This window comes from Zalophus californianus, chromosome 2 (assembly GCF_009762305.2).
Source record: "Zalophus californianus isolate mZalCal1 chromosome 2, mZalCal1.pri.v2, whole genome shotgun sequence".
NCBI lineage: Eukaryota > Metazoa > Chordata > Mammalia > Carnivora > Otariidae > Zalophus > Zalophus californianus.
The window spans coordinates 194612151-194900508 of NC_045596.1; the positions used below are offsets into that span (position 1 = coordinate 194612151).

General features: G+C 37.5%; 1 protein-coding gene across 2 annotated transcripts; it reads left to right on the top strand.

Moving 5' to 3' along the window:
- Positions 1 to 126509: 126509 nt before the first annotated feature.
- VEGFC (vascular endothelial growth factor C) lies at positions 126510 to 228627 on the top strand. Of its 2 annotated transcripts, none has more exons than XM_027597345.2 (7): positions 126510 to 127069; positions 192785 to 192998; positions 194477 to 194667; positions 208466 to 208617; positions 224407 to 224513; positions 224821 to 225154; positions 228123 to 228627. In XM_027597345.2, exons 1-7 carry the CDS (start codon positions 126923 to 126925, stop codon positions 228235 to 228237), a joined length of 1260 nt encoding a protein of 419 aa, XP_027453146.1. In that variant the 5' UTR covers positions 126510 to 126922; the 3' UTR covers positions 228238 to 228627. The 2 variants fall into 2 exon arrangements, with proteins under 2 accessions (XP_027453146.1, XP_027453147.1); XM_027597346.2 differs by lacking the exon at positions 126510 to 127069 and adding an exon at positions 191096 to 191116 and having other exon boundaries at positions 228123 to 228616.
- Positions 228628 to 288358: the final 59731 nt, after the last annotated feature.

Genomic DNA, 288358 nt, shown 5'->3' on the forward strand with positions numbered 1-288358 from the left:
TTATTTTTGGAACAGTTTGTGAATAGGTATTAACTCTTCTTTTAATGTCTGGTAGAGTTCCCTTGGGAAACCATCTGACTCAAGACTTCTGTTTGTTGGGAGATTTTTGATTACTGATTCAATTTCTTTGCTAGTTATGGGTCTGTTCAAATTTTCTATTTCTTCCTGTTTCAGTTTTGGTAGTGTGTAAGTTTCTGGGAAGTTGTCCATTTCTTCCAGGTTGCCCAGTTGGTTGGCATATAATTTTTCATACTATTCTCTTATAATTGTATTTCTGTGGTGTTAGTTTTGCTCTCTCCTCCTTCATTCATAATTTTATCTATTTGGGTCCCTTTTTCTTTTTGATAAGTCTGGTTAGTGGTTTATCGATTTTATTAATTCTTTTAAAGAACCCGCTCTTAGTTTCATTAATCCATTCTACTGTTTTGTTTTTGTTTTTGTTTTTTTGGTTTCTAGATCATTTATTTCTACTTTAATCTTTATTATTTTCCATCTTCTACTGACTTTAGGTTTCATTTGCTGTTCCTTTTCTAGGTTCTTTAGGTGTAAGGTTAGGTTGTGTATTTGAGACTTCTCTTGCTTCTTGGGTAGGCCTGTATTGCAATATACTTCCTTTACAGGACCACCTTTGCTGCATCCCAAAGGTTTTGGGCTGTCGTGCTTTCATTTTCATTTGCTCCCATGTACTTTTTTTTGAAATTCTTCTTTAATTTCCTGGTTAACCCATTCATTCCTTAGAATGATGTTCTTAACCTCCATGTATTTGACATCTTTCTGAATTTTTTCTTGTGGCTGACTTCCAGTTTCATAGCATTGTGATGTGAAAATATGCACGGTATGATCTCAATCTTTTCGTACTTGTTGAGGGCTGATCTGTGACCCAATATGTGATCTATTCTGGAGAATGTTCCATGTGCACTCAAGAAGAATGTGTATTCTGCTGCTTTAGGATGAAATGTTCTATATATATATGTTAAGTCCATCTGGTTCAGTGTGTCATTCAAAGCCATTGTTTCCTTGTTGTTTTTCTGCTTAGGTGGTCTGTCCATTGCTGTAAGTGGGGTGTTAAAGTCCCCTGCTATTATTGTATCCTTATTGAGTTTCTTTATGTTTATTATTAATTGATTTATATATTTGGGTGCTCCCAAGCTGGGGGCATAAATATTTATAATTATTAGATCTTCTTGATGGATAGATCCCTTAATTATGATATAATTAATCTCTTCTCTTCCTCATCTCTTATTACAGTCTTTGTTTTAAAATCTAGTTTGTCTGATAAAAGTATGGCTACTCCATCTTTCTTTTGATGTCCATTAGCATGATGGATAGTTCTCCATCCCATCACTTTCAATCTACAGGTGTCTTTAGGTCTAAAAGGAGTCTCTTGGAGGCAGCACATAGATGGATCTTGTTTTTGCTTTAATCTATTCTGATACCCTATATATTTTGGTGCACTAAGTCCATTTACATTCAGAGTGATTATCAAAAGATAAGAATTTAGTGCCATTGTGTTACCTATAGGGGTGGTATTCCTGGTGACATTCCCTGGTCCTTTCCAGTCTTTGTTGCTTTTTGTCTTTTTTTCTCCATTCAGAGAGTCCCCCTTAAAATTTCTTGCAGGACTGGTTTAGTTATTACAGACTCCTATAGTTTTTGCTTGTCCGGGAAACTATCTTTTATTCTATTCTGAATGACATCCTTGATGGATAAAGAATTCTTGGGTGCATATTTTTCTCATTCAGCAAGTTGAATATTTCCTTCCACTCCTTTCTGGCCTGCCAAGTCTCTGTGGACAGATCCGCTGCAAACCTTATCTGTCTGAGCTTCTAGGTTAAGAACTTTTTTTCCTTTGCTGCTTTCAGGATTCTTTCCTTGTCTGTGTATTTTGTGAATCTGACTATGATATGCCTTGGTGATGGCTGGCTTTTGTTGAATTTAATGGGAGTTCTCTGTGCTTCTTGGATTTTGATGTCTGCGTCCTTCCCCAGATTAGGGAAGTTTTTAGCTATAATTTGTTCAAATAAACCTTCTGCCCCTTTATCTCTCTCTTCATCTTCTGGGACTCCTATAATATGAATGTTATTACGTTTTAATAAATTGCTGAGTTCCCTAAGTCTATCATCGTGACTAATAGTTTTCTTTCCCTCTTCTTTTCATCTTCATCATTTTCCATAATTTTATGTTCTATATCACTGACTCGCTCATCTGCTTTGTCCACCCTTGTTTTTATGGCCTCCATTTGTGCTTGCATCTTGGTTACAGCATTTTTAATTTCAGCCTGAATAGACTTTAGTTTTTTTTATCTTTGTACTAAGGGATTCTCTTTTGTCTTCTTAGGCTTTTTCAGGTCCAACTAGTAGCCTTATAATTATCGTTTTAAATTCTAGTTCAGACATCTTACTTATATCTGTATTGATTAAATCCTTGGCCATGAGTTCTGCCTTGTGTTCTTTCTTCTAGGGTGAATTCCTCTGTCTCATCATTTTCTCCAGAAAAGAAAAGAAAAAAGAACAACAAAAGCAAAACAAGACAAAAAATAAAAACAAAAAGAAAAAACCCCAAAAACAGGAAAAACAAAAACACAAAACAGAAAAAACCCAAAAGATCCTGGGTGTGTTTGGGTCTACTTGCTAAAAGAATCTAGATCCCAAAATGAAAAAGTAAAATAAATTGAGAGTAGACAAATATATATATGTATATATATATAAATTTTAAAAATAAGAAATAAAAAAGTAATTGGAAAATAAATCAAAAATAATAAAAATAAAAGAAATAAAGAATAAAAGTAAAAAGGAAGCTCGATCCTACTTCCCCTAGAGCTAAAGTTTTGCAGCACTCTATGATTAATAAACTTGGTGGGACCTAGTTGTCTGTGCCATCTTCTGGGGGAGGGGCCTCCTGAGCTGATTCTCAGGCTGACGTGTTTCAGTGGAAATGCCTCTCCAAGATGCAGGGTGGGCAGGGCTAGATGTATGAGTTTCCGGTCTCCACTATGGGGTGCTGTTTTGCTCCCTGAAAACTTTCAGCATTGAAGAGCAGGATGAAAATGGTTGTGCCTTGCTCTCTAGTTTGGAGCAGAAACTTTGCCCACCCCCCCTCCCCAGGCTTTGGCAAGCCCTCACAGAATAGCAATCAATCATCCTACTTTTGATCCCGTTTCTGTCTGAACCCTGCGTTCACCCTGCCCATGTCTGAGCCTTTTTATCTCAGGTGCCGGACCAAGTTTTAAAACTCCAAATTTCAGACACTCCTGTACCCAGACCTGCGCTATTCCTAGGCGGGGAGTGTCTCACCACTCTTGCTGATTGTCCCAGGGAAGTGATGGCACAACCACACGGTGGTTCAGTTTATAGCAGAAAGCCTGTACCAAGACCCCCTCCTCTCGACTGGCTTCCCAGCTCCTATGCCGGGGAAGAGTGCAGCACCTTGGTACCACCCCTTCTTCCAGCGACCCAGGGGATTCTCAGACCACCCTGTCACTCCTGGGATTCCACTCCTCTTCACCTGAGCACCTTTAAGCCAGACACATCCCCCACGGTAGCGAACCTAAAAGTTCAGATTTTGAACTTTGCTGCTTCTAATACTTTGCAGTAGCCTCCACAATCAGGCTCCCTCCCTGCCGCTGTATCCACAGCTCTCTCTCCCCCAAGCAAACTTCTGCACCTCCTACCTTCCAAAAGGTGGTCCCTTTTCTACTTGAAGACTTGCAGTTTTTGTTCTATCAGGCCTATGACTGGTTTCTTGGATGTTTAGATTAGTTTGAGAACTATCTAGCTGTGTTCCAGGGAGGAGACAAGCTCGGGGTCCTCCTTCCCTAGGTTTCCTAGTTTTAGAAAGTTATTAATAAATCATCTTGATCTTTTGATACAATTCAAAAATTGTCTTACCTAGAACCAGCATTCAGCATAAAATGGATCTATTGTAATTCTAGTCTGTCCTCATGACTTGACTTATTGATAAACAATCAGAAAAAGTCTCCTCAGAAGAAAAAAATCATCAATGTATTTTGACTAGAAATTCAATTATCCCTTAAGATCTTATAGGACTATATTTTGAGGGATCTAACTTCTAAATTGGTATCCTACAGACATAGCCTTAGTATGGATCCATTCTCTCTGAGGCTTCTATTAAAAAAAAAATGTTGCACACTCTTACTTTTTCTTTTAATTGTATATTATGTTAGAAGCAAATCAATTAATGAGAGAAATTTAAGGAAGAAATTTCAGGATATCTCAGGATATTCTTAAGATGTGTCAAAGTGTTCTTTAATAGATTGCAGAGCTGTTTTTGTATTTTAAGCAAAACTGATTAATGCTCAGGTTGACTAGTGTTGCAAGCTTATGGGGACAGATGTTAAATGAATGGCTCTCTAATACATAATGTTTAATTATGAGCTTGAGCCGAAAAGAAATATCAAAACTAATGGTTCAAAAGCTAAAACTCAATAAGCCTTACATACATATGTATATGGATGAAGCACTGGAATAAAAGGTATATTAAAATAGAACATAATTCTACCCATATTTTTGGTCAAGTAGCACTAAAGCAAAAAGGAAAAAACAGGTTAACAAAGAGCAAATTGAAAAAAAAAAGAGGAAAATTTAGTAATGTATATCAAAACCTTAATAATGTTAATGTATAATAAAAACCTTAATAATGTTAATGTATTCTAAAATCCTTAATAATCAATGATATCTTTAACTTTTGTGACTATTATGGTTCTAAGAACAAACAGAGCAGTATATTCAAGGATTCTCAATCACCTTAAATTCTTCATGTAAGACAAAGAATCACCAAATACAATGTTTGAATCATGTAAAATTATAAATATATATGTGTATATATGTGTATATATATGTGTATATATATTGCATATATATAATTTTTTAAAAGATTTTATTTTTAGAGAGAGAGAGAGAGAACACAAGCAAGGAAAAGGGTCAGAGGGAGAGGGAGAAGCAGACTCCCACTGAGCAGGGATCCCAATGTGGGGCTCGATCCCAGGACCCCAGGATCATGACCTGAGCTGAAGGCAGATGGTTAACCGACAGCCACCACAGGTACCCCTCTATATATGTAAATTTTTAAGAACTGTTTAAAAAAGATTAGGAAAATAATAGTCATTCAGGAAGTTCCCAATAAACTCAACACTTCTGTTTGACTACTTAGGCAGTGCCCCTTATAACTAATACAAGCAGAGTTTATTACAATTTAGTTTTGGGATGTTATGACAAGTTATTAATGGATGAACCAGAGCAGTTATCTCTTAAAATTTCCTTACCTCCTAACCTGTCTCTGTCCTTTCAAGAAAGAGTTTGTAATGTGGATAAGGAGAAACTTTGTATAAGGACACATATCTGAACAGACTTTGTTGGAGTAAAAATCTACCCCTACAGCAAGTGCAGGAGTGGTCCCAAATAAAGTTCTGTGTGTCCAGTAAGTTTAACATATAAAGCTCCCCAGATGCTTGCTTTTTGAGAAAAAAGGAGCACATAGAGAACACACGGGGTCCTGCCATATATTTTAGCCATAACTAACAGTGCGTATAATCAAATGATTGCAGCCACTTACTGTTTTTCATGCCGCCTGTTACTTTGCCACATATTTAACGTAATTAGTGTTTTAAATGAAACAATTCGAAAGCCCTTCTCTAATTTGCAAAGTGAAAGATCAAATAATTGTAAGTTAGAGAGTTAGCATCAAATCAGGGTAGTTAGGTATTACCTAGTAATTGAGTGCCGTCATGGTGCACAGAAATTATCTATAGCACATTATCTTTGAAACATACAGTATATATGAGACTACAAAATCAATGTTATAAATCTACTGAACTGTAATCTTTCCCTTTCTCTGCCATGTAGTTGCTTCAAGAAAATTAAGTCTACAATTTTCTCTTTGATTTTCTTTTTAGACCTTGAGTAAATGTGACAAATGTTTCATTCATTCCATGATGTGATCTTCAGAACCACAGACCTACTCAAGGGGAAAATGAATTTATACCACTAATTCTGGCTGTTTTCATAGATGTAAATCCTGGAAGGAGGGGCTGCTGATGGACAAGTCACTGCCTGGAATTAACCCACAGGCATGCTTTGCTTTAACCATCACAATATTTTAGAAATTGGGAAATTTTTGGAACATTCCCATTTCTTGACTTCTCTTGAAAATCAAACAAATCTTTCAATATGGATCTTCATTCCCATATAGTAACAAGCAGCTGGATGCAATTCCTATCTGCCACATCTCCACCATTTCTGTTACCTTATGTCCAGTGCCCCTCACTGATTCAAAATACCTATAGGCATTTGAATCTCAGTCTCTTGCAGTCGGTTATCTACATTTTCTGGCGTGTCTGCTTTTATCCATGACTTGGCCCCTGGCACAATTAGAACATAGCAATTACTTATTCCCCGCCATATGCAATTGGTATTTCTTATCTGCTTCCCTATCAATTTTATATTGACTAACTAGATTCATGCAGCAGGTGATATTGAAGAGTACATAATGATAAGGTAGGAGACTGAAGTCTCCTTTTATTGATGGTCAAAACAGAAACACAGCCACAGTTTGAATAAGAAGATGCATTCTGGCCATTTGTCCCTGGAGCCTGAAACCTTAACACCAACATTGTCTATGCCTCTTATTTGGTCCACAGAATAACCTGACCTATGTAGGCAACCCCTCGGACAAAACTGTGACCAGGCTTTTTTTGGAATCTTAAATTATAAGTACTGAATCCTTCTGAACCTCTTTGATACCAGAGTTTAAATTGAAATATTATCATAATAATTTAAAATAATCAATTAAAATCCCATAGTAATCCCCTTTAAGGACACATTTTTAGTTTTAAAAAAAGTGTTATCGTGCTAAAACTGGCATTCATCTGAAGATAGTAAGCTTTCTTATAATAAACATAAGTAATATGTAAAAATAATATGTGCCTGATTTCTTACCTCTATAAACTCTAATCTACCCCTCTTCATCTTCCATTATTTCCTACAGTGTTTGAGATGGTAAACAGGAGCAGCACTGAGAGATAATTGTTTAAATGTGACCAAACCAAAGAAGAGCAATGAGCTTGATTCTACTCTCCTCAGCATACAATTTCTTTATTATATGGCATGATAATTAAATGCATTAAAACTCTGATCTTTGATCTACATTTTTTCATTTACCGCTACAGTTTTCTTAGTTATGCAAAAATGAGTTTTATTTCATTTTTAAATGTGTCAAGCATGCTGCTGCCAGATGGAAATCATTTCAATAACATGAAGGTGAAAATCATAAAGAAAAATTCAAATTCCTGAAAGAATTATCAGGGAATGTAAATTTATCATAAAAATCTAAACCATGCTCCATTATGTATGTTTCCTCAAAAACAAATACAGACGTAAACACACACACTCATATGCAAGTTCCATTTCTCAAAAATAATTACTGTTAATAATTTGTGTATTTTTTATATGCTCACTCCGGATATTCAAGCTTGTTTCTTTCACTCAATGATATGTCTTAGCCATCTCTCCATGTTAAAATATGTAGATCTACTATATGCTTAATGACTACATAGCATTTGATTGCATGATAAACCTACATTTGTGAAACGGACTCTGGTAGAATGTGGGTTATTTGTTTTTCTTTTCTGTTTTTGGCTATTACCAATTTTAAGTGAATATATTTGTATATATGTCTTTTCACACTTGTAAGAGGTAAAATGGGGATGAATTTTTTGAAGTAGAATGGCTGGGTCAGACTTTTGGCAAATAAATATAACAGTTTAACAATGGCCTCTGAAAATATTTATTACTTTCACTCTGACCATCTCTGCATCAATAATAGAGGATGTTTTTCTCTCCATAATTTTGTGGACACTGAGTGTTGTCAGTTACATAAGACTTTTAGCCTTTATTTAATCAGTTTGTGCCACTTGTATTTTTTATTGGAGATAAAGATTTTAGTACAGTTTTCTCTTTCACAGTAAGGCATATTAAAACACCTAAAAGTGAGCATTATTTTAAATACTACATCTTAAAAAGTGATAAACACCAATCAAGAAAGAAACCTACCAGTGTCTAACCATTGTAATTTGACCAAACCAATGAATATTTTAAGTCATTTCATAACTCACTCCCCACCATTTTAGACTTGATGGTTTGTGTCCTTTGAAACACATGCCATTTCCTTTAATATATGCAACACCAGTTTGAATGTACATAAAGCCTTAACTGATGTCAAAGACCTGAAGAGCTTCTTTGTCTCCTCTGACTTGACCGAGTTAAATGCTTAATTTTCCCACTTTTTAGTTACTATCTCTCAATCTACCACAGAAATTGTAGTCATTTATGTGTGTGGTTCCTGCCAAAAAGGTGGAATTTACTTTTTTAAATAGATAATTACCTCCTTTTTTTTTTAAAGGAAAGATTGCGTCTACCACATATTTTTTCCATTACACTAAATTTCAATGCATTAGAATTATATAGTGAATAGTAGTCTGTAGATATTTTTAAGGACCTCACAGTATAATTCTTCCTTACATATGGAATCTTAGTAAGTGAATTCTCTAGAACTATGGTAGAAGGTTTTTCATATAAAAAAATTGCAAGATATTAAGATTTTTGAATACATAAAAAAATAAACAATACGACAACAAAACAAAACCAAAAGCTGCAAAAATGGCTTTTAACCTTGGGATCAAGATTTGTTAAATGACTTCAGGCATTGAGGAAAAATTGTTTAAAGCACAAAGTTCTATTTCTAAAGAGCAATTGCTGGACATGGAAATAGTTTGATGATATCAGAGTCCCAATAAGAATCAAATAAAAAAATAGAATAGTGCTTTAGTAGTATCAGGAAATTGGTATAGGACTTCTGTGATATTTCTATATTCATTTTCCTGAATATACCTTAATGTGTTTTAAAGCCGTGTTCATTCTTTAACACACAATTCCAAATGTTTTTCATCATATTAGCATAGATGCTCCTTCCTCCTGTTTAAATTAGCCTTTGCTCCTAAATATAGAGCATTTTTAAAAATTTCTAAGTCATCATTTAGTAAAAAATTTTCATTGTAAGTACAATTACTTAAGCTTTTCTTGTTTTTTCCCTAAACTGGTTATTTTTTCAAATCTATGCTATTTAATGGGAAAATGAGATATTTCTTTTGAATAATGAATGGCCAAATTTTAATAAATGAGCAGTTGCTTTCATAGATTATTGTATGACTCACTGAAGCCACACTAAGAATGCTAAGAAGCTGAAAACAAACAAGCAAAATTATTGTAGAAGGAGTCTAAGAATGGCATTTATTGTCACTATATAAGGAGTTCAATGGTATAGAATAGTTTACTCACTATGGTGCATACATAACTGTGCTTTATTAAGCAAAATAATTTCATAAAAACCTCTAGCTTCACCTCATTCTTGAACTAAGACATTTACTTTTTTCTGAACAAAAGTAATTGAATAAAAAATAAGGATTCAACATATTCAACCATGGATCGACTTAAATCTTTATTTCTAAATGAATTTTATGTTACTCTCCCCTGACAAAATTCTTGGGGAATCATACACAAAAAGAGATTCAATGGATTAAGGACCTAAATGTGAGACCTGAAACCATAAAACTCCTAGAAAAAAACACAGGCAGCAATTATTTTTTTTCATCAATCGTAGCAACATTTTCTAGATATGTCTCTTAAGGCAAGGCAAACAAAAGCAAAAATAAACTATATCAAAATAAAAACCTTTTTTACAGCAACAGAAATTCATCAACAAAACTCAAAGACATCCTAATGAATGGGAGAAGATACTTGCAAATGATACCTATGATTAGGCGTTAGTATCCAAAATATATGAAGAACTTGTACAACTCAACACCAAAAAACCCCAAATAATCCAATTAAAAAATGGGCAGAAGAAGAAGACATACAGATGGCCAACAGATATATGAAAAGTTGTTCCACATCACTCATCATCAGCAAAATGTAAATCAAAACCTCAAAGAGTTATCTCTTATACCTACCAGAATGGCTAGAATCAAAATGACAAGATACAAGAAGTGGAGCCAAGGATGTGGAGGAAAATGTACCCTCATACACTGTTGGTAGAAATGTTAACTGGTACAGTCACTATAGAAAACAGTATGGCGGTCTCTCAAAAAATTAAAAACACCCTATAATTCAGTAATTCTAGTGTTTACCCAAAGAAAAAAAACATTACTTTGAAAAGATATATGTACTCCTATGTTTATCACAGCATTATTTACAATAACCAAGATATAGAAACGACCCTAGTATCCACTGATAGATGAATGGATAAAGAAGAGTGGTGTGTACACATACACACACACATGAATATTACACAGCCATGAACAAGGAAACAAGGATAAGATCTTGTCATTTGCAAAAATATGGGTGGATGTAGAGCATATTATGCTAAGTGAAATAAGTCAGACAGACAAATACCATATGATTTCACTTATACGTGGAATCTAAAAACAAAACAAATGAATAAACAAAAAGCAGATTAAGACCTATAAATACAGAGAAAAAAACTGATGGTTGCCAGAGGGGAAAGGGTTAGTGTGGTGGGCAAAGTGGACAAAGGGGACTGAGTGATACAGGCTTCCAGTTATGGGATGAGTAGGTCATGGGAACAGAAGGTAGAGCACAGGGACGATGGTCAACGGTACTGTATGGAGCATGTGGTGACCGATGGTGACGGTACTGTATGGAGTGCGTGGAGTGCGCGGTGACCGACGGTGACGGTACCATAGTGGAGTGCGTGGAGTGCGCAGTGACCGACGGTGACGGTACTGTATGGAGTGCGTGGAGTGCGCGGTGACCGACGGTGACGGTACTGTATGGAGTGCGTGGAGTGCGCGGTGACCGATGGTGACGGTACCATAGTGGAGGGCGTGGAGTGCGCGGTGACCGACGGTGACGGTACTGTATGGAGTGTGTGGAGTGCGTGGTGACCGACGGTGACGGTACCATAGTGGAGTGTGTGGAGTGCACGGTGACCGACGGTGACGGTACCATAGTGGAGTGTGTGGAGTGCGCGGTGACCGACAGTGACGGTACTGTATGGAGTGTGTGGAGTGCGCGGTGACCGACGGTGACGGTACTGTATGGAGTGTGTGGAGTGCGCGGTGACCGACGGTGACGGTACCATAGTGGAGTGTGTGGAGTGCGCGGTGACCGACGGTGACGGTACCATAGTGGAGTGGGTGGAGTGCGCGGTGACCGACAGTGACGGTACTGTATGGAGTGTGTGGAGTGCGCGGTGACCGACGGTGCCGGTACTGTATGGAGTGCGTGGAGTGCGCGGTGACCGACGGTGACGGTACTGTATGGAGTGTGTGGAGTGCGTGGTGACCGACGGCGACGGTACCGTAGTGGAGTGCGTGGAGTGCGCGGTGACCGACGGCGACGGTACCGTAGTGGAGTGCGTGGAGTGCGCGGTGACCGACGGCGACGGTACCGTAGTGGAGTGCGTGGAGTGCGCGGTGACCGACGGCGACGGTACCGTAGTGGAGTGCGTGGAGTGCGCGGTGACCGATGGTGACGGTACTGTATGGAGTGTGTGGAGTGCGCGGTGACTGACGGTGACGGTACCATAGTGGAGTGCATGGAGTGCGCGGTGACCGACGGCGACGGTACCATAGTGGAGTGCGTGGAGTGCGCGGTGACCGACGGCGACGGTACCATAGTGGAGTGCGTGGAGTGCACGGTGACCGACGGTGACGGTACTGTATGGAGTGTGTGGAGTGCGCGGTGACCGACGGTGACGGTACCGTATGGAGTGCGTGGAGTGCGCGGTGACCGACGGTGACGGTACCATAGTGGAGTGCGTGGAGTGCGCGGTGACCGACGGTGACGGTACTGTATGGAGTGCGTGGAGTGCGCGGTGACCGACGGTGACGGTACTGTATGGAGTGCGTGGAGTGCGCGGTGACCGACGGTGACGGTACTGTATGGAGTGCGTGGAGTGCGCGGTGACCGATGGTGACGGTACCATAGTGGAGTGCATGGAGTGCGCGGTGACCGACGGTGACGGTACTGTATGGAGTGTGTGGAGTGCGTGGTGACCGACGGTGACGGTACCATAGTGGAGTGTGTGGAGTGCACGGTGACCGACGGTGACGGTACCATAGTGGAGTGTGTGGAGTGCGCGGTGACCGACAGTGACGGTACTGTATGGAGTGTGTGGAGTGCGCGGTGACCGACGGTGACGGTACTGTATGGAGTGTGTGGAGTGCGCGGTGACCGACGGTGACGGTACCATAGTGGAGTGCGTGGAGTGCGCGGTGACCGTTGGTGACGGTACTGTATGGAGTGTGTGGAGTGCGCGGTGACTGACGGTGACGGTACCATAGTGGAGTGCATGGAGTGCTACAATTGTGGTGAGCACAGCACAAAGTACAGACTTGTCAAATCACTCTGTGCACACCTGATAATGTAACATGTGTGTCAAGTATACTCAAATTTAAAAAATTTACTGAAAAATTATTTTAACGTAAGTTATGTCTGATATTAAACAAACAGACACCTCTTGGGAAACTCCCATCTAATCTTGAGGATAGTCCAAACTGAACTTCTATGTAAATGCCAGTCAGGGGCGCCTGGGTGGCTCATTCGTAATGCATCTGCCTTCCGCTCTGGTCATGATCCCAGGATTCTGGGATCGAGCCCCGCATCAGGCTCCCTGCTCAGCGGGGAGCCTGCTTCTCCCTCTCCCTCTGCAGCTCCCCCTGCTTGTGCTCTCTCGTTGGGGTTAATGTAGAGCATGAAATCATCCATAATATCTGGATTGCTAAAATGTAACACAGAGGCCCCTGGGGGCGATGGAAGGTTTCAGAGAAGGATGTAGGCCTTTGGAAATGCCAAGGCCTGGAGGCCTGCGTGACCACTCTGACCTCAGAATGCCGAGGGGAGTTGCCTTCCTGGAAGCTTTAGCCCAAACAGGCGCCCTGTGATCTAAGAGATGTATGCGTTGTCTCCTAGGCTATGTTTAGTAGAACTCGTAGAATATGCAGATTAGGTTAGCATATCATATCTTTCCCATACACAGATACTCCTAGTTCCAGTAAGACCCCTGGTCACACATCACGTGCTTCAGAAATGGTGATAAGGACTTGTGATTATCCTAAAGGACCAATAATAGCGGGAGCAAAGAAGGGCAAAGGGTCTTCGTCTCTGAGAGTGGACCCCCTTCCCTTCTCCTCTCTTTCACGGCAAAGTTTGGAGTAATCTTTTATCTGTCAGTATAGGGATGGCTGGCCATTCCCAGCACTCTCTAGCTCTCTCCCTCTGTCAAATAAATAAATAAAACCTTTAAAAATTGCCAGGACAAGTGCTTCTACATCAAACTTCCAGTCATCAAATATATTAAATTATGGGCACTCAGGTGCTTTTAAGTTATCCAAAGAGGTACCAATGCCTTCTTGGGACAATACTTTACATGAAGTCATTTCCTCCCAATGCTTGACTTTGGCTTTCTTCCATGTGTTGTCTTGAGACTGGTGTTTATATTTTGTTTCTGCATTTGTTTCTTGGAAAACACTCAGGATCTTAGCTTGGGCTTATTTTCAGTGATATGATCATGGAAAATTTAGCAGGGTGGTTAAAAGCCCAGGCTTAATTCAAATAGTTCTAAATTTACATTCTAGGCATGCGATTTACTAATACAATCTTTGGCAATACACATAGCTGGTCTGAGTAAAGCTTCTTCATCTATAATATGTTACATTACAGTATGGTTTTAAACATTAAATGAGAAACACATGTGAATGATTGGTACAGTTCTGGGAATGCAGTATGTGCTCAATAAATGTTAGCTATTAGTATTTTTTGCTGTTTTTATACACTATCTTGGGTAGAATGCAACACCTTAATGGTGACCCCATTGGACCCATATCTCAGGATCAGCCCCCTTGCTTGAATAGGATAGTTTTTTCCTCTCCCCACTCCTTGAATGAGAGAATGGGGACAGAGAAGAGATGAAGTCTTACAAAACTTGTGTGCTCCCCAAAGGCCCAACACAATTTTGCCCACATAATAGGCTCACATCTCATACGTATAAGAGGACCATAATTTTCCCACATTAATTGGCTCTAAATGTGTTGTCAGAAGGAATAATTAGATAAAAACAAAGGATGATTGCTTTGACACTATTTGGTGCCTTCAAAATGCATACCAATGTATCAAATGTATACAGAATGGTTATGTATTACACAAAGAAATGGCATGCGTTCATGTAGGAGGTGGAATTTTCCTTTAAGTATGTCTGTGGTTGGCAGTCAATTATAGTAGAATATAGTATAAATGCTAACTCCTGGCTATAAGGACAAAAGAAAATCAACAAAGTTACATAATGCTGCTGGTTAATCCTTTTTTTTTTTTAATTAGTTTCAGAGGCAGAATTTAGTGATTCATCAGTTGTATATAACACACAATGCTCATTACATCAAGTGCCTCCCTTAATGCCCATCATCCAATTATCCCTTCCCCCCACCCACCTCCCCTCCAGCAAACCTCAATTTGTTTCCTAGAGTTCAGTGTCTCTTATGGTTTGCCTTCCTCTCAATTTTCATCTTATTTTATTTTTCCTTCCCTTCCCCACGTTCATTTGTTTTGTTTCTTAAATTACACATATGCATGAGATCATATGGTATTTTTCTTTCTCTGACTTATTTAGTTTAGCATAACACCCTCTAGTTCCATACACGTCGTTGCAAATGGCAAGATTTCATTCTTTTTGATGGCTGAGTAATATTCCATTACACACACACACACACACACACACACACACATATACACACCACATCTTCTTTATCCATTCATCTGTTGATTGACATCTGGGCTCTTTCCATAGTTTGGCTATTGTGGACATTGCTGCTATAAACATTGGGGTGCATGTGCCCCTTCAAATCACTATGTTTGTATCCACTAGATAAATAGCTAGTAGTGCAATTGCTGGGTCATAGGGTAGCTCTATTTTTAGCTTTTTCAGGAACCTCTATACTGTTTTCCAGGCTAGCTGTACCAGCTTGCATTCCCGCCAACAGTGTAGGAGGGTTCCCCTTTTTCTGCATCCTCACCAACATCCGTCATTTCCTGAGTTGTTATTTTTAGCCATTCCGACCAGTGTGATGTGGTCTCTTATTGTGGTTTTGATTTGCATTTCCCTGATGCTGAGTGATGTGGAACATTTTTTCTATTTGTAGGTCTTCTTTGGAGAAATATCTGTTCGTGACTTCTGCCCATTTCTTGACTGGGTTTTTTGTTTTTGGAGTATTGAGTTTGATAAGTTCTTTATAGATTTTGGATTCTAGCCCTTTATCTAATAAGACATTTGCAAATATCTTCTCCCATTCCACAGGTTGCCTTTTAGTTTTATTGACTGTTTCCTTTGCTGTGCAAAAATTTTTTATTTTGATGCGGCCCCAATAGTTCACTTTTGCTTTTGTTGCTCTTGCCTGAGAGATGTGTCTAGCAAGAAGTTGCTGTGGCCTAAGTCAAAGAGGTTTCTGTGTTCTCCTCTAGGATTTTGATAGATTCCTGTCTCATATTTAGGTCTTTCATCCATTTTGAGTTTATTTTTGTGTATGGTGTAACATACTGGTCCAGTTTCATTCTTCTGCATGTGGCTGTCCAATTTTCCCAACACCATTTGGCATCACAATTCCAGACTTCAAGCTGTATTACAAAGCTGTAATCATCAAGATAGTATGGTACTGGCATAAAAATAGACACATAGATCAATGGGACAGAAGAGAGAATCTCAACTCTATGGTCAACGATTCTTCAACAAAGCAGGAAAGAATATCCAATGGAAAAAAGACAGTCTCTTCAACAAATGGTGCTGCTAGCTCTTCTTAAAAGTCATTAGCTGATCCACATAGCAGATTACATAGGTTATTCTGTGAATGGTCAGTTAATTTAGTGTAAAAGCTAAGGCAATCTAACACATTGATGACACTAGATAATTCATCTTCTGAAGTATTTGAAAACAACTTTAGCCTCTGACCTAGAATGGTAAATGACTAATAGTCTTTAAATCAGAGAATCAAAGAGTGACTTTTATATTTGGAGAGAACTGCAGATTGTTTTTGACTGATTTTTAAAAATAAATCTTGAGCCTTATGGAAAAAGTTGGATCAATTTCACACGTTATGCTTCAAAGTAAATTCCAAGTGGATACAATAATTAAATGTAAAAAAAATACAATTTAAAATATACCAGAAGTAACAACTTGTGTAAAATTCTGTCTACTTGTGAATAGCTTATGTCTCAAAATCAATAAACAATAAAGATATATAATTTGACTTTATCAAAATGATGGTATTTAAAAATCTTAGCATGGCAAATGCAACCATACATAAAATAAAAAGACAATATAAAACTGAGAAAAAATATTTGCAATTTATATCACATACACAATGTTAATATGTCTAATATATGAATATGCTCTGATAGGAGAAGATAAAGAACAACATTTTAGAATAATGGACCAAAATAATGATTAGTTAGTTCACAGTAAAAATGCAAATGGCTCTAAGACATGAAAAAGTGATATATGCATGAATTTTTTGACTAAACAATTCCATTTGTGGAAACCTACTGCAATTATATCCTGCCAAATATGAAAAGATTTATATCCATGGCTAGTCACTAAATAACTATTTTTTTATGATTTTTTTTCTTTTTTGGCCTTTTAATATGGTGAATGACACTGATTAACTTTTGAATGTTAAACCAACCTTGCATTGCTGGTATAAACCCTGCTTGGTCATAACGAATTACTTATTTATTATTGGATTCAATTTGCTAATATTTAATTAAGGATTTTTGCATTCATATTAATGAGGGATATTGGACTGTAGTTTCTTATAATGCCTTTGTTTGGTTTTAGTATCAGGGTAATTGCTGGCCTCACAAATTAGGTTGGGAGAGTATTCTCTTTTTCATTTTCTGGAAGAATGTGTAGAATTGGTATGATTTCTTCCTTATGTGTTTCATAGAATTTACCAGTGAAGCCATCTACTAAATGACTAATTTTAATAGTAAAAGGCAATGATCCAACTGTTCATCAGCAGAAGACTGAATAAACTATCATATTATATAGTCCCATAAGGAATACAAAAAAGTTGTAAAAAGTAAATAATAGAGAAATGGAAAGATAATAATATGCTACCATTTATATAAGGGGAAAATATGATTATTATGTATGCCTGAATTTTTTGTTTTTACTTTTTCCTTTAAATTTTATTTTTTTATTTTTGTTTTTATTATTTTTTAAATTCTATTTTATTATGTTAGTCAACATACAATACATCATAAGTTTTTGATGTAATGATTAAATTAACATATAATATATTATTTGTTTCAGGGGTACAGGTCTGTGATTTATCAGTCTTATACAATTCACAGCACTCACCATAGCACATACCCTCCCCAATGTCCATCACCCAGCCACCCCATCCCTTCCACCCCACTCCACTCCAGCAACCTTCAGTTTGTTTCCTGAGATTAAGAGTCTCTTATGGTTTGTCTCCCTCTCTGGTTTCGTCTTATTTCATTTTTCCCTCCCTTCCCCTACGATCCTCTGTCTTGTTTCTCAAATTCCTCATATCAGTGAGCTCATATGATACTTGCCTTTCTCAGATTGGCTTATTTCACTTAGCATAATACCCTCTAGTTCCATCCATGTCGTTGCAAATGGCAAGATTTCTTTTTTTGATGGCTACATAATATTCCATTGTATATATTTATACACCACATCTTTATCCATTCATCTGTTGATGGACATCTAGGTTCTTTCCATAGTTTAGCTATTGTGGACATTGCTGCTACAAACATTGTGGTGCAAGGTGCCCCTTTGGATCACTACATTTGTATCTTTGGGGTAAATACCCAGTAGTTGTATGCCTGAATTTTTAATTAAATAATGAAAAGACAAATAACAATTTTTTAAATGTTTAGCAAGAGGCAGGAAATAGGGGAGATATGACAGGGTGAGAAGCTAGATTCTTTTGACCAATCTGGTTTTGTAGATTTGAATTTGGAATCACATAAATATATTTACATAATTATAAAATATTTTTTAAAAAGCAATCTTTAAAAAATTTGAAATAACATGAAACGAAACTAAATATGTATTCAGTTGGTAGCAAATTGATTATGATGTTAATTTGATTAGAGATTGCCAAAGGGATAAAAGAACGAAAACAAACAAAATCACCTTAAACTACTTTTGTAATCAATTGTTGCAAGTAGTGTCAGTATAGATATGAGATTTTATATGTGTATTACAGAATAAAATACATGAGTAATTATGTGGCATTCTAAGGCTATCATTTCAGGTATTAAGAATTAGAATTCTCTGTTTGGGAGAAAAAAAGAAATGCAAAATAGAAGGGGTTAAACAAAAATGTCCACGGTCTTGGTTTTGGATTGCAAGTATCAATATAAACTACTGATGTATTTTATCTTAAAATTCTATTTTCTAGCTCCCATCCCTGAAACAATGACCAATCCAAAAACAAGGAACCCTGATATCACACAGATTATACATCAGGTTTTTTGTTTGTGTGTTTGGCTTGTTTTTGTTTTGTTTTGGCTCAAAATAACACCACTTTATTAGCTCACAACTGTGAAGGTAAGAAATCCAGGCAGGCTCAACTGGGTTCTCTACTTAGGCTCTCACCAGACTGAATTCAAAGTATTCACATAGGCCTGGTTCATTTTTTTTTTTTTTTTTACTATTTGCCGAGCGTTTCTTTCTTTCTTTTTTATTATTATTATGTTCAAACATTCCATGTTTTAAGATCTGTTTTTACTAAAAGCGACTGAGATCATTGAAAAATATGGCTGATTTTGGGTCTTAGTCAAGAAATGGTCAAGGAAATCCTAGAAAAACTTCAGGCTTTTTATCAAGAAAATTATAAAAGATTATAAAAGGCTTATGCTGAAAGGCTCATCAACCATCTTGAACAGATTGCCCTGGCCCATTATGGAAAATCTGAGTATACACAGATCGATAAATTAAATGCATATATTCAAATGTCTATAGTGATACTAAAGCAACATAAAACAAAATTAAACCGAATTGGTCACCTCCAAATGACAGAGAACTGAGTCATTTTCTTTAATAGCTGGTACATAACGGGAAATAAACATCTATTCAGCCTTTCCTATACATACTGTGTGCCACTGGATAACCAAATAGTAGATAAGGTAAAGTTTCTTTGTTAGAAGTATCCTAATTAATAAAGAAGAAATAATAGAATGAAAATAGCCTCATTATACAACATTAATATATCCTGAAAGATCTTGGCATTGAGCATAAATGCTGCTAAAAATCACAGAATAGGAAACATCCAGACACCATGGGCCTCTTGATGAAAATCACATTACCATTTATGAACATAGTATTACCAAAGGGCGGAAAAACCAAATCTGTGATCAAATCCCCAGATCAGCAGACAGGGAGACATGTTAAACTACACCCCAGGGATATAATCAGCAATGTTCAGACTGTGGGAAGCTTTGCAGGATAACCTCTTTCCTGGCTCTTCAACAATAAATTGCATGTGAAAAAGAAAAAAAAAAAAAGGAGAGCAAGAGAGATGAAGGAGACATCAGAGATTAAAAGAGACTTAAGAGACACTGAACCATCACAAAATGTTGATAGTATTTGAATCATCCTTCAAACATATGTGGGGAAAAAAACAATATTCAAGAGATTACTGGAAATGTGAATACTGAATTGACTTTGTATTTAATAGCAAGTAATTATTATACATTTTATGTGTATTAATTGCACTGTGATTGCATAAGAAAAGAATTCTTATCTCTTAGGGTTGCATATGGAAGTGATTATGGATGGGATGGATATAATTTAGGACTTGCCTCAAAATAATTCAGATATGGGGAAGTTGGTGGGATAGATAAAACAAAATTGATCATGAATTAATGCTCGATGAAAAGTACATGTGTCTTCATTACTCCATTCTATTTTTGTGTTATGTTTGGTATTTTCCATAATGAAAGTTGAAAATCAAGAGCATAATAATTTATTTCAGGCCTTTACTTCACAGTTAGCATTGATAAAATAAACCAGTTCAATCTTGCAAAATAAGAAAAAGCAAATTATATATTATTTTCTGCATAAGAAAATTTAGATTTTTTAGGGGCACCTGGGTGGCTCAGTTGGTTAAGCGTCTGCCTTCCAGGGATCCAGCCCCTCCTCAGCTCCCTGCTCAGCATGGAGTCTGTTTCTCCCTCTCCTCCCTGCTGGTGCTCTCTTTCGCTATCTTTGTCACTCTGGCGCTCTCCCTCAAATAAATAAATAAAATCTTAAAAAAAAGAAAATTTAGATTCTAAAGGTTTGTAACATGTATTAAAACGAATAGGAGTATTAAACATTTAATTACATCATTGCTTTTCTTTTGAATTAGTGATTCTTGCTATCATTCTTAGTATCTCTCTTATTCACATGAAATAACCACAATGCTTTAATACATTCTAATTTTTATAATACGTTTTCAAAATTCCCCATGTCCTTTTGGACTTATTCCAGGATGATGGTTATAAATCACTCAAGCAGTCCCTGATAACAATCTGTAGCCCTCAACTATTATTAGGGCACCTTAGCATGCATAGAGATTTTGTGGTAACTCTGTAGACCCTTTGATATTATTCCTGTTTTCTTCATGTCTTCATGTCCCCTCCTTTATCAACATTTTATCCATAACCATTTCCTAAATGCAGAATAAACTATAAACTGATATTTTCAAAGTCCTCTAATAGCTAACAATTTCATCAACCATTAATGGCACACTGTGATGTTACTCACTCTAGCCTCCATTGTAGATCAGATGGTCTCAGTGCAATGCACAATTCCCAGCACACTTATGCTAACTATACCCTTGTCTCCCTCATTGCACACACACTGTGGAATGCATTTGAGAAATGTGTCATCATTATGGTAAAGACCTGAAACCAATTTAAAAAATACTATATATTGTTATTAGCAAGAAATTATTTGCATAGCCTCTCACAACTGATAGCAATGCATTACTGTGTCATTAATAAGATTGAAACTCTGCCCCAAAAGATAATTTGGCTAACAGGCTTCCTTAAGTAAAATTTTAAAATTGTAAGCTCAGTTTGCCCCTTCAAGGTTACATTTCCAAAGGAAAAAATAATATTTTGTACTTATTTATTTGCAGAAAAAAGGAGTCATTAGCAGTTGAGAGTGGTGCTGCACCAAGGGATAAGAAACAGGAATGAAATACATTGTATTCATTCAAAGAGAAAAATAAAAGGAAACTTACACACACACACACACACACACACACCCAGGGTGATGAAATTAGGCTGCTGATTCAAAGAAGTTCAAAACGTGCTTAACTTTATTCAGCAGAATAAGAAAATGTCTTACTATATTAAAAAAAAATTAGAGGGTCTTCAATAGAATTCACTGCTAAAAATAATTATAGATTGTTTTAGTCACACTGCATTGTTTCCTATATTAAACCTAAACACCACAGAACTTTTCAAATCAGTCTGCCTTTAAGATTTTTCCACCAACACTGACTTTCATGGATTTGAGTAAATAATAAGGCCCAGTAAAGCAGGGCTTTGTCATAGTAAACTGTTGACCTATCTGAGAAAAAGAGTTTGATTTTACTAACGCTTCATTAATAATACAGGTCAGTAGAGAAAGAGCATGAAGGAGGCAGGTTCATCTGGCAGCAGTTTCTGGGAAAATGCCAGATGGGTTCTGCCTCTTGGTGTCTAATTTTTCTTATAGAATTCTGTATAGCAAAGCTGCTTTAAGAGGTAAAAATATACAATGTAGTTTATAAAATATATACACATTATGCCATCACATCTTGGGCTTGCCATACAATAGCATGCTAAGCTGAACATGTCAATCACACAACCCAACTTTTCTTTGGTAGGACACAAAATCATGATGAGGGACAATGATCAGACTTTATCGTATTCCAAATAACAATATAACTTGACAGATTAATTGAAAACTGTCTAAATGCAACATACAGTTGATAAATTGAAACCACATTGTACAAAAGAGAAAACAATTTCATAGGATATGTATTAAAATAATGCACCAACAATATTTTTGATAAGGTATCCTAAACCTTTTGATATGAATAAAACCATAATTTTCCAGCTTAAAATTAATTTGGAATGTGACTTTTTTGACCACTCTGTGTGAAAGGAGTCTGTAAGCTTGAAATTTGTTCCTTGACTGTAGGAAGCTGTCAATCTAATTTAAACTGACAGATGTGCTTGTACAGATGGTGCCACATTGAGATCTTCATGTTTGGGCCTTTAGGAGGGAAATGATACAAAAACCAGCAAGCACCTTTGTGAAGTTACTTTGTAGCGGACACAGAAGTTAAAATGTTGTTTTCTTAACACATCTCTAGAGCTCACTGAAGCTTTTCCCTCAAAACCAATAAACCATGTTGATTTTATGAGTGATGATGTCACTAAACTTCTCAAGTAAGGAAATAAAACCTTGAATTCACTTCTAAAATTCATTGTTATAAAAATGTTCAATGACCCTGAAATTATTCTGCAATTTTAAGAGAACCTAACACATCTTCTTAACTCGAAATGCTGAAAAATTTTTCTGCAACTTTTGTCTTTTCAGAATAGCTACCTGGAGAACGTAGTAATCATCAAATTGGGAGTAAAGCGAATGTATGAATGTCATTAGAATATTAAAGTTAAGATCTTGAGTTTGTTATTTCACTCTTAGGTTTTCTTACAGATTTCTATTGATAACTGGGGATTTGAAAAAAATTCTTCAATAATCTGAGTCATTTCCCCATGATGCATATATTCTCTTCCCTATGAATGGCATTCACAGAAGGTAAGGTGTAGCAAATCACGCTACTGTTGATCTCTACGGATTAGCAGCATAGTCTCCTGAGACAACACACAGATAACATCCAAACGTTTGTTTGGAGAAACACTGAACTGAGGTCACTTTCCAAAACAACAAACTGCTGCTCTCTGTGACCCTGAAAGGTTAGAGTTTAGGAATTTCCTGGAGAGACTGTGTTTTGTCTAGCATTTCTTTTAAAAGTACCGAGGGACTCAACTAGCAATAGTAGGATTATCTCAATCAAATGTGAAAAGGGTGTGAGTTTCACAAACCACACGGAGAATTAAAGGTGAAGGAAAGAGAAGACAGCAAGGAAGAATCATAAACAAAAGAAAAATGCTCCGTTTTACATTAAACAAAAGTCAAGTAAGTTGTATGTTCCTCTTTGCTGTGTTGGGGCTTATTCATTTGCAACAAATTATTCTTGTAATACTGTAATAGAAGGGCTTTGGGTAAACTATTAATAAGGATAAATGATACTCCTGCTAGCAGCTAACATTTCCTCCTGCACTTATTGTAACTCAATTGATAATATTTGTGCTTGGTAATATTTGTGTACATTCAAGTGACCTATCAGTAGAACAAAGCTCAAGTTCCAGAAATCTATTATAATGCCATAGCAATACCATAGCAAAGCAAAACTTCCACCGCAGTTTTTTTTTTTTTTTTTTCCTGGAGTAGTTTTTTCTGTGTTTGAACAGATCTGCCTGGAGATCATGGTCTGAACCAACCTCTTCCACTCCCTCCTAATCTTATGCTTAGGTCAATAACTAAACTCCAGACATGTGGTGTATTAAAAATAAATACTTTTTCTTAGTTATCTCTACCTCAAATATAAATACCTTGAAGAAAACATGAATTCAAAATATATGTTTAAATTAAGTCTATTTTTTTTTGTACTTGTACACTAGCAAATGTCCTGAATTATTCTATCGTCTGTTTTCCAAAATTCACCGGTGATAAGTCAAACTCATCCCTCAACTGAATTATTTGCATAAGTAGGGCTTTGTCCCAGCCCAGACTCATATTGATGTTACTCGTGGACTCTACACTGTGAAATTTAAAATGAGGCAAATTCCCAACGTCTTGGTGTCATATATGATTTTGGCAGCCAATACCATTACATGCACTTAACCACTGAATTGTACTGTGAAGTTAAAATGCCTCTTAATGTAGATGCTTTAAACAGGTGGTGCTCATCACAATACCAAAGGTCAAAAAATGTCAAGTGGACTAAGTAGAAACAACATCATTACAGCTTTTGGAAGGAGTTAGCTGAATTTTCTTTTTCTATATGCTACATATACAAAAATGTGTTTTTCTATATAATGGATGATTTGTTATAATTTCTAACACACTAAGCCAAATAGTTTAGCCAAATATGAATTATACCTACATATTCTGGGGAAAAAATCCTTAGCCCTTAAGAATCAAAAGGGGGTTTTGATAGGTCAGCATGAAGGTTAAGCTACAAATAGTAAATTACGTTGCTAGATGATTCGTGCTTGATGAGGCTTAGTTTTATAACAGTTTATCTATGAATTACCATGCAAGGTAAATATGTTTTCTGGAAAGGTCCTTTTCCAGACTCCATGACAGAGAAATGAACCAAGAAGGAAGATGCTCCAAGGGCCTCCCTGGGGCAAATAATGTGAGGATCTCTTCTTTGGACAAAATGATTTTATAAACTTATGCTGAGAAAAGAATTATAGGTGTTAGCTGGATACATACTTATTATTAATAAGCACTTGATTTTCATCAGGTATTATATATACTTAGGGGCAAACACTAATATTTGATATCATTGAGATCTGATCAGAAAGTGCCAGAAACTAGGTTAGGCAGAAATAGAAGTATAATAAAAAGGCAGAAAGCACTGGTACTTAATAGACATCTCATCCCTTCTGGTGCTCCCAAGAACTGGAAGATCATTGAGTCAGAGACATCACAACACTCAGCAACTTCCCAGAAACTGAAAATGCATCTTTATATTAAACTTTAGAAATTCATTTTGATCTTACCATGAAAATATGCTATTATGTTCCTTAGTAGAAAAAATCTTGGTAGATAATGTTTACTATCCCTGGTAGATACCATCTAAATCTTCATTATAAGAGAAGATGATGAAAACTCAGGATAAAATTTATAATTACTAATATAGCAAAAAATATTAATAGCTACCTAGAGGTCATAAGAAAACAGTTTTAAGGTGGTATTTTAAAACAATAATGTTTAGAAATTCCTAAACTCTAGTTGAATCTTTTGTTTCTGTTTATTATTAATCTAAGGATGCCAGTTTATTCCATCTGCTTTCACCTTACAGCCTCTCAGAATGACACGGATGCTGAAGAAAGCTGGTAGCAAAGTCAGCCTCCCACTGTGTGCTCTTGTTACTTGGGTGGCTTTCTGTCACTTCAATGGCTTCCTGTGTCATCAGAGTCACACTGACTAGTCACATGAATTTGCAGAGCCTTAGGGTCCCATGCATAAAACATGGGTAAGAATGTCTACTTCAGAACATTATGAACATACTCAATGAAAACATGTCTGTAAACATAAATAAAATATTTTTTAAAGATTTTATTTATTTATTTGACAGAGAATGAGAGAGCACAAGCAGGGGAAGCAGCAGGCAGAGGGAGAGGGAGAAGCAGGCTCCCCGCTGAACAGAGAGCCCGATGCGGGGCTCCATCCCAGGACCCTGGGATCATGACCTGAGCTGAAGGCAGCCGCTTAACTGACTAAGCCACCCAGGCGCCCCTAAATAAATAAAATCTTAAAAAAAAAGGGCACCTGGGTGGCTCAGTCAGTTAGCATCTGCCTTCAGCTCAGGTCATGATCCCAGGGTCCTGGGATGGAGCCCCGCATCAGGCTCCCTGCTCAGTGGGGCGTCTGCTTCTTCCTCTCCCTCTGCCCCTCGCTCGCCCACTCAAGCTTATTCTCTCTCTCACACAAAAATAAATAAAATCTTTAATTAAAATATGTATGTAAAGCATGGTACCTGGACAGAGGAAACAGTGGGTAACTGGTAGTTTTGGGAATTATGATAATTTCATTATCACTATTAAAACCACTAGCAATAACCTTGAATTCAAGAAGGTCAAAGCTTTGGCCCTGTGATAACTAAGTAATGATACTGAATTATGTCTAACCACATAGTCATTAATATTTATTTATAATATGAAACTTAAGAAGAAGAAAATAATGGCTATCAATTCTTCTATAACTCTTTTGGTTTTATTTCTAAAATTTCTCACACACTTTACCATAGCCAATACTTCTGGGACATATAGATTTATCTCATTTCTGAGACATGTAATATATACACATTTTCATCTGTCAGCTCTTCATTTTTCTTCCTCTAACAGCTATTTCTCTTGCATGTATAGAAGCACACCTCAATTTGGCACATAATGAAGAATTTTCATACAAGTGTGCTAAGAGGCAAATTAACTTTCTGATGAAAAAGCTATTTAAAAAGCCAATTCATAAACCTATCATAGTAAAACAACAACACCACACACACACCTTAGTCCACCACATCCTGATCCCTTAAACTCCAGATAATTCAGGATTTTTCTATTTCTGGTAATGTAATTTAGAGGGATGGGACACAAGAGACATTGGCCGTATATAGTTACAACGCCAGCTTATTTTTTCCAATATAACCTAGTCAAACTTTTGTTTTTAATATGTAGACTTCATTTATCATGTATTTGGAAATATTTTTTCCAGTAACTTATGAAAATAACACTAAAATTTACTAAAACAGATTTCAATTAGAAATATAATTGAACAAGTAAAAGGAGAGCTAATGAGTATATTGTAGAATCAATAAAATTCAAAGAAAGAAACCAAATTATAACAACTGGAATTCCTAGTGCTTATGAAATCCTGGAGATACAAAGCACTACATGACAAAGAAGTGATGGAAAATATTTTAAAAATCTAGCCTGAGTTTTCAAAACTAAAATTACATGGTATTTTTGTGCAATCTTGGGTCTCTAGTTTATCAAGCACTACTAGAAAATATTTTTTCCTTGCAAAGCTATTAACGTTTTCTTAAGACTGAAACATTAACTTCATAAATAACCATGAAATGGGATTTTTAAAATTTTTTATCATCTATTTATGAATAGGAAAATGACCATGCTACTCTTAAAAAATTCTTAGCTCTTGATTTGAACTCTGCCTAAATGATGAAATGTATGGGTAAAGACTGAATGGGAAATCAAAAAAGTTAGAATGGGTGGATTTGCTGATGACCCAGGATAGTGCATGAAGTTTTTTCTCCTATCTTAATATCTCCTGACATCATCATTACAACACTAAAGTATTATAATATTGCAGAATACTATACTATTACTGTTTGGATAGTTTAAAGCTTTCATTTTAATTTTAAGTTTAAAACCTGATTTCCTTATAAATCATAAGAAAGTATTACTCTACACAATTGGAGCATATCTATATGAACAGAAAGAGAAAAAGTAAATTTTGAAGCAGTTCCAGAAAACTTTACTTTTTGCTATGACAATCGTCTTGCTATTTCAGGTGAGCACAATTTTCACAGCAAAAAATGTGAATAATACTTACATTTAATAATATACATCTTTCCTTTATTTGGTTGTTGAGAAAACCAGAAATAAAGCCAGAGACTGAAAGATACATGATCGTTCATTTCTCTAGTCTTCTTTTGTTTTCATCTTTCATCTTTTTTTAAGTCTTCAGAAATGCCATCATGCCTCTTTTTCAGGAGGGAGAAAAGTAACATGTACTGATGCCTAACGACTCAGAGAGTAAGTTTTTTGTCCTTTTATTTTTTTCTACTCTCTTTGTTGATGCTGAGGTACCTAAGTACTTTGGACACGAAGAAAGCCATGTTCTTAGCAGACCCTTTTGAACTATCTGAAATACCCTCACTTAACCATGCGGTATTTAAAAATGTCATATAATGAAAAGACAAAATATAAAGCTTTAAAGCATTAAGTTAGTGGAATGCTAAAATAATTCCTCTGGACTTACCTCAGATTTCAGGCATGTGCAGGTGGTATCATTTCCCAGGGTAGACAGAGCACATTTATAGAAAGTATAATATGCATTTATATTATATCAGCTCTCTATACAATTCTAATTTGTGATATTTTTATTTTTATTTTTATTTTTTTTTTAAGATTTTATTTATTTGACAGAGAGAGAGAGATAGCGAGAGCAGGAACACAAGCAGGGGGAGTGGAAGGGGGACAGCAGGCCTCCCGCGGAGCAGGGAGCCCGACACGGGACTCGATCCCAGGACCCTGGGATCACGACCTGAGCCGAAGGCAGACGCTTAACGACCGAGCCACCCAGGCACTCTAACTTGTGATATTTTTTAAAAAGTGTCCCCATGGCCAACTACCACCTTGGCAAACAGGCATCGCGACCTCCCCTGACCCAAGTCGCTGACCGTGTGACTATCTGGGCTGAGCTCTAGATTTTTGTTTGGACAAAAGACAGGCACGAGACAAGGTGGTGAAGTGTGGGACTTAGGTTCAGAAATGAGAAAGTGGGAAGTAAGGAGCTGGTGAAAGCACAGGAAGGAATGGATGTCTAGGACGATAAACATGGAGAGATGCCCTGAGTGAAATGCACACCTGGAAAGGAGTTAGGGTGGAGGTGCTCCTCCGGGACCTCTCTTCTCCTCCTATGCCCCCTCTTCAGCCTTACCTAATATATTAAGGAGACTGCTGATCTGGTAATAGAGGATTTTCTCTTGACCTGGCTGTTAGGAAATCTGAAACAAAATCATAGCCTACTTGTAGTAAATAGGTAGCAATGTTTTGAACTTAAAATACCATCACCCTCCTCTCCTTTCCCTACTCAAATTTCCCTGTTAGCCAAATTTCTTCATTAATCTGAATTCTGTTGTATAATTCTGATAAGCGGCCTCAAGTCTTTTGACAGAGGCAGCAGATAAACGAATGAGACAGAGATGATAAAGAGAAGGTTGATGAACATTTATGCTCTCAGAAAACTTGTGTAGTACACGAACTGTGCATAAAGACTGAAGAACAGTCAAGATGAGAGAGACGGGGGGCACCAGGGACCCTACGGTGAAAGAAAGATGTTGCTTCTCCCGTCCCCTCTCTCCTCCACCTCTCTTGTGCCATCATCATACCCAACCGTGCATGGCAGACAAGGTGGTGGTGGTTGCGGGCAGCGAGGCAAGAGGCAAAGGGAGAGGAAATACTGATGGGCTCCAGGAGAGAAATATTTAATAGTAGCAGCAAGTGTCGGACGAGGCCCACTCAGATGGAAGTCAAAAACTGTGCTTGTGTGTGTGTGTGTGTTACACAAATTTCCCCTGATTATTTATATAGATATATATAGAGAGAGAGATAGATAGTAACGTATTATATACTGATTATATAGTATGTATCATACACACAGGCACACAATCAGCTGAGAAGGCACAAGAGGTTTATGATGTTGGGAAGGGGGAAACACAGCCAGAAAATTGCTTTCTGGCCATCTTTCAAACCTAATCCTGATTAGCTGGCGTATATGTTCTAAATAATTTCTATGTCTCCCCAAAGCATTTGAGTCTTAAATTAATTCTGTGCCTTGTGGCTACAAATTAGACATATCCCATAAGACTTTTTTCCAGCCTCAAGCTCAGATTCTTGTTTGGGTGGCTAATAGAACATTATAAAGGAAAATTAAACCTTTATGACACAATATGTCCAAAAAAGGACTATTGGTAGTAAATATTGTATCTTTTAGCATTTCTCTGCGATTTGGTACACTACAGACAAACATCCACCAGATTTCCCTAGGAAATAATTTAGGAATGCAATTCTTAGAAATATGGCCTGAATTTAAAACTATATCCAGTCCCAGTAAAAATTATCATCAAATATCATGATTTAAATTATTAAAATTCAATAATGATTTGTCTCAGGAACAAATAGTCTATAACTTTATAAATCAAGATTGAGATCATTGATCTCAGAGGTGATTTCACATGAACAAATCTGATACATCACGTCAAAGAAAAAGGTAGGAGAGGCCAGGTTACACAATATCAATTTTCATTATTCACTTATTATAACATCTCTCCAGACTTGTCTCTAGTCCTTTCAGATCTAATTTCATGATGTCATTGAGTGAAATTACTAGATTGATAATTCAGTAAGAATATTCTGAAAGTTTCTACTTTTGTTTTGAAAATTATAAGAACACAAAAGAAGCAGGAGACGTGATGTCTGCCCCTTTTATCCTTGTGACAATTATGTTTGGATGCATAAATCAATCAATAGATGTTGTAAGCAAAACAACTCAAGTTAAATAACACTTATTTAATCAGGTTCTCTCTGCCAATCATTCTGTAGTTAAATGCACACAGATATATATTACTACTAGAATGTCTTCAAATAAAAGGAAAATAAGTCTGAGGGTGATTTCCATAGGATCACAAAGATGGCAGGAGGGACAACTTGAAGCCCAGTGTCCTTTTTACTAAATTTACATTGCCTTCAGGAGCAGAAGAAAGGATTCATTTGTAACCGGACTCAACGTTAAGAAATCAAATCTGTTCTATTTTGAGTACAGTTTCTTTAAGTCCAAAAATCATCTATCATGAATTAGTATAGAATTATGTAAAATAATTTGCTTCTTCTCTTGTCTAGGATAGATGGCAATGTTGACAAACAGACGTTAACTAAGACATAGATGCCAGATCCTTTTCTGCAAACCTGACTCAACAATCATGGGTAGAACTGGAACTGGGTACAAGGAAAGCCTAGAGTTACAGTGACAAAACTTTCTGACATGATGATTTGCTGAAGGCCGGCACTGTACCTGTCAATTTTCCTATACTAAAAATTCTCTCTGCACAGACTTTTAATGGAATTTAACTTGATGTAGTATATACACACACACAGATATAGATATAGATATAGATATGGAATTTGTAGTACAAACCCAAATATTTTTAAAAATTGCTTATATAAATTATTTCATAAAACAAATGTTAGAATAAAAGTATATTTTAAAAATTAAATATAACATGAAAAGAACCTCACTCAACCAATAAGGAGTTAAATACATTCTTTGGGGTAGTACAAATTAATTCAGGAAGGATAATTAATGTTGTCTGAATGAAGCTGAGGTGTCACTTAGCAAAAGCAGGATTTTAAAGGGCAGTAACAGAGTTGAAGCTTTCCCCAGCCTGACAGCTCTTTTCCATTGAAACCAAATTGCTTTTGCAATTTGCCTCTATTCCCTGAGTCTGTCAGTCAAAGCAAATATTAAAAATGTGCTGGTTTGTTTTAGATGTAAAAAGAGAAAAGCCAAGGGACAGCCTGGATTCTATTCCATTCATCACTGATCAGAAGTTGGGTCTTTCCACATATAAGAATTTGGGGGTAATCATAGTAAAATTAATCTTTTTCACATATTGCATAAAGTTATCCCTTCTCTTAGAATCAGGATCCAAAATGTTCTTACTCCAGGGAACTGAACTAAATAAAATGATTTGTTTTCATCAGGCATCTTTCATCACGGACAATACTCATCTGTGAAAGCATAAAGCATTATACCCTATTGCATACTTATGTCCTGAGGCACTTGGGGGTTAAAATTTTCTATAAGTCATTATTAGATACACTTCAAATAAGAGAATTACAATCCAGGGGATTGTAAAGCAGGCAATATAATTGTTTCATTTCCTCCCAATGTGACTCTTACAAAATTGAAGCATCTTGAGTCTCAAGTGAGTGGAGTTGAGACCGGAAGCTCTTGTCTTTGACGGTATCTTTTGTTAAGCATTTCCAAAATGTTTATGTGCTACAGCCCATTCTCTCTGCAGGCTTCTATATTAGTAATGGGCACATGAGTAAGTTTACCACATTGCTCCACAAATAACCTGGAACAGATCTTGACACCTTTTGGCATAAACTAAAGGGGAACAAATTTCAATAATTTAAGATGAAATGAAAGAAAACAAATCTTTACTTCCTTCTTTTATAGCATTTGCGATTTTTATCTAAGGGCTTGTTTAATAGCAACCCCTGCCATTCTGCCTTGAAATCTGATTTTTATTTCTTCTCTTTATATCCAGGTTTTAGCAAAGTCTGAAATCTAGATGGTACAAAAATGCCTTTGACAAATGACAAATGAGTACCACCCACTTTCATTTTGTGGTAGTCAATTCTCCCTGAGTTTTATCTTATTTTTAACAATTATCTAAGCATTGTGGCATCACATAACAATGGTAAAAAACACTGACTGAGGAACTGAGTCAGATATGATGGCGGGACTTTCCATTTTCTATCTCATATAGTCTGCCCAGCAATCCCACGAAAACATTACTGCCATTGCCTCATTTACTAGATGAAGAAACCAAAGGCCCGTGAAGCTAAAGGACTTCTCCAGCTCACGCAGCAGGGTGTATCCGAGCCAAAATGCAAACCGAGGCAGAAATGTTCTGAATTTCACTCTTGAATAGTGAGCAGCCTTTCTACCATCAAAATAAAATCCATATTTGATGTCAGGACCAATTTTACTACCAACCATCAATGGCATCCAGAGTTGGCAAACTGGATAGTCTTTCTTAGAAAATCTGCACACACATTAATTATTTAATTATAAAATAAAATATATTGTTTTAATGTTATAAATCCTCACAGATCATGAACTTTAAGATTTTGGCATCTGAGGGTGCCCGAGTGGTGCAGTTGGTTGGGTGTCCGACTCTTAGTTTCAGCTCAGGTCATGGTCTCAGGGTCGTGAGATTGAGCCCCACATTGGCTCCATGTCCAGCGTGGAGTCTGCTTAGGACTCTCTCTCTCTTCCTCTGCCCCTGCCCTCTCCCCGTAAAAATAAATAAATAAATCTTTAAAAAATTTATTTTTGGCATCTGACATCTGGAAGACATAGCCCACAACTTACAAGCTGCTACAAGTAGAAATTTTAGCTATTTCATTCTGACCTGCATCTGAAATATTATTTTTATTACATTTTATATATGAGACCATGTATTATACACAAGAGCAAAAGCACAGAATTATAAATTTCATTGTAGCTAAAGTATATAGCTATTTTCATGAAATGGTATTTTGTTTCCAGGTCAGATACGTTCAAAGGATGAATATGGAACAGGAACAGGAGAGAAATTCTATTTAATCAGATAGTATAGATTCTAGCTGGTGAGCAATGTCAGATTGATTTCCATACCACGTAACAAATCTAAATTAACTAACATAGCTAACCACATCTAAGCACCCTCCCTTGATCCCCAAACCACAATGCTCCCTTGCAAATGGTGGGCACATTGTCTAAACTATGGGGGTTGTGATGAAGGCTTAAAGGAGTCCTCACCGTCTCCACACGTCAGCTGGGGTGGCAGTGAGCACGGGAGGGTGTGGTGCTGAAGTAGCCAGCCCTTCCTTCTGCGGTGTCCTACTCCGAGGACACGGACCCAAATCTGGACATCGTGGAATCACTTCCCCTTGAAGGAAGTGGAAATAATAGTAATTGCTGGATTTATTCAAGGTGCTGTTTGTGAAGCTGCCATCTTGCCCTCTTCCAGGTCGGAGGATTGCTCACGCTCTCGAAATCGTTCTTTTTTAAAAAAGTTATCCAACACAGCATTTTCAGTTTTTCACTAATAGTTTTTCAGTGTTACAGGGACCATGTCAGCATGCCACATAACTCTGGGGAGCATCATTCACAGGGAATGCGAGGCAAAGGGCTGCCTTGAGGTGTAAGCAGTGTTGACTCTGATTTCTTTTTACCATATGATTTCACTTACATGTGGAATCTGGAAAGCAAATGAACAAACAACTGAACGAACAAACAAAAAACAGAAACAGACCCATAAATACGGAGAACAAACTTGTGGGTGCTGGAGGGGAGGAGAGAGGTGGTTGAAATGGGTGAAGGGGAGTGGGAGGTGTAGGTTTCCAGTTATGGAATGAATAAGTCATGGGGATAAAAATACGGCACAGGGGATATAGTTAATGGTGTTGTAACAGTGTTGTGCGGTGGTGGCAAAAGGTAGTTACACTTGGGGTGAGCAGAGGTAATGAATGTACAGACTTGTCAAGTCACTATGCTGTATATCTGAAATGAATGTAACATCGTATATCGACTTACTTCAGTTTAAAGATATGTAAAATTTAAATCATTCAGTTCTTAAACCATCACATTCTTCAGGTCTAGTGATATTCTAGTTTTTGCTAAACATTATAAATTATAAATCCATTTATAGCATATAACTTCTATTATGGTTTTGAGGAAAGGGATACTCAACCTGGAAGAAATTCTTCCAAGTACAATGATTGACTTTTTAGCAGACTTGATGTCTGATTGCCATAAATGGACATGGTTTAATGTAAGGTAAAGCCTTAAATACTCTTTTACAAGCTTAGCACAAAAACATTGATCTAAGTGAGAGATCTTATCATGTACTTTCTTGGTTATGAGTGTTTGGGGTGTTTTTGAATGGGGTAAAAGCTAATTTATATGAATTACTGAGCAAATTAACTAATTTCCTGTAAATTTGTCAAATAGCTTCCAGCTTATCAGCAGTCATCTATCGTGCACCTTGCATGTGCCCACCACTGGGTCAGCACTGAACTTGACTCAATTAATCTTAAAGAAAGGATAGAGATTACGGAAAACTTGTTCTCCATTTGAATAAATCCTTCATAAGAATCTACAGTGGATTCTTGGAATACACATTTTAATACCAAAGGGACATCCAAAGGAACATGAAACCTATTTTAAGAAGCATAATTTGGCTGGATGCGCAAGAGATAAAGTGCCTAAATATACGGCTACATACAGACAGAAGAAAAATAGCAATATATTATTGCTCCATCAATCTAAACAGAATACGCTGGGCTTTATTTTCATGTTGATTTTGGCATGAACCACAATACACTTGAATCATTTTGAAAGATGATAATAGCTGTTGGCAACAGGCCAAATAAAAGCTAAGGATAAAGAAGCAGTAGCCACAACGGTTTACTTCTGCCTACAGAAGTTTTGCTAATCAGAGAGCCATGGGTAATTCCCACGGGAAAACACACTCTTAGCAAGTGACAAAAGCTGGAGAAATCTAGGGGAAGCAAGAGGACCCATGAAGTGGTAACACAACTTCACACAGTGAAGTCTGAAATGGAGGTAAACCCTGCTGGGCAGTTCCTTCTTCAGCCTCGGGGACACCTGCTGTATGCAATCCACACAGCCCTTGATAGCTGCCTTGGGAAGCCAAATGCTTTTAAGAATGCTTTCCAAGAGAGTCAACGAGGAGGGCTTCAAGAGCTGGCTTCTGCCCAAGCCGAGACTTTGGTTCTCTTAGCTGCACTGGTTGCTATTCAGACTTTTAGACTTTTCTTAGCGATTCGGAGGCCAAAATGACAGTACTAAGAATAAATATACATTCTCCTACACAGCCACGACTGATAACATCCCACTCCAAATCTGTCATTGTACTTATAACACCTAAAGAAAAACTACCCCTCTGCTCCACAACACCTCCCTGATAGACCCTCTCCCAAGTAGGCTGCCTGGGATGGTCAGCGGCATAAGTGCCCTGTGATAATCATCACCAATCTGCGAAACATTGTTAGTCCCCAGGTAAATGTTCAATTGTCTTCCAAAGTATAAGGAAAATAAGAACACTTAGAATAAGTTTAATTAAAGCTAGAGTTATTCTCTATAATGAACAATCTTTTAACTCGAAATTATGTCATCCCATTTTTTTGTGTTTAAAAAGTTCTTCATTTTAAAAATAATGGTAGAAATCTAGTTTTTTTTTAATTGTTTTGCATTTTTAGTCTTTATTTGGCCAGATTCTGATGCCTTAATTGATCATTTTTGCCAATTCTGATCTTACTTTTGTGGTGGATTGATCCATAAAATTTAAAAGCCCGGGACCTATTTCAAATGGCAGATCTAGTGACAAAAATTTGGCCTTCCAAACTTTCCAAATTAAGTATAAGAAACAAAGTGCAAGGAAGAAGAATGGACCTTTGTGAACTGGAGTTGTATATACCTATACAAGAAAACTGGGGCAAGGAAGCATTGTGCGAATTAAAACAATCAGATGGCATTTTATTTATAAAGATAGGTAAAATGACAAAGATATTGAGAGCTGGAGTGGGTGGGTGTGAGGAACAGGCATTATCATACCCCGCTGAGAGCAATGGGCGTGGATACAAATATGCTCGACTCCCACTGTTAATGGCTATCAGGAGACCTATCAGTGCACATTATTTCCACACCAAATTTCTACAGGTAGGAATTTCCTTCAAAAGATAGTTACATATATAGCCAGTGACTTAGCTCCCAGGGGACTCTCCTTGGAAGTGTTCATATTATTAAACAGATCAGAAAATATCCAGTGTACAGAAATAGGGAACTGGTTGTAAAAAACCATGTAGTCTCTAAAACAGAATATTACATAGCATAAACATGGTGTTAAAATGTGTGATAATTTTGAAAGATTTTACTATATATTGCTAATGGGAATAAAACAGATCCAAAACCCTGTGTGTAGTATGATTTAGAGAGAGAGAGAGACAGACACAGAGACATAGAGAAACCTGAAAATGTATACAACAAAATAACAGCTAGGTGGTAAGATTAAAACATTTTCTTCCCCTACTTGTTTTTTGATGAGTGTTATGAGTTCAATTGAGTCCCCCTAAAAGATATATCGATGCCTTAAACCCAAGCACCTCAAATTGTGACCTTACTTGGAAACAGGGTTATAACAGGTGTCATTATTTAGGATGACTTCATACTGGAGTGGAGTGGGCTCTCAGCCCAATATGGCTGGTGCCCTTACAAGAAGCCATTGTGAAGACAGAGACAAAAAGAAAAAAAATCACCTTGTGACAACAGAGGCAGAGACTGAAGTGAAGCAACTGTAAGCCAAGGGACATCGAGATCAACAACTACCACCAGAAGCTAGAAGAGGCAAGGAAGGATTCCACCCAGAGACTCAGAGGGAGCAAGGCTTTGTGGACGCCTCAATTTTGGACTTCCACCCTCCAGCACCGTGAAACAATAAGTTTCTATTGTTCTAAGTCCCCAGTTTATATACTTTGCTATGGCTGACCTAGAGAACTAATACAGTGGTAACACATTCAGCAAAGCACAAAAACATGAATTCACAGCTCACTGAATTCGTGAAAGCAGGTCCCTATATGACTACACCAGGAGCTGCCCTTATGACTCTTCCCAATCCTCATCCCTACCCTACCCCCTTCCCAAAGGTAACTACTATCATGATTTCTAACCCTCTAGTTTGGTTTTGCTGTCAAAATGCATTTACAAATGGAACCAGATAGTAGGCATTCCTGTATGGCTTCTTTCACCCAACATTATGGTTCTAAAATTAAACCATGCATATAACAGAATCTACACATCCATTTATCCCTGATGGATACTTAGGGTTGTTTGTAGTTTAGCACCATTATAAATAACACTGCTTTGAACCTAACTGTGCATGTCTTTTGGTGCATTTGTGCACCCATTTCTGTTGGTTATTTAACTGGAATGGAACTGCTGAGTCACAGGGTAAACACATTCATGACCTTGTAGATAATTATCAACTTTCTAAAATATTTGTATCAATTTACACACCTACCAGCAGTGAGTGAAAATTCTTATACTTGGTAGTCATGGTCTTTTTGAATTCTTATCATTATTGAGGGGGAGTAATAATATCTTACTGCATTTTCTATTTTTTTTTTAAGATTTTATTTATTTATTTGACAGAGAGAAAGAGAGGGAGAGAGAGAGAGAGAGAGAGAGAGAGAGCACAAGCAGGGGGAGTGGCAGGCAGAGGGAGAAGCAGACTCCTCAATGAGCAAGGACCCCAATGTGGGGCTCAATCCCAGGACTCTGGGATCATGACCTGAGCTGAAGGCAGACGTTTAACTGGCTGAGCCACCCAGGTCCCTCATATCTTACTGCATTTTCATTTGCACTTCCCTGATCACTAATCGGTACTTTCTCATGTATTCATTAGCCATTTGGGTACCTACACTGTGAGTGCCTAGTGATAAAAATACACTGGAAAAGAATGTGACAGAATAAGTAATTTGACAACAATAAGTATTAAGTATAATAGTTATTAAAAATACTATTATTGGTAACACATTTTAGTAGTATTTACCGAAATTAGTATCATTATGATGTTTAACAAAAATAGACATTTAGAAAAAGGAGCCACACTCATACTACCTCATTCTTTTGTAAGAGTTAATTTTATGAGATGCATTGTGTCAAGATATATAAAGCCTTATTAAAAAAAAAAAAAACCCAGGATGTTTATTGCCTAATATAATAACAATTTCAGAGTAGCATAGTTCCAGGGTTGATTAACTCAGTGAACGTCACTGAGACCATCTCTTCAGTGTTCAGTTCCACAGTGAAACACCTAGACAGGTACTCTATGGGTACAGACACTAAGAAGGTCCCCTTCAAATTTATGGGGAAAAGTTTATCTATTAACAATGATTATTTTGTCATAATAATCATGACTTACAAGCTCATTGATTTGTTATCTGATGATATGCTTTGTACTTTGGGGAAACGAGGCCAATGTCCTGAACCAAATTTCATACATATGGTATATTAGATGTAGGGGCAAAAACTCTAAGTAATAAGCATCTGGAATTAATGCCCAAATAAATAAAAATTCCAAGTTTAAATTCCAGATATAAGTTTTCCTTATACCCAAGTGGGTTGTTATACAAATCTGTAATCCAAAGAAAATGCTTAAAATGTTATTTAACACCTTAATGTAGAACATTAATCAATGCTAGTCATACACGGATAATCTTATTTCAAACTAGAAGTATTCTTTGAAATGAGAGTTCAATTCAGTATGAAAAAAATTCCAAGATGACAGAATGAAAAGATTCATTAAAATATTTTTGGTGAAAATTATATGGAAATATCTAGAAAGACACTTAATTTTTACTAACATTTAATATTTCTTTATATGATCAAAAATAAGTATTTTCTTGTAATGATTTTTGTGCTAGAATTACATTCTTTAAAGCTCCCCCTGGGTTCATGGATGCTAAGTAACTATCACTCACACCCAGATTCTAAACCCATATTTGATAGCTTCTGCAGACATCCCCAAACAAAGGAACAAAAAACAAAGGCATAAAGAACACGTGCGTACACACACACACACACACACACACACACACACAAACACACATACCCTCAGACAGGCGCTGTCACTTTTCCCCAGAGATTAACCTGGCTGTTGTACCTCATCCCTTCTTTCCTCAGGTTAAGTCAACAGATGCTTCTCTACCCTGACTTCATCTCTTGCTTTCCTTAAATCTATATATTCTTCTCCTTTTGGCTATTTTACTCAATTCTCATCTCACTAGGATCATCTTTCCTCTTCCTTGTGATTCTTGGATCCTATTTGGGCTTCAGGATCTCCCCCATTCCCTACTCTTAGTGTGGAGCCAGATGTGGGACTGCATCCCACCACCCTGAGATCATGACCTGAACCAAAATCAAGAGTCAGATGCCTCACTGACTGAGCCACCTAGGTGCCCCTTCTCTTACACTTATAAAGTTCCTTAAATAGTTCAAACAGGATTCAAATTCTCTTCTGCTCGCAGGGTCTGCCTGCAACATTTTTTAAGACATGTTAAAAGTGCAAAGGGAGGTTCATATAGAATACATTGAAATATTTAAATAAATCAAGTGAATCAATTTTTAAATTAATCGTCTCATAGACTCTTACCATAACAAATACTGCTTCATAAACACCTAGATGGTCTCGTTCAAATTTAGATCTTTCAGACTCCTTGGCATTCTCGGGAGCAAAGCCCACCTGTTTTCCTCTCAGTCCTGCATCCCAACGATCACATCCACACTCATCCACACACCCCACAAACAGCACTCGGGGCTTGAAGGAGCACACCTCTGTGATGTGAACCATGAAGGAAGGACAGACTTGGAGAAGATGCCAATGTAAGCCATGGAAGTGGCTTAAGAACAGCGAGAGTACAGAATCTGAGGTTCAAGTATCTGGAGTGTGGTCTGAAACAGTGAGGGCGGAAACTGGTTTGGCTCCTTCCTCGAAGCTATCACCACCTTGTCCAGAGGCAGCATCTCGGCCATAAGACAACTGAGGGTGGCCTCCTAAAGCAGTGCCTCTCAAAATTTAATTGCATTTGGATCACAGAAGCCTGGGGCGCTGAGCAAGGGCCCCTGTTAAGCAGTTAACCACTGTCTGAGGGTGGTGATGTCTATACATACAACTCCACTGCTACCCTGTTGCCCAAGCAAGTGCAGAAGAAAAATAATACAGAAAAGATGAACTCGTTGGGGCTATGTAAGTACGGTCAGGGAAAGAATGCAGATAGAAAAGTTTCCTGGAAAGAAGCTCAAATAATGTGGTCAATTTAAGGGATTCTGTGTTTTTTTTCTCCAAAGCTACTGAAACCCAGGGTTCTCTCTGTAGCATACATTGTTTTATCATCTCAGGTAAATCATTATTTGTTGGCTCTAAGTGACATGGAGTGAGTGAAAGTCCTAAACGTACTTTGTGGGGCGCCGGGGTGGCTCAGTTGGTTAAGCGTCTGCCTTCGGCTCAGGTCATGATCCCAGGGTCCTGGGATCGGGTTCCGTGTCAGCAGGGAGCCTGCTTCTCTCCCTCTCACCTGCTCATGTTCTCTCTCACTCTCTCTCTCTCTCTCAAATAAATAAAATCTTTAAAAATATTTTAAAAAATAGACATACTTTGTAATTTGGCTCTAAGGAATTGTGGAGAAAATCCTGGCTTGTGAGCTGGGGTTCTAGTCCTAGCCTTGTTGCTAACAAGCCAGCCTGGGTAAGTCAACCTTCACCCTGGTTTCCCTTGTCTAAAAAACCATGCTAACAGCAGAGGCCTTACAGACTGAGAAAAGTGAGATATGAACCAAATGCAAAAATATGTGTGAAATATGTATCTTGGAAATCATATAAACGGTTTATCTAGAAATCTATGTACATAAAGGTGATAAAATTTATTGTTCATGTGAAAAAAATTCTTAACTTTTAAATACTACAAATATTTAATTTTTTAACTTTGAAATACAGCAAATATTATTTGATGTTTTAGAGCATAATGTACAAAAACACTTCTAGTATTTGGGAACTAGGAAACAAAGAGAAGTACTTTTAGGGAACCATTTTCCTTGGAGAAACATCCACAATGTTAGATTCTGCCTTCCCTAATTTTACACCAAAGCTAAGACTATGTAAAGTTACAAGAGACCAGTTAATGGAGTTACATGAAACTTCTACTAAATTTAAAATAGCTTTTTAGAGTGCCTGGGTGGCTCAGTTGGTTAAGCGACTGCCTTCGGCTCGGGTCATGACCCTGGAGTCCCGGGATCGAGTCCCGCATCGGGCTCCCTGCTCGGTGGGGAGTCTGCTTCTCCCTCTGACCCTCCCCCATCTCGTGCTCTCTCTCTCTCATTCTCTCAAATAAATAAATAAATGTTAAAAAAATGAAATAGCTTTTTAAAAATCTCCATAATTCAATAAACACCATGTATGTGTGAGAGAACTGAAAATAACTTATCATATACTTGCCCAGAAATATATTTTTCAAAGTCACCATTCAAGATAGGATGTTTTAAGGTTTTGATTATATATTTTCCTAATTTAAAGGCAGAAGGGAATATTTTTTCCTTTGCATATAGTTAATCATTAGTCACATAGTTTCGGATTTCTGTTCAACAATTTTAAGTTTAAAAGATCACCCTTTACTGTTCCCTTGAAATTGGAATTTCCAAAAAAAAAAAAAATGAAGCAGATGCAGACCTTCTGAATAATTACTCCAAATACTCACCTTCTCTAAGTGCCTTGTGTCTACCAATAATTCTGTCCTCACAATCACCTGACATTTACTACATAATCAGGTATTAAGGGCAATATGTCCTATGTAAATGAAATTCATACAAAACTAGATATAATTTCTTAAAATAAAAAATGTAAATGATTTTGTATGAAAATATTTATCCTTTATACACTGAATTTTGAGTATATGGTAGGTCGTATATAAATGTATCTAATTCTTTGAAACCTTGAATCCTTGGTTTTTGCTCTTCCATTTTTAGTAGAGCTTTAGAATCTCAACCAAAGACACCCATATCAGAGTCTGAGGCTGTGACCATTGGTTCCGTTTGGCTACAGAATATCTGAAATGTGGCTAGGAAAAAAGAAGTGAATTTTAAATTTTATCCAATTGTAATTAACTTAAATTTAAGAATGGATCATCGATTCAATTATTAGAAACTTTAAGTGTGCTTGGAACAATTTTGGTATGTGAGTCTACTTTTTCAAATTTCTTACTCTAACTAAATAAAGATCAAGCATTTCAGGTACAATTTTAACAGCTGAATGGAGATATTTTTGCTATGAGTATAAAATACACAGTGGATTCAAAGACTCAATACCAGAAAATTTGTAAAATATTTCATTGATGATTTCTAATATCGATTGCTTATTGAAATGCTAATATTTTAAATATATAGATTAAGTAAAATATATTATTAAAGGCAATTGCACTTGTTTAATGTGACTCCCAGAAAATTTAAGATTACATATATGGCCCATATTGTATTTACACTGGATGGCATGGGTGTGGAACGGCTAACTTTAGAGTGAAATCTAGTGTGTCTGCCTCCCAATTTGGTTATTTCCATCAAGACTAGATTGATTCTTAGGGTATGAATCATTTGCATTAATCATTTCTCTTCAGGCTAAATAGAAAAATGGAATAATGTCAAATTTTAGGAAGAACTGGGGACGTCATTGTGATATATTTTTATTCTGCCCTTTCAGTGCCACTAGGGTGTGCTTAAGCAATATTAAGTGGGCCCAACACTGTTTTGGTTTTGTCATTCTTAGATCTATTTCTTTGCAAAAACATTTTTCTAATTTTTCCCCTTGTTCTCTAAGAATTTTCTCCTTTCCCCAACCCCACTACAGACAATTTTCCCTGGCAGATCCTTCTTCTGTAATTTCCTTATACACCTTTGGTATTTATATTCTGTGGACCAGGAGGTCAACTAAAGGGGTCCTCTAGCATCAAGTATAAACTAACATTCATTTAGCACCAGCTAAGCATGTACTATCATCCATACCATTTGTCCAAGCGACTCTCAGAAAAAAGCAGAAAGACAGAATATAATGGCCTTTCCACGAATACTTCAGCCACTTAGAGGACTTTCATTCTTTTTCTGTTTAGCTTCCATTTTTTGGCAATATTCTAGATGTTCCATGTGATTAAGTAAGTGAATCTAGGTGTTATTTCCGTTTTTAATGTTATTTTGGCTCAAAAGTTAGAATGAAAGTACATTAGAGAATGTTCAAAAGAAGACCTTCAAGGGCTCAACATTATAAAGGACTTCAAGACTAGCCAGTAGGGTGGATTTTGTTTTTCACAGATTTCCATTTTGTACTAAAACTGCTGTTTATATTGCAAAAACCAAATTAACATTAGAGTGTACTCCTATATCCACTCAAAAGGTCTGAATAATAGTTCTCATCTTAGAATCATAACCGAGGTTAAGATATGATTTTAATTTATTGACAACTTTTGTGCTTTAAATATTTTGTTTTAGGTTCTTTGGATTCTCTTTGTGTTTATTTTCATGCCAGAATATCCATGAATCATACAGACAAGAAAATTTAGAAATTCCGCAGATAAATTTACTTACAGAGTTTTGAGTTTTAAAATGTTAGATTATAAAGAAACCAACATAAAGTACAATGTTACATTTTAATGAAGGTTATCTAAATCAATTTTTAAAAAGTTTAGAGAACTTCCCAAAATGTAGTCAGATTTATTTCTTGAAGAAACCCCCCCCCCCCACAAAATCGGACTGTTAAAGCTCTTAATTTAACAAGAGAAGAAGAAAAACACAATAAGTAGGTCCCTAATGGCAGTGTTTAGAGACTATCTGTTGAGACAGCTGGGATGCTATTATGAACAGCAAGCTCAGGAGCTGGTCTACTTCATGTGGCTCTGCCAAATATTCATTTCAGTACTCAAGTCACTGTGTTTTTAATGTTATTCTGAAAACACTGGCTATAAATATCTATGCAGCAGGGTCTTCCCCTGAGGGCAAAGCACAGAACAAATGCTTGTCTTAATACAGGATGGACCAGTTATGCAGAGACCCAGGCATTCCATTTTTCCTTATTCACTTGCTGATCTTTTTGTCAAGACTTAAACCCTCCATTCTCCCCTAAGCCTGGCACCTCAATGCATACATTGTCAAGAGGAGACAAGCAAGATATGTCATTCCTGGAAACATTTTGTGTATTTTTAAAAAAAAATAATTTCTCACATCCTACCATTTTACTAGCGATGTTCTTCTAAAATCAACTAAAAGAAAACATAAGTCTTTTTTTTTTTTTTAAGAAAAATGAAAACCGTAACAATGGCATACAGAACACCAGAGCTGACCCTGTGCCCAGCTCCTGGTGCAATCTCATTGTTTGCTCCTTTAATGAGGACTCTACCTATGGTTCTTTCAGAATGTACAGCGGTCCTCCCGTATCCATGGTTCTCCTTTCTGTTTGTTCAGCTGCCCACAGTCAGCCAGTCAGGAAGCAGATGATCCTATATGTCAGAAGGTCAACAGAAGCCTGACACTACATCACAAGGCATACGTCACTGACCTCACTTCATCCGATCACGTAGGCATCTTATCATCTCACATCAGCACAAAAGAAGAAGGGTGACTATAGGACAAGAAGACATTTTGAGAGAGAGAGAGACCACATTCACATAGCTTTTATGACAGTATATTGTTATAACTGTTCTATTTTTATTAGTTGCTGTTGTTAATCACTTACTGTACCTAAAATCTGTAAATTAAACTTTATCATAGGTATGTACACATAGGAAAAAACATAGTATATACAAGGTTCAGTACTATCCATGGTTTCAGGTATCCACTGGGGGATCTTGGAATGCATCCCTTATGGATTAGGGGGGACTACTGTATCTGTTGTGGAAATTCAGTAAAAAAAATGAAATCTTATTCCATTTGTTCCCTTGTCCCCAATGTCTACTGAATATAAATTTGACTTTTAAAGTTACCAGTGGCCTATACTTAGAAAAAATGTAGAATTTACTTTAAAGTTGTATATTTAAAGTGCATTATAAATGTTTTAGGGCTTACGGTTTTCTTTTAGAATGTGAAGAAAGCTACATAGACTTTCTCAGCTGAAAAAGGCCCTAAACACATATTCTGAATTACATTGCATACAATTTCAATGGATTTATGGATTTATTGAAAGGGACTTTCCCAGGGATAGCAAATCTCAGCTTGAAAATCTCACGAACTGTATCACTCTTCTGAGTGTACATTGTAGTAGTCTATAACTTTTAGCGACGTAGAGTGTGTGAATGGGAATTGACCATCAGTGGCTGCATGGAAACTTTTTTTTTTTTTCCTTTCAGAATTTTTTTTTAATTTTTTATTGTTATGTTAATCACCATATATTACATAATTGGTTTTGGTGTAGTGTTCCATGATTCATTGTTTGTTCATAACACCCAGTGCTCCATGCAGAATGTGCCCTCTTTAATACCCATCACCAGGCTAACCCATCCCCCTACCCTCCTCCCCTCTAGAACCCTCAGTTTGTTTTTCAGAGTCCATCATCTCTCCTGGTTCGTCTCCCCCTCTGACTTACTCCCCTTCATTCTTCCTCTCCTGCTATCTTCTTCTTTTTCTTTTTTCTTAAAATATGTTGCGTTATTTGTTTCAGAAGTACAGATCTGTGATTCAACAGTCTTACACAATTCACAGCGCTCACCGTAGCACATATCTTCCCCAATGTCTATCACCCAGCCACCCCCTCCCTCCCACCCCCGACCACTCCAGCAACCCTCAGTTTGTTCCTGAGATTAAGAATTCCTCATATCAGTGAGGTCATATGATACATGTCTTTCTCTGATTGACTTATTTCACTCAGCATAACACCCTCCAGTTCCATCCATGTCGTTGCAAATGGAAGATCTCATTCCTTTTGAAACTTTTTTTTTTTTACTTGATTTATACTACTGTTTCCCAGCATTGAAGGTGTAGGATTTCTTCCTCAAATTTCCTTTTTTACCGGCGGAGCAAGATGGCGGAGGAGTAGGAGACCTGGATTTCGTCTGGTCTCAGGAATTCAGCTGAATAAGGATCAAACCATTCTGAACACCTACGAACTCAACAGGAGATTGAAGAAGAGAGTAGCAACAACTCCCTGAACAGAGAAGCGACCACTTTCTGGAAGGTAGGACATGCGGAGAAGTGAATCCGAGGTGATATTCGGGAGCATAGACGGCGGGGAAGGGGGCCTCCGTCGGCCGCTTCTGGCAAGTGCTGGAGCCGCGGAGCACAAAATCGGACCTTTTAGAAGTCGGCTCCGCTGAGGGACGTCGCTGCAGTGGCTGAGCGGGAGGTGGAACCCTCGCAGGACAGTGTGGTCTCAGGACCCTCGGGGTCACAGAAAGACCGGGGGTGCCTGAGTGCGGCAGAGCTCCCGGGTATCAGAGCGGGGAAGCCGGCTGCAGAGACGGAGCCGAGGCGCGGGCTCTCAGCTCGGGGTTGCCATAGACTGTGATCCGCGGCCCAGTCGGGCCACTGCTCCTCCAGCAGGGACCCAACAAGCGGCAGAGCTGGGGAGACTCCCCTTCCTCCCCCAGGAGGAGCGGCGCAGGAGCGCACCGCAGGGATCTGCTGGGTTTGGAGACTCCACACGGGGTGGGGTGCCAGAGATAGAAATGCTCGGTCACAGGCCGGGTGAGCACGGAGTGAGGCCGGAGACCGGGGACACGGGAGTGACTGCTTTTCTCTGGGGGCGCACTGAGGAGCAGGGCCCCGAGTCCTCGGCTCCCCCGGGCGGAGATTGGGAGGCCACCATTTTCACCCTGGTCCTCCAAAGCTGTGCCGAGAGCTTGCAGGGAACAAAAGCTCCTGAGAGCAAACCCAAGTAGATTGCTTAGCCCGGACTGACAAGGGCGGGGCAATTCCGCCTCCGCAAGACATTTGGGAACCACGGCAACAGGCCCCTCCCCCAGAAGATCACAGGAACAGCCAGGAAGCCAAGACCAAGTTTACCGATCAAGGAGAATGGGAGAACTCCAGCGCTAGGGGAAGACTGCACATAGAATTCATGGCTTTTTTACCATGATTCATTAGTTTTTCAAAGTTAATTGTTTTAACTATTTTTTTAATTTTTCTTTTTCCCTTTTTGAACCAACATCTTATCAATCCCTTTTTTAAAAAAACATTTTTTATTTTTCATTTTTAGAGTCATATTTTATCCCTTCATAGTAGTTATCCTTATTTTTGGCATATATATATAAGTTGTTCTCTCCTTAAAATTATGAGATACAGTTTCTTCTAACAGATCAAAATATACCCTAAATCACTAGTGTATGGCTTTGTTCTAGTCTCCTGCCTGATCACATTCTCTCCCTTTTTTTTCTTTTTTCTTTTAAATCTTCTTTCTTTTTTCAAACAACTTCTTATCAATTCCTTTTATAAAATCTTTTATAATTTTCATCTTTACAGTCATCTTCCATCCCTTCATTGTATCAACCCTTATTTTGTACATATATAAGTCTTTCTTCCTTTAAAATTTTAGGAGGCACTTTCTTCTAACAGAACAAAATACACCCAAAATCTAGTGTGTGGCACTGATCTATGCACTAGCCTGATCATATCTGATCATATTCTGTTTTTTTTTTGTTTTGTTCTGTTTTTGTTTGTTTTTATCTTTTTCTTTTTTTCTTCCTCTTTCTTTTTTCTTTCTTTCCCTTTCTTTTCCCCTGGTTTCAGGTCTTTTCTGATTTGTATAGAGTATATTTGCTGGGGACCTGGTTAACCTGTTAGCATTTTGTTCTCTCATTCATCTATTCTCCTCTGGACAAAATGACAAGACGAAAAAAATCACCTCAGCAAAAAGAACAAGAGGTAGTACCGTCTGCCAGGGACCTACTCAATACGAATATTAGTAAGATGTCAGAACTAGAGTTCAGAATCATGACTTTAAAGATACTAGCTGGGCTTGAAAAAAGCATGGAAGTTATTAGAGAAACCCTTTCTGGAGAAATAAAAGAACTAAAATCTAACCAAGTTGAAATCAAAAAGGCTATTGATGAGGTGCAATCAAAAATGGGGGCACGAACTGCTAGGATAAATAGGCAGAAGAGAGAATCAGCGATATAGAAGACCAAATGATGGAAAATAAAGAGGCTGAGAAAGAGAGAGATAAACAACTACAGGATCACGAGGGCAGAATTTGAGAGATAAGCGATACGATAAGATGAAACAACATTAGAATGATTGGGATCCCAGTAGAAGAAGAAAGAGAGAGAGGGGCAGAAGGTATATTGGAGCAAATTATAGCAGAGAACTTCCCTAATTTGCAGAAGAAAACAGGCATCAAAATCCAGGAGGCACAGAGAACCCCTCTCAAAATCAATAAAAATAGGTCAACACCCTGACATCTAAGAGTAAAACTTACGAGTCTCAGAGACAAAGAGAAAATCCTGAAAGCAGCTCGGGAGAAGAGATATGTAACCTACAATGGTAGAAACATTAGATTAGCAACAGACCTATCCACAGAGACCTGGGAGGCCAGAAAGGACTGGCATGATATCTTCAGAGCACTAAACGAGAAAAATATGCAGCCAAGAATACTATATCCAGCTAGGCTGTCATTGAAAATAGAAGGAGAGATAAAAAGCTTCCAGGACAAACAAAAACTAAAGGAATTTGCAAACACGAAACCAGCCCTCCAAGAAATATTGAAAGGGGTCCTCTAAGCAAAGAGAAAGCCTAAAAGCAGCATAGATCAGAAAGGAACAGAGACAATATACAGTAACAGTCACCTTACAGGCAATACAATGGCACTAAATTCAAATCTTTCAATAGTTACCCTGAATGTAAATGGGCTCAATGCCCCAATCAAAAGACACAGGCTATCAGATTGGATTAAAAAACAAGACCCATCAATATGCTGTCTGCAAGAGACTCATTTTAGACCCAAAGACACACCCACATTGAAAGTGAGGGGGTGGAAAACCATTTAACATGCTAATGGACACCAAAAGAAAGCTGGAGTGGTAATCCTTATATCAGACAAATTAGATTTTAAAACAAAGACTGTAATAAGAGATGAAGAAAGACACTATATCCTACTTAAAGGGCCTATCCAAAAAGAAGATCTAACAATTGTAAATATCTATGCCCCGAACAGGGGAGCAGCCAATTTTATAAGGCAATTAATAACAAAAGCGAAGAAACACATTGACAACAACACAATAAGAGTGGAGGACTTTAACACCCCCCTGACTGAAATGCACAGATCATCTAAGCAAAAGATCAACAAGGAAATAAAGACTTTAAAGGAAACACTGGACCAAATGGACTTCACAGACATATTCAGAACATTCCATCCCAAAGCAACGGAATACACTATCTTCTCTAGTGCCCATGGAACATTCTCCAGAACTGATCACATCCTGTTCATAAATCAGGTCTCAACTGGTACCAAAAGATTGGGATTATTCCCAGCGTATTTTCAGACCACAATGCTTTGAAACTAGAACTCAATCACAAGAGGAAAGTCGGAAAGAACTCAAATACATGGAGGCTAAAGAGCATCTTACTAAAGAAGGAATGGGTCAACCAGGAAATTAAAGAAGAATTACAAAAATTCATGGAAACCAATGAAAATGAAAACACAACGGTTCAAAATCTTTGGGATACAGCAAGGCAGTCCTCAGAGGAAAGTATATAGCAATACAAGCCTTTCTCAAGAAACAAGAAAGGTCTCAAATACACAACCAAACCCTACACCTAAAGGAGCTAGAGAAAAAACAGCAAATAAAGTCTAAACCCAGCAGGAGAAGAGAAATAATAAAGATCAGAGCAGAAATCAATGAAATAGAAACCAAAAGAACAGTAGAAGAGATCAACGAACGTAGGAGCTGGTTCTTTGAAAGAATTAACAAGATTGATAAACCCCTGGCCAGACTTATCAAAAAGAAAAGAGAAATGACCCAAATCAACAAAATCATGAATGAAAGAGGAGAGATCACAACCAACACCGAAGAAATACAAACAATTATAAGAACATATTATGAGCAACACTATGCCAGCATATCAGATAACCTGGGAGAAATGGATGCATTCCTAGAGATGTATCAACTACCAAAATTGAACCAGGAAGACATAGAAAAACTGAACAGACCTATAACCACTAAGGAAATTGAAGCAGTCATCCAAAATCTCCCAACAAACAAAAGCCCGGGGCCAGATGGCTTCCCAGGGGAATTCTGCCAAACATTTAAAGAAGAATTAATACCTATTCTCCTGAAACTGTCCCAAAAAATAGAAATGGAAGGAAAACTTCCAAACTCATTTTATGAGGCCACCATTACCTTGATCCCAAAACCAGACAAAGACTCCATCAAAAAGGAGAATGACAGACCAATATCCTTGATGAACATGGATGCAAAAATTCTCACCAAAATACTAGCCAATAGGATCCAACAGTACATTAAAAGGATTATTCACCATGACCAAGGGGGATTTATCCCTGGGCTGCAAGGTTGGTTCAACATCCGCAAATCAATCAACGTGATACAATACATTAACAAAAGAAAGAACAAGAATCCTATGATCCTCTGAAGAGATGCAGAAAAAGCATTTGACAACGTACAGCATCCTTTCTTGATCAAAACTCTTCAGAGTATAGGGATAGAGGGTACATACCTCAATATCATAAAAGCCATCTATGAAAAACCTGCAGCGAATATCATTCTCAATGGGGAAAAGCTGAGAGCTTTTCCCCTAAGGTCAGCAATGTGGCAGGGATGTCCACTCTCACCACTGCTATTCAACATAGTATTAGAAGTCCTAACCACAGCAATCAGACAACAAAAAGAAATCAAAGGCATCCAAATCGGCAAAGAGGAAGTCAAACTCTCACTCTTTGCAGATGATATGATACTGTATGTGGAAAACCCAAAAGACTCCACCCCAAAACTGCTAGAACTCATACAGAAATTCAGTCAAGTAGCAGGATATAAAATCAATGCACAGAAATCAGTGGCATTCCTATACACCAACAACAAGACAGAAGAGAGACAAATCAAGGAGTCGATCCCATTTACAATTGCACCCAAAACCATAAGATACCTAGGAATAAATTTAACCAAAGAGCTAAAGGATCTGTACTCAGAAAACTATAAAATACTCATGAAAGAAATTGAAGAAGACACAAAGAAATGGAAAAACGTTCCATGCTCATGGATTGGAGGAACAAACATTGTGAAGATGTCAATGCTACCTAGAGCAATCTACACATTCAATGCAATCCCCATCAAAATACCATCTACTTTTTTCAAAGAAATGGAACAAATAATCCTAAAATTTGTATGGAACCAGAAGAGACCCCGAATAGCCAGAGAAATATTGAAAAAGAAAAGCAAAGCTGGTGGCATCACAATTCCGGACTTCCAGCTCTATTACAAAGCTGTCATCATCAAGACAGTATGGTACTGGCACAAAAACAGACACATAGATCAATGGAACAGAATCGAGAGCCCAGAAATGGACCCTCAGCTCTATTGTCAACTCATCTTTGACAAAGCAGGAAAGAACATCCAATGGACAGAAGACAGTCTCTTCAACAAATGGTGTTTGGAAAATTGGACAGCCACATGCAGAAGAATGCAACTGGACCATTTCCTTACACCACACACAAATATAGACTCCAAATGGTTGAAAGACCTAAACATGAGACGGGAGTCCATCAAAATCCTAAAGGAGAACACAGGCAGCAACCTCTTCGACCTCAGCTGCAGCAACTTCTTCCTAGAAACATCGCCAAAAGCAAGGGAAGCAAGGGCAAAAATGAACTATTGGGATCTCATCAAGATAAAAAGCTTTTGCACAGCAAAAGAAACAGTCCACAAAACCAAAAGACAACCGACAGAATGGGAGAAAATATTTGCAAATGACATATCAGATAAAGGGCTAGTATCCAAAATCTATAAGGAACTTATCAAACTCAACACCCAAAGAACAAATAATCCAATCAAGAAATGGGCAGAAGACATGAACAGACATTTTTCCAAAGAAGACAGCCAAATGGGCAACAGACACATGAAAAAGTGCTCAACATCGCTCGGCATCAGGGAAATCCAAATCAAAGCCTCCATGAGATACCACCTCACACCAGTCAGAATGGCTAAAATTAACAAGTCAGGAAACGACAGATGTTGGTGGGGATGCGGAGAAAGGGGAACCCTCCTACACTGTTGGTGGGAATGCAAGCTGGTGCAGCCACTCTGGGAAACAGTATGGAGGTTCCTCAAACAGTTGAAAACAGAGCTACCATACGATCCAGCAATTGCACTACTGGGTATTTACCCCAAAGATACAAATGTAGGGATCCGAAGGGGTACGTGCACCCCAATGTTTATAGCAGCAATGTCCACAATAGCCAAACTGCGGAAAGAGCCAAGATGTCCATCGACAGATGAATGGATAAAGAAGATGTGCTATATATACACAATGGAATTTTACGCAGCCATCAAAAGGAATGAGATCTTGCCATTTGCAACGACGTGGATGGAACTGGAGGGTGTTATGCTGAGCGAAATAAGTCAATCAGAGAAAGACATGTATCATATGACCTCACTGATATGAGGAATTCTTAATCTCAGGAAACAAACTGAGGGTTACTGGAGTGGTGGGGGGTGGGAGGGAGGGGGTGGCTGGGTGATAGACATTGGGGAGGGTATGTGCTATGGTGAGTGCTGTGAATTGTGCAAGACTGTTGAATCACAGATCTGTACTTCTGAGACAAATAATGCAATATATGTTAAGAAAAAAAAAGAAGAAGATAGCAGGAGGGGAAGAATGAAGGGGGGATCAGTCAGAGGGGGAGACAAACCATGAGAGATGATGGACTCTGAAAAACAAACTGAGGGTTCTAGAGGGGAGGGGGGTGGGGGGATGGGTTAGCCTGGTGATGGGTATTAAAGAGGGCACAATCTGCGTGGAGCACTGGGTGTTATGCACAAACAATGAATCATGAAACACTACATCAAAGGTAATGATGTAATGTATGGTGATTAACAAAACAATAAAAAAATTTAAAAAAAGAAATAAATCTTTAAAAAAGCAAGAGTCACAAAAACTATAAAAAAATTTACTTATTTTAAATGATTTAATCATGTGTTTATTTTTAATTATATCAACAGTTATTTAAAATGGATTTTTAAAAAATCATGTTAATCATTAGTCAATAGAAGACAATAAATCCCTATATAAATTTAAGGATAACTCATTTTGATTATTAATCAGGAAGTTGAAAAAACAGGGGCCAAGATTAATAATACAGACATTCGCCATACGCATGACAAAACAGAAAATAAGGTACATCAAGAAGTAAGCCAACAGAGATCAATAAATAATGTTTCTGTAGATTTCCCCCCATGTTTCCAACTTCTAGATGATGGAGTGTCCCAGGATTTATTCTTCACACCTCCTTTCTTATCCATCAATATTTACACCCTATATAATTATATCTGGTTTCAATTTTAAATGACATCTGTAAAATTGGCACCTCAAATTATTGTCTGCAATCCCTACCTCTCTTCTGAATTCTAAACTCATTTAAGTGTCTACTAGACTCCTCCATTCAGTTATGTAGTATCTATCTGAAATCCATATCCTATTTTCTCTCTCAGAACCTTTTCCTCTCCAGGTTTTCCCCATTTCAGTAAAAAAGTATCTCCTCTTGAGGCACCTGGTGGCTCAGTCACTTAAGCATCCAACTCTTGATTTCAGCTCAGGTCATGATCTCAGGGTTGTAAGATCAAGCCCCGCATCAGGCTCTGAGCTGGGCGTGGAGCCTGATTAAGATTCTCTCTCTCCCTCTGCCCCTTCCCCACCACTTGCGCTCACGCTCTCTCTCTCCCTCTCTCTGTCTAAAAAAAAAAAAGAAAAAGAAAGTAAAGAAAGTATTTCCTGTTGCTAAAAGCCAAGAGCCTTGGTGTCTCACCAGGAAAAACCTATAGGCTCTACTTACAAAACATACACACACTATGACCATTTGTCCGCCATACAGCCCCTAGCAACCTGAACCAAACCACCGTAACCTCTCGTCTGGACTGTAGTAGTGCAAAACCTCTCAACTGGCTGCTTGTTTACTCTTGCCCCGTATTCTCCACATAGTAGCCAGAAGAATACTTTTTTTAAAGTTTGTTTTGTAGCTCAAAACCCTCCACTAACTAGATGGCAAGAGAGCCAGATGGTTTGGTAGTAAATAAAACTATAGAGTATCTTTTTTTTTTCAAATTCAGAATACATTTTTGCTACCGTAGTAGTCTTTAAACTTACTATAAACCTTGTTACTCCAGTCTGAAATGTAAGATGAAAAAAAAGGCCTATCTTTAAAATAACTGCCAAAAAGAATAATGCTAATATTTATCTTTTGAAATCAGCAATGGAATATTAATTACATGAAAACTAATAAAATTATCTGACATTTTAAAAAATAAATAAATAAAATCAAAAGGCATGACAATGACAAAGGCCTACACGATGTGGCTACTAACACCTGTCTGATTCTGTCTTCTACTACTTCAACTACCATGCTGTCCTAGCCACTCAGCTCCAACCCAAGCGGCCTCCTGCACGTTCCCTGAGTACATCAGGCTGCTTCCACTGCAAGACCTCTGCTCTTAATGTTGGTTCTGCCTAGATGCCTCTTTCCCCAGTTTTGCATGACTTACTCTTCCTTTCCCTCAGGTCTTGGATAAACTATAACCTCATCAGCAAATACTTTCCTCACAGCCCTATATAAAATAATAGTTTTCTACCTCACTTTTGCACTGTATTTTCTCTATCTTGTTTTATTTTGTAATCATCATCTAAAATACTATGCATCTATTTATATGTTTGAGTACTGTCTGAGCTCCCCCAGAAAGATATAAATGGAAAGAGAGCAGACATTTGGGGTTGATTGTGTTTTGTTTTCTGTTTTCCCTCCAGTGCTTATGACAGTTCCTAATACCTGGCGGATTCTCGAAAAAAATGTTGTTTAATGACAGAGTGATTTTGGTTTAGTGTAGAGAACGTAATTTAAGGAAGTGAGAGAATGAGAAATAGGTTAGAAGCTGTCATGGCGACAAAGCTGACAGGTGATAGCAGCATGGGCCAGCGTGGCAGGAGGGAAGATGTGGTAATTTCCCATCTTTAAGATGCATATTTATAGTGCCAACTGTATCTTCTGGTAGATTAGACTGAGACCCAGATTCAGGACTAGAATAAGTGTGTGGGGATGGCCATGTCATAAAGGAAAGTGACTAACAATAGAGGAAGAAGGGTTTGTCAGGAGTTTGGGATATTTCAGATGTCTATTACATACCAAAGTGGAAATGTCAAGTATGCAGTTTGATGTCTAAGCCTGGACTCAAGGGAGTGTTAATGGCTGGAGAGGTCATTGCATGGGTATCAATCCACATACATGGATTTTAAAGCTGTGGGACTAAATGAGATTTTTCTAAGGAATGAGAGCATCTAGAGGAACAGGACCAAGAGTGGGCCTTGGGATAATCTAACTATTTATGGATAGGGGTAGAGGAAAAGAGAGCCAGAAAGACAAAGAAAGAGTGGTCAGTGAGGTAGAAGGTGATTTCACAAGGGGGAAAAAATGTCTCAAGAGGACGTTATAAACTACGTCAATAAGAGAGAATTAATTTCTCTATCTTCACAAAGTTTCAGGTAGATGCAGACTGACCAGTAGATTTGGTAATGGGAAGATTAGATAATAATTTTGTTGGATAGCTTCTAATTCCCCAAGAATATAGGAAGTGTGACCATCAGCTAAGAGTTTGGGAGTGAATAGCTGGTACTGGAGGGGATAAAGAAGGTATTTTTCTCACTGCAGGAAATAAGAAAGAAAATTTACTAGCTAAATATGAAGTGTTTTATCTTTTTCAGCTCTAGAATTCAAACATTTTTTCTCATTTTCCAAGGAATCTCATAAACACTAAATCATAGAAAAGATGAACAAAGGACACAGAGGATTTTTAGGGAAGTGAAAATACTCTGTATGATATTACAATGATGGATATATGTCATTATGTATTTGTCCAAACCCACAGAATATACACCATCAAGAGTGAACCCTAAGGTAAACTATGGACTTGGAGTGATTATGTGTCAAAGCAGATTCATTCTCTGTAAAAAACCTACTATTCTGCTGAGTAATGTTGACAGTGGGGGAGGCCATGCTTGTCTGTACCTTCCTGTACCTGTGTTTGCAATCACCTTCTACCTCCGCTGGCCATCTCGTGTCTCACAGTTCACATCAATATACTTATCAGTATGCCTGAACCACCACTGGAATCCTATTTTCCCCTTAAATCCAAAACCCTTAATTACGCCTTATTTCCTCCCAATTAAAGTCCAAACTCTTTGGCCTTGTATTTAGTGTATTTTGGAATCTAAAACCAATTTTTCCTTAAAGCACACCTCTCCAGTCTTACCTAATACAAACTATAGATTATGTATCTGTAAATATGCCACATAGACTCCCATCTCTATGCTTTTGCTTATGCTGCTCCTTCCAGTCCGACTGTATTTTCATCAAAATACACACACACACACACACACACACACACACACACACACACACACACACACACTGTCTCGACATCCTGCCCATCCATTTAAATAGGGCTACTTTCTACCTGAAACTTCCCTCATGGACACATTACAAAATGTTCTCTGGCTTCTTTGAATCCAAATAATGCTGGTTTTATTATTCCCATGTTATTCTGAATTCAGAATGAGAAAACCCAGGCCAACACACATTCTGTCAGTTAATAATTATGTGCTCATGAACAATTCATTTTAGGTCTCCGGGCCTCATTTTACATATATGAAAGCATAAGGATTATAAAGATTGTAGAGTCCAGGCAAAGTTTCCATTCATGTAACCAACATTTGTCAAAAGCCTTCTGAATGAATCATTTTTAATACATAAAATGGAATAGTTCTGCATTGGAGAGAGAAAATTCAGAATTTGCTTATTATTCGAGTATCTGGAAAGCAATTTTAACAGATACAATCCAGCATTTTAAAGTCTATCACAAGTAAGAACAGCAAGAAAAGGTACATCATTATCACTCTAACAAATGTTTAGTAAGCATCTACTATGTGCTAAGCTCTTTGTAAACAGTTACAAGGAATGGAAACGTACAAGCAAACAACTATATAGCATCTAGAGAAATGCCTGATAGCTAGAACATTGCTTAAAAAGTCTTTTGTTATAGCAAAAAGAAACATGTCATGCATCTTTGAGATAAATATAACACCCAACATCTTGACTTAAAAATGAAAAGACCCGCAGAGGGGAGGTGGGAGGGGGATGTGGGTGAACTAGATAACACAAGATTAAGACGTACAAACATCCATTTATAAAGTAAGTCACAGAGAGGAAAAATACAGCTTAGGGAATATAGTCAATAATACTGTGATAACGTTGCTTGGTGACAGATGGTGACTACACTTACCATGGTGCGCACTGCAGAAGGCACAGACCTACTGAATCAATATGTTGTACACCTGAAACTAATATAACACCGATGTTAATTTTACTTCAATAAAAAACAGTGAAAAGGCCCATCAACAAATTATTTTATCTTTGTGACATAAACGAATCCATCCTAGTGATGCTTTAATGAACTGATTGACCAGTTGGTGGGCAATGTGAAATCACGGCCTTGTCTGGGCCATAAAACAATTTGCCAACACAATCAACTCCATAAAAACAAAAAAATCTCCAAATGGATGGGTGGAACTCCCACTTTTCAATCTGTTGTTTTGGAACCACAGGCCCATGCTGTACATCTTTTAATGTTTTTGAACTATGTCTTTCTTCCCTTCAATTGGGGAATGCTTTATAGAAGACAGAAATTTCTCTAATATATTAAACTCAGGGAAAAAAGGGTGCAGCAGATACACAGATGGGTGCCCAGTTGTGTGCACAGAAAAAGAAGTTGAAGGGGGCATTCTTCTGCTGTGCAGTCCGCCTACTTGGGGTTCAGTGGGAGCAGAGGAAAGAATCCGAATGTGTAGACATAAACTGAATATGGAGAGGAAGCTGGAAGCAGAGGTTCCTGGGCTGACTGCGGAGGCTGGACAGGGATGCCACAGAGCTCTGAGGAGAGAGAAGTGGCCAGATTCTTTAATAATGATTGTCTACTAAAGAGCAGTAGATAAAATGAGCCTAATTTATACTCAGAATTAACTTATTATCTCTTTTCTTACCTTATCATCTAAAAAGTGCTATCTCTTAAGTTACATGGTTTGCCAATTCTTTTTTTTAAACCGTTGTTATTGAAAACTTAGTAAGAAAAAAAAGAACTTTGATTAAAATGGATTTACTGTAGTTTAAGATCCAATTATTTAGATGGAAAAATCAAAGTAGAGACGGGGGAAAAGAGCGTAAGACAAACAGAACCTGAACTGACAATCAGTAATTCTAGAAAAACTCCTGCGGGGGGACCAAACAAGAGAGATTAAAAGAAATTAGATCTCCCTGTGAAAAGGTCTTTTGCTTTTAGCTAATAAAAATAGTCTTTCAAACAACCTTTTTAAACACTTGAGTTTCCAGGGCTGAGCAGCTTGCCTTTACATCCTCCTACATTCATTAACTTTATAAAATCTGGGGAAAGGCATGCCAAAGAAACAATCAGTTTACACCCCACTAAACAGAAGGTGGATGAGCTAATGCAATCTCTGTCACTGAAAACGGAGCCTGAGAGAAGGTTGTTTGTTGTTTTGTTTTTCCCTGATAAACTCTTCTTTTTTTGCCAAAAAAGTGGGAATTTGTTATTTATCTTAAATATACGGACTTGGCACCATTAATGAAGGGCACTGAACTTGTAAATAGTGATTTCAAAATCTCAGGGAATTAGGATCTTTCTCTATTCTACTGAATGAATCTACCCGGGATGATTGCAAATGCAAGCCAATTTCAGCTTTTTTTTTGCCTCAGACAGGCCTCCGCTAATTCTTCTATAATTACGAGCACTATTGACTTCATAAGAGGCATCAGTTTTTTGACCAGGTTTGAAGATTTATAAAAAGTGATCTGGCATCTTCCTGTGGAATCCTTTTCAAAATTATGCTTGTGAAAACAAGTATGATTCCTTCGCCAGGAGGCCCACTTAATTGAAGACAAACTAAATCCCTGGACTTCTACATGGGCTTAACCTTAATTCATCGCAACAGATCTCTGAGCTCAGCTATTGAACATGAAGCTCATTGACAGTGTGACTTAAGAAGGGGCGCACTTGAAATGGACCTACCATCCCCTTCCATCTGGAACTATTGTGGCTAGACTTTAACTGGCATGGCTTAAAGGTAGACTTTGTGATAGCAGAAAAACTGTACATATTTATTTTTATTTTTCTTAAGATTTTATTTATTTGAGCGAGAGGGTGCGAGCATGAGTGGGGGGGAGTGGCAGAGAGGGAGAAGCAGGCTTCCCGCTGAGCAGGGAGCCGGACATGGGGCTCAATCCCAGGACCCCGAGATCATGACCTGAGCCGAAGGCAGATGCTTAACCGACTGAGCCACTCAGGAGCCCCTAAACTGTATACATTTTAAAACAAAACTGATTCTTACTGGTGCCAGTTCAATATTTTATAATGCTCAGACGAGCCTTGGAGGAAAGCCTATGAGGAAAACGCTATAACTTGTGTTTCCATAGTTGGTCCTCTTGCCTTTGTAAGTTCCATAGGGCACAACTCTGGCCAGTGACATGTAACAGGAAGTTTCCGTAAAAGCTTTTCATTTTCTGATTAAAAAACAATTGTCTATACTTCCCTTCCTTCTGCCACCTTTAAGTGCAAAATGTGATGCCTAGACTTTTGGCAGCCATCTTTAATCAGGAGCAAAAGGCCAAGGAAATCGCAACACCATTGCTGACCTCCTGGGGAAGCTGAACCTACTCCTGCAGCCACACTGAATTCTTATCATCTGAGGAAAAGTAAATTACTATTTCTTTCTTTAAATAAATACAAAAAAAAGATTTATTTTAGAGAGAGAGAGAGTGCGTGCGGGTGCACATGTGTGCGAGTGGGGGGAGGGGCAGAGGGAGTGGGAGAGAGAATCTTAAGCAAGCTCCACACTCAGCAGGGAGCCCAGCGCTGAGCTCCAGCTCAGGACCATGAGATCATGACCTGAGCCGAAATCAAGAGCCGGACGCTTTATGGACTGAGCCACCCAGGTGCCCCTAAATTACTATTACTTTAAGCCACAGTAATTTACCTTTTCCTTACCTGGAGAAAAAAGCCTAAAATTAATATTTCTGGTCTGCTGAAGGAATTACACTATACAAATAAAACTAATAATTAACAAATAAAAATAAGTCACCCTCAGATGGTGACAACAATCTAACTTCCCATGGGTATTGTCTAGCAATCCTGAGCCTTCCTTTCTCTTCTCAGCTGTTTTCCAGGTGTCCAGAGGGGCTATTTTACTTTACTTTACTTCTTTGTTTTTTGTTGTTATTTTCAGAGGGGCTATTTTAATCCTCCATTCTATCAACACCATCAGTCAATAATTTTCCTTCCTAATTTATAGAGAAGGTAGAAACTGTCAGTGTCTTGTCCCCTTTGGTCTGTCTTCTGTTCCCACCCCTGTGTCTTTCCCATCTCACCAGGCCTGGTTCCAGACCCTGACCCAGCAAGAGAATTCCGTACAGTTTCTCACATCTTCCTTTTGCCTTAAATCTGAGTCCTTTTCTAGAAGGACTAGAAAAGCTTCCTCAGCTTCCTCATCCTTGTGTATCCCTTTGATGCTGGTGTTTTCCACTGTTCTGTTGTATGCCTCTTTCTCATCCTTCCACTCAGGTGTTTCCTTGTATTTGTACCTGACTGCTTACTAAAAATCCCCATTTCACTGCCTCAACTTGATGCACTTAAGTGCAACCTGTCCCAACATGAGATCCTATCTTGTCCCCAAATCTCCTAGTATACTTATTATCTCAAAAAAAGACTTATTATCTCAAAAAAGATTATCCTGTACTCGGTTACTCCTGCCAGAAATTTGGCATTATTTTTCATTCCTTTATCTCCCTCCAACTTCGCATGGGCTCCCTCATCTACACTTGTCATTCTACCCTCATATGTCTCAGGATTCTAGATACGTTTTTCTGGCCTCACTGATACTTTTCTAGAATAGGCCTTCATCAGCTCTCTGCCACATTACTAGCTAGTCTGTTCACCTCCAGCCCATTCTCCATCAACCACACAAAATGATCTTCATCATTTGGTATTGTCACTCTCCCCAGCTCAAAGACTTAAATGACTCCTAATAGTTATTTCTTAATAGAGCTGGTAAAGTAAAAAGTGTGATCTGTTCCCTGCCAACTTCTCCAAGCTGATCCCTTGCTCTTCTTTCCCACTGACACCGGCTGCTGGAATTTCCCTAAACATCATTTAGCTACATACCCGTGTCATGCTCTCTTTTCCTTCTAGGACTTCATACTGCAATTCAGCTTTACATGGTAATCTTCCTCTCTAACACCCTCATGCTTCCTAGGATTCATTAGGATTCCCACTTTGCATCTTCCAGGAATCTGTGCTAACCTCCAGATGTGCTTCAGTTGTCCTTCTTTGTGGCTACTATATTACCTCAGTTTCTTCTTGTTTGGAAAAATATATTCAAGAGTTCTAGATCAGACTCTTGAACTTCAGAGTTGTCAACACCAGGAAATGCAAAGTATTTTCAATTTCAATGGGGATGTTCAATTTAAGATAACATTCATGGTTATTTCAGATCAAAGAAAGTTATTCTCAGGAATATGTAATAACTTTACACCAAATCTACAGGTGTGCAATAATTTTGTAAACAAAATATTAAAAATTGGAGGGTATTTTATTTTAAAATAATTATTTTTGGCAAATTTTAGTTGTTATATAGTAAGATCCATTACCCCATTTAGATATCATACATGATGTAAAATATCTAGCATTAGAATTTGAGCACTGAAAGAGAGAGTGGGAAGTATCTGTACACAAAAATGTAAAGGTGAGAAATCCGGAGTCTACCACTCTCCCCCAGCCTCCCTCCCTAGCCCCACCCTTCAGGTTTAAGTCATTGAAAGAAATTCTATATATCTCTATATTAGCAAGCCTGATCCTTTATCTCTTATATTTTCATGTTTTTTGAGCCTAGGAAGAAAGGCAGTTAGGAAACAGAAGATAATATACAATTTATCAAAAATACCAACCTTAGTCACTTTCAAAATGAAAAATTTCTGAGTTGGAGTAAGAATAAAATGATATAACATCATTTAAGCCAGGAGGTTTGAAGCCTTGGAAACTATGTGTTAATGTATTCAGCTGCATTCTATTATCTCCTGCTTGAGGCTCAGCCTGCGAGTTTCCTCCATTATACTCTTCATTAAAATCTATCACTAAGACCTTGAAAAGAAGCACGCTTCCTATGCTTTCGGATGAATACATTAAGTATGTTCAATGACCCAAAGAACGTGTTCAAGAATGTCTGGAATAGAAAGAAATTAATCTTTCATTTAACATGGAACTAAAAACTCCTCAAAGTATTTGGACCTTTCAGTAGACATTGATTCATTGTGTACGGGTTTATAATAATAAATAAGCCAATAAGTATGCATTGACTAGTGTATGCTCAGTGCTATTTAGCATGGTAAACTACACAAGGGAAATCCTCAATCTAGGGCCTACTTTTTGAGAAAGATATGAGACTCACATGACACTACCAGAGAATGACCTCAGGACACATATATTTAAATGCCAAGCTTATTTAAAGTGCTTTCCTGAAAGTTCTGGGAAGGGAGAAATCATTCTGAGTGTAAATATAGAATCAGAAAATTTCAGGGCTTAGAGATAATCTCATTTGACTTCCTGATTTTACAGACAAGTAAAATAAGATCTAGAGAGGTGAAAGAAAGAAAATAAAACGTTTTTACAACCACATTCTTTGTGTTATTTCACCTAATCCTGGCACCAAGTCTATGAATTTTTCAAAGGAAGCTCATGAGGTTGAGATTAATTTTTGTGTGTGTAAGGTCTCAAGATTCAGGAATTCACACTTGGGTTCTCTGATTCTAAATCCTATTTTCCATGGCATGAAAACATGTGGTAGAACATCAAGGTACATCCATATATTTTAACTTAAAAAACAAAAACAAAAACAAAAAACCCTGTCTCCCATCATTTAAAACCTCCTACTGCCCTCTCTTGTACTGGCTTCTGGGTGGAATTATGCAAATCAGATATAACCCATGGTTCAGCAAAGCAATGTTTTATTCACCTACTGCTGTAAGAAAGAGCATCATCTACACAGAGTCTAGTCTGTGTCTCAAAAGAGAACAGAGATGGGTAATTACAAGATTTAGAGACTGAGGATCAAGCACTACAAGAAGGAACTTTCGATGCAAGATCTGATTGAGAGAGGGTAAATTCATCATATATAGTTTAGGACTGGGGGACGTAATAAGGTGAGGGTCCTGAAGTGAGTTTTGATAAGTAAACAAAACTATGAAACGGAACGAAAACCATTTTTGTCCCCGCATTTAAGTGTTCATTAAAAAAAAAAAAAAAGCTACATTGTTGATCAATGGTTTTGAAATGTATAGGTTCCAGACAATGAAGTAGAGGGCTAACCAAGTCTGTGTACTGATGGGTTAAAGCTAAGAGAGTATCGGCCCTTATGTTTCATTACAGACATTATTCTTTCCATATTACAATTGTAGAAAGTGAGCAAATAACTTTCTAAGGGTCATACATCTTCAAACACAGATTTCTTGGTAATGTTTCCATAAAGATGTTATATTTCCCTTCCTTTCTATAAAAATAGTGACCAGGGTAGACTTCTTTCTGTCCCAATTCTGCAGGTGGAAGATTGGTTTGATGATAATGTCACAATTGCTTTCTAGCAATACCACACACTGAAGCTTTCTGCTCTGTGTGAAAAAGATGCTTTTTAAGCATTTTCAGCAGCAAATTTAAGATTATTGACCTCCCTTAGATTATTTTTGTCTTATTCTCTTCTCGAATTCCCTATTTCACACAATCACTTGGGGAAAAATTACCAATAAATCTTGGATATAGCAATGTTTCAGAGGACCAATTATATTGGATTTCATGACAACAAAAACTGAATTTCCACCTATATTTTCATTCACTATCTATCTGTTAACTGCCAGGGTGGTTTGCTATTTGACTACTTGAAAGTTCGTAATAATTAATTTTATATACAAAATGAATAGCTTCCATAAGCATCATTACGAATTATGGATTTTACTCTTAGAACATGTATGTATTCTTCCCTTCACAGACAAAATCCCAATATATGAAACACACTGCAAGCTACATTTAGAATTTGAAGCTGTGTAGTCAGATATTAATGAGAAATCTGCATGGTGTGCCTTGTTCTTGTTCCTGAGATTCCATTTAATGGCAACCTACGGGATCTCACAATCACAACCACACAGAAATGAAAAGAACAAGCCGCCCCTTTTTCAACTTAAACTAGTTGATTTCTGGGTCAGCTGCATGGGAAGTGAAAAAACGGAAGAACACGGTTTCTAACAACTGTGTTAACACTTTCCCTCCAAGAAAAGCGGAACTTTGGAGCTGTTTTAAAAGTGAGCTGTTTATCCAGCAAATAAAGACAAAGGCAAATGTGTGGTTACACTTGTTACACCTACAGAGTATATTAATGTTACTCTGCTCAATATAAAAAACACACTTAAATAGGCATTCAGCTTATCAGTTCCAAATGTCAAGCTATAGCCAAAGGCGAATGGTAGGTTTTCACCAATTAACAAGACAAAGCCAAATGTGGTAGATCAAGTTATTGTACTTGAAGAGTTCAAGAATCTATACAGGAGACAGAAAAGTAGAAAATTCAGGGACTGAAATAAAAATGCATCATTTTTTTATAAACACGTATAAAGTTAAAACTGAAATATAATAAATGGTACCCATTCAAGTATATAATGTGATACATTTTAAGATATATGCCTATAAAATCATCACCAAAGTTAAGAAAAAGAACATTCCTTTTACTCCCCAAAGCTTCCTGTGCCTCTTAATCACTATTTATTATTATTTTTTGGTGAGCCACCTCTATTCAGATGTTGGGGTTTTAGGATATCCCCAAATACATTTATTTTAAAAGCTTAAAGATGAACACATCAAACACACACAAAATTGAGCGTATACATAGGTAATAAAACATTCTAGTAAAATGGGACAGAATTTGTTTCAACTACATCTGCAAGTCCCCTTCACCTTTGTCATATAATGCAGCCTAATCACAGGAGTGAAATCCACTGTATTCTTCAGTTTCCCCAGAAAACAGAAAATCACTGGAACTAAAAGTCCTTTGAGAAAATCAATAAAATTGATAAAACTCTATTCAGACTGACCAGGAAAAAGAAAGCAAGACACAAAATTACAAATATCAGAAATGAGAGAAATGACATCATTACAGAGTCAACATATAATATAGCATATGGATAGTAAGGAAATATTATGAATAATAGGTCTAGCTTTTTTATCCAATCTGATATTCTGGCTTTGCTTTATAGTATTTAAACCAATTATATTTTGTGTTTTTATTAATATGATTAGGTTTCAATCTCCTTATTTTGCTATTAATTTTCTATTTTTCTCTCTGTGTGTCCATTCAAAATCCAAGTTGAAACAAATTCTGTTGGTTTAGCTTTTAAAATAGATCTTAAATCCAACAACTTCTCACCACATATTCTATTGCCCTCAGATCTTCCATGCTCCCCAACTTCTGGGGTCACCATTCACTTGGAATACAATGAGAATTTTGCCCTAAAGTTGTCCAATGCAGTGGCCTTGACAGTTCATGGCACTCTCATCTCTTGAACCGACATTACAATAGCCTCCCTTTAGTGTTTGCTTCTTGAGGAAGGTGAATTGTAGAGGAAGAAGAATTGGTAACTCACACATTCTGTATCTTTTCCATTACTGAGGTTATTTCTCCATTTGTGATCAGTGTTCCCCAAACTGCATCCCGTAATTCACTACTTTTAGGAGATGTTACTCAATGAAGGGGTTCATGTCCAAAAAGTTTGAACATGATCTTCAAGTATATCCCCCTTCATGGAGATTCACAATGTAGCTTAGCATTTGAAAAGGCCTGCAGGAAGAAAACATGTTTAGGTACTTTTTTCCCTAATCTTATTCATGATAGAACATTTTTCCTCATTGTATTGGGTAAGAAGTAATGTTTATACCTTCCTCCTCACTTGTTCTTTTATGAACCACCAGAGTTTCACTTATATATAGGGGAATCCATTCAGGTGAACCCTGCTCTGACATCACCACATTTGCTCCCCCATGGACCTTAGATTCTCAGATACATAAAATCGGACTTATACTACTAGCATGATTATTTTATCTGGAAATTAGGAAACAGGCTCCAGCATGGCTTTTTCTACTTCCTGACTGATGAATCAGTAAGAACAACTATGGATACTTTATGATTCTTGTTTCTGTCTGTTAATCCTACCAGAGCCAAATTTTCCAAAGTGGTGGTTATGTGGAGTGGGAGACAGTATTCTGTCTCAGTCTCAGCTCCTTCACTGGCCCCCATGACAGGTAAATCACATGTAGACTCAGACAAAGAATGAGAAGGGAGTAGGAATTCCCAATTTGACTTCAGGTTGAAATGGTATCCTTTAACATATTTGTCTAAAACCCCGAACTCAGGGGCTCCTGGGTGGCTCAGTCATTAAGCGTCTGCCTTCGGCTCAAGTCATGATCCCAGGGTCCTGGGATCGAGCCCCACATAGGGGTCCCTGCTCGGCGGGAAGCCTGCTTCTCCCTCTCCCACTCCCCCTGCTTGTGTTCCCTCTCTTGCTGTGTCTCTCTCTGTCAAGTAAATAAAATATTAAAAAAATAAATAAATAAAAAATAAAACCCCGAACTCTGAGCTTGTTTCATTCTGCTAGCCATTAATCTCTAAATTTCATTATTTCTAAATTTCTGTCACTCCTATGAATGTGTTCTCTAAGAGCTAAACCCTGATAAAAGGTGAGTCTTAGGGATCCTGAATTCCACAATACCCCTTGGGCTAAGAACAGGAAACACTAATAGGAAAAACTAAGAATAGGAAATATAAAACTCTAATATCAAATATTACAACTCAGCTTAAATTTAATTTACTACTTGTTACTTTTCTCTGAGATGTTAACATTTAAACTCTACCTCTATTCAAAGAATGAAATAATTTGTTCTTGATTAAAAAAGTCTCAAGCAGTTTGGTATAATGAGCAAGAGGAGGGAAACCAGAACATGAACATGGCATAGAGGGAGTATTACCAAAAACAGGTATGCAGCATTTATGCTAACTCTGATTTCAAACATCTCTCAGTTCTTAGGAACGAGAAATATTTTGGTAGCATCTTGGGGCAGAAGAGAAAACTTGATAAATTTTACATGCTCCAAAAGATTATCATTTACAAAAAGAGAACTTTAATGAGATGCAAACAGGATAAATTCCTCTACAAATATATTTAGAAAGTTGCTGAATTTATTAGATCACTAAAATTGGAACTTTCCTTTAAGCGTGGAAAATTATAGTCAATTAAATTTTTGTTTGAAAGTTTTCAACTCTGCCTTAAAACATGAAGTTCAGCATATACATCATGTTTTCTTCCTTCCTAAGACCTCAAAACTTCTCACCATTTAAAACTTTTCTTTTCTGCTCTAGAGAAAGAAATTTAGTTGTTTGCAATGCATAACAAGTGCACCAAGTTGTGTAAATTATTTGCCACTTAAAATACCTGTCCTTTTCTGTACCAATTAATTTAAATCATCCTTTTTCTTCCTGTTACATTAGTTATAGTATCTTTGTAGATGATTTTGGTTGAATCAAGTAATCTAGTTCTCATGTAATTTTCTCAGATTTTTAAACAAAATCATTTTACTCTTTATTTTCAGATGTCCTGGGACTCTGTAATAGGGCTCTTATTGCCTACCAGCTCTATATTTCCTATACATTCACAGTGCAACTTCTAGTAAACCATTTACATCTAGTTGTCTCAACTGACTCATCAATAAAATAGTGATACTATTCTCCCATAATAGCTTATGGGATATTTAGCATGAATAGATTGCCTGGGGGGAAAATGTGTGATTCTTCTTTACCTTCCCCCAACACCCTCCCTAAATACTACATTAAAACAAAGTAAACTTTTCTCCTGATTATTCCTTTACCCATTCATGCTACCTTTATCTGAGTTAAAACCTTCTCTTTTTGATGCAATGGTACCAAAATACAACAAAAAACCTTTCTCTAATTGTTTTCTTTCTTTTGCATCCCCAATTCAGCCTCTAAGAGTTGAAAGAAAATGCGTTTCCATTCAACTAAAACAAAAACAGGGGAGCTTGATACTGAATTTTAGGTGTACTAGTTCTGGTGACTTTATCATTGAGAATTGTGTATTATATACATTAATGGAATAGTTCTCAAGTCAGCAAAGGAACATTAAAACAGGAGTTTCACTAAAATATTTTAGGTATTCTTTTGAGCTATAGTTTAAGAACATCATATACAAGATGACTCCTCAAGTATTATTGGAACTGATGAAATAGGCTTCCCTGTGAAGCTCATTCCCATTCAAGTCAAACCCAGAACAATGTCACTCCACCTTATTTATAATGCCTGCTGGGACATTTAAAGCTTCTGTTTTTGATGGAGTCTCCACTATGAACCATTTGCTTGAGGAAGTTATTTATTGCCTGGTAGCCAAAGGCCTACATAGCACTTGACCCAGAAAAAAAGAAATGTTCTCTCTCTCTGTCTTTTTAGGACATAAAAATATGATCTCTTTAATGAATTTTAATAATCAAAAAACCATTTCAGCTATATGACTATGATTTATTTCCCATTATCCTTGTTATTTTTTATTTCCCTTAAAAAAGAACTGCTTGGTTATTTTTTTTCTATTAAATTGGAAGATTTAACCTTAAAGATTTAATGTTAAAGATTTAGCATTAATAGAGTATCTTAGTTTAAGATTTGGAATCCCTTCCTCAAAGAAAAAGATTACTTATCTGATTAATTTTGGCTAGTGTATATAGGAACACGAAGAATAGGTGACTGGGAAAGTTTTAATCTAATTAGAACTGAATTTGCAAAAAAAAGATAATAACACTAGAAGAATACATGAGGAGAAAGAAGCACAAAATGATGAATCAACTTCATGAATCTCTTGACTTCTGCATATCTTAAGATTAATAAATTACTTATTAGTATTACTTTAGCCATACTAAAAATACTCACCATTGAGATATTTTCTAGGAGGAAAAAAAGGGAATACTGTCACCGTTGAAATGATTAACAATGTTGTTTTGTAGCTGTTAATAAGAATAGTGATTTTCATATATAACTTAAACATTATGTATTAGAACACCTGCAAATATATGGTATGTGACCACTGCAGAGATTACACAGAACATACTCTACTCATTAGTATACACATGTGATTTTTGTTTAGCTCATGTAGATTTTCCACATATTTAAAATATTTAAAATCTAGGGCTTTTTCATAATGAAATATAAAGCAAGGATAAGTTATGATTACTTAGTAGTAATTTAATAATCTTGAATGAAAATTTACTTTAAAATGTTTTGCATTTTGAGTTACAGATTAGCTGTACTGCATTGGGAAAAACAATAACAACAAATGAGTAAGACATAACAAGGGGGAGAAAAAAATCCAACACAAGAGAACTGAGCTCAGGTGATAAAGCCTATTAGGGGGATCAAAAGTAGAATTTGGGACAAACCTGCATCAGAATAAAATCACAAGGAAACAAATCAAGGTCAAGGAAGAGTGAAGCAGGAGACAAAAGAGGAAATCAAGAAACACTGGCAGTTTGGCTTAAAGAAGGTGTAGATGTGGTCATGCTCTCAGGACAGGTGCTCCTGTGATGTTCCCCATCAATCAGGTTCTACTGATTTAAACACAGATGTAAAACTAGCAAATTATAATAATTAGAGTAAGAAACTATATTAAAAGCTTTCATGATTAATTTTTTCGCCATTAATCAATAAATTAACATTTATTGACCAGTCTATCGAAAATAACCTTGTTTTCCTCAAGTGCACATGAAGCATTCACCAAGATCGACCATATCCTACATGATAAACATTAACACATTTAAAAGAAATGAAATCATACAACTTATGTCCTGTGACTGTGATGTATTGGTTTCTAGCTTAGAAACCAATAACAAAAACCAATAACAGAAAGATGGCTGTAAAATTTCTAAATATTTAGAAATTAAACTCTACACTTCTAAATAATAGATGGGTAAAGGAGGATATTTCAAGAGAAATTAGAAAATATCCTGAAATGAAGAAAAATGAATATCAAAACTTGCAGGATACAGGTCTGAAGTCAATAATCTAAGTTTCCACCTTATGAAATTAGAAAAAAAAATAATAAATTTGAAATAGGCAGAACTATGGAAATAATAAATAACAGAAGTCAATGAAGTAGAAAAGAGAACAACAGAGAAAATGAAAAACACAAGGTAGGTAGTTCTTTAAAAAGATTTTAAAAATTTATAAATCTCTAGCCAGACTAACAAAGAAATAAAGAGAGAATACAAATTATCAGCATGAGGAAAGAAAAGATGATAGCTCTGTGGACCCTGCAGATAATAAAGATAACAAGGAATACTACAAATAATTCTACATGCATAAATCTGACAACCTGGATGAAATGGAGTTATTCCTCAAAAATCACAAACAACCCAAATTCGCCTGAGATGAAATAGATAACTTAAATAGTCTATTAAAAGAACTGAATTCATTTTTAAATCCTTCTGAAAAAGAAATCTCCAGGTCCCGGTGGTTTTACTGGTGAATTCTACCAAACATTTAAAAAAGAAATAACACCAATTCACACATCTATTTCAGCAAATAGAAGTGGAGAGAACACTTTACAACTCTTCCTTAACTTAAAGGCTTCCTTAACTACAGAAAACATATAGCTAACATCATAATTAATGGTAAAACACCGAACACTTTCTAAGATCAGGAACAAAACAAGAACGTCTATTTTCATCACTCATTATCATACTGGAAGTTCTACTCAGTGTAATAAACTAATAAATCAAAGGTATTCAGATTGGAAAGGAAGAAATAAAACTATTTGTATTTGCAGATGACATGATTGTCTACATGTAGATTGCCAAGGAATCTACAAAAATGCTCCTAGCAAGGTCATAGGACACAAGGTCAACACACAAAAATCAGTTATAGTATATATGTATGTAGTACCAACAATGAACAATTGGAAACCAACATTAAAAATAATTTTTTACAATGCCTCTGTCAAATGAAATACTTAGATATAAGTATTTATTATACACTTTATCTCACCATTTCTCACAACCACACCTGCAGGGAGGTACCATTATCCCCATTTTAAATGTCACTGTCCAATGTTCACTATATTAGAACTTGTTAATATTTCTGTAATTATGGTAGGATTATTTGTTCAAGTCAATGTTGTTAAAAGAGAGAGAAATATTTTGACATTGAAATACAGTCTTCATTGAAAATCTCTTATGTGAAATGTAGTATTCCATCTCCTCTATGGGGAGAAAGAACAAGCCTACATGACCCATTTCTTGAAAGTATGAATTTTTCCAAAATGTTTTTCTGGTGCTCTTTTTCAAGTGTTAATTGGAGGAACACTAATACTTCTGACATGATTGCCATATGCCACAACATATCTGGAAATAAAGAGTTCTCAGAAAATACTTTTTTATTTCCTTCCCAAGTTTTTCTCTGTACACTTCTAACCTATAACTTGCACTTAGGGAAAGAGCCCTGACTCCACTGATGAACATTGCTACCTGCTATTATTGCTTCATTATGTGTCTTTAAACAACTGATTTGGGCTTAGTGAAAAGTACTTAGAGCCTCAGGAGAATAAGGCAAAAGCCAAGAAACTCTTGGCAAATTGTAAATCTTAAATGCAGAATGATAAATTGGTCCTTTTGTCACCTTGAACTGATGGATGAGAATAATGTGCCCTTATAGTTATTTACTCCAGTACAATGCTAAATAGTTCTCTCACTGACCTTGGGTTAGATGTTTTCCAAATATGTGCCCTTTAGTCCCTCCTCTTGATCCACTTCTTTTTTTTTTTTTTTGTAGTCAAGTAGTTGGAATATTTAGGTTTTCCTTCTAAATATTTTCCTTCACTGTTCTAACTTTTTACTATTTTTGTTGTTGTTTCCATTATTTCCAGCATTCTTGGGGTCTTAGTGGCCTTCCAGTATTTCTTGGTCAAATCTGTTGAGTGCCCAGTAAAGTAAGGCAGAAACTGTTCTTAGCATCTAACAACCATACCACCCTGAATGCACCTGATCTCATCTGAACTCAGAAGCTAAGTAGGGTCAGGCCTGGTTAGTATTTGGATGGGAGGAATTGTCCTTGGCATAGCCTTTTTAAAAATTATAATATTGTAATGGAATCATTCTAAAATTAATTATTGAAGTTTGCTTATTATATCTTACATATTTGAACTAGAATTATTCTTTTTTAATGATGTCATCACACTTTTATTGGTGGGGGATAAAGAAAGTGATGAATTGTCTAATGTGAATATAATTTTGCAGAGGACATATCTCTGTGAAGGAAAAAGGAAAACAGTATTTGTAGTACACCCACCTTGTGTTGCATACCGTGAATTCATATTCCTTGCTTTCTTACTCTGCATATCAACTCTCATAACTGGTATTACATATCCATAATCTCTTATATAAAATCCTCGACTAAATATGTTTCAGAATTCAGAAATCTCCAAGTTTTAGGATCTGAGGTATCTCCCTGCAATCAACATTAATACTTCCTCAGTGAAATGTATGAATACCTATATAGCGTGGAATAAGTAAAGGCTATAAATAACCTCGTGTCAGTTCTGGTCATATTTGCTCACAATGGGTTCGGGTTTTGCTGCCAAATAAGAAAAAAGTTGTTTTCAGTGGTTCTTGGGTTTCAGAATTGTAAATAAAGGGTAGTACACCTGCATTAAGCCAGTTGCAGAAGGAGGAAATTGGCATCTACAGTGATTAGTACAAGTCAGAGACACATAATTTAAATAGACCTGTCATGAGGCAGGAACCATTTTTTATTGCTGTTGTTAAAGCCACATTAAGGATTTATGCATATACATTCTTTAAGAATAACTGGAGAACTGGATTATCCAAGGGACACTAAAAATAAAAGCTTTAAAGTTATCTATTATTGAATCAGTACTTTTAATACTTTTGAACAGTTTTTCCATTGTGATCACCAATCGTAAAATCATAGGGAAGATTATTTTTCCACGTTTTAGAATTTATATTTAATTTTTAAAAAGTTTATGTGCTTTCCTTAACATATAATTTCAAATTAACTCAAGTGGCCATCAAGAGATTGCTGACACTAAAAGTTTGATGCTAGATTAGACCTGAAGGACCCATGAAGCTACTATTTTCATGGTAATCCATATGGGCTGTTAAATAATTATGGTCTATGTTCACATCTATTCCCATCCTACAAAGGCCTCTCACCCTTTCAAGCCTACAAGAGTGTGTAGGCTATTAACAGGTATCAACTGGATACCACTGGCATGATGACAGTGCAATTTTGCCTGGGCAAGAGAAGCTGGCAAAGGTACTGCAAATACTCTGAGATGCGATTCAGCCAGAACTTTGACTAGGGTTTTTAGAAAAACATGATGTTATCCTGAATACCAGATGCCACGTGCTAAAACTTTTGGATCAAGTAATCCTTTACTGGAAAGCCAAAATAGTCCCCATGTGTTGCAATCAGCCAGAAACTTGTACACTTACCATTCTACCCTTAGGTGAACTTCCCATGATTATACCACAAATAAACATAGAGTAATTCTAGTGGAATGCTTTCAACTGGAAACAAGTGACACTATTATTACTGTATTCAATGAAACCTTAGGTATAATTCATGCCATAAGTTCAAAGTAATGGTACTTTAAAAATCATTAAAATTTTTACTTTGCTGTCATTCTCATTTAGTGAGATGTATTAGAAGATCATCTTTCTTTATCCATTCATCTGTTGATGGACATCTACGATCTTTCCATAGTTTGGCTATCGTGGACACTGCTGCTATAAACATTGGGGTGCACGTGCCCCTTTGGATCCCTACATTTGTATCTTTGGGGTAAATACCCAGTAGTGCAATTGCTGGGTCATATGGTAGCTCTATTTTTAACTTTCTGAGGAACTTCCATACTGTTTTCCAGAGGGGTTGCACCAACTTGCATTCCCACCAACAGTGTAGGAGGGCTCCCCTTCTCCACATCCTCACCAACATCTGACATTTCCTGACTTGTTAATTTTAGCCATTCTGACTGGTGTGAGGTGGTATCTCATTGAGGTTTTGATTTGGATTTCCCTGATGCCGAGTGATGTTGAGCACTTTCTCATGTGTCTGTTGGCCATTTGGATGTCTTCTTTGCAGAAATGTCTGTTCATGTCTTCTGCCCATTTCTTGATTGGATTATGTGTTCTCTGGGTGTTGAGTTTGATAAGTTCTTTATAGATTTTGGATACTAGCCCTTCATCTGATATGTCATTTGCAAATATCTTCTCCCATTCTGTCGGTTGTCTTTTGGTTTTGTTGATGGTTTCTTTTGCTGTGCAAAAGCTTTTTATCTTGATAAAGTCCCAATAGTTCATTTTTGTCCTTGCTTCCCTTGCTCTGTGCGTGTGTATACACACAGACACACACACACACACAAACACAAACAATGAAATATAATGCAGCCATCAAAAAATGAAATTTTGCCATTTGCAACAACATGGATGGAACTAGAGGGTACTATGCTAAGCCAAATAAGTCAGTCAGAGAAAGACAAGTGTCATATGATTTCACGGATATGTGGAATTTGAGAAACAAGGCAGAGGATCATAGGGGAAGGTAGGGAAATAGGAAACAAGATGAAACCAGAGAGGGAGACAAACAATTCTTAATCTCAGGAAACAAACTCTGGGTTGCTGGAGAGGAGGTGGGTGGGAGGGATGGGGTGGCTGTGTGATGGACATTGGGGAGGGTATGTGCTATGGTGAGTACTGTGAATTGTGTAAGACTGAAGAATCACAGACCTGTACCCCTGAAATAAATAATACATTATATGTTAATAAAAAAATAAAAATAGATTAAAAAAAGATCATCTTTCATTACAAAATTTTATACTACAGTCAAATTAATTGAAGATTTTGTGAGCAAATTTTTATTACATCCAGAAAATTGACATAATTCTTAGCATCATAATTGTAGGAACAATTGTTAATTGGCCCTATTTAGGTCTTTACTAACAAATTTTGGTCATTCAATCAATAAAGCTGTTAGGGATTGTAACATTGTGACCAATATTCGGAAAGGTAGTGTCATTATGCATTGATATAATGTATATGCATTATACATATAATGTATATGTACATTATATATGGTACAGTGTCCATGTTCCTTTTTTGTTTTGTTTTCTTTTGTTCTGAAAGTTACAACTGGAAACTATGCAAAGGTAACCTAACACTGAATTTATTTAAGTGAGAGAATTATTATATCAAAAAAGTAGTTAATAATTTAGATTCTACTTTTGATTTCTTTTTGAGCCATTTGTAATATACTTATCATATTGGGCCTAAAATTATAACACCTTGGTATATTTAGCATGAAAAATTTCACAACAGGTTAAAGATAAAAACAAATAATTCTCTACTTATATTAATGAATCAAGCTTCTAAATGGTATCATTCCTGGGATTCAGTGGATTATTTTTAATGTGCCAGCAAAATTACTTTAGTCACAAATCACCAGAAGCATTCTTGCATAAACAATGTAATAGTATCCATACTACTTAGCATAACTTTCCCTTGACTCCTCTTCTAATAACTAGAACAACTTCTATGTCTAGGGATTTAAAACAAGGCCTAATATTCTCCAAAATGTTGTTTGGTATCTCCAACATAATGTTTTCATGGCCATTTACAAATACCAATATAAATACTATGTCTGTTTAGGAAGCTCTATCACTAAGTAATAATAATTCTCTTTATAACATCAAAAAATTAGTATTTACAGAGAAATTTAACAGTAAATACAGAGTATTTACTTTTGCATTGGTTTTGGATACATATGCCCTTCACACTGCTCACTCATATTGATAGCTAAGATAGAAAAAACATAATTATACTGCCCATCATGATATCCACTCGGCATATGAAATGAAATATGCCCAGAAAAGACAACAAAATACACAAACCGAAATCGTGAATATGATAACTTTGTATCCCTCCCAGCTGAAGATAAAATAAAGAGAACCGAATCAAATAAAAACAGATCATACTAGCATTTCATTTCTTTTCAATTTAAGCATAACATGTAACAATTGGCCCCCCAAGGAAAGAGAGACAAGATGACATACAGTAAAATATTTTCAAAGTAGTTTTAGATAAAGATTTGTTGTGCCTTTCATTTAATTGTATCCTTAAGTACAAGAACAAATTAGATAAAAGAATAGTTGGGAGATGATATGACTGTAGAAAGGAGGAGTTAGCTCCTTATTAAAACCATTATAGTGGTTTGTGACATGTTTACACATGTTCTTCTGAAGTTGGTACAAATTCATAAAATGGCTTTGCCCTCTATTTTTGTTTGGATTCATTATTTACGGAAATAGTAATCTTAAAACTTCAAATATCAAGTGTCCAAGACTAGACTGTAGAGCAGATAAGTCCCATGAGTTAGCAATAACAAGCAGAATAGCTGTGTGTTAGTTACGGTTCTCCTGAGAAACAGAACCAATACAACACATAGAGAGAAGTATATATAAGAGGAGGCTTATTATAGGGATTGGCTCACGCAGTTACAGAGGTGAGAATTCCCAGGATTGATCTGCTGTCTGCAACTGGAGAACCAGGGAAGCCAGTGTTATAATTCAGTCTGGAGGTTAGAGAACGAGGAGCTCCTATGTGCAAAGGCAGTGGAAGATGGACTTCCCAGCTGAAGAAGAAAGAGAAAATTTGCCCTCCCTCTCCCTTTTTATTGTACTGGGGTCCTCAGTGGATTGATGATGTCCACTCACATGGGTAAGGAAAGATCTTCCTTAGTCATCTGATACAAATGCTAGTATCTTCTGGAAATACCCTCTCACACATACCCAGAAATAATGTTTTGCCAGCTATTTGGGCATCCCTTAGTCCAGTCAAGTTGACACATAAAATTAATTGTTATAAGTTGTAAGAAAAAAAAATTGGTTGGAAAGTTCTCTATTTGAAAGACTGTTGATTATTGTACAGAAGATGGTTAGAGAGATTCCAGCATACTATTTGGGTATTTATGCCTTGGTAAATTAACATGGATCCAGTATCTTGTCCTCAGGTTTGCAGGGTGAGAACTTCATTACCTGAGTCACTTTGGTTCAACAAAAGGTGAATAAGCACAGGAAAACCTATTTACACTATTCAAACAGTCTCACTCAAAAGAAATAGATGTAGAGGCCAGAAGGTCAATGTATTAATTTTCCAAAGGAAATTTACAAAGAGAGAATAGTTCCATTTGACCAATTATATATCAGAATATCTTTTCCTTTATCAATGTTTCTCTATAGCCCTCTTAATTTTTCCAATTTCTCTGTCATCATCAACTTATTTAAGGTTGAACAACTATATTTTACTTCTTTATCAGAGGTTGAAACCCCTTGAAATGAATCAAACATTTTTGTTCATAGGATTCACCAGACCCAAATTACTCTTTTAAGCTTGACTGACTCCATTGCCTGGGGCAAGTGCTTGTTGAGTAAGATGTCTGACACAATTGTCTATTTTTAATTTTAATGATTTCTATCTTGGGCCTTCTCCTGCAGTTTAATTCAAATAAATTAAATATATGTTTGCTGCAACTCCACAGTGCATAGCAAATGAATATGATCTGGTGTGTCATTCTTGAATGTGACAGAGTGGAAAGAACAATGAGCTTTGAACTGCATTTCTAGGCTGTTTCCGCCACTCAGTGTCTATCACACATTGAGCAATTTACTCACCTAAGTTTGTTTCTTCAGCTATGCATTCATTGGCGGTTACACATGATATAGTCTGTAGATTTGTTTTAAGAATCAAGTCATATGAGACAATTGTATACAAATGGTTTCTAAGGGGGGCCTGAGTGGCTCAGTCATTAAGCATCTGCCTTCGGCTCAGGTCAAGATCCCAGGGTCCTGGGATCAAGCCCCACATCGGGGTCCCTGCTCAGTGGGAAGCCTGTTTCTGTCTCTCCTGCTCCCCGTGCTTGTGTTCCCTCTCTCGCTGTCTCTCTCTTTGTCAAATAAAATCTTTACAAAAAAACCAAACGGTTTCTAAAATATAGTTTCTGTGTCAAAGATACTGTAATAAAAGACACAGGAAGAGCTTGATCTGAACACCTATCTTAGGGACTTCTGGCCATCTCCCAGAGTCAGTGTTTTCTCAGTGCCCTGAGCCCCTCCTAGAAATGGTGGCAGGAGACAGAAATCTGCCAATCAATAATATACAGCCAGTGCTCCTCAATGGGAAGTCATCTCATTGAAGCATGAGACCAGGAGGTTAGAGGTTCCCTCATAAAAATAAAATAGGGAGAAGGGAAAAATAGGGAATAATTTCAATTTCCTTGATAATACATTATGAGCCCTGTAATAGTTTGGTAGGGCTTCCATTATAGAATACCACAGGCCAGGTGGCTTAAAAAACAGAAGTGTATTTTCTCACAGTTCTGGAGACTGCAAGTCCAAGACCAAGGTGATAGCAGGTTCAGTCTTTCTTGAGGCCTCTTCCCTTAGCTTTCCTTAGTTATGCATCTCTGGTGTCTCTTCCTTTGCTCATAAGGACACCTGTCATATTGGATTAGATCAATTCATTTAAATGTCATTATCTCTATAAAGGCCCTACCTCCAAATATAGTCACATTGGGAATAAGAGTTTCAACATATGAATTTTGTGGGGACACAATTCCATTCATAGCAAGGACCTATACCAACACACTGACAATGAGAACAAAGAGAAGTAATAGTTGAAATAAGATTTGAGATAGAATTAACAGCATTAGTTGATCAACTGAATTTGGGAAGTGGGAAGAATGAAAAAGAACTTTTAAAGCCTACCTTGGCATTTGGTATACACCAGGCATTTTGCTATATTCTGGACATACAAGGATGAACATAAAAGACACAGCCCCTAGAGTAAAAATTTAGTCCTTTTAGAATGTGTATGAATGTAAGAGACCAATGACTTAATATAGACTGCTATATGCATAGGATGTTATATATATGAACCCAAATGGTAACCACATATCAAAAACCTAAACTAGATACACAAAAAATAGAAAGGAATCTAGGCATCACACTAAAGAAAGCAATCAAACCACAAGAGATGAGAGCAAGAAGGAAGGAACAGAGAACTACAAAAACAACCAGAAAACAATGAACAAAAGGGCAATAAGTACATACCTCTCAATAATTACTTTAAATGTAAATGGACTAAATGTTCTGATCAAAAGATTGAACGAATAAAAAACCAAAACTCACATATATGTTGCCAATAAGAGACTCACTTCAGACCTAAAAACATACATTGAAAGTGAAGGGATGGAAAAAGATATTCCATGAGAACAGAAGCAAAAACAGTCATAGTTGCTAACTTAATCAGACAAAATAGATTATAAAAGAAAGACAGAAGCAAGAAACAAAGAAGGCTGTTACATAATGATAAAGGGATCAATCCAACAAGAGGATATAAAAATAGTGGATATCTATGCATTCAACACATAAATACATAAAGCAAATATTAAGAGACATAAAGGAAGAAACTGACTGTAATACAATAATAGTAGGGGACTTTAAGACCTACTTACATTAATGGATCCAGACAGATAGTCAATAAGGAAACAATGGCTTGGAATGACACTGTGACAAGATGGACCTAACTGATATATACAGAACATTCTATCTAAAAACAGTAGAATACACATTCTTTTCAAGTGCACATGAAACATTCTCCAGGATAGATTCCACGTTCAGCCCCCCCAAAAGTCTCAATAAATTTACAAGATTAAAATCATATCAAGCATCTTTTCTGACCACAATGGTATGAAACTAGAAATCAATTTTTAAAAAACTAGATAAAAGACAAACACACAGAGGCTAAGCAACATGCTACTACACAGCAAATGTGTCAATGAAGAAATCAAAGAGGAAGGGAAAAAAAAGAATTGGAGACAAATGAAAATGAAAACGCAACTCTCTGAAACCTTTGGGATACGGCAAGAAAAATTTCAAATAAACAATCTAACTTAACACCTAAGAGAAATAGAAAAAGAAGAATAAGCAAAACCCAGAGTTAGTAGAAGAAAGGAAATAATAAAAATTAGGGCAAAAATAAATGAAATCGAGACTAAAAAAACAATAGAAAAGATCAACAAAACCAAGAGCTGGTTCTTTGAAAAGATAAAATTGACAAAACTAACCAGACTCAAAAAAAAAAAAAAAGAATAATCATATAAACAAAATCACAAATGAAGGAGGAGAAATAACAACTGGCATCACAGAAATACAAATGATTATAAGAGAATATTATGAAAAATTACATGCCAACAAATTGGACAATCTAGAAGAAATGGATAAATTCCTAGAAGCATACACTCTTCCAAAACTGAATCAAGAAGAAAAAGAAAATTCCAGCAGACCAATTATTAGTAATGAAATGAATCAGTAATAATAATAAAAAAAAAACTCCCAACCAACAAAAGTCCAGGACCAGATGCCTTCACAAGTGAATTCTACCAAACATTTAAAGAAGAGTTAATATCTACTTTTCTCAGACTATTCCAAAAGATAGAAGAGGAAGGAAAACTTCCAAATTGATTCTATGAGGCCAGGATTACCCAAAAACTGGACAAAGAAACTACAAAAAAAGAAAACTACAGGCCAATATCCCTGATGAACACAGATGCAAAAATCCTCAATAGTATATTAGCAAACTGAATTCAATAATATATTTAAAGAACCCTTCATCATGATCAAGTTGCATTTATTCCAGAGATGCAAGGGTGGTTCAATATTCATAAACTGATGTGAAAAGGATAAACATATGATCATCTCAAGAAAAGGATAAAACTATATGATCATCTCAACAGATGCAGAAAAACCACTTGATGGAGTACAATATCTGTTCATGATAAAAACTCAAACAAAGTATGTTTAGAGGGAACATACTTCAACATAATAAAGGCCATATATGAAAGACCCACAGCTAACATCATACTCAGTGGGGAAAAACTGAAAGCGTTTCCTCTAAGATAAGAAACAAGACAAAGATGTTCTCACTACTTTTATTCAACATTGTGCCTAGCTACAGCAATCAAACAAGAGAGAAAAAGAAATAAAAGGCATCCAAATTGGTACGGAAGAAGTTAAACTGTCACTATTTGCAGATGATATGATATTATATATAGAAAACACTAAAGATGCTATCAAAAAACTATTGGAATTGATAAATGAATTCAGTAAAGTTATGGAAGATTAATATACAGAAATCTATTGCATTTCTATACATTAAAAATGAAGTGGAAGAAAGAGGAAGAAAAATTATAACTGTACCAAAAAGAATAAAATACCTAGGAATAAATTTAACCAAGAGGAGAAAGACCTATATTCTGAAAACTGAAAGACACTGAAGACAACACAAATGTGTATACTATGCTCATGGATTGGAAGAATTAATATTGTTAAATAGTGTCCATACTACTCAAAGCATTCTACAGATTCAATGCAATTCCTATCAAAATACCAACAGGATTCTTCACAGAACCAGAACAAACAATACTAAAATATGTATGGAAGCATGAAAGACCTCAAATAACCCAAACAATCCTGACAAAAAAGAACAAATCTAGAGGTAGCACAATCCCAGATTACAAGATAAACTACAAAGCTGTAGTAATCAAAACAGTTTGTTTTATAATCAAGACAAAAATAGGCAAATATATCAGTGGAACAGGTTAGAAGCCCCAGAAATAAACCTATTCTTATATGGCCAATCAATACATGACAAAGGAAGCAAGATTATACAATGAGGAAAAGACAGTCTCTTCAACAAATGCTGGGTGCTGGGAAGACTGGACAGCTGCATGCAAAAGAATGAAACTGGATCACTTCTTACACCATGCACAAAAATAAACTCAAAATGGATTAAAGACCTAAATTTAAGATGTGAAACCATAAAAGTTTTAAAAAAACATAGGTGGTAATCTCTTGGATATTGACCTTAGCAATGTCCCTCAGGAAAGGGAAACCAAAGCAAAAATAAACTTTTGGGACTACACCAAAATAAAAAGCTTCTGCATAGCAAAGGAAACCATCACCAACACAGAAAGGCAATGAAATAAATGGGAGAATATATTTGCAAATGATATATCTGATAAGGGATTAATATCCAAAACATATAAAGAATTCATACAACTCAATACCAAAAAAAAAAAAAAAAAAAACAGCAGAGGACCCAAATAGACATTTTTCCAAACAAGACATAATATGGCCAAAAAACACATGAAAAGAGGTTCAACATCACTCATCATCAGGAAATGCAAATTAAAAACACAATGCAGTATCATCCCACACCAATCGGAATGGATAGTATCAAAAAGACAAGAAATAAAAAGTGTTGGTGATGATGTGGAGAAAAGGGAACACTTGTGCACTGTTGGTGGGAATGTATACTGGTGCAACCACTGTGGAAAACAGTATGGAGTTTCCTCAAAAAACAAACAAACAAAAAAGAAATTCAATATGATCCAGTAATACTGCTACTGGGTATTTACCCAAAGAAACACTAATTTGAAGAGATATATGTATCCCTATATTTAGAGCAGCATTATTTACAATAGCCAAAATATGGAAACAATCCAAGTGTCCATCAATAGATGAATGGATAAATGGATATCTCTCTCTCTCTCTCTCTCTCTCTCTCACACACACACACACACACACACACACACACACACACAGAGAGGAATATTACTCAGCCATAGAAAAGAGTTAGATCTTGCCATTTGAGACAACGTGGATAGACCTAGAGGGTATTATGCTAGGTGAAATAAGTCAGACAGATAAATACCATATGATTTCACTTATATGTGCAATCTAAAAAAGCAAAACAAATGAACAAGAAACTAAAACAAAGACTTAAATATAAACAACAAACTGGTGGTTGCCAGATGGAAGAGGGGTGGGGTAGGATGACCCATATAGTTGGAGGAGATTAAGAGGCACAAACTTCCAGTTATAAAATAAGTAAGTCATGGAAATTAAAAGTACAGCATAGGGAATATAGCCAATAATAGTGTAATAACATTGGTGACAGATGGTAACTATACTTATGGTGGTGAGCAAAGCATAATGTGTAAAATTGTCGAATCACTAATTGTACATTTGAAATTCATCTAAGATTGTAAGTCAACTATATTTCGATAATTTTTTTAAAAAAATCACCACCCTTGCATTAAAAAACAGATGCTAATTTTTTTTTCTGGTAACCATCTTTTTTAAATTTTTTTATTATTATTATGTTATGTTAATCACCATACATCATTAGTTTTTGATGTAGTGTTCCAGGATTCATTGTTTGCGTATAACACCCAGTGCTCCATGCAGAACGTGCCCTCTTTAATACCCATCACCAGGCTAACCCATCCCCCCAACCCCCTCCCCTCTAGAACCCTCAGTTTATTTTTCAGAGTCCATCATCTCTCATGGTTCGTCTCCCCCTCCGATTCCCACCCCTTCATTCTTCCCCTCCTGCAGATGCTAATTTTGAAGTAGCAAAATGAATTCCTATATTTGAGAAGTGCCTAAGTTACTTAGCTTCATACCTAAGCCTCAAAAAGAAGGTCAATGATTTATCTTTGAGAGAATGTAGGCATTGAGATCTGTCAGACCTAATTTTGTATTGTGAATATATAGTTCACTAGCTTTGTGATCTTGGAGTTTTTATTTCTGAAACTCAGTTTCTTCATCAGCAACACGTTGACTAATAATATCCACCTTACATGGCTGATATAAGAATAAAACGAAAGGATGTATATAAGATGTATAGCACATTGCAAGATCTGCAATAGACATTCGATAAATAATGTTTGTAAAAAAATAGGTAGTTTCCAATAAATAAAAACCATGTTTGGTTTTTTCCTCGTGGGAGAGGGGAGGTAAAGAAATGGGGGTGGGAAGGTGACAAGCGACTCTAAAAGCTATGAAAAAGGAGAATGGGAATCAAAAACACAGTGGAAAATACTCATAAAGCTATCACTGTGATAGGTATTCAATTTATAAATATTTATGTATTATAACTTTGAAAGAATTCTATAGAACTCTGAAGGTCCATGGCCCATAAATTTGGCTCCACTGGCCATTTGTGGATCACAAAAGTAGAACTCGGAAGATTTCTGCTACTTTACCTAGTAAACTTGATCAAGTAAATTATTTGACCTCCTAGTGCCTTCATCGAAATATCACTGGTATTACCCGCTATACCTTGCTTGTTAATCAACTGTGAACTGGAAATGAGATTGAGCACAAAAAGTTCACCAGGAAAGGTCTGGCTCTATTTTGATACCATATTGTAAGCAACAGAAGCTATCAAAAGAGAAAGTGCTGTGAAAATGTGAAATTATAGTAGTAATACTGATGGTAGTAACAGTAGTATTCTTCCAGGAAGATGACCAAGTTATTTTGCTATACTCCAGTTCCCATGGAAGTGGACTTAGGGACCTACACACTACGTACCATATGTAATATCTCCAAATCCATATGTTCTTTGGCTATCAAACAGAAAAAATTCCTAAATTAGTGAAAATTTTCTATCATACTTCATGATATTTTTTACTAGAGCATATCATATAGTAATATTGGTTAAATGAACTTGATATAGGCTTTCTTATCTTCCCATAGGAAAATAAAACCCACAAATGTTTCCTAAAGGAAGATTATTGATTAATGAAGAGGCACTGACAATTCTGCTCTTTGGTAGCATCAAGAAAACAACCAAACATTCTGTGACAGCAAATGATGGAAAAGAATGGATGACAGAAACAAATTTGGATACCACTTAGAATGAATTAGTGAATATATTTGATATGAGAGTTCCACTTGCATTTATTTACACATAAGTTAATCCCCAGCAAGCAATTCATGTCCTTTCAGGGAGTTAAAGAATATAGAGAAGAAAGATTCAAGAGATTTAGAGTGTGATGAGAAGCCACAGGAAAATAAATAAGCCTTGTCACTTGTTTACTATTATATATTTGACCCTAAGCAAAATAATTTACATTTGGCATAGAAGTATTCTCCAGAAACAAAAATCAATGCTCGGTAAGGCATAGCCTTGCAAAACTTTCCAATAATGAAGACTATTAATTTAAAGTTAGTGGCTTTTCAAATTAAAGGATCTAAAGCAGCTACAGAAGCTATTTGAAACTGTCCACAGGAAGAGCCATAAGATTAAAAGGCTATAAACTATTGGACACCTTATAACAAACAGAAGAGAAAGAGGAAGAGACAGCTTGGCTGATCTCAAGGAGAGATAATAAGGCCAGAGAAGGATTCCCAGCAGGACAGCACACAGGGTGGGGAGGGAGATGGGGGATATAATAAGACTGCAGGGGAAGGGGACCCGGAAGCCAGCTAGATCTATACCAAAATCTCAGTACCTTCCCTTGCTCTGTCCAAAGCCCCAAGCTGACATACCCAAGTAAATTTTATATCCGATTTGCCTTCTTTTCAACTTGATATTATGTTTTGCTTACAACGTGTTACCAAATGTTATCTTTTCAATCAATCTAGAGAGCTTTATTTTCTAAAGATTTGCTCAGTATTTTCCTCAGAGACACATGTCCAGACAGCCTGTTTCTCATTAGCCAGAATAAACAGGACTGTCTTTATAGCACAGCCCCAGACTTAAAAGAATTCCCCTTTCCTAGGGAAGCTGGTCAGGGAATTAGCAGGGCAATAACATAAAGGAGTGAATTTCAGTGCTCAGCTGTGACGTACATAAGACAGAATATTGGTTCATTAATATAGTCTTTAAAAAGCAAATTGCATAACTCTTTATGACACAAAGAGTTTTGTTTTGAACACAGTCTTAAGCAGTTCTAACATATGAAGGACCACCGATGTCAAACAGATATATACAGTGACTGTAAAATGTTTAACTTCTATTCAGCAAATATTGACTGCTCACTGTGGGCAATATAGAGAATATAAAGACATGTAAGACATCGCTAAATAGTTTACAGTCTACACACTAATCCAACTCGTTGCATAAATGGAATCCTTAGAAAGCACTCTTACACTATAGGAGTGCTTAGAAAATGAAAATATCAGTTAAGGCAATACAAATCATAGGGATTTTTTGAGTGGAAGTCACTAATATTATCAAAGGAAGTAATTGAGAAAATTTATAAATGTGTTGATAAGGAGAAAATTTGCACATACTTTTACCATTGTAAAATACTTCTCAAAATGTCTTGGCTAGCAAAATCAATCATCAAAAGCAAATAAATCCACTCACACTTATTCAATCACACTGTATTATCTGACCTAATTTCCCTTCATAGAGGCAACATCACCATCAGGATGGTCACAGTCTTCCAAGACTATGCACTTCCAAGGGCAGCGAGGCTGAGAAATTCAAACAAAAGACAATGTGGATAATTGACATGTAAGTAATTGGAATGTGGTATTTGATGAAGTGTCAGTAGAATATTATTTAGAAAAGCAGTTTACACATAACCGTTTATTGTAATGTTCCTGTAACAGCAGTAAGCATGGAATATTAGAAATAAGTGTGCAATGTACTTCCTTTAAAAAAACATATAGAGAGAATTTTTAAAATAATTTATTTTTATTACTGATCATTTAATATGAAGCAAAAGTGTAGCCCTCAGATATTTTCAATGTAGCAACATTCCGGGACTCTTCTGCTTCAGGTCTTAAAAGATGATATTAAACTAGTTCCAAAAGAGAACATTTAATCTAAAAATATTATTTATTTCCCAAACACCTCATTAATTGCTTAAGACTACATGCTATCCTTACATATTCATATGACATTTAACTTCGTTATACTTTTTACTATAGTATAAATTAAATTTTAAGTCAAACAGCTATTCCTTTCTTCATAAAATTATTTTTTAAAAGGAATTTACATTTATATTTTTTTTCTTGGTAACAAAAAGTCAAAGTTCAAAATTTTATAATATATGACCTGTTTCTTGACGTCTCAATACATTTCTTTCTGAGATCCAAAACACACATGCTTTTTGAGAAGACCACAAGATGAATAAAAGAAACAGCTATGGAATATTACACACGATTTTTGTAATCATTGCCTTTTCTAACTATTGAGAAAAATATTTTATGAATCTGCACTATTAATAGAATCTACTTCCAGTAGTGACAACTATGTCTGAAGACAAGAAAAAGATCTGCAGAATATTTTGGCATCTGAGAGGGTGTAAAGAGAACAGAGAAATAAAGGTGAGAAAGGAAGATAAACAGGGTAATTCATTCCATTGGAACAGCTAAAACGGAGCTCAGTGAACATGAGATCTAATCATCTGGAAGTCATCCAGGATAAATTGCTCAGAGTACAGGGGTGGATGCTGTGGGACAGATCTGTTGGCTAAGGCTCAAGTAACCATTGATTTGGAATGCAGCATTTGAGGATAGCCACTAGAGGATGACAAGGTCCCACCGACATCTCCAAGACAAAGGTGCTTTGGAGAAGACACAGGCATACTGACTTTGTGAACTTTTGTCAGGTGGAGTGCTTTGATCAGAAGATGGGGAAAAAAATCTTTCACTAAGAGAAGGAAACTCTGAGGAAGTTATGGTACATGACTAGCTAGTCTGGCAACTATCACAAAGAGCAGCCTAAATAGATCTGAATTGAGTAGTTCATTATTTTCCCTGCACTTAGCCAACAATAAGGCCATTGTTTTACAGTAATTTATTGAGAATTATTCAGATGTACTTCATCTTCACAATATACCTCAAACCGATTCAAAGCAAAACATAAAACTCTTACTTCCTTGAATTTTAGCAGAACGATGTTTGGAAACACTGTATGTTTCTCAAAAGTTATTAGTAGGAAAATGTAAAATGTTGAGAAGAAGGAGGCTGTGGGGGCCCTTGGACCTAGAAAAAAGATAGAGTGCCTGAAACAAAGGTCTTTCTTCTAGGCAAAATAGTTTTTAGAAATTGAGATGAAATTCGCATAATTTAAATTCATCACAATTTTATTGTGTACCACTTCAGTGGTATATAGCATACTCAAAATGTTGTGCAAACATCACCACTGTTAAATTCCAGATAATTTCCATCATCTCAAAAAAAACCCCACATATCCATTTAGCCATCATTCCCCATTCCCACCTTCCCTTGGCCCCTGGCAACGATTTTCTGTCTCTTTGGATTAGCCTATTCTCTGGTTTTGCCTATGCTGGAAGTTTCATACAAACAAAATCTAGTAATATGTGACTTTTTGTGTCTGGCTTCCTTTACTTACCACAAGTAAAAGTTTTCACCCATGCTGTAGCATATATCAGTACTTCACTCTTTTTTATGGTTAAATGTGTCCCACCCTATAGATCTACCCCATATTTTTTAATCTATTCATCAGCTGATGAACATTTGGGTTGTTTTTACCTTCTGGCTGTTGTGAATAGCGCTGCTATAAATACTCACATACAAGTATTTACTTGGATAACAGTTTTCAATTCTCTTGGGTAATTACCTAGGCATGAAATTGCTGAGTCACATGGTAACTCTATGTTTAACTTTCTGAGGAATGGCCAAACCGTTCCCCACAGTTGTGGCACCCTTTTACATTCTACCAGCAATGTATGAGAGTTTCAATATCTCCACATCCTCATTAACATTTATTATTTTCTGTTTTTTTTATTACACCCATCCTAATGGGTGTGAAATGGTAGTTCATTGTGGTTTTGATTTACTTTTCCTTAATGACTAAGTATGCTGAGCATCATTTCATGTACTATTGGCCATGTGTAAAACTTCTTAGGAGAAATGTCTGTTCAAGTCCTTTGCTCATTTTTAATTGGATTGTTTGACTTTTTGTTGTTGAGTTGTAAGAGTTCTTTATATTTTCTGGATACTAAACCCTTAGAAGATATAAGATTTGCAAATGTCTTCTCCCAGTGTAAGGGCAGTCATTTCACTTGATGATGTTCTTTGATGCACAAACATTGTTAATTTTACTGAAGTCTGATTTATTTACTTTTCTTTTTGTTGCACATGCTTTTGTTGTTACATTTATGAAACCAATGCCTAAAGTCATAAAGATTTGCAACCATGTTTTCTTTTATGAATTTTTTGGTTTTAGCTCATACATTTGGGTTTTCTAACCACTTTGTGTTAATTTTTGTGTATAGTGTGAGGTAGGGACCCAAATTCATTCTTTTACACATAGATATCCAATTGTTCCCACACCGCATGTTGAAAATACTATTTTTTCTCCATTGAACAGTCTTGGTAGGTTACAAATCAATTGGCCATAGATATATATAGGTCTTGTTCTGGATTCTTAATTATATTCCGTTGACCCATATGTATATCCTTATGTCAGTATCATGTTTTTATTATTGTAGGCTTATAATCAGTTTGAGATCAGAAGTGTATATTCTCCTACTTTGTTCTTTTTCAAAATTGGTTTACCTGTTCAGGGTTTCTTGAAATTCCATATGAATTTTAGAATTAGCTTGCTTATTTCTATAAAAAATGCTATTAGGATTTTGATAGGGATAAGAAAAGAATTTTGATAAGGGTTGCATTGAGTGTAAATTTGAAAAATATTGCCATCTTAATAATGTTAAGGTTTTCACCCATGAAAATAAGATGTGTTTCTCTTTTTTAGGTGTCTTAAATTTCTTTCAATTATAGTTTTCAATGTACAAGTCTGCAATTCCTTATTTAAATTTACTTCTATGTATTCTACTCTTTGTAATGCTATTATAAGTTGAATTGATTTCTTAATTTCATTTTTTGAGTTGTTTACTGCTAGTATATAGAAATACAATTAAATTTTGTATATTGATTTTGTCTACTAAAACTCTGCCAACCTGATTTCTTAGCTTTAAGTGTGTGTGTGTGTGTGTGTGTGTGTGTGTATGTGTGTGTATTCTTTAGGTTTTTCTATATATAAGATCACGTCCACTAGGAACAGAGGTAGTTTTACTTCTTTCTGTCCAATCTAGATGCCTTTTATTTTTTTCTTAATTATCCTGGCTAAAAACCTGTAGTACAATGTTTGAATACAAGAGGGAAATATAGATATCGGTGTCTTACTCCTGACCATGGAAAAATTTTCAGTCTTATCATTATATTTTTTAGCTGTGGGCCTTCCGTGGATGCTCTTTAACAGGTTGAGAAATCTTCCTTTTATTTCTTCTTTGTGGAATGTTTTTATCATTAAAGGGTACTAAATTTTGTCAAATCTTTTTGTTTGTGTGTTAATGAGATGATGATGTGTTTCTCCTTTATTCTATTGATATTGCATATCACATCTCTTGAATTCAGGAGATAACACTTGGTCATCATGTATAATCCTTTAAATATGCTACTGGATTCAGTTTGCTAGTATTTTGTTGAAGATTTCTGCAATTATATTCATAAGAGGTATTGGTAGTCATTTTTCCTTATGATATCTTATCTGGCTTTAGCATCTTTTCTAAATTTAATAATTTGCATGTCACATGTGTCCCTCTTCTTTCTGGTCTAGCAAGGTTTATTAATTTTGTCAATCTTTTCAAAGGACCGACTTTGTAGATTTTGTTGATTTTCTTTATTGCTTTTCTATTCCCCATTTCATTTATCTCCATTCTAATCTTTTTTATTTCCTTCCTTCTTCTTTTTCCAGTTTCTTAAGGTAAAAGATTTGGTTATTGAATTAATACCTTCTTTTATACTGTAAGTTTTGATAAACTATGATTTCTCTTTCATTGGAGTAAAAGTGTATTTTTAGGTCTCTTGTGATTTTCTCTTTGAGTCCTTGGTCATTTAGGAGTGCATTGTTTAATTTTCACATATTTGTGTATTTTCCAAATTATCTTCTGTAACTGATTTCTAATTTCATTTCATTGTGGCCAAAGGATTTATTTTGCATGATTACAATCATTTTAAATGTAATGAGATTTGTTTTGTGGCCTAATACATGTGGTATCCAACAGGACATTCTATGTGTACTTGAGAAGGATGTGTGGTCTCCTTGTAGTGCTGTTGTACTCCATTAATGTCTGTCAGGTTTTGTCTGTAGTGTTGTTCGGCTTCTACTTCCTTGCCAATTTTCTCTCTAGTTGTTCTATTCATTATTTACAGTGGAGTACTGAAATTTCCAAATATTATTATTGAACTATTTCTCCTATCACTCTGTCAGCTTTTGCTTTTGAATTTGAGGCTCTGTTAGGTGTATATATGTTGATAACTATTAGATCTTCTTGACAGATTGCCCTTTTATTACTATATAAAATCCTTCTTGTGTCTTATAAAAATTTTTGTCTTAAAGTCTAGTTTATTTAACAGCATAGCTACTCCAGCTTTTTTTTTTTAAGATTTTATTTATTTATTTGACACAGAGAGAGAGACAGTGAGAGAGGGAACACAAGCAGAGGGAGTTGGAGAGGGAGAAATATGCTTCCCACAGGGCAGGGAGCCCAACATGGGGCTCAATCCCAGGACCCTGGGATCATGACCGGAGCTGAAGGCAGATGCTTAACGACCGAGCCACCCAGGCACCCTTCCAGCTCTTTTTGCCAGGTATTTTCTCATAATATCTTTTTTATACTTTTACTTACCATATATTTGTGTCTGTAAATTGAACATGAGTCTGTTGATAGCATATGGTTGGATCATTTTTATTTATCCATTTTGCCAATCTTAGCTTCTTTTAATTTAGAGAGTTTAATCCATTTACAGTTAATGTAGTTATTGAAATAGGAGGACTTACTTCTGCCATTTTGCAGCTTATTTTCCATGTTTGGATCTTTTTTGCTCTTCAATTCTTCCATTACTGCTTTCTTTGCATTAAACAGATATTTTCTTGCGTACCATTTTAATTCTTTTGTCTTTTCTTTTATTCTGTATTCATGAGTTATTTTCTTAGAGGTTGGCCTGTGAATTATAATTAACATCTTAATTTATAACAATCTAGCTTGGATTAAACCAACTCATTTTCAGCAGTATAAAACTTTGCTCCTATATAACTTGATCTCACCTTTTATGTTGTTATTATCATAAATTATATCTTTATATATCCAGTGTGTCCATTAACATAAATTTATCATCGTTTTGTGCAGTTAGTTTTAAATTAGCTAAGAGAAAAATAAGTGTTAACAAACCCAAAATGTATTAATACTGACTTTAATATTTACCTATGTACTTACCTTCACTGGTGTTCCCCATTTCTTCATGTGGATTCAAGTTACTGTATAGCAACCCTCCATTTTACCCTGAAGGTAAGGGTAGCACTTAGCACTTTTTTGTGCTTCTAGCAATTTTTGTAGAGCAAATGTACTAGCCATGACTATCATTTTGTTGTTGTTGTTGATCTGGAAATGTCTTAATTTCTCCTTCAATTTTGAAGGATAATTTTACCAGATATAGAATTCTTGGTTGAAAGTTGTTTTTTGTTTTGTTTTGTTTTGTTTTGTTTTTCCAGCACTTTAAATATGTCACCCCACTGTCTTCTAGAGTCCATGATTTCTGAGGTAAAATCAAATTATTCTCTTACGGAGGACTCCTCCCTTGTATGTGCCAAGTTGCTTCCCTCTGGCCGTTTTCAAGATTCTCTCTTTGTATTTGCTTTCCAGTAGTTTGAGTATGATGTGTCTGCGTTTCCCACCATTACTTCAAATACTAACCCTGTCCCTGTTTTCTCTCTCTTTTTCTGAGACCCATTATATTCATGTTCATAAGTGTGACGGTATCTCACTTAGGCGCTCTTCATTTTTCTTCATTCTTTCTTTTCTTTCTGTTACTCAGACTGGACAATCTCAACCGACACATCTTCGAGCACACGGAATCTTTCCTCTGCCTGTTCACTTCTGCTACTGAGCCCTTCTAGGAAAATTTTCATTTTGATTACTGTACTTTTCAACTCCAGATTTTCAATTTGGCTCATTTTTGTAATTTCTATCTCTTCACTGATATTCTCTACTTAGTGAAACACACTCAGGATCTCCTTTAGTTCTTTGGCCACGATTTTATCTATTTGAACAAATTTAAATTAGGTGACAAAGTCTTTATGTATTAAGTTCAATATTTGGGCTTCCTCAGAGAAAATTTCTATTAATTTCTCTTTTCCTATGTATTGGCTATTTCTTAGTGTTTCTTCATATGTTTCATAATTGCTTTTTTTTTTTTTTGAAAACTGGACATTTAAAATATTATTATGTGGCAACTTTGGAATCCAATTCTCTCTTCCCCAGGTATGTCTTCTGCTACTTATTATAGTTGTTTTTTTGTTTGTTCAATTATTTTTTTCTGAACTAATTTTGTAGTCTGTATTCTTTGTCATGTTTTGCCACTGAAGTCTCTCTTCTATTAGTTTAGTGGTCAGATAGTGATTGGACAGTATTTCCAGATCTACTCTGTGTGTTGGGGTATGACTTTAACACTCAAATGGGCAGTTTGAATTCTGCCTTAGCTTTCACTTCCTGCCCGGGTAGAGCTTGAAGGTCAGCCAGAAATGAGAGCTTAGGGCCTTCTCAGGTCTTTTTGAACATGTGCATGGACTTGTAGATCCCCAGGAATATGTCAGAGTTTTTTAAAGTCCTTATTCCCCAAAGCATCTCATTCCTCAGACTTTCCTTCAAAGTTCTTTTGTTAGTCTTTTTTGGACCTAACTTTCATGGACTGCCCCAAGCAGCAATAACTAATATATTTGCCTACAAATGTTTTTGACAAACACTGCCCTTTTAGCCAGTCCTCCAGGGAGCTATCATACAAGTCAAAACAAACAATTCTTTACAAATGAGATCCATTCTGCTCTCTCCAGTATTGGAATCTGCACTGGAAATGGGGGCTTTCACCTTCAAGGCCACTGCCAAGGTGTTGAGTAGGGGATGGGACCAGAGTAAGTTAAAATACCACAATTCTCTGTGTTCTTACAGAGATGTAACCATTTTTTTCTGAATTAAGCATTCCACTGGTTGCTGCAAGCTATTGGTTAGATTCCAGATTTCTGAGAATGTTGATTCTGGTAGTTTTTGCCAGGATTTTTGTTGTTTTTATGGAAGGATGGACTTTTGAATTCCTTACTCCAGCATTTTTTTCTGGCATCCTCTAAGCAAAATCTCTACACATGTCTGAACCAATCAAAGGTTTCTGTGAGCTATTAAGGTTTTATTTATCTGCTTGGCTAACATTCTAATATTTTGTTTTGTTTTTTTCATAAAGAGAAAGGTAAACTTTTAGTAGGATTATAGAACGAAGAAAGAATTAATAGTGTTCTGTGAATTCATTTTCTTACTCAGGTACCCATATTGCCAACCGTATGTTAGAATCCCACCCCAGACTGCTAATCTGTCTAAATACGTCTCTCCAGAGAAAACCTAAGCCCTTAAATTATTATTTTTCCTCCTTTATTTTTTTAAAGATTTTATTTATTTTAGAGAGAGAGAGTGAGCATGATTGGCAGGGAGGGGCAGAGGGAGATGAGTGAGAAAATATCAAGCAGACTCCACACTGAGTACAGAGCCTGACACGGGGCTCTATCTCACAACCTTAGATCATGACCTCAGCCAATATCCAGAGGCAGCTGCTTAACCAACTGAGCCACTCAGGTGCCCCTTTTCTCTTTTATATAAGTGTATATTCTACCTTCTATTACTTTGGTTAATTTATATTGAATAAAGTACATTTAATTGTGAAAGATCCTATTTCTCTAAATGAGATTACACTGTTTCTAAAAGGTCAAGGCAGTTACTCTCCCCTAGACTTTCTCCACATTTTTAGCTTTTTCAAGATGGTAATTACCATTAGCTGAATCAACATACAATACTATATATAGGTATTATCCTTAGATAACATTGACAAATCTAATGCCTATCAAAAAAGGAGATATTCTTCAAATGGACTCTTATTAAATGGAAGACCTTCGATAAGTTACTTAGTTTACATGTGTCTCTAGCTAATTATCTGCAAAATAGGGTGCTGCAGTGGCAGAAAAATGTTAGTTATCTAGCCCAGTCGTTGTAACCCCTTGTTCTTCAGTAACAAAACCACAATTTTATTTGAACTAGTCATGCACCCAAATAAAGACTATATTTTCTAGCCTCTTGAAAACAGTTGGCTCCCCAAGTACTGCCAACATAAAAACAGTAGATAGATACATAAATAGATGGTGCAATATTGAATTTATTGCTTATGATGATTTATTGCATTACTATTTTTCAAGCTCATCTTATTTTATTGGTCTACTTAGACTTAAAACTTAAATCTTGCCTCATGAAACCTTTTTTTCTGAGTATCTCAGTTTCCAATTATGTCCTCCTATAAGATAATGTTCTGTCCATTTACTTTGATTTCAAGGCATGTCAAAATTCTATTTTAAAATATGTTATCACATAAATTTTTATATTTTTGTTATTGTCATTGTTGACCTTCTCATTACATCACAAATTTCTGAAGACAGAGACTTTATGGTAGAGTTTTTAGTTCCCTGAACTAACACTATTTTGTTCACAGTAGATATTTATTCAATGATATGAGAGGAAAGAATTTACCTTTGTTTAGGACTAATCTTGCTTCAGTACCATTAGGCTCTGTGCTTATGCCAATTGATTAAAAAAGACCCTGCTCTTGTGCAGTTTACATTTTACTGGGGAGGGACTGTGGGTAATCTTTGTGTTAATCATATAATTGAAACTGAATCTTAATGAAACTTGAAAACTTAATCCTAAATCTTTTTAATAGAAAAGCCTTACCCACAAATGGATTGTATAGTGTATAGTTTCCAAGCACACAGTGTAAAACTGTTAATCAATGGCATGTTAAAGAACATTGGTAGGTAAATAAGTTTTCTGAATTTTCTATGTCATTCTCTAATCATAAATAAACTCTCCTTAAACTTGATATAGACTTTATTATTATTCAACTTTTTTATTATTACTCAACTCAACTTTGGTTTTAATTTGTCTAGGGATGTAAGAAAGTTCATCTGGTATATTTCTTTAGCATTTTCCGTTAAGCATGTTCTCTCTTCTTGGATAAATTCATAATAAGCATCATGGCTCCACACAATAATGAAACCCATAATATGAGAATATGTGCATAACCCATGCTTCATCAGGTCAAGTCCAAAAAATCACATTTCTTTCACTAATGAAAGTAATATGATTTCACTTCCTAAGATAACGTAACTTATTTGGGAGTGTTAGTCTGTTAGTCATATAATTCAGAGATAGTTGTTCCTTTTTTTTTTTAAGATGTTTTTTATTTGAGAGAGAGAGAATGAGAGAGAGAGAGAGCACAAGAGGGGGGAGGGTCAGAGGGAGAAGCAGACTCCCTGCTAAGCAGGGAGCCCGATGCGGGACTTGATCCCGGGACTCCAGGATCATGACCTGAGCTGAAGGCAGTCGCTTAACCAACTGAGCCACCCAGGCGCCCCAGAGATAGTTGCTCTTAAAGGCACCATCATAATTCAGAAGCACCACCTTCAAGCTAGAGAATGTCACAGAATCATCGGATGTTGGTTGGTTAATTTGAAACAGGTATTGCTTAAGCTAGAGCCTCCAAGGATGATAGCTGGCAGGTCCAGCATCATGTGCCATCACGCATAGCATGGAAGCATCAGAGAGTTGTCTTGACACTGCCATGGAAACTTGATGCACAGGGTGGTACTGGTTCCACATACCTCCAGGAGGAAGATCTGGAGCAAGAGTCACCACCACATGCATGGGGCAGGCAGGGATGAAGGGAGAAAGTTGTCAAAGGATAGCACCTGATTTTCAATTTGGTGAGCTTCGTAGTAGAGACATTAAACAAGGGATAAAATGCAAGAGGAAGAGCAGAGAGAAAACAACCACAACTGGAGAAATCAAGAAAGACATAAGAAATACGAGAGCAAAAGCGATAAGAGCACTGGAAATGCTGACAGTGGAGCTGCCATGACCCATGCTATTTAAAACCATGGGGCTGATGAAATCAGCTGGGAAGGGCAGAGACACGTGGCAGCTTGAAACTAAGTTGAACTATTGCTAGCACATGGATATGTCTGAGAATCTTCAAAATGAAATAGTGTGGGACAGGTCTATCAGGGTCTATTAGCAAAGAGGAATTGAAGAAAACACAGCAAAGCCCCTGTTTTGAGGGAATACCACCCTACCAGAGGCAGTTTATAGTTCTGTTAAGACCTGGCCCTTTAAACTTGAGCCATCTATGCTTCATAAACAAACTTGACTAGGCTGCAGAGGGGATGAGGGAGAAAACGGGGTCTCAAGGGAGCTGTGTCCTCAATGTGGCCAAAGAGCAAAGATGAGGGAGTGATCAAGTGGAAAGAATGGAGGCTGTGGGCTGGGAGAAACAGCAAAAGTGGAAGACTTCAGAGCTATTGTGGTTCCATTTGAATGCAAAGTGCTTGGTATGGTTCTAAGAGAGAATACTAGAAGCTGAAGGGAGATGAAATTCCTTTGATTTAAAGAGACCAAGGAACTGAAAATTAGAATGTGAATTGCTTATTCACATAAACATTGAAATCATGCAGCTAATCCAGAGTTTGTATAAAAGATGAAACTGTGACTTGGGCATGCAAATCATTAATTAATGTGAACCTCCTTAGAAATAGTATATGGCAGTGAGAAAAAGAAATACTGCCTGATGGTGTGGGATTTACCACTGGGCATTGGAGTAATGGTCTAGAACTGTGCTGTCCAGCACAGTAGCCACTAATTTCATGTGGCTACCAAATACTTGAATTATAGCTAGTCCAAATTGAGATGTGCTGTGAACGTAGAATACACACCAGCTACTGAATATCAAGTCAATGTGACCACTAGGAGACTCCACGTTGGTTAGAATATATAAGGATTAGGGAGGGGATTATGGTTGCTGCTGGGTAAGAGAGGCAGTAAACGCTGCAACAAGGACCCAAAGGATTCTCTAGGAGCAATGTTTAATAAACATTTCACATGGCATGAATCACCGGGCCAATCTGATTAAAATGCAGATTTAGACTGAGACTGGGGTGGGACATTGGACCCCAAATTTCTAACCAGCTCCTAGGTGATGTTCAGGCTGTTGGTTGAAGGATGACCCTTTAAATAGTGAGGCTCTAGGACACCTCTTAGTAATACCTTATCTGGTGGTAAGGAGTTCATTGAAACATACTCTTACCATAAGATTCTTGGTATATATCTAAATGGGCTAAAAACTTAAGTCCACACAAAACCTGCACACAGACATTTATAGCAGCTTGATTTATAACTGCCAAAACTTGGAGGCAACCAAAATGTCTTTCAGTAGGTGAAGGGATAAATAAACTGTGGTATATCCGGACAATGGAATATTATTCAGTGCTAAAAAGAAATAAGCTATCAAACCATGAAGTCATGGAGGTAACTTAAATGCATATTACTAAGTGAAAGAAACCAGTCAGAATTATTGTATGTTTCCCACTATAGGACATTCTGGAAAAAGCAAAACTATGTGGACACTAAAAAGATCAGTGGCTGACAGGGACTGGGAGAGGGGAAGAATGAACAGGCAAAACACCGAGGATTTTTAAGTCAGCGAAAATACCCTGTATGATATCATGATGGATATATGTCATCATGCGTTTATCCAAACCCATACAATGTACACAACCAAGAGCAAACCCTAACGTAAACTATGGACTTGGTGATTATGATGTGTCAATGTAGGTTCATCCTTGGCAAAAAGTGGATCATTCTGATGAATGATATTAACAGGGGGCTATGCATGTGTGGGGGCAGGGGGTGTGGGGAAATCTCTGTACCTTCCTCTTAATTCTATTGTAAGCCTGTAACTGCTATAAAAATTAAAGTCTTTTTAAAAAATGTTCATTGACAACAATTGCTACCCCACAGGGGCATGACTGAAAGGTGTTCGGAATTGTTGGAGTGAGGGTTTAGGTTACACCATCTGGTAATAAATCCTGACCAGCTGTGTTGTGAAATGCAGAGAGGAGCAGAAGGTTATAAATGATGATCATGACTCACAATGTATTGCAGAAATGACAACCCATTAATTTTTTTGGTTCTGTTATATGACAATTTATTTTTTGACTCTATCTTGTGCCTTTACTATTTTATCTAAGGTAGATCATTAGTAGGTAACTTTACAATTTAGTCCTTAGTTATCAGATAGCAAGTAGTGATTGTGGCTGAACTGTAAGAACAATTAGAAATCAAAAACCATAAATCACATTCTTAAATTCTGCAAACTGGCATTACAGACTAAATTTAACATCATCTTTAATAGAATTATACACTGGGCAGCAATCATTATGAATTGTGAGGAACAAGAAAGTCAGTGTAATCTAATTCACTTTTATAATAAAATGAAGCACCCAGAGGGCTTGAGCAATAGTGATAAATTTAATAATTCTAGACATAGCCATTCACAATGGCCGTATCTTTGCATCATACACTATAGCCTCTGTAAAATGAGAAAAAATGTAATAACAATTTACTTCAGAACTTTCCCAAGGGTCAGATTAGCTTCATGAAATACTGAGTGAAACACAAGTGGATTTGTATACAATGTGGATGTGGTCTTTTCTGAGATATCTCAACAAATGAATTTTGAATGATTAATCCTTAGATTCTCAATTTTGTTTTTTGTTGTTGTTATTGTCAAGATTTTTTCTTCAAATCATTAGTAATGAAAAATGCTTCCTTAAAAAATACCTAGCCCCACAGAAGGAATTTCGAGGAACAAGGTCATCAATGTTTCCTTGTGTTAATTTTGAGAATACTTTTCTCATAATCCAGTTACTGAATAGTGTTAAAAAGAAAGTCTGAGATGGTCACTATTTTTATGTTCTCTTATCTTTTAATTATAGAAAATATTGTATACATACAAAGTAAACAGAACAATATAAAGAATCTCCACTTACCATCACACAGTTTCAATAATTATAAACATTCTGCCATTCTTGTATATCTGTACCTTGACTGATTTCTCACTTCCCACTCAATAATATTAAAAATAATAATGGTAATGACAACTATTTTATGGGTAAGAATAATGATTATTACTATTATTATTATAGGTCTTCATTTGAGGTGTAAGTTTCATACACTAAAAGGCATTGAAATTTCAGCCAAAAAATTTTGACAAACGGATACAGCTATGTAACCTGAACTCATCGTGATATAAAACATTTCCATCTCCCCAGAAAATGTTCTTGTTTCTCTTCACAATTAAAATTCCCTCACCCTCAAGGCCACTGTTCTCATTTTTCTCCTTAAAGTAGTTTTGCCTGTTATAGAATTTCATATAAATATAATCATAGAATTTATTTTTTCAAAATATTTTACACCAACTTCTTTTCTTCAAAGGATGCCTAAGGCAATCATACATGCTGTCCACATATCAGTAGTTCATTTTACTGCTAAGTAGAATTCCACTGTACGATTATACTATAATTTATCCATTCTCTTAATGACAAATAACTCCCTAATTACTCCTTTAATTTGTTTTTTGACCTATGAGTTATTCTGAAACGTGTTTTTTTCAATTTCTAAATATTTTGGGCTTTTTTATTTTTTTAGATATCGATTGTTAATGATTTCTAATCTCTTTCATCATGGTCAAAGAGCATACCCTATAATATTTCAATCTTTTGAAATTTGTGCAGTGAGACATTTTAGGGCCCACCATATGGTCTATCTTGGTGAATGTTCCATGTTCACTTGAAAAGATTGTCTATTCTGCAATTGTTGGCAATATCAGTATATATAGGCCAACATGATTAACAGTGTCTCTTAGGCCAACATGATTAATGGTGCCATTCACATCTTCTACATCATTACTGATTATTTTTGTCTACTTGTTCTGCTAAAAAGATTGGTGTTGAGGTCTCCAACAATACTTGTGGGTTTGTCTATTTTTATTTTGTCCTCTCAGTTTTTCTTTGATGTATTTAGAAGCCCTGTTACTAGGATCATATATATTTATAATTTTTATGCTTTCCGATGCATTAATCCTTTTATCATTTTCCATGTGCCTCTTTGCATTTGGTAAAATTTTCTGTCTAGAAGTTGATTTTCCCCAACATATGATACAGACATTCCAGCTTTTTATTTTTACAGTCTGCATGGCATATCTTTTTTTAAATTCTGACTTTCAAACTTTATATTTTTATAATTAATGTATGTCTCTTAGAGACTATACAGTGGGGCCTTGCTTCATTAATTGGTTTAAAAATCTTTGTCTTTTATTTGCAGCATTTAATTATGTTTAATGTAACCATTAATAAGATTTAATTTAGGTCTGCCATTTTATTATGATTTCATTTGGTCTTAATAGTATTTCTTGCTCCTCTGTTCCTCATTTTCTGGTTTCTTATGGGATAATTCGATTTTTTTAGTATTTCACCTTGATTTCTCTATTAGCATTTCAGTGATTTGTGTTACTTTTAAAGTGGTTACTCTAAGGTTTACAATATATATCTTTAAATGGACAAAATCTACTTAGTGTTAATTCTGTACCATTTCACATAAAATCTTACTACAGTATAGCTATATTTTCATTTGTTCTTTGTGCTATTCTTGTTACATATGTTACAACTCTTCACATTATAAATTCCTCAATAGGTTACAATTATTGCTTTGTTAAAGAAATTAAGAAAATAAATTATATGTGTGTGTATTTACATATTTTTAAATTTTTAAATGTTGACTACATATTTACATTTCTGGTGATCTTCATTCCTTCCTATAGATCCAAGTTACTATTTGCTGTGTAATTTCCTTCTAGCCTGACAAGCTTCTATTAGCATTTCTTGTAGTATAGATCTGTTTCAGTTTGTTTTTCAAGAGTACATACTCCTCCATTTTCTGTCTTATTTTGGCAACTTCAAATATGTGGGAGTTTTGAGGGAGTTAGGGGATGGAACAGATTTTAGGATTGTTATCTGCAGCTGGCTTAGTTGGACCAAGCCACTTTAGCATCAGCAGAAGCTGAAATCCCTACTGTTTATATTTTAACACACTAAATAGTAGTCCTATTTATTCACTAAAGAAATCCTTATTTGGACTTTAAAATGTGCTAGACATTAATAAAGGCAAACCTTACTCATAGAATTCCAAGTAATTTGATATGATTAGGAGACAGCATGCTGGGGAGAGCGGAGAGCAGTCTATTATGAAAATAGCCATGGAAACATACATGTATTTTACCCTGTAGATTATAAGCAGCTGTTGATGGCATTTAAACAAAAGAGAAACATATACAGATATGGGGCTTTTGAAAGACCAATCGCATGCATGAAGAAATTTATGAAGCAAAGCCTATGGGTAAAAAGATCAGTTGGAATACTCATGGAATTCGTGTGGATTTAAAGAGGAGGAGAGGAAATCAGAGAGGCAGGAGGCAAAATCTGAGGACTGATTAAGATATTGAGTGTAAGCAAAAGTGATTTGATAGAAGGTATTGATCCCAAGTTTGGTCATTGAAAAAATTACCTTAAGTTCTGAATATCTATTTCTTCTAAGCTTTACTGATATAGATGTCTAAACATGTTAGTACAGGGCGCCTGGGTGGCTCAGTCGTTAAGTGTCTGCCTTCGGCTCAGGTCATGATCCCAGGGTCCTGGGATCAAGCCCCGCATCAGGCTCCCTGCTCGGCGGGAAGCCTGCTTCTCCCTCTCCCACTTCCCCTGCTTGTGTTCCCTCTCTCGCTGTCTCTTTCTGTCAAATAAATAATAAATAAATAAATAAATAAATAAATAAATAAATAAACATGCTCGTACATTTCCCTGACATATGTAACAACAGTTCCTATCATCTGCTGTATGCAGAGGACACTAAACAAGAAGGGACCCAAACATCTCATAAGATTAGAAGCCCAGTATCCCAAAAGTTAGGAATTTTTTCCTGGAGTAGTGGTTCTTAATCAGAGTGTACATAAACACCAAGTGAGTTTTTAAAAAATACTTATATCTAGATCCCACCCAGAGAGGCTGAAGTAATTGTTCTGGGGTTTGGCTTGGGTATTAGAATTTTTAAAGCCATTGGTTTTCATACCTCACTGGCATTACAATCACCTGGAGGACCTGTTAAATCAAAGATTGCTAGGTCCCACTCCAACAGTTTCTGATGTAATACGCTAAGAACAGGTCCTGAGAATTTGTTATTTTTAACCAGTTCTCAGGTGCTGCTGATACTGCTCGTCTGTGGGACCACATTTTGAGAACCACTGTCCTCTAGAGATATTTGAAAGTCCCAAAATGCAGTTAAAATTAAATAATGCCATAGGTGCCATGTTAGGAATAGAGATTGCTTTGATTGATACGAAAATAGTCAGAAAAAATAAGTTTCCCACCCTATCTGTTAAATTAAGTGATATAAGCTAAAATAAAAGGCCCAATAAAGATATAGAAGGATCAGCTAAATAATAAGAAATTCAAGAGCCCATAATCAAGAAAAACTTGAATGTTAACTGTCCAGGTGATTAAGAGAGAGTTGAGTGAACAATCTTTAAAAGAATGACACCAGGTGCTCTTATCTTCTGCAGAGGGCAATTCAAGACAAAATTTATTTTGAGATGCTGATAAATGATTTCGACCAATGTAAGAAATAATTCTTCTCAAGGATGTTAATTAAACAAAGCTTACCCAGGTTGCTTCTGGGGAGGGTATTTATGTTTCTCAATTCTGAATGATTTGAATATAATTTTTTTTTCCCCAGAATGTGTGCCTGTGACATCTGCATTTTCTACCTTTACTTTTGCCCACTGTTTGCTCTTTTGTTCTGTCTAATGAATTTGGGGTTGGATCCAAGATGGTGACGTTAGAACACTCTGAACTCACCTCCTCCACAGAACATACAAAATTATACCTATTAACAGAGCAAGTCTTCTTAAAGAACCGAAGACCCACTGAACAGCTTCTGCACAACAAAAGAGAGAGAGAATGGCAAAGAGAATAGCAAGAGAGAGAGAGACTCCATAACAAAGGGAACCCCAACACCCAACACTGCAAACTGCAGTGGGGAGGGACAGTACTGAGGGAACATACTCCTGTCTTTTTTTTTTTTTTAAGATTTTATTTATTTGAGAGAGAGAGAATGAGAGATAGAAAGCACGAGGGGGAAGAGGGTCAGAGGGAGAAGCAGACTCCCCGCTGAGCAGGGAGCCCGATGTGGGACTCGATCCCTGGACTCCAGGATCATGACCTGAGCCGAAGGCAGTCACTTAGCCAACTGAGCCACCCAGGCACCCCATACTCCTGTCTTAGGCACAGGAAAAAAGCCTCTTTAAAAGAACAACTAGCATATAAATGAGCCAGCTCTACAACTCCACCAAATGGCAAGGAAGATGCTAGAACTCTCTGCACATGGGAGGGTCTAACCTTGAAAGCACATGCCCTCTGGATGCCCTGTCCAGCCTGCTATCTCAGAGAGCTCTGGCCCCGAGCCCACACCAGTCTCAGCAGTCCCACCAAGGTGACCAGGGGCAGTGTACACCGAAACACCCCTTGTTAGTGCTCACTACAGTTCTAGCCTTCATGCCAAGGTGACATAGGGGCAAACCACATTAGGACACTCCCGGTCCCACACTACTTTGACTTCAGATGGCTTGTTAGGGCACTCTTAGCACAGAAGCCTCCAGAATTTGACTTTAAATAAATCATCCTGGCTTCAGGATGAAGCTTCAGATTTTTTTTTTTTTTTAAGATTTTACTTATTTATTTGAGAGAGAGAGAATGAGAGATAGAGAGCACGAGAGGGAAGAGGGTCAGAGGGAGAAGCAGACTCCCCGCTGAGCAGGGTGCCCGATGTGGGACTCGATCCCGGGACTCCAGGATCATGACCTGAGCCGAAGGCAGTCGCTCAACCAACTGAGCCACCCAGGCGCCCCAGGATGAAGCTTCAGATCTAACTACTCTGACAGGATATCCCCTGCAGTGAGTGCTAGCTTGCACCCAATTCAGCTTTAGCTGTCCTACCAGGTCATTCTCAGTGTGAAGAACCCTGGAAACCCCTAGCCTGCAACCACTTTAGCTTCAGTTGTCCTATCAGGGCACATTTTGTGCAGAGAGCCCAGAACTCACACTGGCCTATATGCATTTTAGCTTTAGTTGTCCTGCCAGGGTGCTCCTTGTGCAGAGTACTCCAGGACACCCCAATCTGTGCCCTGCCTTAGCTCCAGCCACCCCACCAGGGCATCCTCTGTGCATAGAGCCCCGGGTCCCTGTGGCTTGCATCTCTTTAGTTTCAGTTATCCTGCCAGGGCACCCTCTGCAGAGAGAGCCCAGGGTCCTCCTGGCTGGCACACCACCTCATCTCCAGATGGCCCATCAGGGCACACCCTCCACTGAATGCCCCAGGACACCCCAGCTTGCACCCATTTCAGCTTCAGCTGTTGCCAGGGTGCATTCAGTATGCAGAACCCCTGGATACTCCTGCCTGCATCAGCTTCAGTTTTAGTTCTTCTAACAGGGCACCCACTGCACAGAGAGCCACAGGATCCTCTGGCTTGCACCCACTTCAGTTCCAGCTATCCTACAGGTCCCTTCTCTGAGTAGAGTCTCAGGACACCCCAGCCCACACCCACTTTAGCTTTAGCTGTCCTGCCAGGGCACCCACTGCATGGAGAGCCCAGGGACCACACTGGCCTCTGCCCACCAGAGCTTTAGTGGTCAAGGAGTTTATCAACATTAAACTAGCCTTGCAAGAAATTGTTAAAGAGACTTCTTTAAATGGAAAAGAATTGGCCATAATTAGATGTAAGAAAATTATGAATAAAAGATGTAAAAGATGACAGCATATACATAAAATGTGGAGGAGGGAGTAAAAAGAAATGAAAAAAGTTTTTTTAATGTGTTTGAACTTAAATGACCATCAACTTAATATAGACGGCTATATTCTTAGGATGTTATATATGAACCTCATGATAACCACAAACCCAAAATCTATTATAGATACACAAAAAAATAAAGAAAAGGAAAACCAAACATTAGACCAGAAACTCATCAATTGCAAAGAGAGCAACTGACAAAGAAAGGAACATGGAAGAACTAGAAAAACAAGCAGAAACAGTGAACAAAATGGCAACAAGTATATCCCTATCAATAATCACTTTAAATGTAAGTGGCCTAAATAATCCAATCAAAAGACATAGGGAATGGATTAAAAAAACAAGACACATCTATATGCTGCCTGCAGGAGACTCATCTCAGATATAAAGACAAAAACAGACTGAAAGTGAAGGGATGGAAAAATATTAGCCATGAAAATGGAAACAAAAAAAGAAAATAAAAACGGGTAGCAATACTTATATCAGACTTTCAAAGATGGCAACAAGAGATGAAGAAGGGCATTACATAATGATAAAAGGATATAATTGTAAATATTTATGCACCCAACATTGCAGAACCTGAATACATACAGCAAATAATAGTACACACAACAAGAGAAACCAACGGTAATACAATAATAGTAGGGAATCTTGACACTCCAATTATGTCAGTGGATAGATCACACAGGCATATAATTCATTAAGGAAACAATGTCTTTGAATGACATGTTAGACCAGATGGATAATAACAGATATATACAGAACATTCCATCCCTAAACAACAAAATACACATTCTTTTAATGTGCACATGAAACATTCTCCAGAACAGATATTATGTTATAGCACAAAACAAGTCTCAATAAATTTTATTTTTTATAAGATTTTGTTTATTTGTTAGAGAGAGAGGGCACATAAGCAGAGGCAGCAGCAGAGGGAGAAGCAGAAGCCCAATGTGGGACTCAATCCCAGGACTCTGGGATCATGAATTGAGCCGAAGGCAGACACTTAACCTACTGAGCTACCCAGGCATCCCAACAAGTCTCAATAAATTTTAAAAGACTGAAATCATATCATGCATCTTTTCTGACTACAACAGTATTAAAGTAGAAATAAATCAAGAAAAAAACAAATAAACACAAACATGTGGAGACTAAACAACATGATACTAAACAACCAATGGGTCAATGAAGAAATCAGAGAAGAAATAAAAAAAATACATGAAGGCAAGTGAAAATGAAAACACAGTGGTCCAAATTCTGGAAAGCAGCAAAAGCAGTTCTAAGAGGGAAATACATAGCAATACAGGCCTACCTCAAAAAAATAAGAAAAAGTTCAAGTAGCAATCCAACTTTTCACCTAAAGGAACAAGCAACACAATAAACAAAACCCAAGGTGAATAGAAAGAAAGAAAAAATAAAAATCAGGGCAGAAATAAATGACAGAGACTAAAAAAAAAAAAAGTAGGAAAAAATCAATGAAACTAAGTGCTGGTTCTTTGAAAACATGAACAAAATTGATAAGCCCTTATCCAGACTCATCAAGAAAGAGAGAAAGAACCCAAATAAATAAAATCAGAAACAAAAGAGAAATAACAACAGACACCACAGAAATATAAAGGATGATAAGAGAATACTACAAAAAATTATATGCCCACAAATTGGACAACCTAGAAGAAATAGATAAATTCTTAGAAACATACAATCTTTCAAAACTGAATCAGGAAGAAATATAAAATGTGAACAGACTGATAACATAAATTGAATCAGTAATCAAAAAACTACCAAAAAAGAGAAGTCCAAAACCATACGGCTTCACAGGTGAATTCTAGCAAATATTTAAAGAAGAGTTAATACCCGGTCTCCTAAAACTATTACAAAAAATAAAGAAAAGAAAAAGGAAAGCTTCCAAGTTCATTATATGAGGCCAAAATTACCCTGATACCAAAACCAGACAAAGACACCACACAAAAGAAAAGAAAAGAAAAAAAACCACAGGCCAATATCCCTGATGAACACAGATGCAAAAATCCTCACAAAATATTAGCAAACTGAATGCAACTATACACTGAAAGGATCATTTGCCATGATCAAATGGAAGTTATTCTGGATATGTGAGGATGGCTCACTATTTGCTTATCAATCAATATGATATACTACATCAACAAAATGAAGGATAAAAATCATATGATCATCTCAATAGATGCAGATAAAGCATTTGAAAAAAATTCAACATCTGTTCATGAAAAAAACTCTCAACAAAGTGGGTTTAGAGGAAATGTATCTCACCATAGGAAAGATCATATATGAAAAGCCTACAGCTAACATCATACTCAAGATGGTGAAAAACTGAGAGCCTTTTCTTTAAGATGAAAGACAAGACAAGGATGTCCACTTTTGCCACTTTTATCAACACAGTACTGGAAGTCCTGGCCACAGTATTCAGACAAGACAAAGAAATTAGAAGCATCCATATTGGTAAAGAAGACGCTAAACTATCACTATTTGCAGATGACATAATATACTAGTATGTATAGAAAACCTTAGAGTACAAAAAAAAAACTATTAGAACTGATAAATGATTCCAGTAAATTGCAGGATACAACCAATAATAACCATATATTGGTTGTGTTTCTATACACTAATAACAAAGAGGCAGAAAGAGAAATTAAGAAAACAATTCCATTTCCAATTGCACAAAAAGAACAAAATATCTAAGAATAAACTTAACCAAGGAGGTAAAAGACCTGTACTCTGAAAACGGTAAAACACTGAGGAAAGAAACTGAAGATGACACAAACAACTGGAAAGATATACTATGCTCGTGGGCTAGAATTAATATTGTTAAAATGTTCATACTACCAAAAGCAGTCTATAGATTCAATGAAATACTATCAAAATGCCATTAGCATTTTTCACAGAACCAGAACAAATAATAATAAATTTGTCTGGAAGCACAAACAAGACTGCAAATAGCCAAAGCAATCTTGAGAAAGAAAAACAAAACTGGAAGTACCCCATTCCAGATTTCAAGATACACTACAAAGCTGTAGTAATCAAAACAGTATAATACAGACACAAAAACAGACACACAATTCAACAAGACAGAATAGAGAGCCCAGAAATAAACCCATGCTTATATGGTCAATTAATCTATGCCAAAGTAGGCAAGAATATACGATGGGGAAAAAACAGTCTCTTCCGTAAACTGCTGGCATAAGTGGACAGCTACATGTAAAGGAATGAAAATGGACCACTTTCTAACACCATACACACACAAAAAAATCCCAAAATGAATTTAAAACCTAAATGTGAGACCTGAAACCACAAAACTCCTAGAAGAGAACACAGGCAATAATTTCTCTGAGTTCAGTCATAGTAACATTTTTCTAGGTATGTCTCCTAAGGCAAGGGAAACAAATGTAAAAATAAAGTATTGGGACTACACCAAAATGAAAACCTTTTGCACAGTGAAGGAAACCAACATCAAAACAAAAAGGCAATCTACTGAATGGCAGAAGATATTTGAAAATGACATATCTAATCAGAGTTTAATATCCAAAATATATAAAGAACTTCTACAACTCAACCTCATCAACAACAATAACAACCACCACCAATCTGATTCAAAATGGGCAGAGGACTTGAATAGACATTTTTTTTTTTTTTCTAAAGAAGACATACAGATGGCGTCTGGGTGGCTCAGTTGTTAAGCGTCTGCCTTTGGCTCAGGTCATGATCCCAGGGTCCTGGGATCGAGCCCCACATCGGGCCCCAGCTCCGCGGGAAGCCTGCTTCTCCCTCTCCCACTCCCCCTGCTTGTGTTCCCTTTCTCGCTGTGTCTCTCTCTGTCAAATAAATAAATAAAATCTTTAAAAAAAAAAAGACATACAGATGGCCAACAGACACGTAAAAGGATGCTCATCACTCATCATCAGGGAAATGCAAATCAAAAACACAATGAGATATCACCTTATATCTGTCAGATTGACTAAAACACACACACACACACACACACACACACACACACACACAAAATAACAAGTGTTGGCAAGGATGTGGAGAAAAAAGGAACCCTCATGCACTGTTGGTGGGAATGTAAATGGGTACAGCCACTGTGGAAAACAGGATGGAGGTTCCTCAAAAAATTAAAAGTAGAAATATCATATGATCCAATAATTCTACTGGCTATCTACCTAAGGAAAATGAAAACATTAATTCAGAAAGGTACATGCAGCCCTATGCTGACTGCAGCAATATTTACAATAGCTAAGATACAGAAACAACCTAAGTGTCCATCAACAGATGAAGGAATAAGGAAGAAAGGGTATATATAATAAATATGATATATACATAATGTACATAATATACATATTATGTAATATTACCCAGCCATAAAAAGGAATGGGATTGTGCCATTTGTGACAACATGCACAGACCTAGAGAGTATTATGCTAAGTCAGATTGTGAAAGGCAAATACCATATGATTTCACTCACATGTGAAATCTAAAAAACAAAAAGGCAGTCTACTGCATGGCAGAAGATATTTGAAAATGACACATCTAATAAGGGGTTAATATCCCAAACATATAAAGAACTTCTACAACTCAACAACAACCAATCTGATTAAAAATGGGCAGAGGACTTGAATAGACATTTTTTCCAAAGAAGACAAACAGATGGCCAACAGACACATAAAAGCATCGGGAATATAATCAAGGATACTGTGATAGCATTGTACGGTGACAGATATTAGCTACACTTGTGGTAAGCACAGAATAATACATAGAGTTGAATCACTAGGTTCTACACCTGAAACTAATGTAACATTGTCAATATACTCAAACAAAAAACAAACTTAACTTATTATTAAAAATAAATGAATTTAGGAGTTCAGATTATATAGAGAAAAGGAGAAGGTATAAGCTGAAAAAATTAATTCAAAATTATGAAGTCCATGTGACGTTTTTCTACCAATCAATAATTTTAAGGGAATTTTTGCTTGACTTTTGTTTAAATTAAACATTCAGAATTAGTAGTGCCTTCTTAGATATGACCATCATTTTTAAACGTAACAGTCTGTGAGTTTCCCTCAAAATAAATATTATTTTAGTAAACAATAGATGAACAGTCAAAAACATATGAGAAACTATAATTATTCATATATGCTGTCAACTGCAAAAGGCCCATGCAACAGAAATAGCAAGTGAAAGCATCTATAGCTTTTTTGTGGTGCTCTTTCAGGAAAGAGGCATTTCCTGTTATTTCTTTGGCAGCTTATCTGTATCTTAAAACATACTAAGAATGGGTGAAACCATTCTAATTTTAAAACACATATATATCGGGAGGCATGCCATTTCGCTACAACGAAATTGCTCTAAACACCTTATTGTTTTCTTTACAACCAGAACCGCAAAAAAAAAAACTGTTTCAAAGAATGGATAGGCAAGTGTATCCTGACCTGAACTTAAGACTGTATTTCAACACAAATAACCACTTGACTGGCTACAAATAATGATCATTGATAAAGTAATTTGCTCAGTTCTATGCGACATTTATTTCATATGCTTTTTATTCTCACCTGCTTAGTCATTCTTCATGTTACTTCCCTGAGCTTATTTTCTTAATAACTGATTTTAATTTATCTCGTTTATATATTATAAAGTGACATAAATGCTGTTGGGAAAAAAGTGAGAAAATAGATAATGGGTGGACAGATGGATGTCTGTCCAGGTGAACGGCCATTTGTACAGACAGGGAAGAGACAGCGAGTCATAGAGGAGAGGAGAGCAAAAAGGTAGGAAGCCAGGGGCGGGTGGGGGGGACGTGGAGAAGGAAGGGGGGAGAAAAGAGGAAGGATGGAAAGAAAGACAAAACCTCCATCAATCACTTTGGGTAATAAAATCTTTGGATTGGATTCAAGAAATGCCATTTAAAGGATTAATGAATTCATTTCTAATGCCTTAGTTTATTGCTGCAACAAACAAATAGGCAGGAATCAAAAGTACTGCCGTACATGCTTATCCTCAATTTTCAACAGATCCAAAACCGAACTTATTTTCCTTACTTCCCTATTTTTTCATCTGGTTCTTTTGTCCTCACTGTACACCATAAAATGAGATGGTTAGAATAATGAGAAATATTTTGAAGATAATCATATTAATTTTGAAGAGCAGTGTAAACTCAAGCAAATTAATGTTTCTCATCTGGTTTCCTCACTGGATTGCTAGGGTAAAACTGAGATGATATTTGCGCAATTTTCCTGCCTTTCACACAGATGTTCAGCAAATAAAAGAACCTTTGCTTATTCTTATAGTCATCGGCATATTGCTTTTTAAGTTCAAAATTCCATAATCTAGTTCCTTTCCATCTGTCACCTACATTGTTGGAAAAACTTTTTATCCTGTTTCCCTACCTTTGATCTCATTTTCTCCCTCTCAACATTATTCTAGCTGAATAATGATAAAAATTCATTTTCCCCAACACTCTCCTCATGGCGTCAAGCAACTCTATTTAAAGCCTGTCAGTGGGTGGTCACTGCAATCAAGTTAATAACCAAATTTACATTTAATCTCAAATGTGTTTTCAGTTCCAGCTAACACTCATCTGGCCCCCCCACCCCCCCATTCTGCAATTCCATCATACTTTCCTTCTATACACATCTCCATGTAGCTGTTCCTGAACTCTCTCTTCTCCTTCCTATCCACAAAAGCATTTTCTACAGTCGGCTCTATTTCCTTGTTTCTCCTTCTTTTCTCAGCCTACTGAAATATGACTTATGCTTCCAACACTACACCAAATATTTTAATGAGGTCAGCAGAGTGTTCCAGTGAGTGTTCCTCGGAGCTCATCTTATGTACTTTCTTGGCAGGATTTGACACTGCTAGTGGATGCTATTTCAATATACTCTCCTCTCTTGACTTGCCAATCCAGTCTCCAACTTCCTTTCTAATTTGTAGGCCACTCCTTACCCCTGGTCCTATTCAGCATTCATATCTTGCTGAAAAATACCAGCATCAACCCAATGGCGAAAGCCAAAACCTGAGATTTAGCCTTAAAACTTTCCTTTTGTTCACCCACTGCTCAACAAAACAGACTCTTTTGACTCAATAAAACTCTTTTGAATTGATCCACCTATTTCTGCTTCTACTGCCACTATCCTAGTTAAACTTGTGGTCCTCTCTTGACTGAACTACCATAATCATATCCTGTACCCTCTTATTTGCTCATAAACCGCCCCATTCCATTCTCAGCACTGTAGTTAAGGATATTAACTTAGAAGTACATGAAGCCCGATATGGCATTATGTGATCTGGCTGAGAAGTCATAAGCCATCAGCTGGGAAGTAATGAATCCATGCAGTTCAAGAAACTGTAGGTATAATATCCCCACTGATACAAGGTGTTTCAAAAGAACCACAATAGCCAAAGAAGGTTGCTCTTTGTAATGTACAGCAGAGGGAACGTAGTCAATAATACTGTAATGTCTTTGTATGGTGACAGAGAGTAACTACATTTATCTTGGGGACCATTTCAGAATGCATAAAAATATTCAATCGCTACGATGTACCCTTGAGCTAGAATATTGCATGTCAATTACACTTCAATAAAAAATTGCCATGTATACAGGTGCCCCTAAAAAATTACAAAAAGATCCACAATAGCCAAAGAAAGTTAGTTCTTAACATTCTCCAAGCCCAGAGAACACTGAACGTAGACCATGAGGACAGTAAGTCAAGAAATAATTTTCCTCCTTCTATCTCCTCATCCATTTTCTTCTTTCCCTTCCCTGTACTTCAAAGTATCAAACCTGCAGCTAGCAAGCAGGAGGTAGAGGAATAGCGAATGTAAAGCAACTATAACCACCCCCTTCCTCCTGTGGGCAGTAAGACTATAACAAAACTAGTAGGGAGTGCTGCCATTTTTAATAAAGACAGGAATTCTCTAAATTGGAATAATAAATTACAGCATTCAGACTGTTTCTATTTCTCACCTATAGTCTCATATTATGTAAGGAAACATACATATATATATACATATATATATATATATATATATATATATATATCTAAAATCTTTCATTTTTTAAGTAGATTGATATATGTACCAGTATTCCTGGGAAAATCTAGGTTTGCATCCATTGTTACAGTGTCATTGTTATTAGAACCAGTTTTACTCTCAAAAGAGTCTGATTTGGGGGACAATATGTTACATGGCACACATAACTGAGATTAAAGATACTGGAACAAAAACTGATACAAGTGTAAGAGAGAGGGACAGACCCAGCTGGAGACACCAGTGTCCCTGCCTCACTAACTCAGAACACGTAGGCAGAAAGTCAGAAGGGACACAGGAGAACAGATAGAATGCTATCAATCGGCCTGACCTAATTGACATTTATAGAAAATTCCACCCTGCCAACAGAAGAATATGCATTCTTTTTAAGTGCACAGGGGACATTTAGCAAGGCAGATCATATTCCAAGCAAGGAAACAAGGCTTAATAAATTTTAAAAGATTCAAGCTATATAAATTATATTCTCTGATCACAATATAAATGAGGGATAACAGAAAAATCTCTGGGAGACCTGCAAGTATTTGGAACTTAATGACACAATTATAAATAATCTATGAGTCAAAGAAGAAATTGAAAGGCAAACTAGAAAATGCTTTTCCTTGAATGAAAATAAAAGTACACGTATCAATATTTGTGGTATTCTGCTAAAGAAGTACTTAGAAATTTGTAACACTAAAACTATATCATAAAAGACAAAATGTCTCAAATCAATGATATCTTTTAGCTCAGGAACTTTTAAAAAATACATTAATCCCAATCTAAACATAAGAAAATAATGAAGAGTAGAATCAATGAAATAGAAAACAAAAACTGAGAGAAATCAATGACATAAAAAGTTGGTTCTTTGAGGAAATCAATGAAATTGATTAGCCTTTAGTCAGATTGGTCAGGAAAGAGGGAGACAGAGAGAGAGGGAGGACATAAGCCACTAATATCAGGAACAAGAGAAGTAACATCGTGACAGACTCTACACATACTCAAAGGAAAAAGGAAACGTGAAAAAATTTATGCCAATGAATGTGACAACTTAAGTAAAATGAAAGAAATCCTTGAAAGGTAAAATTATCAAAGCTCATCCAAGAATAAGTCAATAATCTAAATAGACATATATCTATTGAAGATATTGGATTCACAGTTAAAAATCTTACTACAAAGAACACTCAAGGTCCAGATGGCTTCAATTGTGAATTCTATCAAACATTTAAAAAAAGAAACAGTATCTTTGCTCATTTGTTTTGTTTCTTAAATTGCACATATATATTGTACACCTGAAACTAATGTAACATTCTATGTTAACTATACAGGCATTAAAATTTAAAACAATAAAAAATAAATAAATAAAAAATTAACCAACTCTGTGCAAACTCTTGGAATTATTCCAGAAAAAAAAAGTTGGTTTAATACTTGAAAATCAATCAGTGTAATTTACCTTATTAAAAAGCTAAAAATGAAAAAAAAACATTATGATCATCTCATGAAAGCTTTTGTCCTTCTATCACATAAAGTTCTTTAAAAGAATGTTCATATAAAGTTTGTTTGTTATAGCCAAAAACTAGAACAATGTAAATGCTCAAGAGATGAATGGGTAAACAAATTATGGTATATCTATACAATGGAATACTAATCAGCAACAAAAAGGAATGAACTTGTCACATAGTTGATGACATGGATGAATTTTAAAAATGATGGTGTATAACAGAGATCAGACCCAAAAGAATATATACTATATGGTTTCAGTTATTCAAAATTAGAGAAAATGTAAACTTATCTGTATGACAGGAAACAGTTCATTGGTTGCCTGGACATGGGGGAGTAGAAGTGGGTGACTTGAGAAAACCTTTGAGAGTGATAGATATAGTCACAATCGTGATCGTGGTGATTATTTCATGGATGTGTACATATGTCAAAAGTTACCAAATTGCATATTTTAGGTATGTGCAGTTTACTGTGTATCACTTATATCTTTTAAAAGCAGTTATAATAATAAATGAGTAAGTTTTTGTCTCAAATTCCTTGCTCACATTTAATTAAATTCAATAAACTCTTGTGTTAGATGCTACAATAAATACACTGATGAGTGAGATCCAGTCCCTACACAGAAGCTGGTTGGTGTTAAACATGGCGGCTAAGGCAGTGGCAAATATGATTTTCATCAGATTGTGATTTGGAGAAGGCTGGAAAAGAAGAAAGGGAAGGAGGAAGAGAAGGAGAATGAAAAGAAGAACAAACATCTGGGGTTTGGTCAACCTGAGAAACAAGAGATTCCCTCATTGTTCAACCATAAACTAAGTATTTATAAGATTCCAGGCACCATGCTCATCACTGAAAAAACACCTTTAATAAGTAAGCATACAATGAAATAAAACATACACTTAGATCATGAAATACAGAAAAATAATGAAGCATGAGGGAGGAAAGCATTCATTCTGATGGATTAAAAAGGAATGTTTGACCATGACAATGATGATAAGGAAATGAATAAAAATAAAAATATTTCAGAGAACATCAAGACTGGAAAGAATTTCTCCTCCTATGGGAATAGTACGAAAAATGTGCATTGGTGAGACAGCTTATCTGGTGTGACTGAGGAACAAAAATCCCTCTAGTAGGGTTGGCAAATAGGACACATAATGGAAAAGTAATGGGGAATTAACCCAGAAAGGTGGGGCTGTCATAATATTGTGAAAGAAACTGCATCCCATAGTAAGTACTTTGGAATCAATTCTGTAAGCACATGGATATTTAAGAACAACTGTATGACTACCAATTGTTGTAATCAGTTGAGATGGCTCACAAATAATTCATTAATTATAATGATTATGCCACTCATGTTTGTAAATAATACAGTTTTTAAAAGTTGATCAAGATTTTTCCCTCTAATAACATCATACTTAGTAACTGGCTTTCCAGTATTCTTTTTTTTTTTAAGATTTTATTTTTAAGTAATCTCTACACCCAACATGGGGCTCAAACTCAAAACCCTGAGATCAAGAGTTGCATGCTCTACCAACTGAGCTGGCCAATATTCTTTCTTAAGTATGAGGGATGTGCAATTACAATTGGTGAGTGGTGGAATTTCAATAATCCTTGTAATAATCACAGGAAATTGTCAAAAAAGTAAATTATGAAACCTGCATATTATGGCAGAAATATTACATATGTATAAATACATAGGGAGAAAGAAGAATCATTGATGATATCAACAATGGGGGGCAAGTTCAAAATTAGGGGAAAATTTTAGGATGCATTAGGAAAGGATGAACAGATGGAGTGGAAAACAATAAAAGTCAACACACGAAAATAAAGGTAAAATGTCAACATCTGTATACAAAACATTCTAGAAAAATATAAAGGGAAAACAGCTTGTATAAATTATTTGAAGACATATGACCCATCATTTTGCAGAAGTTACACACATAAACACACAAACATGAACTCAGACAGAAAAAAACACAAAGTGTGCCAAAGAAGTTATAATCAAACCACTAGGGATATTTACAGGAAAATTCAGTTAACAGCAACGACAAAGGGAACATTCTAAAATTTTCTAACAAGAAATGGCAGATCATTTAACAAGGAAAAGCATCACAGCAATATTCGGAAGGAGGCAGTAAGTAGGGGCAGTGCTTAATCTCCTGGTCTGGTGCCACCTGCTTTGAACCCAGGGTCTATCAAACATGAGCACTATCTCTAACATTAAACAGGATATTTAACTTCTTCATAGCTCAATTTTCTCATTTACACAATACAGATCATAATAATTTCCATGTCATAAGATTGTTGGGAGTACTAAATATATTACAATATATAAAACCCATAAAAATACAGCCAAATACATAATAGACATTATATAGGTATACACTATTACTGTTTTCAGATTTCTTGGTAGCAGTATTTGATGGAGAAATGCAATGAAATGACATTTTTAAAATGCTCAAGAAAAGACAGTGCAAGAATTTTATATCCACTTGAACAACTATTTAATTATCAGGGTGAATAACAGAAAAAATATAAATATAAGAAAGGAATAAAGATTAATATACCAACACATTAATAGCATATAATTAAATATTAATTCATAATTATTAGTCATTCTTTATCCAAAATTTATTCAGAGTATTAAATGTCAAGCTTACGTTTTTTACATTTTATGTTAAGTTTTTACATATATTAGCTAATTTAATATTCACATAAACCCCATGAGGTGAAGAGAGGTTCACCAAAGGTCAGTCTGGGTAGGTCTGATAGGCAATCAAGAGTATCTCCATACTAAGCCTTCTTTGTAAGGTCTGTAAATGTGAGACAGATCTTAAATACAAACCATCTGTTCCTTGTTCCCTTTCTGAGTCTTTCCTCCGTGAAAGCTTGTTTACAGACGTTATCTCTAAGAAACGGTCCTTGAGTGTGGTTTCAGTGGAGGCAGAAACCTTTCTTTCTAAGGAGTCTGGATTTTGGTTACCTGTCCTGTTGTGTTCTCTTCCACATAAAAAGCCAATTTGTGGTTGAGTCCAATTATGGATGAAACCAAATATTTCATAACAAAGGACTGGCACTAGCCAGTTGGCACTCATATGCAAATGTGTGCAAAACACAGAGCTCCACTGTTTTTTTTGGACAAATCATGCATACATTTCTCCCAGTTTTTGAGTCACAGCAAGGAATGACTAAGGACAGAGAAAGCAATATTAAAGTTAGAGACCTTGACTTTTCATGGTTAAGAAATAACAATCATTGTTTACCTACCCAGCACCTTAAGCCTACAATCATGAAGGAAAATTGCTAGGAGGAAAAGGAAAAAAAGCATTTGGGTTCCAGCATGGTCCCAGTCATCTAAATCCAGTTCTGCAGGTCTCTGCTGGAGGATGGCCATGTCCTGAGGTTGCCATCTTGCCGTGTTGGCACAAAGCTCTGTTGAGGAAGTCCTCTCCACCCAAGACCAACTGCTTCTAAAGAATTCTTAAGAATTCCTAATTTTAAATTTTCTAAAGGAAAATCAATCCTGTTGTCCTGCTGTCAGTGGATTAAGCTTTTTTTTTTTTTTTTTTTTTTTTTTTTAGCTGGGACACATGAATCTAAGTATTTACTTTCTCAAGTTTAACTGCTGTTCTAGTGGTCAAAAATTACTGGAGTTCTCATCCATTGTGGGTCCTCATCATTTTTAATGGTGTCTCTTCTAGCTGACAAAGTCTGAGTTTTTTAGGTCATGTAGAAGCCACTTGGGAGAAGATGAAGGAAATGCAACTCATCACTGTTAGTACTAAGACTGAGTCTCTTAGAGTGTTTTGCCACATCTGCCCGAAGCAAAGTAGAGCCCAGAATTGGGGTAGAAATGCACATCCTGAAAGGAGACCTGTGATGCATTCTTGTGGTAAGAGTCAGTGAGTGCTACTGGGTATTTACCCCAAAGATACAAATGTAGGGATCCAAAGGGGTACATGCACCCCGATGTTTATAGCAGCAATGTCCACAATAGCCAAACTGTGGAAAGAGCCAAGATGTCCGTCAACAAATGAATGGATAAAGAAGATGTGGTATATATATACAATGGATTATGCAGCCATCAAAAGGAATGAGATCTTGCCATTTGCAACGATGTGGATGGAACTGGGGGGTGTTATGCTGAGTGAAGTAAGTCAATCAGAGAAAGACATGTATCATATGACCTCACTGATATGAGGAATTCTTAATCTCAGGAAACAAACTGAGGGTTGCTGGAATGGGGGTGGGGTGGGAGGGATGGGGTGGCTGGGTGATGGACATTGGGGAGGGTATGTGCTATGGTGAGTGCTGTGAATTGTGCAAGACTGTTGAATCACAGATCTGTACCTCTGAAACAAATAATGCAATATATGTTAAGAAAAAAAAAAGGAAGAAGATAGCAGGAGGGGAAGAATGAAGGGGGTAAATCGGAGGGGGAGATGAACCATGAGAGAGGATGGACTCTGAAAAACAAACTGAGGGCTCTAGAGGGGAGGGGGGTGGGGGGATGGGTTAGCCTGGTGATGGGTATTAAAGAGGGCACATTCTGCGTGGAGCACCGGGTGTAACGCACAAACAATGAATCATGGAACACTACATCAAAAACTAATGATGTAATGTATGGTGATTAACATAACAATAAAAAATTTTAAGGGGAAAAAAAAAGTCAGTGAGTGCTCATTTGAGTTTAAAAATACCACTCACCTTCTCTGTTTTTCATGAGGATTGAGAGTAATACGAACCATAAAATTTCTGAGGTAACATCAAGGCTTTGCAAAGTTCTCCAGTGACTATTCCAGTACACTGAGTGCCTCTGGTACTGGAGAAATAGGTTGGAATTCCCCAGATTGAAAGCAGAAGGTCAAGTAATTTTTTTGCTACTATAAGAACTACACCTTTCCACCAAACAAAAGTTTCATTCCACCTTGAAATTAGCAAATATTAACTAGGATATTCAAACTCCACCACAAGGTGTAATTTTACGAACACATTTTTAAGTATTCAAGGGTACCCTAAAATTTGGGTTCTTCCACATTACATCTTTATAGTTTTACCAAGATTAATCTGATGCAGATGAGACATAAAACCAGAGACATCCTCAGCAACCTTAATACAATTTTCTCACCAATGCTGATAAAAGTACAATGATCAATTTGTCTTCCTTGGAGTGAGTAATTTCTTATTAAATGTTTGCAAGTTTCCAGTTGAAGGCTTCTGATGATGCCAAGCAGCCAAGTTGACAGAGATTATCCCCACGCATTTTCCCCCAAAAAATCTTCATACTCTAAAACAGGTGTTATGTTACAAAAAATATCCCTCAGTAAGAATCTTTGGGAGTTTAAGGGAAAATGAGAAATTGAGTGCTTCACTGTCCTTTGTGACAACTTCATTGATTTCACACTCCCTTTTTTCCCTTTGGTTTTACTCATCAAGGGTTTAGAGGTCTAGCAACAAGACCATTTTCCATTTCAGTTTTTGCTTGCATATTAAATCCCCTATTTCTGACTTAAGGCCACTCAGTGAGGGAAGAGCTGTGGTCATATCTGCTTTAAGAGCTACACCTAAATGTTTTCCAAAGGGGTTAAAGAGCCTATTCCCCAAGTCTCCAATGTATTCATCTATTTGTTTGTTTGTAGGAATGGTCTCCAAAATTTTTGTCTAATATTTATAGTTTTTCTAAGTTCCTCTGATTTTATTGTGGGATTTGGGGTCTTCTAAGCCACAATCAAAATATTCACAGCACCTTTTCCATTGAATTTTATCATATATGAGGTTCCTAATAACCTATAAATCAATTGATACAGATCTGGGAACGCTGAATTAAATGTTCTTACAACCACTGCAAATTGCTCTGTAAATTTCCACCTATCCTGCACAGGCTTTGGAAAGCCTTTGAAAATCACTCTCAGCTCAAACCACAATCAGAGCTTAAGTTCCACCATAAGGGGCTTGTTCTGATCTGGTTAACTTTAAGAGACAATTCAGCTTTCAGAGCGGGTGGCTGACCAGCAGGAGAGGAGAGCTGGTCGGAGTGTTGGAGGCAGGGAATAATCGAGGGCCGTAAGGCAGAAGCAGAGTAAGATCAAAACTTTCATGTTCAAGTTGTGGTTTGAGCAGATCTAAAAAAAGAGATAGTCTTTCACATTTTTCATTGGTTTCCTTCACCAGAATATTTAGAGAGGCAACTGTGGCATCTGAATTCTCTTGCAAGCTTTCGCATACCAATAAAAAAATACAGGTCATTGAACGTTTGCAGTTTTACTCCCTTTCCATTCTAAACCACTTCTCAAATGAATAATTTTTTTTTTCCAATGCAAGGTTTCCCAAAATGGCTACTGACGTTAAACTGTTGTTGGTAAAATTATGCCATTTAGGAAGTGACTTCCCTGTATTAGTCACAGAGTAAATACACTCAAGACACTTTCAGAAGACACAATTTGGGTTTACGCTGAGATGACAGTCTGGCAATGGTCAGTCAAATCAGTGGTTTGTTGACCTTATGTCCTGGGCACCCAAACTAATGGCGAGGCAGCTTCCAATGGCCGACCTGACAGGTCTTAGAAGACATAATGTTTGAACATGAACTTCCTGCTAACCATTAACAACAGAAGATAATGAAAAGAGTAGTGACAAAAAGCAATGTTGCTAATAATGAGGCAGCTTTCTCCCAGGGATATACATCCACAAATCTGATCAAATAACCAAAGAATTCCTGAAAGGCAAACTTCCAGGACAAAATACACTTAGCATTTGATAGCCTGATGAAGATAAGCTGGAAATGAGATCTAACGCAAGACTTACCTCATCACTGTGGGCCTCCGTGGCTCCCCATTTCTGAATTGAGGGACTTGGGCTTTGGTACAAAGGGGATTTTCAATAGGATCTTGGTAAGACTTCCAGGTGGTTGAACTCCCCAAAATATCACCAGATAACCCTTCACTAAACAAAAGTCACATTTAGTAGACTTACTGCAATAAGGGAGAACATCATTGTGACAGTTTTAGCAATGTCTCAGGAGAGATAAGTCAGAACTAGAATAATTGTAGGACTTTAGAGTCAAGACTCAAGTATGTTAAGGCAGGTCTTTGAAAGTGGAGAGTTGGGTAGGATTGGACAAAGTTGTGATGTCACAGTTTAGGACTGGTTGACACATGTAGGTGAGGGTCTTGAGTAAACTGTTACTGATAAGGCTGTTTGCAAGAGTTCAGTTATTGTCTCGAATATATTGATTTGTGGGCATTTCCTGAAGCAAACAGTGGATTTAGTTACTAGTTTGCAATCTTATCTTTCCTAGGCTAAAGTTTCCTATAAGGAATAACTAAGTCACTTTGTTATAAGTAGGTTTATGGTTTCCCACAAGTCATATTCACAGATGGTCTCAATTGTCAAAGACTGATTTAATACCAATAAAAGGAGAATTTCAAACAAAAACATCAGACGTTACAAAAATGTTCGGGCATACATCAGTAAACGAAAAATTTGATTTAAAAAAAAAAAAACATCACGGGGGTGCCTGGGTGGCTCAGGAGGTTAAGCATCTGCCTTTGGCTCAGGTCAGGATTCAGGAGTCCTGAGATCAAGCCACGCCCCCAAATCAGGCTCCCAGCTCCGCTGGGAGCATGCTTCTCCCTCTCCCTCTGCCCCTCCCCCTGCTCCTTCTCTTTTGCTCACTCTCTCTCAAATAAATAAATAAACGCTTAAAAAATAAATTAAAAAAACATCATGAACATTTCATTTTAAAATTACACTCTCAAGGGGCACCTGGGTGGCTCATTCGGTTAAGCTGCCTTCGGCTCAGGTCATGATCCCACAATCCTGGGAACAAGTCCCACATCGTGCTCCCTGCTCTGTGGGGAGACTGCTTCTCCCTCTGCCTCTGCCTATCTCTCTGTCTCTCATGAATAAATAAAATAAAATAAATAAACAAATAAAATTCACTCTCAGGACAAACATTACAATAAGCTCAAACTTAATACCCAACAGAAAGAGCACATACAGAATTGGTTCCAAAATCAACCGTGTACAAAGTCACCAAGAAAGCCTCAATGCAGCTTTAATCTCAACATCATCTAGACTACAACTAAGTATAATAAAATTAAAAACTATTAGAAAAAATATAAAAACTATTAGAAAAAAATTTCATACATCTTTTTCCAACAACAACAAAAAAAGAAAATCGAATAACATCTCAAAGAAAAAAAGTCCAAAGAAAATTAAGGTCAATTTACAACTGCTCTCCAAAGAATGCACAACAGCCCAAAGTGGCAGATAAAGGTAGAGCAGAGGAATTCTCCATTTTTACAGTGAAGACACTCCAACAATGAATGCAGGATGGTCTTCTGAGACTGCGGTCTTTTTTTTCTCTCAAGGATACTTTTTGCCAGCACTTCTTTTACTTAAAATAATAAGTGGTAGAACGGTAACATTTTTTTTTAAAGATTTTATTTATTTATTAGAGAGAGAGAATGAGAGATAGAGAGCATGAGAGGGAAGAGGGTCAGAGGGAGAAGCAGACTCCCCGCCGAGCAGGGAGCCCGATGTGGGACTCGATCCCGGGACTCCAGGATCATGACCTGAGCCGAAGGCAGTCGCTTAACCAACTGAGCCACCCAGGCGCCCGAACGGTAACATTTTTGAGAAAAAAAAAAGCCTGTGTGTGCTTACAGCTGTATTTCAAATAAAATAAATCAGTTCACATGATACATTTTTGATACATTTTGATTCTGTTGATTTGGCAGTCTTCATTCTCTGCCAGGCCCTAGGAGTGTTGCAAATGCCTGAGATTCTCAATGTGGTTGCCTATTAGGGTCCAATTAAACCAGAATCTTTGATGGTGCACTCAAGCATGTATTTCTGAAATCTCCTTTTGGTATTTTAAGTGCAAAGTTGAGAATAGCTATAATAGGTAATGGTTAGAAAGAAGCTCCAGCTTCTACTTCAGTCCTACTAGACTGGCCTTAGCTCTTCCCTTTTCACAGCTTTATCAGTATCTGAAGACAAATATGGCAAACTGATGAAATATGAGTAGAAGGACAGCAAGAAGTGTAAGAGACCCAGAGCGCCAGCAACCCAAAAACATCTCAACATGCTGTGATCTTGGGTCGACTCACTGAGTGGACAGAACATAATAAATAACAGCTCACATCTTGGGCACAGTAAACCAACTTCACAAATGCAGGGTAATGTACGTGGGATTGAACAGCAGTACACATGAAAAATTCTTGAGGAATTTAGATCTTAAGTGTAGTGTGAGTCAATACTCATTTGGCTGCCAGAAAATAAACTCCATTCGAGGCTGTATCAACAAATGCACAATGGCTGGACTATCAACAAATGCACAATGGCTGGACAAGGAAGACCCTTTCTACATGCTTGTAGAACACTTTCAGTACTGAGCCTTGTTCTGAGCAGTAGACTGACTATATGAAGAACATGGAAAATTAGATTAAGGTTGACGAGGACTTGGAGCTGTCATTTTCATAAAAAGGGTATTTAGCTGGGAGGAAAGCTAGCATATGGAGAACATGACAGACGTTTTCAAAATATTCTAAGAACTCACATGTGGAAGTTAGATTAGATTTATTGTGTAAAGTCCAGAAGTCGAAAGCAACGGAGACGTGGAAGGAAATGCTTTTCGGCAATGCTGATTTTCAAAAAGCACAGAGGACCCCCTGTCCCTGGAGATAGTTGAGCCTTCAAGTACCTAATGGGTGGGAGGAGTTTCAGAACTTGAAGAGAGCTGAATCAGGTAACAGAGTCTCTTCTCAGTCTAAGATTTTATGATCAGTGTATTTAAAAGTGGCTCGGGTTTTTCATGTTCTGTACACCGTTGAAACCCTGTAGCTAGGTCATAGGCAACTCGTCCAGTCAGCCCCAAGGAGGGAGACAGCCCGGGCAATCGGCGCCACAACGTGATTTTCCAATGGGGGAAATGCAGTGACTTCATTTTCTACCATATGAACAACACACGTGTCTCTTTATCACTCTCTTTCTCACTGAAACCCAACTTTCCTGCAGAAACTGACACTGTGTGTCTTTCCTTCCCGTGAAGATTCAGGCTCTTCATCCCCACCCGCCAGAAGTTTGGGATTCCAAGGGGATCATGAGCATTCATCCCAATAGCCCGCACGGCACTCTGAGCTCTCTCCCTTAGTTCGGGCTGCGCATTAAGTTACCCAGATGCAGGGAAAGAGGGGCCCGCGGCGGGCTCCAAGGCCCCCGGCGGGGTCTCCGCCATTGTGATGATGTTTTTCTCGGACCTTCTGGAACTCCGGGACAGTTTGCAAACCTCGAGCGGGGCGCGGAGGGCAGGAGCCCGGGAGCGGCCGAGGACAAAGGGTCGGCCGGCCCGCCCCAGTACGCCGACTTAGTCGCGCTCCCCTGCGCCCGGCGCGGCCAGCCTGCCCCAGCTGAACTTGCCCCTCGGGCCGCGCTCCCGGGAGGGGGAGGGAAGAGGGGTGGGGACGCGCGGGGCGCCGGGGCGGAGGCGCGGGCAGCAGGGAGCGGAGGAGCGCTTCCGAGGGAAAGTGAGAGGGGAGGGCGGCCGGGCTCGGCACGCTCCCTCCCTCGGCCGCTTTCTCTCACATAAGCGCAGGCAGAGGGCGCGTCAGCCATGCCCTGCCCCTGCGCCCGCCGCCGCCGCCGCTCGCCCCGCGCTCCGGAGCCGCCCGCGCCGCCGAGCTCCCCGGCCTGGCCGCGCGGCGCCCCGCCGCCCTCCTCCCGGCCGCCGCTCGCTGCCCCGGGGAAGGGGAGGGGAGGGAGGAGGGGGCCGCAGGCTCGGGGGGATCGGAGGGGCCGAGCAGCGCCGAAGGGGTCGGCTTTGCCCCCCTCTTGCCAGAAAGCGAAAACAGAAAGGCGAACCGAGGAGCCGTCCGCCCTCGCCCTCGCCCTCGCCTCACCTCGCGGGCCCCGAATGCGGGGAGCTCGGACGTCCGGTTTCCTGTGAGGCTTTTACCTGACCCCGCGCCCCTCCCCGGCACTGGCCAGGAGCGCGACGCGCAGCGTTGGGAGCGCCGAGCCGCGGACCGCTGCCGCCGCCTCCGGCCGCCCTCGGGGGTCGCCGGCGGCTCTCTGCGGAGGGAGCGCAGCGTCGCGGGGGCGCCACGCGCCCACCCCGCCCCCACCGCGGACCGGCCGCCGCGCTCCCGGTCCTTCCACCATGCACTTGCTGGGCTTCTTCTCTCTGGCGTGTTCCTTGCTCGCCGCTGCGCTGCTCCCGGGTCCGCGCGACGCGCCCGCCGCCGCCGCCGCCTTCGAATCGGGACTCGGCTTCTCCGACGCGGAGCCGGACGCGGACGAGGCCCAGGTAGGTGCGGGGCCGCGCGCTCCGGGGTCGCACTGGGGCGACTGCGGGGGCGCAGGGGCGTTCGGGATCCCGCGGACCCGGGGGCCGCGCAAAGTGCGTGTTGCTGTTTCACCTTCCGGACGTTGCGTCCAAAGTTAACCGAGCTGACTGCACGCTTCCTCGGAGAAAAGTTTTCTTCTTGGTTTTTGTTTGTGTGTTTGTTTTTGTTGTGTTTGTTTTTGCATAAAGTTGTTACTAAGTATGAAAGCAAGTCAGGAGAAAGCAAAATAGAAGCAGCCACAGAGGTGGCTGGTGATAGAGATCACAACCTGCTCGAGAGCAGTCCCCGCGGGTGTGCCCAGCGGGCTTGAGCCCTCGCGGGGCGCGCGGCTCAGGAGAGCCCGAGTTCGTCCCGGTCGGGAGTGCTCTATTCTTTCCCTGTCAGGTCAGTGGCAGTCCATCAGGGGCTAGGACGACCAGTCAGCCGAGGTTTATTTTCCCGCAGCGGTCCTCTTACTTGGAGCACTAGGCGATTTTAGGGAAAGTGTAAAAAGAATTTAGTCACCGGCTTGAGGGCTGAAGACTTCAGATTCACTTGGGGAAGTTGGCCAAAGTTGGGCTGCAACAGGATCTCATGTAGATCACAATCAGGCATGACTTTTCAACTTTATAAATTCCGCGTTTCTGAAATCTGGTAAAATACTGAAAAGTAAGGTGGATTGTTTTGTTTTGTTTATCAAATAACAGATGTTGTTTAACCCTTCGCCGGAAAATGTTGCCAAGGCACTTCTGAGGTATTCTGACTTTCGAAAAGGAGTTACTGTATTTGTGCCTGCTTCTGACTTGCTCTTCCAAATGTGTACCTAAAACGTTCAGATCTGACATAAGGATGGATAGTATGCTTAATAGAGTTTTGGAACTCCTGAAGAAGTTTTATATTGGACATACTATGGGACGCCTCTTTTCAAAGACTTGCAGTACCCCTGACTGGGTACAGAATGCAATGCTTTATTTCAACCTCTGGCCAGTGGTATGTGACTGTCAACTGGGAGGTGACTTAACATATGTTCAGTGTGTCGAAACTGAATTGCCTTCACAGTTATATTTTGAAACACGTTTTACCATTGAGAAGAATAATTTTTAAAAAAACCAAACTACCTTTAAATTTTAAATTTGGGGGACAAATTATTTAAAAAAAACAGAATTTGTAATTCAATATAGGGGTCAAGGGAAAAAAAACCTTGAGAGTAAAAAAATGTGTTAAATTGCAGAACAGAGTGTATTATGTGATTTGTAAGATAATTTTCAACACAAATACTTAATGTTGGTAGAACTATTATCATGAGAATGTCTTCCTGTGCTTAAATGCCACAAAAATGTAGCATTAGACCCATTAACACTTCCTGTAATTTGAATGCCTTGGATATCATGATATCTATTCACTTTCTGTCTCTGAGGAGTCAAATTATTAAAAGTTTGACTTAGTAAGGCAACACCCAGAGAGGTGGCTGGTGAAAGAGATCATGTAACCTGTTTGAGAGCAGGTTATTGCTTGTGGTAACTTCCTTGAGTTTATAGTAGGAACGTGTGAAGAAGGAAGTAAAAGGAGAAGTCTTTCCTGAGAAGCCAAAAGCCTGTATGAGAGTCACTCACTGCTGGGTCAGCTTTGAGTGAACGTGCCCATGTGTGCGCATGCATGTGTGTTATGGATGGGCTTGCAGTCAGAGGTTCAAGTTAATTTATTTTTCATCTTCAAAATCATCTTCGTTGGTGATGTAATCAAATCTTTCTTTTGCCGTGAAAATATTTATGTATCTTTATTTGCTTTTCATATTCAGCCATCTTTTATATCCTGTATGGTGAATATGAGTTGATATTCTGGATGTGATAGGGACTCTTTTTCACTTGATGAAACATCACTTTAGATCTCTGAGTTCCACAGCCCATAAGACAGTATATTATTTCTGCACTAAAGTGTTCCTCATTGGTTGAGTGAAGGCTTGACAGGGCAAGTGTCATTAATGCTTTCAGTGAAATTGCTATGTCCTTGCCATGAGATTCCCAAGAGACCTGGTCCAAAGACTCCATGTCTCTCCCTAGTGGCCTAAAGAAGTGACTCATGAGGAGGTAAAGCTTGGAGAGGAACTGATTATTAATTTCCTGTGAACTACAGAAGCCCCAAGAAGAGATTTCAGAAGGTAAATAAAAGACACTAAATATACAAAATCTTTGACAAATGCAGAGTTTTGGTAATTTACACTTAGGAAGTATTTCTGTGTTTAAAAAATACAAAACAGCTCACAAACTATAAACCGAGCTTAGCCATCCAGTCCTTCACCACACCCCCAAAGCCATACAGAAAACGGGAGGTAAAATCACAAATACAAACAAGATTTCCTTGTTCCTTGACTTACATTTGCATTTATTAGGTTCCTCTTTCTAATGACTCCTAGTTATATGACTTACTAAACGATCCTAAAATGTTTCCTGTTAGTGCAAGGAAGCCAACATCAGAAAAGTTAGGCAAACAAAGTACTGCCTATTCTATAATTAAAATTAAGTAGGCATGATGAGAAAAAGAGGAAATATTTAAAATTATCATCCAACTAAAAAACGTGCAAAACCTAGAAAGAGCACCAGATTGCTAAAATGCAATCATTTGCCCGCATGAGATTGCGTAGAGTTCACTCTGGTTGGAGTTGAGGAGTTTTGATTTTTAAAAGAAAAAATTGTTTATAATTTAAAAAGGGAGAATTATGTATAGTATACTTTTATTCCAAAAAGTGGGTTAGCAGGGAGTATAAATACCTAGATCCTTATATATTTTAGAGCAATGAATTCAAGGAGAGCACGTCTTACGTTGCACATGCCTATGTTAAAGATCAAAGTCAACAAAAGAAAGCTTAAAGATTTATAATCTTGTATCAATTAAGGGAATGATCTAGAAGATCAAATATTATTGAATGAGCAAGTATAACTTATTTTCTGCTTTACATAAATAACTTTAAATATATCTACTTTATAGCTTAAATGCAAAAAAGAGATTAGTCTTAACACTAATTGCTTTAATGAGAATAGCTATTTTAAACTAAAATAGTAAAAGCACATATGGTTTATGGTTACTATCACAAAAAACTTCCTAATAATGGCAACTAGTTTGCAACATGCCAGATTTTCTTTCTCCACTGTTTATAATTCTGCATACTTTTGTACTTGTTTTTATTTGTATTTCCTGATTCAGATTAATCAGTGATGATGTTTTTCAAAATACCATGTATGTGTTAACTGCATTAGAATTCCCTAGAGGTCTTTAATTTTATTCCCCTTACCTGAGACCAACCAAATCTCTGGATTTGGGTCTAGGAATATACATTTTTAGCTAACATCCTAAGTCATTCTCACGCACAATGACAGTTTTAGAGTAACTGATCTATGGTGTGTAACAATGACTAATTTCATTGGTTTTGGCCTCTTCATTATGTAACTGTTGAGTTTGCAGGGTAATCTGTTAGGCGTGGAGCATGTTAAAAGACATAAACCGTTTTTCCTCTCTTCAAGGAGCTTACAACTCAGATAGAAAAAATAAAGGCTTACGCACAAAAAATACTGTGAGGTATTAGGGGAATGGCACCAAAGCATTGTCTGTGTCCTGAAGTTTGCACAGGAGAGTCAGCCATGTGGCCTACTTGGTCTGAGTGTCTTGACATGAGGCAAAACTTGGGCTGTAACCTGGGTGAGAATTTCCAGCAGATGACTAGACTATATCAAGCACACGAATCCCTTTCATGCCGTGGATGGGGTGAGAAGGCAGGAAGGGAAGGGGTTATATAGAGTAACAGTGAAGAATCTTAACTATGAATAAGTTTTTGGAGATGGGTGGGGTTGCATTGCATATGATCTAAGCTACTTTAAGGTGGATTACGGAGGGTGATTCATGCTCTGAGCACCTGAAGGACACAGGTAATAAGAAAAGTATTGAAATCACTTCTGGGATTGATTAGAGGTCATAAAGACTTGCTGGGGGCATGATCTAGTGAAGAAGCAACAACAGTATTTTAGAAGGGAAGTGATGAAGAGAGCAGAGTTGGGGCAGTGGGAGGAGAAGCCAAAGCTGTCACAGAGGAAGAACCCATAGATTTGCTGACTAATTCATAAGAAAGATTAGGGAGTGGAAGAAATGAACCTTGGCATCGATATTTTAATCGTAGGACAATGTGGGTCCTACTTGCAGGATTAGGGCATTGCAGAGAAGAGCAGAGACTGTTTTACATGGATCATTGATGGATGATGACAGCGTTATTCCGTAAATCACTTAAGATTTTAGTAGTCTAAAAACTCTTTGGAGAAACAAAATAAGCTTTACAAATTTACATCCCATTAGAGGAAAATAACTGCCTAGGATCAACAGGACTTAAAATGTGTAATATCCTTAAAGTATTTGAGTATTTGACAAGTACTGTTACAATCCCAAAAGGAAAATTAACAGTCTGCATATCCTACTGCTCTGCATTGAAAATGGAGAGGTAAATTTTATTCCACTAAATTAGGCCATAAATGCAACTATAATAGGGAGTCATGGACTGGCAGCCTTCTCTGTGCTTCATGTTGCGGTACCCATGACATTTCTCTGATGTACTGCAAATGTCCATACTTTCTGGCAGCAATCTTTAGAAAGGAGGTTCAATAGTAGGGAAATATGAAATGTCTGTGAAAAGTGGAAACCTGTGAACTCTCTTGTGACTTCACCTCACTCTGCATCAATTTACATTGGAGGCCCAGAGTTTCAGTCCCTAAGAGCCCCTTACTGAGGAGGGCAAAGGATTACATAATGGAAGGATTGGACTCTTGTCCCCTTTTCCCAAGTATCTACTCTTTAATGGCAAGTCTACAGTTTTTATGATTACGAATTGCCATAGAGTATATGATGAAGTGTTTCGTAAGCCTCCTCTCTTGTAAGAGATTTCTGACCCAACTCTGAATGGTGCTGGGGATCTATGGTTTGAAACATAAAAGAGCTCAATTCATCCTTCATTTTGGTTTCTACTTCTTTGTATTCTTTCTTCTGAATTGTGGACACCTGATGGGCTGTCATTTGTTCAAGAATCAGTTATCATCAGGGCACCTGCATGGCTCAGTCCTTAAGCATCTACCTTCGGCTCAGGTCATGATCCCAGGGTCCTGGGATCGAGCCCCGAGTGGGGCTTCCTGCTCCGCGGGAAGCCTGCTTCTCCGTCTCCCTCTCCCCCTGCTTGTGTTCCCTCTCTCACCGTCTCTCTCTGTCACATAAATAAAATCTTTAAAAAAAACTACGAGTCAATTATCATCAAAATTGCTTTGTGCTGTCTCTCTGTCAAATAAATAAAATCTTTAAAAAAAAGAATCGATTATCATCAAAATTGCTTTGTAGGAAGCAGTTTCGGATATCAGTGGCACAGCTTTAGGGCCAGTGGGTCTCTATTCTTGTCTGTCTAAGTCTATCTGAGAAGGTGGAGGGTGGTAGATTGGGGAGATTTCTTTCTGGCCTTCCAGTTCTGGGGCTCTTGAGATGCAAGTCTTGGCCTCCTTATCAACATGGGATCAACCAGGAGTTCTGTCTCATAGCTCTTTCCAGGATGTTCTGGGACTCAGAGGCTGGTGGGAGAGGAAAGAAAGTCACCTGTGCTTCTGGCACTGGTGTCTTTGGCAGCTGTAGGGGCATTTACAGGTTCAGATCACTCCCTGGGGACTAGTCATACCTCTGTAGATGGAGTAGGCATTCCAATAATAATTAGGTCTCCTCTGCAATATCCTGAGCATCTCCATGTGCCGTGAAGAGAGCATGACAAGCTGAGAGCTTTACAAGTTAAGTTTGTTTTTCACTACATCTTTCTGAGATGGATGTTAATACATTTCATTAAAGATAATAAACCCAAGACTCAAATGACTTAGCCAGGAGCAAGGATAGAGCTTTTCTCTTTCGCTTCTCTCTTTAAAAAACTTTTGCAGCCCATATGTTAGAAAAGTGTGATAATCGGTTTGGGCCTTCTGGGTTTGTGAAAAACCCGTGACCATATGTATTCCTTTCTTTCTGCAAGTTGTAGCTGTGGGCGAGAAGGCAGAGGGAAGAGGTACTCAGCACGTAGGGCCTATCCAGTTTCATTTATTTAAGTCCCAATTCCCTACAATTGGACAACTCTGAAATAAACTTGTACTTTCTTCCAGGCCTTACCATGTGGTGCCCCCCTGATGAAAGGGTGGTCACAAATGGCCTAAATCCATAGTAGCCTTGCAAGAATGACTGCATAACAAGAACTCTAACCAGAATTCCTGACAATCACACAGTTTTTCCAAGTTGCACTAATAGAACTTAAGTGAAAGTTTACAGTCTCACCTATGCCAAGTGAGCTTTCAGGAATAATTGGATCTGGAAAGAATAAACTGGGGTTGGTAGAAGCGTTACAGTCCCTCTGATTTCCAGTCATACAATGTTTCATCTTGTACCAGTTACATTATTTCTGGTAGATGTGCATTCTGTAAATACTACCTAGTCCTGTGATTGTTGCAGGAGGCACATTTGTGAGTTCAGATCTGTATAAATTGTGAGTTAAGGTATCATTGATTTTTCACAATAGAAAAAGAGATATAGCAGAGAACTTTAAACAAGGGATGATAGTTCATTTCTCTTATAATGTAATTCTAAAATTTACAGTAAATATTATAGATTTGTATAATTGTTTCTTCTGAAATTTCCTCATGTAAATTATTCAGGTGGTGGATTTACTCTTTTTCAGAGTTTGTAGTTTAACTGTTAGAGAAAGAAGACACTATATTAAGACACTATATTATTGGACATCCATCATAGAGTCAACCAGTTGGATGCCTTGAAATACCTTTCACTGGTAGATTCTTACTGTTTCCTGGTACCGATCGTGTGCTAGTGGCTTTCGAGTGTGAGGAGGCATTGGTGCAGTTCTGAAATCCAAAAGCTCATTTTCATAAATTACTTGGGCTATAACCCTGATCTGATCTAATGAAAAGCTGTTTATAGTATTTATCCTCTAAACGTGAATATTTCTAAGTTTCATTAAAGAAATAGTAATGTATTTACTTAGGAGATCAGCCCTGTGAGGGGCTGGTTTTATATTGGCTACATTTAAAATGTTTATATAGGCACTGAGTTTCCTGAAGAATTCTGGGATCCGAAGTTAGCACAGTCCCCAGGGCAAGGGTATGGGATTGGGTTGTCACGTGGTTCTTTTCCAAAGGCTTCCCTCAGTGACCGCCTGGAGGGGAAACTGAGGGACTCTGGAAGGAGGTCATGGTGATGCTGCTCACACCGCTTACCTGTTAGTATCAGATTTATGGATTTCTTACTCCAAATTCTCCCACTTAAATCTACCTCAATTCAGGAGTATTTTAATGAATTCTCACTCGTGGCAGCTTCAACTCTAAGCAGGAAATGACATTGTGGTGAACGATGCCCAAAGAGTCGAGTGAGTGACTCCTGTCTATAACAAGCATGGGATCCTTTTTGAGGAACAAGAAGCTTACTCATTTAAAATACCACAAATGGGTTACACCGTAAATGCAGACAGTGTCAGAGCTGTTGTAAGCAAGTCTCCTGGTTTACCAGAAGTTGTTGGGTAAGCCCTGGTGGCTGCATGGACGAGCATGGAAAGGCTGGACTGGCGTTCGGTCAGCTGCAGAAAACAAGTTGATGCTGGTTACAGAAACAAAGGAGGGGGAATATTTTGGGTATTGAAGTGTGAGAACAAAGCACAGAGGCAGTAAGGTCAGTGCCGTCAAGAGGGGGCTTGGGGAGCTGAGCGAGGAGAATACGACTTGGGCTGAAGAGTCCAGAGCTATAAGGGAAACAGAGGGCAATCTTGTAGAAGGTGTAGGACCTAACTTTGGATCGTGGTTGAAAACAACAGGAGCCACTGAAGATTCTTGAGTGATAGGCTGGAAGTGGTGTCTTAAGGAGCTTAATTTAGGATTATTGTGCAGAAGTATCTAAAAAAGAGAGCTAGAAGCTGGCCACAAGCTTCCCCGAAGCCATTTTTAAGCTGCACCCTTCCTTGAAGTGTCTGTCGGTGACTGCTCTTCTCTTTCCATGGACCACCCATATATGGTATTTGAGCTCCACTATATGCCCCTGATTATTTCTGATGGATAGTGATGACCACTGCAGACTTATGTAAGCACCCATCACTGTGCTATCTGGAAGCATTTATAAAGCATATTAATAACAGACATTTTTCTTTTATGGCTCACATACCAAACAGAGCAAGCAGTGTAAACAGTGGTCATGCTTAGATACACACACACACACACACACACACACACACACACACACACACACTGCCCCTCCTTCCCCCTACCTCAATCACTCTTCAAACTGCCAGCCATGGCTTATGTATTCTTTCTTGGCTAGCTAAATATTTTTGGACAATACATTGAAAAAGAATATAAAAACAATCAGAGTATATGATCTTATTATATTCTGTATAGCCTATACACTAATTTGTAGTTCAACTAACAATTAAAGAGCAAGACAGTGAGAGTGAGAGGCACTGATAACCCTCCTTTTTCTTTTCTTTCTTTTTCTTTTTTTTTTTTTTTAAGAAGCCTCTATGCCCAGTGTGGGGCTTGAACTCAAGACCCTGAGATCAAGAGTCACACGCTCCACCAACTGAGCCAGCCAGGCACCCCCGCAATTCCTTATTTTTAAAATCTTCTTAAAAATATTCTTGCCAACAGTAAGACTAGAGGATGGGGGCAGAAATGAGCTATCAAATTCTGTAAATTTTTGTTAGATAGGTTTCATCGTCAGAAAAACATCACAGACATAAGTACTGTGGTCCTAGGCATATGAAGTCTGTGATAGTCTTCAGAGTGATTCTCCAGCACCTTCCACCTAATTTATTACATTTGTATTATAAGCTTATGAACAATTTTCCTGATTTCTAAAATATGGAAAGGGGAGGTAATATTGACATTTGATTTTGAGAAAGTTGGGGAAAATCCATGGTGTTAAATCACTCAGTGTATGGAGGCTAGGTGTTATAGATTGGCTTAGAATATGTTTCCACCTCTCCCATGCACCTGGGTTTATGTCTTTCCTTGAGTGTAACAGCTCTGGCCACAGACAACCAAGTCAAGGAACAGGGGATGATGGTCATCCCTGAAAGTGCCCTGTACTTAAGTCATTGGGCGAAAAGGATTTGGGTACACACAGGAGTTTTATAATGCCATGTAATTTCATCTGAACATCCTGAATAGTTCAAAGCTTAAATACTTTATTTTTTTAAAGATTTTATTTATTTATTTAAGAGAGAGAGAGGGAAAAAGCGAGCATGAGCCCTGGGTGGGGCAGAGGGAGAGGGAGAAGCAGACCCCCCGCCGAGCAGGGAGCCCAATGCCCCTGATGAAGGGCTCCATCCCAGGACCCCAGGATCATGAGCTGAGCTGAAGGCGGACACTTGATGGACTGAGCCACCCAGGCGCCCCAAAGCTTAAACACTTTAAAGTCTAAATCTCTATTAAAGAAACAGACTGATGATGCTGCTTCAGTGTGTAAACCTCTCAAGTCTTTATATTATTAATGTAATAAATTAGGTGGCCACTATGAAAATATACGTTCTACATTTACAGGGAAACCATTCCAGAAGATCTAAAATACTAAAAATACCATTTCGACTAATAAAATATAAATAAAATATAATGGTAGAATGTTATATGCAAGAGGTAAACTTGTGTAGATTTGTTTAGAAAAATGTAATTGCTCTGCTTCTTTGGGGTACTCTTCCAGAATGAGAACCAGCAAAGTGTGTCCTGTCTGTGTGGTCATTGAGATGAATCATGGAGTAGATACTTTACTTCTAGAGTAAGTCTGATTTACTTGAGTGCCCTCATTTGCTCATAGTAGTTGATTTTGTTTGCTGGTTCTATTTACTGGTTTGCCAGACCATCAGTAAACACAATGAATTTCTTGGTGCAGAAACTTGATGGTGATGGGGGCGGGCAGTGCTGGAGGTGTGTGAGCAGGCAAAGAAAAGGAAATTCAAAATGAGTGGTATACACAGCTCCTGGCTCTTCAAGAGCTGACAGTATATTATTTCTCCAATAACATCTTGAAAGTTCACTTCCTTAGGATTCAAATACAGATGTTAGTTGAAGTATTTTAAGAACTTTTGATCAGAAACCATATTTCTAAACTGAGAATGTACTCCTGACTCAATCTGGACCAAAAGATAATACTGACACTAGATTTTTAGCCTATTTATAAATGAATAAAGAATTAGATAATACATCATCTACGCAAGTCCATACCTATCCATGTAGATTATCTATACAAATCTATATGCGGATACTGCTATCATCTTTTTTTAAAGTGATTTTCCATATTTTTATTTCAGGACTGGAACTGTATGTCGTGATATAAAATGCAGCTTTACATTTAAGTGCCAATACATTTTCAGATTTAAATTTTAATGTATTTCCGCCACAGTCATTTTTATTCTTATACTATTTTTTTCTGTTAAAAGTGCCGTGCTTATATTTTGGGTTATAAACAAGATTAAAATAACATTGCATATTTAATATTCCTTTCTGTGTGGAGGAAACATTCATGAAATTAATAATACTTTTGCTTCCAACTTGAAGTACTTGAAACAGATGAAAAGTTTCTAAAAGGAAAGAGCACATTTGACATTGTGGTTGTTCTGGAAGCTTCTCACATACATGAGTGGGTGCCCCCACAGAGAAGGGCCACACTCCCGGGAACTGGCTGGGAGCCAGGGAGGCTGACTGCTTATCACCTCCCCAGCCAGCTAGTGCTCAACGGTTTAATGCCATTTTTTTCTGATGGCACAAATAATTATCTTACTAAAAGAGATGTGTTGATAAGAGCCCTATAACCTTTCCTCTGGAAAATAGTGCATTTTTTTCTCCTTGTTTTTCACTGTTGCATGGAGTCTTTTCTTCCAATGCCTCCCTCCCTCCCCTCAAAACAAATTGGGGATAAACTTGACAAATTAACTCAGACTGAAGACTTAAGGGAAATGGCCCCGGTTCTCTTTTAACCCAAGTGACCACACAGCTGCCATGAATCTTAGGATGGAATTCCTATAATCTGGAAAACGGATTGTTATGTCCTCTCACTCCGAGTTCCTTGGAAATAGCCGGTTAATATCAAATACCAGATGTGAGGTTCTTTTAAACCACCATGGTTTACTTTACTACAGTATCATTGCCTACATGGAATATTTTTAATTCTTTCTCTTTGTTTGCGTCTGTTGTGTGTATTTGGTTACTTTATCCTTCTTAAAGCCCTCTTCCAAGTTTATGTTTTGAAAAATGGAATACTTATTTAGATCCATGTTTGCTTATGGGTCATGACACTTAAGACTTCCCTAAAAAACAAACTAATCCTTTTGTCTCAGAGCCAAATTTAAATTTGGGGACAGTAGTGAATCATTGTTTGTTCTCTTTGAATCCTAGGGCTTTAAAAAAAAAAAAAATTGGTGGCCATCCATGCCGAATTAGAATTTTACTAAGGTCAGAATTACTCATCAGTCATGACCATCACGCTTAAAATTGAGTAATTTGAATCTCTTTAAATACACAGATTAAGCAAATAATGATGTCATAAATTGTACTGCAAATTATTTTTTTTCCTCCTAAACATTGGTAGCAGCAGAGCCTGCTCTTCGGGAGACCAATTCTGTTTTACTTTAGAAAAACACACCCTTATGTCATGGCCACGGGAGCATAGCATAATTATAGTACCATAATGTAGCATATGGAGACACCTACCTTAGTGAAGGAAAGATGAAAATGTTTAAAATTGGTGTTAACTTTTCCTGCTGTATTTATTTGACCATGCAAGCTCTTCTGTATTCTTAAACTGGGGGTGATGTTCGTGTAACTGCCTCAAGCTTCCTCTAGCAGAAAATATCTAAAATTTTGCCTTCATATGCCAAGTTTTTTTTTTAAACTTGATTTTAACTTTATTACACTTCTGTAAAGTGTCTGCCATATGGCAGAAAGGAGAACAAACATGAGTTTAATAGATACGTCTGTGAAGTGCCAGTTGCCATTCGTCTGAATTTTCAGAGTTCCAGTTAAATATTTATGTTTAAAACCTTTCAAATTTTCACAAAATGTCACCAACCTATCATAAACATGGATTTCAATACCTGTTACCATGGGTGTCATTTAGACCCACTGGTAGGTGACTCTCTGAAGTTGCATGATTTCATGAGCAGTACACCGAACATTGCTTTCCATACTTAAGTGGAGTCTTTTCCAGGACAGTTTCTAGTTTTCTAAGCCTAAGCTTAAACTATTACCACTTTAGTTAATTAAATCCATTTTTTTTTTTCTGTCTGGGTGCTTCGCTTTCCCCCTGACATGAGTTGGTCTGTCCTATGTGCAGTAGGAAAAATGTACAGTAATTCCAGGATCATGGTCTCCCTTAAAGGTTTCTGCGACTGCTGATTAAAAGATTAATATTTTAAAAAAATAAATAAAAAAATAAAAGATTAATATTTCACTCCAATGCAAAGTATCCCACTTGATAATGTGCCCTTGGGTGCCCATAGACATGGTAACATTCTTTTATAAACCAAAATTTCAGACACATGATACATACTATTCTTGATAAGTTACACGATCTTTTCTTTTCCTTTATTCCATCTTTCTACTCTAGTATAATATTTTGCAGTTAAATATTTTTAAACACACTTTAAACAACTTTTGCTCATTATAAAATAACTATGTCTGCCACTGCCCAGAGTTATTCATTGTTTATACCACCTTGTACTACAGTATATAAATGGCATTCTCTGAAGAATGTTAACATTTTTAGTGAGGGCAAATTTTCTTAGAGTAAATTTAAATTTGAACTTTAGTGTTTTGGAAAACCAGGTTCCAGGCTCTGTTGTCTATGCACCTCAACACATCTTCCCACTATTTTGATGCATAAATGATGCTTTTACATCACAGTTGCTTCAATTTTAATGTAACATTAGCTGGTTTGTGGCTTGGAAAACAGTATATATACTGCATCTATCAATACGAAATATAAACAGTAAGTAGATGGTATGTGCATTTAGAGTGAAGAACCGAATTTTTTCCAGACTTTCAGTGCTTTTTTGTGTGTGTGGCAACATGTATAAATTTATAATAATTTTGTTATACTGATTTGTGCTATTGCTGCAATTTGAAATCAGAAAATTTTCAAGGATGTATCTAGAGTTTATAAGGACAGCAAGAATATTTGAAAATGAGACTCAGGAAACTGAGAAGGTAAGTTTCTACACATGTGGAACAGAGGGTGTTTTGGATCAGACCAGATGTTTTGCAGCAGGGAGTTGGAGCATGGTTAAAGTACATCTGGGTCATGTTTAGTTATCAAAACTTGATTTCAGTGAGGCTGGTAATTAAAGAGGAGTATAGTTTACGTTAGCTTTTATAATGCTTTAGTTCAGCAAAATAACTTGCTCTTAGGCAGGGCCAGGTGATTAATTAAGTAGTTCCTACTTGAATCAACCTCTGATTATAATAGATGTCATAGCACTAAATACTGGCTTAATGATTGTTCGAGAAAAAAAATACTCGTTTTCTTTGATTTAGAGCATCTTAAGGAAGAGTTTTCCCTCTGGTAGCATTCTTTTCTAGAAGAGGGTCCTGTTCACTTGCTTTGTGTGTGTGTGTGTGTGTGTGTGTGTGTGTGTGTGTGTGTGTGTGTGTGTGTGTGTGTGTAGGTATATGGCATTTTCTTTGTCACTCCCAATTATAATTGTAAGCAAATATCAATAGAAATTCTTTGTAACCCATCATGGTTTAGTCATCCAACTCACCAGCAAATATGTCTATTGTGAGAAAACTGGATCATTAGTGTGTGAAGTCATACTGTTCTCTGCTCCCCACTCATTTTTTTCTTATTTATATACTATACAGGTTAAAGTTCAATATTTTGGTGATTATAATTGTGGGCAGAATAAAAATGTATGTCATTTTGAACTATACACTGAAAAGACATCAAGTTTTTGGATTTGAAGAATTATTTCGAATATGATTATAACTTCAAGCAGAGTTAACTCAAAGAACATTTCTAGGTACATTCTGCCTATAAATGGATACTTTATCTATACCAATGGTAACTGCTAGATCCGTATCTGTCTCTTTATAAAATTAATTGGTTCACCAAGTAGTTATTGCCTTCCGTGTGTCAGTATTTAAGGTATTAAGTAAAAGCTGAGGAAAACAATTCTATAAAATTCTAAGATGGAAGCTTTTAGATGCCTAAAGGTGTACATAATAGTGACTCATTTTTTTATGGGACAGTTTTCATGTACTCCGTTAAGATTTATAAGCTTATTTCCTAGTTTTCTTTGCAGCTAGCATGGCCATAGGATAGTTCGGCCAATGAAGTATAAGACAGACTCTAATAAAGATTTATGGGAAAACTTTTACTTTTCTGATGAGACACTGCTTTTCTTCCTGTTTTGTTTTCTTCCCTGGAAATAGGAAAACATCGCTTATATTTAAAAATTCCTTTATGCTTATCAAAAGAACACTTTTAGATGTCTGCGGACTAAAATTTTTATAATTATTAATGTAAGCATGTGGCCATGGAGTGACTTTCTGAATTTGTACGATGTCTTCCATCTGTTGCCCCTTGTGTTAAAATAATTTGTATCTTTATAATCCAACATTTTTTGCACGGTCTGATGGGTTCTCTTAAAATGTTATTTATGTTCATATTTTGTAAATACTTTAAAGAACCACATTTCAAATAAATAAAAATTCTGTCTATGGAGAAGTACTATACGCCTTGCCCCTTCTCACTGTTACAAGTGTTAATAGCTTGGGAGTGACTCCTGACCAACTCGAAGTGTTTAGAAGAGAGAGAGAAAATTCTCCTGGGATTTAGAGAGAGTTGGATGAGAAGTCTCAGAAGTGACAGGGAAAAAATGTGCAAGCAAGGAAATATTTTCATATCTTCATTCGGGTTAATGAATAATTGAACACCTGGACTGTGCAAAAATTGGGTTTCATTCCAGGCCCTTACAAGCCTGAATTTGTCATCATTGCATCAAGATGGGAAATTAGGAAAACATGCTAATTTAAATTTAAAGCAGCTGGAAATAAAATACATGGCATAGAGGCCCATCTTCTCATCCGTCAACAAGTGCTTACAGATACCACGTGGATGGTTTTAATTGCAATTATAAAACTCAGTGGAATGTTTCGAGGTGATTGCAAGAATGTGATTGGCCAGTGTACAGGGTACTCATTCTTAAGAAAAGCTCTGTCCAACACAAATTTTAAATGTATACAATCCCTTCTAGATGGAAGAAGAGTTTCAGCTTAACATTTGGGGAAAAATACCATCAAATAGTAAGAGATATAGAACCTTAGTTCACTTTTTCTAATAATAGTTTATTTTTTTTTTATTTTATTATGTTATGTTAGTCACCATACAGTACATCATTAGTTTTTGATGTAGTGTTCCATTTTTCATTGTTTTGGTATAACACCCAGTGCTCCGTGCAGAACGTGCCCTCTTTAATACCCATCACCAGGCTAACCCATCCCCCCACCCCCCTCCCCTCTAGAACCCTCAGTTTGTTTCTCAGAGTCCATAGTCTCTCATGGTTCATCTCCCCCTCCGATTTCCGCGCCCTTCATTTTACCCTTTCTACTATCTTCTTTTTTTTTTTTTTTAACATAAAATGTATTATTTGTTTCAGAGGTACAGGTCTGTGATTCAACAGTCTTACACAATTCACAGTGCTCACCATGGCACATACCCTCCCCAATGTCCATCACCCAGCCACCCCATCCCTCCCACCCCCCACCACTCCAGCAACCCTCAGTTTGTTTCCTGAGATTAAGAGTCTCTTATGGTTGTTCTCCCTCTCTGGTTGTTTCATTTTTCCCTCCCTTCCCCTATGGTCCTTTGTCTTGTTTCTTGAATTCCTCATATCAGTGAGATCATATGATACATGTCTTTCTCTGATTGACTTATTTTGCTTAGCATACCCTCTAGTTCCATCCACGTCTTGCAAATGTCAAGATTTGGGGGTTTTATGCTGGCTGCATAATATTCCAGTGTGTGTGTGTGTGTGTGTGTGTGTGTGTGTGTGTGTGTGTGTGTGTACATATATACATACACAGATGAATGGATAAAGAAGATGTAGTATATATAATAATAGTTTATTTATAAACACAATACAGTTCTCTTTCAGTTAGGGTTTTTTTCCTTAACTATAAAATTGTGGAGCTGGAGCCCATAGGCCAACCTGTAGTAATCTGCAATGATTGAAGATTTTATACCTGACAAGCCTTCTCCCTGAAGGTTACTTGCTTCCCCTTGGAGCTGTGGGTTTATTATCCTCTACTCCAGGGTGGCTAAATGTCTTAAATTCACTTCTGCCATGTTATTTGCCATCTGGGGGATTGTTAGGCAGTGAGTTAGCCATATTTGTACAGTGGACTCCCTATCTATGCTCAAGGCACTTTGACCGTATCTGGTCATTAAAATCTGATTGATAGTGGTTCTACTCTGAGGCTAAACCAGTTGATTTCTAAGATATTCTTACCTGACAATCTAGAGAATACAAGTCAGGACGTGTCATTTGCAAGAAGCAACATTAAATAAAGCATATGTTCTAATGTATTCCTTCAAGACTTTAATCTGGACCATGAAGTGTATTTTTACTTACTGAGTTTCTAGTGGGATATTATTTTAATTTCTAGAATTGGTCATATTTTCCCATTTCTTAATTCTTTGATATTTAAATTTTCAGTTTCATATTCTTCCATTTTACATGGTATAGCCATTTTATGTCAGGATAATTTTTTTTGGCCACAAGAATAAATGTTTGACACACCCCACACATGTAGACTACTAGTATAACCAGATACAGTTACTGAGTCACAAGCAAAAGTGATTCTTTGATTTCGGTTCCTGAAGTTATTAACTACATATTACTTTCTGGCGTATTTAAAACCTAACACATATAAAGTTAATTTTCACAATGATTAGTGAATTTAATAATTGAAAATATCAACCAGAATGCATATTTAACATGCAGCTTCATCCTATTAAATTCATTAGATTAATTATATATTAAGTAGTCCTATGCCATAAATTATTCAAGAATTGCAACTATTTGCATGTCATAAGTCAACTGTACATTATATAGTACTGATTTTGTTCCTGTTTCCTTTTTTCCTAGCAGTGTGATGGGAACAAGTGAACTCCACAAGCAGAGTGTCCAATATTGTCAGTTATCCCATATTGTAAAGAAATGAGTTTGTCTTCATAAGTGAATTTTCTGGATGCCTGCAAAATAGCACTCTTAAGTACAAAACCTCATATTTTTATTGTGTTGATCAAAGCAGGTTAAACATAACCTCATTTTAATCATTTGGCTAAGAAGTAAGAATCACAGCTACTTCCCATTGTTCTTCCTACCACCATTACTTACCATTTCTATTTGCAGTGGCCTTTGCACTTTTTTAAAAATTTGCTTTTATATTTGTCTTTTTTGTTTCCTTCTAAATGCTTCTGCACTTCTGTTCTTTGATGCTAAGGAGATATTTTTTTGTTTTTCAGTTTGTACGTTCTTTTTTTTATTGCTATGGCCACACCGTAAAAGAATTTTATTTCTGCCTCTAGTGATCTCACCAGCTACTTTAAGAGTATCCGTTAAAGTGGGATTTGACTGTATGTAACAAACATCTAGCTGCAGTGACTTAAGCAAATTGGAGTTTATTTTTCTCCCCAATGGGCAGTTAAGGACTGGTGCAGTGTGGAGCTCCATTATGCTATCAAAGAGTCCGACTCCTCTGTTTTTCTCCACTCATGGCTGCAACCAAGCTGTTTCCTCTCCAGCACCATGTCTGATGTCCAGGAAGGAAGAATAAGGAGACAGGAAGTGGGTGCCTTAACAGAAGAGCAGTAGCTTTGTCAGAAATCCCTAGTACATTTGCACTTACACTTATTAGAATTCTTTTGGCCGTGACTAGCTGCAGGAGAGGCTGAGAAATAAAGCACATGCAACTTCAAACTATATTGGAACTCTCTTTCAAAGGAAGAAAAGTATGGATTTTGAGTAGCAGTGTTTGTAACACTATGTCAATATGATTTTTAGATTTTTTTTTCTCAAAAATTTCTCACTTCTTTTCCCCAAAATTTTCTCTTTTTTCCCTCATGCCTGCAATGTTGCTGTGTCCCTTATATACTTACCTGAAAGATTAATGTTATTGAAGTACTGATTTTTAAGTAATATGAATGTATCCCATAAGACCTTTTGACTCTTCAAAAGGTTTAAAAATCTAGTTTGGAGGGGAAAAGTGCTTATATGAAACATTTATAGAACGTGAGAACTTAAACTTGCGAATTGTATTGTGTCAAAAGTAAGTGCAGTAGTAGAGAAGGGAAAAAGTTAGAGAAGCTAATGTTCTTGAAAGATACTCAAGTAGTGTAGATTTCAGTATAAGACACATAATACCACATTAAGTAAACAGAGCCTTTTTTATCTAAAATTTTCTGTACTATATTGATGGTGATCTTCCTTTTACTCTACATTTCCTGTGAGGTTGGACACAGAAAAATATCAAATTTTACGTGACTTCTTTCTAATAATGGATTCATCTCCATTGCTTAATGCATAAATTCACTGTGCTCATTCTTTCCCCTCCATCAAGCTGTACTTTTTGTGAGACCAGTTTGGTATTGATGGAGATTTCCACCCTTCCTTTCCCTCACACGGATCTGTTTGAAGAGTGGAGAACCGCTATTGTCAGATGACAGGCTACTCTGATAAGAGAGAATACCATAATCCCGACTTGACTGTGTTGATTTCCAGATCGCACACCATGAGATAAAACTAACCCTTTGATGGAGATGGATGACTCAGATCGCTTCACACCACCAGTAACGCACATGGCACAGCCCCAGCTGCGGCATTGTCCTCACGGAGGAAAAGCAGCCTCCCCTCCTCCCAGATGGAGTGTGCATCACTACCAGATATGAGCATCTTCCCCTGTGTTCTGCAGTGCTGCTGTGTGGGTGGCAGAGGGGCAGTGAGAACGTGCTCATCATATGGAAGAAACAAGATTATGTTATAGGCCTTCATGTGCACCGCCTTCAGTGGAATTCCCACAGCTTTTAGTTGAACTCTACATCCTAATTACTTTAAACCAACTCAAGAGAATGTCTGTTGCTAAAGTAGGAGCCCAGTGATTTTTCAGGGGCAGTGGTCCAGAGGACACTATAATAGGCATAGATCAGGGGCGCCTGCGTGGCTCAGTCGTTAAGCGTCTGCCTTCCACTCGGGTCATGGTCCCAGGGTCCTGGGATCGAGTCCCGCATCGGGCTCCCTGCCCAGCGGGAAGCCTGCTTCTCCCTCTGCCACTCCCCCTGCTTGTGTTCCCTCTCTCGCTGTGTCTCTCTCTGCCAAATAAATAAAATCTTTTAAAAAAATAGGAATAGATCATTTCAAAGCTGAAATTAGATACGTTCTTATTCTCTGTTTGGAAAGTCTGCATTGGAACTTTATGCCTTTCTGCTTTCTCAGGGAACTACCCTATTCAGGTCACTGGAAATAACATGTCAGGTTTGAAGAGAGACTTCTTATGTAGCCAAACAAACCTGCTAAATATATTTAGAAGATCATTCTAGTGACTAATATATTAAACCTTTTCCACAATAATAATGTTGGTAATATTAGGATTTACCCTTTTTCATTGGAAATGACTTGTCACGTTTGGAAAGAGACCTTAGGGGTAGCTGAATATAGTTGGTGAATGGGTTTAGAGAAGATGTTTACTAACAAAGTTTTAAAAAGCCTGTTAGTTTTAAGCAATGATACTGATTAAAGTCTTTAGGTAGCTGGGTTTTTTTAATTTAACTTTTCTAAATATTTTCAGCGTGATGGGAAAAGAGGAATAAAATCAGTTATAACTGGAAATTTGAATGTTAAAGCTAGTTAAATTTTGTTTTTCAGAATTACTGTTTTCAAGACCATGTATAATTATCAGGTGGTATTTTTTTAAGTTGCCTGAAAACGTCTTTCTAATTAAGTAGATGTTTCTTCCCAAGCCTTGTAGGAATGTTTTATGGTGTTTTTTTTTTTTTTTTTTTTTTTTTTTAGCATAGGTTACCAGGAAATAGTATTTTGGGGAAGTACAACGACCCAGATTTGATTCTCAGATAATTCAAGTGTGCCTTCTGTAATCATTTTATTTTATTTTATTGTCAGAGAGCAGAGGGTATTTTAACAGCTTGGACTTTGGGATCAGAACTGAATTTGAATTTAACACTGCACTTTAGTTAGCTGTATGATCTTAACACCTCTGAGTCCGATTCTCCACTATAAATTGGAGGAAATAGTGTATACCTTACAGCATTGGAAGAGAGCCCATTTAAGCACTGCCTCACGTTAACTACTGATAAAACACTGGTTCCCTCTCCAGGGCCTGTCAAAATCTTTCCCTCCATCGCTGGATTCATACTCTTGTCTTCAGAGTCCTTAATTAAGGTTTTGTGATCAGAGGCCCACAAATAGAATGAAGTTCATCTAAACATCTATTTATTAATGTAATATCTACTGGCTAAATACATAGTAATTAAATATAAATAATACATTGCTGTTTTTAAGATTGCAATGACCTCCATGTTGCTAAAGCCAACGCACAATTATTAGAACTTTTTGTTCTGTGTTCTTTTCTGTGATGGTCAGTCAGATATGGCCACAGGACTCACAAGAGAAACACAATAAAACAAAATCTGTTATACTCACGGGAAGGGGTCATCGCATGCCATGCATGGCCACAGAGGAAGACTTTGGTGAGGAAGCAGAAAGCAGGAGTGAGGGGAAAGCGGAGACTAAGACCCTTCGTTGGAATTTCCAAAGGAAAACCATGGCGGGGGAGGGGGGCAGGTGAGAACTGGCTGGTCTTAAAAAATATCATTGGGCTCTAAACTGCAGGGTTAGTCCCTGGCTGCCTGGTAACTGGCCTTGGAATGATGAAGGCAAAGGAGTAGTGCCTCAAGGGGTGTAAGCGCCAGATAGAGGAGATATGGGTCTGGACTTGTGAGTGTACCTATCAAAAAAGCATGCTCCTCACTGTGCTCTTTCAACCTCTAAGAAATCGCCAGCTGGGAGGGAAGCGCCCTTCCCGCCAGCCAGTGCGCAAGTGCAGAGGAGAGTTAGAACCTGAACTGCTGGCCATTCTTCTAACTGAATTTTTTCTTTATCTTCCAGAATTTTTGATATTGAAGTGCCCACGGCTCCACCTCCTGCCCTGTGTTCTGTTATCTCCTCACTCTCTCGGTGAGGTGGTCCATTCCCATTGTTCCAAATATCCCTCGATTTATGTCTTTAGTCCAGATCCTTCTTTTCAACGTTAGAACATAACCAACTCTCTTTTCAACTCCCGATTTGACATTTCCACTCAGATGAGTGAGAGACATTTCAAATTTAACATATTCAGACTGAACTTCTGCTCTCCTTCAGCCCCATCAGATTGCTCTATCCAAAGCTTTCCCAAACTCAATCAAAGTCAGCAAAGTGCTTTAAGTTGGACAAGTCAAAATCCAGGGAGTCATCCCTGACTTACTTCTTTCCCAAATATATTTGGGAATGGAGTCTGCTTGGCTAAGCCTTCAAAATATATCCAGAATCTAACAACCACATCTGTTCCCGGTCCTGATCTGAGCCACAGCTGATCTCACAGGGATTACGGTAGTGATCTGTTCACTGGTCTCTCTGGTCCTTCCCTTAACCCCTCGTGGAGTGTTCTCAACAGAGCAGAAAAAATAATCCTTTTAGAAAGCAGGTCACACCACAACCCTATTGAAGGCCCTAGAGTTGCTCCCTGTTTTGCATGGAGGAGAAACCAAAATCTCTACAAAGGAATAGCAATGAGGATTCTGGAAATGTTCTAATCTAAAAGAATTTAATGACTGGTCTATTTTAAGGAGGTGTGGGTATTCATGAAATACCCAGGGACTTAGCAACAGTGGGAAGTCCTAACCACCTCAGTCCTGCAGGAGCAGGGTGAGGGAATGGTGTTATTAGTCCTGGAAATTGCTAGCACCCTGACAGAGGGGCTGCCCAGCAGGATCCAGAGTGTGGAATGGGCACACGTTCATAAATGAGAATAAATGTCCCGACCCATTTTTTGTTCATATCCTGGTCGAATACTTGATATTGTCAGCCTTTTCCATTTTAGCCATTCTGGTCGTTTTGTAATAGTATTTCATTGTGGTTTTATTTTGCCTTTCCATGGTGACTATAATGAAGTTGGACACATTTTTATAAGTTTTTTGCCCATTTGGATAACCTCTTTGTAAAATGCCTGCTCAAAAATTTTGCTCGTTTTTCTTTTTGGCTGTATATCTTTTTTTTTTTTAATTGATTTTTAGAATCCCTTTACATGATTTGGACACCAGACTTTTATAAGATATATATTGCAAGTATTTCCTTCCACCTATTACTGGCCTTTTTTCTTTTATTTAATGGCTATGGTTTCTAAATTTTGATGTAGAGTGACTTTTTTTTCCTTTTATCGTTAATGCTTTTGTCATGAGCACGCTATGAAGGTGCACACACAAGTTGTGTCTTTCCACAACATCAGCTTTATTCAACCATAAAGCAAAGTTAATCACCATTATAAAGCAGGTTCAGATTCCAAACTCAGTGACATTTCACCATGTGATTGAAGTTGGCTTCTTACACAGCACTCAGAGCAGGACAGAAGGCAAACCGCACAACAAACAAGATGACAGAGGGTGTAGGAAGCTAAGAAACCAAACGCGAAGTCAATCTGTGGGCATGCAGTTGAGATAAAACCTCGGTCTGGTCCGGGTCAGTTCTCGGCACTTAACTGCTTATTTTGTCTGAGCAGGGAAGGATCTTGGTTCTGTTTGGAAATCCATTAGCAGAGCCTTCCCAGGCAGCTGCCTTTTCTAAGTGGTCAGACACAGAGGGGTCATGTCTGAAGAGTCTGAGAGTTTGCCGCCCAAATCCTCCCCATTTTAAAGGGATTTAATCGGTCCTGGGCCCCTGCAGACCTCCTCTGCTCCTGCTTGTTATCAGTTCTGGGGTGTCCGCTGATGTTGGTCCCCAAGATATGTCGTAGTTGCCGTACCTTTAACTGCTTGGTCATTGCTTGACACAGGCTCCTGCTGGACAGGAGGGACTCCGTTTTGCTCTCTACAGCTTTTTATATCTTGTTTAAGAGATCTTTGTCTACCCAGTGTCATGAAGGTAGTCTTCAAACTTTATTGTTTTTACCTTTCACAGTTAGATTTATAATCAACCTGGAATTGATATTGTATAGCAAGAGGTGTATGCATCAGGGTAAATATTTTCTATTTAGATATCTAATTTTGTATTACGTTTTATCACTGCTCCTCAGTGTTAAACCTTGCCGTGAATGTTCTCTCTATACATATGTAGTTCCTTCCTGGATTGTCTGTTTTATTATTTTACTCTGTCTAGTGCCAGTGTTAACATTGTCCTAAATTTTGTAGTTTCATGGAAAGACTTGATACGTGGCACAAATACTTCTGGTTTGTTCTTTAATATTGTCTGGGCTATATATTTTGGGATTGCATTGAATCCAAAGATTGATGTAAGGAAAACTGGTATATATAGCAATATTGAGCCTTCTATTTAGGTCTTTTAAAATTCCTTTCTGTTGTATAAAAACTTTTTTTTTTTCTTTCTGTGGAGAGGTCTTGTACATCTTCCTTATTGGTACCCAGATACTTGACATTTTTGACACCATCACAAAGGGTATCTGCCTTGCATTTCATTGTCTAACTTTTTTGGGGGCATAGTACTCTAGGTTGGCATTTATTTTCTTTCCATATTTTAAAGATTTTTTCCCCATCTTGTTCTGATTTTCATTGTTTCCAATGTCAATCTTATTATTATTCCTTTGAACAAGAAATGATTTTCCTTGTTGGCTTTTCAGGTTTTCTGTCTTTGAATTTCAGTAGTCCTGTTACACTCTTAGGGGTAGCTTCCTTTGGGTTTAATATGCTTGGAGTCCATGGCAGTTCTTCAGTCTGTAGCTTGATTCTTTTTTAATTATTTCAGAAAATTCCAGACTCTTTCTTCAAATATTCCTTTTGCCCTATAGTCTTGCTCCTCCAATTGGATGTATGTTAGAGTTTCTCACTGTCTCCTGTGTCTCTGCATTACATCTCTGTATTGTCTGTGTCTGTTATGCTTTTCTTCTATTTTCCTCTGGATGTTGTCTACTGACCTGCCTTCCAGGGAACCAGTCCTCTCCTTGCCCTAATACCATTAATCCAATCTATTGAGATCTCTATTTTCAGTTATTACGTTTTGTTGTTCTCAAATTCCTGTGTGTGTGTTTTTTTTTTAAATAAATTCAGTTTCCCTGATGACATTCTTCACCTTGCCTTCTGTTTTTTTAAACATACTGGTCACAGCAGATTACAGTACCCATTTCAATATCTGGCTTATCTGTGGTTTTATCTTTACTGTCTACTTTTTCTGTGCTTCTGTTTTGTTAGTTTAATTTGTAAGTATGGTGGAAAATTTTTGATGAAGTGCCTGACATATATGAAGAATGATAACTGAATTAGGCTTGTTCTTTCAGAGAGGGTTTACTTTGTGCTCTGGTAGTCAGCTAAAACGGGGACAGGTCACTGCCCTGGTTCACCCATGTTCCAGTGCAGTTCGCTCAAGAGATTTATCGGAGAGCAATCCTACCTCCTCTACTGCTGAAAACATCCTGTACTTTTCAGATTTTTGCTTGGCTGCTTTGCTTCTTGCCCTGGACAGTTTGAAAATTTAGCAAGTGCAAGAGGAAAACTGTGAATGTCAGATTGCTTCTCTTATCTTGCCTTCTCTCCAGGATCTGAGGCCCTCAAACCCTGACTTCCCCTCAGTGCCGAACTTCAATGTTTCATCTTTCCAACCCAACAGAATGCCAGAAGTCCCCACTTTTAATCTCTTTTTGGCCTGGATGGCCAGTCAAGGAACTGGCACTCACATCCAAGAGTAGTGCTCAAAATGTCAGCCTACCTTTCTGAGTTTTTTTCTATCCAAGATCATGGCACCTGAAGCCTTCGCTGCCTCTACAGTTAGATATCCAAATAGGTGTTTGCTGTTTTAACTTTTATTTCATGTGTTCTAGTTCTGGGCAGAAGCACTGTTTTGTCACAAGCTGCTCCAACATGGTTAGAAGTGGCATTCACTGAATAAACCATCTTAATAATTATCTGGTTAGGATAGCTTAGTGACCTAAGGGAACAAAGTTTTGGATAGGCTTGTGGTTTGAATTCCACTTACTCTGTTTGAAACACTTATCTATTGGAAGCTCAGTTTTATCATCTGTAATTAGAAAATCAGACCTTTTTTGTAAGATTTTTGTTCCCTTAATGTCAAGTCTCTGTAGTTCATGTTAATATTTTGTAGCTGTAGTTTCTTCATTTCCCTCCCCCCATTTTTCAATGTAGTGAGATTGTATTGTAAAAATATCCCCCAAATATGTATTTTCCCATGAATGGAAATATGTTTTTTGATCTTTCACTTGGGACTCTTTTTTTTGGGGGGGGGAACCATATTTAAGTGGGTTGAGGATGAATTTCTGTAGAGCAAATTTGTGTTAGGCACCTGCAGACACCATAAATACAGACCACTTCAAAGGTAGTTTTGGTTAAACGCTGCTTGAACTGCACAGGTAGATTACTTCAGAACACAGACCAGGATGAGAACTTTTTTTGTGATTATCTCACAAGGAAGAGATTTCTTCCCCTCTTACACTCAGAAGAAATGTTGAGATGGCAACTCCTGCTGTCTCCTGTGGACATAAGCCTTTTTTTTTTTTTTCTCCAGTTTGCCCTTGTATTGAGAGGACACTGTAGACTTTGGGGGTTCTAGCTTAATGTGAGGATTTTCATTAGACTCCAACTCTGGGAGAATTCTGGGCTTTGTCTCCTACGACATGATCAATTTCAAAGCCCAAGTTCACCAGCCAAACCTGTTCCCAGGGTAAATATGACTTGAGTGCTTGCTTAGTCTGTGATTTCCCTCTTTCACTTCATTTTAGGCTTCCTAGGAATTTTTATTTTCTTACCTGATTCTCATTCTATATGAAGATGCTCACACACACACACACACACACACACACACACGTGAACTTTTGTATGTTTGTAGGTAGGTAGATAGGTAGGTAGGTAGACAGCTATATCAATAGATACCTTCTTAGAAAGAATCTTCTACCAAACTGTTAGAAGTAACTAATTCGTTTTTATAAGAGCTTTTAGGATGGTCCTTAAGACTTGGTGATTTTAAGGACTTGTGTTCTGTGTCTGCATCTGAGACCTACTTGCAGTGGTGCCAGGTGCATAGCCATGGGCATTTTTCATCATAGGTTCAGGGTAAAATAGATGATTTTCACTTCCTTCCTAAGCTTAGCTTTTATAAAGGCCATGGGAAATTGCTTGATCATAGTGAGTAAATTTATTATTCTAAATAAAAGTAATCCCATAGGTCAGAGACAGCTGGGCTTTCCTTACTATCCCTTTCTTACCCTTTCTCTCTCTGGCCAGATTTTCTCCTCAGGCTGATGCTTTCATCCAACTCTGAATTCTTGGACTTTCTGTCATCCCATTGGTACTCCATCCCTTTCTCTCTCCCCTCGATCCTTCCATCTGCATACGATGAGCCTGCAAGCACTTCCTCTCTACTACTCGTGTGTGCCGTATGATATAATAACATAAGTGCTGAGTATGTTTCTTTTTCTGGCGTTAAATGGGCATGTATATAACGTGCACAGGGAAGCTGTCTGACAAAGGCGGAGACTACACACATGCACACGCATGAATTCATTGTTGTCCTTGATGCAGGATTCAACATTACACACTCCTGTAATCTTAATAACTCTGTGACATAGTTGTTTTTGTTTTAGGGATCACCTATAAAAACTATGTATTTTTTTCCCAGAAAACTCACATGTGTATATAGGCACCACAAATGATATCAGCTGTTTTTATATTCACTGATGTTGGTTAAAGATACTTATATTAGAATGTTCACAGATATTTGAGGGAAAATGTATAGCAAGAGGAGGTAAATATATTTCCTTCTCAACTGTGTTATTTAATTTCATAGCAATTTTAGGACAATTCCATAAAAGATCTGTAATTATACACTATTTTAGTTTTTTCGGAAATTGTCACTTGCTTTCGTTAGTTCAATAGTGGGAAAATACAGAACTTTTTCACCTTAGGGAACAGATACCATTAAATTCCTGGGAGCCCTAGCCTTGCTCATTGGGCCAGACTTGCAGCATGCCAAACTTGTTTATGCTGACTTTGAGTGATTTTACCATGAGCAAAACGATTGCTGGTACTGTGAGTCATAATAAGCTTAGACAACATCCTAACTGAGACTGATGCCATTTGGAACTGCCTCAATGTGGTGTTTGTTCAATTCTTTAAAAAATAATTCTTTGTTTTGGAATCAGTAGATTATTAATGAATGGCGTATTTCTGGGAAATAAATAGGACTTTTTCAAACCCTACGCATGGGAAGAAAAAATTGGTCAGAGAAAACTGGCCAGGGAAAATGAAATCCTTTCATGCCATGTTTCTCAGAGAACTTGAGGTTGTATGGAAAAAGTTCTGGAGTAGACTTCTGAGGGCGAGTGTGGGCTAAGAAAAGGAAACAGTAAAAGTTTGTTTCAGAGTAGAATTCTTGTCACATTTCCTCTTTACCTGCTGCTCTGGAGAGTTTTCAGTCAGCAGGCTGATAAATATTTATTACAGGGGGCGCCTGGGTGGCTCAGTCGTTAAGCGTCTGCCTTCGGCTCAGGTCATGATCCCAGGGTCCTGGGATCGAGTCCCACATCAGGCTCCCTGCTCAGCAGGAAGCCTGCTTCTCCCTCTCCCACTCCCCCTGCTTGTGTTCCTGCTCTCGCTGTCTCTCTCTGTCCAATAAATAAATAAAATCTTTAAAAAAAAAATATTTATTACAGGTATGTAGATAGTAGAGCCTAAAAACATCTGAAGACATCTTAGCTAGTCTTAATTGAGTCTGCTTAAACCATCCACCACGAAAAGATAGTTTTGCTTGGAGAATTTTTTTTATTCCTTGGGGACAATTATAAAAGGAAAGACTATTGCTTAGTAACCTAGTTTAAATATATGCATAAAATTCAATTAAAAATAACCTTATATTTTGAATTGTTTCTCTAAATATATATTGGATCTTTGTAGGTAATTTTTAAAAATCAGAAATATATTAAAATGACTTTGTAACATTACTATCAGTGCTTACCATGTTTTGCTCTATATTTTCCCAAGCTATATTTGGAAAAAATAAAACCATGCTTAAAATATGATTCCATAGCTTAATTTTAAAATATAATATTCCCTGTTTTTCATATCATGAGCTATTGCATAAAAATATTATTTTAATGACTGCATTACCTCATTTTTTATTTGTTTTGGTTCCTCCTTGCTGTTAGCTATTTTCATTTTTGTGTGTGATAAATAAACAAATACACAAGTACCTTTTTCACCCCACCCTCCTAAATGAATTGGCTCCACCTGAGAAACACCAGATCTAAGAAGACTTTTCAAAGGGAAGCCTGTTAAATCTAATTTCTAAATATAAATTAAGAAAAATTTATCCTGACAGTTCTAAATTTCAGTAGGTAGTACAGTTACTGAGTTTTTACATTGGTCAGATGCTAGTTTAGCTTCTTGTGTATTTGTGAATTTTTTAAAATTCATTTGTGACGTTTTACTGGTTCTCTTTCTGGAAGGTAGATAATATTCATAACAATGAAAACTGTCCTTCTAGAGAGAGTTTCTTAGCAAGTCTCCTGGTTCTTTCAATAGGGAATTCTTCTAGTGCATTTAAAATATAATTGAATAGCAATGAACTGGAAGATCAGTGATCCTGGTTCTACGATCCCTGGATGTGCATGCAGTGGGGTGAGCTCAGGAGGGTTGGGAAAGCACCCAGCAGTACCAGTCAGGACCAAATACATGAAAAAAACCATGGGTCTGTTCTTCTAGGAATGGCCATGTGAGACTGTAAGTGCAGAAAAGAGTTAGAACCTGAGCATCTAAGGAGAAAAGAGATTGGCAGTTTGGGTATAACTAAAGTCTGGTATTTGAGCACAGTATGGGGCACGAGGTGAACATCATGGAAAGGCTTCCGATTTTGGATAAGACTTCGGATATACTGTACTACTAATAACCAGGGTTTGAGGAGGAGCCCATTTTCTGGAGACAAGTTACACAGAGCAAGAAAAAGCAGCAAGTCCAGAATAGTGTCCATTTGGGAAGCTACTTACTGATGTACCTTATATCCTCCCGGACATGGATCAAGACCACATGTAATTCAACTTTGGTCAGCAAGAAGGAGGTTTTCTAGCACCAGCGGCCAAGATTAAAAGGATGTGCATGTCTTAGCACTACAAAGTGTCCGGTGTGATTGATGCTTGGTACTTGTTCATCTAAATATGAATTTACTACTGGGAAATAGATTTAACTTCAGGATATTCAGTCAGTATTTTGGATCAGCAAGGTAACTAAAGTGTGGCATCTCAGAATGATGCAGAATAAACCTTAGTGAGAAAAACAGAAGCAATTATGCTTATCTGTCCTCTAAAAATGGGGCCTCAGCGATATAATGGGTTTTATTTACTGCTGGTAACCAGTCTTTCCTTCCTTCTACTAATGGCTATTATTTGGGAATATTTTTTATTTCTCACCCTAACAGGACCATGCCTAAATCATTTATTTCCCTCCTGGAGTTTAAAAACAAAGAATTTTTGCACATAATTGAGTGGTCAACAAATGTATGTCATTGAATAAATGAGTGAGAAACTTACAAAAGATAGTACTCGGACATAGAATACGTAATTTCATGAAATACAGAAAATGTCCAGTGAAATTATGCTTTTGCTTTCACTTTTATGGAAATCTAGGAAAAGGCAATATATTGAATATAATAAGTTAATATTTCCTAAAATAATACTGAATCTGTAATTAGGTTAATTTTCAGGGAGATCAAAGAGGATCGTTGCCCTTTATACACAGGAGTAATTACACAAGAATGAGATGTATGAGAAGAGAATTGAAACCTGATGAAAATACTGAAGAGCGGGTGGAATATATGTTCAACTAGAAGAGAGAATTTAAAAATTGAACTCAACTGATGACTAATCATAAGAAATGTTAATAAAGAGCATAAAATATGAAGTATTAAATGAGAAATTTTGTTTGCTTGATATTCCATCAAGTCCTTTGGTCTTGGTAATGCATACCTTAGAGTTTACATTAGAATGTAATTATCTGTGATTTATTAAAAGTGAAACTAAATAAAAATTTAATCATGTTCACATAAAAAAGGAATGTAATTAATTCTGAGAACAGTGTGAGTCTTATTTTCTATTATTGTCTATTTAAAATAGTTGTTAACACAGGGTGCCTGGGTATAGCTCAGTCGGTTAAGCGTCTGCCTCTTGATTTCAGCTCAGGTCGTGATCGTAGGGTCCTGGGATCGAGTCCTGCATCAGGCCCCATGCTCAGCATGGAGTCTGCATGAGATTATCTCTCTCTCCTTCTGCCCCTCCCCCAGCTTGTACTCTCTTTCTCTCTCTCTAAAATAAATAAATAATCTTAAAAAAAATTAAAAAGTTGTTAACAGATCAAACTGTCCATTACAGTTGAATTTCTTGTGCATGACATTGAATGACTTAGATTAGAAGCAGATAAGGTTATTTCTCTATTGAAATTCTGAGTTTATGTCACAGATCCAGAGATCCTCTGTCTTCTGAACTCCTGGGTGGCCATCATATTGCCTATTCCATTCATTTGGCATTTAATGTATATTATCATCAAGACTGCTACCATATGCATGTCCCTTTACAACTCTTAACATTCAGTATCTAGTTATGTATGTGTGGATTATAAATGGTGCTCAGAAAAAAATGTATATTGTTAATGAATAATTATTCTACACAGATACTTATTTCTGCTGCCTGTTAACATACTCTTTCCATTTATATTCCTCATTTTACTGGTCTACATTTATTTATTTATTTCTATTTTTTATATTTTTAGGTTTTATTTATTTATTTGATAGAGAGAGAGAGAGACCGCGAGGGAGGGAACACAATTAGGGGGAGTGGGAGAGGGAGAAGCAGGCCTCCCGCTGATCAGGGAGCCCGATGCGGGGCTTGATCCCAGCACCCTGGGATCATGACCTGAGCCAAAGGCAGATGCTTAATGACTGAGCCACCCAGGTGCCCCTGGTCTACATTTAAATTATCTTGTGTATCCATCAAACCTTATCATGTAGCCACCATTTACTGAGTGCTTAATATGTGTGAGGCATCAAGCAAAGCACTTTATGCCTAATTTATATAATGAATCTTGGAAACATCCCAGATTTTTCATTTTACCTCATTGCCTAAACCTCCAGCAATCTATCAGCAACTCAGGGCTTCTCTTCCTCTAAAATCCATCCCAAATCCATCGATTTCTCTGTACTTCAACCTCTATCCTGCAAACTTAGACTATCATTATCCCTTGCTTAGATGATTGTAATAGAATCTAATTGTCCTGTATGTCCACTCTTTATGCTCTTTGAATCTAATCTACCCATGGCCACTAGGTGCTTTTAAAATTGTAAATGAGATCATATCATTCCTAAATCTCAACCCACCAATGGCTTGTTCCCCATCACATTCAGACTAAAATCCAAAATCCTTACCATGGACTATAAATAAGACCTAACCCCTGACTACCTCTTCATCTTCACCCTCACTACACATTAGTGCCACATTATCCCTTTTCAAAAGACTACATTCCCCCTATTTTCTTGTCTACCATGTAAACACATTCTTTCCATAGAGCCTGGAATGTTCTTCCCTAGAGAAGCATGGCTGGCTCTTTTGTTGTGGTTGATGTTTCAACTTCAATACCAATTCTTGAAGAGTCCTCTGTCCTGGTTTCTATCATGACCCTCAGTTTACTGTCATCACCACTCATTTTCCTTTGTACTTATTGCTTTATTTCTTAAGTGATTCTAACTCTCTACTAGAAACTCTAAGGGCTTTGGAGTGTTTTGTTCACAGTCAAATGCCTGGAACCTAGAATAATGTCTGGCATTCAAAAAGTGTTTATAAGCATTTAGTACATTTTATTAAATAAGAAAATATAATCTCACACAACTCTGAGATCCCTATGAGTTTAATGCTGTTATTGTCATTTAAGTTTTAAAAAATCAAAGATTTTATACCTTGCCTGCAGCCATCCAGTAGGTTCAGTGGAAGGGGCAAAATTTGAACTCAGCTCTGTCAGACATTAGAACTTTACCTGTATTCTTCAATTTCTGTGCCATGCTACATCCTTGTGCCAAATTATTTTATTACATTACAATATCAAAGAATGTATCTGCAAAATAATCTTTGGCATAGGAGTATAGTCTTTATACAACAAATCATGCATAAATCAACTAGATACACATCTGTTTACTTGAATTGCCGAACTAAAAATATCAGACTGGCCTTACAATAGTGCAGTAATATGTTCATGGTAAAGATATAAACTCATGGACTGGGAATCCATAATTCTATGACTATGAATATGTGTGTATCAATGGGATCATTAATTTGGGTTTCCCTAGAAGTAGACTTTGGGATGGGGATTTGAGGCAAGGAGTTTATTTGGGAGATGATTCCAGGGTACACTTGTAAGGAAGTGATAAGATGAGGCAGGATGGGAGAGAGCCAATGAATGGTACCTTCTCAAGCAAGCTATCGAGTTTCATTCCACTGGGGCACTCTGAGAATCAGTAGAGAACATGAACCTCGGAGTTAGCCCAGCCAAAGAGCAAGGGAACTGGAGTATTTATATTTGCACACAACTTCTTGTTAATCTTTGGTTGAGGACTTCTCTGGGGAGCACAATTCCCAGTATATCCTAACTGCCTTCAGTGGGCAGAAAGTTCTGGCAGTAAAAGCAAGCAGCCAGCAATAAAAGGCAGATGCAGATGGAAGTGGGACAGGTATTTATTGAAATAGTGAGGACATGGACCTATAGGCAAGGTATTAACAAGGTCTTCTAAACTACCCATATGCATATGGTGATTTCTATGCATTTGTGCATGTATATGTATGAATTGGGACCGACAGAAGAAAAGTAGCTGAATTAAAACTAAAATATAAGAACGACTTAGATGTAATTGCAGAGATAGAATATACAGATAATACTCTAAGTAAACTGGTTTCCCTCTGAATGTATATGCTGATGTAAACCATGTGACAGTCTATGTTTTAGGAATTGTTGGTATATTTCAGAAAGCTACATATTTATATAATATAGAACAATCTTCTTTAGGATAAGAATCAGCAGATAATCCTAACAAACTTGTCAGTATTTCTCTATATATTTATCCACCCCCAACCCTACTGGTATAAATATGTAATTTTTTGATGACTCAGACCTACCTGTGGCAGGCAGAATAATGGCTTCCAAAGATGCCCACACCCTAATCCCTGGAATTTTACTTACATGGCAGAGGGGACTTTGCGGATTTGGAGAAATTAAGGAACCTGAGATGGGGAAGATTATTCTCCTGGATTATCTCAGTAATAATCACAGGAGTCCTCATAAGTGAAAGAAGGAGGCAAGTTCAGAGGGATGTGGTGTGAAAAAGACTCTACTGACCATTGCTGTCTTTGAAGGTGGAATGGAGACATGAGTCAAGGGATGTGGGCAGCTTCTAGAAGCTGGAAAAGGCAGGAAAATGAATTCCCTTTTAGGACCTCTTTTTCTTTTTATGGGAGTAGGGCTTTTATTAGTGCTGAATTATGCTCCGCATATCAGTTTTTTAGGGCCTCTTAAAAATAACCACAACCCTTGATCATAGCCCAAGGGGAACCACTTTGGACTTCCTGTCTCCAAAACTGTAAATTAATGCAGTTGCATTGTGGTGATTTATTCCAGCAACCGTGGGAAACTAATATGCTACCTAATCAAACACATGTAAGGTCTCCTCAGGGAAGAAAAAATGTAGACCTGTATTTCCAAAATGTGTTTTGGAAATCATGGCAATTTTCATACAGGAAGATAGATAGATGAATATGGTCAAGAATGCTGTGCTTTGAATAAAGAAGATCAGGCTTTAGTTGAAATAGGAGCAGGGGCAGGTTTTCCATATGTTTTAGTGTCCATTTCAGCAAAAGTATGAAAAGTACAAAATCTACCTAATACCATTTTTCTGTTGTATTAAAATTTTTAATCTCCCTCTCCCTCTACCACTGCCCCCTGCTCATGCTCTCTTTCTCTCTCTCGAATAAATAAATAAATACATCTTTTTAAAAAGTTTAAAAAAATAAAAAGTATTTTATTTTTTTAAAGATTTTATTTATTTATTTGACAGAGAGAGAGATTGAGAGTACAAGTAGGCAGAGAGGCAGGCTGAGGGAGAGGGAGAAGCAGGCTCTCCGCTGAGCAGGGAGCCCGATGTGGGGCTCGATCCCCGGACCCTGGGATCATGACCTGAGCCGAAGGCAGACGCTTAACCAACTGAGCCACCCAGGTGCCCCATAAAAAGTATTTTAATCAGCGATTGCTTTGGGGTGGTAGGTTGGTGTTTTAGGCGGTGGGTTTATCTCCCCTTCTGGGGTCTCCTATCCCACCAGCTCTAGCTTCCATCACATAAATCTTGTTTCTAGGATGCAGAATACCACACTAATGTTCCCTCTTGCTGTAGAGGTGAGAGGAGCCTCCTGCTCTCGCTAACACACTAGGTTAAACATTCCCTGTTTGTCTTCACGACTGTTCCATTGTTTCTGTTATCGAGGACCACAAATTTAATTCCTTCCATGAAAACCACCTAGAGTGGATTCTGTTTTCGTGAATGGACCCTGACTCAATCGGTTACTTTTTTGTATCTGAAGGCTGGTTCAGTCGGTGGAGCGTGTGACTCTTGATCTCAGGTTTATGAGTTAAAATAAATAAATACATAAATATATAAAATTAGAGGAAAAAAAGGAAGAAAAAGAATGCTGTGCTTTGAACACTGGAAAGAATTTGGAATTTGAAAAAACAACTGGTTTGGAATTCTCCCTCATTATTGTCTATTTCAGTTAACATTTCATTTCTCTTCACTTTAAGTTTGTCCTCTGGAATGTAGGGACAATATTAACATTCTTGCCTCTTTCAGGAGTTTATTGGAAGTTCAGAGTAGATAATCCATGTAAAAGTATGTTCTAGACCACAAGGTGGTATGGGCAGTCTCACTTGGCTTTGTTAGCAAATGCTAGTGCCAAAGAGTTCATCTCAGAAATCAAGACCTCAAAAAATACAAATGAAGCCACATAATTCTGGTCCATTTATAGATTTCTTAGTGTTTTTGAATCAAATGAAGAAGTATTATATTTCCAATCAACAAGTCCTAAGTCTGTGTTGAATGATTGAGTGTTTACTGAGAGTGACAATGTCCTTCTTATTTTTCTGTCCTCAATTAGAGATGTTTTAAAATAGTTCACTTAACGTGGGAATAAAACATTTCAGCGGAATATCAGGTACTAAACCCTGCTTCATCTTCTTCTGCATCGTTTGTAAAACTGTTCTCGTTCTAGCTTTTCTAAACCGTCGCGTTGGCAAAATAGCGTTCTGAGTCTTCCTTTGCCTCTGTCGTAATACTAGCGAAGAGTCTTTGGGGGCACCGAAAAGGACAGAACAGCTCTGATGAAAGGGTCATCCTCACTTCAACCAGAGGAGCTGCCTGCCGAGCAGGACTCCAGGCTGCCCTGGGCTCTCGGGTGAGGAATGCACACGACTGATGAATTCCATAAGGTGCGGTTGCGGGCTTCTCTCTTCCTAAGCCCTAGAAGTGAGGCACTGGTGCGCGGCCAGGTTTTTTATCCTGTGGCCCATACATCATTCTTTGACACCCCCTGCCTTTTCGTGCCCCTACCAAAAATAAGCTCAGAGCAAAACAATAATAAACAGTTGGCTGTTTGATTACAGATGGCACAACCATCAAACAGCCTTTAAGAATGTCTCAGCTGCAACCTGTCAGTGTTTCAGCAGGATCAGCCCGGAGGTGGAAGAGAGAGGCAGACCCCCCCCCTCGCCCCGGGTATGTTGGAGTTTCTCTTACGGATTTTAGGTCCTTGCTGTCACTGCCAGCTAGTTGTTCTGGACTTGTTTCCTTGCATTTAGTTCCCGCCCTCCATCAATAAATTGTAATGTGGGGACGCCTGGGTGGCTCAGTCAGTTAAGCGGCTGCCTTCAGCTTAGGTTATGATCCCATTGTCCTGGGATCGAGTCCCCCGTGGGGCTCCTTGCTCAGCGGGGAGCCTTCTTCTCCCTCTCCCTCTGCCTGCCACTCCCCCTCCTCATGCTCTCTCTCTCTCTGACAAATAAATAAATAAAATCTTAAAAAGAATAACAAATTTTTTTTTAAATAAAATAAAATACATTGTAATGTGCCCTGTTCCTTGAGCAAGCCGTATGCCGTCAACTGTCGTTTTGGTCTTTAAAATCACATCAAACCATAGGTATTCATGTTTTCGCTTTACAAATGAGGAAGCTGAGACCGCCCAGTCACCCATCTAGCTGGTAAGGAGCACAGCCCACGGGCTTGGAAGCCGAAGCTCTCTTGCGATACGGCCTCACTTCTTACTGGCCACATTCCAGCTCTCCTGTGGGAAAGTCAGGTTTCCCAGTTATGTATGAGAAGCACCCTTTCTGGTGAAATCTCATGTGCACGTTACATCTTACCTGGAAAAGGTTCACGAGGGGATGTGCCTGTCTTTGTAAAACGATGGAACTGCCAAAAGACTCAGAGGAAATTTCCATTTTAATAATGAGGAGAAGGAATCATTCTTTTTGCATTTCATCCCTTCATATCTAAATGCCTCTGCTGTCCTGAAGTGGCAGAGTGAAGGGGAAGGTGGTTTTGTTGTTGTTGTGGTTGGCTGTGTCATTAGTGTCTTCACAGCCAGAAGATCTCGTCTCTTTTGCACTCAGATTATGGAAAGTCAGGAGGCTGTTACAGATGCAGGTATGAGCTATGTAAAAACCATACCACCACCCGAAGAGGACTTGCTCTTCACGCCCCTGTTCTCCATATACATTGTGCCCTGTGTTTTCCTGGCACCTTACAGCAAAGATCCAGTTCAGAAGTTTTAACACAATTTAATGAAATTTTTCAAAAAACATTTTCATTTTTAATAATCATTTTTGTATCAAACTTTATAGAAGGTAAATAGGGCTTATTTTGTTAGTCTATTTTATAGATAAGAAAACTGAAACAAAGAACATGAAATGTGAAGTTATTTATCTAATTGCTCTCTTTCTCTCTCTTTTCTTCTCTCTTTCTTCCTTTCAATCTTATACTTACTCCATTTATCTTATACCTGCATATCCAGCCACTGTACTCATTGCTTTTTTACATTTAATTCACCAACCAACCAAATATATGGATATTATTGTTCTCGTTTTATAACTGAAGAAATGGAGACTTAATGAAGTTAGTAACAGCCAAGTATAGATATTATAGCACTAACCTCATAAAGCTCAAATTTGGGTTCAGATATTTGTTTATTCCAGAACCATGCTCTAACTTCTATGTTGATTTGCCTTGTGTGTGTGTGTTTTTTTAATACTAAATAATAATTCGTCACCTCAACAATTATCTATGAGCTGTTATTAAAACACACAAAAAAATTTCTCTTAGTTTAAAATGAATTTTACTTATGTAATCATATAGTAATGTGACCCATCACATAATAAAGGGATCCATACAAAATAAATCTGGTACAGTCCTAGTATAATCTAAAATTTCCGGGGGCGCCTGGGTGGCTCAGTTGGTTAAGTGACTGCCTTCAGCTCAGGTCATGATCCCGGAGTCCTGGGATCGAGTCCCACATCGGGCTCCCTGCTCAGTGGGGAGCCTGCTTCTCCCTCTGACCCTCTCCCCTCTCATTCTGTTTCTCTCTCTCTCTCTCTCTCTCTCTCAAATAAATAAATAAAATCTTTAAAAAAATAAAAATAAATTAAATTAAAAAAAATAAAAAAAATTTCCAGGATTTTTGGTTCACATATTAAATGCCTCAACACATATTTAAAAAGCCTTTGCCAATCCCAAAGGAATTGTTTTAATATTTTTATAAAAATGAGGTTAAACTCATGGTAGATCAAAGCCAAATAAATAATGCTTGGTCTAAGCCAGCTTCTCCTTCGTCCTGGCCCTCATGTCATCTCTCTGTATCATAAGCTGCTTAATAAAGCTTTATCGTAAGCTTTGCATGGTGTACTCGTCCAGTCTTTGCTTCTGTCCCAGAGTTTGCAATCACGTTCGTTATAGTTCTGAGTGACTACTGACTGTGATATTTCTTTAAAAATAGTGGAATTGTTTTTATCTAATTTATCTCCACCTGTATTTTTACTATTCAAAAAAAGATTGGCATCATCATTAATGTATAAATAATTCAAATCAGTGTATTTTAATACAGTGCCTTAAAAGAAGAACATAATCAGTTCACAACATCAATTTGTATCCATCTTAATTGGTTTTTAAGTGCATCTCATTTCCCTTTGCTTCCATTTTCGAAGTTTATAGAACCATGCTGTTAAGATTTTATACACTAAGTCACAGGATACGATCCCATGATGTATTTTTATGGTGTCAGATCTTTGAATTATGAAGTGGGAACCGTGAACAGGAGGATACCACTCATTGAGCATGCACAGTCACGCAGCATGATGCACAAAGTATGCTGTTTATCTCCCTATCTGCATATTCCTAAAGTGTATGTCTCAGTGGTACCCAAGCACTCGAGCAATAAGTAAATTTCTGCATCTGGTTAATAAATTAAGCAAACAAGAGTTTATCAACATCTGGCATCTGCCTTACTTTAGTGGCTTTCTATGAATAACTGATGCCTGGTGACCTTTGATAATTTTTGCTGTTGCTTGGAATTGCAGTACTGGTTTAATGTTGTTTGTGTGCTATTGTGAATGTTCATATCGTAACCAACTTCCTCTCGTTTGCTTTACGCTTCCGAGAAATCACAGGATCAACCAACCAACGTCTCTGTAGCCTTCAGTTTTATCACCTATATCTTAACTTGAAGAACTTTCCAAAATACAAGCACCAAGATAAAATATTTAGGAATTTTATTTTATGGGGGGGATTTTCAAAAGTATGTTATTAGCAAGTAACAGACGCTGACTCCTACCGACTGCTAATTTAAAAGGGATTTTTTTTTCTTTAGAAAAAATGATACCATTTTAGTGCAGAGAACCAAGACCGCATAGCCAGGACTCTGAAAGTCTCCTGATTTGTCCTTGAGCTCAGCAGTAAAATTTCACACCTTTTTCTCAGACATATTTACATTCAGGTGTCCAGTTCCAAAGATCATCTCCCTCTATATTTGATGAGTTTGGAATTCCCAGAAGAGCGAACATTATTGGCCTAGCATGGGTTAATGTTCTCTAGGCACAGAGCAGAAGAGTAGCACAGACTTTAGTTGGGCGAGGGATATCAGTTTTGTGAGCTAGAGACATGCTGCTTGTCTGTTTATATAAATGGTGGGGGGAAAAAAAAAAAACCTAGTGACTACTAAATAGAAAATGCCCTCCAGTATCATCTTCTGGTGTCAATGTGTTCTCCAGCATCTCTGGCCAAGTACCTTCCATACCATCCCTCACAAGTTACTTTGCTTCTGTTTGGTATTGACCTCACTACTTTACATTATGGGAAAGCTCTAGATCTTAGAAAATTATTTCTTAGGATGAATCAAAAATTCACCTTTGCACACTGGTTCTAGCTCTGTTCCCTGGGTAACAGAAAATGTCTTCCAAATCTGAACACAATAAGTATGTGGAAAAAGATATATTTTCCTTTGAATTTCTGTTTCCCACCCTGTCTATCTCTAGTGCTCCTAACAATCCCTTCCTTGGCCTGACTTTCAGAATTCTAACTGTCCCTCTGTCCACATCTGGATCATCCTCTTCCATCTTGGAATGAGGTGCTTACAGTTGGAAACAGTGCTCCAGCTGTGATCGGTGATCAAGCAGGCTTCCGTGCAACTTTAGTGGGACATCACAGTTCTGGTGTTGGATGAACTTTTAAATACCTGAAATACCCACACTTTTCCACATGAGCTGTTAGGCCAGGATGTTTGCTGTATCATTTGAGACATGGTCTAACATTATAGCTCCTGGAACCTACTTTTGTAGGCAGGCAGTGGGGAAGTCAGCTAACCCCACAGTTCCTGGCTGGTTCAGACTGGCCACACTGTGCAGGGGCTGTTGTGGGAAGAGTGGTCCAGAGATCGGAATCATATGCAGTGATGCCCAGTGATAAAGAACTAATAAATCAGTATCTGTAGGAGGCGGACCCAGGAACTTATGTTTTTAACACAAAGAAATATATATATTTGTATATTGGCATATTCATTAGCAAAAGCTTTGGAATCACTGGTAGAGTGAGTGTGCAAGCAATGGATGTTCAAATCAGTGCACCCAAGCAACTGGGTGACTGCAAGGAATTGATAAATCTTCCCAAAGCACTCAAGGAAAAGGTGACATTTGGAAATCTCCAAGGATAAGTGGCTGGTGTCGGACTCAGGGCTATCTGTCTTTAAAACCTTGGTCCTTGTTACTAACACTTACCAAAGTTAGTGTGTCTTCCACCAGCTGGACTGGGAGAAAAGCTGGTTGTCAGGGGAAGGATTGAGACAAAGTGTAAGACACACGTAATTCCGAATGTGCATTACTACTGGAGAGTATAAAATTATACAATTTACAGATTTCTAGAATTACATGGAAATACTGAACTGTAGTGCAAATAGCACAGGCTGTGATGTCGTAGGAATATGGATTTGGATCTTGTCTCCCTGCTTTCTGGCTACATACCCTTGGCAAATTATTTAACTTCTCTAAACTTCAGTTTCCTGCTATAAAATAAGGTTAATATTCTCTACCTTACGGAGAAGTACTATTACAAGAGAAGCAATAATGTATCTTTTAAACAACTGGCACAGATTCTAGTCATTAACAATAAGAATTTTAATAACTATTGCTATTATAAGCTTATACAAGTTGATTGGCCTCCTTCCCACCAACACCTGTATATCATTACATGAGGATTACCAAAATATTGGGGCAGACATGTTGAAATCTTTCCTGCTGAGCATCAGACTTAATCCTAAGGCCCTAAAGAAAGTGGTAATGTCTTACTGAGCTCTGTTACCTGTAGGCCCATCTCATATGGACCCTACATTGAAAGGGAATGGAGAGTTACCTTTTCATTTAGAAAGGGACCTTGATATTTTGTAAGAAAATGTTTGCCGTTGGCACTTCCGGTGTTCCGAGAAAATAGGGTATTTCTTTCTGCTTCCGTTGTGTGTGTGCTGCTCTGAATTCTCTGCATGTTCTGAGCATTCTCTTTATTCTGGCTGAAAACCTCACTCATCACAGATTCCATTCACAACAAACTGTGTTTATAGAATAGAGACTGGTATTATATACCTTAGCGCACTGAAATAGTTATGTAACCAACAACTTTGTGGCTAGACAGTCAGTGAATTCACAGGAATAAGTGTCCAGGATTAATCACTGACAAACATGTTCAACATAAAGTGATTTTTCTTTCTTAATATGGGGATTCTTACTACATTGAAGTTCTATTAATGCCATAAGCAGGAAAAGTTTTGAGTCAGATAATGGCTTTGAGAATGGATAGCTAAAGTGAAAATAGAAGAACAAAGGTGTCTTGAATTTTTCCTTTCAGGATGGTGACCAGCATTTTTAGGAAATCAAAATGTTGTTAAGTTTGTGTGGCCTTAAGCATGGGGTGGAGATTTGGAGTCATTGGTCAGAAACAGTACTTGTTGCATGCTTACATTGCTGCTATATTATGAAATTTAGAAAGGTGCTATTAGGTTGCAGAGTAAATGTTTTAAAATCACTGAATAATACACACCTAAATGCCTACATGCATTTGTCATTCATATGAATAAAAGAGTAGAAAGAGAAATATAGGGGCGCCTGGGTGGCTTAGTCGTTAAGTGTCTGCCTTCGGCTCAGGTCATGATCCCAGGGTCCTGGGATCGAGCTCCACATCTGGCTCTCTGCTCAGCGGGGAGTCTGCTTCTCCCTCTGTACTGTCCCTCTCTTTCTCTCTCTCTCTCTCTCTCTCAAATAAATAAATAAAATTTAAAAAAAAAGAAAAAAAGAAATATAATATTCCATTGCTACTGGAAAGACCTGAGTACCCTCAACCCTGGAGTATTATACTTATTTATATATAATTGATACCTATATTATATAATTTATATATTATTTATATATCATTGTAATATATATTGCCTTATATATATACTTATACATATATTATTTGTATATATTATATAGAATATATATGTGATGACTACGTAATTGTGCATGCTACATCCTATTTCTAGTCTACTGTCAGAGAAGACTTTTTTTTTTTTAAGATTTTATTTATTTATTTATTTATTTGACAGAGACACAGCGAGAGAGGGAACACAAGCAGGGGGAGTGGCAGAGGGAGAAGCAGGCTTCCCACTGAGCAAGGAGCCCGATGCAGGGCTCGATCCCAGGACCCTGGGATCATGACCTGAGCCGAAGGCAGACGCTTAACTGAGCCACCCAGGCGCCCCCAGAGAAGCCTTTTAATCATTTACCCTCATTTTATGATTCTACTGTGTGATTTTTTTTATTGGGTATCATTTTCATTTAAGTAAGCAGAGCATATCAAATAGCTACCTACACAATTTTTTACAGATTTTCTTGTCCCAAATATTTTCAGCATTTGTATTCTAATATGAATATAAATGAAAATAAATGAATAATAATGAAATAAATGAAAATAAATACTTTGAAAACAAGCTCTTACTGTCTGCTCTGTCCAGGGGACTTTGAGTTCACACGGCCTTTCCAGGGACAGGAAGGAGAGAATGTACGATGAGAATGGGAGGCCTGCTCAACAACAGTGTTTGCCCCATGGCCCATGTCTACCTTTTGACTTCCTTCTTGCGTTCCCTCTTACTCTCCTCATTCCCCTGGGTTGCTAGTCCTTCCGTGAGTATACGCGGCCTTTAGTATTTGATTCTTCCTCTTCCCTTGATCCAACACCCAAATGGGCTCCCTTGTGTGGTTAGCTGACTGGTGGCTTTGATACCTGCATCATTGCCGTCTCAAGTTAGGAGACATTTTCCACCTGCCATCTCTAGCACCTGGCCCGTGTTTTACCAAATAAATATTGGGGGTGGGGCGTTAATTGAATTTTGAATTTCTGACCTTTCACATCATTATGGGCAAGAGTAACACCACCAATCATAGAAGAATTTGAACAGAATTCAGTAAGAATAGAATTGTCAACTTAAAAATTAGTGCCAACAAAATGCATGAATGTGGTGATACGTAGTTACTGAAGACGTTGAGCATTTTAACCTTCAGAATGACCGAAAGATAGTTATTATGAAATACATTTAAAACATAATAAAATTGAGACTCAGAATTATTATGAATAATTATTTGAAGGTATCAAATATTACTTCAAGGTAAATCAAAAAGTACATAGAAGAACTAGGATTTGAACCAAACCAGTTCAAACCCATGATCTCCCCTTAAGCCATGCATTTGAACTATATGAAGAAGGAGAAGAACAACACTTAACTAAATAACAGAATTAATTTAATACTACATCATTTATGGTTTTCCTTCTTAAATGTGGTCACTGCCAAGAAAAGGCATGATCATTCTCGTGCCCCTTTCCTTTCCCTAATGTAGATCTTGGGTATAATCCAGAATATTATTTTTTAATGAACAGCACAATCAATAACAGTTGCACCGAACAGTTCAATTTAAAATACCCGTTAAATGGTTTTTCAACTAAAGGTTACACTTTATCTTTTTTTATCATTCACAGCAGAATGTGTTTTAGGACTTAAGGGACACTATGTACTCGATTAGTTTAAAATTAGGAACTAGAGATCTAAGACGTCACGTACACAGCATAATTCAGTAGCAATTTGGCAGTTTCCCAATTGTTACGATACTAAAGATAACCGTACCAGATAAATCAAGCCCCAAAGTAGACTCTGGCCTGGATTTCTCACATTTTAAAGTGCCTGCAGGGCATCCCAATATAATCTTCATCAATGTTGATTGTCCAGCTAGCAGAGCCCTGGGTACACACATGATCTACATAAAATAAGTCATTATTCCAACAGTTAAACCAGCTGGAATTAACATAGTCCTTTTTGTGTGTGTGTTTCTTACATTAAGAATGCTTCCATGCTACAATGTTAGGATTTAAGTGAACCAAACACATTTCCTGTGTTCTCTAACTTTCCAGTGTACTAGGAGATGATGATTTTACATAACGGAAAACCATCAAAATGGAGCTTTAGCTTTAAAACTGAGCTCCAGGTGGCACACACACACAAAAAGATCCAATCCATAAGAGATACCGGACAGTGACATTGATAAATTAAGACTATAAAACTAAATATTTATTCCTTAGGGTTTTTTTTTTGTTGTTGTTTTATCTCTCAAATTCAGGGAATTCTCATTAGCCTTGTTAATTAATGGATTAACAACTTTATGCCACAAGCATTTGTTGAGTACTTGCTATTCATTTCAGTCAATAAGTATTAATTGAGGTCATACTATAGGTAAAGAACTGTTTGAGGTATAATGGAAAAAAATTACCTGAACTTGGGACAGAGGAGAAGTTTGCTTAAGACATTTTTGGAATATTGGCTTTTGAAAATGTCTCCATTATCTGTAGCAGGTTTTTTTTCTCCAGGATATTTCTAAATAATTCCAATATAATAACAGCCAAAATCATTTGAGGCCAAGTTCTAGAAATAATGTGAATATTCCAAATATTAGGGAAGGCTGGTTGTGATCAAAGTATCTGTGTAACTGTAAAAAGATGAGGGGTTGTGTGTGTTTTTGTGTGTGTGTGTGTGTGTGTGTGTGTGTGTGTGTGTGTGTGTGTTCTGAAAACAGTTTAAAATCTGAAACCTATGGTTTTGGCATATTCCTAACTGGTTTTACAGCCCCTGAACACAAAACCCCCAAGCAACTAACAAGCAGAGAAACACAGATCTCAGCTGAAGGCTCACTTAAATTTTCCTGCACTTGATTAATTAGCCTTGAGGTTGATTTCTTTGAGGACCAGTATTACCATCATCAAACTATAAAAATATGGTTAATACCAACAATCAGCATGGAAACTACCAAGTTAGCATGTCATTTAAATATGCTATTTACCAAAAGTCTCGTGTCTGATTTGTTTTGATAAGGTGATCCACGAAGTGACTTTAAACTCTTGAAGGTTTGATTTCAGCTGCATGCTGAGGCACTATGGCCCAGATGCAGACCTCATGCAAAATCTCCCCTGGGTTACCTGTCCATCAAAAGTTACTAAAATTCCAAAACATAACCTCACTTTGGCCTGGCATCTAGATTTAAAAGCTTCAACCCGTGACTTATCTTGTTTTATTTCTTAAAAAGTTTCAAAGCCTTTCTCTCTGAATTTCAAGCTGTAGTTTATTTTCACTGTTTGCCCCCAGATCCAGCATCTTATTCTGTCAAGTTGATATTAGAAAGATTTTTCTTCAATTTATTATCATCCCCCAAACCAATACACTTTTATTCAGCAACTAAAGAAATGTGGAAAAGTATCTCTCAGAGCAGAAACATATTCTGCTCATTTTGTGCTTTCTGCATCTGCAGCTTATAGAACTATATCAGGATATTTTAAACTAAATTTGAAATTATTTATTATGGGCATCATGGATTATATTTAAATAGCCACTATGGAATAAAATATAAGGAATTATGAAGAGTTAATGTGATTTTCCAAGGAGAGTTTAATTGGGAAAAAAGCAAAGATATGCTATAAAAGTTTTATAACTGGACTATCTTTATGATTTTTCTGTTTAGAACACTATATTGTTATTTGGGGCATTTTTTATAAATTGAAGGAAAGTATTTCTCCTTTTCAAATAATTTTTAGCTATGAGCATTACATTAACTATATGAACACTGAAAGACAAATTTTTTTAGAAACATGGAATAAATTCTGGATTAATCTCTATTTTTTTAATCTGAAAAGCATCTCAAATAACAGTTACAGAACATTTTTAGAATATTTTCAAACAAACTTATAATAATTCCCTCCTTTAATTAATGTATTTTTATGGTAGTTTACATTTCTTTTTTAGTGTTGGTTTGCATTTTATTTTAGGGTGTTTATTAGTTATTACAACAAAGTGGGTGGTCTCTTAATATTACAACTCAGGTTTATAAATAGTGCATGTTTTGTATAACCATTTAAAATTTATACACTGATACATTAGATATTTTGTTTAAGAATGTTTTTTAAAGATTTATTTATTTATTTGAGAGAGAGAGAGTGAGAGATAGCACGAGAGGGAAGAGGGTCAGAGGGAGAAGCAGACTCCCCGCTGAGTGGGGAGCCTGATGCGGGACTTGATTCCGGGACTCCAGGATCATGACCTGAGCCGAAGGCAGCCGCCCAACCAGCTGAGCCACCCAGGCGCCCTAAGAATGTTTTTTAAAAAAACAATTATTATCATTTGTTGAACTAGAAAGATTGTTTTATTTAAATGTATCCTTAAAAATAAAACAAATTATGTTCATTGTGTAGCTCATTGATAAATATTTACTCCATAGTTTTATTCTATCTCTATGTTTAGCTAAGAATCGTTTTTAATTTGGTGAACAGCACCCTGTTTAGAAATATGAAATATGTTGAAGCAATTAGGAAATATGTAATAATTTCATAAAAGAAGAAACATTTTAGAAATCACTACTAGAGATATTCTCATTTGAAATGAATATATAGAGCCAAGATGGAGTCTTTCATTCCTTATATGTGCATATATTTAACTTTAACATGCATATTTTCTTGGAGCCTCAGAGAAAATAGTTTCACACTATGTGGTGTTCATTATGTATACCAAGAATTATACTAAATTCTGTACGCATATTATCTCTATTTTTTGCGTATGGTGAACACACAATGTTACATTAGTTTCACAGAGGTACAGGATAGTGATTAGACAAGTTTATACATTATGTTGTGTTCAACACAAGTGTAACTACCTTCTGACCCAGTACATCGTTATTACAATATCATAGACCATATTCCTTATGCTGTGCCTTTTATTCTCATGATTTATTCATTCCATAATGGAAGCCTGTTTTCCCTCTCCCCTTCATCCATTTTGCCCAACTCCGTATCTCCCTTCCCCTCTGGCAACCATCAGTTTGTCTTCTGTATTTATAGGTTCAATTCTGCTTTTTATTTGTTCATTAACTTGTTTTTTTAATTCTACTTATGAATGAAATCATATGGTATCTTTCTCAGTCTGACTTATTTCACTTAGCATAATACCTACTACATCAAAATAAAAAGCTTTTGCACAGCAAAGAAAATCATCAACAAAGACAACCTAAGGAATGGAAGAAGATATTTGTAAATGATATATCCAATAAGGAGTTAACACCCAAAATATATAAAGAACTATATAAACAACTCAACACCAAAAGAAACAATCTGATTAAAAATGGGCAGAGGACCTGAATGGACATTTTTCCAAAGAAGACCTACAGATGGCCAACAGACACATGAAAAGATGCTCAGCATCACTCATCATCAGGAAAATGCAAATCAAAACCACAATGAGATACCACCTCGGAACTGTCAGAATGGCTGAAATCACACATCATCTCTTAATCATCATAGGAAGTAGTGAGGCAAAATTTATTACATCTTCTTTACAATAGAATTTGTTGAAGCACAAAGAGACTAAATAATGTATATGCAGCTGAGTCTGTAACCTCTAAGGCTAGATCTAAAAACTAAGCTCTTAACTTCTATATTGAGTGCATAGAAAGATTCATGGTTTTTAAAGTTACAAATCAAGAGAAAACACCACAAAATTTAACTATAGGATAATTAGCCATCATTGTCCAAAAGCATATAACCTTTTATTTCTGTATTGGTGACTTAGGTGCACATTATTCCAATATTTTCTGTCTTATTCAACAAACAGTTTTCAAGCCTAGAGCCCTTACAGAATTTCTCTGGTTACAAAAATTAAGGCAGAGTCTCCATGGAGGAGATGATGCTCCACAGTGGAGATAGTGCCTTTTCTCTAGCAGGAAACAATGGATGTTAAGTCCATTTGTAAATGAACAGGTACATCTATTGCAATTAACCCCAAATTAGTTTCCAAAGTCTTTGCTATTTTAGATGTTATAGAAGGCTAAATGTGTCAATTTACATAAAATAGACTTCAAAAGATTATGAGATGTCACTGAAACAATTTCGTAGTTCTTTCAGATAGCCTTTTGAAAATGATCCAGGGGTGCCTAAGTGGCTCAGTCAGTTAAGTGTCTGCCTTAGGCTCAGGTCATGATCCTGTGGCTCAGGTCCTGGGATCGAGCCCCACATTGGGCTCCCTGCTCAGCAGGGAGCCTGCTTCTCCCTCTCCCTCTGCCTGCTGCTTCCCCTGCTTGTGCTCTCTCTCTCTCACTCTGTCAAATAAATAAACGAAATCTTAAAAAGAAAAGAAAAGAAAATGATCCAAATGGCAGGCACCCCTCTGAAGCTTTGTGATGCTGTTTGATCCAGTGTCTCCTCACACTTGAAGGTCAGTGTTAGGTCCTCCAAGTTTAAATTTTGCAGTGTTGTATTCAAAGTGTCACCATTCAGAAGCGTCCATTTGCAAGTTCTTGAATATGATGTTTCACAATCTCTTGCTCCGTTGAATTCTTCCTACACAACCAAATAGGAAAAGATAAGAATTTCATTTCTGGGAAGATTTCTTCTAAGAGCCTCTGTCCAAAACATCCAGTGCTGAAAAAAAGAAACGGTAGTTGTATATAGCTCCTAATATTTTGTTTCTTTTCCTTTTCTTTCCTATTTTATAATGTGTATGGAATAGAACTAGGCCAAAGACCTATAAGTCAGTATTCTATCTTTCTAGATCCAAAAGGTGGACAAATTTACACTGTTCTGAATGAGTTATTCTATACTGTCAAAATTAAAATTATTAAAATAACACACATAATCACTAATTTTACCATGATGAAGTACTTTGCAATCTTAACTTTGATCCTTAAAGTATAGGTAAAAGTGCTGGAGAAAAGAGAAGGATGTTTGAAAAATATCTGAAGATAAGAAGATAAGTTTTCATTTGTACCCGAAACTAGTTTTGGGAAATGTTAATAGAATGTGAGGATTTAAAAGGTGTTTTTGAATGTATTTACATTCAGTAAATCATGTAGGAAGGAACTCCAAGGGAAGGGAGAACTGTATACTGCAAGAAAAAAAGATTCCCAGTAGATTGAGAATAAACAAAATTCCATTACAGAGAAAGCCACTGGAAATACTTTCTTTCAAACCAGGGAATAACTCCTTCAATAGCAAGAGATCTTTAATCTTTAGCAAAATTAGAAATAGTTGCTTTGCCAGTCATTTAAGTTAAAAAGAAAATATTGGAACCATGATCAAGTGGAATTTATTCCAGGGATGCAAGGGGTGTATTAATGTTTGCAAATCAATCAGTATGATGCATCACACTAATAAGGTAAAGGATAAAAAAGCATAATCATCTCAATAGATGCGGAAAAAGCATTTGACAAAGTACAACATCTATTCATGTTAAAAATTCTTAACAAAGTAGGTTTAGAGAGAACATACTTTAACATAATAAAGCCCATATATGAAAAACCCACAGCTAACATCATACTCAGTTGTGAAAAGCTGGGAGCTTTTCCTCTAAGATCAGGATAAGACAAAGATGTTCACTCTCACCACTTTTACTCAACATAGTACTGGAAATCCTAGCCAGTGCAATCAGACAAAAAAGAAATAAAAGGCATTCAGATTGGTAAGGATGAAGTAAAATTCACCATTTGTGGGTGACATGATACTATATATGGAAAATCTGAAAGACTTCACCAAAGAACTACTGGAACTGATAAATGAATTCAGTAAAGTCACCAGATACAAAATTAATATACAGAAATATGTTGCATTTATTTACACTAATAATGAAGTAGCAGAAAAAGAAGAAAATAATTCCACTTCCAACTGCACCAAAAAACAAAATACCTAGGAATAAACCTAACCAAGGAGGTAAAAGACCTGCACTCTGAAAACTGTAAAATGTCAGTGAAAAATATTGAAGATGACACAAACAAATGGAAAGATATTCTACGCTAATGGATTAGAAGAATCAATATTGTTAAAATGTTCATATTACCCAAAGCAGTCTACAGATTTAATGCAATCCCTATTAAAATACCAACAACATTTTTTCAGAGAATTAGAACAAATAATCCTAGAATTTGTATGGAACCACAAAAGACCCCAAATAGCCAAAGCAGTCTTGAGAAAGAAGAAAGCTGGAGGTATCACAATCCCAGATTTCAAGATACAATACACAGCTGAAATAATCAAAATAGTATGGTACTGGCACAAAAAATAGATCAATGGAACAGAATAGAGAGCTCAGAAATAAACTGACACCTATATGGTCAATTCTACAACAAAGGAAGCAATAATATACAATGGGGGAAAAATAGTCTCTTCAACAAATGGGACTGGGAAACTGGACAGTTACATGCAAAAGAACAAAACTGGGCCTCTTTCTTACACCATACACAAAAAGAAATTCAAAGTAGGTTAGAGACCTGAATTTGAAACCTGAAATCATAAAACTCCCAGAAGAAAAACAGGTAGTAAATTCTTTGACATTGGCCATTAAAACATTTTTCTAGATATATATTCTCTGGCAGGGGAAACAAAAGCAAAATTAAACTATTGGGACAATACCAAAATAAAGCGCTTTTACACAGCTAAAGAAACTATCAGTAAAAGAACAAGGTAACCTACTGTATAGGAGAAGATATTTGCAAATGATATATCTACTAAAGGGTTAATATCCAAAATATATAAAGAACTTCTACACTCAGTGCCAAAAAAATAAATAATCCAATTAAAAAATGGGCAGAGGACCTGAACAGATATTTTTCCAAAGAAGACATACAAATGGCCAACAGACACATGAAAAGATGCTCAACATCACTAATCATCAGGGAAATTCAAATCAAAACCACAATGAGATACCACCTTATACCAGTTAGAATGGCTAAAATCACGAGATCTCGAGCACAGGGGAAGGGTAGACAGAGAAGCAGACTCCCCGCTTAGCAGGGAGCCCGATGCGATGATCCCAGAACCCTGGAATCATGACCTGAGCTGAAGGCAGATGCTTTAACTGACTGAGCCAGCCAGGTACCCATATTATAATTATTATTATAATAATATTATCCCTTGTTAGCACTTAGTATTGTATTTTGAGTTTTATCCATTCTAATTGATGTGAAATGGTATCTCATTAAATCTATAGTGAGCATTTTCCTAATAACCAATAATGTTGAGCATTGTTTCATGTGCTTATTTGCCAACAATTTATCTTCTTTGGTGAAATATCTGATCAGATCTTTTGCCCATTTTTGCATCTTTTATCATTCAGTTTTGAGAGTTCCTTTCTATTTTGGAAACAAGCGTTTATCAGATTTGTGCTTTGTGAATATCTTCTCTGTGTGTGGCTTCTGTGTCTTTCCAGAAGCACACATTCCAGTTTTCTTCAAATATACAATTTGTACTTTGTTTTATTTTACTTTTTTAAGTATCCTGTTATTGGTATTAAATTTAAAAACACTTTGCTTCACCCAAGAGCACAAAGATTTTCTTCTAGAAATTTTTATGGGGTTTTACACATTTAAATCTCTGAGACTTTTTTTAATGTCTGTGTTTTGCATTTATTCTCTCCATACTTCATCTCCTGGCTCTCTGAGCAATTTTGAAGCTCTTTACACAGGCCTTATCCTCTACTTTCATAGAGTCCACAAAAAGATGAGGTGATTTGAAATCTATTCTTTGAAACTTGGCGAGTCACATATTTTGTGAGCGATGTTTTCTGGCTCCCCTAAGAACCTACTCGGGGCTCCTCAAACCAGCACAAACCTCCAAACTTCGGTTTATTCCTTTAACAAATTAGCAAGAACTGGTTAGGAGAATTCCCATTCTCCTGGGTAATTCACCCATTAATGAATCTACTGCACCTTTTTATTTTTCTGCCTGTTTTCTGCCCTGCACTCAGCTAGGGATCACTGCCCTGGCTCTGGTCCTTTTGATGGTTTCGGTTGTCATCTTACAAAATTTGCAGAAGAATTTAACTTTCCTTTTAAGCCATTCCCTCCTTTCAGAAACACTCTCTTATCTTAAGTTAAATTTCATGACACCAGCTCCTCCAAACTCGCCTTTTGCTGTTTCACTGGTTCATGCTCTGGAATCTGAATGTCAGGTCTTGTAGCTCCCCAGCCTGGGTTCACTGTGGCTCTCTGCTCACTCTGTACCTTCTTCCGAGGCAATCTCAGCCACATAATTGGCTTCATTTTCCATCTAGACACATAGACAACTGTCATATTTCTATTTACAGGATAGGCTGCTTCTGATTGGTAGAGTCACTGTTCTGTCGACTCAGAGTTTCCACATGAAGTCTTAAATGCTTCCCAACCGGAGTGTCTGAAATGAATCATTGTGTGCCCCCACCCCAGCCAGATCTGGTCCTGCCACAGTGTTCTGTATTCACCTTTTGTCACTCATGCCAGAAACTCTGTATTCACACAGACATTTGCCTCTCTCTCTCACTTTGCTAATACAGATCAAGTATTCTACATTTTAGCACTCAATAGCCCTCAAATCTATTTACCAATCTCCATGTCCACAAACGGAATAGTTTCTCATACACAAAGAGAACTCAGCAAGTAAAAGGATTACAGTTAAACCCCACATTAACAGCGTGAATAATCAACAGCCAAGATGTGAAGTTTGTTTAAATGGCTAAAGAAAAATTCAGGATGAAATTAATAGGTAAACGTGGTCTTGAACAATGGGTACCATTTTCATGGATGAGAAAAAGAAAGAAATAATTTGAGGAGAGACAGAGAGACTGCATTATGAAGCAAGTTACACCGGGGCACAAGGAGAATCATCTGTTGGTACAGATTCATGTCGGGGAACAGTGGGGAGAGAGGTTGTGTGAAAAGTTGGATGTGAATTAGGGAGGATTTTAAAACTCCTTAGTGGGATTCATATGCTAAGAGATCGGGTTGTACATTTCAACCAAATTCTTGAATGATGGCAAGTTTAACTTTTTATTGAGTGATTCATGGGAATAGTTAACAGGAAAATGGTATTACAGCTCTGCTAATGAAAAAACTCTGCCACATCCTTTCCTATCCCTAAGTTCTGTTCTCCAGATACAACCTCTTTCAAGTCTTTTAATGTTTGTTCTTGGTAGTCATCTCCATGTTTTGGTGCTCTATCTTGATTTTTTGCATTTAGATTTTATTTATTGGCTTGTTATTCTAGAAGATAAGGATCTGGTCAATATGTCTCCTTTTATCCACTCACCCTCTGCATCTCATACACACAACTTCTTATCCATTCATCTTCTTAAAGGAGCTACAGTATATCTGAATTTGGGGGCAGACATACATTGTTTATTTTATCATGAACCGTATTATTTACTGTTGAGTAACTTTTCTTCTTGTACGAGTTTTTGGGGGTTTTTAGAACTAATAATTATTTGTTTGTGTTTGCTTGGCCTTGCCACAAATTTTCTATAGACCTTCCAAAACAATTATAAAAGTCCACTGAAAATTAGTAACAAAACATAGCAATTAATTTAGAAATTGTATTTTTTTTCTTTTTTCTCTCCTGGAGGCCTCTTTCTGCCACTAGTTAAGTTTCAAGTCCTATGTATATCTCTTTATATCTTTCTAGTATGAGGATGCTAATTTCCTGGGTTGTATGTCTTTTTTATGGCTTATTCCCTCATTTTGTTGAAGAATCTCATTTTTTTAAGTTTTTATTTAAATTTCCGTTAGTTAATGTACAGTATAATATTGGTTTCAGGTGTAGTGACTCAACATTTCCAGATAACATCCAGTGCTCATCACAACAAGTGGAGGGATTGAGAAGACTCTCAATTTTTAACAGCTTTATTGCAGTATAATTCACATACCATAAAATTTGCTCACTGTAAATGGATAGTGATTTATAGACGTATAACAACCATCACAGTCCAGTTTTATAATATCTTTACTACCCCAAAAACTACCCTTGTGCTGAATCCTTGCTCCCACCCTCAGGCTCAGGCAATCACCAATCTGTGTTTACTTTCTATAGTTTTGCAATTTCCAGAAATTCCTTATAAATGGGATTATATCGTGCATAGTCTTTTGTGTCTGGCTTTTTTTACTTGCATAATGTTTTTGAGGTTCATTCATCTATCAGTAGCTTATTCCTTTTAACTGCTGAATAGTGTTCCATTATATAACACATTTTGCTCATGTTTAGCCCATTGATGCGTTTGTAAAATTTTTTCCAGTTTTGGGCCATTATGAATGAATAGTGTGACTATGAACATTCACATATAAATCTTTGTGTGGCTATTTCACTAACAGTGGAATTACTGGACCATATAAATATATGCTTAATTATTTAAGAAACTGTCAGACTATCTTCCAAAGTGTATATTTTTCATTCCTATGAACAAAATGGGGGGTTGTAATTTCTCCTCATCCTCACCAATATGTTATTCTTTTGGATTATAGTCATTCTGGTGTGTGTGTGTGTGTGTGTGTGTGTGTGTGTAATGACAACTTGTGGTTTAATTTGAATAATTTACCTTACTAATTAGTGATGTTGAACATTTTTTCAAGTACCTGTTGGCCATCTGCATATCTTTTGGAGGTACATCTATTCAAGTCTTGCCTCCCACTTTTTAAACTTGGGTGGTCTTTCTTTTTTATTTGGAAGACCTTCATATATTTTAGATACAAGTTCTTTATCAGAAATATGATGTTCAAACATCTTACCTCCATGTTTGGCTTGTCTTTTAATTTTCTTACTGATGTCTTTTGAAGAACAAAAATTTCCATTTTGATGAAGTCCAACCTACCATTTTTCTTTTATAAATCATGTTTTTGATGTCATATCTAAGATACTGTGGCCTAATCCAACTTCACAAAGATGAAACTACATTTTGTCCTAACAGGTTTATAGTTTTAATGCTTACCTTGAGGTGTATGATCTATTTTGTATTAATTTATGAGTTTGTGAGAAGGAAGGGTCTAAGTTGTTTTGTTTCCTGGTTTTGGAAGTTTTTTGGGGCTTTTCTGTTTGTTTTTTTTAGTTGTTGTTTTGCTCTGTTTCTGTTTTAGCATATGGTAACTGATTGTTCTAGCACCTTCTATTGAATAGACTACCCCTTCTGCATTTATTTGCCTTGGCATCTTTGTCAAAAATCTTTTGATCATCAGTATGGATGTTTTTTATTTGTTTCTTTCTGCATTCTGTATCCTAATCTATCAGTCTATTCTGAAGCCAATATTAAACTGTCTTGATTACTGCAAAGAGTTTAAGACCAGATAATATGAGTCCTCCAATGTTGTTCTTTTTTTAAATAAAATTAGTTACTCTAGATTCTTTACACACATTTTAAGATCAGTTTGAAATTTCTATAAGAAATTCTGCCGGAACTGCATTGAATTTATAGATAACATGGGGAGGATTGTCAACTTAACACTGAGTGTTCCAATCTGTGAACATGATAGGTCTTTTCATTTATGTAGATTTCTTTAATTTCTCTTAGCAAACACCATTGAGAGAGAATATGAGTTTCATACTGGAAGAAGATGCTTACAATATACATATTCGATAAAGGACTTATATCCGGAGTACATTAAGAACTCCTACAAGTCAATGACAAGACAGCCAACAGGGATGAATAAAAAGCTCTTAATTGACAATTTTTAAAAGAGGATAACCCAATGTCCAAATAACATGCAAGTGCTCAATATCATCGGTCATCAAGGTTCACTATACATTGAAACCACAACGAGTGTTATCACAACCCCATCAGAATGGCTAAAATGGAAAACCAAACACTGCTAGTTGTTGGCAAAGATATGGAGCCAGGGATTCTTATATACAGCTCTCAGGAGTATAAATTGGCAAAATTACTTTAGAAAATGGTCATATTGATAAGCTATATATATATGCATACCTCATGAACCACCAATCCTATTTCTAGTTATATACCACCCCCAAATTGATATTATGTCCATCAAAAGACATGCTGAGCATAGATTAGATTAATAAATCACAGTAATTCATACAATGAGAAACGAGACAGCAGGAAAACCAATTGCTTCAAACGACAGAGATGAATGTGACAAACATAAGGGTGAGGAAAGGATCCAACAGAAAATACTATATGCTCTTGGATACCATTTATGTAAAATTTGAAAAAGACTAAAAACTATGTTGGTCAAAACAGAAATGCAGAAATATAACAAAATGGCAATATTTGGTAGAGAGTAATCACGGAGGAGAAAAAAGGAAGTTTCTGGAATGTGGTTGATACTCTGTATCATTGATCTAGGTACAATTACAGTGCAGTGTTCAATTTGTAACAATTTATAAAACTGTGTCCTTATGATTTGTTCACTTTCTTGTGTGAATATTATTCATTAATTAAGGATTTTTAAAGTATTAATATTATTTCCAGAATTAAGTAGCATTAACATAAATTAGCCTTTAAAATAGCAAAGAAAAAATTTTACTGAAAAGAAATATTATAATAACCCATTACATTCTGTAATTTCAAAATAACTTTCTAAAAGAGCATCATTGAAAAAATGTGCAAAATGATTTTGAAATTAGTTTAAACTTCAAAAGAAAAAGTGAAAGCAATCAAAGGAAAATAATTATGAAATGTTTTGAATTTACTAAATACAGTTTAGACTATGTCTAAACTGCTACATTCTCTTCTCCTTATGAAACAAAGGTGTGGAGAAATGCCTATGTAAAAAGAAAAATAAGAAGTTACCCTGGATGGTAAGAAAGTATCTCTAAGAATGTTACAATTAGGGACGCCTGGGTGGCTCAGTCAGTTAAGTGTCTGCCTTCGGCTCAGGTCATGATCCCAGGGTCCTGGGATCGAGTCCCACATCAGGCTCCCTGCTCAGCAGGAGGCCTGCTTCTCCCTCTGCCTGCCGCTCCCCCTGCTTGTGCTCTCACTCTCTCTCTCTCTCTGGCAAATAAATAAAATCTTTAAAAAAAAAAAAAAAGAATGTTACAATTACTAAGTCCAACTGCTGAGCATATTTAAAACCATTCCCCATTTACTCATTTACTCATTCTGATGCTTCTAGGGATTTTAGAAAATAAAATTCATGCAAATTTTAACCTTCTGACGTATTCTTAAGAGGCTAATATATGGCAAAGCCCACTTTTAGTCAGTTGCAGTTTCCCAATAGCAGCACCAGTGAGTGTTGGCCTGGATAATTCTTTTTTTTTCTTTTTTGTAGAGAGCTGTCTTGTGCATTTTAGGATGGTTGGTAGCATTCTTGGCCTTCACTTAACTAGTGCCAGTAAGTAGCATTACCCCATAGTTCTGAAAAGTGAAAATGTCTGCAGATGTTGCCAAATCACCCGAGGGGAAAATCATTCCTGGTTTAAAGCCATTGCTCTACAATATGTAAATATTGGCATATTAGAGTAATACGTTTTAGTTCCTTGGTATTTCCCTTGTCAGTAAAAACATTCATGATTTTTGGCTTCATCTCTCTGGTGCTATTTTTGCCATTATACATGGACAGGGGTTGGAATTAATAGTTCTGAGATCATTTTGTCATTCTACAAGGAAGGAAAACCAATTCCATTCGAAAATAAAAAGTGAATGGTTTTCAGTGTTGGGGGCAAGAAATCATATATAGAGCTATCTTGTCCATTGTGTGGATTATGCAAATATGAGTGTCTACATTGGCATTAAACTAGAAAGTTATCTAAACAATAACAACTGAAAGTGAATATTTTTTAAAAATCTAAGAGTTTACTTAGATAATGAAGTAAATATTTAATTTTTTAATTTAATTCATATATGTGATAAACTAAAAATGACTTTTTGAAAAAATTCATGCTATCAATAATAGACATAAAAAAGATTCTGTTCTTTATTATGACCTTATTTTCAAAATTTACAAAAATATATTTCAGGGGATTAGGAAAAAATTGAAATTTAACACTTCCAATTAAAAACTTCTAATATTAAACTGAAATGTAAATGTCTGCTTCCAAGGTATGCCTATCTGTGGCACATCAGGTTGGTGTAGACATGGGTGATGGGTGACCTGTGAGGGAAAGAACCTGACTCTGACACCTTCCCTGAAACATTAGGTAAAATAATTTGCTAAGGTTATATAAGACATTTACAAGTTTCTATTCCTTAGAAGGATATCATTTGCTCTTACATATTTATTTATGACTCCCTACTAAAGGGTGATTTTTAAAATGAATTTTATGGGCACCTGGGTGGCTCAGTTGGTTAAGCGACTGCCTTCGGCTCAGGTCATGATCCTGGAGTCCCGGGATCGAGTCCCACATCGGGCTCCCTGCTTAGCGGGGAGTCTGCTTCTCCCTCTGACCCTCAGCCCTCTCATTATCTCTCTCTCTGTGTCATTCTCTCTCTCTCAAAAATAAAATAAAATTAAAAAAAATAAAATAAAATGAATTTTATAACTATGTATTGGGTGATTTTTCAAATCCAAAACCCTCTACATTCTGCCACCATGACTAGATTTTATTTTAAAAAGGTATTTTTCATTAATCAGATATACTTTTCAAATGTACAAATTTGCCTAGCATGGATAGTTATCTGAAGGGAACAGAACAACCCACAGTTCACTTGTCGTGCAACTGCCAGTGTTAAGTAAGAAGGACTGAATAAGAAGTTCCTCTGCTGTGTTAGGGAAACAATCATTTCAGCAACTACTTATTCTAATGATTGGATCTGACCCTATTTTCAAAGAAGAAAGAAAGAAATCCCAGTGTAATATAGAGTTACTGATTTTGATAATTGCCTTATAATAGATTGATCCCTACTGATAATTTGGTTTCTTAGAACAAAGGAATGATGTATATGATGGGAATAATATGAAAAATATTTCCTTTTAAACTTTTTAGTAAATTTATTTTTTAAAAAAAGAGTTTATTCATTTGAGACACAGAGATACAGAGAGAGAGAGCATGAGCAGGGGGAGAGGGAGAAGGAGAAGCAGGCTCCCCGCTGAGCCAGGAGCCAGACATGGGGCTAGATCCCAGGACCCTGGGATCATGACCTGAGCCGAAGGCAGATGCCCAACCATCTGAGCCACCCAGGCACCTCTGTAAATTTCTTATCTTATTAAACTGATAATTTGACCAACTAATTTTCTTTTTTGCTTTATCTTATGAAATTGTCCATGAATATATGCATTTTTCAAATATAAAGTATTTGAGCCAGATTTTTTAAAGATAGTATATACACAGTTTAAGAAAAAAATGCAAACATCCCTTATTTTCCAGTTTGAACAATAAGTTACTTACCTCCTCTCCCCCAAAATATAGATATATTGGACAACTAAATAGTTTTGCCTATGACATTTTTGGCCACTTAATGAAAATACAGTAGTGTGATCAAACTTATCTTTGGTGGACTCTTGCCCACTGCTTCAATTCTGATTATTACTATTTGATAAGAGTATATTCTTTTAAGTGAAAGAAAATTTTCCAAAAAGGATATACATTTCCTCATGAATTTTCAACTTCATAAAATTATCAAATGAGTGCCAAGTCTATATATAGCATAGCAGTTAACTTAAGATTGTTGTTTGAAGAGATTATTGACATTGGATTTGTAGGGTTTTCTGAAAAAAACTAATTTTCATTCACTGGCAAATGCCAGGCCATTACTAACATTAATCCTAGATGACTTGCTACTTATTATTTACTCCCTGTGTTGTCACAGTTTGGGAGAGGAAGGACAACCTGTATGCCCCTAGCAGGCATCTAGACAACCCCTAGTCAACAAAGAGAAGCAAGAGGAAACCTGGTTTTGCAAGCTAGGCGTGTAAAATGTAAGGGTGATTAGGATCCATAGCCAGTGCCACCTCAAGTGTTCACTTTATACTATGATTCTTCATAATTAGGGGAATTACAGATTGCAAGTGAATCCCCAAAATTCTTTCTCATCATGGAACTTCTGGAATCATCATTCTCCTATTAGAGTAAGAAGGGAATGTGTTCTAGGTACATGAATTATCAAGGAAGGGGTTTGTTCCTGATTGTAGCTCCCTGCCTTTGACATCACACACTCAGCTTGACTTCCATAGCACTCAAAATCCTCCACTGAATGTCACATAGGTTGTTGTTTGCAAATGCATACAGGCTGAACATAAATAAGAGTCATCACTGGAACCTCCTAATTGATCCCTCCAAAGTAGAGTACAAAATTAGATTCATTTTTAGATTACTTGAGGGTTTTTATTAGTTGAATGTCCATTTGTAAGAGACTTTCTATTGTCAGATGTATTAAATCCCTTTGGAAAATAAAAGGAATATATCAACATTTAAGCAAAGTGCCTCAACATGCTGGAAAACATTGGTGAACATGAAGACTCAAAAAAGCATTTAGATATAGCAATACAGTCCTACCTCAAGAAACAAGAAAATTCTCAAGTAAACAACCTAAACTTACACCTACCTAAAGGAACTAGAAAAAGAAGAATGCACAAAGCTCAAAGCTAGTAGAAGGAAGGAAATAGTAAAGATTAGAATGGAAATGGGGAAAAAAAGACAAAATGATAATACAGTCAATGAAACTAAGAGCTGGATCTTGAAAAGATAAACAAAATTGAAAACATTTAGCCAGACTCATCAAGAGAAAAAGAGAAAGGACTCAAATAAAATCAAAAATGAAGACGGAGAAATAAGAACCAATACCACAGAAATACAAAGAATTATAAGAAGATATTATGAAAAATTATTTGCCAACAAATTGGACAACCCAGAAGAAATGGACAAATTCTCAGAAATATGTATCTTCCAGAATTGAATAAGAAATAGAAAATTTGAACACAGAGATTACTAGTAATGAAATTAAATTAGTAATCAAAAGGCTCCCAACAAACAAAAGCCCAGGGCCAGATGGCTTCACAATGAATTCTACCAAACCTTTGAAGAGTTAATACCTATTCTCAAACTACTCCAAAAAAATAGAAAGGAAAACTTCCAAATTTGTTCTACAAGGTCAGCATTACCCTGATTACAGAGATACTACAAAAAAAGAAAACTACAGGTCAGGATCTCTGACCTAGATACCAAGCATAGATGCAAAATTCCTCAACAAAACATTAGCAAACTAAAAAAAAAAAAAAAAATAGCAAACTAAATCCAACAACACATTAAAAGGATAATTCACCATAATCACTTGGGATTTATTCCAGGGATTCAAAAGTGGTTCGATATTCACAAATCAATCAATGTGATATGCCACATTAACAAGAGGAAGGATTAAAACTGTATGATCACCTCAACAGATCTAGGAAAAGAGAAGGAACCTTTCACATGGATAGCACTTCTACTTGAAAGATTTGAGTGTGTCCCTGGTTCAGAACTCCTTCTAGGTTTACCAGGACCCCTCTAATTCCTCAAAAGTAGAATATGAATGTGAACGTGCCATGGTTAACTGGCAGTATCTATCCTTAAGATTTGGGTCTTCTCCAGTTTCACTCAGTAGCCCTATCGCTTAGCTGACAATACTGAATTCCTAGATTGCTGCTCATTTAGAGCAGAAATGCAGAAGATGGATTGAAAGAAATATGATCCCAGAACTGGTACAATACTGAGAGTTACAGTTCCAGATTGAGTAAATTTTCAATTTATCTAAAAAACAATCTGTGTACTGTGTGTTTGCTCTCTAAAGATGCTATAATGACAAGTAATTCCACCCTTACTGATAAGATGTATAACATACTTCTATATCAAATGTCTATTTGGATCATCACAGAGATTCTAAGAGAAAGATACTATGATTCCCATTTTACAGAGTAAAGTGAGACTCAAAGAAATGAAATCTAATTTTCCCCAATTAAATAAGGTCTTTAGCCAAGAAGGAAATCTAGTCTTTTGATACTAAAGCTTCTTTTTCTTCCACAGATACAATATAAAGTCTAATGGGAATAAGTAAACTAATTTCTCACTATCAAGCTATTTTTATACCATTTTGTCTATGATAGCTTCTGCTTTTGTCAGTGGTTGCTCTACATTAAGTAGTATGTCAAAGGCATGCTCTGTAGAGACATAAGAGTAAAGCAAATGAAGGCTGAAATAAGAGCCAATACACTTAGAGATGATTACTTTTAAATTTTCATTCTAATAGTAAAAAATTATATATGTGCATTATTTAAAATTTGAAGTACAGGGGCACCTGGGTGGCTCAGTCAGTTAAGCGTCTGACTTCAGCTCAGGTCATGATCTCAGGGTCCTGGGAATGAGCCCGAGTTGGGCTCCCTGCTCCGTGGGAAGTGAGTCTGCGTCTCCCTCTCCCTCTCCCTCTTCCCCCAGTCCTGTGCACTCTCTCTTTTTCAAATAAATAAAATCTTTAAAAAAAATAAAATTTAAAGTACAAAAATGTATAAAGAAGAACATAATAATTACCTTAATTCAATTTGGAGAAGATATATATACATGGATATATATATATATATATTTTTTTTTTTTTGCTGCATACCATTTGCTCTTGTCTGTACACACAAATGTATGTATACAATCTAGATGTGAATTTGGTTTTGTGAAAAGATTTGCTACATATATAAACATCCTGTGTACTGTGCCTAAGTTGTATAATACTTCTTCATAAAATATTTATGAACTTCTTTACATGTCTCAATTATACATCTGTATTATCACATTTATGTTTGTACTGTATATTATTTAATCAGTTCTTTATTATTGTCTGTATAGATTGTTTTTTAAATTCATTATGATAGCCCCATGATGAATTTGTACATATATCTGGCATAATTATATTCTCACTTCTATTGGATGGAAAATTTAATTCCAAAGTGAATTTGCTGTCTAAAATGGAGCTTGTTTTTAAGTCCTTTCAATTTGAAAAAACACATTTGCCCTAAATAGCTTTACAAATTTATATTCCCACCAGGACTGAAAGAAATTATGGTTTCCTTCACTTTTACCATCACCAAATACATATTAACATATTTATTCTCAGTGAATATTCAGTTTAAGATCTTTGCCCATTTTTCTATTGAAGTACCTGTTTATTTTTTGTCATTAACATGTTCATGTGATATTTTAAGAATATTAGTCCTTCTCCATCTGTCATGTATATTGCAAATAGTTTTCCTACCTTGTTGTCTTTTAGTTTACAGTATTTTCTACCATACAGTTTACATTTTATCTTTATATTCACCTAGAAAAGCCTTTTTTCAGCCTAAGAGTACAAATATAACTTTCATGTTCTATTCCTATGTTGTAGTTTGGCTTTGGTGCTTTTTTTTTTTTCAGTTTTTTATATTGTATTTTTTCTATTGTGAATTGTATGCTTACATTTTTCTATTTATCTACTGAGTAACGGGGTTTTCTGTCATAGATACAATTATTGTTATTTTCTTTTTCTAAATTTTGAAGTACAAAATCTGAAGTACAATTTTGATTGTCTTAAAACTTCGAATAATACTTAATTGAAAGCCCCTCTTCCCCACTGTCTTTTTTCTGTACGCCTTGGTGTGTACCTTTCCTTGTGTCGTGTGACATTGGTGTGTGTGTACTGAAGCTCTTCCTAGCAGAATGGACACTCATGCCTCTTCGTGTGAGTTTCAGGTGATCAGCTGAGGTCACAACTTGACTTTAATTCCAGCCGAATTACGGGGAGAAGAATCCCAGGGACCCACCAGTCACACGGTCCCATGGTGTTCCTGCTGGTTCAAGGGCTCTTCAGGCTAGCAGAGGCAGACAGAAACCCATCCATGACATTTCGTTTTAGGTAGCAATGACCAAAAATCTACCGATGTACTTTTGCAACCTTTCTCTTCACTTGCAATCCTTTTAGATTCTGAGATATTTTTGATTCTTGAACGTTGTGTCATATATGAGATTTTTCCTGAGACAAATACTTCATAAACAATTGGGAAACGGTGTGAGGAGATGTTGTCACTTTCATTTAAGCTGGGATCTCTCCATCCCCACCTTCCATCTGTTCAAGGGAATTATATTTTGTATGGCTGTATGGCATATCAGGGATCACCCTATATATTCCAGATGTTAGTGGATTAATATCAATATTTTCAGAACACAGACCTAAAGAGATTAAGTGATATACCCCATTGACACAATAAATGAGGGAAAGGGAAATCCTAAAATTAATAGCCAATTTTATTATCCAATAGAAAGGAACACCTTTTATAATCTACTGCCTATGAGGCTCTAGACAAAAGAAATATTAGTTATATTTCTCAAAATAAAGTGTAAATAGCACCTACATCAGGATAACTGATTATTCAAAATCATGGTGAAAAGACTTTAAATAGTATTTTGACTTTTAAAGCAAATATATTAATTTTGTACATCAAGAACTAGAAAGGAGAAAACTATTTAGAATGTAGACTGTTGATCTCCATCCAAGACCTCTGCGGGGGGGTGGTGGTTACTTCATTTAACAGGTCTCCAGCTGATTCCTGTGCATGCTAAATTTTAAGACCAATTTCTGATGTGTTTCCTCCCATATTCAGACTTAAAAGCTGGGATAAGCATGACAGTATAAAATAAACATTTGATGTTGTATTTCACTTTGTATATGAAGTTAAACAATGTCCCATTTTCCCTTAGTTTCAAAGAATAATTTAGAAAACTCTTTTTTTCATAATTGTGATAACTACCTGAATATAACTTGGGATGTTCTACTTAATTGGACACACTAATATAGACAGTTATTTAAGAGCAGAATTAATGTTCTCCAAACTCTTTCATGTCTTTTTCATAGCAAAAATAAATCTCAACAATCAGATTTTTTTGGAAATACTTGGGAGGTTCTGCCAAAACATAAACCTGTAATACTGTTATTGAAACCCCATTCTTCATGGAAGTATTTATTCTAAAATAGTTTCCGTAAAACCAAGTTTCCTAATTTCAAGCATACTGCTTAATTATATTTTATTGATGCTGATAACTAAAAGCGAAGCAAAGCATTAGAGTGGACTTCAGTCTATATGTATTGGAGGGTAATACAAGATTGAATAAATTCTCAAAGTTAAAAATTTGCCAATTATGTAAAACTATAAATCAAACAAGCTACTTAGGAAATTAAAATTATGTCTCACAAAATTTTTGCCTTAAAAACCAAATATATAGTTTACAAATTTGGTTGTCAGTACTTCATTTTTAATCATGGATGAGTAAAGAGATGGATAATTTTGTGAAAAGCAAGTATAATAAATTGTTAATGGTACAACAGAGGCAAAAAAAATAATCATGGTATTGCTTCAAATTAAAAAACGAATATAATTTTACCAAGTAAAGTTAAGTAATTCAGGGATAATTAATAATATTTTTAATAAGGATCTGACATATATAACATTAAACCCAGAGGTTTTTTTCATTCGTTTTCAAATCTCTTAATCTGATAACTGATGGATCTTGCATGTTTCTTTGATAGGCGTATGCAGGCAAAGATCTGGAGGAACAGTTGCGGTCAGTGTCCAGTGTAGATGAGCTCATGACCGTACTCTACCCAGAATATTGGAAAATGTACAAGTGTCAATTAAGGAAAGGCGGCTGGCAGCGTTATAAAGAACAGCCCAACATCAATGCAAGAACAGAAGAGACTGTAAAATTTGCTGCGGCATATTATAATGCAGAGATCTTGAAAAGTAAGTATGGGAAAGAAAATATATGATAAGCTTTATATATCAACCCAGTGAAATCTGCCAGCCTGGTTTTTGTTTGTTTGTTTTTTTAATTTCAACCTTTGTACTACTAAATGCCTTTAGGGCTGAAAGCAAACAAAATAAGAATAAAGATTTTCAAAATATGGCATTTTATAACTTAACCACTGTGAGTGGTTAAGAGGATTTCTCGAAATATAAAAATAGAAAGGTACAGGCCTACCAACACATTTTTTTTTTTTGGTTAAGGTGATACTCCATTGCAAAATTTTAAAAACCTGAAGATATATTTTCCACACTGTCTCAGTTTAACCATTTAAACATTCTATATCTTACAAAATAATTGCATGTACATTTTCTGATTTGGATTCAGAAATGCTTAATTTCTAAATCACCCCAAATCATCTTTTCCAAGATTTCTTATTGCCTTGCTGTTTCACAGGTGGCTTGGGAGCTGGACTTGGGGAAAGCTACTAAATGATCTAGCAGAGAGCATCACAAAAAATTATGATGCTGCATAAATGGCATAGTATAAAGTGGTGGACTATGTTAAAAAAAAAGTAACTCCCTCCAGTTGTTAGATAGTAATCGCTACCAGGGTTTAAGATTGCAAACTATTTTGAGAACACATGCAATCAAAATGGGTTCAAGTTTGAATAACCCATAGTTTATATTCTTTTTTCTAAAAATGTTACTTGAGGGAAAAGATGGGAAAAAAGAAGCTAGAACATTTAAGAAGTACATCATCTATAATGCAATATTTAAAGAGTCCACGGTGTTGGGGCTAAACCCCTAACTCACTGGAAACAGAATTCCAAGGGAGAGCATAAAAGGAATAGGAAAATTTGAGTTTCCTGAAGACACTTAGTTCAGGATACATGTCCCAGTTGATGGAAGATACCCTTGCATTTCAAGTGACATTCCCCAAAGCTGCCAGATAGCCTGCCTGAAAATGATCTTTGAATTCAGTCGAAACCCATAGCAATTTCCTCATTTACATCTCCTTTTAGAAAGAAAAAATTAAATCATGTTGTTTATCTTTGCTTTGAGACCGCAAAAATAGCACACACTATAGCAAATGAGTGTGACTCTCTCTCTCTGCAGGTCCTGCAAACACCTATCTATTAAATTTTCATTTTCTTAAGCAAAGAAAACCAAACATAAGTGCTGCAGAAAAATCGGTGTTGTTTTAAGAAAGCATAATCCTAATTTAGCGTGTTACCTGGCTATAGAAATTTGTTTTTTAAGAAAATATCATTTGCTGCTCTGTTAAATATTAAATAAATATTATATTGCATTCCAATCCACAGGGCAATTTAGGATCCTGTCAACTCTTTCTTTTTTAACATTATGTATTATACTTCAGTCTGAAAATCTGAAATCAAATGTGACTTCCAACTGCTGTGGGCTCTTCCCCCTCGCTGGCTTCTGTGTAACTTACGGCCTTCCCTATGACTCGACAGGTATTGATAATGAGTGGAGAAAAACTCAGTGCATACCACGTGAGGTGTGTATAGATGTGGGGAAGGAGTTTGGAGCAGCAACAAACACCTTCTTTAAACCTCCATGTGTGTCCGTCTACAGATGTGGAGGTTGCTGTAACAGCGAGGGCCTACAGTGCATGAACACCAGCACAAGCCACCTCAGCAAGACGGTAGGTGTGCTGGCTCCGTGGGGGGCCTGCTCAGTCCCTGACCTCAGTCCCTGGCCATGGCTTTGGTCCCTCTGCAGTCACTCCGGGTCCTTCTGAGCTGCTTCCGTTGTCTTTGGGGAATGAAGTGAACTTCTCAGTATTCTGTGGTGTTGAGACTATTATCTCACAAAGAAAGTTACTGTTGCTTTATGGGCTCTGTTCCTAATAGTGCTAATCAAAGCCAAGGGAAGCAGGTAATAAATATACATATGAATGTGTGTGTCTGTGTGTCTGTGTGTGTGTCTGATCTAAATATTGTTATTTGGCAATCAATTACTTTTCTTCTGATTAAAGAGCTACAGCACAAATCACAAGTTCAAAATGTGTAACAAAACGTGTGTTCTGTACAACAGCAGTGTAATATTGAAATAAGCCAACACTCTGAGCATACTCATTGTGTCCATTTGGAAAGCAAAGAAAATATTCTGACACTAAATCTCAGGTATTTTGAGTGACCTGTAAAGTCCCATCACATTAGATGTGAAGCTTTTAAAATAATAACCAAGAAACTTACTTTAAGGTTTGGTCCGGGATTTTCAGTGCAGATGCGCTAACCTGCGTGGTAGGTCTTTTGTGAGAGAGAAGGCTGGCTATCAGAGGGCATGTTTATGAGCTGGTGATAACCACAGAGTGTTGTTTAAAGGGCTGTGTACCACTGTCCTCTGCACAGAAATGTTTGGAGAAGCCCAGGCCATGAGCTGGGCTGATGCAAACTTCCCAAAACAGAAACTTGTGTTTGGCTGAAAGACTTTTCCAGTCAGTTTATGTGGCTACATTCAGAACTGCACAATTATTTTGAAAAATAATTCCAAAAATGTGATGTGAGGTTTAATTGATACAATGTGGAATGACAACAAATTAACATTCTTAGTCAAATAATGTCTATACTTGGAATACATATAATGAAAGCTTCTTCTCACACAAACGAGCTGACCAAAAGCTTGGATCCCATTAATAAAATCTACTCTGATTTTAATATAAATAAGTGGAAATGAAAATTAAGATTACCTGAGTTTCTTCAACTGCATTTTCTCATCTGTTGGAAATTTCTAAAATTTTTACTCTAATGATCATCTGGGCTCTGGGTTTGGAGACACTGTCCTCTTGTACAATCCAAACTGCCTTTTGGGGGAAAAAATGTATTTCTTTGTATTGCTCATATGCCTGATGAAGGAATTAACCATTTTAGATACTAAGACTTGCAAGAGGAAACAAAAAATAAATAAATTATAAAACTGAGTTTTCTATTCAACTTACCTGTGCCTAAACTCTAAAGATTAAAAAAAAAAAAAAAAGGTGATGCTTTGGGGCGCCTGGGTGGCTCAGTCGGTTAAGCGGCTGCCTTCAGCCCGGGTCATGATCCCAGGGTCCTGGGATCGGGTCCCACATCAGGCTCCTTGCTCAGCAGGGAGCCTGCTTCTCCCTCTCTCTCCTTCTGCTTGTGCTCTCTCTGTCAAATGAATAAAATCTTTAAAAAAATTTAAAAAAAAAGGTGATGCTTTGTGGCCTGACATCATTCCTGTTATCATCATAGTTAAGCACAGCCAGAAGGAGATTATCTATTCTTGATTACCTTCTAGAATCCAGCACAATGACACAGTGTTCCTTCTGGCAAACGTTAGCAAGAGACGCAGCATAATTCTAAATGTATTCACACATTTAGAAACTTAATCAGTAGAATATATGTTTGTGGGTCATGGGATAACATTTCTGTGCTCGATAAAATTCTTATATTTTAATAGAATGACACATAATTATAGTGATTGAGCACAGCAAAACTCCTTTGTAGGCTCCCCCACCCTCACCCCTCCATCTTTATCAAACAGTAATTAGGAATTTGTGAGCTAAGAAACTGTAGATTGTACACTATTCTGAGTAAAATACTACTAATTTAACAGGTTTTACTGGATAATAAGTGTTTATCTTATCTTAACCCTGAAGTAAAACAGGATTTAAAAATCTTTAATAAGTGTTGGAACTTAACACTTTTTTTTTAATCAAAACAAATACTTATTCCAGTAGGATAACCCCAAAAAACTAACATTTAGTTTTTTAAAAGATGTTAATATTAAAAATGTTGCTGCTTTTATATTTAAGCCAAGTTCCATAAAAGGATTTTTGGCCTTCTGAGTTTCTTGAAATGTCATTTTTTTAAAAAATGGAGAAAATAAATATGAGTGAGGATATTACATTTTTGGAATGCCTTTAAATAGCATATATTTTTAAATACTTTGATTAAGCAATATGATATGTATCCTAGATTATATTATTATTGTTATGGGATTTGACTTAAATCAGTACCAGTTTGGTGGTTCTTCAAAAGTCTGGATATGCCAGTTGTGTTTTCCAAAGACCAAAAGGCTATATCTGTTTTAAAAAATGGGATGACATGAAATAGCCTCAAAAGACAGATTTTGAAGAATTATTTCATCAAACAAAATGTATCTACTGTAAGCTCATTATATATCATTTCAAAAATGCCTTATTGGATTCGATTGTTAGATGAAACTTTACTTTCAAAGTGCTCATATTGTGAAAGTATAAAGTTGAATAATAACTGTTTTAGCATTGGGGTTTTGTTTTGTTGGAGTTAAGTTATTTTCTTGGTGAAAATCAGTTGCCAGTTGACAATATGTAAAGCTATTTTTCATTACTAATTTCCTCCACAGATTCTTCTATTATGCCTTGTTGATAGAAAAAAATGTTTTAATGAATTTTCTTTAAAAAATGCCTCATGCTTTAAGGTGTAATATTTATTATTTTAATATTTGAATCACACAGGGGCGCCTGGGTGGCTCAGATGGTTAAGCATCTGCCTTCGGCTCAGGTCATGGGATCAAGTCCCGCATCGAGCTCCTTGCTCAGCAGAGGGTCTCCTTCTCCCTCTCTCTCTGCCTCTCCCCTTGCTTGTTCTCTCTCTCTTTCACAAATGAATAAATAAAATCTTTAAAAAAATATTTGAATCACATATTTCGAAAGATATCTTCTTTAGATAGACATGCTCAAATGTTTTGTGCAGTAGTCCCTTAGACGAGCTTTCTGTTTCCAGCACCACACTCAATGCAAACAACACCCTGGCCTTGTGGTTTCCCCTCCTGATGTGTGACTTCGTCGCTAGTCAGAAGCACAGGGGTCGTCCCTGACATGTCCGTTCTCTTGTCACACGTCCAGCCTGTCACCAAATCAGATGTTCATTTTGCCCCCTAAGTATCTTGACTCCCCATGTCGACCACCATCACTATAGTCCAACATGCTTTTCATGCTCTTTCCAGCTAATGAAAAACCCTGCCCTCTGCTCTGCTCCTTCCATTTCCCCTCGTCCCCATGCATTCTCTTAATGGCCCCCAAATGTGATATTTTTAAGACACAAATCTGGTGGTGTCAGTCTCCAGCATAAAGGCCTTTCAATGATTTCCCACTGCTGTTAGAAAAAGACCAAAATCTTTATCACAGCCTTAAATGTCTGCCTTCCTCCACAGAACCATCTGACATAACTGTCCCTTGTCCTTAACTTTTTGTGCTCCTGAATGCTCTAGGCTTCCTTGAGTCCCTGGGAAACACTGTGCCCCCTCTAGCCCTCCATCCTCGCTCACACTTTTAAGTCAACTTCTCCTGCTAGTCTCCTCCCTGCTGAGGTACCAGTTCTTCTATCACATGGCTCAACAAGTCCTTGGGGGAGACTTTTCTGACCTCCTTGATTGGATCCTATATTTCTTTTAAATGCTTTATAGCTTCCCATACTTATCTTTCATAGCACTCACTACAGCTTATAATCCTAGTTTATAACAATATAGCCATTATTATTTGATTAATGTCCATCTCCTCCATAAAGCCAAGAACAGATCTCTGTTGTTCATCAGTTCCCTGAGTGTCGGTTACGGAATTAGGACACATCCCCTTTTGGAAGCACATTAAAACCGACCCTCTCATCAGGAAAAAAAAAAAAAAAATGAAGATATGGACACATCCACAGAGCTTACCCCACAGTTCCAGGGGGAGGTGTCCTTACCCTCGTTGTTATCCACTGAAGCAGATTTTAAAACTACTGCCTTGAAGGTCAGTAATAATAAAATAGTTGATTAACTCACCTGTGTAATTTTTAAATAAACCAATCCTATTGCCTAATCAAAGTATGGGCTATAAATTTCAGATCAGTCTTTTAAAAATATCCTGTTTTTGAACAAATGGAAGAGAAAATGCTCCCCTTTTTTTCCCTTTCATAGTTGATGTGAGCAGAAGTCACCGTTCTATTCCTCTTAACTATTGTCTTACTAAATACACACTTTACACATGTGCCAAATAGCTACCAGAAGTGCCTTAGATAAAGTCTAAACTTGGAAAACAGAAAAATCTTTGTTAGTAAACAAAATGAATGAATGAATGTAGTCTTCTGTTCACCATTGGTTTTTCTGGGACCACTGCATATTTATTCCCTCCAGTGGCTTGATTAGGTCCCATGTCGACCTAATGGGTGCCAGAGTGAAAGCATTTATTCAAGGATAAGTGTGTATGCATAACAGCACACAAACTTCTCTGTCAGGTTGGAGGCATCAGAAGGTTGTAGGCTTCAGAAAGTAGAAGGCTTCCAGGCTAAGAGCATGTGGTGCTAAGTTGAAGGTATGTGTAGGTAAAATAAAACTTGGTCCAGTAACCCCAAATAGGATATTTTTGCTAAAAGAAAACTAAGTCTATGTTAGATCATATGAAATCAGTTCTCACTGAATTTCAGCCTCTTTCACCTCCAGGTTTTAGAGAATTTAGCAAGGTCTTTAAAACAGATTCATGATGTTGAAATCATTTATTTTGCCTGCTTCCTCATTGGAAAAATCAGAATTTACCTATAAAATTGTTGAGGTCTGGTTTCTTGTTGTTGGTCTGTTGTTTTCAAGTTTTATTTTGATCCTTTTTGATAGGCTTGACACATGCAATAATCACATTTCTTACAAATTCTGACCTGCAAAGTGGTAGTGTTTTTACATGTTATGTATTATACAGCAGAGGAGTCTCATTTTAGCACTTCAATTTTCCAAAGATTTGCAGTTTGAATTAAAAATTTGATGTGCATTGAAAATAAGGTACTTTGTCCTCGGGGTGCTGCCCCAGGACACCTACTTTCTGACTCCACACACTGTCCTTAGGTGTCTTCATCTACATTGTTTTCCTCTTCGTGGGGATTACCCAGACCCTTATCTCCAGTTGACTTCTCTCGTGGTTCCCATACTCAAGCCTGTGACTTGGCTTCCCTTCTGGTGGGTCCTGGTTCAAATGCACCACGTTGGAGTTATGACCTATTCCCCCACACGCACCCCACCCACACAGATAGACAAGCAAGTAAATAAACCTTTTTCTTCTTCCAGTATTCTCTTTATAAATGACACCACTCATCTTGTTGGCTAATCCCAATTATTCCTCCTTTCACTAAAGCCCAATCAATAATTCCAGTTAAATCTCCCTTCCAAACGTGGCTAGAATCCATCCAGTTTCTTCATCCTGCTGATCTCATCTGATGCAGGTCACATTCATCATCACCTGGGCCAGCCTGGTCCCATATCTCCATATCTCCCTCCCATCCACTGGCCACATGATAGCAGTGAGTTTTTTGTTTTCTAAATGAGAAGTCAGTTCCTGCCCAGGCTAGCATGTGTTCTGACTGGTCGATACAAATGTGCTAAGCTGTTAAATCTTTGGAATGGCGCTCTCCTTTAGGTGCCTTCTTTAGGTTAAAACCTTCAACATGGTTTACTAGGCCCTCCATGACCTGGCTGCTGCCTAAATCTGCAGCCTCAGTTGTCACTGCTCTCCCCTAAATACTACTTTCCACAAGGACCCAAATTTACTCCTTAAATGTTGTCAATATCTCTTACCTCGGAGTCACTGCAAAACTCTGTGTTTGAACCATCTCCTTACAAACCTCCTGATACCCCCCTCATCGAGCTAATTTCTGCTCATCTTTAGGCCTAGATATGAATGTCACTTCTAAGGCATCTTGTTGTATGGTCCATAGCAGCCTTTATTGCCCATATGTTAGCATCATTACCTTATCTGTCAGATTGTTTTAGTCCCTAAGCTCTAAACTCCATGAAAGCGGAGACTGGGTTTGGTTTTTACCCTGGAGCATGGCACATTGTTGGCACATAGTAAACACTAGGCACTAAATTGATGACTAAAGAAAAGGGAACAGATTTAGGGTCAAGGGTAGAGTGGTGAATGTGCTGATTTTGAAAAATCGGAGTGATATTTAGGTGGAGATACCAGAAGAAGATTGGGCATGTGATTCCAGAATTCTGCAGCGGTGATTGGATCCTTAGACATCATATTGATAAATGCTGTTTGAAGTCCTGTTGTACTTGTTACTACTTAGAGGGTTCATGTATCAGGAAAGAAGAGCAAAAGCCAATGCCAAGGGAAAGCCAACATTTAATCATTGATAGTCCCATCCATTTCTCCTTTTGATTTCTTAATAACATGCTCTTCTCCCACCCAAAGAATCCACTCAGATTGTTTTTAATAGTAAAAGCAATTATTTTAAATTCAATTAAGCAAGTGGGATGAAGCACCTACCATGTGGCGCCTCATACTCTGCCATATAATGGGTATAACGGTGACGTATGGATCCTGCACTCATGGAGCTTACAGGTTAGCAGAGAAAGGCAATCAACATTTATCAAGTAAATAAAAATAGTCTAAGTGTTGTGAAAGAGAAATGCAAAGCTTTATGGAAATACACATCAAGGACAGCGAGACGTGAAACTCCTGAAGGCAATGTTTTCGTGTGTGTTTAACATTTTTGCTAATATTGCAACTTGTAAAAGCTTACACCTAAGTAGTACCTTTCCTAAGTGAATTTTTTATTATATTTTCAATGTACTATAAATGGGAGCATGTGAGGATCTCTTTCAAACATAAAAGAGGTTTCTTACTGCTGTATTTTCTGAAGGGGGGAAAAAGAGTTTTTGTCTTGTTAAAGGAGTTCCAGACACATCCTTTAGCAACAAAAGTCACCAACTAGAATCATATAAATTTTAAGGACAATGTACTTAAGTAATTTAAGACCCAAGTTTTTTATAAAAACTTCCTAGAATTTTTTTTATGGGGCTCAATGAAGGGCAGGTTAGCAGAATGTGTGAGGAAGCCAGCCATTAGTTGAAAAGTGAAACCATATGCACTAAGCATTCCAAAGTGAACTAATAGGTCACAACTGCTTCAAAGTTCTCCCAGCTATCTGCTTCTGAGGAGTAGATTGGGTGTCTTTTTTGACCTCTTCCATAAACACATGCTTTTCAGTATACTTTCTTACGAGAAGTTGTATATTTAAGAGATATAACCAAAAAGGAGAAAGTGAATATTGCAGAAGATAAATTATTTGATGACTCGAGTAGAAGCAGAAGCAAGCCATCTGCTTCTGAGCCAAACATCTGGATTAAAAAGTTATTTAAATGTTAGTATTTACCTTACATAGTTTTTCTGAAGATAGGAATGAGAAAGAAAACTACCAAACCCATGGGGCTTCCTTGGAAATCTTGGGGTTGGAGCTGAAGAAACCACAGCCTCTTTGCTGAGTTCATGAGTACCAGTGGAAGGAGCCAGCTCATTGTGGGAGTTGGGTCTCCTCTAGTTCCTTCTGATGGACATGCACAGCAGTATTTAAAATTCTGTGTTGCCATTCTAAAAAAACAAGCTATTATATTTTTTATTATTTTATCAAGAAATAATATAAGCATATATATTAGCAAAAACATCCCAGATTATATCTGAGTTGAGCTGAGTGCTTCAAAAATTTTCTTTTTAGCAAAGTGTATTTAAACCTAAGTAAAATGTGGAACTATGGAATGCAACTTAGAGGTATTATTTTGCACTGCAGTGGTCTGAAAGATTACATTCATATGTATTCAACAAGTGGAATGTGATTTGTTTGGAATCTTTAGCTAATTAATATCTGGCAAGCACAGTTGTTGGAAATCAGGTTTTATCCAGATGTGGGGAAAAAGCTCTATAGCAATAGCAGTTATCAGAAGTTTAAGGGTAACATTTGCCTTAAGAAAAAAAAATAATGCATCTATTAAAAATACCCCTTTTTCCCAACTTCTCCAGGTATTGATCCTGTGCACAAATTTTATTCAGTATTTCTAAAACTCCTGAATTGGGGTTTTTAATTGCAGCATTGTATCTGCATTTTATGTATAACAATACATGAAAATTTATTCAGTACAAATGTAAATCCATTACCATCTGCTCTCCTGTGTTCTTCCCAGACCTACTTTCAATTCTGCAGGTCCTTGAGAGCAGGCCCTGTGGTTGGTAGGCTCACTTGAAAAGCTGACACAGTGGACCCTTAATTTTCACCTTTTCCCATTTTTAGGGATTATTTCTTTAAATGCCATGTAGTTTCTCTCTTCCAGTTTACAATTATTAACCATACTCTCCAGGAGCTACAACTTGTTTCTATACTTAATGGACTCAAGGCTGGAATATTTAAATTAAAGATAGCAATGAGATATGCTAGAAGGAGAAACTGGTTATGTTTTGGGGTATAAAAAAAAGATGTCGTAAAGGGAGGCTTTTTTTTTTTTTTGGTTTGATATTTGTTCCCACACAAACATCCCTTTCAAATGTAATACTAAACTGTAATCCAGGATCTCGTCAGTAAGGAAGTTCTACACCTTTTTCTGGAATAGCCTGCAAGATAAGTAGAAATAAGACTTGTTGCTTTGTAACTGTTGCTATGCTGGTGTAAACAATCTATTGTTTCAAAACGTGGCTTTACATGAAGTCCATTCTTATTGGTGAGAGTCAACTCTTAGATATTCTTATTAAGGAATTCCAGTAGATAACACCTGGGAACCTCTCATTTGGAAATGTTTGACGTTTCCTCCTGTCTATTGAAGTTTTACAGAACACACAGATTTTTTTTTCCAATTTCCAGGCTTGTTTAAATGCCATCTTAATATAAACTTTGATCTTCAAAACCAGCAACTCCTCTCACAGGCATATGCAGAGAGTATACCATCAGTCTCCATTATGAATTTTATTACTACTTAGATCCTAAATTAGGTACAAGCTATTATTATGTACTATTCAAGAACAGTTGACTTTATAGCATAAAAATGTCTTAGGAAAATCACAAAACAGTCTAGTATAGGCATTCTTGTTTTATTGAAATTTAAAGAATTTATGTATTGTTTCAACAGTGATGTGCATGGATAGACTTTGACTCTTTTGAGAGAAAATTACAGTTATTTACTGTGTTGGTTTAGATCTTTCTATAATGGCAAGCACAGATTTCATGAGAGTTAAAATGCAGGTTCTTGCTGACAGCATTTGTGATAAACTATTTGATATTTCAAAAATTCTAACCTAGTAACATATGTGTGTGTGTGTGTGTGTGTGTGCATATATGTATGAGAGAGAAAGGGGGGACTAAGAGAGTTGTATGTGGCAAGGGTAATTGATTGATGACTTCTCTTGAGAAGCTAGCAAGGTGCTCGGCACTATGCATCTTATAGGTTCTCAATTAATAGTTACTGAAAACTAAAGGTAAAGTTTTAAACAAAAACATTTTAATTCCTCAAAGATTCAACTCAATTTTGAAGGAGAATTATCATCCAAAGAACACCACTATGAAATCACACCATTATTATCACTCTTTTATAGGTAACAAAATGGAGACAAAGGGAAATGAGATAATTCTTCCTAGTCATAGAAGCAGTAAGTTTCAGGTGCAGGACTCAAATATCTAAGACTCCGCTCTTGGTTATTCTTCTATCTCTGGTAAAGGAGGGAAGTTGCTGGATATTTGGAAACTATATTTATTTATTTGCAGAGGGCACCTTATGAGTTTATATGGTGATTCAAGTTATTAATATTTTTAGTTCAAAAAAGTTTACATTTTCTAAGCATATACTATCTTTAGGAAAAAAGCCTATGAATATTTTTAGTAATTTAGGGATTCAATATAGCTATTCAAAATTCACAAATTGGTCTGTAAGGAAGAAAACGGAATTCATCATACTTAGTAAAAAGGTAGCAGAAACCTTATAATCCTTTTAATGAGAAAAGTGAATCAATATACACATTTAAGACCAGTGCAGAAAGAAATTGGAAAACTAAAGAGTCCCCTTCAGTATATGACAGACCCGCTCTATGTACAATTGTGCCTTAATACACACACATACGGCCACTCTCCTCATCTTCCTGACGTTGATAGAGGAAGAAAAGTTAGTTATCAAGAACCTTTCTACTTTTAATATTGGTCAAGGCATCTTTCTCTGGACCCTTGAATTTTGTCCACACTGATACAGTCAAGTAGAGAATTAAAGAAACTAGGTAGAAAATTTAGGTAAGAATTTGGAGGAGGAAGATGTGTTTCAAGAAAAGGAAAGTCTTGGGTTGATTTTTTTTTTTTACTTTAAATTTTCAGAATATTTATTCCTTTTGATCAAATTAACTGAATTCAGCTGGTCAGTTGTTTACCTAGACTCAAACAAGAGAAATAAAACATCAGTAGTTAAAATTTGGGGGTTTTATTTAACTGTACTATAAGTAAATTTTTCTCTCACATTGTACTGTAGTTTTTTTTTTTTTTTAAGATTTTATTTATATGAGACAGACAGCACAAGTAGTGGGTGGGGCCCAGAGAGAGAGGGAGAAGCAGACTCCCTGCTAATCAGGGAGCCCTACTACGGGGCTCCATCCCAGGACCACAGGATTATGACCTGAGTCAAAGGCAGACGCTTAACCAAATGAGCCACTCAGGCTCCCCTGTACTGTAGATTTAATGATTACGAATATGTTCAACTTACAGGAAAAAACAGTTCTCTAAACAGTGGTTTGTTTGGGGTTTTTTTGTTTTTTGTTTTTTGTTTTTGTTTTTTTTAGTGCCTCTTTACCTGTCCATTTATCCCTTTAGTCCGTGTGTTCACGGACCACAAATCTTCCACCACTTGGAAAGTACAGAACCAGGCTTATTTTCAGGAAGATGCTTTCTAGATGCGCATTTAAGTGTTCTCATCTCATGAGATGAGAATGTTTGAAGAACATTCTTCAAAGCCCCAGTTCCGAAGTGTGCACTTGGTACTCACAGGCAGGTCCTGATTGTGGACATTACCCCCCAGCACTGGCTGACGGCTGTCGGTGCTCACTGCATTCTCTTTGCCCTTAGGAAAATGTGCCGGGGTGGAATCTGGGATGCAGCAGTCCCTGAGGAAAGGTGTAGGAAAGGTGCCATGAGGCGTAGGGTTGGGGAGCATCAGGCATGCTTCCACAATAGCTGTGAGCTCTAGAAGTGCCTTATGCTTCACTCCCGGGCTCTGTTCTTCCTCCTGTCACTTGAGACAGTGCCAGATCCTGCAGTGATTACATGCATCCTATCCTCTAAGTAAAATTCCTTCTGGCGTGAGTCATCTGAGTGCTTTCCCTCTGGTCACGTGAAGCCTCTTCTCTCCATTCCCACCCTGCCCCGCTGCCCCTGTCCTGTAGCCCAGCCTGCCAGCGCCCCTAGTGCTGCTTTTGGTGCCCATTTTTTTCCCACTCTATCCTTACACTTCCATTGCCCCGAGACATCAACCCTGTTTCCACAGACATCTTTATGAAGCTCTCCTCTCTTCCCTTGGCTTCCTTGGTTTGACAGTAACCCATTCCTGGCTCTCCATCTCCATGTCTTCCTTCTTCCCAGACATATTTACTACTTCGTTTGCCTTTTCTCATCCCTTAAGTTTACCTGTTCCCCGGGTTTCTATTATTAGACATTCCCTCCTTTCATTCGTGATCTCACCAAGTAATCTCATCGATGTCTAAGACTTCAAGGACGGCTTAAACATTGTCGGCTTTTAAATGGCTCTCCTAAGCTCTAGACCCAAATCTAACTGCCTATTAGACATAAATTCTTACGATTTTATGAGCAGAACTGTACATCTTCCTACCATTTCTACTATTACAGGGCTTAAATAATTTATAAATTTTATACATATAAAAATTAAATAAGCAACTTTTTAAACACTGGTTTTTAACTTTACATTTCTTCTGTTACACTGGTTCTTAATGTAGGGTCCAGAAATGTCGTGAGTAGTGTATTTAGACATTGCAGAATTCTCTCTCTTAAAATAGTTTTACCTAGTGCAAGGAATTTCTGCCAGTGACATTTCATCTAATAAAAGGTTTCTCCCAAACTGCATAAACAAATGTCCTTTTAGAGAAGAAACTGGCCAGAGTCATAATACTGGGATATGTTGAAGTTATATGTTGAGATTATCTATGTAGCATGGACAGTATTCTGGAGAATTTCTAGAATCTTGAGAATATATTCAAATAATAATACATCTAAATGGCAATCACTATGCATATCACATTCATATACATTAGCTTATGTAATTTTTATAACAGTCGTATCAACAATGGGTCAGATGTTTCCTCAGCTCACTGATTTTTAAAGAAATACACAGCTTAGATAAATTAAATGACTTTTCCAAGTTCACACAACTTACAAGTGGGGTTGCTATTTAAAAATGCCCCATCGGGGTGTGACCCTGTTCCTTCTAAGGCACCTATGCTAAGTAAGTAGCTGAATTTTTCAATGAATATATAGTGAATACCTTTCAAATGAAGAAAATGTGCAGTTTATAGTTTAGATATCTCTGTGTTTCAGTCTTCAAAATCCATTTCCATGAATCTCCCTGTAGTACTAAATTGGCAACTTATACAATTCCCTAAAGATTTTCAATGATCTTTAACTGTTGGCATGAAATTAGAGCGACGGGCCCAATCACAAGGCTCTGGAGTTTGTCATCATCTTTATCGCTGCTCAGATTGCCAAAAAGGCACCAAATAACACCAAAGCGGTTTAGCTACAGTTATAGGACTACAGACTGATCTTATTAAGCAGGTAATGGCCAGGATTTCACTTTTACCGTTATTATTGATAATTCAGATTTTAAGAAATGTAGGAATTTAAATCCACTTAGTTTTACTTAATCACTAATTTTTTTTGTATATTCAATTTAAAACATTAACTTTGGAGAAGGAAGAGGAGAATTAAAGTTCCCAATGGACAAGAATGAGACTTTAAATTTTGAGACTCTAGCCCACAATCATGTATAATGCCCTACCTTATTTTAAACTTATTACTTTCATACCACCTTTGTCAAAATAACAGAAACAAACCTTTATCTATTAAGTGATAAATGTGTTTCTTTTTCTTTTGAACATAATAAATTCATAAGATATCTGGACAAATGTAAAACTACTTTGAGGTAGAAATATAATTTGGAATGAAAAATCGATTTCACTTCTATGTATTTTATGTCTTTGTATTCAGTTTACATAGAATAGGACTTAACCAAACATTTCTGGGTTGTGTGGCCAATAGCTTTTTACTCCTATATCACAAAGATACTTATATCTGTGCCACTTTTTAATAATCCCTGGAATAAGCTAGGACTCTGGAAAAAATTCTTTTTCCCTGAACATGGTGGTCTGTCGCATCTCTGCTCCATAATCATTAGCTGGTTATCAAAATTCTAATATGCTTTATAACAGTGACATGAGATAAGCAAACGGACTCTTTATTATTTGATAAAGGATACTGATTAGAAGCAAAACAGTTTTTACGATGTAATCATAAAAAACTTTTGCGTCCTGCATATATTATGCAGCACTATCTAATCATAAAGAGTTAATCTCACTCTTTTTGGACTCCAACATTTACCATAAAAATGCTTTCTAGCATCTATATAATTTTTTTCTTCTTTTTGTCCCTTCTTTGTAGTTGTTTGAAATTACAGTGCCTCTCTCTCAAGGCCCCAAACCAGTAACAATCAGTTTTGCCAATCACACTTCCTGCCGATGCATGTCTAAACTGGACGTTTACAGACAAGTTCATTCCATTATTAGACGTTCCCTGCCAGCAACACTACCACAGTGAGTATGAATTAAATCTATTTTTTCTGCATCCTCTACTAATATAAAATTATTTTCAAGTAAACACAGTTTATTGGAAGAATTTTTGTGAAATTTGCTATAATATGCTTTGCATCAAATACAAAAGAAGACAAATTTGATACTGTACCACAATAGTAAAATTAAACTGAAACAGGGAAGCCCTTTTTATAGACAAAGTAGTTCACAATATAAAACCAGTATTTCTATGGGATAACACACTTTCCACCACTCTTCATATCATCAGTGATTTGGCCTAACTGATCTAACATCCATGAAATCAAGTGTGCAAACTCACAAATGATGTTAAACCTAAAACCATTTAAGCCTTGGTAAGATTTTTGGTCCAAAACAAAAAATATTTTAAAAAATTATTTTATATCATTAGCCTTCAGTCACCTTTCTTCAATCTCGATTATTTTTTCTCTATTCATCTTTTTTATTTCAGCAAGGATTGAATACTGAAATACTGAATTACTTGAAAGAATTTTCTCTTACTATTATTTCAAATTAATATTCAAAGTAACATTTGCTATTCAGATTCCTTTCTCAGCGTATTTTTTTTAGGCTGGTAAATGGCAGCAGATGCTGCACTTGGTCATACCGAAGGACCTGCATAGAGCATCAAGTGTTGACACTGTGAATAGTTTATGATGACTCATTATGCATTGTCATCAAAAATCTAGGAACTTTCTGCCTTCTGCCCCAAAATGAGGCTGCAGCTCTTTGGTCTTTAGGATGTCCAATGCATGTGAATAAAACTTACTGAACTTTGACATTTGTAACAAAATTTTAAACAAATTGATGTGCAAACATATATATTACAAAAAAAAAAAACCTATTTAAAACTTGAAAATAAATGTGATAATGCTCGTAGTTTTCCCCAGGGTTGCTTTACTTAGTGTGGCAGAGAGGAGGCCTTATCTTTCCAGAGACACACAAAAAACTATGGATAGCCTAATTGGAGTGAAGTCTGTCCTTAATATGGGAACACAAAGGCCTTACCGGCATCTGTGCCTAAACTGAGTCTGCTGCTTGGGGGCCCAAAACCCCCGAAGTTGTATGTGCAGGTTACTCACGAAAGTCAGAGAGATGTATCCCCAGCTCCTGTGGCAACTCATCCATTCTGAGGGCTTTGGCCATGATCCCCATGCTGTTCCCAAAGTTATGTTTCAAATGGACTTAAAATATTACATCCAAATCTCTTATATTGCTGTGTTTATAATTATATTAGAATAGGTACAGACATCAAAGATTTATTCTGTTTACTTCTACATTATTCATAGTACTTTTCTCTCCTATTCTTTTAGACCTTGAAATCACACAGTTGTCATTAATTACTTTTTTTCCTGATGTCACACACCAGCACTATTTATTCGGGGAGTGGGGGCGGGGAGGAGAGATTTGCTCCAACCTGTGCATGTATCTCATTTCCACCACTGGCACCCTTGTCCACTCCATTCTGCATGTATGTCTGATCTCAGGCCATGTTGTCCAGACCGGTTTCCTTGTGTTGGATCTCTCTCCAGCTCCTGCGTAATGTCACACGTGAGCTTTACAAGGCACCACTTCATTCATCTGACCAGAAACTGCCAGTGGCTTCCAGCGACTCAAAGAATTGAGCACAAATTTCTCACCTCCTTGTCCCTTGACCAGCCTTTCTTTCTTGTTTTGCTTCTCATTTCTGAGTCTGGGCTTCATAAAGTCTCATTCCCTGAAGACCAAGCTCATTTCCTGCTCTGTATCTTCTTTCTTTTCTGGCCCTGGCTTAAAATAAATGCCCTTTCTTTTCTGCCTTCCCAAAGCTCCCTCCACTTCTCAGCATTCAGGTAAAGGTCTCTGTCCTGCATTTGTCTTGTCCAAATACCACTGCCATCGCTGCTTCTTGAATGCCTATAGCAATCACTGTATTTGCTTTTTCCTTGCATGAATTTGTAGGGGTCTGTAGATGGGCATGTGCAACTGGGCTGTGAGCATTTGAGGTACAGGTAGGTTCATGACCTCCACAGAATCCAGCTAATCAGACTTGAAAATTATTGAGCTGTTACCATGCTTTCAGCCCTTTACATACACTGTTTTGTGTAACCCTCCCCCAAAGCACCTCTGCAGTTGGTAGCAAGGTTAGCCTTATTTTATAGATGAAGCAAGTAATCATACTCCAGAGTTGGAGACTAAACAATACACTCTACTGACCAACCATTGCTTGTTATATAAAATAACTTATTTATCTGCAGTGTTTTGTAGCAACTGCATGTTTGCCCAGATATTCACTATTACTTATCCCTATAACTACTACACTGTATACTGTCAAAGGCAAGATACTGTCAATGGCAAGAACAGACAAAAAGAGTAAACAGCCTGTGCCTTCCAGTGAGCCCAGTCTGAGCCCGAATTCTGGTTGGCCACTCAGTCACTTTTTAAGGTTGGGTATTTTATGTGTCTGAACTGCAGTTTGCTTATATGTAAACCCACAAAGATGTAAAGCGGAATGAATGGAATACTGAATGCTCTTGTGGTGGTTAGAACAGAGCCTGGCATCTAGGAGAGGGTCCACAAAGGGTGGATTTATTATTACCATTACGATTCATATCTGATTCATCCACCTGTGTTTTTCATTGTTTTTTTTTTACCACTATCTACAATAAGAAATGCAATATCTATGTTTATGTGATATGTATATATCATATATAGTGTATAGATTTAAAGTAAATAACTATGTAACTACATGTAGTTATATAGAACTGTAAAAGTAAAACAAAGTATTATTTTAAAACACTTTCCTTTATTGTAGTGCTACCCAACCCTTTTTTCATTATCACCCCCCAAGGATCTTTTATAGACCTTTTCTCTAATCACCTCCCTTGCAAAATTTTACTACCATAGACTTATTTGTATCTCCTTATGTATCATATGTATATTTGGGCTTTACACATAAAAAAGGTAGTGCAACGTAGGATTAAAAATGACAAAAAATTTTCATAGTTAAAAGTTAAATTAAAAGTGTAAAAGCTTTTAACATTGAACATAATTTTAGAACTACAGTTTTTGCTGAGAAACCTTTAAGGTAACTTATTTACTTATTTAGTGGTAATATATCAAATCCCATAGGGAAAGTACCAACTGAGATAAATACCTAACAATACAAACATATTTTTTAAAGAAAACATTCCAAACAATTATTTTTCCAAGAAAAGGAAGATAAGTTTTTAAATAGTTTCTTTTAAATAGTTTCAAATTTTTTAGAGAACTTAACTTTTGCTTCATATGAGAAAACAATTTACAACTTCTGTAGCTGCTAGATTCTTGGTAAGATAGTGTAACCCCTTCTTTCTTCTCAGCATGTGACATACTATGGCTTGAATAACTTCTGTAGAATTAAATAATAAAATGTAAACTATTTCTACTTAATTCCCAAAGCTTACGTCACTCACCAAAGCACCAGAGATTGAGTATAAGGAGCAGCCACCAGGCACCTATTGCTCTATGATATTTTATTTATTTTATTTTATTTTATTTTATTATTTTATTTATTATTTATTTATTTATTTATATTATGGGCAGAAGACATGAACAGACACATTTCCAAAGAAGACATACAAACGGCTAACAGACGCATGAAAAAAAATGTCGCTCTCTATGATTTTGAGATGGAGTACTTGGGTCCAGAGAAATTCCTTCATGACAGCCCTCTCTTCACTATAATTTATTTTTACATTTTTTTATTTTATTATATTAATCACCGTACAATTACATCATTAATTTTTGATGTAGTGTTCCATGATTCATTGTTTGTGTATAACACCCAGTGCTCCATGTAGTACATGCCCTCTTTAATACCTATCACCAGGCTAACCCATCCCCCTGCCCCCTCCCCTCTAGAACCCTCAGTTTGTTTCTCAGAGTCCATAGTCTCTCATGGTTCATCTCACCCTCCAATTTCCGCCCCCCTTCATTTTTTCCTTCCTACTATCTTCTTTTTTTTTTTTTAACATATAATGTATTATTTGTTTCAGAGGTACAGGTCTGTGATTCATCAGTCTTACACAATTCACAGTGCTCACCATAGCATATACCCTCCCCAATGTCTATCACCCAGCCACCCCATGCCTCCCACCCCCCACGACTCCAGTAATCCTCAGTTTGTTTCCTGAGATTAAGAATTCCTCACATCAGTGAGATCATATGATACATGTCTTTCTCTGATTGACTTATTTCGCTCAGCATAATACCCTCCAGTTCCATCCACGTCGTTGCAAATGGCAAGATCTCATTCCTTTTGATGGCTGCATAATATTCCAGTGTGTGTGTGTGTGTGTGTGTGTGTGTGTGTGTGTGTGTATGTGTGTGTGTATACACACACACACACCACATCTTCTTTATCCATTCATCTGTCGATGGACATCTTGGCTCTTTCCACAGTTTGGCTATTGTGGACATTGCTGCTATAAACATTGGGGTGCACGTACCCCTTCGGATCACTTCATTTGTATCTTTGGGGTAAATACCCAGTAGTGCAATTGCTGGGTCATAGGGCAGCTCTATTTTCAACTTTTTGAGGTAAAGGTTTTATCTTGCATACACTTTGGATATCTTCAATGCCAGTGCTGCTCACATGACAGCCCATAAAACCCAATAGAAATTAAACACTGATTCAGAAGTTTTTGTTGGGTTTTTGAGAGCCAAAAACCATTGCAAGATCTGATTCCTCCTCCCTAATACCCAGTTTCTACTCCCTTACAGATGATATTGTCCCCATTATGAATGCACGCCTTACTACTCGTGATGCCCTCACTTTTTTTCTATTCTATTTCTCTTTTTTTTGAATGTTGGTCTCTACTTATTGTGAATTGTGACCCACAATTTAATTAAAAACTGCTATGATGATAATTTATATATAATGAATATATAGCTATGTTATAAAACCATTTCTTAAAAATTAACAGGAACAGTCGCCACAATGGCCAAAATTAAGAAATGGCAAAAGCAAGTGTTGGAGAGAATGAGGTGCCACTCATATATCACTGATGGGAATGAGAAAGGGTATAACCACTTTGCAAAAACATTTTGGAAGATTCTTATGATCTTGAATATACACTTACAAATATAATCCATAAATCGCCTCCTAGGTATGTACCCAAGATAAATAAAAACATATTTCCACACAATAACTTGCCCACAAATGTTCACATAAGCATCATTAGCCAATAAATCAACAACCCAAATGTCCATCAAAGGTGAATGCATAAGCAACCTGCAGTGTATCCATATAGTGGAATATTACAGAGCAATATAAACAGAATGAACTGTGGATATGCACAACATGAATGGATCTCAAAACATTAAGCTGAGTGACAGAAGCTAAACTAAAAAACACATGGTGTATGACTCAATTTATAAGAACTCTAGAAAAGGCAAATATTAGAATCTAGATTGAGAGAAAGCATTTCGGTAGTTGCCTGAAGAGACAGGTGATGGGGATTGACTGGAAGAGGCAAAGGGAATGCCTGGGGTTATAAGAATGTTCTGTATTTTGATTGTGGTAATGTCACATGGGTGCATAAATGTGGGGGGGAAGACAGTGAATTTAAAATAAGAGCATTTTATCACATGCAAATTATTTGTAAAAAAAAAATGGATTTTTGAAAAGCCAAGAGAAACAGATCCTTTTACTAACTATAATTTTGAAATTCATTTAGGTTTAAAATGGTAGATTGCTTAAAATCTTTATGGTAACTAAGTCAAATCTCTTAAGCTTCTCATGATTCCCCAGCGGGGAGAGCCTCCCAGCCCTCCTTTGTATAGAGTTTGAAATTTCCCAGCAGTGGCCCCAGTCCTTCCCCAACCCTGCACTCTCAGCAGCCACTGTCAGGATGAAGATAAGGCATACCTTTCTCAAGTGCATGGCATTATATTCCCATTATTATGAGATTAATTAAGTAGCAGACAATTTTGTTTTGCGTTATTTAGGAAGAAGTATAATTCAATAAATAAATGAATCGTTCCTAAAATAAGTGATTCATAAAATAATTGTTGAGCCTCTAAAATGGGCACAGAATGCTTCAAGGTAGTGAGAGAGAGGACCAAGCATGAGCCTGGCTGATCCAGTTAAGGAGAGACAACACGTGTTATATCTGTATTAGTAGTAGTAGTTCATTAAATATTACTCCGCACAAGCATCTGCCCGTATCGCCTCATGCTCATACTACTAGCCCCGCCAGGTGGCTACACTGATGATTCACGCCACAGAGCACAGGGGTGAAGGGTGTGCATGCTGCATGCGGCTTCCTGCTTAGAAAATTCATTTTGTGCTTGCAGTTTCGCTAACTTCTGTAAACTTTTCATGACTCATTTTCCTCATCTCCAAAACAAAACATAAATCAAAATGTTATAAATAACAATGCAGTGTAACATTTATAACCCCATCCTCATGATCAACCTATTCAATGACATTGTGCTATATTATCTATTAGTCTGGCATTGTATAATATTGTAATAGAATAAGAGCAATAATGAGAATGATGAAGACAAAACCTAACACACAGGGATGCAGTGATGTTATAATCAGTAATCCCTGTTCAACATTAGCACAGTGCCTGATGCCTGACAGTAAGCACTCAATGAATTTTGGCTGCTATTTTTACAGACATTTTACAAATGAGAAAATTGAGCCTTGGAAATGTTAATTAGCACATATAAACCTAACAGCTAAAAAGAGTGCCAGAAAAAATACAAATTCAAGTCTTTTTAGCTCTTAAACCCGTGTTTTCCCCCAATATCTTATAGAATTTCTAGTATTTACCAAAAAAAAAAGAAAGAAAAAAGAAAACCTTTCAAGTCTCAATACCAGCAGCACCAAAATAGATCAGAAATTCCAGAGGTGGAAGAGATTATCTCTAGAAGTGGTTAGATAGCAATATTCTTATTGATGTTCTCACAGATTATTCTCTTTCCTTCCAATTATTTCCTCTTATATTTTCTGCCAACTTGAACATCATGGATTCCCATGGCCCCTTACATGGAGGGTCTCTTTCTATGGAGGGAGTCATTTGTGATTAAGAAGTGATGCCCTAGATTTTGTTCGTTGGTAGAAGTAGTATTCATTCATTCATGAGCTATTTATGTTGAGTCTGACGTGTCTGTCACACCATCCTAGGAGATATGGGATATTAAAACAATGGGTAACATAATTTCTTAACTAAAGCAGCTCACGTGGCAGAGTACAAACCCAAGTATGTCTAGTATAGTAAGGCAGTGTAGTAGGTGGGTTAGAGGAGCAAAACAGGAGGTGGAAGTATTGAAACAGCTTCTGAAATAATCTGATAGAGAAATAACAAGGGTGGGACCCATAGCGGTGGAAATGGGGATGGAGAGAAAAGAGGTGGAAAGACATTTTTCAGAAAGCCCACCACTTGGGAAATGCATGTGTGGGAGAACACAGAGGCAGAAGGTGAGGATGAAAGCACAAGGATGATACAAAGATGGAACGCGTGTTCACGGGAAGAATGGATTGGAAAAGGAGAATTTGGTATGGATATGCATATTGGTATCTGTGGTATCTGTAAGAAATCGAAGTGAAATGTTCGGTAGGCAGTGGGGTCTGCAGTTGGGAGGGTGCCCAGGTGGGCACGCTTCTTTGGTAGCTACCAGCCTGGAGCTGGTCGAGCACGGGAAGAGACAAACCCAACCAAGGACAATATAGACCGTAAAAAGAGAAACAGCTGGTGACACCATGGGGATTATCACTATTGAAGAAACTGGGAGAAACAATGTGCAGGAAACTAAGAACAGTCAGAAAAATTAAGACTAAAAACGGTTTATTACAAAATCCAAAGGAGATTGTAAAAACCAACGAGAATTCAAGGAAAGAAGTGGTGAGATGATCAAGTATTAGATCAAGCTCAAGAATGACTAGGACTGACTCCATTATCTGAAGGACATAAAATGGAGATAATGTGTTTATTTATTGATAAGCTACGTTGCACAATGCCCTTGAGAAAAGAGGCAGAGGGAAAAACAGGGTGAATTCTCAAGGTGAAATTCTCAATTATATATGAGAAACCGAATCAGAGGGATTAAGTCATTTTCCCCAACATCACACAACTTGAGAGGAGCAAACCAGAGATTCAAAGTAAATTTGGAGCCAATCCATTCTTCTGGGGATGCAGTCTTTACTGTATTTTTAACTTCTTTAAAAAAAAATCTTCAAACATATACTAAAGGACAAGAAAAAACACCACAAAATGATATATCCCTCCACCCTGACTTGAAATTCAACAGATATTTTGTCATATTCACTTAAGATACAACCCAAAGCCCCAGTCACCATTCTGCATCCTCCGTTCCCAGAGGTAACCACTGCCTGGAAATTGTATTCTCATTCATGCTCTTCCATCTTTATGGCATATGGATGTTTTAACATATGACAAAAGAATATATAGTACAGCTTTGTTTAAAATATTTATGTTAAAGTGGTGACATTAGTTTTTTCTCTCAACAGTGTGCGTTAGACATCTAATCATTTTGAGGTCTACAGGCCTGGTTTGTTCATTAAATACCTGTATGGTATTCCATTGTATGAATGAATGAATGAATGAATGTTCATGCTTATTCTATGATACCTACTATAGGGAAGGCACTATGCTACTTATTAGGAAGAGAGTAAAATCAAAGGAGAGAGATGTCACATTTGAAAGCCAAGTGACCTGAAGTGAATTTTACCCAGGGGTAAATTTATTGGTCAGTTGGTTCTCATTGACAATGTCCCATAGGGTTCCTAAAGGAAATAGCACATTCTGGGGACAATGAATAGACCAGAATAATTTACTTGGGTGTTAATTGGTAAAGGCCAGAGGAGATTAAATTTAAAAAGCAATGCTAAGGCTGTGCTTTGGAAGCTTTGGGCACCAGCCTGAAGAGTTTCACCTTTTCTGTAGAGGTACTGGAGTAGCACGGGGAGTTTCTTGGTAGAGGAATGACAAGACCATGCTCAGCAGAGCCAGGGTACCTTGAATTTTTTTTTAATAAGTACTAAAAATAGAAAATATGGATGATTCCAACCTGATAAAGAGGTTATATCAGTCTTTGGGGGAGAGTCCTGGTGTGGTGAGAGAGGAAAAGAAGGGGTGAAAAAAGATGAGAAAATGGAAAACCTAGCCTGAAGGCTTATTTGTTTTTATTTGTTAACTGGTTTTCATTTCTTTTACAAAAATGTCAACATTGCTTACAAAGACACCAACTAAAATATATTTGCTTCTAAGAAGTTAGAGTTATTCGGGCTTATTAAGGAAAATTTCATTCGTGTGAGAAGTCGTCTCTTCTCCAAGCAACACAGTAGATTTATAGCCCTGGCAACCTTTGAAGTAGAACTTGAGTGCTCAATGTCTTTGTTAATCTATAACAGATCCTCAGTCTTAATGCTTAGAAGCTTGAATTTCCATGAGGGTTTTTTCCTCATTTTAATTTTTTCTTTCCTTTCAATTTCAAGATCATGCATTTTTGCTTCACCAAAAATAGAGATAGAATAGCATGATACATTTAATAAACTGCATGAGAGCAGAAATGCAGAGGTAACACATCTGCCAATTAAACCAGGACATAGTCTTGCGCCAATTGATCAGAAACTGCTTTCCCTCCCATAAAACATGCATCTGTATTCTGCCCTGAAAATATCCTCTTTATAATTTTAAAACCCTCATGATAATATGCAGTTATTTTTGAAATCTTAATTCACATTTCTGTTCATTTTTTTTTTTACAAAGCTCGTTATTATCTAAATACTGTCCAACACCTTCAAATGAGCACCTATTGATATGAATTGATTCACCCATGGAACTCAAGTAAGAGTCTCCAGACCCTGGAATGTATTTTTTTCTAAAAGGAAGCTAACTGGGCTGTCCAGTATATGAGCCCTTGGACCGTTTGGCTTCTGCCTTCTAAAAGATAACAGTTGGAAGCACAGCATTGCTATGACTTGCTGACTAACTGGTAGAAATTATAGCAAAAGGTCTATGGCTGAGAATATTCCATCAGTATATCCTCTGCACTGAAGTTGTGACTGCAGTGTTACCCAGAGGCAGGAACTATTAGATCAAAGAGTTTGTCAACTTAATGTCAAGTTCAACTAAAATGCATTGATGATTATTTTTAAGAAATGTCTACATTAGACCAAATCTATCAGTCATTTTCTACACCTTGCATTAGATAGTCAAGTGTATTCAAAGGTCATACATGAAGAACTCAGGATGAACACAGTTCAAAGTCTTCGGGAATAAAACTGGTGAAGTATTTTACCCAGGGCTCTGTGGTTCTAACAGTGAAAGAAAAGTGTTGCCCTTCTAGCTGCTATTCCGACAACTCTCTTGGGCCAGAGGGTCTGGATGGATATTCTTTCAAAATATAATTACAGGTTTGAGTGATTGTTAGTCACAGTGGGTGAAGTTCAGATGACATCAACAGTTGGCATTTAGGGAATCAAAACTCTTTTTGGATATTTATCAAAATTATTAACACGGTCGGAGTCCCCTCCACCCCACCCTGTATATGTTTTCTTAATGGGATATAGATCATCTTACTGGATAGATCATTGAATGATATAAAGATGCTTAGAAGGGATGTATGAAAGCTCACAGTATATGCCTTCAAACTAGTATCACAGATCACATGCCACATTTAAGACTTAAGGCAGGATAGCTATTTGAGGAACAAGACTGTGTACTGTAGGTACTGCATGATCAGCAGAATTTTAATCAGTTGGATTGTTGTGAAGACACCTTATGAAAAGAGATGCCAATGAGAGTATTTGATTAATAGCACAGTTCATGTCCACAGAAAGAATTTGCTTTTTAAAAAAGTCATTGAGTGCTATGAGCTGAATTTGTATTCAGTTAATGTTGACATTCATTTTGAACGGTCTATGAAATATTTTAAGAGATATTTAGTAAAGTGGATCAAAAGTAGTTTAAATAAATCCAGATGCAGGTTTTTTTTTTTTTTCACTGAGAAATATATTACAAAATATATTACATTCAGCTCAGTTCTCACTAATGCCAAACATAAGGTGGGAGTGTGTCTGCATTCCTTAAATATGGATTTGGGGAGTCAGGGAATTTCCAAGCATATAGAAACTCTATTGCCAAAATGTAGAGATGATGAAAGAACCCAAACAGTGGGATGCACAAAACAGCCTACTGTTGTGTCCAGAGCACAAGAGCTAGCAACTATTACCCAATATGTAGGATTTTATCACACAGAACATGCTGGTCTTTCAAAATTTCAAAAGAGAGATAAAGGCGAGATCAGAATAATTTTAATCATTAAATTCATCATTCTTGAACCATATACCCTTAAATTTTTGTCCTCTGGTTTTAACTAGCAACAGTAACCTAACCAGTTGAGTGAGGTACTGAGATAATTCTTAGAAAAGCACCTTTTTCCTTCGTGAGTATTATAAACAGGATTGTGGTTGTGTTTGGGGTGAGGGGGTGGGAAAGGAAAGTAGGAAACTTTATTTACATGTGTTTCTCAACACCTACTTTACAAATAATTGCATAATCATGGGCTTTGCAGACAAAATGCATCTTTGGATCAATGTTTCATAAATACAGTATACAAGAATACTTTCTTTTTAAAAGTTTTAATAGGTTTACACATATTAACATTCAGAACTTGAAAAATTTCAATAGGATAAAAATGCTTTGGAGATGAAGATATGTAGGAGATAAGTAAATTATGCTAACTTCTATCCACATTAAAAACATTTTCTTTCATTCTAAGATATGATTTTGGAAATGGGTCTTTTTTTCACATGAGAAGCTTTAAATGCTAAGAACTTGACATTCACTTTTGGGGTAGGGAATCTCATTTAGCAATTATGAAAATGCATCCTATGCAAATATATGCATTTTTAATTAAATGGTATCTAGCAAGATTTCAAATTTCAACATTAAAATATGTTAACATTGATAAGTAGTAATTTCTTAATTTTGGCAAAGCTTTTTAAGAATATTAGAAATTAAAATATTTAGTTCACCTTGAGCAAAGCATAGTTAGTCTGTAATATAAAGTTTATGTTGGCAAAAACACTTCAGGTATAACAGCTGAAATTGTTATTCAGAAGGCCATATTTTTATTCAACGTGAATGTGCAAAACCAAAAAGGCTGGTGTAGCCAGATTCTAGGGAATTATTGAATGCTGTAAAACTAGGCACTAGATACCTTGTTGTTTTGTAGGACATTTTCAGAAATGCATTCCTTCATCTGTTTCTACACACAGTCCATATTTTTTGAATTTATATTTTTAAGGATGTGAAATATTGCAAAACTCTTTCTTTTCCCTCACTACATGAGAAATAGGAAATGCTTTATTTTCCTACCCCTTTAGGGTGAACAGTTTTGTAGACCAACTTTCACTTCAGCACAGAGACATTAGCACATTCTCCTGCATTTGAAGACCTCAGTATGGACCAGTCTCACTTAGGCTAATGATTGAGATCATTCTTGACACTTTTTTCCATAAAAATAAATAGCTTAGATATGTTTATCAACTTTAACGACTGTAACTAAAAAATGAATACACTGGACATTGCTACCATATACACACATACACATACACCACATGTGGGAGAGGGGGAGGTTGTATGTGTGAGGGCATGTACAAGCATATTTATATGTGCATATGTAACAAAAATATATGCATATAGAGACTGAAATATAGTTGCAGAAAGCGATCTTTATCACATGCATTCTGGTAATATTTTATTTTATTACATGTCATTCTTTGACTTTACAAATGCATTTCCCAACCCTTATAATGGATTTCATGATCCACTGATGGATTACAACTAACAACTGGAAGAACACTGGCTTAGGTAATAGCGGTATAAATCACATATTGGCAAAATGATCATGCCCTTCTACTGCAGCCACCATAGCCCTGTACCCTCCTGATACCAACGTGGGAGTGTGTCACTTAAATCATGTGTATGTCAACCTTGAGGGAACACGGGCAAAACGTACTTACCTTCATTTATGGAGGAGTGGTCTGAGTTTCATTCAGCTAGGATTTATTGCATTACTATTATATAACTAAACATAACAACATCTTATTTGATGGAAGGGACTACAGATTTGGATAGTAGATAAATAAAAAAAAAACAATGATATTGTTTTGGAGAATTGATAAATACTGTCTGAATTTTTTGTGAAACAATGTACATTTATGATTAACCAATAAAACAGTAATGACCAAAATACGTGGTAAGTAAAGACTTGCTCTTGGGAATACATAAAATTATTAGGAAGGTATAATGTTCCCCAACACATAGAGCTAAGTGGAAAAGCAAGGTCTAGAAGAGCATGTAAGGGAGGCTATCTTCTGGATAACAGAATGGGAAAAATACATACATACATACATACATATTTTCTTTATTTACAAAAAGAAACACTGAAAACATAAACCAAAAACTGCAAAAAGGATCAGCATGCTGAGGACATGGATCAGAATTAACTCCTCTGAATATATATTTTCTTGTAATTTTAGCTGACATCACATAAATTTTCCAAAAAATAAAATTATAAAGAGAAAGGCATATGGTATATGCAGGGTAAGGCAAATATTTTATTATTATACATACACATATATAATATGTACTTAAGCAAATATAAAGATTGTTGGGAGCAAAAATTTTAATGGAAGTTATTAGTATGAAGTCAAGAAGTAAATTTAAAACCAGTAATGTTAAATTATATTTGGAAATAGCACTATGACTGGTTTTTCCCCTAGAACTAAGTACAGGTATCTCTTACTTAAGAATCAATAACCTATTTCAAAAAAATATACATTGCAAACAAATTTTTACTGTCTTAAATGGGAAAAATTAAACCCCAAACATAACTAATTTCCTACAAAGAGCTTAAAGATAATACCTGTAGCATCTAAAATGCTCAAACACTGTTTCCTTGATCATCCAACAGTTATTATGGTTATTAACACATGGCTACTTGTTATTATTTGCATGCTGAGTGAGAAATTATTAGCTTATGATGTGGGACAGCAAATAACACACAGCATTCAAAAACTTTTTAAAAATGAAAAATAAATTCAAGAAAACTTTCCATAATAGATGGTCTTCATCAGGCTGGAGACATGACCCTTGAAGAATGTTACAAGGGTAAGACAGTCATTGCCCTTCACGGTGGTATGGAGAGGTGTGGGGGGGTGTTTTAGGCAAACTCTCCCACTGAATGGGACACGTAGAGATTCTCTGGGTCTTGGAGCTGCTGTAGAGACTGCTGAGCAGGAGAGATTCCATAAATCCTTAGAGGCGGTTGTCAAGGGAAGAATGGTTACCAACAGTAGATGTGCTTACACTTCAAAAAGTCCTTCCTGGGGTGCTATACGAGACATCATTTCTTTTAAAGAAAGGCCTATCATTGCATCATCATACAGTAGGACTATGAAACTTTTCTCAGCAACATCCAAAGCACGTGACCTGTTTGTTTACAGTCGGTGCACCTGTTAAGATGTCTATACATGATCGTTACGTTCTACCAGTCTGGAATGTAACTCAACGCTCTTCCCTCACATATTGTTCACGATATTGAGTGTGAAAGATACAGTTATTTCCCCTGTACCAATCTCAGTTGAAAAATAAGGTAGTGAGAGCTTTATATATATTCTGTAAAGATATTTAGAGCCCAGAATCCTTCTAATGGGTAAATGTTAACTAAAAGAGACATTCTGTGGGATATACGTGAGTTTTCTAGCTTTGTGCCCTGGAAAGGTCGAGTAGTAATGTAACCTGATGGCACTGAACAAACCTAATCCCAAATGCCATTTCCCAACAGACAGAATTAGGGCTCCTTGAAAGAATAGCTGATTCTAGGTGTGGAGGAGACAATGGACAAGATGAGCTTGTGACATCTGTTCATCCCAGAGGACAGAGAAGCTTCACACTAAAGGGCTCATTTCATGTAGGTGCCAATATGAAGGAGTCCCAGTTAGCCAGCCGTCAGACCGCTGGAGCAAGGGGGCACTTGGTGTACTTGACTGAAGCCCATATGTTCATAATTTTTACTAAAACAGATAATGAGAATATAAGAGGAGGGAGGGAGGGAAAACTAGAACAACAGCAATAACAACAAGAAGCAAGGTCTTCAATGACCTTCTGGTGGAGTGTAGAGTGGAAATTTTGGATTAATAGACCCTTTATAGTTATAGGTATCTCTGGTTCAGAAATAAGTCAGGAAAGGTAAATGTATAAAAATGTTTCCTGTAGAATTGTTTGAAAAGGCCACAAATTGGAAACAATTTCGGTAGCGACCAATAGGAGAATAATGTACTCACGCATTTTATGGACTGCTATGTAGCCAATAACAAGCAGAACATTTTGAAATGACCTATGAAGATATCCACAATGTATTGTTTAGTGGAAGAAGGAAATTTCCGAGTAATATAAGAGGCTTATCCCCTTTTTTACACAAACTAAACCACCATGTGATTACACAAATAAGTGTATTTGCCTTAACAAGATCGAAGTCTGGAGTGATAGAAGACCATATCACTAAGTGGTCACCTCTGGGATTAGAATTTGGCCGCATATGTGGGTGAGGGAGGTACTTTGAGAGGGAACTTTCACATTTCATTTCACATATTCTTATATCATTTTACAGCTTTTTCACAAACATGCATTGGTTTTGTAATACGCAGCTAAGAAAAGCGATGATCCCTTCTGGGTACCACTTAGACTATTAACTCGTCTGTCTCTCCCAAAGGTGCCAAGCTGCAAACAAGACTTGCCCCACAAATTACATCTGGAATAATCACCTCTGCAGATGCCTGGCTCAGCAAGATTTTATTTTTTCCTCAAATTCTGGAGATGGTAAGCAGAATGATATTTTAAAGATGAAATGCCAAGGATCTCTGTTTTGATTAACAAATATTTTAATATTAAGATCACACGTACAATATTCAGATCATCATTCTCTGGAATAAGTGACTACCAAACAGGACATTTTCTACTTGACATTGATATTGTTTTGAACTTCCTGGTAAAGGAACATACCCATGTTTGTGTATGACCCTTTAATGAAAAACATAAAGAGACACTTTTAAATGCTTTTAATGGTTTCACACCACACCCAGAACTAAGGAAGGTATAGTAACAATGTCTGACTGTGTTTGTCTAGACTCTGCAGATGGATTCCATGACATCTGTGGACCCAACAAGGAGCTTGATGAAGAAACGTGTCAGTGTGTCTGCAAAGGGGGGCTCCGGCCTTCCAGCTGTGGGCCTCACAAAGAACTAGACAGAAACTCATGCCAGTGTGTCTGTAAAAACAAACTTTTACCCAACTCATGTGGGGCCAACAGAGAATTTGATGAAACCACATGCCAGTGCATATGCAAAAGAACCTGCCCAAGAAATCAACCCCTAAACCCTGGAAAATGTGCCTGTGAATGTACAGAAAATTCACAGAAATGCCTCTTAAAAGGAAAGAAATTTCAACATCAAACATGCAGGTAAGAAATCTTCATGAAGCGTATTCCTTTCTCTTAACTGGGGATTGTTTCCTCAACCAAAATGGCAGTGGCTTTTTGGAATGAGACCAGTCAGTTCTGGAAGACGAATTCTGTTATTTTTCTAACCGATGCTAAGTTTTCCTTGAGACTGTGTTTACTCCTGAAAAAAGCAAGATAGGAGCCCTGGGAACCAAAACCAGATCCAACCTCAGAATGCACTCCTACTGCTCATCCCCGAGGCTGAGTCTGAGGCAGTGGTCCTTCAACATGCGCTGGGAGACAGATGCACAGGACAGTCGTGTGAGGAGGATTTCCAGAACATCCAAACATGGCAGACCTTCCCCCAACAAAAATTATGGTGCCATCATAATGTAGGACAACTCTTCCAAGTGCAGAAAATTTTATGCAAAATTTCCGAAGGATAGCATAGCGCCACTAAGTGTAGAATTGTATCTAGAAAAATATTTAAGTATTTCCCGGAATTAGAGAGATAAATTATATTGTTAAAGATTACTCCAGACTCATTCCTTAAACGTTGATCTGCCCCCTTCTTCACCAAGAAGAACAAAATGAGACTATTGGACTCAAACACTCCCAGTGTTAATCCCGGAACTACTTCCTCTTTAATCTGATGGTTAGGTGGTCTCTTTTAGCCAGCTCTGTGCTTTTGGCATTTCCTTCAACATGGCTCCACCAGACATAGGCCTTCCCTCTCCCATACGTTTGACGTCTTCGACTACTTTTCTTTCCCCTCAATTAATGAGAGTTCCCAAATTTCTGTTTTATTAGCATCTTACCATGATGCTGAGCACACTTTAGCAATAAAGCTCTGTCCTCTTCAAGGTTGCTCCAAGACCCAGGCATTTAGCACTTGCATTCACCTCTTTCATCTCTCATTTATTCAACCAACTGTAACCCAGGTTAAGCCCGAGAGTGCCATGTTAAAGTGCTATTCAAGGTCTCAGCAGACTCCACAGCCAAAGCCAGTGGACAAGTTGGTCTTCGTGTGACGTGTCTTTTCTGTACCTTTTCTTGAAGCTCCCTTCTTTGCTTTGGCTGACGTAACAACGTAACATTTTCCTTCCCTGGCTGCTCTTTTGGTTTTCAGACCATCTGCGCTTCATCACCTCCACTTGGGTCCTCTTCTTCCAAACTCAGTCTTTAGAGATGGTGATCATGCCCATGCAAAAGATGATCACTCACATGACTTAAGACTTAAATTTCATTTATTTACAATTTCCTATCTGCATTAATGTTCATTAACGTTCCCCAGCAAATAAAATGTCCATCTTTTAATCCTCACAAGTTTTGTGCTCCCATTTTAATTCCTATTTCTGATGACCCATCCACACTAACATTTTAGCTGCTGCATGAGGGAACTTCAGTGAATCTAGGTACCTCATGGATGACATTTTTTCTTCCATTATTGCTTTAGAGTACCTTACAGGGATCCTTTTGTTTCCTTTTTAGAATATTTTGAGCAATCACTGTATTCCAATTTTATTTGCATATCCCTACTCTACCAGAAGGATATTTCAAAAATGCAGAATACTATGTAGATACTAAATCTTATTGAAGATTATTAAACCATTTTGTATATTGAACCCTTCTGAATGAACCTAGTGTATTTGGAAAGCCTGATTTTATGTTTACATAAGACTAACCAGCCATCATATTTTTTCTACAGAATTCTTATATTAACTTACGAGAAAAGAGTTCTATCTTCTATTTATTGAAACTCTTCCTGTGTTCATTTTTCTAAGGATATACTTCCAGGTTTACATATATATTGAAGCAAAAAAAGAATATTTTGAAAATATGTACACTCATTTTCTCTTAATATTTATTCCAAAAGGGGGGGCAGAGTATATATTTTTTGTCCACTGCCTTAAATCAGCAACTTTCATTGATTATTGGGAATTGCATCTTTTTATTTTTATTTTATTTTTTTATTATGTTATGTTAATCACCATACATTATATCATTAGTTTTTGATGTAGTGTTCCATGATTCATTGTTTGTGTATAATTGCATCTTTTTAGTAAAGGAATACCAGAAGTCTTATAATAATGCATCTGTACTTAGAAATAAAAAAAAAATAGTAACATTTTAACTAGATACTCTTTTTTTTTTTTTCTGCTAGAGCACAAGAAATGAAACTTCAGACTCACATTCGCAGTTTCTCTGTAGTGTTCTTTTGATTTCCCTGCCGGGTCATCTTGCATTATTCCCTGGACGTACACCCCTTTCTCGCACTGGACTTTCTCACACTCCCACAGCTTCTTCAAAAGTAGCTCCCATTTGCTGGAGCAACGGGGCTGTTTGATCATCTGTCCTTTCACTACGGCTGGAAACTGCAAGTCTAGGACAGGAAGAGAGGGGTGCCCACAGCAAGCATTGTCCCTCGCCCCTTCCCCCCCGCCAGGCCACCTTCTTGTCACTTGGAGCCCAGGTGGAGAGGGGGAGAGGGCCACCATGGCTCAGCCGGCTGTCTGCCCAGCAGAGAGACGGGATGAGGGTGGGTCTCCCCACTGAGGACCACAGTCCTGCCAACATGGCTTCATTTAATCATTTCCAAGTCGGGCTTCCATACAAGTCCCAGACTCTTGTGAACTCTGCCATACTTCTCTGCTCACACCCCATCGGCAAGACCTTACACACTCACTTTCACAGTGTCTGTTGTATGTTCCTTTCCTCTGCGAAGCAGAGAGCCCTTCAAAAGAACCAACGCTCACATCATCTCACTCTCCCGTCTGTTCTATCAGCAAGACTGCTTTTAGGCTTTACCATTCCTCCTACAGTTTGTAATTCTCAGCACAAATTTCAATAAGACATAAACCTAAGAATAATTTTATGATAAAATGAGTAACTTTGTTCTCATTTTAAATTTAGAAAAACAACTGTTTGTAGCATAATGAATTCATTGCTTTGGCCTTTAACAAAAATGTGTTCCTCTTTGTTTTCCTAGTTGTTACAGAAGACCGTGTACAAATCGACCAAAGCATTGTGACCAAGGACTTATATTTAGTGAAGAAGTATGTCGTTGTGTCCCTTCATACTGGAAAAGACCGCATATGAACTAAGACTGTACTATTTTCCAGTTTGTCAGTTTTCTGTCTTGGAAAACTGTGTTGCCACATTAGAACTGTCTGTGAACAGAGAGACCTTTGTGGGACCATGGAGAGCAAGACAGAAGTCAGCGTTTGCTGACCTGTGTGGATAACTCCACAGAAATGGACTGGAGCTCGTCTGCAAAAGACCTCTTTTAATGACTGGTTTTTCTGCCAATGACCAGACAGCTGAGGTTTTTCTCTTGTGATTAAAAAAAAAAATAATAATGACTATATAATTTATTTCCACTAAAAATATTGTTTCTGCATTCATTTTATAGCAATAACAATTGGTAAAGCTCACTGTGATCAATATTTTTATATCATGCAAAATATGTTTAAAATAAAATGAAAATTGTATTATAAACTGGTAAGTTCAGTCCATTACTATCTTCCACTATAAGCAAAACTTGATGATATGAAAACATTCATCTCCACCTGCCCTTCCTCCTTTCCTCCAACCAGCTGTCAGATTTTGACTATTATGAAAAAGTGTGATCCTAGAAGAGAAAGTTCCAGAGGGACAACAGTTGCTATTACATTTTATTGAAATTCATCTCTTAATATATGTAATGATTATAAATGTGTTAGCACATGACACTTTTGAATTTATAACCAAGGGAATCAATACGGAACATAGCTTATAAATTCATCTGCTTAGCATGTCCATGTGAAATTATTCAGTGCACTGGGATCATTCAGACTCTTCACTTGATTTCATATCTCTCAGTATGTATTAAAATGGCTTTACAAAATTTTACTCAAAAAGAATCTTTCCCAGATATTTAACTCCTTCTGACCAGCTAAAATACTTTTTGTGAGGTGAAATGCTCCTATCTGCCATGTATAAAATAAACTGGAAATCATGTTTACTTGCTCTTATATGTTAAAAAGGAAACATTTCAGTAACAATTGAAGTGCTTCTCTCGTGTTTAAAAGGGCATCACGCTAAAATACTTTCCTCTGGGAACAAATATTTTGCCTACGTAAATACAACCATATGAGTGGTTTGCTTCTTGACAGGATTATTTGCTGGTATGTTCTAGCTACTGGCAAAGAATAATACATAACTACTAGCAGGACACAGAAGGACACAGCTACAGCAAATCCACAAAAACAGGGAGTCCTGAAAGGAGAAGAAAATTCTAGAGAGCTACAAAAAGATGAGCTTCTTAAAGATTGCAAATTTAACAAAAACATTTTTTACATGGTATAGGCGACTACTCAAAATATTAGTATCTGTGTTTTACCATAAGATAGTTTTCTTTAAAAATATTTAAAAAGACTGATGCCTTAAACATGCCCTGAGTGTTTTCGTATTGCCTTTTAAAATAACGTTACACGTTGTGTTTAGAGAAATGCAGTTATGTGCTCTGCATAACTTAAACATCCAGTTTATAAAGTCAGATTTTTCACGTTTGGGGAAAAAATTGTTCTTCTGAAATTCTCTCATTATAGATTTATGGACCATCTTCCTATTTTTTAGTGAGAATGGCTGAAGCCTTTTGGCAGAAAATATATGCATTGTACATCCTATGTTCAAGCCACGGTCTAGGTCATTTTCAAACGTGAGCACAGTAGAAAACAATAATAATAATAGTAATAATACAAAAGAAAAAGATAACTAAATTTGACCAAGGCTATAGTGTTACCAATATTTCTCTATAAGAACCAAGTCAGGGATGATTACCAAAGGAAAAATGGAATCAACATAACATCTTTCCACCTGAGGGGAAGACATAGCCCCTAGGGCATAAACTGGTCACCATCTATGAAATTCAGCTGAGATTCAACGCCATCATTTTTCATCACATCTAAGCCAAGAATGTAAGCAAACAAACCTATGTAATTTGCTATAGCAATCTGGTTAATCGTTTTTAGTTTTGATACTTTGGGAATATATTGATTTCTTAGCAAATTTAAGGAAAAAATGTATTCAAAGTTTCAAATCAGGCCCCTAAGGCCATGTAAAGCATATGAGAACCTGATACAATGACTACTATCAGCCCTAAAAAATCTAAAGTATGTGTTGACAATTAGTTTCTCAGAATATATGGGTAAGCCAAAAAAAAAAATCACTAGACCAAAAATTAAAGTATGAATCATGCCAGAAAAATAGCACTTAATTTTTCCGTGGAGATATAATAATTTTGGCCAAAATCAAAAGTAACATGAACAAAAACAATATATTGCCAGACATACTTGCAATTTTATGTGGACCATTAAAAAATCTCACTTCACTAAATTATAATAATTGAGATTCTGTGGTGCCAGTTTAGGCTAGAGATAAGGCTAAATAATTATTTAGAATGTTAGCAAGCACGATTCAGCAAAAAGCTAAAAAAAACACAGTGAGAATGTAAACTCCCCATGAGTGTCGAGATACCAACCCAGCCAGATCTCAAGGATAAAGATGCGAAAACACTGGACGCTTGCAGGGACAGTTAATACATATATGGAAATCTTAAAAGTTTATACACAGAATTTTAGGCCTAGAAACCAAATACTGTCCATTCAGTTTAAAAAACTATTGGGAAGGGGCGCCTGGCTGGCTCAGTCCGTAGAGCGTGTGACTCTTGAACTTGGGGTTGTAAGTCTGAGCCACATGTTGGCTATAGCGATTACTTACAAACAAAAAATCTTAAAAAAAAAAAAAAAAAGCAGTTGTATAAATTTTAGCTTCCAGATTTTGTTTTGTTTTGTTTTGGAAGAGGGTTTTAATTTGCTAACGGCTTAAGCGAAATAGATTCCATTATTAGACTTTCTAAAAATAACCTTTGTCCTCATACAACTCATCCCAGAAGTCTGAGTGGTGACCATAAGCGGCATTCACTGGCCTGCCTAGAATGCACTTCTCTAAGGCAAGGAGAAAGGGTCACATGCTTCCTCTCACCTGTTTCCGAGGTCCCTGCTCCACTCACAGTGGGAGAGAAGAAGCAGACACAGCAGGTCAGAGAGCTCATACACAGCCTTCTTTAGCACGTTGCCAAAGCCCATGAAAGTCCTTACTTGGGAGAGTTCACAAATGAGTAGTTGCTGGGCAGAGAGCTGAGCAAGGGTCTCTTGCCCTCACCTCACCTTCACTACCACACTGTCCCCCCAGATCTGAGCTTTCTCTGGCAGACTTTTCAAAGGATGCTTTTTTAGGGACTTTACCTTTTGAACTGCAAATGAAAAGGATATTTAGAAGACAGTTATTTCACTCTGCTACAGTGGAAGAGCATGAACAGGTCCGATTTTTATAGAGATGCACTCTAGAAAGTTCTGAGTAAATCCAATAGTGTATCCTAAAAAGCCATAGAGTGCACCCAGAGAACAATCTAAGGAAGTCAGTCACATGTTTCATAAAGTCATTCCAACATTTTCTGTTCATGTTCGAAGTTTTAGTATATATTAGGGATATTTTTTAAGTGGGGAATAATTACCCGGTAGCTTGTGGAAGTGCAAATGGGTATGATGGTTTGAAAAAAAAAATTTTTTTAAACCTAAGTTTCACAGGCTTTTTTTTTTTTTTCTTCTCTTTGTTCCATAGCTCACAACTCTTACTGCTCTAAAAAGTATGCTGTAACAGAAGCAGCACTGGATTGGGAATTATGTGCCAGGTTTTTAATCTTGACTTTTTCGCTGTGCCCCTGAGCCAATCCCCAAAACCCTCTGAGTCTCAGCTTCTTGCCCTGTGGAAGAAGGAACCTGAGTTAAAATTGTGTATGAAGTCCCACCTCTGAAGTTGCAAAGTTTACTATAAACTTTACACTAAACTACATACAGAGGGGGTAAAACATACACATAGAACATTCCTAAGAACTTCAGAGAAGCCCCATTCTTGAGATTAGCAACCCCATTAAAAGGAACATTTTTTTAATGTTTTTAAAAATCTTTTTTTGTTTAAGATCTTATTATTTTGAAAGAGTGAGAGAGAGAGAGAGAGCACGCACAAGCAGGGGGAGTGGGAGAGGGAGAAGCAGACTCCCCACTGAGCCAGGAGCCTGATGTGGGGCTCGATCCCAGGACCCTGGGATCATGACCTGAGCCGAAGACAGACTCTTAACCAACTGAGCCACCCAGATGCCCCTAAAAATCTTTTTTCAATGTTTAGAAAGCTCTATTCTTGAAATTAGTGACCCCCTTAAGAGGAAATGTTTTTTAAAAAATGTTTCATGTATGAAATTATACATGAAAAATCCTGTCTCCCTCATACCATAATTCTTATTCTACTTCTTAAATTCTGAGTAATTTAGATAGCTCAAAGAATCATTCTTCCTGATTTCTTCATATCAAAGGTGGTCACGCATGGAGACTTTGGGAAGTCTCAACTGTTGGAAAAAGTAATTATCGTGAAAAAATAAAACCGAGCAACTTTCCACCAGAAAGCAAAACTTAGGACTCCCTGTGCACTGGTCACGAACCTCAATCAGATGCACATCTACCATACTTCATCCAGGCAGAGCCACTGAAGAAGAGATTGACTTCAATGTCGTTGCCATCTGGAATTCAGATGATAGGATCTGATTAGGTACTGGCCCTCACCACCAGGACATGACATCTACATTATCTCCAAGTACACAGTTCAAAATGCTCAGATACTGCTCATGGGCTCACCCACCAGGGCTGAGTATACATCAGGCTTGATGAGACTTATCTGTCCACACAGACAACAAAAACTGCTTTAATTTGATACATACAACTGGGAAGCACCATTCAGAACTTCTTTGAAATCCACCAAATAATGACTCACTGGGTAAGAATTTGAAATGGTCTCAATCAGAAATAATTTTACAAATAAGATTTATAATACTTTTTTTAAAAGATTTTATTTATTTATTAGAGAGAGCATGAGTGTGCATGCATGCATGTGAGAGAACGCATAAGCAGGGTTGGGGGGCTGGGGGAGAGGGCACAGAGGGAGAAGCAGACTCCCCGCTGAGCAAGGAGCCTGACACCTGACATGGGGCTTGATCCGAGGACCCTGGGATCATGACCTGAGCTGAAGGCAGACACTTAACCGACTGAGCCACCCACACAGGCACCCCAGATTTATAAATACTTTTAAAAGAAAAAAATGTTTCCTGTATATTCAACACTACTTTATATGACTTTATAATAACATTTGTAGTGTGCTGTTAAAGTCATGGATTTTTTTTTTTTCATTTTAAGGCAGCTACACATATTCTTCACCTTTTAAAAAAAATAATCTTCCTGGGGTGCCTGGGTGGCTCAGTCGGTTAAATGTCCGCCTTTGGCTCAGGTCATGATCTCAGGGTCCTGGAATCGAGTTCTGCATCGGGCTCCCTGCTCAGCGGGGAGTCTGCTTCTCCCTCTCCCTCTGCCCCTCCCCGCTGCTCTTGCTTTTGCTTTCTTTCTCTAAAATAAATAAAATCTTTAATAGAAAAATTAATCTTCTTTATATTCAAGTTTATATATTTAAATTCAGTAGAAATTTGAGATTATCATCACACCACAAATAAAACTATGCCACTGATATGTTCAGGTTAAAAACAAACTTTTCTTCAGTACTAGTGTCATATGGATATTTTTTGCCATCAAGATTTCAGTCCTTCCCACTGTGTGTGTGACAAACGTGTCTTCTAATATGCCCCATTCCTTGTATTTCCTATCGCCTTTCTTGGACAGATTTTATTTTCAATGCACTATTTTGTTCCCTTTATCTCCTACTTGTCTAAAACAATGACCTGTAACTCCCGATTATTGCCTTTCCTTATTCCCATCCTGATGTTTGTACTACTCACGTTTTTGTCAGTTGCTGCTCGGTGAAACTATGTATCGCGAGCAAGAGAAAGCACACAGCGATCAGACAATCAGACCAGGTGTGAATGTGTCAGATCGATTATCCCCAGCTTCCTCTGATTCTATCTGAAGGGTTGGATAGACAGATATCAAAAGTAAGAGACAGTGTCTTAAAATAGCTATTTTTGAAGCTTATGTTTCTTGTAGATACACAGTAAATAAAGGACGACAGACTAGCACTGCTAACAAAAGGGAGGACAAGGAAGGGGGGAAGGAAATGAAGGAAAGGCAAAAACAGAAAGGAATACTTGAATGGGAAGAAATCAGAGAGGGAGACAAACCATAAGAGACTCTGGACTCTGGGAAACAAGCTGAGAGTTCCAGAAGGGAGAGGGATGGGGGGGTGGGGTGGCAGGGTGACGGGCATTAAGGAGGGCATGTGATGTCATGAGCACTGGGTGTGATACCCAACTAATGGATTGTGGAACACGACATCAAAAACTAATGATGTACTGTATGGTGATTAACATAACAATAAAAAATTTAAAAAAACCTAATCATGTACTATATGTTGGCTAACTGAACATAATAATAAAAAAAAAAGCAGAAGAAAAATGAGAAACCATCAGAAAGGGAAAGAAGACAAAAAGCAGGCACATTAGCATTTTAAGGAAAATTTAAAAGAAGGAAGAGGGCTCGTGCCCCGTTGGGACAGTGATACGGAAGGTGGCATAAGTTCCTGAAATGTGTAGGAGAAACTTCCGTAATTGGTGAACAAGAATGGCAGAGGCCAAATCACGTTATCTGTTGAAGAGTTCTTGACTTGGCTTATGGTAGCTCCTGAGCAAATGTGATGAACACCACAATGATTATTTGAAAATTTCACTGGTAAAAGTCTGACGTTAACACCACAAGATACGTGGCAAGAGACAATAACATCCATCTTGGCTTGTGTACGTGGCACCCTGATGCCACATCAGTCACTTAATGGGGAGATGCTTTTGATAAGATCTTGGGGAAACAAAGAATTTCCTCATCTCTGGATTTAAAGCGATGTGTTTTCCTCAATTTCAGATCACTTGAGAATTTCGATGTGATTTCTTTTTAAATAACAAGTTCCACAACTGGTTTGCCCTGTGTCTGAGGCACTGATAAGCTCCGTTGTCCCCTCACGATTCACTGATAGAACACACACAAGAAAAGTCTTCCACATATGGTGTGGGAACCCACATTCCCTATCGGGCTGAAGAGATCCCGGAGGGTGCAAAGTTCTCTTGAACACACCCAAATCTCTGCTGCATCTCAGATAATTCCAGAATTGGGGTTAGACCTAGAAGAGATTTTTAGCAATGATAGAAGTCGACCTTTCATTTTTACAATTAAAGTGCCTGCAGCCCTGAACTGTGAAAAGTTCCTCTGGAGACACGCAGTGGAAAAGCAGAGAGCACATGGAAACCCTGGGCACGTGATGATTAGCGAATATTTTTCCCATTTCTGCAGTGACGATCAGTGTGTGTTCCTTTCAGTCCGAGGCTGAGCACCAGACCTCCACTCTTCGCTCTGCCTGAGCAGCCCGGCTTTTGTCTGTTTTACATCAAGATATTGAAGGGGAAAGATTTTATTTTTCTAAAAGGTCCTTCACAAATTCTTTTTTTTCAAATCACTGCTCTAAAATAGGAGGTTGACCTTACTGAATTACTTTAACAACCTCCCGTTCTCTGCCAAAGCCATAATCTCCCACAGGGGCAGCTGCGGCTGAAGCTGTGCCCAAAACTCGGGAGCATGAAAGCCTCCCTCCTGGATTGGGGAGCAAGTGTGCTCAGAACACCACACAAGGTCACCATGCTTTCATCAGGAGAGGGGAAAAGGTCTTAACCCCCATGCAAAATGTCCCAGCCAAAATCATGCTTAAAAGAGGACTTAGGGGAAGGATTTTAATTCAGATTTTTTTTAAAAAATTCTTATTCGAGGAGCACCTGGGTGGCTCCGTCAGTTAAGTGTCTGACTCTTGATTTCAGCTCAGGTCATGATCTCAGGGTTGTGAGATCGAGCCCCAGATTGGCTCTGCGCTGGGCGTGGAGCCTGCTTAAGATTCTCTCTCACTCTCCCTTGGACCCTCCCCCCAGTAAAAAAAAAAAAAAAATTATTTATTTGATAGCCTTAGACCAAAGCACAAACACAATGCCACATGAGCTGAGCTGGAACATCCTCCAGGCTGGATTTATAATCAGCCCTTCTCCTTTAGCCTTGAGCCACTATTCTTGGACCAAATTCATATGCCTTGATTCTCTCTTCCCTTATGAAGAGTGGCTTTACCCAAGATTTTGAATCTGCAAATAGAAAACTTATCTAGACATGCCTAATTTTTCATAAGGAGCCAGTATAAACTCAGCTCATTTGAAACACACTTTGCCCTGCCTTCATCTGGTCAGCTGCTTTAACAGAATACAATGTGGGTGGCTTACATAACAGAAATGTATTTCCTCACGTTTTGGAGGCTGAAGTCCCAGTCACGGTACCACCAATGTTGTTTCTGGAAGTTTCCGGTGAAACCTCTCTTCCTAGCTTGGAGACAGCCGCTTTGTCTCTTTCTAATTGTCCTCACATGATCTTTCCTCTGTGTACATGTGGGGGAAACAAGATCTCTGGTGTCTCTTCTCACAAGGACACCAGCCTTAGCAGACCAGACTCTTATGACCTCTTGTACCCTTCATCACCACCCTAAAGGCTTTATAGTCAAAGGCAGTAACACTGGGAGTTAGGACTTGAACATACGAATTTGGAAGGGACGCAATTTACTCTACTGCAACTCCTCTTTATGTGCAAATTTTAATTGGCCAGAAAGAATCGAATATGGATCAAAAACATTTTGAGACGAAAAAAGTAATTATTTCAAGGCAGAGTGCCTGAATAGTGTTGGATGTTGGTATGCAAGGAAAGTAAACAAGATCTTCCAAGAGAATAACTAATTCAAGAACATCCCAGCTATACTTGAACTTCTACCTGAAGGTTTTTGAGTAATAGCTCCACTGAGTTGTAAGTGAAACTGATAAAATGCTTGTCTTTATACTTGTATGTATAAGTATGTAAAATACTTGTAGGTACTTGCTCCCAACATGGGTCTTAAATTTAATTGCATAGATAGTTGATACATTAAGATGTCTCCTATTGTAGTGAGCTTATACGGACTGTCTGCTTTTCATATATTGTTAATCTGGTTATTTAATTGGCAGAAGGAACTCCAGAGGTAACTGTGGCTATCTATAAATGGTTTTCCAAGCAGAAGATACGAGCTCATGACCCCATTCAGCACCGGGAACAAGAATCAAGGCCACGGTTGTTGACTTCCAAGAGAAATTCTTTAATTCCTTGATTGCTGGCTGCAAAACTGTCAAATATGTTCAGGTTTAGAATAGTGCTTGATCCACAGTAAGCCCTCAATAAGTAATTCCCATAATCTTTGGAAGTTTCAAATGCCAAATACTTTTTAATCAGAATTAAAGTGTCCAGAAATTTAGCCTCATTTACAAATTGCAACAAAGCTCTAAGAGAGCAAAATGAGAAAATGTTAGGACTCAGCCAACTATCAAATTTTAGAACCTTAATTCGTCACCACTTGTGATTATACAAAACAATGTTGTAATGCATTTTGGAATTCAATCATACTTTTTGTCAAATTAGGTCATGAAACTTGGTACTGCAAATATATCAATTCCAACTCTTTCCCCTTTAATATGTAAAGAGGCACACAAAGTCTAGAGACTGAAAGATCAAGATAAATATTCTGAAAATAAGGGACAGTTTTAATTAATTTTAAAAATTATAAAAAATACAGAAGGAGGAAACAAATGTTTCAAAGAGGAAACAAATGTGAAATTTTAAATATTAATGACATTAGGTTGGAAATAAACGTGGTATTCAAATTTCTACTTGATTAAGATTTCTCCTATCACTCTGGTATGAATTTCCTTCATTGTTAAGAAACTGCACTTTACTCGTAAACCTTAGAAATTCAGTTTAAATCAGCACTTTTCAAACACTATGAGAGAAATCTTACTGCATTTTTTAAAGGCAACATGATCTGGAAAATGTCACTGAGCAAAGCATAATGTTCCCATGCTTTACACTGAACAAAGGAGGCTACACTATGTCCTGAACATATAACTTGCTTGTAAGATTAGACTTAACTATTAAACAGCTGTTGGAAAAAAAATACCATAACTCGGGAATAGCTATGTGGGGAATTCTCATCCATTTCTAGCAGATTTGAATTTAATTTTTTTACTCTTTCCTTCTTCGAAAGAAAATAAATTTATAGAGATCTACTGAAATACAGAGTAGTTTTTATAAAAGATGAACAACAGAAAGCTCAGTCAATGTGGTTCAAAGCATAGTTTGTTGAAAAGGGTTAAAGGTTAAAGTACAAAATTCTGAGAGCTTGGGGAAGGGGATGTCATAATTTAAAAATAAAGCTATAAAAATTATCAGACCAAAAAGTGTGTGCACATATAATGTAAAAATTCTAATAAGCAAAACAGGACTTAATATAATGTTAATTAAAAAAATAAACCATCCTCCATATATTACAAATCCCAAGAAAGCCTAAGTATCCTTAAAAAAATTCAACTTTCAGACGAGACTTTTATTTTACTGTAATTACCTAACACTCTTCTATAATGATTTTCTCTGCACATGCTGGTCTTGGAATAAAACAACCATCTACATAAATTTTGATTAGACTATCACAAAAACTTTGCAGGCTAGATTTCAAAGTTTTAAGGTGGCTGGATATCTATCCAAAATTCTAAGCCATCTTATTTTGGAAAAATAATCTACATATAGGAAATAGCAATAGTTTAAAACCGTGTTTAAATCCCAAGCACTTTCCCATATCTCATTTTGTCAACATGAAATGCAAAAAAAATGGATTGCCCCAAATCAGCTCTTCTGACAGAGTTTCCTTCAGTGTAGTAGGAAGAACACAGTTCAAATCATGAGACTCCTCAAAAGCTGTGGGACCACATGACCTCTCTAAGCCTCAACTTTTAATCCACACCGGCATGGTACTGCTATACAGATTCAACACAACAGTGTATACAAAGGCCATAACAGAAGACTTTGCATGTAAAGGATACTCAAATATTTACTTAGTACATCACTGGGAATTCGGCACATCATAAGATAAAAACCTATTTCATTTTTCCCCATATTTGTTTACTCCTTTGCAGAAAGATTGATCTGCTTAGTCCAATTCCACAAGATCTTTCCTTTGAGAATTAGTCTCTCCTTGCTTTATTTTTTTTAAAGATTCATTTATTGGGCTCTGGGTGGCTCAGTTGTTAAGCATCTGCCTTTGGCTCAGGTCATGATCCCAGGGTCCTGGGATCGAGCCCTGCATTGGGCTCCCTGCTCGCTTCTCCCTCACCCACTCCCCCGGCTTGTATTCCCTCTCTTGCTGTCTCTCTATGTCTAATAAATAAATAAAATCTTTTTAAAAATAAAGATTTATTTATTTTTAAAGAGAGAGAGAGAGGAGGGACTAATTAAGCTAGTTCCTATCTGTAAAATCTATGGGTCAAATGTGTTGATCTTCTAGGGATCTTGATACATAGTCCCAAAATCATCCTCTAGAAAGATATGGCTTTGGTTCTCTCACTACCATTTTGCGAGAGCTCTAAGTTTCCTTGCAACCCAACAAATATTATCTTTAAAAGAATCCCAGCTAATTTGTGGGTGGAAAAGATATCTTAAATTATTTTAATCTGTAATTCTTTTGATCAGTAGTGAAGTAGAACATGCCTTCGTGTATTATTTCTCCATGAGAATCCTATTCTTTGTCAATTTTTATTGGGTTACTTGACTTATCAAATAATATGAACTTTTTAAACAACAATATTAATTTAATTTTGATTATCTACTTGTTTATATATTTTTTAATTTGTTTTTAGCCTGGTATTGTAGTTTATATAGTCTATGTACAAACATTTTTTTTAATTTTATAGACTCAGACCTTTTCTCTCTTTGCTATTTTTCATGTCCTTTATGCATAGCCTCCTTCTCTTTGCAGTAATTAGAAGGTATTTCAGAATTATGTCAATGATGGAGAAAATGGTGTCATTATTCAGAGAGGAACATCTACAAGTCACCGTAAGACAGGAAGCTGGGATATGAACCTGTCTCTCTTCTCCATGTGGGAAAATGTTCTACGGGCAAGTCTGTCATGCCTCTTTTCCTTTTCCACAATAATGACTTTGATTTCTTGGTAGGCACATTCAGAGGCTCCTTCAAACAGTAACAACAATGAGAATTACACTAGACATGCTCTGTTCCTAGAATATGAAATTTGTAGAGTAGTAGAATACCTAGCATAAGGAAGTAAAATTACCCAGAGAAAAAACAAACTTACAATCAAATTTGCTGGAGAATCTAGAACATAAAATACCAATTATTCCATCTTAAAAAATCTCATTAAAAACAACTAAATGGTTTCTGAATAGCATTTACAAAATTCAACTCTTTAAACCAACAGAAATTGTAGGGTATGGTTTAATTTAACTTTTACCCAAATCATCTAGCCAATTGCCCTACCAATACTTTTAAATAATTATTTCTTCATGTGAGTTCTGTGTGTGGTATTCTTTTTCTATGTATGCATTATTATGCATTATTTTCTTATGAACTGTTGATTGCTTCCAAGGCCATCTGCTTTTTTTTTTAATCCATCTGTTTTTTATTCTTTCATCAGTGCTGTGATATTTTAGCCTAAATTATTTTTAAGTATTGGTAGGCACAGCAAGCATCCCTCATTTTGCTTCTTTTGAACATTTTTCTTAGTTCTTGGAAGTCACAGGGATTCTATCTTAAGACACCATCACCCCCACAATCTCCTGACTGGCACTTTCTGGAAATTGTAATCTCCAAATGATGTATGAAGATGGAAGAAGAAGAGAGTATTAACCTCGACACCTCAAAACTTAACACCAAGACAGGAGAGGAGAGCTGCCTTGGCCCTTGGTGGTCTCTCAAGCCACCCATCACACTGGAAGAATTATACTGGGACTTTCAATTTTACTCAGGTCCTCTTGACTGCTTTACTTCAGAAAGCAAAAGACCAATCCATCATCAGCTTTTTAAAAACTTTATTTCAACTCTCTAGTTTGAACATGTTCCTCCCAGACACTACATATCATGGGTCAGTTTGGGGGGGGCGGGGTTGAGGGGGCGGGCGAGGGTCTTCATTAGAATTTTGTTACAAAGTTGAGAGAAGTAAGGGATGCCCTGCTCACCAGGCAGGTGGCATTTTATCCCCAAGTCCCTCTGCCTCTTGTGTCTGTGATGTTTATGGGAACACAATCAAGTCACATCTTACAATTTACACCTTTCTGTGTGAAGAGGTACTCAGACATCACTGAAGCACTGACCAGCACTTGTCAGTCACCAACTAGGTAACACTTCAAGAGTCCTTGTGAACATGCTCTCTACGAAGAAAAATGTAAGATTAACTTCTCCCCTTTTAATGGAATTTGGGCTATTGGTCTTCAGATAAAAATATAAAATCTCTGTTAAAACCAAAAACAGTTTGGGTGGAAGGAGAATTAAGTGCAGGGAAAATAGCATCTCTGAATGAAAATGGTAACAAAATCTCAACTGAGATTCTTTGTCAAATCACACTTGTCCCTTGGCATTGAATTTGGCAATAGTTACAGAATGTATGAGGTATTTAATTTTCATTGTCCAAAGTTAAAGATCTTAAAATAATAAGGGTCTTTAAACTCTGCTTGTGGTATAATTTGTGTCTAAAGATTAAAATCTAGGGGCACCTAAGTGGCTCAGTCAGTTAAGCATCTGCCTTAGGCTCGGGTCCCAATCTCCAGGTCCTGGGACTGAGTCCCACATCAGGCTCGCCGCTCGGTGGGGAGTCTGCTTCTCCCTCTCCCTCTGCCTCTTCCCTTGCTTGTGCTCTCTGTCTCTCTGTCTCTCTGTCTCTCTCCCTCTCTCAAATGAATAAATAATATCTTAAAAAAAATAAATAAAGATTACAATGTATTGGAGTGGAAGGGTCTTACCACAGATAACTAGCAGTCATAGTGAGTCACTGGTTAGTCGAAAAAGTTAAAGTGAAGATTATTAAGAATATAATCATGCTTTAAATATAAATTTTTATATGCCTGTATACTAATTCACTAGGCTTTTGTTATAGGAATAAGATCTTGTCTTTGGAGTTGGCTATATGCTTTCCTGCATATACAATACCTGCAGCGCTTAGCTTTAGAGTTTTTATTTCATTAAAGGGAATTGAGAAATTAATGTCACTTGCAAAGCAATCCAAAAAAATAATATTCCTCTGCTACATTTCACAGTAGCCTAAAACACTGATAGTTGGCTTGCGCAGACCTAACTGGACAACTTTTCTTAATTGACTCTCCTTGACTGAGCCATTCCAAAGCATTCAGCTTTTGTATATTTTGTATTAATTTTCCCACCTATTATGGTTACTTGCAGTAGGACACACTGAATAAATATGCATCCATTCCTTTCATCTAGTAACTTACAATGCTGAAATAACGAAGTTTAGATCACATAATTGCGTAAGCTTGAAAAAAGCAATTTTTTCGGTAACCAAAACAGACACATGTGTTATTAAAAGCCTTTAAACTATGGACTATGACTTTTTAAAAAGTCACTCTTTCACTTTCAAGAAGACGGCCCCCAAGTACATGAGAACAAACAAAACCATCAAGCCACATGTTTATAATTCCCTAGTCTTTTTTCTCTTTCCTGACCCTATACCTCCCACCTCAACCCCTAAGCGGCAGCTCTAAGCTCATCCCTAGGAAACTTCAAAACAATATGTCTGGTTAAAAGCTGAATGATGTCTGCTAGAAGCTTATGCTATTGGGGATAAAAATAATAATAATAATAAAGGAACAGGAATGTAGCCTCCAATCTCCTTGAACCAGAAATGGCCTTTCAGGTTACAATGCCATTTAGAGTTTCCAAACAGAAGTCAAATAAGTTGTGGGTAATGGAGCAAATTTAAAACATTATTCCTGGCAGCCTTCCATGTATTTTTCTTCACATGATGTTATGAACAATAGTCCTGTTTGAGAGGAAGGACCATAACAGAAAGGATCTCAAATTCTGTTTTTCTCTCTTACCTTGTTGTCTTCTTTTTGGATTTTAACCTTCCAAGCAAACTTCTAAGACATCATCTGCCCCTCCGAGGGCCCATCTGCTTCAAGTAGTCTGAAGAGGTGAAGCTTGCTTTTAGATACCATTTTTAATACATCTCTAACCATTCGTTCATTTTGTGTGTGTGTTTGTCCCTTAGACAGACTAAAATAGTCAAAGGTTAATTTATTCCACTTGGAAATATTAAGTCTAGTCTGCCACTTTTTTTCTTTATCACCAAAAGAATCTGATTAATTTTCTGCCTGTGAGTTTTGCAAATGAAGTGTACTTTCAGTACTGCAGACAGCACCTTCTCCGTCTCGTGTTGTGTCAAGCCTTGCAAGGCTACGGCAGGGTTGTCAGTCCTCATCTCTGCCTGACGGACTTGGCTCTTTCATGTGCAGCCCGTTGACCTAGTCTTCCTCTCAATAACAAAATAGCTTTCATTCCCCTATGGCCTCATGAGCTTCTGCACCACACAGTTCTATTTATATTAAGCCAGACATTTCCATGTAATTTCATATTCTCTGCAATGCTTTTTCCATAGCCAAGTAAACTCAACAAGTGAACTTTTGAGATAATATCTAAAAAAAAAAAAAAAAAAAAACTCTCAGCTGCCCCATACTAAAGGAATGGGTTTCATTTAAATGTTTCCTGTTTTCAAAGCATTTGCCTCATAGAACCATTGTGTGTAATACAAAGTCTGATTCGATTAGCAACTAAATTGTTACAGTTGAATTTCAGCTCAAGCAATGGACAGTACAAGAGAGCTGAACTACTGGAGAAACAAGGATGGATGCCATTCATATTTGGAAGGTTCAGATGTCTTGCTCATTGATGTACAGGACCTTTGTCATTGGACTGACGTGTCAGTTCAAAGTACCGTTCAAGAGCCAGACGCTTGACAAATGAAGAACTTCGGTATATTTTTTATCACGTATGGCATTGAGTAAATTGAAATACTGGTCATAAGTAGTCGTCTATTTCTCTATTGGAGAAATATCATGCTCCAAGTCATCTACCACATTAAAGAGCATCACACCAGAATATCGGACTGCTTAGGATGAGAACATTTGCAAGATGAATACAAGTTGAACAAAAGCATCTGGCACCAATCTGTGAACACAATATACAGTGTTAATGACTGATTTCAACTACTTGTTTAATTATGCAGAATGTATTTCTGCCTATTACGGGGTAGTGTTTTTAAGTAAACTGGAATGGAAATGTCTTATACAATATCCCCTTTATTCTGTTCAGCCTTTTTAATTTTAAAGAACTACATTGTTTGATATTACTATCTCCACTCTTTTATGAGTTTATAATTACCTCTTTATTTTTGATATTTCTTGAACCACTTGTTTTAAGCTTGTTTCTTGAAAATGGCATACAGGTCTTCTCTTCTGATGTAAAAGTTTTGATTTGCTCACATTTAGTTTAATGTCCTATATAATGGATTTCATTTTTCTACCTTGCTCTATTATTAATTTTATATCGTCACTTCCTGTGTTATTTCTGTTGATACGATCGACAAAATCCATTTCAACTGTCCGCTCTATTTGTTGTTAGGCTCTGCTTTCTCTGCCGTCATACAGAGAAGCATGCGTTTATGTGAAGGCAAGATAAAAACTCCCTTCTTTAATAAAGACAGAGTATCCCCCTGCCCTTCTTAGATGACAACTTTAAAATAATTTATTTCTAACCTCTTACTCATTTCCCTGCCTTTCCCCATGATTGCAGTTGACCTCCGTTTCTTACCCCCATGTTTGCTAAGATCATGGTGGCTAGCCTTCATGCTCATCAACACATAGCTACCCTTTATCTTCTGGATTTCACTTCCCAGCTCCCCTGCTCTCCACGGAGGCCACGGAACATGTTTGAGCCAATGAAATGTAAGTAGAAGTCATGCAGATCATTTCTAAGCTGAGGCAGCAGAAAGCTTTTGTGTACTTTTTATAGCCTCACTCTACCTCTCCCCGAAAAATCATGGAAAGGCACTTGTCTTAAGATGGTAGAGCCATAGAACTTAAGTGGCTTGAAATCTAAGAGGCCAGACAGAGGTCAGCTCTCTGGGAGAGTCACCCAAGGTGAAGAGGATTAGCATAATCAAGTGAGGACTAAGTTTTTATTGTAGAAAACCACAGAAATTTGGAAGCTGTTACCAAAATATGAAGTGTTCTACGCTTCCCTTATGGGAGTCCTTCTTTGCCGCTTGTATTATGTATTCTCATGAACTTGCATGCTATGCAATGCTTCTGTTTCTTTTCTTCTTTATCTTCCCAGATCTTGAACTCTATATAACACTTTATTTGGTTATTGGTTAATGTATTTTCTCAATTGTTTTTCTCATGGGATAAATGAATGATATACATTCTAAACTCGTGTTTATATTTTCTTTAGGTATATGCTATCTGAGTGATCTAGAACTTTGGAGTTTTTGGTCCTTTCTTCTCATTCATCTGTAGATACAATCCCAGTCTTCTGGTCTACATTCTTGCAAAGATAAGTCTCTGGCCAATTTCAGGTTTTTCTCTTTGTAGTGATAAATGAGTTTAACCTTGTAACTTATTTGGTTTTCTCTTGATATTTGGCGTTCAAGTCTTTTATGCAGAATATATGTGCATGGTTTCTTACCTAGCCTGTAACTGAGTGAGCACTTTGAAATTCCAAATTCAAGTTTCCTTCAACTCTAGAGGTGTTCCTTCTATAATTTTCGTTGTTGGCCGTCTTGAAGATGACCCCCAATGGCCCTCATCTCCTGGTATTCACAGTCTTGTGGAGTCCCCTCTAAGACTGCCAACACATCTTTGTTACAGCGTACAGCACAAATGATGGAATGTCACTTCTGAGATAAAGTTGTAAGACTTCGGCTTCTCTATGCAGCACTTGCCCACTCTTTCATTCTCTATAAGCCATGAATTTGCTTGAAAGTGGATGCTTGGGCAACAGTCAAGTTCAGACATTATAGCCTTGACACCTGGTTTGACTGTAATCTCTTGATAGACTGAGTCAGAATACCACCCTGCTAAGGCTCCCCTGGGCTTCCCCTCATAGAAACTATGAGATAATAAATTTATTTTATGCCATTTTCAACATACTCTGCTTTTCACTCTTTCTCCCCAAACTGTTACTGTTCAGTCCATTGAGTAGCCAACAAGTAAGAGATCCCTCATCGTCTCTGTGTCAGAATCCCCGAAGAGCCAAAGCCTTATCTACATTCTATTTCATGTAGATTACCATGGTTTTTTAGCCTACTAGCCTAGGCAAATGAAGAAAAGAAGTTTAGAGGTAGAAATGGGCAGAAGAGAAGCGATTTTAAGACCATAATTTTCACAGACAAATTTTAGAGAAAAAAATGTATTTGACTAATGACCCTTCAGTCCTCAAAACAGCCATAATATACACAAAATGTTCAGTCAAAAGCACTAGCCTACTGTCATCACATAATCACTACATAGAGAGTAACAGGCTAATTCCTACTATAAGTAACTCTGAAGTCAGGAGAAGAGAAGCAGAATTTTGTTGGCTTTGCAAAGCCTAATATGTATGGGGCAAATCAGTTCTTTCGTTTTAAGTAATATGGAAACATACTTAATCCAGGGAACTTTTCATCTCAATCAAGTTCTTGTGGCCTTTTTTATTTATTTTTTAATGAAGTACCTACTATATCTAAGGCCTCATGGCACTTTACACAATTTTTAAAACTTCTTCAGAAATCCTCATAGTGTAGTTATAATTTTACAGATTTGGAGAATAAGCAGCTAGTAGTTAAAAGCATATATTCTGAAGACAAAATGATTATTTCTCCTTCTACCTCTTAGATTTTTCATCAGCTAGATACAGATACCAACTGTGCTCCCTCTAGGAATGTAACATCCAAAGTGGAGGCCAAGGAAATCAACGTTGCCCTTGGTGATACAGAGAGTATCATGAAGTGCACAAAATATTTTCAGGGTTAGGGTTTTCTGTCCAGGCATCAAGTCAAATGTCCTCTGGAACACCTTCCTTCAAAAACTGAAGAGAAATAAGAGTTTCTAATAGCTAAAAAATATTGACCACATTGAGACATTCACATACATATTTGAGCTGCTCGGAATACTAAAGCACTCGGAGGATGATGAAGGAGTATTTTGCTCAAAAAAGTCTTTCCCCCCCCCAATCATTTAAAATCCAGTTCAAGAATCTGCCAAATCCTGAATAATTATGTGAGAGCTCTCATCTTCCCCCCATGCCATTAAAAACGGGGGAAAACAATGTTCAGTTTCAGCTGCACAGAATTTTAACTGTAAAGCACACAGGGAGTATCTCAAAGGGTCACAAACTACCCAACAAGCTTACGGCCATAATGATATTCACGGCAACAAGAGAAGGTAACCCATATGTCAGTAGATATTGTACAAATCAAGAACACACATGGGGGGTGGGGCTGCCTGGGCATGACCCACTGCAAGCAGCCTCAGCTGAAAACACAACACTCCTGGCATCTTTCCCTGGACAAAAATGACAGCACCTGATGAGGATACGAAGTCTCAAAACTACCTCTGGTCACAGATCTCTTTTTACCTATTTCACTATGAGATTGGCAGCCATATCTTTACAAGGGTGACAAGGTGATTGATTGGTCCCTGTGGGACAACTGAGCAACTTCCACACTGAGGATGCTCACATATTAAAGGCAGTGGCAGGGGCGTTGAGAGAGGGCGCGAATCGTCCCTCCATGAAAGGACAAAGATGACATTAACATGTCGTTTGGCGGTGCTGGAGTCTGAGCCAACCTGTGTTGCCACAGGTCGAAAGCCACAAGCAAACGACTCATTAGTCATCCCAGTCTTGACAGTCCAAAAATACACCCAGAAAAGGCTGAGGCCAACTTCTTATGAAAGGAAAAGTTTCGTCTAAGTGCTTAGGGAGTCAGTCCTTGTGTTCGGAAATTCTGGGGCTTACCATGTTCCTTCTTTCCCACCCTGCACTTCTTTTTCCTTCAATTCCATTAGTGTGATATTCCTGGATAATTTTTACTTTTCATTTTCAAAAAGGCTGTATGGTTTCTTAAGATGGTTTTAATTTGAGTCTGTAAAGGGAGAATTCCTTCAGTGTTGCAATGAAGGACAATATTCCAAGTAAATATCATCTATTTATGATTGAATCCCCTCTTCTCTCCATGATGAACTCTCAATGGACTTCCTGCAGATACAAACTGTGAAATAACTATATAATAACTTGGTTCAAACCCTCTTTACATGCCATGGTTCAAAAACAGGAAGCTAATTTCACTAATCAGCCAAAAAAAAAAAAAAAAAAAGATTCTAAAGAACAAATGAAGGGGGGAAATTCTTCCAGGCATCTTGGGGAGTTATTTAGGTCTTCCAAAAAGTCCATCTTGTAGAGAATTAGTAAGGCAAAAAAAGGATAGGATTTGGGTATTTTAAAAAATATTCCTTTTTCCAGAGTGCCTGCGTGGTGCAGTCAGTTAAGTGTCTGACTACTCTTGGTTTTGGCTCAGGTCATGATCTCAGGCCCCACACCGGTGTGGAGTCTACTTGAGACTGTCTCTCCTCTGCCCCTCCCCCACCAACACTCAGTCTCTCTCGCTCTCTCTCTCTCTCTATCTCAAACAAATACCTAAATCTTTCTAAAACTATTTCTTTTTCCTCAGTGATTTTTCAAATTTTATGTCAGGCAATCCCTTTATGAAGGCTTAGCCCTCAAATATTCAGCACAGCACCCAAGCTTTTCCATAGCTATCTGGTTCACAAGGAACTACTAGATAGTGGTTTGAGGCTTTTATGTGTTGTGCATGTTGAGGGAGGATATCTATGTAGGTCAATTCTTAACTATGTGTGGTAAGAATATCTAAAATTGCATTTTTAGTAGAAACTATTATTTTCTACTTATATTGTTCTGTGTGCTTTGCATATAGATATTGATTTAATCCTCACAACATCATATAAGGTAAGTAATGTTATCTCCATTTTAGAAATGAGGACGCTGAGGCACAGAATGTTTAAACAAATTTCCCTAAACTACAGAGCTAATACATACTATCACTGAGATATCACCCAGGGCACCCAGCTCTCAAGTTCACTGTCAACTACCCTGTTACCCCTGTTATTGAGTGAAAAACACTTACACTGTATTTTTTTTTTTGACTCCTTAATGTAGACTCAAGTCATAACCCATGAGCTATTTGCACATTATTTTGCTTCCTGGATTTACTCTATAAATGAAGGTAAGTAAGCACTTGTTCACTGTGAATGATGAATCTGCGGGGCTCCCTTGCCCTTTATTCTAAAGACAGATGTACCTTAGATAGGAACCTAGAAACAAACAAACAAACAAAAAGAGAAAAAAAAACCCAAACCCTAAACTCAGCCCATGCTGTAAACTCTTCCCCAAAAACAGAAGCAGGGCTCTGGCACACTGCATTCTTCAAAGAAGGCCTCAGTAACAATTGTCCACCAGGTCCTTGAATCCGGGTGCTGGGTGACTGGATCAACCTGTCTCAGGATCCTGCCTTCCAGAGCTCTGCTTCCAGGCTGTGAGAAGTCTGAGCAATGGAGAAGCCATGTGTGGATGCCCTGGTCAACACTGCCTGCTGAACCCAGCCTTCACTTCGTCCCAGCCCAGAAGCAGCCTGGACAGGATTGCAAATCACCGCTGTCATGCACATCAGCCCCAGCAGAGGCCCTCGACACCGTGGGGTGGAGGAGGTAAGATACCCAGCAGCACCCTGCCCCACAGGGTATTCCTAACCACAGAATCTGTGAGGGGTGAAGAAGTCCAGCGTGCTTTGTTTTTGCAGTAATTGTATGAAATAGAATTGGGTGCCTAGAAATGAAACACTGCCAAAATAGAATTTGTTTTCGAGATGATATGTCAGGTAGAAGTCTGAAAGGTCTGTGGTGAGCTGACTATTTGCCCCCAGCAGACACCCACATCCTCATTCCTGGGCCCTGTACTGCCTTATCTCTGCAGATGTGATTAAATTACAGGTCTTGGGATGGGGACCCTAACCTGACTAATCCAGATGGGCCTTGACTGGCATCACAGGTGTCCTCCTCTGAGAGGCAGGGGCTCTGACACGGGGAAGAGCCGGCACTGAAGATAGAGGTAGAGAACAGAGCAATATAGCCACAAGCCATGGCCCCTGGAAGAGGCTAGCAGCCGATTCTCCACCAGACCTTTCACAGGAAACATGGCCCTGCCCACACCTTGATTTTGCCCATTAACACTGATTGTAGACTGGTCCCCCAGAACTGAGAGAAAATCAATGTCTGGTTCTTTTTTTTTTTTTTTAAGATTTTATCTATTTATTGGAAAGGGTGAGAGAGCACAAGCAGAGAGGGAGCAGCAGAGGGACAGGGAGAAGCAGACTGCCCCACGGAGCAGGGAGCCCAATGCAGGATTTGATCCCAGGACCCCAGGATCATGACCCGAACTGAACACAGATACTTCACCAGCTGAGCCACCCTGGTGACCCCATGTCTATTGTTTTAAACCAGCCTGTTTGTGATCATTGGTTAGAGCAGCCACAGGAAAGTAAGAGTCCTTAAAATATAGTCAGAAAAGGTTGGAGAGAGACTTAGGAGGTGGTTATTGCACACCAGAGGAAAAGAAACCCATAGGAAGCTGTAGGGAGCTTGGCACTAGTCACCCACGGTCATGTGGAAAATAAGATATACACTAATGAACACAGTAAGCTGGGCATGGAGGTTTCGGGACAGGAGCTGAGGTCCATGTGGCTTCTCCTAGCCACCTATGGCAGAATATGAGAACAGAGAGATTAACTAAAAAACAAACTGTAGTCAGTTTTCAGAAGCAGATATCGAAGCCTTAGGAAAGCATTTCCAGGCAGAGAAGGCTTCTCAAATAAGAAAGGACCTTTAGTACAAATATTAAAACCAGAGTGCTAGCAGAAAAACATTGTCTCAGAGTTGACTATGAAACCATCATGAAGACCTCAGAAGGATTTACATCTGTGACCTGTAGACATGTTCAGATAGACAAAAACCTTCTGATGGTTTCCAGGGTGTGCCTCCGTTAAGAAAAAAAAAATTCAGGGTTTCTAAAAATCTTAAGGACATTATTCCACAGAAGTCACATGAGGGACCCAAAGTAGAAATGGGCTTATTTCTAAGAGATTTGTGAATATGGATTTTATCTAAAGGGCTAAGTTCATAAATTGTCATATAATGAACCCACAAAGTTCTTAAAGAAACTGTCTTTGCTGATACTAAAAGGATCAGTCAGGACAAAATGAAAAAAATAAATCCTTAAATCCCTGAACTACAGACAAGATACAAGATAAAAACAAAAATAAACAAAACTCTACTTAGCTGTCAACATAAGCTATGGCTTATGAGAAAGTATGACTCAGGGGTTGAATGAAGAGTCCAGGATAGACCGAAAAGCCATAGAAACATGTCTCAGGTTGTTGGTCTAAGCCTTATTCCAGGGACTGACACTATACTCCCTGACAGATTTCAGAATTGCTATGGAACAGTGTGTCTATTGCGGCATAGGAGAGCCGATTATGGTTATCCCCAATCTGTGTATCCACTGTCTATTTGCAACTTTGGGGACACATAAACTGTCTCTTCTGTTCACAGATCAACCTGAGAGAAACCACGCTTGAGAAACTGCATTCACCGTGTCTTATCTACATACTGTTTGGTTTAGATGACAAGATTCTGGGCCTTGAGCCTGAGATGGAAACTAAAAATAGAAGGTGATGTTTTGGGGACTTGAGAGACAGTGACTCTTGTGCATGCCGTGGGATGAGACTTGCTGTGGCCCAGAGGGTGAACTGTGGCATGCTGTATTTCCTAAAGAGGGCTGCCAAATACATCCTGTCCAAAATGCCTTCCTGAAATGTATTTTGCCACCCTCCCATCAAGAAGCACAATCTAGTCCCCTTGCTCCGTCCTTAAATGTGGGTGGGTTTCTGGTTGCTTGAAACAAGAGAGTACAGTGCAGGGCCACTATAGGACTTTCAGACTGAGTCAAATACCATGCTGCTCTTATGGGCTTGGTCATTCAAAACACGCGCTCCGGGCACTGCCTCCCTGCTATGGTCTCTCACTGAACCTAGCCACTACGCTGCATGGATCACAACCCACACGGGGAGGTCATGGGTTGCTGCACCAGTCAGCTGTCCCAGCTGAGTCCAGTCTTTGAGTCGTACCAACCCAGACACCACACATGTGACTTAGAGCCTCCAGATGATGCCAGCCCTCAGATAGTCGAAACTCCCTTAGCTGAGGCCCCAGACCTTACACAAGATACAAGCCATCCCTGCTACACCCGATCTGAACTCCTGACCCATAGAATCAGTGAATGTAATACAATTATTGTTCTCTTACAGTAGTAAGTATGGATAGTTTTGTAATAAGGATAGATTTAAAAATACACAAGTAAAGGAAGAGTGATTACAGGATGTTGCAGAGGTGGGTAGACAGCAACACTGTGAACACTTTAGTTCACATGCAGCAGTTAGGCTTTTTCAGGGTAGAATGCTCCTGCGAAGGCATAATTAGTCCAGTCAGTGCATTACACACAGCTCAGGAGTTATAACGGCAAAACCAAGTCCGTACCCAATAGCAGCATGGAAAAAGCATGCTCATCAGCATATTTTTGGGTCAGACAAATGCTTGACAAAATGTCAACAAGTAGTTTGTTTTTAGGTCTGCCTGATTTGCCAAAATACCAATAATGTTTTAAGCATGGGGGTTGGAGGCAGGGAGGAGGGAGAGTGGAAAGGAATTTTAAATTATCAAAGGAAGGTCCAGCCCAAACCATGTTAATAAAAACAAGATTTTATAGCAAAGTTGCCAGATATTCTAATGGTTTCAAAGCATTTTTAATTCTTAACAGTACACAAGATGCTTTTCCTGCAATAACTTGTCTCCTTCACAAACATAGACATATATGTGTTTTATAGGCAGCACTCTGCTAGCAGGTAGGTCTTTCCATCTCTTATTGAAAACAGGGCTTACTATTCATGCATATAAGAAATCGTAGGTTTTAGACCAGACTCTAGTCTCTTTTAAACAGTGTTTAGGAAAATTAAAAGGGGAGCAGAACTGATTCATTATTCTGATTTGGCACAAGTCAACCTGCTCAGATAAAGGAGGACAAGACAACGTGAGCGAATCTCCTCAGACTGAAGAATAGACAATTGATGGAGTTATCCAAGTAGGCAGCCAATTTCATGATTAGGAACTGTGTCAAGGGCAGTATTGGCATTTGACGAAGTGCAATGTGAGTTTGACATTCACTCAACATACTAGTTCTCTATCGCCACAGAAGTGATCACCAGAACCTGAGCAGCTTAAAACAACACCCACTGATCAACCCATATTCCTATAGGTCACAAGTCCCAAAGGGCTGACTACTCTGTGAGGAGCTAACAGGCTGCCTTCGTGGTGTTGGCCTGACTGAACTCCATCTGAAGGTCGTTGGCACAATTCAGTTCCTCCTAGAGGCCACTTCCAGGTCCTGGCCTCAGGGACTCCCCATCTCTCCTCACAAAGAATCCCTCTGGAATCACTCATTCTTCTTTAACCATGTGAAGAAATTTAATAAGGCTCAGATGATCGGGAAATGATCAAAGTGGGTTTAACCTATTTTAAGATGAAATGATCAGTAATCCTAACATCTGCAAAATCCCTTTTGCCATATAAGGTAACATACTCAAGGGAAGAAAACCAGTGGTAGAAGGTCGTTGGGGTCATCTTGGAATTTTGCTTGGAATTTGGCTAGTCGACGTCAATGGAACCACATTGTTAAAACAACAAAAAACTAAAAACAAGAAATCCACTAATTTGCCTCCATCCCTCCCTAGTTAGATGGCTAACTTCAACTGTTAGAAACTGTGGCCTTCAATGGGGTCTGAGTGTCAGAGTAACAAGTGAATTTAGAGTTCCACTTCTGCCCCTAACCAACTCTGTGATGACAGACCTACCCATTTATCACACTGAACCTCAAGTTCTTCATTTGGAAAGGAAAAGAAGAAAATAATACACATTCCACAGGGTTTTTGTGAGAATTAAATGAACTAATAAATATAAAAAAAACTAGATCTATGCTTTGTAACATAGTGGGCACTGAAAAGAAATCCCCAAGCTTTATCTTCCATAAAATTGCAGGTGAGCTATAATCATTTATTTCAACCCCTATCACCTTCGGTGCTCAGTATCTTTTCTCAGTACCCTTTTACAAAGCATCCACATGGGTCAACTTTTTGCAATACTCAAACTAAGAACAATAAGCCATTGGCAGATGAGCACTGAAAATTAATTCTGGGTACACCAATATTTATCAAGTTAGCTATACCAGTTAATTATATTTAGTGGGAGAATTTGGTACATATAAGAAAAAAAATAATAGACTTCTGGCACATCTGATTTCAGGTGTAATGCCAATAAGCTCTGGAAAAGTGCTATTAATTTTATAACAATCTTAGTTTTAAGGAGAGTATATGCTAGCATTAATCATATATCTTTATTAACTTATAAAGTTCCTACTACTTGTATTTGTCATGGTTCAGAAAATTACAATGATTTAAACAAGTATACTTACGCCCATTTTGCAGATGAAATTTGAGAATAATTTAAATAGCTCCTCCAGGATTTGTTAAATAAGTTCATGGCAGGATTAGGAAAATTCCAGAATAATCGTCTCCTAAGGCAGAGCAAGGCCCAAGTCCTACACCAAGCCATGGACCATAATGCTGTCTTCACTGTCACTCCCACATCTTCCAAATGTTTCTACATCCAAATGCAGAAAGACAGCTTAGTGAAATGAGCAAAGACCATCTCCAAAGAGCAAGTTAACCCAGGTCATGGTTTGGTTTGTCAAGAGCTGAGAATTGCTTGCCAATCCCAAGTGCATATCTCATGGGTTCAGAAACATCATATCTCCAAGCTTTTTAAAATTCCTGTTCTTCTGTACAGAAAATCCTAGAAAAATCACCCACTTTACAATCAGTTGTTGGTAATAACTGAGGAATGGACATGGAAAGTCAGAGACTTGAAGGAAAACAGATGTTTCCAAGGTTTTGTTTTTTTTTCCACTGATACAAAACAAACAAACAAACAAAAACAGAAAACCTTCCCTTGCTTGAGTGCATTTTCTCCAAAAAAAAAAAAGTGAAAAAAGCTGCATTTCTCCTGTAAATGGATTCAAAATCACTAAGTATCAAAACTACCACCAAAATAATTAAACTAGACCAGACCAGAAATTTGGCATTTTTTTAAATTTTTTATTGTTATGTTAATCACCATACATCACATCATGAGTTTTTGATGTAGTGTTCCATGATTCATTGTTTGTGTATAACACCCAGTGCTCCATGCAATACGTGCCCTCTTTAATACCCATCACCAGGCTAACCCATCCCCCCCTCCCCTCTAGAACCCTCAGTTTGTTTCTCAGAGTCCATAGTCTCTCATGGTTCATCTCCCCCTCCAATTTCCCCCCCTTCATTTTTCCCTTCCTGCTATCTTCTTTTTTTTTTTAACATATAATGTATTATTTGTTTCAGAGGTATAGGTCTGTGATTCAACAGTCTTACACAATTCATAGCGCTCACCATAGCACATACCCTCCCCAATAATGTCTATCACCCAGCCACCCCATCCCTCCCACCCCCCACCACTCTAGCAACACTCAGTTTGTTTCCTGAGATTAAGAATTCCTCATTATCAGTGAGATCATATGATACATGTCTTTCTCTGATTGACTTATTTCGCTCAGCATAACACCCTCCAGTTCCATCCACGTCGTTGCAAATGGCAAGATCTCATTCCTTTTGATGGCTGCATAATATTCCATTGTGTGTGTGTGTGTGTGTGTGTGTGTGTGTGTGTGTGTGTGTGTGTGTGTATATATATATATATACACACACACACACACACACACCACATCTTCTTTATCCATTCATCTGTCGATGGACATCTTGGCTCTTTCCAGAGTTTGGCTATTGTGGACATTGCTGCTATAAACATCGGTGTGCACGTGCCCCTTCGGATCACTACAGTTGTATCTTTGGGGTAAATACCTAATAGTGCAATTGCTGGGTCGTATGGTAGCTCTATTTTCAACTTTTCGAGGAATCTCCATACTGTTTTCTTAAATGTTTTCTTACAAAGCAGGAACTAGACAGAAGAATTTGGCATGCTCTTGCCACCAACTTGTTGTAGAGCAACAATTATGCACATACGTGATTAAGTTACCTTAAGCCTGACAGAACTCTAGGATTCTAGCTAAAACTGGGGAATGAAAGTAACTTCTCCATTCCAAGGGAATCTAGAAGTGAGAAAACAAATTGTGTTTGCAAGGGTGACCCCAAGATTTACCATAATTTAAACTGAAGATGAACATAGGCAAGTATCAATTACATTCACATGAATAAATAACAAAAATTTTCTTACTTTTTTTTGTACTTTTCTGCTTTCATTTACCAATTCCCTCAAACTCCTTGTCACTCTCTGCCTGTAGTACTTTTCTATTTCAATCACATGGAAACCACTGTATTGGGGACGGGGGTGAAGAATGTAGATTCATTCAAGAAATAATTCCATTATCACAAGTCTGTAGATATTCATGCTCTTTGCTTTCCTTAGGTTTCTACTTTGACATTGCTAGATAATATAAAGTGCTAATAATTTAAGAAAGATAGCCACATATATAGCAAAGGCAATGAAATTATTCCCAAAGTTATAGTATAATTATTAATACAATTCAAATGCTGAAATGGAGTTAAATAGTTTAATAGTTTTCTCAGTCACTATAGAAGTTATGAAATGGATTCTCAGTAGATCAGGAAAGTTTATTCTTATCTCTGATAATGTTTTAGTTAGCTTTGAATACTAGGTTCATTTAAAAATTGCTATATATAGGAGCGCTTGGGTAACTCAGTTGGTTAAGTGTCTGCCTTTGGCTCAGATCATGATCCCAGGGTCCTGGGATGGAGCCCTGCATCAGGCTCCCTGCTTAGTGGGGAGTCTACTTCTCCCTCTCCATCTGCCTCTCCCCCTGCTTGTGCTTTCTCATGCTCTCTCTCTGTGTCAAATAAATAAATAAAAATCTTTTTTTAAAAATTGCTACATATATACTTCAGTTTTATTCAGAATTCTTCATTCTAATTAACGTCATAGACTTATTTCTATTCTCAATTGAAATTTTAATTCACAGCCTAGCTTTTAGCAAGTACAGATATAAAATGCATGTTGCTTTTCTATCTAAGGTATTCCAGAAAACTCTCAATCTATTTATATTTCATCACCAAAAAAAATCAAGCTAATATTTCCCTTAATGTTAGACTTGTATTTTACCTAGGATACAGTCTGTGAAGATAGTAAAGAAAGACAATATTCCAGAAATAGCACAATATGTAGCTTTTTTTTCTATGAGGATTTTTTCAGGGCAGTTTTAGGTTCCCAGCAACACTGAAAGTACAGAGGTTTCCCATGTATGTCCTGCCCACACACATGCATAACCTCTCCCATTATCAACATCCCCACCATAGTGGGACATCTGTTACAAGTGATGAACTTGCATTGACACATCATCGTCATCCAAAGTCCATAGTTCACCTTAGGGTTCACTCTTTATGTTGTACATTCTGAGTTTGGAAAAATGACATGTATCCATCATTATATTATCATACAGAGTATTTTTACTTTCCTAAAAATCCTCTATAGTCTACCTATAACATCCACCCCCTCCCCCTACTCCTTTTAATTCTTGGCAATCACTGATCTTTTTACTCTCTCCATAGTTTTGCCTTTTCCAGAATGTCATATGTTTGGAATTATACAGTATATAGCCTTTTCAGATTGGCTTCTTTCTTTAAATTTTTTTAAAGATTTTATTTATTTATTTGACAGAAAGAGACAGCGAGAGAGGGAACACAAGCAGGGGAGTGGGAAAGGGAGAAGCAGGCTTCCCGCGGAGCAGGGAGCCCGACGCGGGGCTCGATCCCAGGACCCTGGGATCATGACCTGAGCTGAAGGCAGATGCTTAACAACTGAGCCACTCAGGCGCCCTTCAGATTGGCTTCTTTTACTTACTAATAGGCATTCACAGTTCCTCCATGTCTTTTCATGGCTTGACAGCTCATTTCTTTTTAGCACTGAATAATATTCCACTGTTTGGATGGATCACAGTATATTTATCTATTTACCTACTGAAGGACACCTTGATTGCTTCCAACTTTTGGCAACTATGAATAAAGCTGTTCTAAACATCTGTATGTGTATGCGTAGACATATTTTCAACTCCTTGGGGTAAATACCAAGGAGCATGACTGCTGAATTATATGTTAAATGTATGGTTACTTTTCTAAGAATCCCCCAAACTCTCCTTCAAAGTGGCAGCACCGTTTTGCATTCCCACCAGCAATGAATGAGAGTTCCTGTTGCTCCACATCCTGGCCAGCACTTGATGCTGTCATTGTTCTGAATTTTGGCCATTCTAATAGATGTGCAGTAGTATATCATTACTGTTTCAATTTGCATTTCCTCATGACATATGATGTGCAGCATTTCTTCATATACTTATTTGAGATATGTGTATTTTGTTCAGTGAGGTGTCTGCTAAGGTCTTTGGCCCATTTTTAAATTGGGTTTTCTTTCTGCTGAGTTTTAAGAGTTGTTTGTATATGTTGGTTAACACTTCTTTATCAGATGTGTCTGTTGCAAATATTTTCTCCCAGTCTGTGGCTTATCTTCTCATTCTTTTAATATTGTACTTCACAGAGAAGAAGTTTTTAATATTAGTGATTTCCAGCTTATTATTTCTTTCATGGATTGTGCTTTGGTGTTGTATCTAAAAAGTCATTGGCATACCCAGGTCACCCAGGTTTTCTCCTATGTCCTCTTCTAGGAGTTTTATAGTTTGCATTTTACATTTAGTTCTGAGACCCATTTTGAGTTAATTTTTATAAGGTGCCAGGTCCTTGTCTAGAGTCAGTTTTTTGCATGTGGAAGTCCACTTGTTCTCGCACCATTTGTTGAAGACACTGCTTTTGCCCCATTGTTTTACTCTTGCTCCTTTGTCAAAGATCAATTGACTACATTTATGGGGGTCTATCTTTGGGCTGTTTTAATGTTCCATTGATCTATTCATTTTTTTTTCCATCAATACCACACTGTCTTGATTCCTGTAGCTTTATAGGAAGTCTTGATTCATGTAGTGTCATTTTCCAATTCTCCTTCAATAGTGGGTTGGCTATTCTGGGTCTTTTCGATCTCATATAAACTTTAGAATCAGTTTACTGATAACCACCTAACAACTCTCTGGAATTTTTTATTGGGATTGTATTGAATCTATACAGTCCACTTGAATCTATAGAACAAGTTGGGAAGGACTGACATCTTGAAAATATTGAATCTTTCTTTCCTGGACCATAAAATATCTCTCCATCATTTAGTTCTTTGATTTCATTCATTAGAGTTTTATAGTTTTCTCCATAAAGATCTTATACATTTTTTGTTAGCTTTATACTTAAGTATTTCATTTTTGGGTTGCTATATATAAATGGTATCTTGTTTTTAATCTCAAATTCCACTTGTATATTGCTGATATACAGGAAAGCAATGGACTTTTACATATACACCTTGCATCCTGCAACCTTGCTATGCTCACTTACTAGTTCCAGAAGCTGATTCTTTCAGATTTCCTACTTAGACAATAATGTCATCTGTGAGAAATTTTCTCTCTTCCTCCCCAATTTATATACCTTTTTTCCTCTTCTTGTTTTATTGCATTAGCTAGAACTTCCAATACAATGTTGAAATGGAGTGGTAAGAGAAGACATTTTTGCCTTGTTCCTGATCTAGGTGGGGAAAGCTTTGACTTTCTCATCAAGTATGATGTTAGTTGTAGGTCTTTTGTTGATATTCTTTAACAAATTGAGGAATTTCCCCCTCTATTCCTAGTTTACAATACTTCACTTTTTAAGTGTTTTTTTTTTAATGATCAGAGTCTTCACAAGCAATCAACTTGAATTTGTAAAATATTAAAATGACCCACCAAAACCTTTTATTTATACAAATCATTAAACAAAAGGAATTTTAGGTCACTTCTGAAATTGACATAAGTCACAGAACATGTTCTCATATATATTCAATGAAACTACATTTTTTCTGAAGACCTAAAATTATATAGAATATTAAAGTACCTATACATTGATTTTTCATCAGAATTTTGGAATATAACACATATGCTTCATTTAAGAGAACCAGTGACACCTGATGAAAATATTCTTCTCATTTATTCAGCAAATATTCATTGGATATCCACTTTTAGAAACTGCTCTCCCTCAGTCAAATGTTTGGCAAATCTTCCAAAATCTTTTTTTTAATCAGATGCAAACTTTATTGAGAGCTTCATAAGTTTCTTTTTATTATTATTATTATGTTATGTTAGTCACCATACAGTACATCATTAGTTTTTGATGTAATGTTCCATGATTCATTGTTTGCATATAACACCCCATGCTCCATGCAGTACGTGCCCTCCTTAATACCCATCACCGGGCTAACCCATCCCCCCACCTCCTTCCCGTCTGAAACCCTCAATTTGTTTCCCTGGAGTCCATAGTCTCTCATGGCTCATCTCCCTCTCTGATTTCCCCCGCCTCATTTTCCCTTCCTTCTCCTAATGTCCTCCATGCTGTTCCTTATGTTCCACAAATAAGTGAAACCATATGATAATCAACTTTCTCTGCTTGGCTTATTTCACTTAGCATAATCTCCTCCAGTCCCAACCATGTTGATGCAAAAGTTGGGTATTCCTCCTTTCTGATGGCTGAGTAATATTCCATCGGATATATGGACCACATCTTCTTTATTCATTCATCTGTTGAAGGGCATCTCGGCTCCTTCCACAGTTTGGCTGTTGTGGACATTGCTGCTATGAACATTGGGGTGCATGTACCCCTTCTTTTCACTACATCTGTATCTTTGGGGTAAATACCCAGGAGTGCAATTGCTGGGTCATAGGGTAGCCCTAAATCTTTAACAGCAGTAAAATACACATAAGATTTACCATTTTAGTCATTTCTAAATATATATAGTTCAAGAGTGCCAAAGATACTAACATTATTATACAACCAATCTCCAAAACATTTTCATCTTGCAGAACTGGAACTTTATACTTATTAAACAACAACTTCCCATATCCCCTTCCCCCAGGCCCTGGCAGCCACCATTTTACCCTGTTTCTATAGATTTAACTCTTCTAGATACCTTACATAAGTGGAATCATACAATATTTGTCTCTTTGTGACCAGCTTTGTTTTGCTTAGCATAATACCCTCCAACTTCATCTATCTTGTAGCATATGTCAGAATTTCCTTCCTTTGTCAGTCTGAATAATATTTCATTGTAGGTAAGTTTCACATTTTGTGTATTCTTTGATCTGTCAATGGATACTTTGGTTGTTTCTACCTAGTGGCTATTGTGAATAATGCTGCTATAAACATTGGTGTACAAAGACCTCTTTTGAGAGCTTGCTTCCAATTCCTATTTATTTATTGAGTGAGTGAGTGAAAGAGAGAGAGCATATGTGTGCATAAGCATGGGGGTGGGGAGGGGCAGGGGGATAGGGAGAGAGAGAATCTTAAGCAGGCTCCACGCCCAGAGTGGAGCCCCACATGGGGCTCAATCTCACAAACTTGAGATCATGACCTGAGCCAAAATCAAGAGACGCTTAACCAACTGAGCCAACCAGGCACCCCACAATTCCTTTTGCTATATATCCAGAAGTGGAATTTCTGGATTATACAGTAATTGCATTCTTAATTTTTTGAGGAATTGTCATACTATTTTCCAGTGGCTTCACCATTTTACATTCCCACCAACAGTACCCAAGGTTCTAATTTCTCCACATCCTAACACCTGTTATTTTTGTTCATTGTCACTCAAACGGTGTAATCTTTCATTATGATAGTAATTTGCATCCTTCAAATGATCAGTGGTGTTGGACATCTTCTCATATGCTTGTTGGGAATTTGTAAATCATTTTTGGAGAAATATCTCTTTAGGTCCTTTGTCCATTTTTAAATTGGATTATTTTGTTAAATTGCAGAAGTTTTGTTATATATTCTGGGTATTAACTGCTTATCAGCTATATGATTTGTAAATAATTTCTCCCATTATGTGTGTTATGGACTGAATTGTGTCCCCCCAAAAGTCACATATTGGAATCTTAACTTGTCATTCCTCAGGATGTGACCATATTTAGAGACACGACTTGGTATCCTTTTAGAGGAGGAGATTAGGACACAAATGAAAGACCATGTGAGGACACAGAGAGAAGTAGCCATATGAAGCCACAGGAGAGGTCTTAGAAGACACCAAACCGTCAAACACCTTGATCTTGGACTTCTAGCCTCCAGGACTGTGAGAAAATAGATTTCTGCTGTTTAAGCCACCCCGTCTCTGGTATTTTGTTATAGTAGCCCCTGCAAACTAATACACTGTAAGTTCCGTGTTCACTCTTTACTCTGTTATTGATGTCCTTTGAGGCACAAGATTGCAAAAATAACTTTGCAGTAAGTATATGGGATTAACTTACATTACATTATAGTACATTATGTGGAAATTATATCATGTTCATTGTTCCTTTTGAATAAGAGGTCTCCATAATTAAGCATACCTAATTTTGATTCCCAATTTTGCCGTATATAATCTATGTGACCTTGGGCAAGTTTCTCAACCAAAGTGTGTCAGATTCCCCATTTAAAAAATGAAAATAAGCTTTTCTTCATAACCATTGTGGACATTAAAGTAATGCATGTGTCATTGACATGAATTTCATTCTATTTTATTCAGTAATGCAAAAAATGAAGTATTTTTCTATATGATTTTATCTTTTGAGGCAATATGTGTCTGATGACAAAAGTAAAGACTGGTCAACTATGGAAGAACTCAGTCATGCCAGACTTTAAATTCAACTAAGTAACATCTTAGACATGAGGAATTTACATAACATCTTAGCATTAGGAGAAAACACCTGTTCCCAGATACTGACATCTGTTCACACTGAAACCTCTGAATTACTATGTTTTTCAATCCTTGGACATGGTCAACCAAACATACTGACATGTGCCAAGATGCCTGTCTTCCTCATATTCTCTGGCTGCTAGTCCATGTGATTTACATCTTCCTTGACTTTAACTCTGCAGGACCTTATTTCCAGCCAAACTTACCCTTTTTTGGAACTTTGAGAAACACAGAGATGACGAATTTGATGAAACACAGAGGAAGTGAATTTTATCAAGCTTTTTCTGTCTCAACAAGTGATGCTGCCCTTCCAAATTTCTGCTACTGCAACAGAGGGCACAAGTCAGGAAAACCCATGTTCTGCTTCACTTTCTTGAAGCTAAAAGCTTCTCTGCTCCCAGTTTTCTCAACTCAAGGCTAAGCCATCATAGGCTAATCTGGAGAGCATAAGTGGTTCCTATATAGATACAGTCAATGTGCATTTCTTTTTTTTTTTTTAAGATTTATTTGACAGAGTCAAGTGGGGGGAGGGGCAAGGGAGAGCGTCTCAAGCAGATCCCCTGCTGAGCGTGGAGACTGACATGGGGCTTTGTCTCAGGATCCTGAGATCATGAACCTGAGCTGAAACTGAGTCAGATGCTTAACCAACTGAGCCACACAGGTGCCCCATGTGCGTTTCTTCCATCTCCAATTTATCTTCCTTTTTGTAGCCCATGGAATCTTAATTATGATCTCAGTGATTGGGGGAAAAAAACCTAGCTACAACCTAGCTCTTCCTGCATGTTGTTTATTAAGTGGGGAAACCTGGCTCTTACTATTCAATAAATACAGATTAAAACTCACTACTAAGTATTTACCCAAAGAACACAAAAATACTGACTTGAAAGGATACAGGCACCCTGATGTTTATAGCAACATTATCAACAACAGCCAAACTATGGAAAGAGCCCAAATGCCCATCAACCGAGGAATGGATAAAGAAGATGTGGTGTGTGTATGTATATATATATATATATATATATATAAAATGAAATATTAGTCATAAAAATCCTGTCATTTGCAATAACGTGGATGAAGCTAGACAGTATTATGCTAAGTCAGTCAGAGAAAGACAAATACCATATGATTTCAATCATATGTGGAATTAAGAAACAAAACAAATAAGTATAGGGGAAAAGGAGGGGGAGAAAGAGAGAGAGAGAGACAAACCAAGAAACAGGCTCTTAACTCTAGAGAACTGATGGTTACTGGAGGGGAAGTGGGTGGTGGAATGGGTTAAATAGGTGATGGGTACTAAGGGAGGGCACTTGCTATGATGAACACCAGGTGTTGTCTGCGATGAATCATTAAATTCTACTCCTGAAACTAATATTGCACTGTATGTTAACCAGCTGGAATTTAAATAAAAACTTGGAGGGGAAAAAAGAAAACTCAAGTGAAAGTTTTTCCTCAATGACATGTACTTCATCTTGAAGTTCAAAAGTCTGTTTTACAACAACAAAGACTCTTCAGATTCCTTGTATTACTACAAGAACCCTACCCTGAGGCAGTAAGTATAGATCACCATACACACCCTGCTCCCCGAATCTGAGAAGTGGGTGGGGAAAGGAGACAGGGAACTGAAAATGCTAGAAGTGAGTAACACATTAGTCTTTATAACTTCATGCTGCCACACATGTCAAGTACTCACAACAGTGCCAACTATACAGTAAGCACTGATTTGTTTTAAATCTGTAGGAGATTAGCAGAGTGTGCATTATCAAGTTTACCAGGAAACTGAAGCACAAATGTTGACTTAATGGTGATCAGTCTCAGGCAAGTGAAAGAGACATAACTAAAACATAGATTATCAGACACCTTCCTATTTTCTTTCCAGAATACCGTGTGGCCTCAGGCAGTTTGTTCAAAGTGATAATTTGTTCTTCATATGTGCCAAGGCCACCGTTCATAAATCTACTTTTAAATGAAAATTCAACAGGACTAAGATAAAAATGCCACTTCAAGGTATTTTGTAAGTTATAGGCTCTTCCTTAATACTTTACCAATTTTTAAGAGTGGATTTCTCTGCCATGGAAGAAAGAACATACAAGAGCATGGAAGCCCAGTGTTTTGGTAGGCTACGGAGGAGTCATATTTTGGGAATCTTTTGTACACATTTTGTACATATTTTTATGTAATTCCAACTGTCTAAGAAAATAGGACTTGAAAAAGGTCTAAGTTTGGTAAATATGTGAAGGTGAAAGAGAACAAGTGTGCACTAGTGAATGCCCCCAAGTCAACTTTCAGGATGAGGAATAAAATAATTAGAGAAACAGTGTGATAATACTGTTTGCTAGACAAAATTGTGGGGCCAAATTTTAGGCATTTTATTAGCTCAGTAGAGTTTCCTCATACTATCTTTAAAGGCCCGCCCCACTGCAAAAGGCGCCTTTTTGCACCTTTTGCAAAAGGTGGCTCAGCCAGTTAAGCGTCTGCCTTTGGCTCAGGTCATGATCGTGGGGTGCTGGGATCCAGCCCTATGCGGGCTCCCTGCTCAGCAGGAAGCCTGCTTCTCTCTCTCCATCTGCCTGTGCTCACTCTCTCTCTCTCTCTCTCTCTCTCTGTCAAATAAATAAATAAATAAAATCTTTAAAATGGCACATGTTGTGATGAGCACTGGGTGTTATACACAACTAATGGATCATTGAACACTACATCAAAAACTAATGATGTAATGTGTGGTGATTAACATAACAATAAAAAATTTAAAGAAAAAACTAATATTGTACTATATGTTGGCTAACTGAACATAATAAAAAATAAAAAATAAAGCCCCCCAAATATAATAAATAAATAAGGGTGATAAGTAGATTTTTCATCGACATATCAATTTTTATAGAAAATAAAGGAATATGCAGTTCAATTTAGGCAAAGTAGGTGTCAAAAAATTTCAAGTTTCCTACTACCCATAAATGTGATCAGCATATATCATACACTTACACAGTTCATTTTCCTGAAGAAGGGCAAAAAATGTCAGTGATGGGGGAAAAAAAGAGTTTTAATGATGAATTTTTGCCTAAGAAACCCACCCAACTGATCTTTTTCTCTTCATTTCACTGTTACTAGAACGAGTTCTTATTCTGTTAAAAAAAACAAAAACAAAAACAAAAAATGGAAAAAAGCTCAAGGTACTAAATATTTTCTTCTGTGTTTAATATAACATCACTGGGTAAGATCTCCATACACATACAAATGTAACAATTATTTTATCTGTGGTTACATTAAAATTCCCAATAATAAAAGGTTTTCTGAGATTGCTAGTGTGAGAGCATCCATGAGCAAGTATTGTCTTGAATCCTGAGAAAATAACGTATCAGAACATGTCAGATATTCCATAACAGCTTGAGAAACCACAACATTAAATTTTATACATGATGACCCTTTAAGGAAAGGCTTCAAATACGCTTTAGAAACATGCTGATGATTCAGGAAGAAATGGGTCTTGTTAAACCCCAGTGGATTTGCCAAATATATGAGCAGCCATTTTGTTCCGTTTCACCTCATGTGGCTTTTACCCAATTTTTTAGAGGAAAAAATAAAAATATTTTTGGACCTCTTTTATATGTAATAGTGATTTTAGGTATACGTAGTGTTACTATTGAGATTTTTATTTGTTTTGGAGACAGTTAAAATAAAATTTGAAATTTTTTATTTTTCTTTCTTCATTGGCCAAATGTACTGTAGCTGTGAATGCCAAGTTGGGAACAGAGGAGTACCACTGGCTTTCTTGCTTTCTTAAGGAGGCCCTGAGTTGGCCTCAGACCCCATTAAGTAGTTCACAAAATTGTTAGAAGGAGAGGCAATCCAGTACTGAATCTGAGCCTCCAATACCATGATGCCTCAGAACAGCCATATGAGATACACAGCGCAATAACTGTCACCAAACTCCAGATACGTTAACTCTCAAATGACAGGAGTTTGCTGCCTCTCTCAAATGCGCCAATGCCAAATTTGTGTCAGAATCCTGACTCATTACCCTGAAAGCCAAATGCCCCTTTCCCAACCCCATCCTTATTTGCACAAACAAAATGGAGTGTGTATGAACCTTTATAACTTGTTCAGTTCCTCTGCAAAGTCTCATGCAGGTCATGCCTGTGATTGTGCTAATAAATTTGAGAAAGGAAAAAGTTAAAAATAGAACTACCCTATGATCCAGGAATCACACTACTGGGTATTTACCCAAAAAGTATGAAAACACCAATTCAAAAGGATACATTACAATAGCCAAATTATGGAAGTAGCCCAAGTGCATGTCCATAGATGAATGGATAAAGAAGATGTGATATATATACCCATATATATATATATATATATATATATATATATATCATGATGAAATATTATTCAGCTATAAAAAGGTTGCCATCTGCAACAGTATGGATGGAGCTGGAGAGTATAATGCTAAGCAAAATAAGTCAGAGAAGACAAATACCATATGATCTCACTCATGTGGAATTTAAGAAACAAAGCAAGCAAAGGGGCGGGGGGGGGAGAGAAAAACAAACCAAGAAACAGTCTTAATTACAGAGAACAAACTGACGGTTACCAGAAGGGGTTGGGATAGGTGAAATAGGGGATGGGGATTAAAGAGTGCACTCACTCTAATGGGCACCAAGTCATGTACAGAATTTTTGAATCACTATACTGTACACCTGAAATTAATATAACACTGTATGTTAACTATACTAGAATTAAAAAAAAAACAATAAAAAAGAAAAAAAGAAGTTTGAGAAAGTTTTCTCTTTTCTATTTGAGGAGGCAAGTTTCATAAGGTGGGAAATTCGCTTAAGTTAGCAAAAGTACTCAAACTGAGCTGGGTAGCCAGAAAATGTGACAAATAACAACAGTGACTAATTATAGTTTGACTGTTTTCAACTTTTTATTTTTGAATTCACATGCAATTGTAAGAAATAATGCAAACACATCCTATGTACCCTTCACCAGTTTTCTCCAAAAGTACACTACATCACAACCAGGATATTGACATTGATACAATGGAGATACAGAACATTCCCATCACCAACGGGATTCCTCATGTTGCCCTTTTATATCCATGCCTACCTCCCTTTTGTTTCCGGCATCCCGACCTTCCCTCACACTGCCCATCCATAACTGCTAGCAACTGCCAATCCATTCTCCATTTCTATATTGCCCTTTTAAGAAATTTAGATACATAGGATCATTTAGTATGTCACCCTCGGGACTGGCTTTTTCCGTTGTAGATAATTCTCTGGAGATACATACAAGTTTTTGTATGTCGTTGGTTCATACCTTTTCATCGCTCAGTGGTCTTCTGTGGTATGAATGTACTACAGTGTGTTTAACCACTCACTCACTGAAGGACATCTGGTCTGTGTCCACTTTTGAGCTATTATGAATAAAACTGAAATGAAGATTGGTATATAGGGTTTTGGTGTGAACATAAGTTTTCATTTCTCTGAGGTAAATGCTCTGAAGTTCTGTAGCTAGGTTGTATGTAGTAGCGTGTTTTATGTTTAAAGGAGACGCCAAATTGTTTTCCAGAATGGCTGTCCTATTTTCCATTCCGTACAACAATGTATAAGTGATTCAGTCTCTCTGTATCCTTTCTAGTATTTGGTGTAGTCATATTATTTTTTTTAATCTAAGCCATTCTGATAGGTGTGTAGTGTCATTTCATTTTAATGGCAAACGAGGCTGAATGTCTTCTCAAGCGCTTCTTCGCCATTCATGTCTACTCGTCAGCGCCTTCACGTGTTTTGCCATTTTCTAATGGAATTGTTTGTGCTTTTTTTTCCTTGAGTGTTGAGAGTCCTTTATATATTCTAGATAGGAATCCTTTGCCAGATATATGGTTTGAATATACTTACTCTCTGTCTTTGACTTCTCTTTCACTTCTCTTAACGTTGCTTTCATGGAGAAATTTCGATGAAGTTCAATTTATCAAATTTGCTGTTTATGGATTCCACTTTGGGTGTCAAATCTAAGAATCCTTTGCCTAGCCCTACATCCCAAAGATTTTATCCCTTTTTTTCCTAAAAGTTTTACAATTGTATCTTTTCCACTAAGTCCTTATTTCATTTTGAGTTAATTTTTTCATAGGTGTGAAGTTTCGATAATGAAAGGGGTAGGAATTCCTTCTTTACTGCTCCTCATTTGTCCCCCACTGACAGGAGCGAAAATCCTCCACTGTGATCACCTCAGCAAGGAGTAGGAGGGATGTCTCAAAACTCAGATATAGAATTGGAAGCCATGGATCCTCCATCATCACCACAGATACTGTGGAGAGGGTGTGCAACATTACCACCTGGCAGAAGTCAAAGTCCCAGCTCCTTACTTGACTCTGGCAGGTGGGTTGGGGTATCTCATTACAGTCTGAGGAGTGTGGTGGTGTAGGCCACCCACTCAACCTTTATTGGCATAGAGTGGGAGTGGGGCCACAGTTTTTTCTGTGGTCTTTGGCTAGAGTAGAACATTTATTGTCTAAAAGGTTTCTTGCTAGGCTGCCCCTTTCCTGGTCCTTTGGCTAAAGAGAGGAGACTTTTATTGAGGTGGTATTGTTGTTTGTCTATACCTGCTGTTGGGTCTAGATTGCCAACTTCATCTCCAAGTCTGGGATATAGGAGGCTAAAAAAAGAAAACCCAAGGAAGACACTCCTGTGTTAATCTTTGGGCCCCAAGATTCCTAGCCAGTCTTCCCCCTTTTCTCTACTTTTCTGAGTTTGTTTTATATATATGGGCTATGATTTTTAGATGTCCTTACAGAGAGAAAAGGAAGAAGTAGATGTACTTCTTCCCAGAGGCAGAGTCCTATGGTGCGTTTTTTAAAGGGTGTTGTTTCAAAGGCATAAGCAGAAAACTTCACATTACTAGTGATTTTATAACACTGTTAGCCCCAAGTTTAAACTACTATTGGAAAATTTACATGAGAAAGCACAATTGGAAACTTACATGTAGAAAATACTACTACATAGTATTCTTGTGATTAAAAGCAAGTTAAACATGTAGAGTAACTCCATATGTTGGTGTATTTCCAAATACCTAGAACTCTGTTGGCAGACTACTCCAAAATGATCATTCTCATCTTTTTTGATGCGAAAGGAGTAAGCCATATCATAGGAGGAATGCTTCCGTATCATGTGCCTGAACCAAGTGACTTTTCTCACAGATTTTTTAGTTTGTGATTATCATTATCATCAGGCTACGTCAACCCAGTTATCAAGGTAAAAGTCATCTGGAGAACTGCCCTTGGGGAATGAAAATGCTGAGCTGTGCACTGAGATTCAAACAATTACTTGGATTCCAGATGAGAAAACAATTTTCATCCATGTATTTTTACTTAGGAGGTTATCACATCATAAAAGCAATAGCTGTTAAAAACTAAAAGAGAACTGGTTACAAGAACAAAAATATTCTAAATGGTGAGAAAAGCAATTCATTGGATAGGCTCTGGTATTTAGTATATGAGGTCTGAAAAGGCATAGTCTAAAGGTAACATTTTCTGCTACACGTACTTGAGGTCAAGATTCTGAATTAAAAATTACTATAGAGTCAATCATGTGATTGTTTCTAATTATCTTGATTTTAACTTTATTTAAGCATGGTCTTTTGGTATAGAATACACTATACATAAAAACACACTGACACATTAAAGAGGAAACCAAGAACAGAAATGGGAAAGGATAATATTAAAGGAGTTCAAGTATTTTCTAAAAATATAACTTAGAATCTAACTTGGCCAAGATCGTATATGGTTTTGAGTACAAAATTTCAACAATGAACAGGATGTTCTCATACTTTTTCACTATCTGTTTACAGTCACAAATCCAACTGTAAGAAAAAATTCCATTCTGAAGACGTTTCATATTAATTGATTTATGCCTTTTTGCCATAGTTTGACATTTGAGGGTCATTAATAGACATCACAAATGGTTAGAAATAAATTTAACCAAGTTGGCAAAAAACCTGTACCCTCAAAACTTTAAGACATCAATAAAAGAAACTGAAGACTCAAATGAATGACAACATATACTGGGGTCATGGGTTGGAAGAATTGTTAAAATATCTATACTGCCCAAAGCCATCTATAGATTCAATGCAATCTGGATCAAAATTATGATGTCATTTTTCATAGAAATAGAAAAAAACTTAAATGTATATGAAACCACAAAAGGACCCGAGTAACCAAAGTAATCTTGTGAAATAACAAAGCTAGAGGCATCACACTTCCTGATTTCAAACCATACTGCAAAGCTGCAGTAATCAAAACACGACTACTGGCGTGAAAACAAAGACCAATGGAACAGAAACAGAGCCCAGGAAGAAACCCATGTATATATGGTCAACTAAATACTCAATGGAGAAAAGATAGTTTCTTCAGTAAATGGCGTTTGGAAGACCAGACAGTCACACACAGAAGAGTGAAACTGGGCCATTATCCTTACATTACATAAATTATCTTGAGATAGACTGAAGACTTAATGTAAGATCTGGAATTGTCAAACTCCTAGAAGAAAACATAAGGAACAAGCTCCTTGACACTGGTCTTGGCAATGAATTTTTGGATAGAACACCAAAAGAACAAGCCACAAAACCAAAAATAAATATGTGGGATTACATTGTTCTAAACACTTTGCATAAAGGAAACAATTCAATGAAAAAAGAAAATACTTGATACCATATATCTGATAAAAGGTTAATATCCAAAATACAAAAAAACCCATACAACTCAGTAACAAAAAATGAATAATCCCACTTAAAAACTGGGTGAAGGACCTGAATGGAGATCTTTCCAAAGACATACAGAAAGCCAACTGGAACACAAAAAGATGCTCAACATCACTAATCATCAGGGACATGCCAATCAAAACCACAATGTGGTATCAGCTCACCCCTGAAAAAGGGACTATTAAGAAGAGATAAACACTAGTAAGGATGTGGAGAAAAGGGAACAATTGTACACTATTGGTGGGAATGTAAATTGGAAACCACTATGGAAAACAGTACGGATGATTCTCAGAAAATTAAAACTAGAACTACCATATGATCCAGCAGTTCCACTTCTATATTTGTGTGTGTGTGTGTGTGTGTGTGTGTGTGTGTGTGTGCGTGCGCGCGTGCGTGCGTGCACATGTGTTTTCAAAGGGAATGAAATAATCTCAAGGAAATATCTGCATCTCAGTGTTCACTGCAGTATTTTTTATAATAGCCAAGACATGGAAACAATGTAAGTGCCCAGTGATGGATCAATGGATAAAGATGTATACAAATATTATTCAGGAAACCCTGCATTTGCAACAACATGGATGAACATTCAGGACATTACTCTAAGTCAAACAAGTCAGACAGAGCAAGACAAATAGTGATATGATATCTTATGTGGACTCTAAAAACAAACTCACAGAAACCAAAGACACTGGCGGTTGCTGGAGGTGGGAGATATGGCTGAATGTCACCAAAGTGTACAAAATTCCAGTTATAAAATAAGTTCTGGGAATGTAATGTAAATTGTGGTGACTATAGTTAATGACACTATTTTTACTTGAAAGGTGCTAAGAGACTAAGTCTTAAAAGTTTTCACCACAAAAAAAGAAGGAAAGAAAGAAGGATTCCTCATGTTGCCCTTTTATATCCATGGCTACTTCCCTTTTGTTTCCGTCATCCCGACCTTCCCTCACACTGCCCATCCATAACTGCTAGCAACTGCCAATCCATTCCCCATTTCTTTTTTTTAATAATTTTTATTGTTATGTTAATCACCGTACATTACATCATTAGTTTTTGATATGTTCCATGATTCATTGTTTGTGCATAACACCGAGTGCTCCGCACAGAACGTGCCCTCTTTAATACCCATCACCAGGCTAACCCATCCCCCCACCTCCCTCCCCTCTAGAACCCTCAGTTTGTTTTTCAGAGTCCATCGTCTCTAATGGTTTGTCTCCCCCTCCGACTTACTCCACTTCATTTTTCCCCTCCTGCTATCTTCTTCATTTTTTTCTTAACATATATATTGCATTATTAGTTTCAGAAGTACAGATCCGTGATTCATCAGTCTTGCACAATTCACAGTGCTCACCATAGCACATACCCTCCCCAATGTCTATCACCCAGCCACCCAATCCCTCCCACCCACCACCACTCCAGCAACCCTCAGTTTGTTTCCTGAGATTAAGAATTCCTCGTATCAGTGAGGTCATATGATACATGTCTTTCTCTGATTGACTTATTTCACTCAGCATAACATCCTCCAGTTCCATCCACATCGTTGCAAATGGCAAGATCTCATTCCTTTTGATGGCTGCATAATATTCCATTGTGTATATATACCACCTCTTCTTTATCCATTCATCTGTCGATGGAAATCTTAGCTCTTTCCACAGTTTGGCTATTGTGGACATTGCTGCTATAAACATTGGGGTGCACGTACCCCTTCGGATCCCTACATTTGTATCTTTGGGGTAAATACCCAGTAGTGCAATTGCTGGATCATATGGTAGCTCTATTTTCAACTGTTTGAGGAACATCCATACTGTTTTCCAGAGTGGTTGCACCAGCTTGCAATCCCACCAACAGTGTAGGAGGGTTGCCCTTTCTCCACATCCCCGCCAACATCTGTCGTTTCCTGACTTGTTAATTTTAGCCATTCTGACTGGTGTGAGGTGGTATCTCATTGAGGTTTTGATTTGGATTTCCCTGATGCTGAGCAATGTTGAGCACTTTTTCATGTGTCTGTTGGCCATTTGGCTGTCTTCTTTGGAAAAATGTCTGTTCATGTCTTCTGTCCATTTCTTGATTGGATTATTTGTTCTTTGGGTGTTGAGTTTGATAAGTTCTTTATAGATTTTGGATACTAGCCCTTTATCTGATTTGTCATTTGCAAATATTTTCTCCCATTCTGTCGGTTGTCTTTTGGTTTTGTGGACTGCTTCTTTTGCTGTGCAAAAGCTTTTTATCTTGATCAAATCCCAATAGTTCATTTTTGCCCTGGCTTCCCTTGCCTTTGGCGATGTTTCTAGGAAGAAGTTGCTGTGGCTGAGGTCGAAGAGGTTGCTGCCTGTGTTCTTCTTTAGGATTTTGATGGACTCCTGTTTAGGTCTTTCAACCATTTGGAGTATATTTTTGTGTGTGGTGTAAGGAAATGGTCCAGTTGCATTCTTCTGCATGTGGCTGTCCAATTTTCCCAACACCATTTGTTGAAGAGATTGTCTTTTTTCCATTGGACGTTCTCGCCTGCTTTGTCAAAGATGAGTTGACCATAGAGTTGAGGGGCCATTCCTGGGTTCTCCATTCTGTTCCATTGATCTATGTGTCTGTTTTTGTGCCAGTACCATACTGTCTTAATGATGACAACTTTGTAATAGAGCTGGAAGTCCAGAATTGTGATGCCGCCAGCTTTGCTTTTCTTTTTCAATATTTCTCTGGCTATTCGGGGTCTCTTCTGGTTCCATACAAATTTTAGGATTATTTGTTCCATTTCTTTGAAAAAGGTGGATGGTATTTTGATGGGGATTGCATTGAATGTGTAGATTGCTCTAGGGAGCATTGACATCTTCACAATGTTTGTTCTACCAATCCATGAGCATGGAACGTTATTCCATTTTGTTGTGTCTTCTTCAATTTCTTTCATGAGTATTTTATAGTTTTCTGAGTACAGATCCTTTGCCTCTTTGGTTAAATTTATTCCTAGGTATCTTATGGTTTTGGGTGCAATTGTAAATGGGATCGACTCCTTGATTTGTCTCTCTTCTGTCTTGTTGTTGGTGTATAGGAATGCCACTGATTTCTGTGCATTGATTTTATATCCTGCTACTTGACTGAATTCCTGTATGAGTTCTAGCAGTTTTGGGGTGGAGTCTTTTGGGTTTTCCACATAAAGTATCATATCATCTGCAAAGAGTGAGAGTTTGACTTCCTCTTTGCCAATTTGGATGCCTTTGATTTCTTTTTGTTGTCTGATTGCTGTGGCTAGGACTTCTAATACTATGTTGAATAGCAGTGGTGAGAGTGGACATCCCTGCCATGTTCCTGACCTTAGGGGAAAAGCTCTCAGCTTTTCCCCATTGAGAATGATATTCACTGTAGGTTTGTCATAGATGGCTTTTATGATATTGAGGTATGTACCCTCTATCCCTATACTCTGAAGAGTTTTGATCAAGAAAGGATGCTGTACTTTGTCAAATGTTTTTTCTGCATCTATTCAGAGGATCATAGGATTCCTGTTCTTTCTTTTGTTAATGTATTGTATCACGTTGATTGATTTGCGGATGTTGAACCAGTCTTGCAGCCCAGGGATAAATCCCACTTGGTCATGGTGAATAATCCTCTTAATGTACTGTTAGATCCTATTGGCTAGTATTTTGGTGAGAATTTTTGCATCCATGTTCATCAAAGATATTGGTCTGTAATTCTCCTTTTTGATGGGGTCTTTGTCTGGTTTGGGGATCAAGGTAATGCTGGCCTCATAAAATGAGTTTGGAAGTTTTCCTTCCATTTCTATTTTTTGGAACAGTTTCAGGAGAATAGGTATTAATTCTTCTTGAAATGTCTGATAGAATTCCCCTGGGAAGCCATCTGGCCCTGGGCTTTTGTTTGTTGGGAGATTTTGGATGACTGCTTCAATTTCCTTAGTGGTTATAGGTCTGTTCAGTTTTTCTATTTCTTCCTGGTTCAATTTTGGTAGTTGATACATCTCTAGGAATGCACCCATTTCTTCCAGGTTATCTAATTTGCTGGCATAAAGTTGCTCATAATATGTTCTTATAATTGTTTGTATTTCTTTGGTGTTGGTTGTGATCTCTCCTCTTTCATTCATGATTTTGTTGATTTGGGTCATTTCTCTTTTCTTTTTGATCAGTCTGGCCAGGGGTTTGTCAATCTTGTTAATTCTTTCAAAGAACCAGCTCCTAGTTTCGTTGATCTGTTCTACTGTTCTTTTGGTTTCTAGTTCATTGATTTCTGCTCTGATCTTTATTATTTCTCTTCTCCTGCTGGGTTTAGGCTTTATTTGCTGTTCTTTCTCCAGCTCCTTTAGGTGTAGGGTTAGGTTGTGTATTTGAGACCTTTCTTGTTTCTTGAGAAAGGCTTGTATTGCTATATACTTTCCTCTGAGGACTACCTTTGCTGTATCCCAAAGATTTTGAACAGTTGTGTTTTCCTTTTCATTGGTTCCCATGAATTTTTTTAATTCTTCTTTAATTTCCTGGTTGACCCATTCATTCTTTAGTAGGATGCTCTTTAGCCTCCATGTATTTAAGTTCTTTCCGACTTTCCTCTTGTGATTGAGTTCTAGTTTCAAAGCATTGTGGTCTGAAAATATGCAGGGAATGATCCCAATCTCTTGGTACCAGTTAAGACCTGATTTGTGACCTAGGATGTGATCAATTCTGGAGAATGTTCCATGGGCACTAGAGAAGAATGTGTATTCCGTTGCTTTGGGATAGAATGTTCTGAATATGTCTGTAAGTCCATTTGGTCCAGTGTTTCATTTAAAGTCTTTATTTCCTTGTTGATCTTTTGCTTAGATGATCTGTCCATTTCAGTTAGGGGGGTGTTAAAGTCCCCCACTATTATTGTATTGTTGTCAATGTGTTTCTTTGCTTTTGTTATTAATTGCCTTATATAATTGGCTGCTCCCATGTTAGGGGCATAGATATTTACAATTGTTAGATCTTCTTGTTGGATAGACCCTTTAAGTAGGATATAGTGTCCTTCTTCATCTCTTATTACAGTCTTTGTTTTAAAATCTAATTTGTCTGATATAAGGATTGCCACCCCAGCTTTCTTTTGATGTCCATTAGCATGGTAAATCGTTTTCCACCCCCTCACTTTCCATCTGGGGGTGTCTTTGGGTCTAAAATGAGTCTCTCGCAGACAGCATATTGATGGGTCTTGTTTTTTAATCCAATCTGATAGCCTGTGTCTTTTGATTGGGGCATTTAGCCCATTTACATTCAGGGTAACTATTGAAAGTTATGAATTTAGTGCCATTTTATTGCCTGTAAGGTGACTGTTACTGTATATTGTCTGTGTTCCTTTCTGATCTATGCTGCTTTTAGGCTCTCTTTTTGCTTAGAGGACCTCTTTCAATATTTCTTGTAGGGCTGGTTTTGTGTTTGCAAATTCCTTTAGTTTTTGTTTGTCCTGGAAGCTTTTTATCTCTCCTTCTATTTTCAATGACAGCCTAGCTGGATATAGTATTCTTGGCTGCATATTTTTCTCGTTTAGTGCTCTGAAGATATCATGCCAGTCCTTTCTGGCCTGCCAGGTCTCTGTGGATAGGTCTGTTGCCAATCTAATGTTTCTACCATTGTAGGTTACATATCTCTTCTCCCGAGCTGCTTTCAGGATTTTCTCTTTGTCTCTGAGACTCGTAAGTTTTACTCTTAGATGTCGGGGTGTTGACCTATTTTTATTGATTTTGAGAGGGGTTCTCTGTGCCTCCTGGATTTTGATGCCTGTTTCCTTCCCCACATTAGGGAAGTTCTCTGCTATTATTTGCTCCAATATGCCTTCTGCCCCTCTCTCTTTTTCTTCTTCTTCTGGGATCCCAATTATTCTAATGTTGTTTCGTCTTAACGTATCGCTTATCTCTCTAATTCTGCCCTCGTGATCCTGTAGTCGTTTCTCTCTTTTTCTCAGCCTCTTTATTTTCCATCATTTGGTCTTCTATATCGCTGATTCTCTCTTCTGCCTCATTTATCCTAGCAGTTAGTGCCCCCATTTTTGATTGCACCTCATTAATAGCCTTTTTGATTTCGATTTGGTTAGATTTTAGTTCTTTTATTTCTCCAGAAAGGGTTTCTGTAATAACTTCCACACTTTTTTCAAGCCCAGCCCGTATCTTTAAAGTCATGATTCTGAACTCTAGGTCCGACATCGTACTAATGTCAGTATTGAGTAGGTCCCTGGCAGACGGTACTACTTCTTGTTCTTTTTGCTGAGGTGATTTTTTTCGTCTTGTCATTTTGTCCAGAGGAGAATAGATGAATGAGACAACAGAATGCTAACAGGTTAACAACGTCTCCAGCAAGTATACTGCACAAATCAGAAAAGACCTGAAACCAGGGGACAAGAAAGGGAAAGAAAGAAGAGGGAAAAAAAGGGAAAAGAAAAAGATAAAAACAAACAAAAACAGAACAAAACAAAAAAAAAACAGAATATGATCAAATATGATCAGGTAGTGCATAGATCAGTGCCACACACTAGCTTTTGGGCATATTTTGGTCTGTTAGAAGAAAGTGCCTGCTAAAATTTTAAAGGTAGAAAGACTTATATATGTACAAAATAAGGGTTGATACAATGAAGGGATGGAAGATGAGTGTGAAGATGAAAATTATAAAAGATTTTATAAAAGGAATTGATAAGAAGTTGTTTTTTAAAAAGAAGATTGAAAAAGAAAAAGAAAAAAGAAAAAAAAAGGGAGAGAATGTGATCAGGCAGGAGAATAGAACAAAGCCATACACTAGTGATTTAGGGTATATTTTGATCTGTTAGAAGAAATTGTATCTCAAAATTTTAAAGAGAGAACAATTTATATATATATGCCAAAAATAAGGGTAACTACTATGAAGGGATAAAATATGACTCTAAAAATGAAAAATAAAAAATGTTTTTTTTAAATAAGGTGTTGTTTGAAAAAGGGAAAAAGAAAAATAAAAAAATAGTTTAAAAAATTAACTTTGAAAAACTAATGAATTATGGTAAAAAAGCCATGAATTCTATGTGCAGTATTCCCCTAGCGCTGGAGTTCTCCCGTTCTCCTTGATCGGTAGACTTGGTCTTGGCTTGCTGGCTGTTCCTGCTGATCTTCTGGGGGAGGGGCCTGTTGCCGTGGTTCCCAAATGTCTTTGCCGGAGGCTGAATTGCCCCGCCCTTGTCGGTCCGGGCTAAGCAAGATGCTCGGATTTGCTCTCAGGAGCTTTTGTTCCCTGCAAGCTCTCAGTACAGCTTTGGAGGGCCAGGGTGAAAATGGTGGCCTCCCAATCTCCGCCCGGAGGAGCCGAGAACTCGGGGCCCCGCTCCTCAGTGCGCCCCCAGAGAAAAGCAGTCCCTCCCGTGTCCCCGGTCTCCGGCCGCACTCCGTGCTCACCCGGCCTGTGACCGAGCGTTTCTATCTCTGGCACCCGACCCCGTGTGGGGTCTCCAAACCCAGCAGATCCCTGCGGTGCGCTCCCGCGCCGCTCCTCCCGGGGGAGGATAGGGAGTCTCCCCGGCTCTGCCGCTGGTTGGGTCCCTGCTGGAGGAGCAGTGGCCCGACTGGGCCGCGGATCACAGTCTATGGCCACCCCGAGGTGAGAGCCCGCGCCTCGGCTCCGTCTCTGCAGCCGGCTTCCCCGCTCCGATCCCTGGGAGCTCTGCCGCACTCAGGCACCCCCGGTCTTTCTGTGACCCCGAGGGTCCTGAGACCACACTGTCCCGCGAGGGTTCCACCCCCCGCTTAGCCATTGGAGCGACGTCCCTCAGCGGAGCCGGCTTCTAAAAGGTCCGATTTTGTGCTCCGCGGCTCTAGCACTTGCCAGAAGCGGCCGACGGAGGCCCCCTCCCCCGCCGTCTATCCTCCCAAATATCGCCTCGGATTCACTTCTCCGCACGTCCTACCTTCCAGTAAGTGGTCGCTTCTCTGTTCAGAGAGTTGTTGCTACTCTCTTCTTCGGTCTCCTGTTGAGTTTGTAGGTGTTCAGAATGGTTTGATCCCTATTCAGCTGAATTCCTGAGACCAGACGAAATCCAGGTCCCCTACTCCTCCGCCATCTTGCTCCGCACCCCCATTCTCCATTTCTATATTGCCATTTTAAGAAATTTAGATACATGGAAATTTAGAAAAGGGAGAGGATGTATTAACTTACTGTGGGAATCATTTCACAATATATATGTATATGACATCACCTCATTGTACGCCTTAAATGATGTTATATGTCAATTATATATCTAGATAAAGCTAGGAAAATCCTTTTCCAAAGATTTATATGTCTTTATATTTCTAGGATGCCTCTCACTCTTTCTAACCCTATACCCACCCCAGTATTCATGCAGATTTAATACTCTGTCTACTCAGTTCCTTGACCGTGTCTACAATGAATGTTCATTACTAAATGAATACTGAATATCATACTCCATCCCATTCATCTTCTCACTCCACTGTCATATCCTCGGCTTTGTCATTATACATGCCTGTAATCCTTAGATAATTTCAACTTAATGTATCCTACTCTGAGAGCCTTCCAGTTTATTTCCTCCAGAATTCTGAGTACGGTATCAGCTCCACTTCTATTAACCCAGTCATCTATCATGAAAGATTATGTCCTTTCTGACAATTTAAATTTCAATTAGTGTAACTATGTCACAAAAGCAGAATTTTACAATTAGCTTCATGACCACACCTAAGCAATAGTTATGATCAATACCTTGCCCTCATTATGTTCTCTTGACAAAATTCCACTCATGCTTACCGTCAATGGTCTATTCTGCATCTGCACACACGTACCTCTCAGTTTCCTAGACAAGTATTTTATATCTTCTCCTCCACCTTCAAACCTCTACAACTCCCTCCTTAGTCCTGTCAGCCACCTAGCTCACAGGGCACGAAAACAATCATTAGAGTGCTTCCACAAGGTTCCTTCCACTACCCATGACTTTATCAGCTTTTCTCTCTTTCTTTTTTTGTTTATATTGAACTTAACTCCTTTAAGGTCTTAGAACCAATTTAGATTTACCCCAAAGGTTGAACTTCCTAGGCTGCATGATTTCAGAAATTTTACTATGTTTTCTTAACTTGTGTGCTAGGTCAGGTTCTACAGAAAACAGAGTTTGAGGTGCAGATTTGAGTGTGGGAAGTTTTTGGAGAGGGCTCTCAGAATGGAAGCTAGAAGGGAATGAGGGAAACAAGACTGGTCTATGATGCATTTGGAAGAAAAGATTCAACCAACACCATGGCAGCTGTGGAGCAAAAATGGTCCTACAGATTTATCTCAGATTAAGGCAAGAGGGTGAAGCCCTACGACCCTCTACTGACCAACTCTTACACGCAGAATGCCCCCAAGAAAGAAGTATATACTGGGCAAGGCAGATTCCTTCAGCTAAGGCCAATTACTGTGGAAGAACTCATTGTGAGTTTTCTGGGGGAATGAAGGTCAGCACTCTAACATCTGGACCTTCCACCACAGACTCTACTCCAGCACGCTATGGTTGAACAAAATTCATTTGCTTCCTATAGTAACTTCACCCCACCTTGGAAGAATTCCTCCTGGAACCCAGTTGGTCTTTTGGGGGGGAAATCAGTAGGAGGAAGGTTAGTAGAACAAACTCCAGACCCTTCTGCTGTACCTACGGCCACTACCGATACCCACCATCTCCTTTTGTACTACTCATTCTAGATTCTCTCACCCTGGGCTAGCTTCCGCACTCAACTAGGTGGCTTATCCGGCAGAGTGACACAAACCTCATCCTTGAGGGACTTTTGCTTCTGAATTCCACGGCTTGCTCCAGTGGTAGTATAGCACTTCTCTGTTTACCATCAAAATCAGGCAAGGAAGTGACCACCAGAAGATGTCCTAGCAGATCACCTGGGTGCCTACATGGTGTAGCACCAGCCTTAACTCATCCTGAAAAACAGCTCAAGTGCTGTAGCCAAGGTGGGGACTCCTCTTTGTGCCTGCTTCTCTCTGCCATGGAAGCCCAAAGGTTACCATAGAATAGTCATAATATAAACAATCCTTGGCCTTATACTTGGGGTTTTATTGCTTTTTGGATGCAGGAGGTGAAGGTCCCCTTGTAGGCAGCTAAGGAGGTGCTCGGTCACACTTCTACTTAAACTGGGGGTTAATACCCTTTAGTTTCTCATTTTCTTTCTCCAGTCCGTCCATGGGACCCAAGAGTAGCCATCCAACTCCATTGTTCTTACAATCACTACTTGCCCCAACCGTTCAAACACCTCGGATACTTTCCTGCTGTATCCAGCAGTCCAGTGCTTTCCACCCACATTCCATCAGAGTTCGCCAGGGGTGAGCCGTGATAACTGCAGGGCAACAACAGGCCTGGAGCCGTGAGCACTTCACCTACCAACTGGATGGAGTCATCATTGCCCACATCCTGTTCATGGTGAGTAATCACATTCCCAAGCTCGCTTTGGAAGCCGCTGCTTCTAGCGGAGTGCTGGAGCTGGCCCACCCGATCTCTTGAGAAGGGACTGTGTGCTTCTCTTCGGGGCTCTGCATCCAGTAAGATCAAGTCAGCTTGAAATCTTCTGAGGTGGGAGTATTTACACCATGGAAGTTGACTAATGCTACAAATTAAGTTGTTCCCCACCCACTCACGCACCCCCAGAAAGCTAGTTGTTAAACATTTGCCAGAACATCGTTGGTTTTCTCTTCAGCCCATTTCTGGCACCAACGGTCTTAGGCTGAAGTCCTGAGAAACAGACTGAGATGGAGATTTGTCTGCAAGAAGGCTACCGGGGTACCGAGTACAATACCTGTGAGGAAATGAAGGAAGCAGCACTGGCCACTGGGGGAAATGAAAACATCACGCAGTCTTGCGAAAGGTCTCCGACAATCCCATCGGGAGTTTTAGAGTTGGGACTGTCCTACCCAGTGGTCCAGAATGGAAACAGGAAACCAGGCTTTTTATGCCTCTCCTGACGAGTCCAAGACGCCAGCCACCCCCCAGCAGAGTGTGTCACCTTAGGTGAGGCAACTACGTTCAACGGAAGGCACTTCCTGGGCAGGAACTCAGCTGTGAACCATAAGTAGCCAAAAAGCATTCCTGCAACACCCGGGAAACTGAGTGTTTAGGCCCTAAAAGCGGGATGTGAACAACTGTGGGCATCCTTCTGTACAAGTAAATATTTATCTCACTTTATTTCTTAAGTACATCATTTACTCAACAAATCTATTTTCCCTGTTATAAAATTCTCCAAAGAATTTTCTTGTACATAGTATTTGTATACACTGGTATTTTAATAGGAACATTCCTAAGAAATGTGGTTTTTAAATGGGTTGTATTAATTTATGGTTTCATCAGCCACCTCTTTCACCAACACTAGTACAGTATTTGCAAATGTGACAGATGAAAAATGTATTCAAGTATTAGTTAAACTGGCTCTTATTATTAACACTATTGAACATATCACACACATTCAATGATTGTATTTCTAAAATTGTCAACTGTCCTATGTTCATCCCACTTTTTTCACTCTGAATATTGTTCCTTATTGAATTGAAAGGAAAAAATAAAAAAATAAATGAAAGGGCTTTTAAAAATATAATTAGGCTTCTAGCCTTGTTTTAGTGTTAACCATTTAGAATATTTTCTCCATTTTTAAATACATATGTTTTTGGCTACTGAGAAGTTGTTTTACTGCATCATCAACATTTTTGGCATTTTCTCTAATGGGTTCTCACCTTGTTGTTACACTTAAAAATATATCCATTACTTTTGGGCACGTATAATGATCAGTATATAGGAGACTCTCAGTAAATATCATCAGTTGACTGATATAGAAAAGGACTGTAAGAAAGAAGTATGCTGAATTAGATAAAATTGGACATAAACCTAAATCATGAAAGCAAAGATAATTGATGAAAGAAGTCTATAAACCTTCATCTTTAAAATATCTGAGAATCATTTATATTGAAGATCATCATTTGAGGGGCATCCCAGCTCATTAAGTAGTTTTTAAGTATTAAATATTACTTCATTGCCATTGACTATCATATATTCATTTAAAAATTATATTATCATCTATTTATTAAATTGAAATGAATTAGTGGATGCTGTATTGAATTAATGATTCCTTAAACCTAATGGAAGATGAATCTCTTCGGAATTTTCCTAATTTTCTTAGCTTTATATTATTTTCATTATCTATGTGTCTTAACCACTATACATTTATTGAAGGCAGAATTAGATTTTAATCTAATTAGAAGGCAAGAATTAGACTTTAATCAGTTTTTTATAGCTACTGAGTAATTTAACCTAGTATCTTTTTTTAAAAAAACCGAGGATCTTCCTGCACATTACTATTATCACTATCAATAAAGCTAAATTTATTGACTTAGTATAATGTAGGCACTGTTTTAAGTGCTTTCAATTCAAATATAATCTTTATAATAACCCTATGAAGTAGGTGTATTACTTACATTTTATCAGATGAAGAAACTGGAGAACAGAAAAGTAATTTGCCAAAGGTCACACTTTTGTGTGCTTGAGATAACAGTCCGACCCAGGCAGTCTTACTCCTAACCCCACATTTGGAATAAATTATATTATATATATTAAATATATAGTAAGTTATATATTTAAATTATTCATGACAATAATATCACAGCAGGTAAATTTAATAGGCCAAGGATGTGCCATGTTATATTGGCAATCCTAGCATGGCAAACATGTACCTCTCAGTTTCCTAGACAACTATAAAATTTTATGTAATGGGACTAGGGCTTATTTTCATGATCAAGTTAAAGTTTGATAACATTGGGTTTCAGGACATTTTAATTTATCTGTGTTTTCTAAATATTCTAGAATATTCTTGAATGATTTAGTAATATAGTAATATAAAAGGAATAAAATAGCATTTGGTTTGGAGTGAAAAAAGGAGAAATATGTAACATTCTCTAGGTGACCTATATTTCACTGAACAAATCAGCTAACATTTTGGACAGGAAAGGGGTAGTGAGACCCTAGCATTATTCTTCCATTGTTCCTCTCCTCAAAGAAGAGCTTAAAAGAGCACATTGATTCGGAGCACTCAACCTCATATTAATAATAATTCTGACAATTTATCCATTTTAGATAAATCCACTGAACCCATAAGATAATTCACGTTTAATTTTTTGGTGTTATCTTTATCACTTCTTAGGTATATGGTCAAATCCCTGAAATGAGGGTGTCAGAAAAGCTTAGTGAGTTGCTAGGACTGACCACGTGGGGTTCATTTACAAAATGAGCAAGGCCTTGTAATTATAAGAAATGTCAATTTAACTGGCTGCTAAACTAAAGCTCCTCATTTCTGGCCTGGAAGCAACGGAGTTCTGTACACCCCAGGCTTTTAAAGAATCTTCTGCATAATCATGCAAACATTTTGAATTTGTGCACCTTTGCTCTCTTCTTCATATGCGCTCAAAGGTGACTGTAATTCAGCAGTCTTTTCAGATAAATGAAAAGTCATCTTTCAGAATTTCTATTACCTTTGCTGGACTTAATGAATAGGTGCTTGTCCTGCATCAGGCACAGCTATCTGCGCTTTATGTTCTAGGTCCTATTGTCCTCACGCTCTTCAAAATTAACCATGCCTCTTCATTCTTCTACAGATGATACTAGGCAAGCCACATATTCTAGAAGAACATCTCAGCAGGTTTCAAGCTTCCTCTACCATTTTCTGCAGTAACGTCATCTGGTGGTTTAACTTCAGAGAGACTTCAATGCAGACAATAACAGCCTTGACACTGATATTATAAATGACCTTCCCTGGGTTTTCTATGTGACAAGGCGCATAAGGGAATGATGCAATGGCCACTTAAGTCATTTGGAGAACTTGAAGTATCCCCAGGGAGCTGTCAGAACAATCAGCCCCTCCTTCAGGAAATGAGAGGAAGTGCCAACCCAGTGGAAATTTATTTATTACCTATTTGAAGGCTGCTGAAATAACAAAACATCCTTCTCACCAGGCAAACCAGGGCTATACAAAGAAACTGAGAATATTCTCACACTGGGGCAGTGAATGTCATTCAGGCAAGTGCTAAGGAGTATTTTGTTAACGGCACTCCCAAAGAAGGAAGAAGGCAACGTGATCGTGTAAAATAAATTAAGCATCAGTGAAAAACTTTCCTTGACCCAACTCATTGCAGGAAATCAACTAGAAGCAGACCTTGGCGCCAACCAGGTCAACAGCTCCTGCGTCAGAGTGAAGGCTTTGTTACAGTTCCACTGTGCTGGGAAACCCCTACACTCAGGTTCAAAGAGTTGGAAGGAAGAAAAAGTTTTTTTTAAAAAAAAAAAAAAAAAAAAACCTGCCACCTGGAGCAGCTAGCTACTCCCCAAATTGAGGAGATGGCAAGCTTTGTTTCTCCAGCCTGTGGAGAAACCTAATGACTGAAAATCTCCATCGTTTTTCCCCCTTCCCAAGGCAGAACTGCGCTTCTAGAGACTTCGTGTGTTGGCCCTGAGGCAGAGGAAGGCCATCCCTGACCTAACCTGCTCCCTCCTCTCCCTTCTCTCTTTCTGCGTGGCATTTTGGGGGGACACCTCTGATCTGCAAATCTCTGTCAGTCCCTGAGAACAGATTCTTGTCTTCCGAATGGACTCCGCCTGTGCTTTCTTGTTATAGTGCCTGTTCTTGGTCCTCTGTTTTAAACAGTCTTCCTCCTTTCCAATCTATTTAAAGTAAAATAGTACATGAAAATAGGAAGAAGGGATTCAGTCTCAAGACCATAACATGGGAATCTTGTCTGAGTCTCCATTCTGCACGGCTTGCTCTACAGAGATCAGACTCAGGATTACCATTTCATCGCTGACCTAAATTTCCAGCCTGCCGCCTGCCCTGTGGATTTCAGCCTTCCCAGCCCCCCCACTGTCATCATTAACCCCATACTGAGGGCTAAACGGCTCCCCACAAAGATGTGAGGAACAGACCTCGAGCTCTGAGGCCTCACCAAGCGGCTCTGATGGTCCAGGCCCCTTCGCCTTCCAGTGCTCAGGGAGCCAGTTCCCAACATGATGCTGTGTGGCACCCTGAGGTCTGGCTGCTGGAAGCTTTTCAAAGAGGCGCATCCTTGAACTGCTGTGCAGCCTCTTCTCCACCCAGGCAGCACCACACCCTTTCTGGGGCCACCTTTTTTATCTGCAGCAAGTACAATCAGTGTGAGCAGGAAACACCCCCAGTACAGGTTTGTGACCATGGGATGCTGGCAGCAATGTTCCCTCCAGACGGGACACCTGAGAGGGTGACCTCTACCCACAGACGCTCCAAGGCCTTTTTTTGACTCAGGACAGAACACAGACAGAGGGACTCCTGGGAGCTGTCCTTGGGGACACAGTTCCATGCTGGTGACTAGCTGCAATTAGCCCTTTCCAAAGGCACAGTAGAAGTAATAATCTCTGTGTGCAGAGCAGAGCGAGAGCAAGAGCTTTTCTAGAACCTGGCTGTCCACTCCCCCTCTCCTCTAGCCCAACTCTTGACCGGTCCTGCTTGCCAGGCACTTGTTTTCCTTAAAGAGAGAACATTCCACAGGGTTCTGTGTGGTCAGCTGTGCCCCACAGGATAGCGGCCATCCGAGGTAGAACTATGGTGCCCTCTGGAGCCAGGGAGGGACTGCTGTCATGGAAATGCCATCCCAGCACAGCCCTGCAGCAGCGGCAGGGGCTCTGCTGGTGCTCCAGTGTTTGGGACACGTCCCAGGTGTCTCTGGGTTTCCCTGGCAGATCCTGGTAAGTACCGCTATGGTTCTTTTTATAATAAAGAGCCGACATGCTTTAAAGAGAGAAGGAGAACTAGCCAAAATATTATCTGCCTGAGCTGAAGAATATCACAAAGTTCCTGAGAACACTCATTTCACAAGCCTGTTGGACCCCCCACCCCCAAGTCCCCAGCAGGGGTCGTCAGTCCTCTAAAGTTACAAACTCTGTGTTTGACAGCGCTGATAAAAATCTGAATGGCTCTTGCCTTGAGGACACAGCAGGCCTGCTGCCACCACCCCCCGCGGCCCCCCAAGCTCCGAGGACAGGGCCGCGGAGTCCCAGGAGCGGGCAGACGCCAGGGCTGAGAGAGACTCCTTCCGACGCCCCCCTCCCCCACCGCCGCCCACCGCCCAGCACCTACGTGGGGGGGGGCCCAGATGCTGCTCCCAGGCAGGCGAGCTGAGGAGGCCCCATCGCACCCCAAGTCATGGCTTGCCAAAGTAAAACAGATAAAAACAGACTCATGGGGCTGCTACAGATGGATCACCTTCAAGAACAGTCACTGGAAGAGGCTTTGATATCCTTCCAATCCCAAGTGACTGATGAAAAAAAACATCTTAAAGCATCTCAGGAGAAGGTAGAACCACCTCCAAAAACTGCAGGGTGTGAGTGAAAACCCTTGCTTTAGAAGTCTAAAATTGCTTATCTAAGAACCCGTTTCATGGAAGCCAAGAGTACACCCAGCTGAGGGA

What these genes read in the sequence shown, in the direction of transcription:
- VEGFC (XM_027597345.2), top strand. Translation starts at nt 126,923, where the DNA reads ATGCACTTGCTGGGCTTCTTCTCTCTGGCGTGTTCCTTGCTCGCCGCT. An exon ending in CGGACGCGGACGAGGCCCAG is followed by an intron (nt 127,070 to 192,784) that starts GTAGGTGCGGGG and finishes TTTCTTTGATAG; the next exon opens with GCGTATGCAGGCAAAGATCT. An exon ending in CTGCCAGCAACACTACCACA is followed by an intron (nt 208,618 to 224,406) that starts GTGAGTATGAAT and finishes TCTCTCCCAAAG; the next exon opens with GTGCCAAGCTGCAAACAAGA.